The sequence below is a fragment of the Aquarana catesbeiana genome, linkage group LG01, assembly GCF_042186555.1.
Source record: "Aquarana catesbeiana isolate 2022-GZ linkage group LG01, ASM4218655v1, whole genome shotgun sequence".
NCBI lineage: Eukaryota > Metazoa > Chordata > Amphibia > Anura > Ranidae > Aquarana > Aquarana catesbeiana.
In genome coordinates this window covers 216,465,681-216,754,038 of record NC_133324.1, presented here as the reverse complement: position 1 = coordinate 216,754,038, position 288,358 = coordinate 216,465,681, and the positions used below count along the sequence as shown (strand labels likewise).

The 288,358-nt window shown below is 41.5% G+C and overlaps 1 protein-coding gene across 3 annotated transcripts; it reads right to left on the bottom strand.

Moving 5' to 3' along the window:
* Window positions 1-49,605: 49,605 nt before the first annotated feature.
* On the bottom strand, window positions 49,606-237,424 carry SLC12A2 (solute carrier family 12 member 2). 3 transcript variants are annotated; one of them, XM_073625029.1, is made up of 28 exons: window positions 237,268-237,424; window positions 235,033-235,717; window positions 168,326-168,445; window positions 163,059-163,134; window positions 160,670-160,765; window positions 151,533-151,672; window positions 138,318-138,428; window positions 133,826-133,934; window positions 128,134-128,261; window positions 127,961-128,045; window positions 126,547-126,695; window positions 121,379-121,486; window positions 120,895-121,018; window positions 119,665-119,766; window positions 108,504-108,659; window positions 99,779-99,878; window positions 98,886-98,997; window positions 98,578-98,718; window positions 96,169-96,275; window positions 88,242-88,321; window positions 74,798-74,929; window positions 69,250-69,297; window positions 68,045-68,167; window positions 64,800-64,911; window positions 61,750-61,836; window positions 54,323-54,458; window positions 53,521-53,588; window positions 49,606-50,412 (listed from the first exon to the last, which is right to left on the bottom strand). In XM_073625029.1, exons 2-28 carry the CDS (start codon window positions 235,654-235,656, stop codon window positions 50,277-50,279), a joined length of 3,510 nt encoding a protein of 1,169 aa, XP_073481130.1. In that variant the 5' UTR covers window positions 235,657-235,717; window positions 237,268-237,424; the 3' UTR covers window positions 49,606-50,276. The 3 variants fall into 3 exon arrangements, with proteins under 3 accessions (XP_073481130.1, XP_073481150.1, XP_073481140.1); XM_073625049.1 differs by lacking the exon at window positions 69,250-69,297; XM_073625039.1 differs by lacking the exon at window positions 237,268-237,424 and having other exon boundaries at window positions 235,033-235,932.
* Window positions 237,425-288,358: the final 50,934 nt, after the last annotated feature.

The following is a 288,358-nucleotide window of genomic DNA, read 5'->3' as shown; positions in this document are numbered from 1 at the left end:
GTCCGTCAAACTTTTGATAAAACAAAGTCCGCTGGAGCCCACACACGATCGAATTGTCCGATGAAATCCAGTACGCCGGACCAAGTATGCCGTAAAGTCCGATCGTGTGTACGCGGCATTAGCCTCAATCCACAGCACCTACTGTAGTGGTTCCTATCTCACCTCTCCTCCCTTTGCCATCCACATCAGTCACTTCTGACAGTCTAACTCAACACCAGACCATCCCAGGAGATGGCCCCACTCGACTCTAACACACAGAAAGTGATTGACAGTCTCAGCTGTGCATGTTTCCCTATGAGACTGTGTAGGAGGGTGTGCAGTATCTATTTCTATCTGCTCCAGTCTCAGATTACACTCAGCTCCTTAATTTATGCTGTGCAGTGTGTGGTGCCAGATCCCCACCCTTTGCCTTCTGAAGCTGAGGAAAAGCATTTGATATGTGTGTTTTGGAAGGCTGTAGATGACAGAGAGCTGCAGATAAACAGGTACAATGTATGCAGGAAGATTTATTTAATCTGTGTATAACCTGAGGCTAGTCACTTCACTGGGTATTTGTAAGGAGTTAAAACCACTTTAAACAAAACTCTGTCATATTTATTCCAAGATAATTTGTTAACTTCTCAGTTTTGTTACTTCTTACCAGAGCATATATGCCATGCAGGTCAAACTCACTTTCCTATAGGACTGACGATAGAAACCATATGTTCCTCTATTAGGACAGGTTACCTGCAGCCTTCCCCACATTATCATATCCTTAGAAGCGTGCATTCCATTCCATCAAATGTCATGATTTGAGCTGAAAAAGCTCAAAGTAGTTATTTTATGCCTTCTCCCCATCTACAGGGAGCCCAGTAAATGTATGTTGCTGTGTCTTGCATGTCATGGTGGCTACATAGCACAGCCAAAAGATTATTAGAGTTAGTACTGGAATGGAAATGCATTCTAGCTTCACCACTTTTGGGTTGTGGGCATATTACAACCTCCATAAAAGAAAAAGAGATAAGAAGCTTCCAACAACCGGATCCATATGACAAAGTTGACTTATGATGGACAAAATTAGGCTAATTAGTAAGACTTCATGTAGCTAATTATTGTGTTAAAGGGTATTTCCACCATTGCAGTCAAATTTGAGAAACCACCACTATATGTTTTGTTATGTGTTGCCATTTACACAGCATACCTTTTTTTTTTTTTTTTTTTTAACGGGGAATTATTAGACCTTTACCGTGCCACATCCAATTCAATATACAGGGATATCCTAGAGATGCTCTAGGTTAGACAAAGCAGACTTTATCGGCACAACACGAGGCAGCTTGGGTAAGTAAAACCATACATTTTATTATCCATAATTTAAAATAATATAATTAAAAACCAAAGACAACACCCTCCATTACATATGGAGTGATAGTACCAGAGTGCAACCCAACCCAGAAATGGAGATATGCAATTAGCATTGAGTATTACACAGTAGTAGTGTATATTGCATAATATTTCTGACAGTAACAAACAGGTCCATGGCCCGGACAGAGGATACACAGACAGCCATATTGAAGACTGTGGTTGCCCACCAACACCTGAGCAGTTTGACAGACTCCAGGATGATACTACCATCTAAGACAAAGGGACGCGTTGACTTGCCAGATTGGTGTAATTATGGACATTGTACCTGTTTGTTACAACTGCACTGTCAACAATATTATGCAATATGCTACAGTCTAATACTCCATGCTAATTGCATATCTCCATTTCTGGGTTGGGCTGCGCTCTGGTACTATCACTCCATATGTAATGGAGGGTGTGGTCTTTGGTTTTTAATGATATTATTTTAAATTATGGATAATAACATTTATTGTTTTACTTACCCAAGCTGCCTCATGGTGTGCCGATAAAGTCCACATTGTCTAACCTAGAGGATCTCTAGGATATCTCTGTATATTTTTAAACAAAAATACCATTACCTTTTAGATGTTTTTCAAGAGGAAGTGTCATGGCTGACTGCAAGGTTTTTTTTTTTTTTTTAAAAGTAGGGCTCGTTCACACGTGTGTCAATACCCTGTGTTTAACCACTTCAGCCCCGTAAGATTTGGCTGCTCAATGACCAGGCCATTTTTTGCTGTTCAGCGCTGCGTCGCTTTAACTGATAATTGTGCAGTCGTACGACACTGTGTACCCAAACAAAATTGTCCTTATTTTCCCACAAATAGAGCTTTCTATTGGTGGTATTTGATCGCCTCTGTGTTTTTTTTTTTTGTGCTATAAACAAAAGAAGAGAGACAATTTTTGAAAAAGACAAAATGGGGGTTATTTATGAAAGGCAAATCCACTTTGCACTGCAAGTGCATTTGGAAGTGCAGTCGCTGTAAATCTGAGGCATAGATGAGAAGAATCTGAACTGAGGAGAATCTCTGCTGATTTTATTATCCAATCATGTGCAAGCTAAAATGCTGGTTTTTTATTTTCTTTGCATGTCCCCCTCGGATCTACAGCGACTCCACTTCCAGTGCAATTTCAAGTGCAGTTTGCACTTGTAGTACAAAGTGGATTTGCCTTTAGTAAATAACCCCCAATATCTTTTACTTTTTGCTATAATAAATATCCAACATTTTTTATCAAAAAAACAAAATTTTTCCTCAGTTTAGGCCGATATGTATTCTTATACATATTTTTGGTAAATAAAAATGCAATAAGCGTATATTGATTGGTTTGCGCAAAAGTTATAGCGTCTACAAAATAGGGGATAGATTTGACATTTTTATTATTTTTTTTTTACTAGTAATGGCAGCGATCTGCGATTTTTTTCGGGACTGTGACATTATGACGGACACATCGGACACTTTTGACACATTTTTGAAACCATTGACAATTATACAGTGATTAGTGCTATAAAAATGAAGAATATCCAAGGGATCCGCGCTTAGGAATATATGACTGCTGCCTCCATATAGAAAAGTTCCACCTAGGTGAAACCTCAATGGAAATGTATAAACGTGAGAAAAGGGAAATGGCGCTGTGCTAATAAAAAACATATAAGTGTATGTAACTGTGAATGTATGTTTACCACTAATTCAACATATATGTGTATAACCATATACATAAGGTATACAAACAGCAAAAATCCAGTGCTGTCTGCCACGTGATAAAAGTGACATGTACTTAAATAATGCAAGGGAATAAAGAATAAGTTGTGAAGGTATATGCACCATAAACAATCAATAATTAGATAGCAACAGCTGGTGTGATATCAAACAACACTGTTGTAAGAAGCAAACATATACGCTAAATAAACTGTACTAAATGATATCCAAGAGCTTAAAAACAGGATGTGTACAATTTCTTTATAACAAAATGTCCATATGAGGTGCAAACCATTGATAAGAAAGAAAGGGGGTGAATCGCGCTAGAAAAGATTGGTGATCATATACATCATCACTAAACCAAATATTTAGAACTAAGTGAAAAGTTCCCCTTTAGGGTATACATAACACATATCAAATTAGTAATCAATCCAAAAATTAAACGTACAAAAGTGATAATTAAAAGTCCATGTATAAAAATAAATCACCCAAGTGATATAAAAGTATCTGAAAAAAGTTCCAAAAAACATAGGTTCTTGCTGTGAGAAGAAAAAAAAAAAGAAGCGTGCTTGTTCCACCACCGTGAAATCAGACTGGCCGCTTACCAGAAACTCATGATCCCCCGTTACAGGGGATTGTTAATACTGCTTCCGACCACGACCAATGGATCAGAGACCTTATATCAAGATGGGACATCAAAGACTGCAGGGTCAGGCTAAAGATGATCACACTGACAGGTACTCAGACATCAGCCCACAGCATTGCAGATGGAATCATAGAAGGAAAAAAAGGGCTCCATATAGTGTAAAATCATTGACTTTATTGGATAAGTAAAAGGTTAAACTCACATGTTAGTAGACAATAGTAGGCATGTAGTGTAGTCTGGAGCGCCGGCCGGAAGCTCACAGACAGCCCGTCCTACTGGAAACAACAGCAGCAATCGGAGGTGACGAGAACACGTCGCTCTGCCCTACGCGGCGTTTCGTGATAGAGTCACATCATCCAGGGGCCAAAGCAAACCACTGATACCCAAAAAATATATATATATACAGTGGGGACAGAAAGTATTCAGACCCCCTTAAATTTTTCACACTTTGTTATATTGCAGCCATTTACTAAAATCATTTAAGTTAATTTTTTTTCCTCATGAATGTACACACACAGCACCCCATATTGACAGAAAAACACAGAATTGTTGACATTTTTGCAGATTTATTAAAAAAGAAAAACTGAAATATCACATGGTTCTAAGTATTCAGACCCTTTGCTGTGACACTCATATATTTAACTCAGGTGCTGTCCATTTCTTCTGATCATCCTTTAGATGGTTCTACACCTTCATTTGAGTCTAGCTGTGTTTGATTATACTGATTGGACTTGATTGGGAAAGCCACACACCTGTCTATATAAGACCTTGCAGCTCACAGTGCATGTCAGAGCAAATGAGAATCATGAGTTCAAAGAAACTGCCTGAAGAGCTCAGAGACAGAATTGTGGCAAGGCACAGATCTGGCCAAGGTTACAAAAAAAAATCTGCTGCACTTAAGGTTCCTAAGAGCACAGAGGCCTCCATAATCCTTAAATGGAAGACATTTGGGACGACCAGAACCCTTCCTAGAGCTGGCTGTCCGGCCAAACTGAGCTATCAGGGGAGAAGAGCCTTGGTGAGAGAGGTAAAGAAGAACCCGAAGATCACTGTGGCCAAGCTCCAGAGATGCAGTCGGGAGATGGGAGAAAGTTGTAGAAAGTCAACCATCACTGCAGCCCTCCACCAGTCGGCGCTTTATGGCAGAGTGGCCTGACGGAAACCTCTCCTCAGTGCAAGACGCATGAAAGCCCGCATGGAGTTTGCTAAAAAACACCTGAAGGACTCCAAGATGGTGAGAAATAAGATACTTTGGTCTAATGAGACCAAGATAGAACTTTTTGTCCTTAATTCTAAGCGGCATGTGTGGAGAAAACCAGGCACTGCTCATCACTTGTCCAATACAGTCCCAACAGTGAAGCATGGTGGTGGCAGCGACTGGTTGCAATCGAGGGAAAGATGAATGCGGCCAAGTACGGGGATATCCTGGATGAAAACCTTCCCCAGAGTACTCAGGACCTCAGACTGGGCTGAAGGTTTACCTTCCAGCAATACAATGACCCTAAGCACACAGCTAAAATAATGAAGGAGTGGCTTCACAACAACTCTGTGACTGTTCTTGAATGGCCCAGCCAAAGCCCTGACTTAAACCCAATTGAGCATCTCTGGAGAGACTTAAAAATGTCTGTCCACCAACGTTTACCATTCAACCTGACAGAACTGGAGAGGATCTGCAAGGAGGAATGGCAGAGGATGCCCAAATCCAGGTGTGAAAAACTTCTTTCCCAAAAAGACTCATGGCTGTATAAAATCAAAAGGGTGCTTCTACTAAATACTGAGCAAAGGGTCTGAAGACTTAGGACCATGTGATATTTCAGTTGTTCTTTTTTAATAAATCTGCAAAAATGTCAACAATTCTGTGTTTTTCTGTCAATATGGGGTGCTGTGTGTACATTATTGAGGAAAAAAATGAACTTAAATGATTTTAGCAAATGGCTGCAATATAACAAAGAGTGAAAAATTTAAGGGGGGCTGAATACTTTCTGTCCCCACTGTATATTATAAAAATTAAAAAGTGAAAAAACATGAATAAAAGCAGTGTTCATTGGATTAAACGGTGAAAAAAGTATAAAAATAAAAAAAGTGTTCAAGTGTGACTTAGTGCTTTCTTCAGTAGATGACAAATCTTCAAAACTGTGCTGGCAAAAGTGACTGTGCTCCCCTTTTGTGTTTCCACTCACCAGAGCGCTATCCCCCTGCAGGGGTACAGGCGTGTAGAAAACGAAATGATCCCTGTCTCAGAATACGATATCTCCCTGGTTCCCAGATTTAGGTCATCCACGGGCAGAGGAGAGGAGACTCCAATGTCTCACCTCTACAGCATGACTCCCGGCCGGGTAACCGCATATGTGTGTGATGGGAGAGAGGAAAGAACGATCCACATAGTGTAATTCCGCTGTAATTTTGCTGTCTTTATTTAAAATGTAAGCAGATCCAATGAAAGGTAAAATTAAAAGGCAGGAGAGGGAGCTAATAGCTCTCAGTCTCTCCAGATGCGATGGGAACGCAACGCTCTCAACAGTCAGAGCTTGCGTTCCACCGATCATGTATCGAAAACCACAAATCCCGGATGTGACGTGCGAACGTGTCGAATAGGTCCCGCCTTACGCGTTTCATCATAAGGACGTCATCTGAGGCGTTACCATCTCGACACACCACACGTCTTATATGCCGGGTGTAGCTGTCATTGCGGCCAATCAGCTAGGTGAGTGCCGCTGACGAGCACTAAACAAATCCGTAGGAGGGAACACACATATACAGTAAGTGGTTTTTCCTCTTCATACCACCAGGGGGCATTAGATCAGTATCATCACATGATGTTTTTATTTGACACACGCACTATCCGATGGATTTGTTTAGTGCTCGTCAGCGGAACTCACCTAGCTGATTGGCCGCAATCACAGCTACACCCGGCATATAAGACGTGCGGTGTGTCGAGAAACGCATAAGGCGGGACCCACTGGACACGTTCGCACGTCACATCCGGGAGTTGTGGTTTTCGATACATGATCGGTGGAACACAAGCTCCGACTGTTGAGAGCGTTGTGTTCCCATCGCATCTGGAGAGACAGAGCTATTAGCTCCCTCTCCTACCTTTTAATTTTACCTTTCATTGGATCTGCTTACATTTTAAATAAAGACAGCAAAACGGAATTACACTATGTGGATCGTTCTTTCCTCTCTCCCATCACACACATATGCGGTTACCCGGCCGGGAGTCACGCTGTAGAGGTGAGACATTGGAGTCTCCTCTCCTCTGCCCTTGGATGACCTAAATCTGGGAACCAGGGAGATATCGTATTCTGAGACGGGGATCATTTCGTTTTCTACACGCCTGTACCCCTGCAGGGGGATAGCGCTCTGGTGAGTGGAAACACAAAAGGGGAGCACAGTCACTTTTGCCAGCACAGTTTTGAAGATTTGTAATCTACTGAAGAAAGCACTAAGTCACCTTATATGAACACTTTTTATCTTTATACTTTTTTCACCGTTTAATCTAATGAACACTGCTTTTATTCATATTTTTTTCACTTTTTAATTTTTATTTTATATATATACATTTTTTTTTTGGGGTATCATTGGTTTGCACCTCATATGGACATTTTGTTATAAAGAAATTGTACACATCCTATTTTTAAGCTCTTGGATATCATTTAGTACAGTTTATTTAGCGTATATGTTTGCTTCTTACAACAGTGTTGTTTGATATCACACCAGCTGTTGCCATCTAATTATTGATTGTTTATGGTGCATATACCTTCACAACTTATTCTTTATTCCCTCGCATTATTTAAGTACATGTCACTTTTATCACGTGGCAGACAGCACTCGATTTTTGCTGTTCGTATACCTTATGTATATGGTTATACACATATATGTTGAATTGGTGGTAAACATACATTCACAGTTACATACACGTATATGTTTTTTATTAGCACAGCGCCATTTCCCTTTTCTCACGTTTATACAATGCTATAAAAATGCACTGACTACAGTGTAAATGTCACTGGCAGGGAAGGGGTTAACACTAGGGGGCGATCAAGGGGTTAACTGTTCCCTATGCGTGTTTCTACCTGTGGGGGGATGGGACTGTCTAGGAGAGAGAGATTGGTGTTCATACACACAATCTGTCTCCTCTCCCCTGAAAGAACCGGGATCTGTGTGTTTACACGCACAGATCCCGGTTCTCGCTCTGTCACTCGCATCGGCTCCGGGAACACGCTGCGGGCACGCGCACCCCTAGTGGCCAAAAGGAAAAGTAACGTAAGGTAATGTCAATTTGCCCAGCCGAGCCAACCTGCCGCAGTAAAACTGCGGCGGCTGGTCGGCAAGCGGTTAAGCCCCATTTTTAGCAGTGTTTTTAAAGCCTCATAACCTCACTTCAATGACTGCCATGGATATTACAATGGGCTCCACACAGTGCAGTACACACAGGAGCGGTAGCCTTGTGTAGTGTTAAAAATTAAGCAGCATGTCGCTTTCATAAGGTATCAACGCTTATCAGCCGCCTTCATTAATTTCAATGGTAGCATGCCATAACTGCAGCTTAACTGCACCTATAGCATTTACAGTGCATTAGTGGAGCATTTATCAAGTGTTAGCTGGGTGTTGGGAGGGGCAATGGAGGTTCATGTATCCCAGAATGCACTGGGAAATATTAGAGAACTAGGACAGCGCAGCTCCAGGTACTATCTGGTTGTACAGAGTAGCCATGTGGTAACACTATTTGCTTCTGTGTGGAAGCTTTTTCGCATCAATCAGGGTTTAATAATCTGAAGAAGGGTATCAAATGTGGACACCTTCGTGTGGATATAATCAAAGAACTTTTGAGGGTATGCGGGCAATTCATGATAAAGAGTATGGAAATTTTCTGCAAGACTATGTTATGCACCACATACAAGTGCAACACCCTCCTCTTTTTCCCCTGGGCCCTTCTTTTCATGATCATCTTTAGCTGGACTAAGCCAACTTTTAAAGAGATCAAAATATTCAAATCCATCTTACAGAGAAATCACATTAACGAAACTGTTGTTTTTCTAGTGGGAAGTGCTAAAAGTGGAAGATAACAGGGCTCCCGCTCGGCTGTCATTTTACATTTGGCTTGGTGCAAAGCAGTTAACGATAGGTTGTTCTAAAGGAAGCAGACTCATTACAGAGCACCCTTGAACTGATACTGAAAGCAGTGGCAGCTGGTGCTAAACATTTCTAGTAGGGCCGCAAGCAACACCTCCCCCCCCTGTGCAGGAGATGAACGGCTGTCGGGAAGGCAGTGATCACCGCAAGCACCGAACCCCCCCCCCCCCCCGGGTGGTGGCAGAGACTAACCTTAGGAGGCAGGGGAATGAAGAGCTGCCCTGTTCTCCTCTGCTCTGGGCTGAACAGGAAGTGTCCTGACACACGATTGGCTAGTGTGTCCTGAGACATGATTGGGAGAATCAGGAAGACAATAGCGAATATTCATTTGCTATTGTCACACAAGTTGGTGTGCTCAGGGTGCAAAGCACTGCGCCCAGAGCACACCCACTTGTGTGACAATAGTGAATAGTCCACCCTTTTTTGAAGCCTCTGGCTCTAATCACGTGCTTCTTAAAAAAAATAAATAAATAAAAACCCCATTGGAATCCTTGCGTCCGGCACCCCGCATGTTGAGTAAAGGGCCGGACGCATGGATTAGGGGGGCAGCGCTTCTGCGCCCTGCATTATGGGCCGCCACTGACAGAGTATGGCAAGTGTCTCTGTAATGCTCCGTTCAGACCTGTGCGAGCATGTTTGCGCATGCACGTCGCTGGTAGGGCAGCCCATGCATTTCAAGGGAAGCACAGAACAAAAAAGGCCATTAAATTGTGCTGAAGTTGCTAAAGCATGGGGATGCTATTAAGAATTAAGTGCATCGTGTTTCTCTATGGGGAGTGTGCCCAATTTTGCACGCATTCCCCACCTGTAGCTATGTGAACCTAGCCTAGGAGTAGCAAGCGCTCAATCCCTTGGTACCAGTACAATGCAGCAAAAATAGCTGAAAAGAGCATGAAGACAGACTATGCTGATCATAAGTCAGCAGTTTTGCAAACACATTAAAATCAGATTTTTTTTTAATGTATTTTATTTGGTTTTACAATTTTTTTTTTTTTTTTTTTTTTAGGGGGGGTGGTGTGAATATTATTAATTACGTTTCAAAGAAGACAATGGATTGATCCTCTGTAAGGACTGTATTGCTGACTGTGCCCCATTGGGTAGATTTCCCCACATTGCCTGTCCTGGTGACACCTAGGCCCAAAGAACTATATATTTCTTTTGAATATTATTATTTTCCTATTGTATTCTCCACAAGAATGCATGTAGAATCTAAAAGCACTGGTGAAGCAGGAACTGAGATAACATTTATGTCTTTGAGTACTGCGTCAGCAGTCATCATTTACCCATGTAAATATTGGCACCCAGAATATGTTGCATTGTCAGTTCACTGCTGGAATAATTTGGTGTTATGGGCTCCGTTGCATTGTTTATAGTAAGACTGAGCACTAATACCAGTGAGGAAACTAAATGTAATTTGTAAAAATGTAACAGTGACATTGCACATATTGATCATTCATGCCACATTAAACTTATTAGTTCAAGATTGTTTAGCGGGGGGGCGCATGTGCGGCAGCCTGAGGTGAAGGTAATGTTACCTTAGAGCTCCGCTCCTCAGGAGTTTTCATCGGAGGACTACAGGTCCCAGTGAACCAGCAAGTATCCCAAAACTGCAGAAAATCCTACCTAATACTGTCAGCTTCACTCACAATGGTCTTGAGAGCTCCTAAAACGAAAATTAAAGCAGGAAAAACTAAGGAAACGGCACACAGGCTGGCGGCTGGAATGGCGGCGGCATCCTCTCCCCCACAGCACAGCGGTGAATACACTAAAAAATCTTTACCTCACAGTCAGCACAGCGGTGAATACACTGGAAAATCTTTACCTCACAGTCAGCACAGCGGTGAATACACTGGAAAATCTTTACCTCACAGTCAGCACAGCGGTGAATACACTGGAAAATCTTTACCTCACAGTCAGCACAGCGGTGAATACACTGAAAGATCTTTACCTCACAGTCAGAAGACACAGGCTGCTAACGGTGAGTCTGAGTCTGAATATGAATACTGTGAATTACAAGCTGCTACACAGTCTGACATCTTCAAAAAATTTGAATGTATGCTTCAGAAAGCCCTCAAACAGACTTCTGATCATATAACTGACAAACTGACTAAAGAAATAAATTAGAGAACTAGGTCAGAGAACAGCTGACTTAGAACTGAGGGTTGATGAAATTGATAATTTTACACAGAACTACATGTCTGAGATGAAGGTACTAAAAGAGGAAAACCTTACATTTCAAAATCGTTTAGAGGACCAAGAGAACAGAGATCGTCGATCGAATCTGCGAATCAGGGGAATCCCTGAATTTGTTCTAGACCTGCAGGCTAATATCACAGCGCTCTTTCAAGAATTATTACCTGGAACCCCTATTGACAGATTCTAAATGGATAGAGTGCATAGAACGTTAGCCCCACGCAAAATAAATGGTCCCCCGAGGGATATTATAGCTAACTTGCACTTTTACAGAACCAAAGAACAGATACTAACAGCTGCCAGAGGGAGAGAATCTCTTAGCTTCCAGGGCAATACCTATCAACTCTTCACAGATTTGTCCCCACTAACGGTTGCAAAAAGACGTGCACTTAAACCTCAACTCCAGATACTCCAGAGAAATCAAATTTCCTATCAATGGGGATTTCCTTTTTGTCTCAGATTTACTCATTTGGAAACAAAATATGTTTGTCGCTCTTCAGAGGACTTGAAGTCAGCCCTATTTGATATGGGCCTAGCCGAAGCAATCTTACCAAATGACCAGTCTCATAGGCGCTCAGCTTTTCGTTCTACACAGCAAAACAAAGACCCAAAACCCAGCTATTCCACATCTTCCCATCAAAATCTTAACAAGCGAGGTCGATATGAACATTCACCACCAAACAATGAGGATTCAATGGACTGACAATCTAAGCCAGACTAGTTATTTGTCCTTGCTCCTTTTTTCAGCACAGTATGCTGACAGAGTTAATTAACTGGCCATATTCATGACTAAAATGAGTTATGGCTACATACTACTGTTATGTTACAAAAAATTTTTTTTTTTTAATATTTTTTTTTTTATTTTTTTATATTAACTTTTTTCAGTTTTTTTTTCCTCTCAAGTTTTTAAACTTTATTTTTTCTTTTTTTGTAACAATTTAAGTGAAATTTTTCCATGATAGTAATGGAATAGTTCCTGTGGTCCTCCGATGTTATACAACCCTTAGGAATTTCTTGTTGCCCTTTATTCCACCTAAGGACCCCTACCATTGTTATGGGGGTCTCTATTGGTGGTCCCGGACCCTCTCAGAGAGTTCTAAAAACTCTCCTGAGATTCTCCTACACCCTATTATTTAGCCTTTATATACTGCTAAATTGTCTTCATATTGGGTTTGTTCGATTCTCCTCTCCTTTTTTCTTTTTCTATTCTATTGCTTCTTTCTTTAATCTTTGCTATTCCCTCCTGACTCTCGGGTTGGTGATCCTGGCTCTCGGTGAGTACTCTGCTTGTTATGCTATAATATTTGCATTTGTTGTTTTATGGCTCCTATAAATATCTTGTCATTAAATGTACAGGGGTTTAATACTCCACATAAGCGAACCAAGGCTTTACGCTCTTTTGCTATGAAAAAAGCTAATATTATATGTTTGCAGGAAACGCATTTTACTGACAAAGTTTATCCCAAATTTCTTTCATCATCATATCCACAATTCTATACTGCTTCAGCTACGGTTAAACAGCGCGGAACTCTCATTGGTTTTCACCGTTCCACTCCGTTTAACCTTGTATCCAAAATAACAGACCCTGAAGGACGATATGTTCTCCTAACAGGATTTATTTCTGATAATCCTATTACTATTGTGTCTTATTATGCCCCTAACAAACGCCCAACTGCTTTCTTATCCCACCTTTTTCAACTTATAGAAGTACATAAGTTTGGTACTGTTGTTATTTGTGGGGATTCTAATGCTACTATTTTCCCGTTCTTAGCTAAATCTCCCCCTGGACCTACCACAAACTCAATAAACCTAACTTTTCAACATCTACTCACCACTCATAGCCTGGTAGATACTTGGCGAGAGATGAACCCTAGTAGGCGCTTCACTCATTATTCTTATCCGCATAACTCTTTTTCACGACTAGATCATATTCTAATCCCGTCAAGTATGCTACCAGAAATCATATCATCCAAAATCATTCCTTTTCCATGGACAGACCACTGCGCAGTATTCATTACCATTGCTTCCACAATTCCTAGATCATACGATACCACTTGGTGTATAAACGATTCAATTCTGACCCACCCTTCTCATCGTGTTGAGATTGAAAAAGCACTTTCTGATTACCTAAAATCCAATGATACAGACGATGTCTCTGCTATTACATTAAGGGAGGCGCACAAGGTAGTCATTAGGGGTAGACTGATACAACAAGCAACTAACCTTAAAAGAGAACGCAAACTGTTGTTTGCAAAACTTGAATCTACCTTTAATGACTGTCACCAAACTTTTCAAACCTCCCTGAATGCTACCAACAGTACCAAACTAGAAAAAGCCCGCCTGGATCTAGATCTTTTTTTTACTGATACCGCAGATAAACGTATTAGTAAACGCCAGCATGTTCAATATCGCAGAGCAAATAAACCTGATACACCTATGGCCAGAATTTAAAAAAATTCACAACATATACATACGCCTATCAGATTGAAAGTATCCCGGGAATCTTACACTAGTAACCCAGTGAAAATACTTTAAATTTTTCGCTCTAAGTTATCTAAACTATATTCTTCTGCTTCAAATTTTGATAAAACTAAAGCAGACACACTGTTCTCCAATATCACGCTTCCTAACCTTGATCAACAACAGAAAGATCTTCTTGAATGTCCAATTACAGATACCGAAGTCCTTAACGCAATAAAATCTTTAAAATTACGTAAAAGACCAGGCCCAGATGGATTTTCGGCAACATATTATAGACAATTTGCATCAATCTTAACACCTGTCTTAACTAAAGCCTTCAATTCGATCCTTAAAGGTAACTCATTTAGAACAGAGACTCTCACCTCTATAATAGCAATGATCCCCAAACCACATTCTGACTCCACCTCCTGGACTAATTATCGTCCTATATCCCTCCTAAATCTCGATATAAAATTAATTGCTAAAATTTTGGCCACTAGACTGAATAATATTATTGGCCTACTAATCCATAAAGATCAAACAGGCTTTAAGCCTAAACGCCAAGCTGGAGATAATATCAGGAGAGCACTCTTACTTATTAATGCGGCTAAAACTAGACGAATCCCAGCTTGCCTTGTATCCTTAGACATAAGGAAAGCATTCGATTCAGTTACGTGGCCTTATATGGAATATGTCCTTGGTAAATGGGGATTTGGAAACAATTTTTTAACCTGGGTCTCATCCTTATACAATAATCCTAGAGCATATATCAAATATGCAGGCTATAAGTCAACAATGATTGATATCAAAAGAGGCACTAGACAAGGATGCCCTAATAATAGAACCCCTGGCACACCTTATTAGAACCAATCCTGACATTAAAGGTATCGAACTAGGTGGTTATCACCATAAACTATGTCTCTTTGCGGATGACATTCTCATATTTTTGTCTCATCCCCATATATCCACCCCTAATCTACTAAAAACACTAGATAATTTTGCCCAAATATCAGGACTACATGTTAATCCAACAAAATCAAATGCATTAAATATTTCCTTATCTCAATTAGAACTTCAGCAGGCACAAACTTCCTTACCCTTTACTTGGGTTCCAAAGCTGCTTCCAAACCTAGGAATAAAACTCACAATCTCTCTTAAAGACCTTTTTGCGGCAAATTACTTACCCCTCCTTAAACAAACTTCCGGCTTCCTGAAACAATGGGCTCTTCTATCATTGTCATGGTTGGGAAGGATTAATGCGGTAAAGATGTCAATCCTGCCGAAATTCTTATATTTATTTAGGGTACTCCCTATTTCTTTACCATCTTACTTTCTTAGACTTACTCAACGTAGAGTTATGTCCTTCATTTGGGGTACCACCAAACCTCGTATACCTAAATCTACGCTTTACCTTAATAAATTGAGTGGTGGTTTGGGATTGCCCAACTTTTCCTCCTATTTCTACGCTGCACAGCTAGCACTTATACCCAAGTATCATACTTCTGTAGAAGCTCCCCTATGGGTAGCTATTGAATCAGTGGAAAGTGACCCTATCTCAGTGGCAAATATGTTTTGGCTCTGTCCTGCTGTTAGAATACATCTTTCTAATCCTATCACGAAACAGACCCTAGCAGTATGGGATAAATGTAAGTTTGCACATAATCTTCAATCAACACATAATCCTTTGCTTTCATTTCTTAATAATCCAGCCTTTTATCCTGCCTGGAAATTCCCAAAATCATTCTCTGCATGGACCTCTACGAACCTGACTCGTTTATACAATCTTTCCTCGACTAAAGCTATTTATACATTTCCTGTACTATGTGAAACCTTTGGGTTACCTAAAACTGAAATACTTCGATATTTGCAAATTAAAAATTTTTATGAACCACTTCTTAGTACAGGCTCAACTCTTAATCAAATGACTCAATTTGAGCGGATTTGTATAAGAGATCCACACATTAGAGGACTTATCTCAATATTATATTTCCAACTTAATATGATATCTAGTGAGTTTCTACCCTCATACACAACTAAATGGGCACAAGATATGAATCGAGTGTTTAATAAACAAGATTGGTCGAATATATGGTCAGCCACCAAAACTTCCTCTCCAAATTGTTTTGCTGTAGAAACGAATTACAAGGTTCTTGCACGCTTGTACCAGCTAGAATAGCTAAATTTGTCCCCACATATTCACCTAATTGCTTTAGAGGATGTGACACAGCAGGAACACATTTTCACATATGGTGGCAATGCCCCGTAGTTGAAGAATTCTGGAAGAATATATTTCTTATGGCTTCTAAAGCCCTGGAAATCACGATTCCTCCAGATCCTGCAACGGCACTCCTAAACCTTAAACCCACAATACTCACCCATACTCAATTCCAATTGTTTATCCAACTCAGCACTGCAGCTAAACAAACCATTGCCAAGGCGTGGAAGTCCCAAAATCTAGTTCTTGCTGAAGCTAAACACAGAATGAACAGAGCACTTTTATACTCCAAGATGACAGCTATTGAAGAAAATAAAATAAATAAATTTCGCTAAATTTGGCAACCATGGGTTAAAAACTACCTCCCTACAGATTTTGACCAATCTCTGTTGTTACCACACTAAGATATATATCATATTATTACTGAAATATATATTATATTTGTATACCTAATGAGAGCTGGATCATCATCCCGGGAAACTCTCTTTTTTTTTTTTCTCTTCTTTCCTTCTTTCCATCTTTATCTCTCCTCCCTCTCCTTTTCTTTTATTATTTCCTAAAATATTCCTATGGATACTTAGTCTAATAACTTGATAAGAAGGGAAGGAAAGTGGGACTTTATATGAAGGATGCACCCCTGGAGAAATCACGATATATATGAAATGGATGGTACTCGGTATCCCAGAACTATAAACATCTAATGACAGCATTGCAGAACAAAAATTAGCAGTCAAAGATTTATTTGTAAAAGTAATGATAATAATAATATCATAGTAAAATAGTAACACAGTCAGTTCATAATATAAAACATTGTATAGAACAAAGTACATTGGGATAAATTTAATATAATATAACACTGATGATGACAAAAACAATGGTAGCATAATGAGTTCATATCATGCACATTATAGAGAACCATTTTCATATAAGCGTGTCTCCCTGATAAAAAGCTGTATCTCTAATTTATTGGTACGATCCAATTGGTGAGTCGGGTAAGTACTGATGTAGTACAGTAAGAGTAGTAAGGCATCTATTGGCTCTACGCGTTTCGTGGCGACTGCCACTCTTCAGGAGAAAGTATGAGGTAGATGTCTATATGTATTGAAACACATAATTAGTTTATAGTAAAAATAAATAAAATAAATAAGTCATTGATGTAAATAGGAAGAGGAGAGGGGAGATATCCCCAATTCACCATAACTACTTACAGAAATGTCAATGAAGCTAGATGTAAGCGTGAAGGGCCGGAGGATCGACCGGAAACAAACATCAGTCCCGGGAGCTAAGGTGGACAGACCCGGGCGTAGATGGATCGCCAGAGTGAGACATTATTCCCCAGGGAATGGCCCCCATGGATGAAAGGGGAGAGGAAATGTGTTCCACGGAAATGTGACTATCTGTGGAGAAAGATATATAGGATAGAGTATGTAGGGGTATGACTGTAAATTAGTACAAATAGTGACCGGTAATGACAAAAATAATGGTAGAACAAATAAAGCTATAGTGCAGGAACCATAAAGTGATATAAAGTGATATAAAGATGTCATCAGGAGTCCCTATGGTGCAGGATATGGGGGTGAAATGCAACCCACCATTGGAAAGACAAAAGTACCTAAAAGGGGTGAAAAATACTAGTTAGCCCCAAGGCTGGGGTGATAGTACCAAAAAATAAAAAAAGAATTGAAACAGAGCTGTGGTGATATGAGGTAAGAAGGGTCTCCAAAAGTGTACCTGGAATGCAGTAAAATAGTGGAATCCAGAATGTGCCGTGGCCCGTGACCAATGGGGGTGGCAACCCTGAAGGGAGCATGAATCGACTACGAGGAGTATATATACTCCACTATAGTAGGGGGTGTCCACCAACGTCACGCTAGGCGGCCAATAGGAGGAGAGGGCGCCAAAACGGCGAGCGGCAAACGCCACTCCCGTCCGGCGTCAATCACCTCGTGGAGGACGTAAGATGTTATCACAGCGTCGCCGCGTCAACGTCACTAGTGTGCGACGCTGCGCAGGCGGCGTCGGAGGCGTGACGCCGATGCGCAATTGGGCGTCCGCCCAGTCCCCGAACGACCAGGAAAAGGAAGAAAGGGGAGAGGGAGGGCCCCAGGAGCGCATCGCAACTCCCGGAACTGTGCAAAGCCCGGCCTAAAAGATCCAGCCTGGATCACAGCTCAACCCAGTGATCATCTAACATGCCAAGTAGCCATAACACTATGGTAAATAACATATAACTAAGCTCCTCAAATCCAAAAATACTAAGTGTCTCTCAATGACCAATAAAAACTGAGTGTTTGAATACAAAAGACCAAAATTAATATGACAATGAAAAGTACCAACGTGTAAATATAGTATTATAGTATATATATAGTATTTTAGGCTGGGCTTTGCACAGTTCTGGGAGTTGCGATGCGCTCCTGGGGCCCTCCCTCTCCCCTTTCTTCCTTTTCCTGGTCGTTCGGGGACTGGGCGGACGCCCAATTGCGCATCGGCGTCACGCCTCCCACGCCGCCTGCGCAGCGTCGCACACTAGTGACGTTGACGCGGCGACGCTGTGATAACATCTTACGTCCTCCACAAGGTGATTGACGCCGGACGGGGGTGGCGTTTGCCGCTCGCCGTTTTGGCGCCCTCTCCTCCTATTGGCCGCCTAGCGTGACGTTGGTGGACACCCCCTACTATAGTGGAGTATATATACTCCTCGTAGTCGATTCATGCTCCCTTCAGGGTTGCCACCCCCATTGGTCACGGCACATTCTGGATTCCACTATTTTACTGCATTCCAGGTACACTTTTGGAGACCCTTCTTACCTCATATCACCACAGCTCTGTTTCAATTCTTTTTTTATTTTTTGGTACTATCACCCCAGCCTTGGGGCTAACTAGTATTTTTCACCCCTTTTAGGTACTTTTGTCTTTCCAATGGTGGGTTGCATTTCACCCCCATATCCTGCACCATAGGGACTCCTGATGACATCTTTATATCACTTTATATCACTTTATGGTTCCTGCACTATAGCTTTATTTGTTCTACCATTATTTTTGTCATTACCGGTCACTATTTGTACCAATTTACAGTCATACCCCTACATACTCTATCCTATATATCTTTCTCCACAGATAGTCACATTTCCGTGGAACACATTTCCTCTCCCCTTTCATCCATGGGGGCCGTTCCCTGGGGAATAATGTCTCACTCTGGCGATCCATCTACGCCTGGGTCTGCCCACCTCAGCTCCCGGGACTGATGTTTGTTTCCGGTCGATCCTCCGGCCCTTCACGCTTACATCTAGCTTCATTGACATTTCTGTAAGTAGTTATGGTGAATTGGGGATATCTCCCCTCTCCTCTTCCCATTTACATCAATGACTTATTTATTTTATTTATTTTTACTATAAACTAATTATGTGTTTCAATACATATAGACATCTACCTCATACTTGCTCCTGAAGAGTGGCAGTCGCCACGAAACGCGTAGAGCCAATAGATACCTTTCTACTCTTACTGTACTACATCAGTACTTACCAGACTCACCAATTGGATCGTACCAATAAATTAGAGATACAGCTTTTTATCAGGGAGACACGCTTATATGAAAATGGTTCTCTATAATGTGCATGATATGAACTCATTATGCTACCATTGTTTTTGTCATCATCAGTGTTATATTATATTAAATTTATCCCAATGTACTTTGTTCTATACAATGTTTTATATTATGAACTGACTGTGTTACTATTTTACTATGGTATTATTATTATCATTACTTTTACAAATAAATCTTTGACTGCTAATTTTTGTTCTGCAATGCTGTCATTAGATGTTTATAGTTCTGGGATACCGAGTACCATCCATTTCATATATATCGTGATTTCTCCAGGGGTGCATCCTTCATATAAAGTCCCACTTTCCTTCCCTTCTTATCAAATTAACAGGGATGGAGGCGCTTGGCGGTGGTAGCCCTGCGTTCTCATATAAAGTCCCAAATAGTTGCTCTTTTGTCTTGCTTAGTCTAATAACTTGATTTATTTCTCTAATCTTACATCTAGAATCCCAACTAGTGTATAGTAAATATGGTTGTAAGATATCTCTAAAATTACTTATTTATTTATCTTTTTTATCATACTGCAAAGATCTTCTGATGATTGATATGTATCCATGTATTGTATCATTTTATTTCTTCTTCTGTGAAAACTCAATAAATATTTTTAACAAGATTGTTTAGCGGTTAATACTATTACCATCAGATAGCTCCAATGACCCAAATCTAAATACTGTTTTTACTGTTATTTTCTTTATCTTGGAGAGCCATTTATTCCCATCTTTTTCATTAATATAGCTTGTTTATCTTGGATAATGATCCTCTCCTCTTTCAAAGAGTCTATACTTCAGTGCTGGGCAGTACTTTTACAGTTGAGATTTTTCCAGCAGCCATTGTAGCCAAACCAATCCAGCACAGCTGTCAAGACTGTCTGCAGTATTCTAGGCTTGGCCCAGGGACAAAACTACAGCAGTGAGAGCTCCCCTGACCCTTCCAACCTGTCCCTCTAACACAAAGCAGGATGAGGATGCGTGAAATGGGGGTTCCAATGTGGCTTCACTCATGAGATGGAGACGTAGACATAGCAAAATCTAGCATCCATTCTTGTCCCCTACGTTCATCAGGCAAGCCAGTTTTATAAGACTGTTACTTGCTTTTCAGAATTTGTTCAGCAGAAGGATCATTTCCCTTGATCACTTTAGTAGCACCATTGCGATCTTTTTAATATTATGTTAAATATATCTCTTTTTTCAGCCATGAAATCAATTGTATCTATTAAGGAGACATTTAATAAATTTCCATCTCGCTGCGCAAACGATAAAGACTGTATAAAAATGTTAACTGCATAATAATAATAATCGTTTTTTTTTAGTTTTTTTTTTTATATTTGAATGCTTATTTTAAAATGTATAAACTGTTCTTTTCAAATACTTTTACAAATCTTTATTTTTCAACTAGGTGATGGCAGATGAAGAAAGATCATGTAATCAACCTTTAATTTTAGCATGCTAAAACTGCCACTGGATGACACCAGGAGCTCACACAATAGAGCATATCAAAACATATCTAAATATGATATATAACTGACTGAAGATTAGAAAAAACACAGACACATAAAGCACTGGTGTAACGCTCAGCGCTGAAACATCTGATTATGAAAAATAGTGGGAGGACATGCATAAGTATGCTGGTTCATCAATAGCAACAATAAAAATATTTTGTAGAGGTAAAAATCGAATAACAAATAAATAAAAAAACAAAAGTTTTTGTAAAAAAATTGATCAAAGTCCTGAAATGAAAGAGTTGAACAGAGTTATAGGGGGTGCGACCCTGTCAACCCTGAGTCTCTGAAACAAATGCTGCAAAGGGAGCGAGACTGCTTCAGGCGGGGGCTGGGGAACCCGATCACTATGGGAAAAGGAAGAGAAGCGCCAGGCAAATCCTAGTGCAGCATTATTTCATTTGATTAAAATACAAAATGTTGACAGTATAAGGTGCACTTACACAGTGCCAGTGAGGGTAGGTGTCCTCCAGATCCAGATTCATCAGCTGATGAAGGAGGCTTGGTCCTGCCTTCAAGGCGCATTCTGATTGACCAGACACAGTGGTGGGCGGCTCGCCACTCTGACATCTCCGGAACACTCCTATGCAGAGTTGCATAGCCGATGTCCTCCCCGGGTCCCTCGGAGCTCTGGCTTCCCGCTGACACACGGCGCTCGTGGACTCTTCCACAGGGACACCCTGGCGGCTCTTCTGTGATGCTGGATCTGGAGGGCACCTACCCTCACTGGCACTGTGTAAGTGAACCTTATACTGTCAACAATTTGTATTTTATTCAAATTAGATAATGCTGCACTAGGATTTGCCTGGCACCTCTCTTCAATTTTAGCTAACCAATTAAAGAAACCTCTGAGAACAGAATATGGGAGCTGCCCTTGTTGACTTGGTCCTCATCATGGTATTACTACCAAGTGAGTTACCAATCTGAAACAAGTATGCAGACAGTGAAGTGTGAATTTCTGTACTGTGCACTTGTCATAGGTCAGTGACTGACAACCCTGAACCTCACACTTTAACCACTTGCCGACCGGCTCACGCCGATATACGTCGACAGAATGGCTCTGCTGGGCCAAACCCCATATGGGTACGTCATACCCATTAAGAGCCGCCAGGTGGCGCACGTGCTGCACAGCAGGGGGACCCGATGCGCATGGCTGGCAGGTGCGATCGCCGGCTATCCGCGATCGATGGCACGAGCGCCAGTACAAATGCCTGTTCTGTCAGGGGAGAGAATAGGCTACTAAGTAGGACCAATGATATGTCTCCTCCCCCAGTTAGTGTTTCTAACTGTATGGGGATAGGACTAACTAGGGGACACATTTAACCCCTTGATCGCCCCCTAGTGTTAACCCCTTCCCTGCCAGTGACATTTACACAGTAATCAGCTCATTTTTATAATACTGTTTGCTGTATAATTGTCAATGGTCCCAAAAATGTGTCAAAAGTGTCTGATCTGTCCGCCACAATGTCGCAGTACCGCTAAAAATCACAGATCACCGCCATTACTAGTAAAAAAAAAAAATAATAAAAATGCCATAAATCTTTCTCATAGTTTGTAGACGCTTTAACTTTTGCACAAACCAATCAATATACGCTTATTGCAATTTATTTTTTACCAAAAAATATGTAGAAGAATATATATATTGGCCTAAACTGATGAATAAATTTGTTTTTTAAAAACATTTTTGAGGATATTTGTTATAGCAAAAAAGTTAAAAAATTGTTTTTTTTTCCAAATTGACGCTCTTTTTTTGTTTATAGCGCAAAAAATAAAAACCACAGAGGTGATCAAATACCACCAAAAGAAAGCTCTATTTGTGGAAAAAAATGAAGCAAATTTAATTTGGGTACAGCATTGCATGACTGCGCAATTGTCAGTTAAAGCAATGCAGTGCCAAATTGTAAAAAGTGCTCTGGTCAGGAAGGGGGTAAAATCTTCCGGGGCTGAAGCGGTTAAAAACCACATCAGCAGTGGCAGCTCCCATGTTTTTGTCATCACAAATTCCCTTATTATAATTGGTCAACAGCATTTTTTGATGGACTCTCTGACAGAATATCTTGTATTGTATTGTTCATGAGGATGCCAACAGGCAACATTAGTATACTTTGAATGTTAATTAGTCCAGTCAAGGTTTCCATGAAAAGGGACGCGGTCCTTTCAAGCTAACAAGTAGAGTAAATTTATGGCTAACCATTAAATTCTTTGGTTGTGGCTTTATATTTAAATATATATAGTTCCTGCTAAGTTCAAATTAATTTCAGAAACAGCACATGATGTGATGACAACCAACTGAGGTCATATTTCATAGAACTTATGACTTTTAGAGTATTCTTCCATAGAATGGATTTAACATGGTGGAAAAGAGTTACTTTTAACTAGAAAAGTAGATTTTCCAATGTTTCTGGATATGTTTAGTACCTGTATGACCCAGATCCTCAGATTCTTGTACTCTCACATCTAATGTCTGTAAAGAACATATTAGTCATTAACCGCCTGCCGACCGCCGGCCGTCAATTGACGGCCAGGCGGCGCAGCTCTCGTTGCGGGTGGGCGTCATATGACGTCCTCGCTTTCCTAGGCCACCAGGGGGCGCGCGCCGTGTCACTAGGCACCCGCGATTACCGGTAACACAGCAGGACAGTGGATCTGTGTGTGTAAACACACAGATCCACGGTCCTGTCAGAGGAGAGGAGACCGATGGTATGTTCCCAGTACAGCGGAACACCGATCGGTCTCCTCCCCTAGTGAGTCCCCGCCCCCTACAGTTAGAATCACTCCCTAGCAACACAGTTAACCCCTCGATCACCACCTAGTGTTAACCCCTTCACTGCCTGTCACATTTATACAGTAATCAATGCATTTTTATAGCACGGATCGCTGTATAAATGTGAATGGTCCCAAATATGTGTCAAAAGTGTCCGATGTGTCCGCCGCAATATTACAGTCACGATAAAAATCGCAGATCGCCGCCATTACTAGTAAAAAAATTTAAAAAAATAAAAATGTTATAAAACTATCCCCTATTTTGTAGACGCTATAACTTTTGCGCAAACCAATCAATATAGGCTTATTGCGATTTTTTTTTACCAAAAATATGTACAAGAATACATATCAGCCTAAACTGAGAAAAAATTTGTTTTAAAGAAAAAAAAATTGATATTTATTATCGCAAAAGGTAAAAATGATTGTGTTTTTTTTAAAACTTGTCACTCTTTTTGTTTATAGCGCAAAAAATAAAAACCGCAGAGGTGATCAAATACCACCAAAAGAAAGCTCTATTTGTGGGGAAAAAATGATAATTTCATTTGGGTACAGTGTTGTATGACCGCGCAATTGTCATTCAAAGTGCGACAGCGCTGAAAGCTGAAAAATGGCTTGGGCAGGAAGGGGGCGAAAATGCCCAGTATTGAGGTGGTTAATATACATACACATTAATGTGAATCTTGATCGTGATGTTATTTTTAAATTTTATTTTTAAAATAACTTCTAGCTCATATACATTAAACATTGCTTTAAAATTACCTTTATATATAGACAGTATGAAATCACATGGCATAAAAACTATAAATGTACTAAATTATTTATTATTAAGTATCAACTGCAGGGTAATTTCTGACCACTGTAGAGATCTAGGGTTGAAACCTACTGTCAGAGGTAAAGCTAGGTTTCCAAAAGAGCTAGGGAACCCCTGTGATAAAAAAAAGTGTCACTCCGCAGTGCACAATGGGTATGGACAAAATATGGGTGTGGTTAAATTTAGCCTGAGTTAAACATACATGGGCTAGCACAAATGGATATTAGTAATAAGGAGACATAGAACATCAGATAATTTTCACAAATATTTATTTATTTTGGCAATTTAAACAATGGCCACGGTGTTATCCAAGGGGTAACTGTCATGGTCCCTACCGTGGCAAGCAGATGGCCAGGCAGGGTCGCGCCCCAAGTGGCTCAAGGAGGCACTGCCTCACTCTGAGGGCTTTGTCAGTTCATTGTCTCTTATTTCCTGTTTTGCCAAAGGTTCCTGTATTCCTGTGTTCTAGTTACAGAGTTCCAAGACTGACTCCGGCTTCTGACCCTGGCTCTGCTTATCGTTTATTCTGTGTTCTGAAATCCCTGTCTATGGCTTTACCTCGACTATCCCTTGCCTATTCTTGTCAAACCCCCGTGCACAGACTCACAGCCCAGGAAGCTTATTACCCTGTTACCGTGGGCTGTGCATATTTGCAAGGGTGAGCATACATCTCTGCATCATGGACTCCAACATAGGTAAGCCCTTACAGTAACCTGATAAGAACTCAAATTTAAATGAAATATGAAGCCATCCTGGCTAAAATACATTATTCAAAAATTCTGGATGACTATTCCCCACTGAACAATACCATGACTTTTGAGAACAATAGAGAGGAGTTGCAGTCCGGTCCAAATGGTCAGTGAATCATGGCTGTCAGCTCCCTTTTATCTGCCCCCTCCGCGCGGGCTTTACACACGCCAATTGTGTCCAATCCACTGCTTGCTACCGCCGACCAATCCCATGGCTGTTGCTGCCCAGGGATACCTCCGCGCAACCAATGGGAACCTGTAAATAAAGAACAGGGAGAAGAGATCTGTAGACCCCTTTGAGCTATCCCATGAGGGCCCAGCATATTGCTATGACCTTTCATGGGCTAGCACAAAGGGGTATTAGTAATAAGGAGACATAGAACATCAGATAATTTTCACAAATATTTATTTATTTTGACAATTTAAACAATGGCCACGGTGTTATCCAAGGGGTAACCTGATAATAACTCAAATTTAAATGAAATATGAAGCCATTCTGGCTAAAATACATTGATCAAAAATTACACGGTGTCCATCCAGACAATGCTGGGCGACTACTCCCCACCAGCTGAAGCCAGAAGAGAAGCTACTGGCTGAGGCCCCCCCAACACAAGATGCTTCGATCAAATTTTGCAGGCCCATATTAAATATGTCCAGGCCAATTGCTCATGCACAGTGATGACATGCGCCCACCCCCAGTATCTGGAGGTAGCGGGAACGATCAAACAAAAACCCATTGCGCGTCAAAACAAACTAATACTCTACTAGTGTAGCTCTGCCCTCTATTTAACTGCAGACATAGTGGGGTGCTTGATTTAGATACAGATGTTGCAGATACTGAGCATATAGCACCGAATAATGGTTCCCTAGTTATAACAATTTGTTTTTTCGTGCAGATATTTCCTTTTTGATACAAGGCTTTGATTGGTCCTCTAAGGGCTCTCGCTTGCAGCTGTTTGCAGTGTCAATTAAGTCTCCCCTTAGCCCAAACACATCTGATGCATTTTTCATGAGGTAATATGCTAACCCTTAAACCCCTCCCCCCCTTTTTTTTCTGTTGCTTCTCCCTCTCTTCTTGCTAATGGATAGGACAATGTATGCAAGTTCTGTTCATGTCACATTTCTTTAAACCAGACACGGATTTTAAAGCTCTGAAGAAGCGGCTTGTGCCACGAAACATGTAGGCTAATCCTATGTGGCACAGGCTCATATATGTCTTATGGTTCCCAATACTAATGTATTTTTAATATACAGTTGTGCTCATAAGTTTACATACCCTGGCAGAATTTATGATTCCTTGGCCATTTTTCTGAGAATATGAATGATAACACAAAAACGTTTCTTTCACTCATGGTTAGTGTTTGGCTGAAGCCATTTATTATCAATCAATTGTGTTTTTTTTTTTTTTACAAATAATGTTCTTTATTTGAAAAGATACTGGCAGTTATAATGCAAACATTGTATAGTTGCAAAGAGAAAATAAAATAGAAAGCAAAAAGAGTAATAATTCAGACACAAATGAATGCTGACAATAACATGACGCGCCCTAAATACACTAATTTGAAAGAAGGAGAACCTGCCAACCCTGCAGTCTCCCAGTTCAGGCAGGGTCTTCTTCCAGCTCAGTACACGTGGAGGCCTTTTCCAACCAGGCATCCCAAATTTTACTATATTTAACTGGACACCCTCTATGAGCATAAAGCTATTTCTTGTAGGGTAGCAATCAACTGTGTTTACTCTTTTTAAAGCATAATGACAACAGAAATTAGCCAAATCAATGATCAAAAGTTTACATACCCCAGTTCTTAATACCGTGTATTTCCCCCTTTAACATCAATGACAGCTTGAAGTCTTTTGTGGTATTTATGGATGAGGCTCTTTATCTTCTCAGATGGTAAAGCTTCCCATTCCTCTTGGCAAAAAGCCTCCAGTTCCTGTAAATTCTTGGGCTGTTTTGAATGAACTGCACGTTTGAAATCTCCCCAGAGTGGCTCAATAATATTGAGGTCAGGAGACTGAGATGGCCACTCCAGAACCTTCACTTTATTCTGCTATAGCCAATGACAGGTCGACTTGGCCTTGTGCTTTGGATCATTGTCATGTTGGAATGTCCAAGTACAGCCCATGCGCAAGTTCCTGGCTGGTGAATGCAAATGTTCCTCCAGTATTTTTTGATAACATACTGCATTCATCTTGCCATAAATTTTGACCAAATTCCCTGTGCCTTTGTAGCTCACACATCCCAAAAACATCCACCTGTGTTTCACAGTAGGAATGGTGTACCTTTCATCATAGGCCATTGTTGATGCCTCTCCAAATAGCGCTCACGTTTGTGGCCAAAAAGCTCAATTTTGGTCTCATCGCTCCAAATGACATTGTGCCAGAAGGTTTGAGGCTTGTCTCTGTGCTGTTTGGCGTATTGTAAGCGGGATACTTTGTGGCATTTGCGTAGTAATGGCTTTCTTCTGGCGACTCAACCATGCAGCCCATCTTTCTTCAAGTGCCTCCTTATTGTGCATCTTGAACCAACCACACCACATATTTTCAGAGAGTCCTGCATTTCACCTGAAGTTATTTGTGGGTTTGTCTTTGCACCCCGAACAATTTTCCTGGCAGTTGTGGCTGAAATTTGAGTTGGTCTACCTGACCGTGGTTTGGTTTCAACAGAACCCCTCATTTTCCACTTGATTCGAGTTTAAACACTGCTGATTGGCATTCTCAATTCATTAGATATCTTTTTATATCCTTTTCCTGTTTTATTCAGTTCAACTACCTTTTCCTGCAGATCCTTTGACAATTCTTTTGCTTTCCCCATGACTCAGAATCAAGAAACGTCAGTGCAGCACTGGATGAAAGATGCAAGGGTCTGTCAGGAGTCCAGAAACTCATTGACCTTTTATATACACACACTAATTACATGCAAACAGATCACAGTTGAGGATGGTTACCTTTAATAGCCATTCAAACCCCTTTGCGTCAACTTGTGTGCATGTTATCAGGCTAAAATCACCAGGGTATGTAAACTTTTAATCAGCGTCATTTTGGTAATTTCTGTTGTCATTATGATTTAAAAAGAGTAAACACAGTTGATTGATAATAAATGGCTTCAGCAACACTAACCATGAGTAAAAGAATTTATCATTCATATTCTCTGAAAATTTGCGAAGAAATCATAAATTCTGCCAGGGTATGTAAACTTATGAGCACAACTGTATGTGGGCCTATGATTGCCCTCATTGTCTGTCTTATTTTTTATATAATAATAAATAATACATTGTGTTTGTGTCTCAAGCTTGTTTTTACTTATATATGGTGAAACACCCAGGGAATTACCATTTAAAATGCCCACTTACAAACATGGTTTTCTGTGTTTATTCGTTCCTCTGCACTCTAGACTAGTTATTGTATTATTATTCAAATTGTAGTTAGTGCTTATATGCACTATTTATTGTCAACTTTGCTGATTCATGAGTTAGTTCCAGTCTAGTGATACGGAACTCTATTTTAAAGGATCACTAAAGATACATTTTTTTTTTAAATAACAAACATGTTATACTTACCTCCACTGTGCAGCTTGTTTTGCACAGAGTGGCCCCGAACCTGGTCATCTGGGGTCCCTCAGCGGCTGTCTCGGCTCCCCCCTGCAAGGACTCAACACTTTCATGTGAGCTCCCTCACATGGTGTTGAGTGCTTGCGGGCGCGCTCCCGTGATACACCTGGCGGCCATAACCGCTCACTGTATCACTCGGCCCCGCATCCCCGCGCGCCGGGTCATTGGATGTGATTGACAGCAGCGTGAGCCAATGGCTGCGCTGCTTTCAATCCATCCACTGTAACCAATCAACGGCCAGGCTGAGCGGCGAAGAGGATGTCGGGGGGCGAGTGCGGGACTTTCGAGGGGTCAGGTAAGTAAAACGGGGGGGCTGGGGTAGCCGGTATCGTCAGATATTTTTTCACCTTAATGCATAGAATGCATTTAGGTGAAAAAACTTTTACCTTTACAACCCCTTTAACATACCTTGGCATAGTGATTATACTGTGTAGTGGACTGTATTCAATCCAACTGTCTGTGTGTTTATTCATGCTCAAACCACAATTTATTCAAATGTTCCAAAACATTGAGTTCATTTACCACTAAGCTTGTGTCTATTTCCTGGTGCTAATTCACAGTCGAGTTAAAGGGATCTATACTCATGTTCTTTTAAGTGCTTGCAGTAACATTCATTCAACCAGGTGTTTCAGAGGGGCTAAGGGTGTTCTTGAAGTCTAGGCCCAATGTCAGAGGGGCTGAAGGGGTTCTTGGAGTGGAAGCACAGAACAGAGAACCCAAATTACCAAGTGGTTCCTGCAGAAGTAGTGTTACACTTGGTTACGGGGTCTTATGTAGGAGCTACATGTTGAAGCGTTAACATTGAAAGAGAATAGTAAAAATATAAATACAAAGTATTCCTCAGCAGAGCTGAAAAAAATAAAATAATAAAAAGTTAAACCACCTAGGACACCAACAAAAAAACTTTGGATTGGAATTATGGATGCTATGGTATGCATTGTGCACTGTGTTGACACAACACCAAGATATTTAATTTACCAATGTTCTTGAGCACTAGTAACACTAGTTCTGAGTGAAATAATTTCTTGCCCCCCTTCAGCAAAGTACAGACAATGTAAAACATATGGTATTAAACTTTTAAAGTATATCAGTGCTGATTGCTAATGGTATTAGTGGACAACAGTGTTGTGCCTGGTCTCCACTTGGACACATTAATTCACAGTACTTTGAGATTTGTGAATACAGGCAGTCCCCGGGTTACAAACAAGATAGGGTCTGTAGGTTTGTTCTTAAGTTGAATCTGTTTGTAAGTTGGAAGAGGTACAATTTTTAAGCGTAGCTCCAAAAAAAATATTTTTAAGCTTTTTGGATAGCATAGGGAAGGGTTAACACCCCTGTAACATTTGTTTTGCTGTCTGTACCCCATTCAGATGATTTCACTTCACTTTCTGTCCCAATGACAATTGGCTTTTGAAAACTTTGGGTTGTTGTGGAAACAAGCCTTGGTGATAAAGCATCAGTGAAGGTACCTTTTCCCTGTAATAACTCTTACAGGAGTGAATTTCCCTTCCTAGTGGTAGATCTCCTCTCGCTTCCTGTTGTCTCCCACCATTTGTAAGTAGGAGTCGTTTGTAAGTCGGATGTTTGTAACTAGGGGACCGCCTGTATGCAGATTATGGGACATTTATTTTTGCACTTTGATTTCTTTATCTTTACAGCTGGTACCGCCTCCATTATGCACAGCACATGCGGGAGTGCGCCGCGCGTGCACGACGGTGGCGGCGTGTTCCTGGGAACACTGCTCGTCACCGATGATGGTAAACAGCCATTGGTCAGCGGCTGTTTACCACATGATCGGCTGTGATCCTTTCACAGCCGATCACTAAATGTAAACACAGAGCGGTAACTAGCTGTTACCAGCTCTTCTCTCCTCACACACCATTTCCAGTGTGAGGAGAGAAGAGCCAGGAGCAGTGAGTTACCGATCTGTGTCTGTATTGTACTGCACCAAGCACAACACTTGTCCCATCGCCCCCCCATTGTCATCTGTCACCCAACAGTCACCACAGTCGCCCCATAAAGTGCACCTGTCACATAAGACTGCTGGCCTTGAGGTGGAAGGATAAAAGGAATAAACAGTAAGCACCACAAACCTGCACAAGAATTTGTTACCGTGGGTAGAGGAGCAGTGATTTTTTTTGTATATACAGGGCTCCACTGCAGGAAAACCACAGCCCTTGACCTATAGCACCCTGCAGCTAGCTCACTGCGATGCATCACGCAGGATCCAGTGTCCAAAGTGACTTTATAGGCCGGCCCAGCATCTTCCTTTAGGCAGGGTTCAGGTACAATCCTCCAAGGCTCAGCCACAGTGGCTATGGAACTTGATTGATTTTTGAGGGGGAAAAAAAAAACCCATAATATAGAGGCAAGGAGTGATAAAATGCCCATTGTTTAAGGACACTAGAAAAATAAAATTGAAGTTTACTGGGAGTGGAAGGGGTTGTACAGGCAATTCTACATTTACGGAAACAAAGAAAGATTTTCAGTCTTTTTTCATTTGTTTAGCAAAAAATTTAAAACTCAGTGGTGATAAAATACCACCAAAATACAGCTCTATCAATCTCAAAAAAATTATAAAAAAAATGTGTTTGGGTACAGCATTGCATGACCACGCAATTGTCATTCAAAGTGCAACAGTGCTGAAAGCTGAAAAATGGCCTTGGCAGGGAGTAAAAGTACCTGGTATTGAAGTGGTTAAGAAATGAGTATGAATAGTAACAGTTTGTATGTTTTTCTTTTAAGAAATATTCTGATAAATGTAATGTCATTTCTATAATCACATTTACATCTCCTTTGCTACAGGCTATTTGATTCAGCATTAGAGAACACATTACAATATACCAACTGAATCATCAGTTCACAAGGTAGAGCTGCACTGGCTGACAGTTCAGCGGATTCTTTAAAAAAGTTGAGATTACATAGTTATGAACCCTGAGTAATGTAAAACAGCCTGAAACCATTCCTAAATGTAATGAAAAATAACATTCCAATGTGTGACATTAACTAATGCATTGCTTTTAAACATTTTAGGAGATGGTAGAAGTAATTTTAAAGGTTTATCAGTTTCCAGAGAAGGAAGGCTGTCACACTACGAAGGCACTGTATTGCTAATGGTTTCTAAAAATTTTTACGATTTTGATACCCTGAAAATCCAATTATTTACCTTATTTGAGGTTTTCTTGCCTGATTTTATCATGATCCTTTTGGATTTGACTAGGACACAATCACATGATTACAGTGAGGGACAAAAGTATTTGACCCCCTGTTGATTTTGTACATTTGCCCACTGACAAAGAAATGATCAGTTTATAATTTCAATGGTCAGTTTATAACCGTGAGAGACAGAACAACAAAAATATCTTGAAAAACGCATTTCAAAAAAGATATAAATTAATTTGCATTTTAATGAGTGAAATAAGTATTTGACCCCTTCGCAAAACTTGACTTCGTACTTGGTGGCAAAACCCTTGTTGGCAATCACTGAGGTCAGACGTTTCTTGCAGTTGGCCACAGGTTGGCACACATCTCAGGAGGGATTTTGTCCCACTCCTTTTTGCAGATCCTCTCCAAGTCATTAAGGTTTTGAGGCTGACGTTTGGTAAGTCAAACCTTTAGCTCCCTCTACAGATTTTCTATGGGATTAGGGTCTGGAGACTCCAGAACCTTAATGTGTTTCTTCTTGAGACACTGCTTTGTTGCCTTGGCCGTGTGTTTTGGGTCATTGTCATGCTGGAATACTCATCCACGACCCATTTTCAATGCCTTGGCTGAGGGAAGGAGGTTCTCACCCAAGATGTGACGGTACATGGCCCTCCCCACTGTCCCTTTGTTGCGGTGAAGGTTTCCACCTCCATGTTTGATGGTGGGAATGGTGTTCTTGGGGTCATAGGCAGCATTCCTCCTCCTCCAAACACAGTGAGTTGAGTTGATGCCTAAGAGCTTGATTTTGGTCTTATCTGACCACAACACTTTCACCCAATTCTCCTCTGCGTTATTCAGATGTTGATTAGCAAACTTCAGACGGGACTGTACATTTGCTTTCTTTTCAGTTGTCAGTCCTTTACGGCGTAGTGCGTTACCGATTGTTTTCTTGGTGACTATGGTCCCAGCTGCCTTAAGATCATTGACAAGATTCTCCCTTGTAGTTCTGGGCTGATTCCTCACTGTTCTCATGATCGTTAAAAATTCACAAGGTGAGATCTTGCATGGAGTCCTAGACTATGGAAGATTGACAGTTTTGCATTTCTTCCATTTGGGAATAAATCGCACCGTTATCACCCTCTCACCGAGCTTCTTGGCGATGGTCTTGTAGCCCATTACAGCCTTGTGTAGGTCTACAATCTTGTACCTGACATCCTTGGACAGCTCTTTGGTCTTGGCCATGGTGTAGAGATTGGAATCTGATTGATTGATAGCTTCTGTGGACAGGTGTCTTTTATACACGTAGCAAGCAGAGATTATGAGCACTCCCTTTAAGATAGTGCTCCTAATCTCAGCTAGTTACCTATATAGAAGCTTGCTTATTGATCAGGGATCAAATACTTGTTTCACTCGATAAAATGCAAATCAATTTAAACCTTTTTTGAAATGCGTTTTTCTGGATATACAGTGGGGACGGAAAGTATTCAGACCCCCTTAAATTTTTCACTCTTTGTTATATTGCAGCCATTTGCTAAATCATTTAAGTTCATTTTTTTCCTCATTAATGTAAACACAGCACCCCATATTAACAGAAAAACACAGAATTGTTGACATTTTTGCAGATTTATTAAAAAAGAAAAAACGGAAACATCACATGGTCCTAAGTATTCAGACCCTTTGCTCAGTATTTAGTAGAAGCACCCTTTTGAGTCTTTTTGGGAAAGATGCAACAAGTTTTTCACACCTGGATTTGGGGATCCTCTGCCATTCCTCTTTGCAGATCTTCTCCAGTTCTGTCAGGTTGGATGGTAAAAGTTGGTGGACAGCCATTTTTAGGTCTCTCCGGAGATGCTCAATTGGGTTTAAGTCAGGGCTCTCGCTGGGCCATTCAAGAACAGACACGGAGTTGTTGTGAAGCCACTCCTTCGTTATTTTAGCTGTGTGCTTTGTGACATTGTCTTGTTGGAAGGTAAACCTTCGGCCCAGTGTGAGGTCCTGAGCACTCTGGAGAAGGTTTTCGTCCAGGATATCCCTGTACTTGGCCACATTCATCTTTGCCTCGATTGCAACCAGTCGTCCTGTCCCTGCAGCTGAAAAACACCCCCACAGCATGATGCTGCCACCACCATGCTTCACTGTTGGGACTGTATTGGACAGGTGATGAGCAGTACCTGGTTTTCTCCACACATACCGCTTAGAATTAAGGCCAAAAAGTTCTAGTTCTATCTTGGTCTCATCAGACCAAAGAATCTTATTTCTCACCATCTTGCAGTCCTTCAGGTGTTTTTTTTTTTAGCAAACTCCGTGCGGGCTTTCATGTGTCTTGCACTGAGGAGAGGTGTCAGGTCACCTTGAGGCTAGGTGACAGATGCACTCTGTAGGAGTCAGAAGTGCACCGCAAGGTAGTGGACACTAGGACTGACTGCTGCGGATTGAACCCTGGGAGGTTCAGGAAGCAGGTCTACTGGATCACTGACACAGATCCCACTGGGAGCTAGAGCATAGATTCCCCAGGGCGCGGAGTCTAAGAGCCAGCAGGTGTTCACCAGAGCCTCCAGTGGTGAGGATGGACTGCGCTGCAGTCTGGCTCCAGGTCACGGCCCCCAGGGTCTCACAGCTCACGCTCACGGTAGACTACAGGAGAAGAGGAAGGAGGCAGCAGGCTGGAACAAGGAAAGTAAGGGACAAGCCAAGGTCGGGGCCACAAGCAGACAAGGACAACAGAGTTCACACCAAGGTTCAGGGTCACAGGCAAACAGGGATGGTCGGGGACACGCCAAAGGTCAGGGTCATGAGCAGACAGGAATAGTTAAGAACAGGCCAAAGTCGGTAACTGGAATTAGACGTAGGAAACACAGCAAGTACACACCAAAGCTAATGGTTGATCAGCACTGCTGGCTTGCAGTGCACAGGTTAATATAGGGTTCCCTGATAGAGCCTGGGGTGGGGCCATGCTTAGAGGAGAGGTTATAAAACCAGTCAGGTGAGAGGCAGCTGGTCTTTAGAGATGAACACATGGAGACAGGTAAGCTGACAGAAAACTCTATTGCATAACCATGACAGTACCCCCCCTCTTATGAGGCTGTCAGAAAGGATCTCGGTTCAGGACACTTGCTGGGCACTCTGGAGTGCGCCGCGTCGCCTGGGCGTGCCGGTGCGGTCGCGGTGTTTGGCGCCGGCTGCCCTATTTAGGTTGCTGGGATGCTGTGCTCGGTGCTGTCCGATCATTAGCTTCCTGTTTCCTGTGTACTGTATGATCTCTCTGTGACCTGTTTACTGGACTCTGCTCTGCTATCCGCCTGCATCTGACCCCTGGCCTGCCTCCGACTTTGAACCTGCCTGACCCCCCTGTACCGTGCTGACCGCCTGCTGCCAAACCTGCTTGTGACCTGGACTTTGTATCTGCCTGCTCCTTTTGTACCGTGCTGACTGCCTGTTGCCAACCTTGCTTGTGTTCGATCTGCCTGCTCCTGCTCTGCACCTGTAGCTGAGCTACAGGCTACCTATCATCTCCTGCCAGCTTGCATCAGGACTTTGGGCCTCATCCCTGCTAACCACCCGCAAGGCTCTCATACCATTCTGTGCTCCCGTGCCTTCTGTGTGCTCTATCAGGGGCCGGGAACCAGATACGTATGGGAGGCCATCCTCTGCTATATCGGGTTCGTCAGTCTGATACGGGTAAGTCTGACAGAGGCCTCCCCCACCCCCGCCTGGGCCCTGGCTTAACGGGAAACTCCAGATGAAACCTCCTCAACAGACGAGGCGCAAAGATCTCAGATGCAGTGATCCAAGACCTCTCCTCAGGACCAAACCCTTCCCAATGTACGAGGTACTGAAGAATGCCTCTACAGCGCCGGGAATCGAGAACTTGACTAACCCCGTACTTAAGATTATCCTCAGAGACCGAAACCGAGGTAGGGAGAGGACGAGAGGACTTATTGAGGGCTAAAGGCTTCTTAGGAATGGGTAAAGGCATAAGAAGACCATCAGGAGTCTGAGCAGGGTCCTCCAGACCCTTAAAGATGAGCTAGGCATCCAACACAGGATCATCAGACTGGGCAGAAGTCAGTGGATCCCTGAGACCAGGTTGGTTAGAAAGTGACATGTCACAGAAGTCAAGCTGGATAGCTTCACTGGGCATAGGCTGAACTGGTGCAGAGGCCAAATGACCAGCATTGCCAGGTGCAGCGACCACCAGAATCGCATCACAGGGCGTGGCGACTGTGGAACTGGTAGATGAGTCAGCCTGGGTGTGCGTCCAAGGGGGTCCAGGAACAAGCAAAGGTAAATGACCATGCAAACTGGAGTGAATGATCGGCTCAAGTTCACAGGTGGGCTCCTCATCCAGAGTGCCACATGACCCAGAGAGTGCCTCAGCCCGACTATTGCAGGAGACATTCCAGAAATCGCTATATGCAGCGGGAAGAGAAGAAGATACTGGGATGGTGGCAACAGGAAGTTTCTCTTTTGGGGTAACCTTGAGTAGGCAGGAAGAGGAACAGGAGGAACCCCAAGCCAGGATCCGTCCAGCAGTCCAATGTGTGGAGAATGGAACCGTAACCAAGGAAGACCTAATATGATAGGAGATGAAGCCTTAGGCAAGACAAGGAAGGATATCCACTCCTGGTGGAGTGTCCCTACCGACATCTTAACAGGAAGGGTCTGGAAGCGGATAGGACCCCCTGGGAGAACAGTGCCATCAATCGCCAAGACCACCAATGGCGTTGAAAGGGGCAAAAGGGTAGGTCTCATGGAAGATGCAGTTTCCCAATCCATGAAATTGCCAGCGGCTCCGGAATCCAGATGTGCCGAGACCGAACGAGGGGAAGCGCTGACAAGAAGGAACACAGAAAGAAGAAGACGAGAAGGTGAAGGTGATACTTCAGGGTCTAATACTCCACCTTTCAGATGTATTAGCCCCGATCGTTTTTCCAGACGAAGAGAACAAGTGTCACGAAAATGACCTTTGGCCCCACAATGGAGGCACGGGCCTAGAGACAACTTGATCCAGCCCAGCTGCATAGGTTCCTCAGCAGACAGGGGGTGCTCCTCGGATCGAAGAGAAGGGACTGGGAGCTCAAGCTGCCTAAGGAACGGGGAGTGCTGGCGTCTTTTTTCCAGGGCCCTCTCCTGAAAGCGAATACCGATCTGGTTACACAAGGTGATGACACCGTCCAGATCAGCAAGAAGGGATCTTCCTGCTAATTCATCCTTCACTCTATCAGAGAGGCCATGTAAAAAGGTTGCAACTAGGGCCTCATTATTCCAGCTCAATTCAGCTGTGAGGATACGGAACTGAAGAGCATACTGTCCCACAGAAGCAGACTCTTGACGGAGACTTAAAAGAGCGCTAGCCGCTGAGGAGACACGACCCGGTTCCTCAAAGATATTCAGAAAAAGTTTCAAGAAATCTAACAGGCTAGAAACCACTGGATCATTCAGTTCCCACAGAGGGGCAGCCCAAGCTAGCACCTCGTCGGACAGGTGGGATATAATACAGGCTACTTTAGCCCAATCGGACAGGAAGTTTTGGGGCTGAAGTTCAAAATAAATCATGCACTGGCTAAGGAACCCCCTGCAAGCCTTTCTAGTCCCCAGAGAAACAGGCCGGAGCTGGCAGTTGTAATGAATGTGTGGCTGCGACTGATGCGATAGATGCAGCAGCAGATAGCGGTTGAGTTTGTTGAACCAGGGGTCCTAATGAGGCCTGAACCTGTTCAAAACGCGATGCCAAATCCTGAAGGAATCGCATCACCTGGGTCTGATGCGATTCCTGGGTCTCAAGTCTGCGAACTAAGCCCTGCAACGGATCATCTGCGGGTAGCGGCACATCAGCCGGGTCCATGGCTGATCAAACTGTCAGGTCACCTTGAGGCTAGGTGACAGATGCACTCTGTAGGAGTCAGAAGTGCACCGCAAGGTAGTGGACCCTAGGACTGACTGCTGCGGATTGAACCCTGAGAGGTTCAGGAAGCAAGTCTACTGGATAACTGATACAGATCCCACTGGGAGCTAGAGCATAGATTCCCCAGGGTGCGGAGTCTAAGAGCCAGCAGGTTCACCAGAGCCTCCAGTGGTGAGGATGGACTGCGCTGCAGTCTGGCTCCAGGTCGCGGCCCCCAGGGTCTCACAGCTCACACTCACGGTAGACTACAGGAGAAGAGGAAGGAGGCAGCAGGCTGGAACAACAAGGAAAGTAAGGGACAAGCCAAGGTCGGGGCCACAAGCAGACAAGGACAACAGAGTTCACGCCAAGGTTCAGGGTCACAGGCAAACAGGGATGGTCAGGGACACGCCAAAGGTCAGGGTCACGAGCAGACAGGAATAGTTAAGAACAGGCCAAAGTCGGTAACTGGAATCAGACGTAGGAAACACAGCAAGTACACACGAAAGCTAACACACGATGGTTGATCAGCACTGCTGGCTTGCAGTGCACAGGTTAATATAGGGTTCCCTGATAGGGCCTGGGGTGGGGCCATGCTTAGAGGAGAGGTTATAAAACCAGTCAGGTGAGAGGCAGCTGGTCTTTAGAGATGAACACATAGAGACAGGTAAGCTGACAGAAAACTCTATTGCATAACCATGACAAGAGGCTTCCGTCGGGCCACTCTGCCATAAAGCCCCGACTGGTGGAGGGCTGCAGTGATGGCTGACTTTCTACAACTTTCTCCCATCTCCCGACTGCATCTCTGGAGCTCAGCCACAGTGATCTTTGGGTTCTTCTTTACCTCTCTCACCAAGGCTCTTCTCCTCCGATAGCTCAGTTGGGCCGGACGGCCAGCTCTAGGAAGGGTTCTGGTCGTCCCAAACGTCTTCCATTTAGGGATTATGGGGGCCACTGTGCTCTTTGGAACCTTAAGAGCAGCAGAATTTTTTTTGTAACCTTAGCCAGATCTGTGCCTTGCCACAATTCTGTTTCTGAGCTCTTCAGGCAGTTCCTTTGACCTCATGATTCTCATTTGCTCTGACATGCACTGTGAGCTGTAAGTCTTATATAGACAGGTGTGTGGCTTTCCTAACCAAGTCCAATCAGTATAATCAAACACAGCTGGACTCAAATGAAGGTGTAGAACCATCTCAAGGATGATCAGAAGAAATGGACAGCACCTGCGTTAAATATACGAGTATCACAGCAAAGGGTCTGAATACTTAGGACTATGTGATATTTCAGTTTTTTTTAATAAATCTGCAATATGGGGTGCTGTCTGTACATTAATGAGGAAAAAAAATGAACTTAAATGATTTTAGCAAATGGCTGCAATATAACAGAGTGAAAAATTTAAGGGGGTCTGAATACTTTGTCCCCACTGTACCTATTATATATCTTTTATTCTGGGAGAAGGTACTTTTAGAAGAAACAGTGAGGCTGCCGTTTCTAAATTGATTCTGAAAATTTGTTTCCCATGTTTCCCACACTGATCCCTTATGTCTCAACTTTTTGAATGCTTCTAGTTCAGAACAAATATATATAAGGACTTCTAATTTTATTTCAATTGACCTAATCCTATATCAGTGATTCAGCAATTATTAAAGCTGTTGGATCAACATGACAGTTCGTTAATTGGTATTTTAAGAAGGAAGCTAATCCTGTAAAAAAGCATTTTATAAAAGGTTTTCTTTAAAGCCTAATGCCATTGTAACAAAATTGGTATTTAACCACTTCAGCTCCCCCTTAATGACCAGTTCATTTTTTGCTATTTAGCATTGCGCTATTTTAACTGGCAATTGCTGAGTCATGCTACGCTGTACCCAAACAAAATTTATATAATTTTGTTTCACACGAATAAAGCTTTCTTTTGGTGGTATTTGATCACCACTGGGTTTTATTTTATAAACGTAAATAGTCCAAAAATTTTGAAAATAAAATAATATTCTTTACTTTCTGCTAAAAAATAAATAAAATTTCTTCAAATTTGTAAATATGTATTTTGTTACATCAGGTTACCAAAAAAAATATCAATAAGTGTATATTGATTGGTTTGCGTGAAGGTTATAGAGTCTACAAATTATGGTGTATACAGTATCTCACAAAAGTGAGTACACCCCTCACATTTTTGTAATTATTTTATTAAATCTTTTCATGTAACAACACTGAAGAAATGACACTTTGCTACAATGTAAAGTAGTGAGTGTACAGCTTGTATAACAGTGTAAATTTGCTGTCCCCTCAAAATAACTCAACACACAGCCATTAATGTCTAAACCACTGGCAACAAAAGTGAGTACACCCAGGGCCGATCCTAGGGTCACAGACGCCTGGGTGCAGAAATATTTCTGGCGCCCCCACAAAAGGGGCGTGGTCATCTTACCAACTCCTCCCCTTTACAAATGTTGATATGGCAACGACTCAAACACAGAGATGCTCCCCCTTAAAAGTCTTCGTTACCTTGGGATCCTCCCATGATCTCTTAACAATAAAGAAAATACAGAAAGAGAGCACACTAATGAGACCTGGAGGGGAGTCTCTCTGATGCACACACAGAAGGCTGTCTGTTAGAAAGAGCCCCTAGACATAATACGGTCAAAGACTGCAGACATGATACAAGAGATGGTCAGAGACTGCAGACATAATATAGGAGAAGGTCAGAGACTGTAGACATAATACAAGAGACAGTCAGAGACTGTAGACATGATACAGGAGATGGTCAGAGACTGCAGACATAATACAGGAGATGGTCAGAGACTGCAGACATGATACAAGAGACGGTCAGAGACTGCAGACATAAAGGAGAAGGTCAGAGACTGTAGACATGATACAAGAGACAGTCAGAGACTGTAAACATGATACAGGAGATGGTCAGAGACTGCAGACATAATACAGGAGATGGTCAGAGACTGCAGACATGATACAAGAGACGGTCAGAGAGTGCAGACATAATAAAGGAGAAGGTCAGAGACTGTAGACATGATACAAGAGACAGTCAGAGACTGTAAACATGATACAGGAGATGGTCAGAGACTGCAGACATAATACAGGAGATGGTCAGAGACTGTAGACATGATACAGGAGATGGTCAGAGACTGCAGACATAATACAGGAGATGGTCAGAGACTGCAGACATGATACAAGAGACTGTCAGAGACTGCAGACATAATAAAGGAGAAGGTCAGAGACTGTAGACATGATACAAGAGACAGTCAGAGACTGTAAACATGATACAGGAGATGGTCAGAGACTGCAGACATAATACAGGAGATGGTCAGAGACTGCAGACATGATACAGGAGATGGTCAGAGACTGCAGACATGATACAAAAGACGGTCAGAGACTGCAGACATAATATAGGAGAAGGTCAGAGACTGTAGACATGATACAAGAGACAGTCAGAGACTGTAGACATGATACAGGAGATGGTCAGAGACTGCAGACATAATACAGGAGATGGTCAGAGAATGCACACATGATACAAGAGACGGTCAGAGACTGCAATCGTAGTACAGGAGATGGTCAGAGACTGCAGACATGGTACAGGAGATGGTCAGAGACTGCAGACATAATATAGGAGAAGGTTAGAGACTGTAGACATGATACAAGAGACAGATTAGGAGATCTGGATGGCCGCACTTCCATGAAAACAGCACCTTTATTGTAGTAAAAAGTTTACAGGTCACATCAAGGTGGATACATAGAATTCTAACTAACGCATTTCACATCATCAGATGCTTACTCATAGCGAGACCCCCCCAGGACAAACCCCCCTCCATTAGTACAGACCCCCAGGACAAAGCCCCCCCTCCATTAGTATAGACCCCCCCAGGACAAACCCCCCCTCAATTAGTACAGACCCCCAGGACAAAGCCCCCCTCCATTAGTACAGACCCCCCAGGACAACCCCCCATTAGTACAGACCCCCAAGACGAACCCCCCTCCATTAGTACAGACCTCCCCAGGACAAAGCCCCCCCTCCATTAGTACAGACCCCCCCAGGACAACCCCCCTCCATTAGTACAGACCCCCCAAGACCAATCCCCCCTCCATTAGTACACCCCCCCCAGGAAACCCCCCTCCATTAGTACAGACCCCCTTAGGACAGACCCCCCCTCTATTAGTAAAAACCCCCCTCCATTAGCGTACACAAAAACACCCGGGCGGCAGCTGAAAAGGAGAGGACAGTGTGCAGCCACGCCACCCGGGTGGAGAGCAGATGGAGACAGGCTTGGGCGGGAGGACAGAGGAGGAGAACACGTCAGGCACGGACCACCCCCCTAGCGATGTTACTGTGGGGCAGGTCTCTCTCCACACAGAGACCAGTCGCTCCGATCTCCGGCGCTGCTCTCCTTCTCTGACAGGAGGAGAGAGGGGGGACGGGCTGCCACTTGAGCCTCGAAAACAACAGTGGCGGCTGTGACCTGCGGAGAGAGCCGCCTCTGGACACAGAGAGGAGGAGGAGGGAGGGGAGCACTCTGGCGCTTCAGCGCCCCCACCTCTCTGGTGCCCGGGTGCACTGCACCCCGTCTGGGATCGGCCCTGAGTACACCCCTAAGTGAAAACGTCCAAATTGGGCCCAAAGTGTGAATATTGTGTGGCCACCATTATTTTCCAGCACTGCCTTAACCCTCTTGGGCATGGAGTTCACCAGAGCTTCACAGGTTGCCACTGGAGTCCTCTTCCACTCCTCCATGATGATATCACGGAGCTGGTGGATGTTAGAAACCTTGCGCTCCTCCACCTTCTGTTTCAGGATGCCCCACAGATGCTCAATAGGGTTTAGGTCTGAAGACATGCTTGGCCAGTCCATCACCTTTACCCACAGCTTCTTTTGTAAGGCAGTGGTCATCTTGGAGGTGTGTTGGGGTCATTATGTTGGAACACTGCCCTGCAGTCCAGTCTCCAAAGGGAGGGGTTCATGCTCTGCTTCAGTATGTAACAGTACACGTTGCCATTCATAGTTCCCTCAATGAACTGTAGCTCCCCAGTGCCGGCAGCACTCATGCAGCCCCAGACCATGACACTCCCACCACCATGCTTGACTGTAGGCAAGACACACTTGCCTTTGTGCTCCTCACCTGATTGCCACCACACACGCTTGACATCATCTGAACCAAATAAGTTTATCTTGGTCTCATCAGACCACAGGACATGATTCCAGTAATCCATGTCCTTAGTCTGCTTGTCTTCAGCAAACTGTTTTCGGGCTTTCTTGCATCATCTTTAGAAGAGGCTTCCTTCTGGGACAACAGCCATGCAGACCAATTTGATGCAGTGTGTGGCGTATGGTCTCAGCACTGACAGGCTGACCCCCCACCCCTTCAACCTCTGCAGCAATGCTGGCAGCACTCATATGTCTGTTTCCCAAAGACAACCTCTGTATATGACGTTGAGCACGTGCACTCAACTTCTTTGGTCGACCATGGCGAGGCCTGTTCTGAGTGGAACCTGTCCTGTTAAACCGCTGTATGGTCTTGGCCACCGTTCTGCAGCTCAGTTTCAATCTTTCAATCAGTTGCAATGTTCTTATAGCCTAGGCCATCTTTATGTAGAGCAACGATTCTTTTTTTCAGATCCTCAGAGAGTTCTTTGCCATGAGGTGCCATGTTGAACTTCCAGTGACCAGTATGAGCGAGTGATTGCGATAACACCAAATTAACACACCTGCTCCCCATTCACACCTGAGAACTTGTAATGCTAATGAGTCACATGACACCGGGGAGGGAAAAATGGCTAATTGGGCCCATTAATGGCTGTGTGTTACATTATTTTGAGAGGACAGAAAATTTACACTGTTATACAAGCTGTACGCTCACTACATTGTACCAAAGTGTAATTTCTTTAGCGTTGTCACATGAAAAGATAGAATAAAATATTTACAAAAATGTGAGGGGTGTACTCACTTTTGTGAGATACTGTATACAGGAATTTTCTAATACTAGTATGGCGGCGATTGTTGACTTCTAGTGGGACCGTGATAGTGCAGCAGGCAATCTGACACTGACGTACACTTGGTGGAGGGGGGACGACTAACTGCCACTGACATCACCAGCGACACTAATACAGTGATCAGTGCTAATATTATATATTGTCACTGTATGAAACTAGCTGGGAAACGGTTAACATCCAGGGGCAATGATAGGGTTAACTGTGTGCCTAACACATGTAATGTGTGCTTTGCAGGGAGAAAAAAAAAAAAAAACAGCCACATCTCTGCTCTATGTACAGGACCCTGTGCTGTTGGTAAATACAGGGCTCTGTACTGTGATTCGCTATGCCGATCAGCGGGTTCCATCCATGAATTAATTGGCTCGGACCTGCTAACCGACTTGTGCTGTAGCGAATCACAGCACAGATGGGGCAGCGGGCAAACGCACCCCCTACCCAGAAATGCCAGATTATGTACATGTAGGTGATCCGGAGCAGAACGGATGCCCCCTCTCCATATATGTGCATGGAGCAGTCTGCAAGAGGTTAAATAAAAAGACATTGCAAAACAATACTTTTATCACACCCCCAAAATAGGAGGAATAACAGAAATATGAGGGCTGCCATTGCTGTCCTCCTGAAAAAGTAAGTTACCTGGCTATGTCCGACTTGAGTTTTTTTACATCAGAGACTCAGAACACGCTTGCTGTAAATGTGTCAGAAAAGTTTCACAGCTCCTTATCTCTATACTTGTCCCAGGTCAGACTCAGCACTGAAAACAAAGCATCAGCACGATAGCTAGGGAACTAGCAATCCTAAAAGGTTAGCAATGGCATCCCCTTTGTTCTTTCACAACCAATTCTCTTTATAGGAATTCAATTAAAAAAAAATGTATTAAAAAAAAAAAATCTCCATTAAACCAGAGGAATGCTTAGCAGGGCTCAGAAAGTGTCTACAATGCCATTACAAAAACTACTAATAATAATAAAGTATTCTTTAAAGCTGATTTCCAGTTACTTAAAAACAAACATCAGTCAATGATATTATATGTTAAAAAAGTAGTACATGTATTTTAAAATGCAAGTTTCCGAATTTGACTAGGTATTGCCTCTTGCAATCCCTGTACAGCAGCAGCTACACAGAAAGGGACTTAGTAGCCAATTAGTGTACTGCATTACACATGTGCCGACAGGTAACATGCTGACATGAGGAGAAAGAGTGAACAGACAGATGACTCCTCGCTGTTCCGCTGTGCCTTTACCGTCCAATCACCGCTGGGGGCAGAGAGGTGACCAGTGTGTATTCCTGAACCATAGTGGAGAAAAGTCAGGTCACCAACCAAGCTTGTACCATTTACAACATAACCTGGCTCATTTATATCAAAGCAGACTCTACAAGCAAATCCCTATGTCTGGTGCGAAATACACAAATGTTGCTTACCATTAAGAGGGAAAGGTTGATAGAAAAGTTGTTGCATGTAGTAACTGCAGAACATTTGCAATTGATAGAGATTGCATATAGATGCCACAGGACAGTGTGACTCAGTAGCTCCAGTCAGATTTTTGTTCAATTCAGTGACATAGGGATAATCATACAAGAATGATAACACAAGTATCACATCTATAACATGACTGCATAATAATCAGAAAACACCTCTTTAATGCATTTCATTATTTGAAACATTGTTTTTATTACTGTTCAATGTCCGGAATGCATATAAAAATAAGTTTTAAAAACGCAATTAAGGAAAGTTCTAAAAATCTCAAACATAAAAGAGCACAGCGTTTAAATAGAAATCATAAATAAGAAGCTTGTTACACTTGCTAGTATATTCAAATGGAATTAAATTAGGCAAACTGCATATTATAACAATCTTGTAACTAAAAAGACGCAGTGTTATTTTAATCAGGTTAACATGTAAATACATGGATTGTTATGCTACACTACTGAACCTTACCAAAAAGGTGTACTTTAAAATGTTAAGGTGTCCAAAAGTCTTGGAAATGTACTAAGTGAAAGTGCACTGAGCAATTCTAAGCATATAACAGACCGACCCAAGCCCCATCTGTAGACATTTGCTAATAATATATATATATATATATATATATTAGCGTTACATCAATATGTACACACACATGTATTTTGGTTTCTTCTTTAAATATTCGCCAACAGGTTCTCAAACAGCTTTAGATAACAGAGATGCACAACCACCTGTCAGCAGGTACCCCACAGGGTATCCAACAAAGTGTTTTATAGATCCCTCGGATTTGGATATGCAATGCAGATTTATGTCTCCTTAGGACAATTGGGGGTCCCAGTTACAAAAGGTTGAGCATCACTGCTATAAAGCACTGTGGCGCAGTGTCACACAACTATATTCCTGAATGTATCAAAGAAAAGCCTTGAATGACACAGTCAACTCGACAAAACTCATTGAATACCTCCACTGTCAAGCTTTCAGGAATAAAGTGAGAACATAAATGCCAAGAGTACCTGGTAACAAACACAAGATAGCAGCACTAACATGAGGAAATCAGCAGTTTATTTACTCATTTGTAACAGATTTTGTGAGGACCCAATCTAAGACACAGTTTAGTCCAGTGAAAGTAGGTGAATAATAGCATTCTACACATCTTTAAAGCAGGTTAAATGCAGCAGACCATCTAAATATCTTCTAATAAGATGTGGCCACTTGTTGGAAATGTCTTTGCTCATCAAAATATTACGTATAAAAAGGGGGACCCTCAATGTGGAGTTTTGAAAGGATTTTCAATACCGTAAGAAAACATCAGAAATTGTTCTGTATATCCAATACCTAGATGTTTGAGTTATGACATTTGCTATTAGAATTTAATGCATTTTACCTGTATAGATTGAAACGTCAAACCCTTTCACTTTCAGTTATTCTGAGAACACATTCACAACTTTTGGAAGTTTTATTTACATGTACACATGGCAGACCTGTACCATATACAGATGGTATAAGGTTGTGATATAGGCAAGTCTCTAGTGGCGGGCAATCTGATGGATGTCCCTTCTTTAAACCAACATGTACTGTGTAATACAATCAGATACATACAAATCTAAAACCTTAAAATCTCTCCCATTTCAAGCAGTCAAGCAAGACATTCAGGCTTAATAAAACAGCACAAAGTGATTTAAGAAGTACACTAACCTACAGCAACCCGTCATCTCAACTACAGTAAAACTGTGGTTGGGTGCCATAAGCTACTGTACTCTGCCCATAGTCACAAACGTGCCAGTTTTCACACATTAAGTTATACTTCAGTAATGTTTTAATGTTATAAATTTAGGCTTTACGCAACAAAAAGGAGAGAGGGAAGCACTTATGGGGGGGGTTAAAAATCTAAGTTTAAATTAAATTAATGTCACCTCCTTCTATCCCAAACAAGTACATATTAGATGGATCCACATTCATATATCCCAAAATTGTAGGCAAGTGTGCTATACTCACACAAATTCTGCACAATATAGCTGTGGTGTATTTACAACCAAGCACCAACACAATATTTCACTAAATAGTGACGCATACATGCATAGTCTAAAAACATTATAGTTAAGTTGTACATTTCACCGCATTTATACAAGACAATGTCTGGTGGAAAATATAAATGAGTAATATAGTAGTTGTAAAATCGTATATTGTACACTGAACCTGAAACACCAACAATGTCTATATGAATGTACTGCCAGTCATGTGCAATCATTGGGGGGCTGCTAAACTACTTGGTTTACAATTCTGGTTATGAGTACATGTAATCAACAAACACTGCTGGAAAGCAGAAAGCATTTGCCCAGTTCCAAAGACCCATTCATCTGAGAAGAAAAGTACATATACAACATTTTACAGTAAGAACCAAAAACTTTCTACATCATACAGCTTATTTGATGATGAGGAAAGGCACCCATAAACATAAGATAATAATTGCCTGACAATTTCAGCAGGATTAGATGGCTATTTCAATGTTTTTGTGTGTCATCTAACCTCAGCAGACATTCTTGGCTAAATTATCTCTGGAAAATACTCTACAGGCTGAACTGCATAGCTGTCCTTCCCTGATGCCAGGGCTGTCTGCTGGTGACACACAAGGGTGCTTATCTATGAAGGTTTGATCATGCAGATGTGTCTGATTGCCATCCACTATCTATTCCTACGTTAACATCGGGTATTCCATTAGTACCAACCTTCTGCAGACACTATGAAAGACAATTTCAGTATGTCACATGGGAAATACAGCTGCTGTTTTAACTTAATTTTAAAAAAAATTAACACATTTGGAAACACCAAGCAGTTTAGGAGATAACCTTCAACATTTAGTAGAATGGTTACTTTTGCTGAACTCCAGATTAACAAATGAAAGAAATCGCTGTAGTTTTTCTACAGTTTACAGTATGAAATGAGATGGAATGCACATTGGCCTACTCAGCAACATTCATTCCTTAAGGTAGGCAAATCCAACTATAAATGTGCCTGCTGAAATAAGCCTTTCCCAGGGAGTGCCATCTCTCACCTTCCATTTCAATTATTCAAAGCAAAGCAACTAAATTAAGATCTTGTTCTGGTATGTTTGTGCCTGAAGCCATGGGCAGATACACTGGAGAATTTTAGAGGAAAGTTTCAACTGTTCTAAAATGCAAATTTTAAACATTTGCTAAAAAGTGTTCTAGCATGTTCATGCTGCCCATGCAACCAATTGAATATTGTTTGTCTACAACAGAATATTGACCGTTACTGGCTGCCATAAGCAATATATTTAGCACTTTCATTTTTTAAGCAAATGTAGCTGAATATAATTATAAATTATATTTTAGAAGACTGACAGCCATCCTACTTCCAAGGCCAACATGCAGTCTCCCCAAATCCTAGAGACCATAACAGGGAATCAACATTTCAACATTTATGGTGCAAAAAAAAACAGGCCCTACACTTAAAAAGATGAGACAACTCTAAGCTCAGTTACCAAGAACAGGATCACAACTTTTTGTCTCATTTGTTTCCCAAATAAATGCTATTGCACTTAAAATAAATCATATTGATGGGTTAAATCATGGAGACCCATGAATAAAACATGTACAACACTGCAAAATGAAACATACAACACTGCACTCAGTTTCCGTCATTTCTGCTATGAGGGATACAAACTAATTTGCCAAGCTAAGATACTGTGCGTTTCAACCGACCTGAACAATAATGATTAACATATAGAAAAAAAATTCCTAAAGCTTATATCTTTGTCATTTATGAAATGAGACATCTATGAGGAGTAAAAATACTTCTTAGGCCATATTGGTCACATACAAATAAGTGGTGGAAGCCATTTGTTGACCTGAACCAAACAACTAGGAGAACATACATGACAAAAGTGAAAGACAAAAGTGAGCAAAATGAAAAATTTTACTTTTCTAGGGAACTGAAGTTCCAAGCATAAAACGACTAGGAAATGGAAAGAATGGGCTGACTTCAATAAATAAATCCTTACCTGTGTCAGAGCAAAATATTTTTTGCTCATCACTAAGAGAAATGTGTCTTGTATGAAAATATGACAAAACCAACAGTAACAGCATCTGATAAAATATTTTACAAGTACATGCCAGTGACCTTGTTCATTACAATTGCAAAAAAGCAAAGTAAGAATTAATCTATAGCAACCAATAATAACTCGCTTTGCCCAAATCTATATAGTACAATATGGATTTTCATTGGTTGCTATTGGCACTGGATTGCTTTGCTACTTGTGTACTGAGTAAGCCTAACAAATAATGTTCCCGCTACCATAGGTGCTGGGATCTACCATGCTGGAGTTTAATGACTGGATAAGAACCACTTGGTCATTTGTTCAAGTAGACCAATCTGGTCACCTGTTTATTTTTGAAATAGCTGTTTCTTTTTCTATTAGTCATTAAAAAAGATTTGACTTAAGTGAGGTGTGAAGAGTTTGATGGAAGACGGAGAAGCAGCATAAGTTATCGTGAAGATGGAAGAAACTAGAAACTAACGGGTTTTTTTTGATCTACAGTCCTAGTTGAAAGGCAGATTGTACATTCTATACAAGATTTATATAAAAAAAAAAAAAAATGGGGGTATGGATGAAGTTTGGTTTCAAATTTTCAAAAAGGCACCTCAAGGCTAAAGGCTTTGTTTCTTGTTTTTTTTTTGTTTTGTTTTTTTTTTTTTTTTTTTTTTACAAATCTAGAATCCTTTTACTGGTCAAAATAAAAACAAACACACTTTTATTGCTGCTGTTCAAGTAGCAAAGAAAAACTTTCATGTATTTGAGTCCCATACATAAGAATCTCCCTCATGAAGCCAAGATCCACTGGTCATGTAACAGAAGCAGTATAACTGCAAAAGTTTCTTAATTCTGGAAATAGTTACTTTCTTCCATGTGCTTTCAAGTCTGTTTAATTGAGAAAGACGTTCTAGGGTTAGGAGAACGTGATGATACTTTGAGCTCCAGCCAACGAAGTACCACTTCTTCAGGTTCTGCAGCTGGCAGCACTTAGGAATAGAATGTTAAGACACTCTGGTGATTTCCACGAACAAGCAGTATGGGTGGGAGATCTTTAGAAAGTGCCTCTATCCAAGCCATGTAAAGTGCACTGGACACTGCGCCTTTTCTTGCAACTGGAAGGCTCCTACAGGAAGCAAAATTAAACTACTTAAAACCAATATATTAGTCCTATTATTCTATGGCAATAACACACTGTGTAGTGCATATAAGTGGACAATAATAAACTGACAGTCATAGGAGTTGCTAGCTCAGTGCAGTTCACAGTCTAATGTTTATGCCACAGTAACAAGGATGCACACAATCTAGGTAATTAGTTAACAACTTTTTTTTTTTTTAACTATGTAAAAAAAAAAAACTGTACTCAACCAGTATAAAGAAAAAACAAAACTGCCACACTGATAGTCCCAATTTCCAATCTCGGTATGTTAGACTGATAGCAAAAAAGGAGCCCCAGCAAGCCAAAATAGTAGTGTGGAATCCCATTTAGAACCAAAGTAGCATTTATTAATACAATTTAAGCACATTTATATTACTGTATTAATATAGAACAGAGATCGAGAGATGTAGTATCAACCAGGCTGTATGCAGCAGCGTCAGATGTAGAGCTTACCAAAAGGCTGAACGGTGATGGTGGAAGCCAGTATTGGCAGACAGTATTGGTTAAACAGAGCGGGTCCTCTGTAGCCGCTTTTGGGATTGTGAACTGCTGCATACAGCCTGGTTGATGCTACATCTCGATATGCATTTGTACTACATAGATGTTAATAAATCTAAAAGGAGGCTGCACAATTAGACTGCAGCACATTTTGCCAGCCACAGAGTGTCTCAGTGGCTTATTTATAGCTGAGAGCAAATACCACTCTTGACTGCACCACTGTGGCTTATATTTTACATTCCATTTGTTAAATATTGCACTGAGAGATCACCATGATTGGAGAAGTACAGTCACATGACCTTCATAGGTCATATGACTGGGCTCTTCTTTCTTCTTTTTTTCTTTAACGCATTCCTTTAACTAGAACTCTGGGTGTTCTAGAGCCCTGTAGCAAGAGGAGCACGATGGCCTAACATGAAGCCTTTTTCTCCCCAAGTTCCAAAGCCTTGTTTTTTTTTTAAGTGTCTCACACATTATGACTTAGCATTTGCAGTGCATCTTAACTTATTTTACAATATTTTTTCTGGGACAGATAAGGATTTATTTGGTAGCAAATTTAGATGCATATACTTTTATTTCTGGCATTTACTGGAAATAAATAGTAAAGAAGACCATCAGAAGCCAAAGAGCTGGTCATTTTAGGAACAACCGCTAGTTCTGGCCTGAAACCCTTCTGAGACCCACTACTTCCAGGTGCTGTTTAAATTGGTAAAGGGATGAATAGCTGCTGTCCCAGTGTTGTTTTAAAATGGCACCTGGACCTCAAAAAGATTCAAGATGTGAAAACTATTTTTCGAAAAAATGAATAAATATTAAACCCCACGCTTAGGGCCTAGACTGTGGCTGCTGCCTTACCCCAATTCCACAGGTGGAGAATATAAATGAAATGGATAGAAAGAGGTATGGGTGGCGCTGCCTGATATTAGTATATAATAAAAGTGTTCATGCTGTGCACCGCCCCTTTAAAAAATATGCTAAGTGATAAACATGATAAATCAGATCAAATGTAAAGTGATTCTATGGATAAAACATATGTAAATTCATAAATGAAAAAAGGGTGTGGCAATAATAAGCTAAATCACATGTCTTAAATCCATCCAACACGGTTAATAAAGTGCAAAGTGTCCTGTAAATGAAAATGCATATGTGAAAAGTGCAGTATGAAGCAACGCTTAAATAAATAAATAGTATAAAAAAAAAGAAGCGATGGCAAAAAGTAATAAGTGGACACTGTCCCTTGTGTCCCAGTGTCTGCTATCCCTGTATGGGTACAATCATCTGGTGAGTGAAGACCCAAAAGGGGGGAGCGTTGTTCACCTATCCACCAGCTGGATATTGTTGCATGAATTTTAAAGCACAAGCAACATTAGAATTGGGACAGTTCATATGGACTATTATATGGCACAGTGTATTGCTGTTTTTTCACAGTACTTTTTTGGTTTAACTATGTACTTTAGTGTTGTAAAGTCACATATACCTTGTCATGTGGTTGTTTGCTTGGGGATATATGTGCGGATTTTTTAGCACCTAGCATCTCTTAAAGGGGACAGTATCCACTTATTACTTTTTGACTTTGCTTCTTTTTTATACTATTTTATTTTTACACGTTGCCTCATAGTGAACTTTGCACATATGAATTTTCATTTACAGGACACTTTGGATTTTATTAACCATTCATTTATGAATTTACATGTGTTTTATCCACAGAATCACTTTTACATTTGGTGTTCTGATTTATCAAGTTTATCACTTAGCATGTTTTTTAAAGGGGCATTGCACTCTTATTATATACTAATATCAGGCAGCGCCACCCATATCTTTCTATCCATTTAATTTTAGAAAAACATTTAGGGTTCGTTAACACCCGCAAGCCATGCTGATCGAATGACTGTTGGTGTGTGCGAGGAGTAAACAGTGCCAAAGCAGCAATCCCACACGTTGCACATTTACGTAAGTGGCATTTCAATACATTCTATTCCCACAGTGACATTGCAATGTGGTAGTTTGCACCGCAACCTGCTGTATTGGAAAAAAAAGTACTGCTTACAGTACATTTTTTCAGCACACATCACTGCAACCCAGTGATGTGAACTGTCTAATGCGCTGGGATTGTACTGGGCAAGGTTCTAAATTAGTATTTGTACAGTCTCAGCCTTAAAAGGTGACACATCAATAAAATTAAACTTGCTTGGGAAAATTGCTGGAAAACTGAATATTATAAGTTAGCCATGCAGCATCAGAATTAGGGTAGCTTTAAACTCCACTTGGGGGTCATTTACCCGGTTAATACAAAATTCAGCCAACAATTTTAGAAGAGTAATGTCACCTGTTTGTGGTGAACTGAATGGGTGTATTCTGTGAATGGTCAAACCCCCAAATCTCTGCCACCATTGAGCAACAAATGATATATGAGCAATTAATAAACTTCAAAAACCTTCCTTTTTCTACCTTCCTCTCTAACATCTAACACAGTCACCTGTAGCAATGCCTAGAGAAGAATAGTCAAACAAATCATCAATTTTCACTAAGATACTTCTCAAATTAGAAATTTGTTTGCAGGAAGTATCGTAAACTTACATGACAATGACGTTGGCTGTGCTTGAGTGCTCCTTCAACAACTCATTTAACCGAATCTGGCGGTGTGTCTAGTGCAGAGCAGAAAAAGTTAGGATGGCAATTATGTAAAACGTGATAGTTGGTTAGACAAATTCTTAATCACTGCTTTGTACTATACATGCAGACAGCTGTTTAATACACTATCACTGTGATGATGTCCCCTATTCCAAGTGACACTTTAACTGGGATATAATTCTAAATGGCACTGTCCCCTTAATCTAAATGGCAATGTCACTGGGCCATTGTTCCCTACTCCAAATGCAGCAGCTTCTAAAGCCACTTTACTATTAGTATACTACTTACTGACAATTTACTATAACATACTAATTTTATTTAGCAAGTTGTCCTATTTATCAGTACAGTAAAAATAGATTTCTGGCAAAAAGCAGGTTTACAAAGGCAAGCCTTTTTTATTAATTTTTTTTTGAGTGTGCATTTTGGCACTTATACTACAAAAAAAAAAATGTACAGTATTATAAAATAATTTGAAGAAAACTGTAAAAATAAACTACCACTTAAAAAAAATATATAGAAACATTTTAATTAACCGTTAAAACAATGCATTGAAGTTTGTTAACCAAGCACTGATGCCAAGACATCTGTTACTGAATTTCAGTTCAAAAGAAGCTGCACCGAGTAATGTAAGTTCAAAGTAACAAGACAAGGCATTATCATACACAAAAGTAAGGAACAAATAGTATTTCTCAAAATGTTCTTTAGAAAAATAATAAAACCAGCCATTGGGTTTATGGTTAATATATACCTTTGTTTTGTACAGCTCTAGCTCATTATCTGTTATTCTCCATGGTTCTTCTTCTTTCATTTTGTCAGCTACATCTTGTTCTTTTTCATCTTCGTGCAGTCTAAATGGTTCAATCATCTCCTCAAAGGCCGCAACACTGAAAGTCAAAAGGTAAAAACATATATAAACAAAAGCCATAATAAAATATCATTGGCCAGTCTTGTTGCATAGAAAAGTCATGCTCCTCAAGGTCACCTACAACACAAGCTTTTTTCGTGGAGTATAAAAAAAGCCACCACTTTACCATGGACAATATCATTGCTGTCTTGGAAGAAAAGCAAATAATTTTGTTCAATTAAACATGATCAGACAAATAACTCATTCAATGTGTTGGCATCCCTGGGAAAGAAGATTATTCCCTTACAGATTTGTATGAAATGACAAATCCAGTTGATGCATATGAAATGAAACAAGCGGCAGAATAATATTTTAGGGGGATGATGGGCTCAGACACTTGCCAAATCCTGGATTTGCCACAAGTGATCCTGACAAAGCAAGGTCTGGCAAAACAGCCCATAAACATGACTTGAAATAATTACATTTGTTAATAGGTTCCTTGTGTGTTTTAGGTCATAAATGAAAGGTGTCACTTACAGCTTTGAAGTTGCTTTTCTAAAGAGCATAATTAAAGCTAACAAGATTACAGGATAAAGTGAAGTCTTTTTTAGAAGGTTTCTCTAAAACCTCTTTTGTCTGACCATAAAAGCATCACACGAAATATAGAGCGGATAACTGATGTACAACAATCTTAACTGCGAAAATGACCTCTGCTGTCATGCCCCCTGTTAATAAATATTTCAGCAATCTGCAAAATACCCAGTACCATCTGCTCTTACAGTGACATTGTACGCTTCAACATATGTGCCTAATGATATCTTTGCACAGTGTAAGGTATACAAGCTATCAAAAGAGCCATAAAGTACAATTGTAAACGGATCTTATTGCAGGCTATACCATTCAAATATTTTATCTGATTATTTAAGGTTAGGCTGTCTAAGAATTTTATAGACCCGGCAGCCTTAAGATTGGCATGCATGGCTGACAACGTCAGAAAGAGGTACAGGAATTATTTTTCAAGGCTGTTTCGGTACCCTGTCTTTTTGCTTTTTGCAGTTGACCCCCACCCCCCCCGATGCCCCGTAGCGCATGTGCGCCATTACAAGGCCGGCTGCATGAACCATGAAGAGACAAGGGGCCCCTTGACGACATCAAAAGAAGATGGTGGCATGGGACTGGGTGTGTAGTGGCAGATCCCTAAAGAACACAGAACAGATTGGGATGGATTTAGTGGTAAATCCTCTTTAAATTCCATCTGAAAAATGGCATTGCACTCCCTGTGCTTTCAGGGTTGTATGTCTGCAGTGTCAAATCTAAGGCACTGTGACTGCTAGTCTTATGAATTTTGAAGATTTCACAGATTCATCTAGCAACAATATATAACCATAGCAAGAACTGCAATATTCACTTTTGTTTCATACTTGTAAATTTGCCAAATAAAAGGTGACATATTAAGGTAAAGAGCTGACCATTACACCAGGCACAATACGTTGTCATTATAGACAGAGCAAAGTGAATTACAGAACATTCTCAGATACATTGTGCGAGAAATATGCAATTAAAAGTAAGAAGGCAGATTCAGCAACATTCCAGAAGTATAAAATAGAAAGCTAATGCTGTTTGTGTGCTTTGCAAAGAATTGAAAAGATATTTTAGTTTAATGAAACCAGAACAAAGTGTGGTCTTTTAATCAAAACAGGTGTAATTCCCTCGGGAAGGCGCTGGAGGATCTATCCTCTGCCGAAAGACAACTTTGCCACCACCCCGTCCCCCACAAATGCAGATCTGCTCAAACTACAAACTAGAGTAGTAAACCAGCTATAATACCAGAAAGCTAGACAAAAAATATTTTTTTCCAAACAGAAAATGTTTGAACATGGGGAAAAAGCAGGCAAGTTGCTGGTATACTTGGTACACAGCGAAGATAGACCTCCAGTGGTCATCACATTACATGGCCCTGGAGGACAACAAATAACAGACCCACCTAGAGTAACTTCCATGTTCAGAAATTTTTTTGTGGACCTATACAAAACGACAGCTCCCACTGAGACACAATCCATGTCTCTCTTTTTAGAGAAGGTGACTTTCCCACAGCTGACAGAGGAACAGATCAAACTACTTGAGGCACCCCTCACCACAGACGAAATTACGACAGCTATAGCCAGTTTTGCTAGGTCTAAATCCCCAGGATCAGACGGACTCCCAATCAAGTTCTATTCCCAATTCAGCGATATACTAGTCCCTAAATTACTAACATTGTACAATCATCTCTTTGAAACTGGGACTTTACCCCCATCTATGACAGAGGCAACAATACTCCTCATCCCCAAACCGGGAAAGGACCCGGGATACCCAGAATCCTATCGTCCAATATCCCTTTTACAGGTTGATATTAAAATATTAGCTAAAGTACTATCTATTAGGCTTAATCAAGTAATTTTATCACTAATACATACAGACCAGGCTGGTTTTATGCCTGGTCGCAACACCTCGTTTAACCTCCGGAAACTGTATATTAATATACAGGCTACACACGAGGAGGTTGTCTCACGGGTTGTGGTGACTTTAGACACAGCAAAAGCCTTTGATTCGGCGGAGTGGAGGTACCTATGGAGATGCTTGGAGGGCTATGGCTTCGGTCCGAAATTTATTAAATGGGTTCAATTATTATACCAGGCACCTAGGGCCAGAGTGGTGGCTAATGGGTGGTCGTCTCAGATGTTTGACCTCAGTAGAGGCACGAGACAGGGCTGCCCCTTATCCCCACTATTGTATGCCCTTGCGGCAGAACCCCTGGCGATATCCATCCGTGCGAATCCGGAGATTAAAGGACTTAGAATGGGCTCTTTAATTGAAAAAATTAGTATGTATGCAGACGACATGCTTTTATATTTAGCAGATTCGGGCCCATCACTAGATACCGCACTCCACGCAATTGAACAATTTGGACTATTTTCAGGGCTGAAAATCAATTGGGACAAGTCCCAAATTTTACCAATTGATCCCACCCCCAGAATCCCAAGCCAGACTACCGATTCAGAGAGTTGATGTTATTAAATATTTAGGGATTCGTATATATCTAGATCCCCTGCAGACTATGTATCCCTCAATATAGATCCTCTCATTTCTACGGTTAAAAATAAAATACGAGTCTGTTCCAAACTACCATTGGGTGTTTGGGGTCGCATAAATTTAATCAAAATGATACTACTCCCTAAAATACTGTATGTCCTCTGGCATACTCCGGTTTACTTACCCTTGAAGCATTTTAAATCTTTAGAGTCCCTCCTCAAGCCATTTGTGTGGGGGCATAACAGACACAAACTAGCATGGCAAACACTCAAGAATCCAACGGACCTTGGTGGCACAGCTCTCCCCGACTTTAACCTATATTACATTGCAACACAACTGTCACAGATGTTCCACTTGGATAAAACAGACAGTGAGAGATTCCTCACGCTCCTATGTCCAAAGTGGGCACAACACACCAAGGACTCGGTATACGCAATAGCATCGGGCTCGGGGGGATGGAGCTAGGAGAAAATAGACAAACCATGTTATATAATTACAGGAAAATATGGGATTTAGCCGCCTCTAAACTTGAAATTCCACAGATCAATGATTACACACCGATATGGCATAACAAGAATCTCCCCGAGTTTAATAAAATTCATGACACATTTCTATGGTCCACGCAGGGAGTATTTTACCTGCACCACTTATTGAAAGATGGACATCTCAAAACATTTGATACACTTAAGGAAGAATTTACAATTCAGAACCAGATGTACTTCAGATTTTTACAAATCCGGCATGCGTCACAGTCACAATTTCCTGACTCCCTTCCAAACCCCATACCTAATCTTCTTATGGCAGTAATTAAAAGTACAGACCCTCATAAACTGATCTCAGCCTTCTATAACATGCTCTCAATCCCTGTATCTACTAAAATAGCATACGATCTCAAACCAAGATGGGAAAGAGAGGTGGGTCCAATCGAGGATGAGGAGTGAGGGGAGGCATTGGAGTCCTGCAAAACTGTGTCCCCTAAATTATCAGACCGCTTGTCGCAGCTCTACATACTTCACAGGGCATATCTTACACCCCTTCGAGTGGCAAGATATAAACGCACACAACCCACCACATGTCAGATGTGTGAGGGGGAGACGGGCACGTTCTTTCACTTGATTTGGACGTGCCCTAAGATTCAAGGCCTGTGGGAACAAATAGTGACATTTCTACACAACACAATGGGCTCACCCTTAGCCCTAGACCCAAAACAATGTCTCCTAGGTATAATGCCAGATACAATTGATAAATACACCAAAACATTTCTACATGAAACACTCTTCGCAGCAAGAAAGGTTATTGCCAAAACATGGATGAGACAAGTGCCTCCTAAAATGGTGGAATGGAAGGTGCAGGTGAATAATACATTACCGTTCAAGAAATGCATATATATTAATAGAGGTTGCCCAACCAAGTACAATAAAATATGGGATCGTTGGCTACAAGAATCTGCTACCTGTGTCTAACGTAACTAAATGGGTACAGGGTGATATATTGGATGTGAGTTTAGATGTATAGTTGCATGTGTCAAATGTATATACTCGGAATATCCCCACATGACAAGTATTTTATACCCAGTATCACAAGTACGGAACTTACAAAAATCAATGTACTGTTACCATGTTCATGTGTTACCGCAAACATATTATGTATGCACCAGTTGATCAATAAAACCTTGTTTGATTTAAAAAAAAAAAAAAAACAGGTGTAATTGCATATGAAGATGACAGCTACCAGAACGTTACTGTGATGCTATAATATGCTTCACTTTCAGCAATAAATCCTTTATATTTTGAAGTGCAAAAGAACATTTAACAGCTGGTTGTTGGGCCACACATTTTACAAGCTGATGACAATATGGTATAACAAGCATCAACTTGCAGAACCATGATATTGTCCTTTAAATACAGTAGCCCACCCCCATGTCATGTCACAACAGAATGTAGCATGCTACTGTATGTTTCTAAATGGGTTATATGTTTAAATTTTGCCTCTGCCCAAACTATCATTGTAATATTGCTTACAAACTAATGTTAGCAGAAATATATCAAAACGGTGTCTCTCCCCAAACAAGTAGCTGATCATTCTATATGCAATGCACCATAACAATCTGTATGTGTGCATTGACTTATCTGGGCTTATTGAAAGTGGTTTGGGCAGGAAAAGGTTACACGGTATGTCTTCTGCTTATTTGTTACCTCTGGTGAGGTCTGCTCAAGCCCGGTACACACAGGCCGAATGACAGGCGACATCCACCAGTTCAATAAAAAATGTCCGACATTTGGCCCGAGTGTATCGCAGCCGGGCCGGCTTCTGTCGGACGAGCATGCTGAAAAACCAGCAGCCGACCAGCTCCCGATTAATGCTCTCAGCCAATAGCAGAGTGCTGCTCAGAGTATTCTGGCGGGGAGGGGGCGCCACAACAGCTCAGCGGGGACGATCTCTGTACCAACGTCGGATCGTTAGTACAGTGGCTTCGACTGGAGCTGAGTTTCTTTCCGTTTAACCCAGCGTAATGTGTACCAGGCTTAAAGTGACACTAAAGGTAAACATTTTTTTTTTTTTTTTTTTTTAAATAACAAACATATCCTACTTACCTCCACCATGCAGCTCGTTTTGCACAGAGTGGCCCCGATGCTGGTCTTCTGGGGTCCCTCGGCGGCTCTCACGGCTCCTCCCCACATCAGATAACCCCCTAGGAGAAGTGCTCTCCCGGGGGGTTACCTTGCTGGCATGCTCCCGAGTCCAGCATTCGGTGTCCTTAGATGCCGAATGCAGGACTCGACCCTGCCCCCCGGCGGCCGTATCATTGGATTTGATTGACAGCAGCGGGAGCCAATGGCTGCACTGCTATCAATCTATCCAAACAGCCGAGAATCCCCTAGCAGAAAGAAGGCGTGTCCCCGTGGGAAAAGTTCGAGGGTTCAGGTGAGTAAAATGGGGGGCTGGGGGCCGGTCATTGACAGGTATTTTTTCACCTTAAAGCATAGGAAGCATTAGGTGAAAAAACACAAACCTTTACAACCCCTTTAAGTCTACAACTGTCTCAACACTTTGCTTTAATCCATAATATCTATGCATATGTATGCATAGCTAAACAGTGTTCTCTTCTCTTTGTGTTGTATGTGGCCCTGCCTTAAAAACAGCTGTAAATCCGTGTAATAAATTATTGGGATTATCGAATTAATTTTTTTGCAACAGTTAATACATTTTATCAGCTGTTTAGTTTGGTGGAAAGACAGGTAGTGCTTCTGCAGCTGTGTAATATGTCAGGAGAGACACAGCGAGAGAAAGAGGGGGAAAATGGATAGGGAAAGAGGGAGGGCCATAGAGAAAGAGGGAAAGGGATTGTGAGAGAAAGAGGGAGACGGAGACCCATCCTAGCCTGTGGTTGATTAATGAAGGAGCGGCAGCACACTGAGATCACCCCATCAGATTCAGGTAGTTCTCAATAGCGGTACTTGTGCAAAGTAGTGCTATTACTGCACCAAATGAAAAAAAAAAAAAAAAAACGAGTTCAAAGGTAACAAAACCGGGGGTAATTAAGGCCAACTGCAAGTTGACAGAGTGCCTGTCTCAATACAATGTGCAGCAGGCGGCATGTTTGCTGCTACTAACCCCTTCTCCTCCCCACCTGTCACGGGTTGTTAAAGACAATGTCGGCTTCACAACTAGTGATGCTAGCGACACTGGTTCCCCAATAGGTCCATGCTCTTCTTGTAATGGCCAGCAGGCAGATTTTAAAGTCAATAGCAGGCTGTCTATTGGCTATGAATCTATCCACTACTTGCTGACAATCCCAAGGGGAACAGACCGGATGAGGAACTAATGTCTCTGTACTCCCGTCAGACTTCACCCACCCTGCTTAAAAAATCCTAGGCTTTTGCACTGTCTGTGTGAGAGAGCTCAGCTGCACTGAGGGCAAAGTTACCTATGGACACTTCTGTCTCCGCGCACCTCCACATGCGGAGGATGCCCAACTTGATGTACTGATTTCCAACATTTGTTGTAAGGAGGCAATATGCAATTCTAAAGAATATCACAGACCATGATTATTAATTACCCTAATTGTGCTACAAGAGCAGCCTAAATATTATCCAAAAAGTGTACATGACAATTAAACATGTCATCAGGTTTCAAAGTAATGAAATATTGTCTAGTGGCTATACTACACCAAACAGTCTAAAGAAGAAAAAAAGAAATAAAAAACAAGTAGGTTATCACAATATAGTTATGTATATAGAAATGAAGAGCTAACATACGCTTCTTTCTTTGGCTTTGTGTTGATATCACCAAGGACCATGATATCGGAGAAGTCAATCCTGAACTTGCTAAGCAACGTTGCCATCCTGAAAACACATCAATATCAAAAATAAGAGAAAACCACGACAATGACAAACTTTCAGATGATGCAAAGACTTTATCATTCTTTATAAGGTTAGCGCAGCTCATCTAAATCCATACTCTTGCATACACAGTACTGACTTTATTCAATTAACATCTAAATCCACACATTCATTTAAAATACCTATAATAACGTGTATGCACAGAAAACCACTACACAAATGCAGGAGAAAAAACTATTTAGGTTTTAAATGTCTCTCTATAGCAGATGAGTATTCAGTTACAAGGTAAAAATAAAAAAGGGGGGGGGGGGGAGCGCCATTGTCTAAGCGTAGTTTACAAGAAGATATGGGTAAAAAGATGTCAGAAAGTTAGGTATTGCACTCACATACGCACAAATGTACACAGCATGTCAATATGTATAATGTTGGCTGGCAGAGGTTTCTTGAGTCCTACAATGGACATGGAACAAATAAAGAATAGGAAAAGAAGAAATCACTGTCTAACCATAGAAAATGGTGAAAGTAGTACTAGAATGAGTTTGTACCTGACAAGGTCTTCACTGTAGATCTATTGAGATGCTATACACTCCTACTGTTTATTTATGTGAGTGCAGTAACTACTCTTTCACCATTTTCTATGAGTTCCTTCACTACTTACTACACTTAGACAGGGATTTCTTCTTTTCTTATTCTTTATTGTTCCATGTCCATTGGAAGATTCCAGAAGCCATCTTTATGTGTGAGTGCAAAACCTTCCTTTCTGCCATTTTTTTTTACTTGTATCTTCACGTATACTACGCATAGACAGTTGTGCTCACCCTCCCCCTCTCCCTCTTTTGTTGCCTTCCAAGCATTGGCGAGAAGACTCCAGAGCTTGCACAAAGGAGAGACTGATGACACTGTGGAAGTGTGTCCTTTTCCAAACAAATACACTTTATTTTCACAAGCACTTATTTTTGCCATCTTTGCCTAATCTCTGATAGAGGAGCATTGTACTAGTTTTTTCTCTGTTATGCGCTGGGCTACAGGCTACATACAATACCCCTCCTAGGGGCTGTGTATTGCATTTTCCATTTGCATTTACAAGCGCACATTAAAAAATGTAAAGCAAAAATATAACATAATAAAGCCTTGGTTTTAAAAGAACGCTTTAAAATCCTTCCATTTAAATACATCACACGTGGTCATTTTATCTAATTGTTCTTGTAAATGTATAACAGGAAAAGCTTTCTTTTTTTTGGATGCTAAATTGAAAATAAATGTGTGCTGCTCTTTGGATGGCAGTTTTATGGTATAAATTATTTGCCCTATTGTTGATTAAGTCATAATTTAGTCATCTTTCTTTTCATCAAAAGATCTTTTGGTGATAAAAGGATTTATTTTTTTTTTGCTTTAAGCTCTAAGCAAGATGCTACTTTGAACAGCAGCTTTTCCCACACTTCTCAAAAAGAAAGAACGATTTAATGGTTTATAAATACTGGAAGGGGTAAGGGACAAATTGGATTACATTAGTCCAGCTTAAACTTAGCTCCTGAGAAGTCTATACCTTGGGGCAGAGCTACATGTGTGATTATGTATGCTAATGTCATTAAAAAGTTCCTGCAATGGTTTGCAAAATCCAGCACAATCACTAACACTCACACCATCATCTCAGGAACCCCAGGCTCCTGCTCAAACTGGCAACACAGTACTAGAAATGCATGAATAATTTTATACATCTGAGCAACACTATAAAACACAAGCAATGTGTATTTTATACTGAGTAGCAGGACCACTTTCACAAAGTTGCTATGAAAAATCGCCGCTCTCCCAGTCTGTCGTTAATATGTGTGAGATGGCCTCAGCCTTACACCACTCTACAAGCCACGCCCAGTAACATGTTTCTCCCCCTACCCCTGGGGTGGGGTGAAACATGTCAGAGGGCGTGGCTTGTGAAACGGTGCAAGGCTAAGGTCATCTCACACATGTTAACAACATAGAGAGGCGATTTTTCAAAGCATACTACACACTACTGGATGGTGGTATGTCATGCCGACACCCCATTCTTGAGCAAAAGCGGCACAATATATATCTTGCTTTTTTTGCTTAGAGCGGCACTACAAGTATAAGCGGGTCACTGTCACAGGGGTAGTGAAGACTTGAAGTGGATTCCAGCACTGATCGTTGGGAGGTTTTTAATGCTTCAGCAGTATATGTAAATTATTTACAAGATGTCATGTCCTAACTTTTATCCCCAAATCTGACACACTAGTATAGCTACTATGCACGTGCCTTTCTTTGACATATACTGTATACTGAAGCTTATACAAAATCACCCAGCATTTTAAATAATGCTAAGTGCTATAAACAGATAGGCCGATTGTTTTTTTTTTTTTTTTTTTTAGTAGAACATTTTTAAAGCCCAACTTTGGCAAACAAAATTATTTTTAGATTGTAAGCTCTAATGAGCAGGGCCCTCTAATTCCTCTTGTACCAAACTGTAATGTAACGGTAATGTCTGCCTTCATTTTGTTAAGGGCTGCGCAAACTGTTGGCGCACTCTAAAACCTGTATAATAATAATAATAATAATTATCCCTTGTTACCACTAGCAACTTAATCTCTGTCATGTGGGGGAACCCACACACCAATCGAAATACGGGACTGGCCGTATTTGGATCCGTGTATGGCCGGCTATAGGTAGGAAAGGTTGACAGAGTACTGAAGCTTTCTTTCAAAAGATCAGAAGGTGGTACATAATCAAAATAACTTTTTGACATTGTTATTATACAGTAATAGTGCCGTTAAAAAAAAAAAAAAAAAAAACATAGAAAAAAAATTGCAGCAGATCAATGGCAATGAAATGATGAGAAGAGCATATAAAAACATAGATAACTGTGTGGCAGTTGAAGTAAAAAATGGCAAATATTAGTATTATAAAGCCAAATAAACTTGAAAAAGATAGAACTAAAAATAAAAAACACATACGCTCTGCGGTCATGGTCTATCCTGTTTATTTTTCCACCAATAAAAACTCGGATCTTGCAATTACTCCACTTCTTTTTTGTAGTCAACAGATAGGGTATTAGCAATGTAAGGCCTGAGCAAAAAAGGAAAGGATTAGGTTGGGATGTCATTAAAGAAAAACAAATGGAACATATGTAAACATGTGATCTCATCCTGGACAGCAGCTGGTGCTCTTCAGTCAACCCCAACATATACACACAATCTCTGGTATAATGTACATGACATCCCTCTGGCCACTCTTCTAACCAAAACAGTCCCGATCAATAAGCAGCACAGATCTGCACCCCTCAGAAAAGGTTCAGCAGCAATCAACTGCAAAACACAGCTGAATCTTTCCCCAGGGAGTAACAATGGGAATGAGGTCAAAGTGTGCATCAGATGAAACTGAATAGGAATCAAACAGTGAACAGGAACAGTGATCTGATCAGCTGGAGAGTCTCTGAACATTTGTTCTCAAGCCAAGGTCTACAGAACCTGCTGTGTATTACTGCCGGAGAGAGTGGTCCAAGCTCACCAGCTGCTCCAGCACTGTTTTCAATGGCAAGCAATTTCTGAAAGTACATCATGCACATCCCAGTATAAGCTGCCCCCTGCCTACAGGACACTTCCCGAGTTATGGCCATTAGCCATACTAAATCTGATACTATTACAAGTTACGAAGAACACAAGTTCAGCAAATAAAATGTGTGATGGCGAAGAATAATTTAGAATTGGATGGCAAATTCTTATAATTATATTATATAATTATATTATATTATTATTATATAATTACTGGCCCCTCCAGAGTAAGAAAAAATAGTTCTTTCATGCAAATGTACAGAACTACAATCGATCCTTAGATCCCCATCAACCTTCAAGCAAAAATAAATAAATATTCTATAAAAATATTTTCTTAGATTTCCGACATGAACATTAAAGTAATTGTCATTTAAAAAAAAATATAGATTATGTTTACAAACACGCCATACTTACTTGCTCCGTGCAATTGTTTTGCACAGAGCAGCCACGATCCTCCTTTTTCTGGGGTTCCCCGCTGGCACTGCACTCCTGGCTCCTCCCTCCTGCAAGTTGTTTGCTATGGGGGGCACTCGTGCAGGCTTGATCCCAAACCACATTCTATTGTGTGTCTATACACACAAAGAGCAGCTTGGCCCCGTCCCCACCTTCTTCCAAATAGGCTTGGAATAACAGCAGTAGGAGCCAATGGGCTCCTGTTTCCGCCTCCATGTCTAATGAAGTGAAAGGGCTGTGAGAGTCACTGCTCTCAAGCACAGTACTGGATCCAGATTGGGCCCAGGTAAGTATACAGGGGTGCATTAAGGTAAAAGAACAAAAACCTTCTACCTTTACAACCATTTAAAATAAGGCTGTGTAGCAAAAAAGGATAAAGCTGGCCATATGGTGAGGGAATTTTGTTTGTTTCCTGATGAACTGTCCAAAAATTCACTCAGTCGGTAGCCCCGTTCCGTTCGACAAGTCGCTTGATTGACACTTGTTGAATTAGCTCGCTGGAAAGATTTCTGCCGAACAGTGGCTGGATACAAGGAGATGCAGCTGCTGCCATCGCCACCAAGCAGGGGGATACACCCATTCATGATGTTTAAAGGTGGATAGAGTCATCTGTTAATATCTTTCGTTCGGCCTCCAGGATGGACGAAATAAATCTAACAGTGTATGGCCAGTTTAACAACCTTAGTAGACTGCTACTGTTAACATCACTATCAACAACAGGTGTTTCACAAACTAAGATATTTTTTTTCACTGTTCAGTGCCACTTAGTAGTTATGTATTCTGCTATTACCATAGTGTGTAAGTCTGTGGAATCACTTAGTATGATGTGGTGTAAGATTTTCTGCTTCTTGCAGGGCTACTTAATGTTTCCCATTCACTCTTGACATCATGCATACACTTGCGGGTTAGTTAAAGCACAAGTTGAAATTGTGCATTCATCCTATTACAACCTTTTAACCTCCTATCTCATTTAATCGCATTAGTACTTTGATGCTGTCTCCTGTTTGCCAGGGGGGTCCTCTCAGCACAAAAAACGTGTATATTTGGCAAAAGAAATTTATGCACTTCCAGTTCCCAAAATTATACAGCACAATTGCTTGGCTGAGAGAATATCAGACTGCTATGTCATCTGTATAGATAATTATAGTCTTGCTCAAGAGATCAGTAATTACCACACACCTTTCTAATAAAGGTTGCTCTGCTGTAGGTACCTGATGTCTGAATTTAAAACATGTTGCAGTATCCCATAATTTGGCTTATTACAAAAATCTTTAAATATATATATATATATATATATATATATATATATATATATATATATATATATATATATATATATAAAAAACACACTTCAGAACGGTGCTATAAAACCCTAGTGAAATGATAAAGGTGATCTACAAAATTAACATAGTAACAGAAAAAATGCATGCATCACGCTTTTGTGAACTGATGCCACTGCTGCAAGACAAACAATTGCAACACATTAAGGGCCAGTTCACACCACATGCAGTCCAGTGTGTTTTTTTTCCCCGCATCAAAAACGCATGTAAAGTAGGTTATATGGTTTTCAATGGCATAGCTCACACCAGTGCATGCAGATCCAGTGCGTTCCAGTTCCAGAAAGAAAAGTAGAACATGCTGCATTTTTCCTGCACTGGACAGTACTGGAATGCTGTAAAACGCATCAAAAATGCACTGGAATGACCTGGAACGCACCTAAACAAGACAAAAACATACTGGAACACACATCGTTATTTAAGGTTAAAAAAAAAAAAAGAAAAAAGAGGGGGGAAAAAAATGCAGCGGACTGCACCAAAAACGCCCATACAGAAAAGAGCATTTGGAACACATCTGGACTGCGTTTCTATGGTGTGAACTGGCCCTAAAGGAAAAGAACAGAAGATAAGAAGTTCATTATTTGGAAAGCAAATTTGTTATTAAATCAAACCAATCCAGGAATGATATAAACACTAGATGGCAGTGATTTTCTGAAGTTATTAGGGGAAATAAGTAATTTGATAGCTACTGTAGATTTTGATGAAAGGTAACCAACAAGAATTGCCAAGTCCTGGGTGCAAAAAAAAAACCTCTCAAATCGCTTACAAGAATGCAATGCAAATTTAAAGCTGTTCTATTATTGGTCCTTTAGCCTAGAATTGTGAAGAAACATCTTCTTTGACCCTTCATATAACTACCTCCATCGTCAAAGAGCCACCACACATCAATGGTATTTTTGCCTTGCTTTCTCTGGAACTGTAAGCTGGCGTCCAGAAGTCTTTGGTCTACAGAATTCAGTGCTACACCTTGTCCTTTGGAACCTGCGAAGACAGGGCACAAAGATAAAACAATACGCACAGCATCAGTTTTTGTTTTGTTTTTTTAACCACAAAAGAAAAGAGAAGGAAGTAGTAAGTGAATTTTCTGTCTCGTAACACAGCAAAGATGACTTCTCTTTTTTCTTCTACAGGATCTCCTTGATCCAATTCTCCAGTCACAACTTTAATACCACAGCAAGCTACACTGACATAACAGTTCGTGTACTTGTTCGTTGCATTGAAGTATTTTAAAGGTAAACTCATCAGCACCTGATGCCTAGACAACTGGTTGATCTTACAACCTAAGAGTAACAAAACATGCGTCACTATGAAAGGACTAGTATCTCTTATCTTCAGTGGAGAAGGGTTAAGCCAAATTATTAGTGAAGTACACAGCTTTTTCTGAAAGCACTCAGAAATGTGTCCTTCGGTAATAATTGTGTACAAAGGTTGTTCTCTTGGAAGGGATGAGATAAAATGAACTAGAGCACTACCTTTGTGTAAAGACCAAAAAAGGATCCTAGGTACCCTAGGTAGTTCTGATTTTTTTTAAATCCTGAAGGACTAGCAAATTGAATGTGGTCTTCAATACTGTCAATAGTATTGGACCTGTCAGTAAAAGCTAAAAAAACAAACACAAAAGGGCCTGCAGAACTCAGGCCCATAATCATACTTGCAATCATCCTAACATAACCTACAGCAAAAGAATCCATGTTCCGGTTTCAAATCATTGTTAAAGCAAAGCACAAATTCAAAAATATGAAAATTCGCCCTGTTCACAGATAAACAAGAAAACTTCAAAAAGTGGAATAGGCTAGATAGTTAAAAAAAAAATAAAAAAATAAAAAATCTGAAAATGAAAGTCAGGTTTATCCCTCATTACTAACTACTAATTCATGGTTTTCCCCAAGTCCTGGTCATCTGTCCAGATGTCACTTCTATCCTACAGTGAAAGGTATGTCATGGTCAAGAAAAGAAAACCCACAGAAAACACTTAAGTAGTATACAGAAAGGATACAGGAAATAAAGAAAAAAAGATTAAGACTAAGAAAGGATGTAGCTAAAACAAAAATGATAATGCCTGCCTTTTTTCAAAAGAGGTTGTGTAGGTGTTTTTCCATCGTCTTCATCATCTGGATATTATTTAAAAAGAAAGATGAAAAGGAATGTTATTTGTGTTAACGCCAATAAAAAGAACGGTAACCTTAAAACTCTTAGGCTCGTTCCACACCTTTCCATTGTCAAGCATTTTTAACATGCTTTCATGTGTGTTAATGTGCACTTTCATGCATTCCCTGCTACTTTGTTAGGTTCTGTTAACCTATCAAATGGTAAATAAAGCTGAGGTTGCTATAATAGTGGGTGGTTACCATGTGCTAGAAACCAGTTTTCATGGGCTGCCATTACCATCATTATGGCTAACAACATACACTGATGCAATAATAAATAAAAAAAATGCATGTCAACATGCATGACACATATGTAAACTAGCACCATTAAAAAACAATTGCAAAGCTGTACACATTAATTGACAAGTTTTAATGTGTGATGAACTGTAAAGGTGTGAACGGGGCCTTAGTCCACCAAACATGGTTATTTTAGCTTTGGTACAGGATGATTAGATGTTTTACGCTTTGGTTTCTTTTATACTTTGAAAACAGATCTTTGCATTTGAGTTCCCATAATTCTTACCTGTCTCAGCTCTTATAAAGGGGGGTTTCTCTCTGCCTTACCATGTATTAAAAGAAATACAATAGAAATGATGATTCGCTCTCTGCTGCAGAAGCAGGTCTGACCCAAAAGGGGCAGGGCTGGTTATACTACACAAAAAAAGGAGGTGAATATTGAATGATTTAGGCCATTCACTCTGTAAGTGTGTCTAAGTTTTGTTTATGATGAGTAGGGATGAGCTTCGAGTTCGAGTCGAACTCATGTTCGACTCGAACATTGGCTGTTCGCAAGTTCACCGAACAGCGAACAATTTGGGGTGTTCGCGGCAAATTCGAATGCCGCGGAACACCCTTTAAAAGTCTATGGGAGAAATCAAAAGTGCTAATTTTAAAGGCTAATATGCAAGTTATTGTCATAAAAAGTGTTTGGGGACCTGGGTCCTGCCCCAGGGGACATGGATCAATGCAAAAAAAAGTTTTAAAAACGGCCGTTTTTTCAGGAGCAGTGATTTTAATAATACTTAAAGTCAATCAATAAAAGTGTAATATCCCTTTAAATTTCGTACCTGGGGGGTGTCTATAGTGTGCCTGTAAAGGGGCGCATGTTTCCTGTGTTTAGAACAGTCTGACAGCAAAATGACATTTTGAAGGAAAAAACTCATTTAAAACTACCCGCGGCTATTGCATTGCCGACAATACACATAGAAGTTCATTGATAAAAACGGCATGGGAATTCCCCAAAGGGGAACCCCGAACCAAAATTAAAAAAAAAAAATGACGTGGGGGTCCCCCTAAATTCCATACCAGGCCCTTCAGGTCTGGTATGGATATTAAGGGGAACCCCGGCCAAAATTAAAAAAAAAAAATGACGTGGGGTTCCCCCTAAATTCCATACCAGACCCTTCAGGTCTGGTATGGATTTTAAGGGGAACCCCGCGCCAAAAAAAAAAAAAAAAAACAGCGTGGGGTCCCCCCAAAAATCCATACCAGACCCTTATCCGAGCACGCAACCTGGCAGGCCGCAGGAAAAGAGGGGGGGACAAGAGTGCGGCCCCCCCTCCCTCCTGAACCGTACCAGGCCACATGCCCTCAACATTGGGAGGGTGCTTTGGGGTAGCCCCCCAAAACACCTTGTCCCCATGTTGATGAGGACAAGGGCCTCATCCCCACAACCCTGGCCGGTGGTTGTGGGGGTCTGCGGGCGGGGGGCTTATCGGAATCTGGAAGCCCCCTTTAACAAGGTGACCCCCAGATCCCGGCCCCCCCCCTGTGTGAAATGGTAAGGGGGTACATAAGTACCCCTACCATTTCACGAAAAAAGTGTCAAAAATGTTAAAAATGACAAGAGACAGTTTTTGACAATTCCTTTATTTAAATGCTTCTTCTTTCTTCTATCTTCCTTCATCTTCTGGTTCTTCTGGCTCTTCTGGTTCTTCTGGTTCTTCCTCCGGCGTTCTCGTCCAGCATCTCCTCCGCGGCGTCTTCTGTCTTCTTCTCCTCGGGCCGCTCCGCACCCATGGCATGGGGGGGAGGCTCCCGCTCTTCTCTTCTTCTTCATTTTCTTCTCCGGGCCGCTCCGCAATCCATGCTGGCATGGAGGGAGGCTCCCGCTGTGTGACGGCGCTCCTCGTCTGACAGTTCTTAAATAACGGGGGGGGGCGGGGCCACCCGGTGACCCCGCCCCCCTCTGACGCACGGTGACTTGACGGGACTTCCCTGTGGCATTCCCCGTGACGTCACAGGGAAGTCCCGTCAAGTCACCGTGCGTCAGAGGGGGGCGGGGTCACCGGGTGGCCCCGCCCCCCGTTATTTAAGAACTGTCAGACGAGGAGCGCCGTCACACAGCGGGAGCCTCCCTCCATGCCAGCATGGATTGCGGAGCGGCCCGGAGAAGAAAATGAAGAAGAAGAGAAGAAGAGAAGAAAAGAAGAAAAGAAGAAAAGAAGAAGAGAAGAAGAGAAGAGCGGGAGCCTCCCCCCCATGCCATGGGTGCGGAGCGGCCCGAGGAGAAGAAGACAGAAGACGCCGCGGAGGAGATGCTGGACGAGAACGCCGGAGGAAGAACCAGAAGAACCAGAAGAGCCAGAAGAACCAGAAGATGAAGGAAGATAGAAGAAAGAAGAAGCATTTAAATAAAGGAATTGTCAAAAACTGTCTCTTGTCATTTTTAACATTTTTGACACTTTTTTCGTGAAATGGTAGGGGTACTTATGTACCCCCTTACCATTTCACACAGGGGGGGGGCCGGGATCTGGGGGTCACCTTGTTAAAGGGGGCTTCCAGATTCTGATAAGCCCCCCGCCCGCAGACCCCCACAACCACCGGCCAGGGTTGTGGGGATGAGACCCTTGTCCTCATCAACATGGGGACAAGGTGTTTTGGGGGGCTACCCCAAAGCACCCTCCCAATGTTGAGGGCATGTGGCCTGGTACGGTTCAGGAGGGAGGGGGGGCCGCACTCTCGTCCCCCCCTCTTTTCCTGCGGCCTGCCAGGTTGCGTGCTCGGATAAGGGTCTGGTATGGATTTTTGGGGGGACCCCACGCCGTTTTTTTTTTTAAATTTTGGCCGGGGTTCCCCTTAACATCCATACCAGACCTGAAGGGCCTGGTATGGAATTTAGGGGGACCCCCACGTCATTTTTTTTTTTTAATTTTGGTTCGGGGTTCCCCTTTGGGGAATTCCCATGCCGTTTTTATCAATGAACTTCTATGTGTATTGTCGGCAATGCAATAGCCGCGGGTAGTTTTAAATTAGTTTTTTCCTTCAAAATGTCATTTTGCTGTCAGACTGTTCTAAACACAGGAAACATGCGCCCCTTTACAGGCACACTATAGACACCCCCCAGGTACGAAATTTAAAGGGATATTACACTTTTATTGTTTGACTTTAAGCATTATTAAAATCACTGCTCCTGAAAAAACGGCCGTTTTTAAAACTTTTTTTTGCATTGATTCATGTCCCCTAGGGCAGGACCCAGGTCCCCAAACACTTTTTATGACAATAACTTGCATATAAGCCTTGAAAATTAGCACTTTTGATTATTCATGTTCGTGTCCCATAGACTTTAACGGTGTTCGCATGTTCGAACAAACTTTTTTCCTGTTCGCATGTTCTGGTGCGAACCGAACAGGGGGGTGTTCGGCTCATCCCTAATGATGAGTTTTATTCACCACTCCTAAGACTCTAAAGTGAGCGGAGCATGGTAATACAAGATATACCATTTCCTTTCATAAATCATTTATTCTAAATGTTTGCATACACTAATATGTTTTATTAAACCCCATGTGTGGTTCCTCTTTGGTTCTGTACACCTGCAAAGAATAAAGAGCATACCAAATGATGCACAGACAGGAAAACTAGACAGTAAAAAATTACCTCACAGCATGAATGCATTTTAAATGGCAAAAATAAACATGTACGTTGTAAGATATGCATTTATACAAATAACTGTACTTCTATTTTATTTTAGATAATAATTTGCAACCAATCAATAATAATAATTAAAAATGGAAATATGTATTTTCTAAAGGTTATACACAAAAAAAAAAATGAGTAAGAGTTTTAAAGTTCTCATCCACCCAACAGTGCTGTGCATCACCCAGTGTAGCTCAGCATCACTATTAGTTACAAAATGTCTTGGAGAAGAGGGAGATGAACATCACAGTATCTCCTTCTCCAATCACAGAACACAGCAGAAACAGTCTCTTTTAATGTGGGAATAACAGCAACTCAGACAGAACCTCCATGGTCAGTGGCTCAGAATTTGCTAAGGACTTTGGTAAACAATATGCAGACTCTGCAGGAGAAGGTACTCATGTCACCTCTATGGCTCACCAAGCTATTTGCGGACTATAAAGTCCTGCATAACTGTAGTGAAAACTTCAGCATAAAAGGGCAGAAGAACTGACCACACCGAATAAAGCTAAAGAGGACTCTGATGACAGGATAAACTGGCAAATAGATTCTAGGCTGCAGATGTTAGCACCATCAGTGGGGGCATGGTGTAGGACCATTAGTAGAATGTGATCTGAGGGCGCCTGTTACAGTGGGGCTGCCCCCCTTGTCTCTAGAATCAGACATGTTGCCACCATGTGACAACTAAGGGCTTAAAAGTACTAGGCAAGGGCTTAGCTACTCGTGAAACCCAAAGAGCTGGTAGCAGATGAGGATAGCCTGGGGTGACCAAAGTCACTGTAGGCAGGCAGCAGGAACCGACCAAAGACTGGCGCTCTATGTGGTTCTTTGCAAGCAGTAGCAGGGAAATGCTTCCTTGACACTGTATTGCAGGAAATATGGCATGGATCATGTGCATGCAACACTCCACCCCACAGATATCGTCAGCATTCAGTACCACAATGTAACCCCTTCTGCTGAGGAAAATGGAAGGAAGTGGTAAACTGAAAGGTACCCAGCAACAAAGTGAGCCTTTAGAGGAAGGTCAAGTGCCAGGGCAATGCTTTAGGCTCTGGACCTAGAAAGCACTCCACAGATAACTTGTTACCAGGATGGAGCCTGGAAAGCTCCTTAGGCGGAACATAGTGTCCTAAGGTCATTTCCAGGCTATCCCTGCAATGTCCTGTCCAGCAGGGTCCAGACCTGGCATTCCAAAAGCTAGGCTGAGGTCCCCCCTCCACAGATTAGCTGCAGTTGAAGACACCAGCCCTAGCAGCAATGTAGAGAAGATTCTTGACTGAAGAAAATTGTTTTGAAGAATAAAATAAAATGGCACTAATAAAAATAAGTTTGTCTTTTACAGAGCAGAGCTGAAGAAAACATGCTCATTCTCCTCTCCTTACACACTAGCAAAAAAATGAGGTATGCTGGTGGTAGAAGGTGGCCTACAGTTTTTTTTTGCTTGCCAGTGTGCAATCCTTCTGAACCGTTGTATAATCCAAAAGTGAAAGACCTCCTGTGACCCTCAACAGATGACAAACAAATACAACTGCACACATTATGTGGATACCTTTTCGCATCATGGGACTTGTGTCACTTGAGAACTGTTTTGAAGACTCTGCCTCAGCCTTTTTACTATAGTCTACATTTACTATCACATCTTTGGTGCCAGGTGACTTCTCTTGAGATGATAGTAGTTCCTCTGGAGGGGGAAAAAAAACAGGAAAAAAAACACAGAAAAAAAAAAAAAAAAAAAAGAACAGATTAAAATATAACCAAAAACATCATATATATTTTTATATCCTCAATAAACCAATTTGTATAGATTTTTGCTCTATGCTTTTGTTACAAAGAATTAATGCAAACATTAGGGCAAATATCACTAAAGTTATCCTATTCAGAAGATTTTGGAACGTGGCAGGAAACCAGAACACATAGGAAGCTGACAAACAAATTTACACGTGATAACGGAACTTCTACACAACAGCTACACTGACTTCCAGATTCTCTGACAAGCCAGACCACAGAAAGACAAAGGCCGTTACTTTCCATTATTCAGCAGTAATACCAACAATATGTGTAGTCAAAGTTCAGAAGAACTACAATCAATAAAAAAAGATGGGGCACAAAAGTTTAGCAAATTTCTGTAACACATGCCTAAAGTTACCAGCTGAAAGCAACACAAGCATTGTGAATTTGCAAACCGTCATCTAATAAATTGTCATCTCTGAGTCTATAAATAAGGGGGGGTCTCATTTGGAAACAGATTACAGAAGAAAATTCATAGCTGGTAGTACTGTATATGCCTGTCATAGAAGAATGAACTTCAGGAAAAAAATTAATTTAGCTTAATACAAATCTTTTATTACACAACATGTGTTAGTTTGCTTTTTCAGCCACGTCTCCATCTGTTTAAGTCACGGGTGAGAAGTCACATTGTTAACCATCTATCATGGTAGTTTGGAATCTGGGCCACTGGATTCTAATTTGACATCGATAGACTTGGGCAGCTATTGATTAGGTACTATTGATCATTTAACTTCCACCCGGACAAGCCAACAGATTTGGAGTAATTATAATTTCAATGACAAAATGCAAGTAGGACAGAAAGAAGTGACAAAGCTGCAAGTATGATAATGCTGAAAGTGTAATGCTTTAGCACCCTTTACACAAAGTTAAACTACATCAAGTGAGAGCCAGTAGTCAAGCTTTGATACAGCATTTTAAAAAGCTAGCCTTAAAGGAGAGCTCCACCTAATAGGAGAGGCTCCGTTTATCTGCCCCCCCCCCCCCCCACATTTGGCACCTTTCGGGGGGTGGGTACCTGGTTTTGATAGGTACCCACTCCCACTTCTGGATGAGTTTGCCGCGGCGAAGTCAGCTGGAAGTTGCGCCCCCCCCTCTTCCTTACCCCGCCGCCGGGTCATTCACAAAGTGTAGCGCACTTTGCACAAGCGCAGTAGGGAAAACTTGCGGCTTCGCTGCCGGTTTCCCGTACCCGAGATGGTGGCGGCAGCACTCGAGAGCTAATTGAAAAATTGGTTTGGAGCCGCTGGATTCGCAGACAGGTAATCCTAATATTGAGAGTCAGCAGCTACGGTATTTGTAGCTGCTGACTTCATTTTTTCTGAAGGAGCCTGGAGCTCTGCTTTAAGCAACACCTAGAAAGATGGAACAAAGTATTACATGTACTTTGTCCCCTGGGGAACAGAACACATTGATAAAAGTTAAAGTAAGACTTCTTTTTAAAAAAAAACACTTTAATCAGTTTATAAACTGATGGTATTTTTCCTCCCACACTCCAAAGACATGCTGGTAATTGGCTCCTGTCTAAATTGCATGTGCCTAGTATGTGTGTGTATGAATGAATGTGAGCTAGGGACCTTGGATTGTAAGCTCCTTGAGGGCAGGGACTAACGTGAATGTATAATAAATATATGTAAAGTGTACTTAAATAAATAAATATCTTAAAATGCTACCAAAATCTGAGAGGATAGCCATTTCACAGTGCAATCTGTAGGTGGAGGTGTGTGGCAGCACTTCCATTTCCCATCGGCTAATAATAAAGGGTTTCCTGCACTCAGGAGAAAAATTGCACTAAGCCTCTGGAGTTTGAAAACAGACCCTGAAATGTAGGAAATTCCTTTTGTCTAAACTATGAATTAGGCTGATTAATAAGAAATGTACCTACATTTTTCCCATGGATGAAGGTACTCAGCTCTATCATAAATTAACAGTAATGTACAGTACAGCTTAAATAAATAATTGGTAATATACTTTTATAAACCACAAAAATTAATGAATGTAATACCAGCTAATGCCCTGGTTTGTCTGAGAATGTCTGCAGAAAGTCCATAGAGATAAGATTTTCGTAATTCTTATATAATCAGCTGGACCGAGTAATCAGAGTGGGTAAGGGTTGGAAAATGTCAGGTTTTCTTTTTTGCATCCCATTTGGGGCGATTCTCACCACTCACTAGCTCGTTACAAGAACAGGAAAGGAGGGTACATTTATTCAAGAGAGAGCATATGAAACTATTTTTTATCAATGTTATGTTCCTGTAAAAGTCTTTCCTCTGTAGAGGCCTGAGACTGCTGCTAGACACTGACAGCTTGAACGTGATATCAGCAAACCCAGCAGACTCACAGCTGCCATCACTCCGTAGTTTTCTTCCTTCATTCCTACCCAGCGGCTACATAGAAGGTTACTGGAGAAGGCTATGATTTGACAGCAGAGGGGACTGTGCTAGGGAATGGACTCTTCAGGAAGAATTCAAATTTGCTAGCAAGTTTAAAGGCAATTTGCAAGTGAATAAAAATGTCATTATGAAAAGAAAAAACACTGCAAATAAGCATTTAAAGTTGATTTTCTGTATTTTTACCTTCAATTTTTTTAAGTTAGCAATAGGGCTTCTCTAGGTAGAGTGGGGTAGGGTTAGAAGTGCTGAGTCAGGTTTTAGTTCTGTCCAAGAGCACTGTGGGAACTGCACTGACCCCTGATGTTGGTATAGCCGATTGCTAGGAAAACTAAAAACTTAGCCTAGCACACACGGGCCCAATGTTGGGCAGCATCGGCTGGTTCAATAGAATCCGGCTGACATTCAGCAGTGTGTACTGCAGCCAGTCTGAAGGGGCATGACTGAAAAAGGTCTGCCGATTAGCTCCCAATCAGCTTTCTCAGCCAATGGCTGACAGTGCTGACCGAAGTGTCCTGGCTGGGGGCCAGAACACAACAGCACAGCAGGGGACATCACTTACTTAGTATATCAGCTCCTCCTGAGCCGTCTTTTTTTTTATTTCCGTTCAGCCCTACTGTGTTGAGCGAAAAAAAAATAAAAAGCTATTAGTGTGTACCTGCTTAAAGCTAAACTCTCAAAGTCTGTCTGACATGACTTGCTCAACTGTGACTCTGAAACAGATACCAAGGCAAATCCTGAAGCATCGACAACTAAAATTCTATGGATTCTTCCTGGGCTTGCTATAGATGTATATGTGAACTATATTACAGCTTCCAATGAATTTAAAATGACAACCAGAAGTAAATCCTTTACAGATCATCGTGTATTGCAGCTTTATCACAAATATTTTCACAGCAGCCAGAGGAGTAAAAACACTCCAAGTACTGCTGAATTTGGTATCCATCACTTAATGGGCTGGCTTGCACCTCCTTAACATTTAATGAAGGAAAAGGGGTGCGGTGTTTCCCTTGGAGGACATAAAACTTTCAACAGTGACAAGACATACTAGTCTATTGTTGGCAAAAGCTGTGCTGTATTACTTCAATATTTCCCTCTAAACAAGTCTCTAAGTCAAATACTAAAAGCATTTTTTCCTGTAAAAAGGCATGCCCCCAGTATGTCACAGGATAGTAAATAAGAGGGACCTTACATGCCTTATAATACACCCATTAAACATACACTTTAAAAGAAAACAACAGCTTGGCTTGCCGGAAATGAGTATTTTCTTATGATCTCTCGTTTTGTCTATAAATAAGTCAGAGCTGCAGTTGCTGTTAAGGGTCCCAGTGGGAACAGATTCCACGAAATGAAAGGGAAAATGCCACATAACTCTAAAAACAGAAATGGAAGGGGCCTAACGGGCTCATTTAAGAGACAGCTTTTTGTAGACCAAGGCAGGACAATAAACACTTTTTCGCAGTTTTTTTTTTTAGGTATTGGGATTTTAAATATCAAATTTACATTTTTAATCAACAGGATTGGATTTGTTAAAATTTTAGAGGAGAAGATACTGAAGATTTGATGTTCCCAAAATTACGGGTGCTGTGCTAAATGAAGACTTTAGAAGAGTTGAAGAAAAAGCAGTGTTTATATATTTATTTAGTCAATCATGATCCAGGAATGTACCAGTAGAGCAATGACAGTAAGGCTGTAAACAGCACTTACACGATAACATGATATACTGTATGTTGTGCATGTGTAGCACAAGGGGTAGCAGTGTGCTAGCATGGATTTTTTTTTTAGCACGCAGTTAATAGCACTATTTTTAATTGAAATTCTACTTTAAGCTAGCAAACTGCAGAGAGCAGTGGCCAGAAAATGCTTGGATTGCAGATTCCAGGTTACGCTAAAATAAGAATGTATGCATCTTCAAGTCACTTAAAGTGGTTGTAAACTCAAAAAAAAAAAAAACTTGCAAGACAAAGGCATAATGGGTTTACTTCCTCTGTTTCCCTGCAAAGGTAAAGCATAATGGGCTACTATGCATCGCACAGTAGCCCCTTATGTGTCACTTACCTGACACAGGAGCCTACGATGTCACCGCTGTCCCTTCTTCCACGAAGCGTCCATCTTCCTTCCGGGTACCGCGGCTCCGGCGCTGTGATTGGCCAGAGCCGTGATGACGTCACTCCCGCGCATGCACACGGGAGCCGCCGCTAACGGTATATCACTGTTAGCAGCGGCATGCTGCCTGCGCGCCACTGTCTACGGCGCATGCGCCGTAGACAGCGGTGCCTGTCTTTTTGCAAATATCTCCTAAACCGTGTAGGTTTAGGAGATATTTATTGGACCTACAGGTAAGCCTTAATCTAGGCTTACCTGTAGGTCAAAGTGGTCTGTAAGGGTTTACAACCACTTTAAATATGTTCCCTCCCCCCTCCTCTTACCTATCCAGCCTATCCTGTAGAAAAAAAAAAAAAAAAAAAGTGTACTTACCAAATTTTTCCATCCGCTCTGGTCATGTGATCCGGCAGCTTTGTGTAAGGGTGAGAGCAACAACAACGCTGAATTCTGGGATCCATAATGCCACCCACAGGGTCCCATGGCCCAGCTGTTGATGGAACTTTCTCCTCATCACTGCAGCAACTGCTTACTGACACGGGTGAGCTGGAGCTGCAGTACTACATGCCTAGACCGGAGCGGGTTAACTATAGACAAGTGCACACATTTTTTTTTAAATAGGATAGGCAGGATATATAGGAAGAGGGGGAGAAAACAATTTAAGAATAGTTATAATTAGGCTTTTCTTCCACTTTAAAGCAAACCTGAAATGAGAAGAAATACGGATGCTGATTTCATACTTCGAATGCTAGATATCTGGCTTTAACACTTTAGGCAGGCTGTAGATGGTGAAAATAGAGTTAGGTACCTGGTAACTCTTTTTCTAAGAAGTCTTCCAGGGCAGCATCTGAGAGATAGGCTCCTCCTCCCTGAAACAGGAAACACATTAGTCCACCATTATAAATTTCACAGTCTTACCTGCGTGCCTCAGTTGTATTAAAGCACCAAAGGAAATCTCAGTAAATCCTAAAAGCTCCCCCGTTGTACCTGGTATTTGTCTTTTCAAGGGTGGGAACTAGTGCTGCCCTGGAAGACTTCTTAGAAAAAGAGTTACCAGGTACCTAACTCTATTTTCTCGAATCGTCTTCCAGGGCAGCATCTGAGAGGATGTATCAAGCAATACTTACTAGGGTGGGGAAAGAAACTGAAGCACCTTGCGACCAAGTGCCTGGTCTTGGTCAGACAGCTGGTCTATGTGGTAGTGCCTTGCGAAGGTACTGAAGCTCGACCATGTCGCTGCCCTGCAGATCTGCTCCGGAGTTGCCCCTGCTTTCTCTGCGACCGAGGTAGCCCAGGCTCTGGTTGTGTGTGCTCTGATCCTGCTTGGCGGAGTGAGGCTTTGTGCCTCATAGGTCGTCTGTATGGCCATTCTTATCCATCTGCTGATGGTATTCTTGGAAGCCTGTTTCCCTTTGTTGATTCCTGCATAAAAGGACAAAAAAGGGAGGTCGTTCTTCGCCAATCCTTCGTTCTTTCGAAGTATGTTTCCTACATCGCGTTTGTTGTGAGTGTGTCTCTTTTCGCTAGCCATAGTTTTTGGAAGCAAAAGTATGATGATATTTTGGGTTCTATGGAATGTTGAGGGGACCTTGGGCAGAAAGGCCGGGTCTGGAGAGAGAATTATTTTGTCTAAATGTATTAGGCAGTATGGTTCCATTATAGACAGTGCTTGGATTTCGCTCACTCTTCTGGCTGATACTAGGGCCACAAAAAGTACAGTCTTTAAGGTGAGGTTTTTGTCTGAGCTATCTTCCATCGGTACAAATGGAGGGGAAAGAAATCCTCTAAGTACTGTGGGCATGTCCCAAGTTGGAGTTCTATTCATTTTGGCTGGTCTAGCTCTTTTGAGTGACATCAGGAATCGCTTTATCAGCGGGTCCTCTGCTAGTCTTGTGTCTATGAACGAGGAGAGAGTGCTGCAACATGTACCTTCAGCGTACTTGGGGAAATATTTTTTTGTCTGCTCCATCTTGTAGAAAATCCAGGATTGTTGGGATTATTCCTCTTTTGGAATATGGTTTGTTTCTGTTCCAGGAGACAAACTTTTTTCTCCCACTTCCTCATAGATCACCCTAGTTTCGGGCTTCCTGCTGTTTAGGATGGTATCGATCCCATTGTCTGACAATCCTTTGTTCTGAAGTCTCACCCCTTCAGTACCCAGATCGAAAGCTTCAGGATTCTGTGGTTCGGGTGGTTGACTGGGCCCTGCGATAGGAGATCTGGTTGGTCCGTCAGTGTTAGCTGAGGCTGGATGCTGAGGTTTTTCAAGGGGCTGAACCATGCCCTTTGTGGCCAGTGCGGTGCTATTAGTATCACCATTGATCTCTCTCTGCCTTTATTTTTTGAATCACCCTTGGTATTATGGCAGTTGGAGGGAATGCATAGCATAGTTGCCATACCCAGCTCTGGTTGAAGGAGTCTACGCCGCTGTTGCCATCTATGGGGTCCAGAGAGAAGAATGTTGGTGATTTTGCAATCGCTTTGGAGGCGTATAGATCTACCTTGGGTACTCCCCACTTTTGAGTGACTTGTGCGAAGGTCGCTTGGTTCAGAGACCACTCCGTCTGTTTTATGGTCTTCCGGCTCAGGAAGTTTGCCAGCGTATTGTCTGTTCCTTTCAGATAGATACCTGATATTGACTTTGTTTGATTCTGCCCATAGTAGGATTTTCTCCGTCAGCTTCATGAAGCTTCGGGACTTTGTCCCACCTTGCCTGTTTAGGTATACCACAGTCGTGACGTTGTCCCCTGTATTGCTGGTTTGAACGCTTTTAATACTTCCCCCACCGCTTTTAGCTCTCTCATGCTTGAGGCTTGGGACCATCTGGAGGTCAATTTTCCCTGTGAGCAGAGACCCTCCAAGTGTGCCCCCCAGCTTAGGGCACTGGCATCGGTGGTGATCCCGATTGGCTTGGATTGGGCCCATTTGCGTCCTTCGATGTATCGAAGGAAATTGAGCCACCATTGTAGTGTTAGTTTGACTGTGGTTGGAACAGGAAAGGACCTGTCTAGGGATGAGTGGCTGCCATCCCACTGGGACAGAATGTAGTTCTGTAGAGGTCTCATGTGAATCTGTGCACAGGTGATAGCTGGAATAGAAGACGTCATCAGTCCTAGTACAGTCATACCTTGTCTGAATGTTATGGCGTTGGTCCTTATTAGGAAGGTTACTGACTGTGTGATTTTTTCATTCTTTTCTTCCATTAGGCAGGTTTTCGTTAGTCTGGAGTCCAGTGTATATAGCCCAAATATACCACTCACTGGCTTGGGGTCATCTGTGATTTTTCTGCATTTATTATCCATCCCCGGTTTTGCAGATAGGACATACTTGTGCACAGGTTGCTTTCTAGGGCCTCTGCTGAGTCCGCAAAGAACAGTAAATCGTCTAAATATGGTATTATGCCAATACTTAGTTGTCTTAGACCTTTTAACGCTTCTGCCATTATCTTTGAGAAGATTTTTGGTGCAGAGGAGATGCCGAAAAGGAGAGCTGTGTATTGAGGGTGCGGCGTAGTTGCTGGCTCTTGTACTGCGAACCTCAGGAATTTTTTGGATGACCCTCCTTTATGGGGACATGTAGGTAGGCATCCTATATGTCTATTATCGCCATAAATGTCTCCCGTGGAAGGATGTCATGTCTTTGGAGTGTGGGAGGAAACCGGAGTACCTGGAGGAAACCCACGCAGGCACAGGGTAAACATGCAAACTCCAGGCAGGTAGTGTCGTGGTTGGGATATGAACCAGCGACCCTTTTTACTGCTAGGTGAGAGTGCTACCCACTACACCACTGTGCTGCCCTCCCTAGGTGTGTCACTCTCCAGAAGTTCTTGAAGCTGGGTTAGCCAGATTGATAAAGTCCGGGCTGTGCAGGTGGAAGCTATTGCCGGATTTCCATGGGGTCACTTAAGGTACCGGCGTCGTCAAAGGCCAAGTCAGATTTATTTGTGACTTTTGCCAGAGAACCATCCACTTTGGGGCATTTAGCCCAGGTTTTGGTGTCCGTCTCTGCAAACGGGTCTGCGTTTGACTGTGGCTGGCATAAAGAGTTTCTTCTCTGGGTCTTCGCACTCTTTTTTTTTTAAAGATATCTTTATGAGTTTGGTGTACAGGGAATGTACTATGCTTTCTGGGTTGTAGCTCTTTATACATCTTGTCATGTATTGTAAGTTCTGCGGATTTATGTTCTTTATTACCTAGCGTGTCCGCTATGGCTTTTAGAAGGCTATTCGTATCCCCTGATAGAAATAATGTTGCCCTCTGAAACCGCATCTTCCTCGTCGGAGTCTGAGCAAAGTTCATTCTCCGATTCGGATTCATCCGAATCCTCTTGTTCTGTCTGTTCCCTGTTACCTGAAGGAACGCATATCCGGTGGTAGACGGGGTATTGGTCTGACGCTTGATGGCGCTTCTAACTTTTTAATAGCTGAGAGTAGAGGCGCCATGGTGCTCTGTATTTCTTTCTTGAAAGAGCTGAGCAGATCTTTCAGATACCCTTGCGATTCTTTGGCCACCATTTTGTCTATACATTTTTGATATAGGGGTTCCCCCCCCCCCCATTCTGGGGAAAACCGGTGGCTGCACAAAGCACATGTTTTGTTGCTTTCTACTTCCCTTTCCTCAGGGGTCTTTGCCTGAAATCAAGCACGGAAAAGGTCCCCATGAGGTAGGCGGGTAAAGGCTGCCTGTAAGTAGGCAGTTTTACAGTAAGGTTAAGACAGAGGTGACTCTTGAGTATTCTGGCTTACCTTGGAGCTGTCCTGGCTTGCAGGATCTGCAGGGCAGGGTGGAGAAGCGTCAGACATGGTCAGCCACCAGGATCCTCTGCTTAGAGGGGCCTTTTTAACTGCTTCCTGCTTAAACTCCGGCCCCGCCCCCAGCTGACCCCGTGCAGGTTGGTGGATATACCTGCACATGCCGCTGCAATTGGTATCCTCCCTTCTGGGCCCAATAGGGAGGGGGACTCTGCTGCAGTATGCATGTATATTGATACATTTGCTGATATTAAAAATGTTTTTTTTTTTTTTTAATCCCGCCCCCGGAAGTGATGTAACCATAGCCCATTCTGTATCCCTGGAAGCAGGCTCCAGGAAAATGACCGCTAACCCGGAAGTGTCTCTGGCGCCATCTTGGTACACCCCACCATGAGGAGAGACTTGTTTTGCGGTGTGTAGAGGACGCCGATCGCGGCAAAAAAAACGGCAATCAAGTGGGCGGCGGGTGCGGACATCACGGGGTAGAAGAGGAACAAAAAATAAGCCGTGAGGCACCTACCGGTCCGGCGCGGCAGCGGCTGTAATCAGGGGGTAAGGCATCCATGCACCCACACCACTGTACGCTCTTCATGTCTGGGAGTATGTTGCCAGAGTTTGCACATGGAGTTCCCTGGTGAAAAAACTGCAGCAGGTCCCTTGAGCAGCGGCATGGGGGAAATGTCAGTGCATTATTGCAGCTTGGGGGGATGATTGCAGACCCCTCTGTAGGGGTGAAATCTCAGGCAGAGCAATACTGCTCAGATATGCTGCCCCTGCTCACCCTCCCAAGGCCCGCTGGGCTGGATGGAATGCTGGCAGGGAGTCTCCTGCAACTAGCACAGAGACTGAAGTAAAATAACAAACGTTTCTTTTGCAGCTCCTGTGGGTCCGGAGGGAACACAAACAACTGAGGCACGCAGGTAAGACTGTGAAATTTATAATGGTGGACTAATGTGTTTTCTGTTTCAGGGAGGAGGAGCCTATCTCTCAGATGCTGCCCTGGAAGACGATTCGAGAAAATGTCTTTCCTGCAATCATGGGTTTCCACAGACAGTGCTGACAGGGGGAATCCCTCCTGCTGAGCAATTGTCTAATCCCAGCGAGGGGGCGGGGAAGCCACCCCCACCTGGAGAACACAGTTATTGCTAGCAGCTGCTAGCGACAATAATTGCAAGTGAATCTGGCAGGCTGATTGTAAAAGAGTTGATCGATCAACTTGGCATATTCAGCCTGTCCACACACACACATCGCTCGAATCTGAACCAGCTGTGATTCGAACCATCTATGGCCAGCCTTAGTCACTGACCTGGCACAGGAATCTAAATTAGAAAGTGAACTCAGGATCCCGATTAACATATATGTTTCAGATCAGCGTGTTTAAGAAAGCATTAAAGCTATCTGATCATGTTTAGGAGAAGTCAGCAATGGCAACCACCATATACTATCATAACAGGCTACATTTAAGTAGTGTTACAAAGAAATACAAGCGTGCAGCAAAGAAAGGGTGGATGAACATCTGTGCTACGTCATATATTCCTTCTATTGTCTAAAAATCCACGCCACTTACAGGAGACAGAAGGCAATGTTTACAAAATGCTCTATCAGTCAGCAAAATTATTGTCCACCAACTTTACCCTGCCCATATAATTAGGAGCCCTCAGCTTTTCTGGCCCCCATTTCCTGCCGTACAATGTCCTTTGTGTAAGGGGTGGAGAAATCCCTGTAATAATAGCTTGTCCTGTCGCACCTCGTTCTGGCATGTCTTCATGTCCTTGATGATATTCTTGTCACTAACAAGTTGTGTTAGTCACTGGAAAGTGTTACTGATCCCTACTGGTTTATTAAGTATTTTTCCGCAGTAACCCAGTAAAAAAAAAAAATGTATCTGTGGGCAGAACAAATCTATAAACAGCTATTAAGTACTGGTAGTTCTAATTACCAAACGGCAACTGTCAGCTGGGGGAACAGACAGCTGAAATTCCCCGCTAGCTGAAATTATATTTGCAGTGTCATTCTTTCAATATAGCCACCAGCCATTAATAGTAAAGGAAAAATACAACCATTTCTCATGATTAGATGAACCACAATTTAACAGGAACATTAAAAAAATTATTATTTACAAGATCTTAACTCTTGAAACGCAGAGTTACAAAATAAAAAGAGTCTGTACTTCATTTTGAACTTTTAAAGGTAAACCGTACACATCACAGAATGACTGCCATTACTTTTGTTTTTTTTTTTACAGATAGAAAAGGCTCCTCGGTGCCTCTCTGATTTAGTTTCACCTTGTAACTGGGGCATGACTGCACTTACTGTAGAGTTGCCACCTCATCGCTTTAAACACGAACACCTTTGAATTACACAGGTTCTGAGGCTAATTAAATGCAGATAAGGCACCAAGTGAGTTTAATTACCACCTTAATCAGCCTCAGAACCTGTGTAATTAATATGTGTTCGGTTTTAAAGGGATGAGGTGGCAACCATAACTTACTGGCCACTGAGGTGGTCTCACTAAATAGTGGAATGGCAGTTGGTAGGCCATAGTCATTCTTATGTAAACAGCAATGTATAAATTGTGCATTATACTTTATGCAGAAAAATAACCTACAACAGAATTGTTCTGACTCCTGTAAACTGAGGAATAATGATTACTTAACAGGATGTACCAGATTACTTAATCTTGTACATCAGAGGTAAATTTAGTGAAGGGGGTCTGACTGAAGTTCTGTTGCAATAATCTATCTTTCTCACATTGAACTGCATTTTTCTACCTTCACCACACCCCAAAAAAAAAAAAAAAAAAAAGATCAAAAATGTTCTGAGCAATCAATGGTGTTTTCATGGAGTCAACTAATTTCAGAAATGTTTAATTCAAGCACCATGCCAATGTCCCGATTTCTGATTGACAATCTGGCTTAACGTTGATAAGTGCATGTGCATAACACTATTTTTTTTTCGGCCGGAAAAATAGAAATTAATTTTGTTACTATTGGAGTTAATAAACATTTTCCAACTCCTTCCTTAATTTTTTTTGCTAACTCTGCTAAAAGTGATTGTAAAGGTTTGTTTAAAAAAACAAAAACAAAAAACAAACAAACATGTTATACTTACCTGCTCTGTGCAAGGGTTTTGCACAGAGCAGCCCCGATCCTCCTCTTCTGGGGTACCCTGGTGGCGCTCCTGTCTCGTTCTCTTCATGGGGTGCCCCCATGAAGAGCCGTTTTCCCTGGGGGCGCCCATGCACACATGCTCAAAAGTCCCGTTGCTGCGTTCCCTGCCACTCAATCCTCGGATCCACCCCCGTGTCACAGGATTTGATTGACAGCAGCAGGAGCCAATGGCCCCTGCTGCTATCAATCTATCCAATGAGGACGGAGACAGCGGCTGGAGTTGCTTGGCTTGTGCACATTGCTGGAACAGATGGGCTCAGGTAAGAAAAAGAGGGTGCTTTGTGGGCAGCTGCAGCACAGAAGGTTTTTCACCTTAATGCATTACAGTGAAAAACCTGGAGACTTTACAACCACTTTAGGAGCGATAGTCGAATTAGCCCCTATTAACTTTTAGATAATCAAATGAACGTTCCAAAAACAAGAGTTTTCGAATGAAAATCAACAGGTGTATGGCTAGCATTAGAATACCTATTGCATTAGAAGCCACAACAGGGGAAAAAGTAGGAACTTTAAGGTTTCAATTACAAGTAAAAAAGGTTGTAATAAAGTAATATACAAAAAGAAAAAAAAAAAAAAAAAAAAGGACACCACATAATCTCATTATATATGTATCTACTTCATCTTTCTTATTTGTTTTTAGAAAACAAGCTAATAGCAAAACGAATAAAAAAGCGCACACGGTTTAAGCATATAATAGTGTGAATATTTTCATTTTACAGGTCCAGTATGTTTAAAAAAAAAAAAAGTTTGCGTATTCTTTTTTACTGCATTTTTATATACTTAACACCCAATTACCTTGTCCCTGGAGATGTGAAATATCTAACCCTTCTCTCAGGCGGATGACAACTACACCATACTGGTAGTCAAAAGCGTCACTGGAAAAAGAAAAAAGTGTTATAAGGTCACTATTACATAGCATAGCTTAAATTAGTATATAACAACATTATATTACACGTAGCTGAGGTTACATCTACAGTATACAGCTTGTTATTTTACATGACACTAAATAAAACAAGGTACGTACTCAAATGTAAACTTTTTATTCATATGCAGTCTTCCATCGAAAAATAGGAGATCCAGTCTATTTTTCAATGGGAAGCATCAGTCAGGCTCTATGCACACTGGGCTTAAAAAAACACCAGTTCCCATGGTAGAAAAAATTCTAATATAGAGCGTTTTTTTTTTTTTGTACACCGTTTAGAACAGTTTTGCGCTTTTTCTGCCAGAAAGCTCCAGTCAGAAACGCAAACCAGAAGTTTTTTTTTTTTCCTGCCTCAAACGTTAAGCCTAAAATATGCCTGTAATCATCCTAAAGTGCATGGACACTTAGGATAACATTGAGCTGCTTCTACAGGCAGAACACACAACTCCTGTAGTAGCAGCAATTTTTAAGCCAGTGTGCATGGAGCCCTACTTACTTTGGGTTATCACTAGGGTTGTCCCGATACCGATACTAGTATCGGTATCGGCACCAATACCGAGCATTTGCCCAAGTACTTGTACTTGGGCAAATGCTCCAGATGCTTCCCCCGATACCTAAAAGTCAGCTGTGATCGGCGCATGGGGGAGATACAAGCTTCTCCCCCAGCGGCTTTCAGCTGCTTTAGTGACACAGCAGTGATCGCTCACCGCTGACTGTCACTGCATCCTCCTCCATGCCCCCTCCTTTCCTCTGTGCCTCTCCGCTGTCCCCCTCCGTTCTTCTCTCCTTTTCTGTTCCCCTCCGTTCCTCTTTCCTTCCCTGTGTCTCTCCGCTGTCCCCCTCCGTTCCTCTTTCCTCCTCTGTGCCTCTCCGCTGTCCCCCTCCGTTCCTCTTTCCTCCTCTGTGCCTCTCCGCTGTCCCCCTCCGTTCCTCTTTCCTTCCCTGTGCCTCTCCGCTGTCCCCTCCGTTCCCCCCTCCTTCTCTGTCCCCCTCCGTTCCGCCGTCCTCCTCCTCCTTCCTTTGTGAATAGACAGAGTAAGCTGACTCTGTCCATTCACATAACTGAAACATTGTAATCTCCTGTCTTCTCTCCATTCATTCTCAGTGCAGCTGAGGCTGCAGAGAAAGGGACTGGGGAATCTCTATCCTCTGTCTCTTTCTCTGTCTCAAGGGGGAGATATCAGAGGTCTGTTAAGAACCCTGATATCTCACCAAAGCCCCCCAACAGGGCTGATTAAAAAAAAAAAAAAAACACATATTGCAATAAAGAATAAAAAAAAAATTATTGTAAAAAAATAAAAATTGTAAATTAAAAAAAAAAAAACAAAACAAAACACACACACACACATACACCGTTCACCCCCCCCCCCCCCAAAAAAAAAGCACTGTTAAAAAAAAAAATAAAAAAAACCACTGTCACGTAAAAAAAAAGTATCGGTATTCGGTATCGGCGAGTACTTGAAAAAAAGTATCGGTACTTGTACTCGGTCCTGAAAAAGTGGTATCGGGACAACCCTAGTTATCACAGTAGTGGGTCACGCCATCAAAGCGTTTACTGGAAAGTTTATAAGAAAGAGAGCCTCGAGGCAAGCTTTGTACAGCCTTTCTAGCCAAGGCTGGCTACAGATGATACGATTTCCTTTCAGGAAAGAAAACCACTCTATTGCCCCATCAACACAGTCTGTGTTGATGGGGAAATCCCTTCTTCTACACTGCAGGGAGCATTCCTGGCCGGCAAAATACAATGTTTAGTGCTAGTGCCTATAGCCACTGGCAGTAATCGTATGTAGAAAAATCAAACAGGCAGGTTGTAGCCAAGTTCATCGATCGTTCGACTTGGGTACAATCAGCCTGCCCATACACGGTTTGAATCTTGGCCGATCCGGTCTATGGCCGGCTTAAAGCTGGCCACATGGATTGAAATTTGGAAGAGTTCAGCGACAACCAGATGAATTTCGATCCATGTATGGCCCTTACCGTTCATGAGAAGTCGGTCTATTGACTGAATTTTCATGAACAGGCTTGTTGGAAAATCTCTCCTCGATCAGTGCATGCCACCAATGGGCAGCAGCGCTGATCAATATATTCTAAAGGTGGAGTCGTCCAATTGTTGGAATACAAAGAAACAGCAAGGAGGATTTCCCCATCCACTCCGAAGTGTAAATGGGGAAATCGGCTCAGTAACCTATGGCCAGCTTAACCCACTTCCAGCTTAAAAAGTTTAAAAGATTTACTGGAGCTCCATAAAAACCAACATAATGTCAGAGACATAGTGGTCTCCTTTCTTGAGATAACATACTTGTTTGTACCCCATGGTGAAATTCTTGGTAAGTGGTGTGGTAAGAGGGCCATAGATGCATAGATTCGAACCATCTATGGCTGTTCCCCTTCATGAGAAGTTCATCATTCTATCGACTTCTCACAAATGGGCTTTGTTGGAAAATATCTGTTCGATCAGTGCTGCAGCCAACTGGCTTTGGTGCTGATCAGTGTATTCTGAACAGCAAAGGAGTACCTGCTGTTAGAATACAATAGCACAGCAGGGAAAATTCCTTCATCCACCTTGCGTGGGTGGATGAGGGAATCTGTTCAGTTTTTTCAGTCAGCCCACTAGCTGAATGAAAAAATAAATAAATAAAATAAAAAAACTGATCCATGTATGGGCAATTTTAGTGTGAGACAGATCATTGGAAGTTCCCTTAAAAGGAGAAGTATGAGTATATAAAAAAACAAACTCTCATTACAATGCTGCAGCTGTTCTATGTCAGCTCAAACTTAAAACGGAGTGATCACATGACCACTGACTGCTCAGTTCTCTGTCTTCTAAAAGCGGAGAGCAGTGACTGCCAGTCACCACTCTCCACTCTGCTCCTCCAGTATTTTGCTTGTGTAAAGGCGTGAACATGTGAGTACCCTTCTTTTTTCTAACATGGAATTTTAGGGGTTACACTGTGGGGTTCCTTCTTTATTCCTTGCATGTAAATTATATTCAGGAGCATCATTTTGATACTGTGGGAAGGGAGAGGTCAATCATTACTGCAGGAGTTTTCTGTGGTTATCATATGAGCGCTGTCAAACCTTCTAGATTTAGGGATCTAAATATTTGGCAAGCAGCCATTGGGTTTGAAGGTGGCAGAGCACTGGATTTATTCACCTGGGAGAAAGCACATTTCTTCTTTCTCTTTTGGGACTGTATATAGACTCACATTGTCACTTTTTGTTTATTAGCATTTTTTGTGTCTAAGCACTTATGGACTCCCATGTTTGAGTGATGTACTGTTAATTGATTTAAAAGTTAAATATTGCACAATGCTTGCTACTGATCAAAGCAGAGTCTTCAGATTTAAGTGATTTACTTTACAAGTATTTAATGATTTTAACGAAGGAAAAGAATACTATGCTATAAGACAAGTTGTAATCAGTCTGGAATGAACAATATACTGTTCTTTCCTGCAGTTTCCATAAAAGAATTCCTACTGTTTCCACATGCGAGTTCACCGCAAGCTATAAAAATTTTCAATTTAACGGCTTCCAAGCCAAGATTAAGTCAAATGTGCCCAGAATTTTGCAAGATGCAAAATATACAATTTTCTGTAAATAAATGCATTAACAGCAACGTGTTCCAGCTGCGAAAATCAGTCATAACCCAGGCAAGACTTGATTCAGGGAAAGATGAATATTTGGAAACAGTAAATGCCTGTAATCAACTAACTGAAAGACTCGTATGTGGGCCGCTTGCCGCTGCTGCTGCGACTGTCTGTCCCTCATACAAACACTGTATTCCTTGTTGTTGTTTGTTTTCTTTACTGAAAGCAGCTGAGAGCAATGTCATAAATCAAAATCACATTACTCAGCAAAGGGAGCATGCAGTTGAACAAGCCTTCTCACATCTGGCACAGCACATTGCAGAGTCACAAGAAACATAGGGCACCCACAATGTAGAGGAAGGTCTTCAAATGATAAAGATTGGGGTCTGTAATCAAATAGCCAGCATTACTGCCGATGTAGGATTATCTGTTTTTTTAACTAATGTCAAATGGTGAAGGTTCAAAAAACAAAACTGAATATTTTATTATAGAAATTGAAACAGATAGAAAATAATAGGAGGCAAGAAAGCCTTGATGTGCAATGTACATTCTACTAAATTTATAAACGCAGAGGAATTTGAAAGGAGTATTACGGTCCATGCACACGGAGCTTAAAAAAAAAGCAGCAATTCTTTTGGCAGAAAAAAAAAGGCTCATATAGTTAATTTTTGTACAGGCGCATAGCGTTTTTTTTTCCTGCCTGAAAACTCCTCTCAAAAACACAAACCAATATGCGTCTAAACGTCCTAATGTGCATTGACACATAGGTTAACATTGAGCAGCTTCTACAGGCAAAACGCTGTAGAAGAAGCGACTTTTAAGCCCAATGTGCATGAACCCTTAAAATAAGTAGTCTATGGGGTTGATTTATTAAAGGCTAATCCACTTTGCACTACAAGTGCACTGCAAATGCACTTGGAAGTGCAGTCGCTGTAGATCTGAGGGGAAGATCTGAAATGAGGGGAAGCTTTGCTGATTTTATCATCTAATCATGTGCAAGCTAAAATGCTGTTTTTTATTTCCCTTGCATGTCCCCCTCAGATCTACAACGACTGCACTTCCAAGTGCATTTGCAGTGCGCTTGTAGTGCAAAGTGGATTTGCCTTTCGTAAATAACCCCCTATGTTTGTTCAAACTCAAGCAGTAAGATGCAATGGTTATACAGAAGCTAAGGCTCCTTTCACATGGCCATCGAGTTCAGATTCACCTGTCAGTTTTTCAGGGCGATCCAAATGGAAGCTTCAGGTCTATGGGCAGACATAAATACACGTGTACATCCAAACTAACTCAGAGGGCTCTGGATGTAAATGGACGCATGTCCACGGGCACACATCCATTTGCATCCTCCTGCACATAGACCTAACAAGGGTCGGTTAAAAGAGGTTGTAAACCTTCCTGTATAATTTGTACTTATAGGCAAGTCTAGAATAAGGCTTAGCTTTAGGTACTGTAAATATCTCCTAAACGTGCGCAGTTTAGGGGATAATTATTGTATACTGCGCCAATGTCATCGGCACATGTGCTCAGAAAGAACGACACTTCGTGGCGTTTCTTCAAAAGCATGTGCCGTGACTGGCGGCTCCCACATGCATGAGCGGAAGTGATGTCACGTGGTTCTGGCCATTCACACAGCCGGAAGGAAAACAGGCGAAGATGGATGCGGCCTCCGGCACGCTGGCTTTGTTTGCAGGCACGTGTCACATAATGAGCGATGCATACCAGCACATAATTCCTTTATTTTGCAGGGAAAAAAAAAAAAAAAAAATTATATATATATATATATACATACATATATATATATATATACACATATATATATATATATATATATATATATATATATATATTTGGAGAGTTTACTTCCTCTTTAAGGTCTGGGCACAATCAAAAAAAAAAAAAACCAAGTGACTGGACATGGATTGTTTTTCACAAAAGTAAAATCCGTAACATTTGGCTGTAAAGGAGTTGTAAACCATCAGTTTTTCATCTTAATGCATTCTATCACATCCTGTGACACGGGAGATGGGGGGTGGGACCGCACGGGTACCCCCATGGAAAGCGGCTCTCCGTAGGGGCACTCAAGAAGAGGAGGAGCGCCGCCGGGGGACCCCAGAATTTTCTAAAACTGCCAAAACTGAAAATGCTGCTTCCTTGTAATGAAGTAAACTATTGGTGGTCTGTATGATGTATGTGTACATATCTCATCAAGGAATCTACGTTTTTTTTTTTGTTATTAGCTCAGTGCATTACCAGACGTAAGCACCAAGCTAAATATCGAATTATAGCCATCCTCTGCAACAGCAGTCATATTTGGTGGCATATTTTCTAACACTATTCCACACCTAAAAATGTGTGCAAGTCTTTGGAAATGTTTACAATACATTCTTTTGCATTTTAGCACCAAAAGCTTAAAGTGAACCTGTGGTCAGGCTATGGACATTCAAATATTTCCATATTTTGTACAGGCAGTAAATAAACAAGCTCTCTCTGTCCACTGTAGCTGCAGGTACTGTAGAGCAAATCATTCTCAAAACAAAGAAGCACTGATGTCATTCAAGTTGAATTCTGGGTACCTCAGCTCACCCAGCCTTCTAACCTGCAATGAAGACATGGAGCAGGAGCGCTGTGTTTACATTTGGAAATTAGTGTGAGAAAGAGCACACGGGTCCTTTCACACGGGCGGTCTGCCCAGCGGACTTCCTCTGCTCAGTGAGGAATCGATCCGCTGAGCAGGCGGATGACAGGTCCGTCCCTGCTCACTGTGCTGAGACAGACCTGTCAGAGACCCAATTCTCCTCTCTGGGGAGATCGGCCTGTCCGTTTTCATCCGATAGACAGATGGAAAATAGGGTCACCATCCATCTGGATTTCATGGACAGGATCAGATAGCAGCGGGTGTCAGCAGATTTGTCACCGCTGACATCCGCTGCCCCATAGGAGTGAATAGAGGGTCCGATCAGGTCCGCCTGCAAAAAAAACTGACCGGTGGACCTGATTGGAAAGCCTGTGTGAAAGGGGCCTAAGGTAAGCATTAATTTCTTCAGAGCCACAACAAAGCTTTAAAAATCCTTGCAATGTATACAGTTTATATGCAAGGAATTGTTGAATTCTCAACAAAATGCAAATTGTATCCCTAATGTCCTTTTCAGGATCCTCTGTTGGTTATGTATGACTTAAATGTATTTAGAACTTTGATGACAAACACATTCAATTTAAAGACATGCGGCTTACATTAACCACTTTACCCCCTTCATGACCGGGCCATTTTTTGCGATACAACACTGCGTTACTTTAACTGACAATTGTGTGGTCATGCAACACTGTACCCAAATAGATTTATGTCCTTTTTCCCCCACAAATAGAGCTTTCTTTTGTTTGTATTTGATCACCTCTGCATTTTTTTGTGTGCTATAAACAAAAACTGACAATTTGAAAAAAAAAAAAAGTATAATATATATATATATAATATACATTTTTTTTTTTTTGCTATCAAACATATCCAAAAAAAAAAAATGGAAAAAGAGAAACGTCTTCATAAATGTAGGCCAATATGCATTCTGCTACATGTTTTTGGTTAAAAAAAAACCCAATAAGTGTAGATTGATTGTAAACTCTAGTACGTTTGTGTAAAACATACTATGGTATATATTTATAGAATTTTAATTTTTTTATACTAGTAATGGCAGTGATCAGCGAGGTTTAGCGGGACTGTGATATTGTGGCTGACAATTGGACACTGACACTTTGCAGGAACCAGTGACACCAATACAGTGATCAATGCTAAAAATATGCACTGTCATTGTACTAAGGACACTGGCTGGGAAGGGGTTAAACATCTAGGGTGAGCAAAAGGTTAACTGTGTGCCTAGCCAGTGTTTTTGCGTACTGTATGTGCTGCTTTTACAAGACAAAGAGAAGCATTTTATTCCCTGTGGTTATCTTCCTTGTTTTACTGACGATTGGCAGGTGCCAGCGGATATCGAGTGGCCAGCACCCGCAGATCGGCTTCTGCTGTAAATAATGACAGCATAAGCGGCGTCCGGGCACCCCCCTAGGCAAAAGTGCAGAATCACTTATATATAGCAAATCTGCTATAGGGCGTTCTGGGATTTTCTCCAAACAATCATATCCAGGAAAAGCTGATTCTATGGTCAAGAATTAGAGAAGATAGTTAGAAATCTCCACTGAAGATAACAGTTTTGCCTGTACTTACTGAAAAAGGCTAATGTAGGTCTCCACTTCTTTCATATCACACTGAAGCCAATTTTTCTTGAAGCCAACAACAAGAGTATTTGGTCTCATACGTCCTAACCCAGCAGCCTACAGTTCAAAGAGACAGTGTATGGTTTAGTCAGTTGTTTGAGGCACGTAACACCTTACCGAACTCTGGTAAAATAAATCTAACTTTTATTCCTAACGCCATCTTTTCTTTCATTTTGAATAGTTTGTTGGGGCCAAGATGGCTCAAATGAACTATTTCCATTACGAATTGCTGAGGCTGCTATCAATGCCATATAAACTGTATGTAGCATAGTTACATACAGTTTACAGCATAGTGCTCCAGTAGTAGTACAGGTACTTCCCATCTGCTGCCAGAACAAAATCAATCAGCCATTCACAGGAACCCTTGCATTTTTATCAATGAATACAAGGCTTCCTCTGAATGGTCAAGGTGGAGAGGCAGGCAGATAAGGTCACAATCTCCACCTCACCAACTCATTGATAAAAATACAAGGCCTCCTTTGAATGACTGAGCAGTGTGCTCAGCTCAACTCGATTTTGTTATGGCAGCAGATGGGAAGTGCCTGTACCATTGCCGGAACAAAGCGGATGCTACATGCAGTTTATATGGCCATGACAGCAGCTGTAGCCATTTGTAAAGGAAATAGTTTGTTTGGGGCAGCTTAGCCCAAACAAACTATTTAAGGTGAAAAAAAAAAGAAGGATTTAGGCTTTAAGCCAAGGTGTGAGAGCAGCCTGCCAAGCAATTATATTTGGCATCAAAAGATTATGTTGTGCATTCTCAAAATCCTATGCGCAAGGTCCGTGTAGACCTATACAATATATACTTAACCCCTTCAACACCAGAGGCAAATTACAGCTTAGTGTCCAAAGGAATTTTCATGTTTTGCACATATTATTAAAACCTACATATATGTATAACGTATACACCCCAAACATTAGACATGGACTTAATCCTACACTTAAGACATTGCTATAATTCTAGAAAAAAAAAAAAAATATCTTAAACCATGAGATTTTGTCTGCATGGCTTTAAGATGTAAGAGGGTATCTGTGAGCCAAAGAGGTAAATAGATAAAAACTTTAACTAGTACCTTTAAATTCAACCAATGGGGAGAAGTTTCTAAAACTGGAGCAGTCAGAATCTGAAGCAGTTGTGTGAAGTAACCAATCAATGTTTAGCTTCAGTTTGTTCAGTTAAAGGCTAACTTCACCTTTTGCACTTACACCCTTATTTACAGTTACCCCGTGACAGCGTGTGTGGGTTTCTTTCTTTTGAAATTGGCATGGCTGTGCGGGGCTCCACCTGCACAGCAGCATCATTCACTGAATGAATGAACTACAAGTCCAATCTTCCTCCGCGGAAGACCAACTTGTAGTTATCAATAGAACACAAGTGTGGTAATCAAAGCGTTCGTAGTCCATTGACTCTAGCTCTCCAACTGAAAGTCTGTACCTTGGTACAGACAGAGCTGGAGGAAAAGTCTTCAGGAGCCCTAGCACCTACAATTCTCTGATCACCAATGCAATCCTTTGCAGGGTTCAATGCAAGAAAATAAAATAAAAATTGTACAGTTTTTTCATTATATTATCTATATTTAATATCAATATATTTGCATTCATTATGTTTCCGCAAAAAGTGGATTTAGCCTTTTGAAAATGAAAGCTGAAAACTAAAAGCTGATTGGGTGCCATGCACAGCTACTCCAGTCTTAGTAAATTCTCCTCAAAGAATTTGTACATATAGATTGTATTAAAAGTTTTTTGCACCTGTGGAAACCTTCAATGTGGAAAAGCATAAGATGCAATGAACTTTATTCTTCACTGGTTGCACATAGTATTCAAACAGCTCATTCCTTTTGAATGGGCCCCAAGGCAGGAGAAATCACTGTTGTGCTGTGCTATCTTACACAGAAAGCAATGGTCTGTCTCTGCAGCCTGCTGTCTAGGAAGAGAACTTTGTGCTGCCACTAAAGCCAAGTTAAATGCAAAAATAATAATAATTAAATAATATATATATATCCAATCTGACAGACTCTCAGTCTATATAATTGTGTATAAAAGTCTGCACAATCAGAACGTGTCTTTATGCTTAAAGGGTAAGTTCACCTTTACAGATAATCTGTAAGGTGAATTAACACTGGAACCCCCCCACTGTACTGGAGTCACTTAACCTCCTGGATTTCTCTCCTCCAGCACTGACAATAGACAGAATCTGATTGGTCAGCGCTGTCCATGTGACGGTGCTGACAAATTAGAATGCCTCCTATCCCTACGTGCTGAGCGGTATATTAAGCCGTGGGGATTTCAAATCCTCAGGCCGGTGAAGCGGCTCATGATTATTTTCAAATAATGAACAGAGCTGGGATAATGACCTTACCTGCATGAGATATTGGGTTCCATCCCGCAAGTCTTCTGCATGCACTGGAGAATAGAAAGCTTTGGTTTTATGTTTAATAAGCCATCGCTGATATCTAGCTTGATCTGTAAGCATTTCCTTTAGGGCTTGCCTACGAGGACCCTGTGCAAATAAAGTAGGAAAGAAAAAAATTGTAACATCAATGTGAAAAACATTGCAAACGTTAACCAGGTATGAAACTGGAGTGCCCCAGGCCAGTGAAGTTACTGACATAGGAAACAAGCTGTGGTATTACAACAAAATATACACCTGAGAAATTGACATCTTACCATATGCACATGTCCACAGATCATCAAGCCAACATTCTTTGTAAAGGCATGAACTAAGTGAAGAAGAGCTGGCCGTGAGTTTGGTGCACCTGTCAAAACAAGACACTGTGGCCTAAAGGAATAGAAAAAGAAAAAAAAAAAAAGGAATCCTCAGGCTATATGCAACTATTATATGCTGTCTACCACATCAAAATTGTGTCGTTTAGCTAGAAGCGTACTAGAAATTGCAGGTTACTGACATGTTATTTTCATATGATCATCAGCTCTATCTAGTGGTTATAATGCATTACTTTCTGGATTGAGGTACTTCAGGACAATAAAGCATTATGAACATTAGATGGAGCTGAAGAACAAAGGAAATAAGTATATTAGAAAATATGGTGACGGTTTGTGGTAGCTGGGCAAATGCCTGTGACATTTGTGTAGAGAATTTTTCATAAACAGACCCCTATGTTTAAAGCCCTATACAAAACTCAGTGCTTACCACGCTCTCTGTGGGTGACCCTATCTTACAGGTAAACCGTCATGATGATGGTGTCATCATTCTTATCCTTATTTTTCTATATATTGAGCCACTGAGAAAAAATATCCCACTAGTCACAAGTCGGGCATTTCTAATACATACATTGTTGTTTCATTTCGCCAACTAACATTAACCAAAAAATTGAAAAAAAAAAAAAGGATAAGGATGACAGCGACTGGGTTATCTGAGAATGTTTTCAATTATTAAAAACACTTTGCTTTCTATATGTAGATAAACAGAGGACAGAAAGATGTTTTCTGATTGCTTGATATGGGTTTCTGCACTGGTTTACTGAATAAGAGCACAAGTGTGAATACCTGTACATGTGCAGCAGGATAGGTGTACAATCCAGACTACTTTGGTTTTTTACCTGAAGTTTTTCACATGGTCTTCCACACCCGCCAGTCGGATGGTGTGTTGTAGTGCATTCAGATAGGTCAAAGCTTGTGTTGAAGAACCCCAATTCACATCTGAAAGAAAATGTAAACTTTAATATAACTTTCTATGCAAAGAAGAAACCCTTATGTTTCGGCCCATGTATACAAGCATTGGAGTCAATCGAATCAATGCATCTGTGTTGCTGATTTCAAGGAGCTTCTGCAAGCTGCATCAAATTCTTTTCTAAGAGCATGGCCGAGTAGGGAATGTAAAAATATATACTTCTCGGGGCTCCTGCAAGTGGTCCATTAGCAATCCTAACCTGTGAATGTGACCTGACCCCCTCATCCCCCCCTGCAAGAACAGAGATGCAGCAGCAATGTTGCAACAGCTTGCTAAAACTCCTGGCAAGGAAGGGGTACACTCTGAGATATCTTCCCACAGTGTGGACACAGACCACCCTTCCAGCAGGACTCAGGGAGAGACGAAAGAAGTCCCAGGTGCAGTCATCTTGGGCAACGTGAAGTCTTCTGTACCCTCTCCCATGAATATTTCTGCTGCACTCTTTTCGCTGTCTTTTCTGCCTACTGACTCTCGTCCAATATTGTGACCACTGTGACTGTCACAGTGGTCACATTATTCAGTCAGTCTTGCGGGATTCCAATTATTAGTAAGGAATAATAGCTCTCTTTAGCGCATTGAGCATGCTCTCATCACAGAAATCTCTACTGTCTATAGACACTTACTGTACGTGCATTGTGTGGACGCTAAAGCAGACCCCCTTTGCCACTCCACATACGTTAGGCCCCTTCCACACTCCTCAGTTGGGAATCTGTCCACTGATCCCTATGGAGCTGGCGGATGGCTGGTCCGTGTCTGCTTCACTTCAGCAGAGCGGACACAGACACAGCCTGCTCTCATCTATGGGTGGTCAGATGGATGTCCCCGGTCCATTTACACCCGACTGCCATCCGATCCCCTAGACGTCTGTTTTTAGCCGATTGGATGTCAGCAGGTGTAAACGGACATATGTCCATTTACATCAGCTGCTCCATATAGGATAATGTAGGGTCTGATCGGTTCGCCCGTATGAAACGGGCCTTATGTGGGTCGCAAGAGATTAACATAAATGATGAGTTTCCTGTGTGGAACTCCACCAACATCCAGTTCCTGTAGCAGTTAGTTATTTGTGTTGTAGATTGCTATGGCTCTGTATTAAATCTGATCACATAACAGATATTAGGCACTACCAGGCTAAAGAAATACTCCACTCAGGAATTGTGTTTTATGTTATTGTTTTTCAGCCACAATGGTTCTTACAAGCTATGCCAACCATGTAGGAGCCCACACACAATGTACTGTGGTTTACCAACGTTATTCATCACTGTACACATTACCACAAGGGCTTATTGATCATTTTTGGACTAGTTGGAAAACATAAAGAGAAAACTCAGATTTCATTTTTGGTAATTTACATATATTTCCAAGGCAAAGAGAAAATAGATTTCCCTGCATAATAAACTGACAGAAGTCTTCACAGGAAAAATCCCAGGCACAAAAAGTCAAAACTTTTGGTAAACTACATAGCAACAAGACAATGTGCAGTGCAGGAAGGATCTCAGCCACATTTTTATTCCGTTAGGAAATGTGGTCACATCTGTGTTTTGTCACTAGACACCTGCAGCATACTATTCTGGTGCTGACAAACTTTAGTACATCATCACCTCATGCACCTATGTCCACATCAATGACTCCACTCTTTTGACTAACTTAACATTCTAAGACAGGGCAAATGATTATCTTTAAAAAAAAAAAAAAAGTGCCTGCAAAATCAATAACACCCCAAATACTAAATATAAGTATTATATTTAAAAGAGAAGTATGGCCAAAGCTTTTCCAGCCATACTTCCCTTGTTGGTTGCAGAAGAGCAGTTACTTTTGCACTCCTGTTACCCAGTCATTGGACAGCAGGCTATTACCCATCAGCTGATGTGGCAGAGCTGCTCCAGGCTCTGGAAGGACCCTGACAATATTGTTAGGATCCATCCTGCTGATTGACAGCTGGCTTCGCCTTTCAGTGTGAGGCAAAGAATTGGAGCCAGCTGCGCCTGCCGCCTGCCCTCTCCCAACTCAGCACTCCAATGAGTGCTGGAGGAGCAGAACAGAGAGTGATGACGGAGTTAGGGCTGAAACAACGAATCGATAACTAATCGATTATGAAAATAGTTGTCAATGATTTTCAAAATTGATTAATCTGTCAGCCAATTAGTTGGCCTGCATACAGAATGCATTATTTGTTAACATATCTGGAAATACAATGCAGCACACATACAGCTCAGTACACCATCCATACATGTCAGCAAGTGCCTGAGAACTTGTGAATGTGTGAGGAGCAATGCCTCATGGGGCATGTAGTCCTGTGCAGGAAGTGAGTGGATCTAAAGGCAGAGTTTTTTTTACCATGAGTGAGGGGGAAGATGGCTTTCACCCGTCTCAATACACTTGCAGGGCGGAAGCGACGTCAAAACGTCCCTTCCGCACATAGCTCTTAAAGAGACGTTTTGTTTATGTTTAATGCATTTTAGTGTAAATATGAGATATGAGGTCTTTTTGACCTCTTTTTTTTTTTTTAAAAAAGAACAGTGTAAAAATAAAAAGGTAAAATAAAAAAAAAAAAAAAAGTTTTAAACGCGCCCCGTTCCGCCAAGCTTGTGGGCAGAAGCGAACGCACACGTGAAAATGGTGTTTAACCACTTCCCTACCCGCGTATAGGCATATGACGTCCACAGATGGGATCTCCCATCCTGGGTGGACGTCATATGACGGCCTCGGGTTTCTGGCCGCCTAGGGGGCACGCGCGCGCCCGCCGCATTGCTCGGGACCCGGTGCTAGTGCCCGGCGGCCGCGATGTCCGCCGGGCACCCGCGATTGCCCGTTAACTGGGCCGGACCTTGGATCTGTGTGTGTGTAAACACACAGATCCACGTCCTGTCAGCTCAGAGGAGAGCGATCTGTGTTCCCAGAATGGAGGAACACTGATCGGTCTCCTCCCCTTGAGCGTCCCCTCCCCCTACAGTTAGAAGCATTCCCTAGGAAACACATTTAACACCTCCCCGCCCCCTAGTGGTTAACCCCTTAACTGCCTGTCACATTTACACAGTAATCAATGCAATTTTATTGCATTGATCGCTGTATAAATGTGAATGGTCCAAAAAATGTGTCAAAAGTGTCCGATGTGTCTGTCATAATGTCGCAGTCACGAAAAAAAAATCACGATCGCCGCTATTACTAGTAAAAAAAATAAATAAATATTTTTTTTTTAAAAATGCCATAAATCTATCCCGTATTTTATAGACGCTATAATTTTTGCGCAAACCAATCAATATACGCTTATTGCGATTTTTTTTTACCAAAAATATGTAGAAGAATACGTATCGGCCGAAACTGAGGAAAAAATTTGTTTTTTTTTTTTTTTAAATTGGGATATTAATTATAGCAAAAAGTAAAAAATATTGTGTTTTTTTCAAAATTGTCGCTCTTCTTTTGTTTATAGCGCAAAAAATAAAAACCGCAGAGGTGATTAAATACCACCAAAAGAAAGCTCTATTTGTGGGGGAAAAAAGGACGTCAATTTTGTTTGGGTACAACGTCGAATGACCGCGTAATTGTCGTTTAAAATGCGACAGCGCTGAAAACTAAAAATTGGTCTAGGAAGGAAGGGGGTGAAAATGCCCGGTATTGAACCGGTTAAACCACACATGTGAGGTATCGCCATGATCGGTAGAGAGCAATAATTCTAGTCCTAGACCTCCGCTGTAGACCTCCTCTGTAACTCAAAACATGCAACCTGTAGAATTTTTTAAACGTCGCCTATGGAGATTTTTAAGGGTAAAAGTTTGTCGCCATTCCACGAGCGGGTGCAATTTTGAAGCGTGACATGTTAGGTATCAATTTACTCGGCGTAACATTATCTTTCACAATATAAAAAAAATTGGACTAATTTTACTGCTGTCTTATTTTTAAATTAAAAAAAAAGTGTATTTTTAAAAAAAAAAAGTGCGCTTATAAGACCGCTGCGCAAATACGGTGTGACAGAAAGTACTGCAACGACCGCCATTTTATTCTCTAGGGTGTTAGATATATATACACACACATTACATATATATGTGTGTGTTTTTGGGAGTTCCAAGTAATTTCTAGCAAAAAAAAAAGTTTTTACCTTGTAAACACCAAATCTCAGAAAGAGGCTCAGTTCTTAAGTGGTTAAAGCAAACTTTTACCAGTATTGTGCATTATATCTAAAATGATTATATCCAAGAAAGGAAAAAAAAAAAAAAAGTCTCAGCTTTTAGTACTACTTTAACATAAAAGATTTATATCTTTTAAAATCTAAGATTTTATATACCTTCCACCCTTCACATCTGACTCCTAGTTAAAATGCCCATATATCCTACTTCTGGGTGTATTATATATATATATATATATATATATATATATATATATATATATATATATATATGAACCCCTTATAGTAGTGATTTGTCTGCTCTTTTTGTACTATAAAGGGATAATTTTAGTTTTTTTTTTAACCCCATTATGACAGGTGATACAAAAAAAAAAAAAAACACGCTGTCTCTACTAAACGTCTTAGGCCTGGTTCACACCTATGTGTTTTTTGGTGCTTTTTGCAGAAATGCACTACAGTTCATTTAGCATGGTTTCCTATGGGACACATTTACATCTATGCTTTTTTCAGCTGCTGTGTATTTGGAAGGGGTCAGGGACTTTTTTCAACAGAAAATAGTGCTTTTTTGCTTGTTTGGTTCAATAGACTTCAATGGAGAAGCTGCAGAAAAGCATGTAGTGTGTTTTTGCAGCAATTTGCTGTCTTTAATCTGCCCAGCAACAAATTGGGCAAAAAAAAAAAAAAAAAAAAAAAGCAAAAACGCAAATCACAGCAAAATCGCGCATGCAAAAACGCACAGCAAAAGGCACTGCAGAAATGGATCAAAAGCAAACTGCATAGGTGTGAACTGAGCCTTATGCTTGCCATACATGTATCGATTATCAGACGAGAATATTCATACGAAAAATCTTTGTAAATTCGCTGAATGAAAGCATGTCGTTTGAAAATTCACTTGCTTTTCACTTTCAGTTTTAAAATGAATGCAATTTCTGAACAAAAACCACACACATGGTTTGAAAATTCCTTGAACCAAGACGTTTTCTATTCTGCTCCTTCGAATTTTCCCGTCACTGTCGTTGAAAACGAGCATCAATTTGACCCCACTAACTATTAGAAAATCAAAACAAACAATCTTAAAATTAACTTTTTTTTTTTTTGAAGGAAGACACTGGGGGGAGATTTACTAAAACTGGTGCACTCAGAATCTGGTGCAGCTGTGCATGGTAGCCAATCACCTTCTAACTTCAGCTTGTTCAACTAAGCTTTGAATATAAAACCTGGAAGCGGATTTGTTTCTATGCAGAGCTGCACCAGATTTTGCACTCTCCAGCTTTAGTAAATAACCCCTATTTCTGTATTGCCAGCATTAGTGACAGCAGGAGCACAGAGCTTTTATAAAGCCACCTGCCTATGACAAGGGAGTCCGTCATACATAATATATTACAGTTCTGTCTGAAAATCGGCCTTTCATTTTTTTTTTCTTTAAATATAAATCTAGATCCGAGTCTGATCTAATATTTACCGGATTCAACCTCTAATAGTATATACAGTATATCTATTCTGTTATTCTCACAGTGGATTAGAGATTTTGCTCCCTAACCATATAGTTGGTTATTTATATTTACCATTGCATATAGAGGTTGAACAATAAATTGCCTTTTTTTTTAAACTTTACATATTAATAACTAAGTTATACATCAACCTTTTTTTTAATGTTTTTATCCGATTAATCAAAACAATAATCAGCCAACTAATAGATTATGAAAATAATCGTTAATTGCAGCCCTAGACTGAGTCACCTCTTTCTGCAGACGGAGAACTGAGCAATCAGTGGTCAAGTGATCGCTCAGTTCCTGGGTCTCATGGCCCACGTGGGACAGCTGTATCACCACACCAAGGCTGCAGCATAGAAGTCAGTACATGCATTTGTTTTTTTATAAATACAAACTTCTATTTAAATTATTTTTAAAGTTTTATAATGAAGAGAGTGCAATGCTGAGGGAGAGGTGTCCAACTCCTAGGACACTAGGCATGGCGGTTGCAGGCAGAGTTATAGAGGGGCTAGCTTAACGTTCGGTTGCCAGTGTCCTCCTGTAGGCAGCAGTATAACTTCATATGTCCAAGTATTACTACTATCAGTGTTCCTCAATGGACAGTAACGATAAATGTACACTAAGAAGTAAGTGTTTTCCATTTTGTCTTGTTGCCATCACAAAATTGTTGACACAGATCTTTTAAGTTGTGTTTGGAATGCTCCTCAAAACAGAAGGCTTAATTTACCAAGATGGTTGTGTTAGTTTAACAATTATGCTTATTTCATCTAATGATTGAAAATCTTACTTCCTCATAATTTTTTTTTTTTTTTTTTATCTCACAACCTGGTATTTTATCACCAAACTGCCCATCCTCCCACTTTCCTTAATAGTCACCTATTGAAAGTCAGTTACTACAATCAGCAACAGACTCAAATTAGTACTACTTTAAGGTTAAAACATCCTGTGTGGTTATCTTTACAAATGGATAAATGGATTGTGTTCTAATAACCCTGAAGATTGTATAACACTTCTTACAGAGTAGGCAAAAAAAAAAAAAAAGAGAAAAACAAATACAATCTGATTTAAAAAAAAAAAAAGTAACCATTTTATGAACTGAAATACTAAGTATTCAATATAAAAAACAATTTCTGCAGGGCAACAAGTTAAATCTTTACATTTCCCATTGTGGGCACATATTGCAATGATTGAGAGTCTGAACATAAAATAAAGGGAATAAATATTATTCAAAATGATTAATATGTTCCATTCCCATTCTTCAATAACACATTCATCAGAAAGCAAGAGCTATCTTTATAAAAAAAGAAAGGTTTTTTTTGCCACATAAAAGACATAATTGTCATTTTCATAAGCTACTACAATCCAATTCTTGCTGTGTTATGTAATAGTTTCCACTGATATAAATATTTTCTAAATACCTCAAATCAGCAGATGGGTGAGATATACTACAAATAGCTTCACAGCTCAACACAGACCAGTGCAACCTCACAGTTAAACCCTCTGCATTCTTTAGCCCATTATGAATGAGATCCTAGCTAATCCTCACACAGGAACGCTTCTCCCAAAGGCTACTAAACAAAATGCAACAGCCACCTATCAGAGAAGCTATTCACTATAGTAAACGTCCTCTTGCATATTTAAAAAAAAAAAAAAATCACTGTAACAATAATTGCTGAAACAAGGTACATGGTGCCTACCATATTTTAAAAAAATAACGTCTAAAACACAATATAAAATGTGTATCACATACATAAAATGTACAAATGGTTTAAAATGCTATAAGACTTAGGCCCAGGTGCAGCAACAATCTATAGTGAAATGTTGCTGTGATATGACCAATAATAAATATACCTGTGCTAAATAAATAAATATAAAGAAAATCTAGCTGCTGTGCAAAACACAAAAATTGTCAAAAATGAAATTCTTATGGTGTACAGTGACCATATTACCATAAATAGCATACCACTTATAAAAATTGTAAATCAGGGTGTATTGAAAGTAGATTTTGTTTCTGGCATTTTATTTGAACAGGGCACTTTTTATTAAGGACACGGTTTCACAGACTCAAAATATGATTTTCTATATATAAAGGACTTTTTATTTATTATGGACATTTTATTATGGACACTGTGTGATCAAATGGAATGTTTTTAGTAATACACTTTAATTTACAATTGTTAGTGGTATACTATATATGGTAATATGGTCCATGAGTGCTGTACACCATAGGATTTCATTTTTAACACTTTTTGTGATTTGACTAATAATGAAGCTTTTTGATTGAATACACTGATTATGATACTGCTGTGATTGAGTACACGGCCATGAATCTGCTGTGATTCGGTTCACCGCTCCTGAATCTGCTGTGATTGGGTACACTGGCCCTAAATCTGCTGTAATTGGGTACACGGTCCTAAATCTGCTGTAATTGGGTATACTGGTCCTGAATCTGCAGTGAAAGCTTAGTGGAAATTGAAAGTGATTGTATAAGCAGTAGGTTTATCATCTTAATGCAGTCTATGCATTAAGATAAAAAACCTTCAGTGTGCAGCAGCCCCCCTCAGCCCCCCTAATGCTTACCTGAGCTCCATCTCGATCCAGCGATGTGTATGATTGCCTCAGCCGTCTGGGACTCTCCTGATTGGCTGAGACACAGCAGCGGCACAATTGGCTCCCGCTGCTGTCAAAGTCAGTTAGCCAATCAGGAGAGAGAGGAGGCAGTGCCAAACTGTGGCTCAGTGTCTAAATTGACACACAAAGCTGCGGCTTGGGTCCCCCCATAGCAAGCTCCTTGCTGTGGGGGCATTCGACAGGAGAGAGGGGCTGGGAGCGCCGGCGGAGGACCTGAGAAGGAGGAGGATCTGGGCTCCTCTGTACAAAACCACTCTACAGAGCAGGTAAGTAGAACATGTTTGTTATTTAAAAAAAAAAAAAAAAAAAAAAAAAAAAAAAGACGAGACTTTATCATTTTAACTTACCCGGCTTCTTGTAGGTAACGTATATATACAATCCAATAACTATGACGTATGTTAAAAGCGCTGCCCACCAGTTGATGACAAACATGACGCCACAGCAGAGGAGGGCACCGATGAGTGACACCCACATGTTGTAGTATTTAAAGGCTGGACGCCAACCTAAGAAAAAAAAAAAAAAACATATAACATAGCAATCTACTATGAACAGCAATAATAAATAAGACGCAACAATCGCTACCGCAACCTAATCAAGAATCAGTTTCCAATACTTTCTCCACACCAAGCTGAGTTTTGACTGGTTACAACAACAAGCTTCTGGACATCACTGCCCTTTGCACATATTTAATACATTTATATTTTATATATTTTTTTTAACCAAGTTTTTTTTATAATTTTCTTATTCAAGATCTAAATTTGAATTAGATATCACAATGACAAAGTTGAATATACCTTTCAGAAGTTATGCGTGTTAAAAAACATTACTAATTAAAAACTTACAGGGGTAAAAAAATGTACAGTGTTTGATAGGTTACAAAGTTCAACAGTGAGGGTAAAAAAACAGGATCAACCAAAATATTTATCAACCATATCATTGACTTGTAATAATTACTTGGCAAAAATCATATTTCAAAGTATTAATGATAAAAATTGCCTTTTTACAACATGTTTTACCATAAACAGTCAGTATACCTTCATGGAAAATTAAAGCAAAAAAATAAAAAAAAAACAGGATTTTTATAACAGCTTACCTGTAAAATCCTTTTCTTTGAAGTACATCAGGGGACACAGAGCCATAGTAATTACTATGTGGGTTATAGGCCACCTTTAGGTGATGGACACTGGCAGACAGTAAATAGGAAGTTGCCTCCCTATATAACTTCTCCCACTACTGGGAGTACCTCAGTTTTTGTAGCAAAGCAATACACTTGTATACCAGAAAGAAGGGAGGACCTCTGTGTCCCGTGATGTACTTTAAAGAAAAGGATTTTACAGGTAAGCTGTTATAAAAATCCTATTTTGTTTGTGTTGCCTGAAGGTTCTAAAAGAGGACAGGCAGCATCGAAATCTACTATTTCTAAATGGATTCGACAAGTAATCATTCTAGCTTATGGTTTAAAGAGGTAGATTCTACCCTCTCAAATCAAAGTGCACTCCTCCAGGGCTGTTAGTGCTTTGTGGGCACTCTCAAATCTGCAAGGCCACAACTTGGTCTTCAGTCATTCATTTACCAGATTCGATCAGGTGGATGTAAAAAGACATGAGGATGTCACCTTTGGGAACAGTGTGCTGCAGTTAGCAGTATAAGTCCTCTGATCTCATGTTTCCCTACTTTGGTTGTGTCTCCCTCCCCTCAGTTGGCATTGCTCTGGGACATTCCACATAGTAATTACTATGGCTCTGTGTCCCATGATGTAAAATTAAGAAAACATCCGTTTTTCGAATCTGAGCAGTCGCCTTTAAGTAGACCTTGACTGCTCTCACCACATCAAGAGAATGTAATGATTTTTCTGCCATAGAACAGGGTTCTGTAAAAAAATGAAGGTAGAACAATAGCATGGTTTAGATAAAAACCTGATACTACCTTTGGTAGAAAGTTAGGATGAAGACGCAATACTACCTTATCCTTGTGAATAATAATATGGCTCTTTACCAGAAAGAGCAGCCAACTCTGATACCCTTCTTGTAGAAGATATGATTACCAGAAAAACTAGTTTCCTTGTCAAAAGGACTAAGGGAATGTGTCGTATAGGCTCAAAAAGGATGTTTTTGTAACGCCGACAGAACTAAATTCAAGTCCCAAGTGTTCAGGGGTGACCTAACGGGGAGGGGATTAAACAGTGTCAAGCCCTGAAAAAACTACAAACAAAAGAATGCGAAGCAAGTGGTCATTGAAACAATACCGATAGGGCCGAGACCTGGCCTTTGAAAGTACTCAAGGCCAGCTGCATTTCTAACCCCATCTGCAGAAAGTCAAGGATTCTACCTATGACCTACTTCCTGGGGTGCCGACCCCTGGATTCATCCCAGGAGACATATGCTTTCCAGACTCTATAATATGTGATTCTGGAGACCGGCTTCCTTGCATTAACCAAGGTAGACACCACTGAACTTGACAGCCCACGTTTCTTCAGAAGCCAACCTGTTAAATTTAGTGTTTGTAAGGTAGGATGGAATACAGGACCTTGTGAGAGAAGGTCTGGATGTGGTGGTAGGGTCCATGGGACCCCTACCGCCATCCTTATAATCTCTACATACCAAGATCTCCTGGGCCACGCTGGGGGGCCACCAGAATCACTGACTTCCCTTCCTGCTTGAGTGTTTCTTAAAAGGAATTCCAACTTTTTATCCGTTGGATCCCTAAGCATTTGAGCATCGTCTGCCATACAAGTCAAACTTTTATTCACAGAGGATATAGCAGCGTCAATTGCTGGTATCCCCACCTTTAGTGAATTTTTTCCTCCATAGGATAAAGTGTGAAAAACTTTTTAGGAGGGAAAAAATGCTTATCTGGGTGATCCCACTCAGATACAAAAAGTTTTTCCAGCAATGGACGGACAGGAAAGGCATGCACAGCTTGAGGCGGCTTTAGGGAACCAAAACACTCAGTTAAGGGTAGCGTGTAAATGTGGAACGCACCATCAATCTTACAGATTGTGAAGCTGAAACCCCCCCCCCCCCCCATTTGAACCCTCATAAAAGGAGTCATCAGCCTCACCACGGTGCCCTGAGGGAATTCAACTTCTCCCATCCCCAGTTCCTCAGTTTGAGGGTCCTGGGTAATGGAAGGGAACATGTCACATTTTGTCCCACACAGGGATGCGATTAAGGCTGCTAACCTTTTTTTTTTGCTTTCAAACCTATCATGGCTGAGGAAAAATAGGATTTTTATAACAGCTTACCTGAAAATCCTTTTCTTGGAGTACGTCATGGGACACAGAGCCTTAAGTAATTACTTAATGGGTTATAGGCCACCTTCAAGTGTTGACACTGGTATACCCAATCAAGGAAGTTCACTCCCTATATAACCCCTCCTCCTTCCAGGAGAACATCAGTTTTTGTAGCAAAGCAATATACTTAAATCCCAAAAAAGAGGGGAGGGACCTCTGTGTACTCCAAGAAAAGGATTTTACAGGTAAGCTGTTATAAAAATCCTATTTTTTTATCGTACATTATGGGACACAAAGCCTTAAGTAATTACTTAATGGGACGTCCCATAGTAATGCTACTTGAGGGGAGGAAGACACAACCTGGAGGGTACCCCCAGACTTGAGGATCTATACCGCTGCCTGCAGCACACTGCACCCGAAGGTGATATCCTCATACCCCCTTACATCCAGCTGATAAAATTTTGTGAATGTATGCACTGAAGACCAAGTTGCAGCCTTACAGATCTGAGCCATGGAGGCCTGATGATGCACTGCCCAAGAAGCACTAACCGCCTTAGTAGAGTGCGCCTTAACTTGAAAAGGGGGAATCTTACCACCTAAAATAATGAGTTTGAATCATCACTTGCCGAATCCACTTAGCGGCAGTGGATTTCGACGCTGCCTGTCCTTTCTTAGGACCCTCTGGCAGAATAAATAAGACAACCGTCTTAGGAATCTGAGCAGTTGCCTCTAAATAGATTTTCACTGCTCTCACTACAACAAGACAATGTAGTGACTTTTCTTCCCTGGAACATGATTTTGGAAAAAATTATGGCAGGAAAATATCTTGGTTCAGGTGAAAACCTGAACCCACCTTTGGCAAAAAGTCTGGATGAGGGCGTAACACCACTCTATCCTCATGAAAAATCAAACATTGCTCTTTACAAGAAAGAGCAGACAATTCCGAAACCCTCCTTGCTGAGAATATAGCAACCAAAAATACCAACTTCCCTGTCAGAAGGAATAGGGGAATATGTTGTATCGGTTCAAATGGCTGTTTTTGTAACACAGACAAAATTAAGTTCAAGTCCCAAGGGTTCAAGGGAGGTTTGACGGGAGGATTAAGCTGCATTACCCCTTGTATAAAACCCCAGACTAAAGAATGAGTAGCCAGTGGTCTTTGAAATAAGAGCGATAAAGCTGAGACTTGGCCTTTAATAGTACTCAAGGCCAACTTAATTTCTACCCCTAATAGTAGAAAGGCAAGAATTCTGCCTATCTACTATATCTCTGAGGGTGCCAACCCTTGGATTCACACCAGGAAACATAAGCCCTCCAGACTCTAATATATAGTTCTGGAAGCCGGCTTCCTTGCATTAATCAGGGTAGAGATAACTGACCCGGAAAGCCCATGTTTCTTCAGAATGTGGGTTTCAATAGCCAAGTCGTTAAATTTAGAGACCGTAAGGAAGGATGGAGTATCGGTCCCTGTGAAAGCAGATCTGGCCATAGTGGAAAGGACCATGGGCCCGCTACTGCCATCTTTACGATTTCTGCATACCATGACTTTCTGGGCAATGCAGGTGCCACCAGAATTACCGGGTTTCTTTCCAGCTTGATCCTGCACAGAAGTTGAGGCAGCAACTGAATAGGAGGGAATGCATAGATCAGTGAGAACTGATCCCATGGGGTCACCAACGCATCCGTTCCGCATGCGAGTGGATCCCTTGTTCTAGCCACAAAGCTGACTAACTTCATGTTGAACCTGGAAGCTAGGAGATCTACATCCGGAGTCCCCCATCTTTGGCAAACAGTCCGAAATATGTTGGGGTGAAGAGACCATTCCCTTGGGAATAACTGCTGGCGACTCAAGTAGTCCGCCTGCCAATTCTCTACTCCTGGATTGAAGACTGCCAATAGGTACGGAACATTCCTTTCTGCCCAAGTTAGAATATGGTTTACCTCTCTGTGCGCTGAGACACTTTTGGTGCCCCCTTGGTGATTGATATAGGCCACAGCTGTGGCATTGTCGGATTGAATCCTGACAGGACAATCCCGTAACCTGAAAGTCCAGGCCTTTAGAGTCAGACGCACTGCCCGAATCTCTAGGATATTGATGGGCAAGGTTCTTTCGGTTCTTGACCACTGTCCCTGGACAGTTATCTTTTCTAGTATTGCTCCCATGCCTGAAAGGTTGGCATCCGTCGTTACCACTTTCGAGGTGACTGGTATGAAAGATTTTCCTTTCAGCAGATTCTGGGTTAGTAACTACCAAGTGAGGCTTTGGGACACTCTTGGAGGCAGCTGCATTGGTAAGTCTAAAGCTTGAATTGTTTTGTTCCAAGCAGACAGGATACTGTTTTGCAACAGTCTTGAATGAAACTGGGCATAGGTAACTGCTTCTAATGAAGCCACCATGGTTCCTAGCAACCTCATACAAAGTCGAATGGAAGGATCGCCATTTGACCTGACCATCCGCACCAGCTCTCTAATGGAGTTAATCTTTGCCTGAGGCAAGAACACCCTTTCCTGGGCTGTGTCTATGATCAGACCCAAGTACTCCAGCCTCTTTAGTGGTATTAAGGAAGATTTCTCTAGGTTGAGAATCCGACCCAAACTTTCCAGATAATTGGTTGTAGTGCGTAAGCTTTGCTCCAAACGAGCCACCGATCTAGCGATAAATCATCTAGGTACGCTACGACTGTTATGCCCTGTGCCCTTAACCTGGCTAGAGCACCCGGGGTGCTGTAGCTAGCCCGAAAGGCAGGGCTTCAAACTGGAAATGCTGCTGTTCCAACTCAAATCTCAAAAACTTTTGATGAGCGGGAAATATAGGGACATGCAGATATGCATCCCTGATGTTGATTGATGCCAGAAGTTCTCCTCCTAGAAGGATAGAACCTACTGACCTGATCGTCTCCATGCGAAAGGAGTGGATCTTCAGGAACTGATTTAGATTTCTTAGATCTAGAATGGGTCTGACGTCTCCATTTGGTTTTGGCATCATGAAAAGATTTGAATAAAACCTCAGACCTTGCTCTTTTGTGGGGATCTGTAGGATTACCCCTTGAGATATTAATCGGTCTAGTGCCTGAAACAGAGATTGTCTTTTCTCTGGATCTTTGGGAACGCTTGACTTCAGGAAGCGAGATGGTGGAAAGTCACACCAAAGCTCTGGATCCCAGGATACAGCTCTTTAAAAAGAGAAGCGTTACGGGCTAAACCTCGTTTCTTCTGCCATGAGGCCTGGGTACCATTCAATTTGGCCTGAAAAGATACTTTGAATGGATCCAGCTGCAAAGCTAGCCCCAGCAAAGATTGCTCCAGTGGAGCTCAGTACAGCACATCTTTACTCGTGACCAACACCTTAGACACTGGCGAAAAAACTGAGGTACTCCTAGTAGTGGGAGGGGTTATATAGGGAGGCAACTTTCTGTTTAGGGTGTGCCAGTGTCCATGGAGACATATGCTTTCCAGACTCTATAATATGTGATTCTGGAGACCGGCTTCCTTGCATTAACCAAGGTAGACACCACTGAACTTGACAGCCCACGTTTCTTCAGAAGCCAACCTGTTAAATTTAGTGTTTGTAAGGTAGGATGGAATACAGGACCTTGTGAGAGAAGGTCTGGATGTGGTGGTAGGGTCCATGGGACCCCTACCGCCATCCTTATAATCTCTACATACCAAGATCTCCTGGGCCACGCTGGGGGGCCACCAGAATCACTGACTTCCCTTCCTGCTTGAGTGTTTCTTAAAAGGAATTCCAACTTTTTATCCGTTGGATCCCTAAGCATTTGAGCATCGTCTGCCATACAAGTCAAACTTTTATTCACAGAGGATATAGCAGCGTCAATTGCTGGTATCCCCACCTTTAGTGAATTTTTTCCTCCATAGGATAAAGTGTGAAAAACTTTTTAGGAGGGAAAAAATGCTTATCTGGGTGATCCCACTCAGATACAAAAAGTTTTTCCAGCAATGGACGGACAGGAAAGGCATGCACAGCTTGAGGCGGCTTTAGGGAACCAAAACACTCAGTTAAGGGTAGCGTGTAAATGTGGAACGCACCATCAATCTTACAGATTGTGAAGCTGAAACCCCCCCCCCCCCCCCCATTTGAACCCTCATAAAAGGAGTCATCAGCCTCACCACGGTGCCCTGAGGGAATTCAACTTCTCCCATCCCCAGTTCCTCAGTTTGAGGGTCCTGGGTAATGGAAGGGAACATGTCACATTTTGTCCCACACAGGGATGCGATTAAGGCTGCTAACCTTTTTTTTTTGCTTTCAAACCTATCATGGCTGAGGAAAAATAGGATTTTTATAACAGCTTACCTGAAAATCCTTTTCTTGGAGTACGTCATGGGACACAGAGCCTTAAGTAATTACTTAATGGGTTATAGGCCACCTTCAAGTGTTGACACTGGTATACCCAATCAAGGAAGTTCACTCCCTATATAACCCCTCCTCCTTCCAGGAGAACATCAGTTTTTGTAGCAAAGCAATATACTTAAATCCCAAAAAAGAGGGGAGGGACCTCTGTGTACTCCAAGAAAAGGATTTTACAGGTAAGCTGTTATAAAAATCCTATTTTTTTATCGTACATTATGGGACACAAAGCCTTAAGTAATTACTTAATGGGACGTCCCATAGTAATGCTACTTGAGGGGAGGAAGACACAACCTGGAGGGTACCCCCAGACTTGAGGATCTATACCGCTGCCTGCAGCACACTGCACCCGAAGGTGATATCCTCATACCCCCTTACATCCAGCTGATAAAATTTTGTGAATGTATGCACTGAAGACCAAGTTGCAGCCTTACAGATCTGAGCCATGGAGGCCTGATGATGCACTGCCCAAGAAGCACTAACCGCCTTAGTAGAGTGCGCCTTAACTTGAAAAGGGGGAATCTTACCACCTAAAATAATGAGTTTGAATCATCACTTGCCGAATCCACTTAGCGACAGTGGATTTCGACGCTGCCTGTCCTTTCTTAGGACCCTCTGGCAGAATAAATAAGACAACCGTCTTAGGAATCTGAGCAGTTGCCTCTAAATAGATTTTCACTGCTCTCACTACAACAAGACAATGTAGTGACTTTTCTTCCCTGGAACATGATTTTGGAAAAAATTATGGCAGGAAAATATCTTGGTTCAGGTGAAAACCTGAACCCACCTTTGGCAAAAAGTCTGGATGAGGGCGTAACACCACTCTATCCTCATGAAAAATCAAACATTGCTCTTTACAAGAAAGAGCAGACAATTCCGAAACCCTCCTTGCTGAGAATATAGCAACCAAAAATACCAACTTCCCTGTCAGAAGGAATAGGGGAATATGTTGTATCGGTTCAAATGGCTGTTTTTGTAACACAGACAAAATTAAGTTCAAGTCCCAAGGGTTCAAGGGAGGTTTGACGGGAGGATTAAGCTGCATTACCCCTTGTATAAAACCCCAGACTAAAGAATGAGTAGCCAGTGGTCTTTGAAATAAGAGCGATAAAGCTGAGACTTGGCCTTTAATAGTACTCAAGGCCAACTTAATTTCTACCCCTAATAGTAGAAAGGCAAGAATTCTGCCTATCTACTATATCTCTGAGGGTGCCAACCCTTGGATTCACACCAGGAAACATAAGCCCTCCAGCCCTCTAATATATAGTTCTGGAAGCCGGCTTCCTTGCATTAATCAGGGTAGAGATAACTGACCCGGAAAGCCCATGTTTCTTCAGAATGTGGGTTTCAATAGCCAAGTCGTTAAATTTAGAGACCGTAAGGAAGGATGGAGTATCGGTCCCTGTGAAAGCAGATCTGGCCATAGTGGAAAGGACCATGGGCCCGCTACTGCCATCTTTACGATTTCTGCATACCATGACTTTCTGGGCAATGCAGGTGCCACCAGAATTACCGGGTTTCTTTCCAGCTTGATCCTGCACAGAAGTTGAGGCAGCAACTGAATAGGAGGGAATGCATAGATCAGTGAGAACTGATCCCATGGGGTCACCAACGCATCCGTTCCGCATGCGAGTGGATCCCTTGTTCTAGCCACAAAGCTGACTAACTTCATGTTGAACCTGGAAGCTAGGAGATCTACATCCGGAGTCCCCCATCTTTGGCAAACAGTCCGAAATATGTTGGGGTGAAGAGACCATTCCCTTGGGAATAACTGCTGGCGACTCAAGTAGTCCGCCTGCCAATTCTCTACTCCTGGATTGAAGACTGCCAATAGGTACGGAACATTCCTTTCTGCCCAAGTTAGAATATGGTTTACCTCTCTGTGCGCTGAGACACTTTTGGTGCCCCCTTGGTGATTGATATAGGCCACAGCTGTGGCATTGTCGGATTGAATCCTGACAGGACAATCCCGTAACCTGAAAGTCCAGGCCTTTAGAGTCAGACGCACTGCCCGAATCTCTAGGATATTGATGGGCAAGGTTCTTTCGGTTCTTGACCACTGTCCCTGGACAGTTATCTTTTCTAGTATTGCTCCCATGCCTGAAAGGTTGGCATCCGTCATTACCACTTTCGAGGTGACTGGTATGAAAGATTTTCCTTTCAGCAGATTCTGGGTTAGTAACTACCAAGTGAGGCTTTGGGACACTCTTGGAGGCAGCTGCATTGGTAAGTCTAAAGCTTGAATTGTTTTGTTCCAAGCAGACAGGATACTGTTTTGCAACAGTCTTGAATGAAACTGGGCATAGGTAACTGCTTCTAATGAAGCCACCATGGTTCCTAGCAACCTCATACAAAGTCGAATGGAAGGATCGCCATTTGACCTGACCATCCGCACCAGCTCTCTAATGGAGTTAATCTTTGCCTGAGGCAAGAACACCCTTTCCTGGGCTGTGTCTATGATCAGACCCAAGTACTCCAGCCTCTTTAGTGGTATTAAGGAAGATTTCTCTAGGTTGAGAATCCGACCCAAACTTTCCAGATAATTGGTTGTAGTGCGTAAGCTTTGCTCCAAACGAGCCACCGATCTAGCGATAAATCATCTAGGTACGCTACGACTGTTATGCCCTGTGCCCTTAACCTGGCTAGAGCACCCGGGGTGCTGTAGCTAGCCCGAAAGGCAGGGCTTCAAACTGGAAATGCTGCTGTTCCAACTCAAATCTCAAAAACTTTTGATGAGCGGGAAATATAGGGACATGCAGATATGCATCCCTGATGTTGATTGATGCCAGAAGTTCTCCTCCTAGAAGGATAGAACCTACTGACCTGATCGTCTCCATGCGAAAGGAGTGGATCTTCAGGAACTGATTTAGATTTCTTAGATCTAGAATGGGTCTGACGTCTCCATTTGGTTTTGGCATCATGAAAAGATTTGAATAAAACCTCAGACCTTGCTCTTTTGTGGGGATCTGTAGGATTACCCCTTGAGATATTAATCGGTCTAGTGCCTGAAACAGAGATTGTCTTTTCTCTGGATCTTTGGGAACGCTTGACTTCAGGAAGCGAGATGGTGGAAAGTCACACCAAAGCTCTGGATCCCAGGATACAGCTCTTTAAAAAGAGAAGCGTTACGGGCTAAACCTCGTTTCTTCTGCCATGAGGCCTGGGTACCATTCAATTTGGCCTGAAAAGATACTTTGAATGGATCCAGCTGCAAAGCTAGCCCCAGCAAAGATTGCTCCAGTGGAGCTCAGTACAGCACATCTTTACTCGTGACCAACACCTTAGACACTGGCGAAAAAACTGAGGTACTCCTAGTAGTGGGAGGGGTTATATAGGGAGGCAACTTTCTGTTTAGGGTGTGCCAGTGTCCATCACCTGAAGGTGGCCTATAACCCACATAGTAATTACTATGACTCTGTGTCCCGTGATGTACGATTAAGAAAAAACTATTTAGGCGTGAAGCTCCACCCTCTTCTGCCTCCAATTATATTAACATGTTGACTTTTATAATGATTTAAAAAAAAAAAAATAATTCAGTTTGTCAAACATCTTGTCTTCCTTGTAAAACTGGCCCCTTTTGCCATTATGTGAAAAATGTATACTACTCCAGACATGCACATAGATTCATAGAGCTAAAACAATTTCTACAATGACAGCTGTAAAAGAAATAGTAACTAAACAGACAAAGAGTTCTTGCTGAATTTACATAAAAAATAAAACCATCATTTGAGTTCGTAAACAGATGATCGAATAGAGTCATCATGGTAAACTAAGAGAGATTAAATCATTCCCGGTTGGTAAACAAAGGTATTTTTTACTCTCAACACATAATCCATCCAAACTATCCAATAAACTGACGAAATGAAAAGCACAACACAAAAAAAAAAAAAAAAAAAACTTTCGGCCTTACCTGGAGACTTGGCAAGTGAAGCGTGAAACACAGAGAAGTTTATTAAGGCATATGATGCCAAGAAGAAATTTGAAATGATAGGAGCAATCACATTTAGTTCAGCTAGGAAAGAGAAAAACAAGAGCATTTTAAATTATATTTGATAGCTACCCCAAAGCGGAGTGAAAAAAGCTAAACTGGACTACTTCCATTAACTAGCAGAATGAATATTCAAGCCTCAAACATACCCACTCTTCTATTACAATAAAATGTACCTATTCTCCCATCCTCATAAGGCAGGCAATAACACTAGCTTGGTACATCCAAATGAACTCTATGCCTGCTACCATGCTAAAAAACATCTCTGCATTTACCCACTGTATTTCCCGACTGAACAGAATCTGGAATTTCCCAGCTACACTACACTGGATTTACTATCACTAGTCATAACTGATTTTTTTTTTTCTTTCTCACACCCAAAAAGAAATGGCACCACAATCTTCAATGGCATTACTAGTAGCTATGTTTAGTTCAACAATCACCTAATTTTTGCTGATAAAGCAGGTATGATTAAAGTGATTGTAAAGGGATTTTTTTTTTTTACTAAACTAAAATTATAAACTTTCCTACCATGTACAATGGTTTTCCACAAAGCAGCCTTAGGCTTCCTCTGTTGGGGTCCCCCGTCTGTGCTCCTGACATCTCCTGCCTTACAATTGGCATTAAAACAAGAGGTTTACTATGGGGGCACTTGTGTGGGTTCACTCCCAAGCTGTGCTCTGTGTGTCCATTGACACAAACACAGCGTGGCTTGGCCCTGCTCCACCCCCCTCCTCTATCCTCACAGGCTGTGATTGATAGCAGCAAACGCCAATGGCTCCCCCTGCTGCTTCCATGGCCTGTGAGGAGAGAGTGAGCAGAGAGAACTATTGTTTTCAGGCACAGCACTGAATCAAGGTCAGGTCAGGTAAGTATTTAGGTGGGGTGAGGGGGGGGGGGGGGAGCAGAACACAGAAGGCTTTTTATCTAATGCACAGAATAAATTAAGGTAAAAAAAAAAAAAAAACTACCTTTAAGCCCTCCCAATACTGCCTCATAGGCTGTTACTGAGAAACAATTGCCTGTACAATTGTGCATGTCAGGTTATACAAAATTGTTCATGGGTCCAATCATTCATATTTGATCAGGTACTATGAATGAGCAGCAAGCAAACCAGCTACACATTAGACTCACAAACATAAAGATACACACCAATTAATATGAATCCCAGTGCAATTAGGAATGTAAGGAGATAGCCACGGAGTGGTTCATTGTTCTTTCCATATCCCTTGGCAAACATTTGAAGACCAGGATAAATGTTGTCTTTGCACAAGGCCTGGAAGAAAAAAAATAACATAAAATAGCTGATTTGGGAAGATACCTCTGCTATAAATATAACATAAAAACTAGGCAGGCTCCTCAGAAGAATGTAAACCTAAGCTGACAAGACAGGTTCCGCCGGTTGTTTCCATATTTATGGATCTTGCAGTGATTGAATAAATCCAAACAATTTAGTGTTACTGACCTACTGAACCTGCTACACATATTCCAAGTAGGATTTAGGTGAGTAATGGCCAAAAATGTGGAAGGTCTGTGCAATAATACTCCCCCACTGTTAATCAAGCACACTTGAGTCCCAAAGGTCAGCAACATTCTATGAATAGCTTTAAATGCCTTTATCAGTAAATGTTCTTACCTGAAAGACTTTTGGTGCACTCACTAATGATGCAAGAGCAGAAGAGAGAGTAGCAGAGAAGATTCCAGCTGTAATAAGTGGTGCAAATCCAGACACCATGCTCATGACCTGCAACATAGAAAAAAACAAATGCATGTATTAGGACAAGCTTTAACATCCCAGGGGGAAAAATATCGGACTATAGAAAACTAAAATCAGATTGGCTTTTAAAGTGATTGTAAAGCCTTGTTTTTTTTTTTTTTAGTTAAAAATAACAAACATGTTATACTTAACTGTTCTATGCAGTCATTTTGCAAAGCGGCCTGGATCCTCCTCTTCTCAGATCCCTCTTCGGCTCCCCTGGCCCCTCCCTCCTGTTGAGTGCCCCCACAGTAAGCAGTTTGCTGTGGGGGCACCCGACGTGAGCCGCAGCTCCATGTGTTTATTCAGACACGGAGCTGTGGCCCTGCCCCCTCTCTCTTCTGATTGGCTCATTGAATTTGATTGACACCAGCAGGAGCCAATGGTGCCGCACTGCCGTCTCAGCCAATCAGGAGGGAGAGTCTCAGGCAGTCAAGACACTCCTGCAACATAGCTGGATAGAGATGGGCTCAGGTAAGCATTGGGGGGGGTGATGGGGGCTGCTGCACACAGAAGATTTTTTTATCGAGAGATAAAAATCTTCTGACTTTACAAAGACTTTAAGATTTACTGCACTTTCCACTTAAAGCTGTAGTATATATTTTTTTGGGATACAGCACTGAACATTAGTTATGTAAAAGACTTCATTCACACAGGAATATGTGTATTTTCTGCATGGAAGGCAGGTCTTGCAGTGAGAGCTGGCAGATCTGTGCAGCCTTGGATGCAGTCGTGTCCTACTTTTTTTGTATGCAGCACACATTTTCTCTTGTAGACACAGCTGTGTGTATGGCCTCCTTGAATACCATAGTGATGCATTTAGACACATACAAAACTGTAAGCTGAATGCATCAAATCCCTATGATTTAGACCACATGTGAATAAGCCCTAATGGTGTGTACCCCATTACCTGCAGGCAGCTGCTTCTGCTGAAAAACATAACCGCAATGTCTCCTTCACAGCTGCTACATACTGCTCTGAACAGCTGTCTTCCAGGGCTGTTAAGGTTAACAGCAGACGCTGCTACTGATTCAAGTTGCACCACCCACCCTCCTCTTTCTGCCTTTTCCACCATTTACAGAACCCAAAATTACTACGTACCTACAATCCATTGTGTGAATAGGTGTAATAAATCCTGCCATTCACCTGCTCCTCCTTCATCGACCAAATGTGATGCACTGTAGGTAAGTAGCATTACAAGTTCTGTGAATGAATGAGAGGACAAGGGGGGGGCAGGCAGGCAATGCAACTTGCCTCAGCAGCGGCTGCTGTTATTTCCTTTCTATATATATATATATATATATATATATATATGTGTTGCATAGTAATCTTGAAGTTTGTGACCAGCTTTTATGTTTGTGGCCCTTTTTTTGATTGCTTGCTTGAGCCCCTGTGTATTTTGTTTGTTTGGGTCCTCCATTTCTATCACATGACATCCAATGATGCTCTTATAAACACCCCCTTATGCCCAGAACTCCCATCCCCATGATTAAAGTGAAGCACCACCCAAAAGGGGAAGCTCCACTTGTTTGCACCTAAGATCGCCGCGGTTAACTGAACCAGAAGTTCGGCCTCCCCCTCCTTTCCCCGCAGTCTTCCGGGGCACATCACAGGTCCCAGAAGAGCAGTACGACTCGTGCATGCACAGTAGGAAACAGGCTGCAAGTTGCAAAGCTTCATTTCCTGTTTCCCTTACTAGAGATGACAACGCCTGCACCCAAGGCAGACTAAAGAATCGGCTCAGTTGAAGACATTGTGAAATCTCTGGACAGGTAAGTGCCCTTATATTAAACACATTGCGGGTGTGACCTGGCTGAGGCTGCCATTCATATCACTTCATGCACATAGGTCTGCTTTATTATGTGTGGCTTATGGATCCTTTCCATTGACATTGTTGCAGCTTGGAGCTAGGACGAGCTCCCTGCCTGCACTCACAGCGGTCAAGTTATACTTTACCTCTCTACCTGAGCGGCACCTGAATTTTGTCTTTTTGGGTCACAGCGGCTGCTGTTAACCTTCACAGCCTCAGAAGACAAGTGCTCAGAGAAGTATCTGGCAGTTGTGAAAGAAACACTGCAGGGATGATTTTAAAGTGGTTGTAAACCCTTCCATGTACCCAGTGAAGGGACTATCCTTAGGTGATGCACAGAGATTAAACAAAGCCTCCTACATAAGTTGTAGCTGTCCATCTGCAATTTTCTCTACATCTGTTCAAAGTGCTGAATTTATAAGCTTGTCTGAGAGTTCAGAAAACCGGAGGTGGAGAGCTGAAGTTACACTCTGCAGTGCTCAGTGAGGAAAGCTCTGAAAGCTGATTGGTGGGAAGGGACCCCCTACACACACACACAGCACACCGGAACAGATCTAAAGCAGTGCTCACAGGGCACTGCAGAGGTCCCTCCCCTATCATCATTTTTTCTCTTGGTGTCAGGAGAAAATTGTCAGAAGCGATTCATGCTGCTAGCAGAGGAACAAAACAGTAGACAGAAATTACATTTAGTGCTTTTAATTGAGACAAGCACACACTATAGAGGGCTATGCTTTGATCATAAGTCATGTCTGAGGTTTACAACCACATTAAGCAGAAGCAATCACTTGCAGACAATGGGATACACACCATCATTACATGCATGTTGCTGTATTCCCCAAAAATAAATACTAAACCTCAGCTTTTCTAAGAAGTATGGCCAAAGCTTTTTTGGCCATACATCTATTGTGGGTCACAGGAGTGCACTTACTTTTGCATTCCTGTGAATTGCACGCTACCAGTGCAAGTTGCAGCGACACTCCAGGTTTTAGAAGGATCCCTATATCTCAATATTGTCGGGATCCGCCCAACTGCTTGATGGACATCTGGCTCCTCCTCTTAGCACGCAGCTGAAAGCCAAAGCCATCTGCACTCCGCCCCCCCAGCTTGGCACTCCAGTGAGTGCTAGAGGAGTAGAGTGGTGACTGAGAGCCACTGCTCTCCACTCTGAACAGAATGAGAACTGAGTGATCAGCGGTCATGTGACCACTCAGTCCTCTGGCTTAGAGCTGACATGTATGTCAGGTATGTGTTTATTTATTGACACTATACATCATCTTTAACTACCTTACATTCCATTCCATTCCCAAAAACTGTGAAAGACTTGGAAACCCTGTCAGATTTTACTGCTGCATGTGTCCCTACTGGGGAGATTCTCCATCTTTCCTGAAGAAACAGGCCAGAAAGTGATGGAAAATCCAACATTGTAAAGTTACCACAGAAACAAGAGATGAGAGATATATATTCTGCAATAGGGACACCTGTTTCAGTGAGAACTGTCCATCGGGGGATATACCCTCACTTTGGAGAGATTTCCTCTCACTTCCTGTTGTGTCTTTCGAGCAGAAAGTAAAGGGAGTCTTGCACAATAGCTAAAGAAAGCAAACATTAGACAGTGAAGTGTTCTACCCTTCCCTGCTCTATCCCAACCCAATGACAAAAACATTTTGGCGATACATACTTTAACCAAGCCATAAAATAATATATAGTATATACAATTTGAACTAAAAAAATCTTATCACAGCATTCTGAAAAGATGATTACATTATAGAATTATGATTAGAGGTCGACTGATATTTGGCTTTTTTTACTTAATCAGCCGATTGTGCTGATAAAAAAAGCCAATTATAACTTCAGCGGGACTTGCAAATGACTTCTGTAATAGAAGTCAATGCAAGTTGCCTGAAAGTTATCTGTGGAGAGGATTCTCTCCTCCCTGGGCAGCTGGCCAAGTCTGATAAGAAGATACATTGTATCTTTTCAGGTTCTTTTATCAATGAGCTGAACTCTGTGTGTAGAAACTCTCAGTTTAACCATTTAAAGACTAAATCTTTTCTGACACTTGATTCTTACAAGTAAAAATCCTGTATTTTCTGCTAGAAAATCACTTAGAACCTCCAAACATTATATATATATAAAAATATATATATATATATATATATATATATATATATATATATATATATATATATATATATATATATATATATATATATATATATATTTAGCAGAGACCCTAGGGAATAAAATAGCAGTTGTTGCAATATTTAATGTCACACGGTATTTGCGCAGCGGTCTTTCAAACGCAATTTAAAAAAAAAAAAAAATACACTAATGAAATAAAAAAAAAATAAGCAGTAAAGTTAGCCCATTTTTTTCATCCAAAAGTTTTGATTACCTGTTTTTGTATATTTAATATTTAAGATATCGTTATTTTTTTAAATCTAAATTATACATACAAGTGAACTGATTGGAGGTTTGTTTTGTTTAATAAATGTTTAAATGTAAAAAATTTTCTGTATTACTTAAGGCTGCTTTCACACTGGAGCGGGCTTGCGTTGACGGTAAAACGCTGTTAGTTTTAGCAGCACTTTACCTTCATTTTAGCGGCGCTGTTCGGCTGCTAGCAGGGCGCTTATAACCCAGCTAGCGGCTGAGGAAGGGGTTAAATGCGCCCCTGAAGCGCTGCTGCCGAAACGCTTTTCAGGCGCTTCGGCAGCGGTGCGCATTCATTTCAATGGGCAGGAGTGGTGGAGGAGCGGTATACACCGCTCCAAAGATACCGCTTGCAGGACTTTTTTTTAAACATCCTGCCAGTGCATCGCCTCAGTGTGAAAGCACTCGAGCTTTCACACTGAGACTGCAGGGGAGTGACGTTTTTCAGGCACTATACAGGCGCTATTTTTAGCCCAAAAGCGCCTGAAAAACACCCCAGTGTGAAAGGGGTCTAACTGTTAGATTTTATGAGATGAAGGGGAAGGGAAAAAAAAAAAAAAAAAAATCGGCCTAATATATCGGCATCTTATATCGGCCATCGGCCACCGCGATTTCTAAATATCGGCATCGGCATCGGCCAGAGAAATACCCATATCGGTCGACCTCTAATTATGATTGTTGTTATACATAAAAAGGATCAAAATGTTTATTTTCTATTTCAAAAGCTCAGTAGTATTATTATTAAAGGAAGGGGCTGTGCTTGCCTACTGCAAAAAAACAAAAACAAAAAAACACACTCGCTTACCTGGAAGTTATTCATGAGTCCATATTCACAGTCAGGTTTGCAATATGAGAAATTGTAGTTTAATTTACAAGCTGCATCGGTACAGTTCGACACAGCTGCAGAAAGGGTGTCATTAACATTCCCCGATGCATCGCGTAAAACACATGCACCTGCAGAACAGAAAGAACAAACTTGTTGAAGCAACAATAGGACAAAGTGCAAAAGTCTATATATGACTCATACTTATTATTTTAGGGGAGCCCATTCCCCTTATTCTTTTGTGCTTGTTTCTCTTTTTCAAGGCTTTTCCTTCAGACCATGTAAATGACATAGGTAAAAGCACCATGGCTGAATAGAGTGACAAACCCTTTTGAAGGTCATTTCAAATGTGTATTCAGCAGAAAAATAAGCAAAAATACTGCTCAACAAAAATAAAATTAAAAGGAGATATTGATTTTGTTATTTTATTTACTTTTTGCCAAAGGCCCCATTCAAACCTAAACATTTTATAGTTGAAGAGCGCCAAAATGCCCAACATCAAAAATCCATTTATTTACAGGTGTGCCAGTTCACCCCTGAGCATAGTGTTGCTTGAATTTATAGTTTAAAAAAGTAAAGGAGCTTCTTTTGAGCTGTTTTTGGCCCCAATAGATTTCACTAGGAACATCTGAAAAAACATGCATTTTGCTTTCCCTAGCAACAACTTTTCGACTGGCTAGAAATAATTCATAAAAAAAAATGCTTAAAGGAGAAGTACAGCCATTGCTTGTTTGGCTGTACTTCTCCTGTGGATCACAGGAGTGCAGTTTGTTCTGCACTTATGTGCCCTGTTTTCAGCTGACAACAGGCTAAATCCTGCTGTCAGCTGACATCGCAGAGATGGTCCAAGCTCTGAAAAGATCACAATCATATGGTTGGGATCCACCAAGGAACCTGGACTGGCACGTTCATTGACACAGACAGCGAGACTCGGCTCTGCTCCCTCGTTACTGGGTTTGAGTGACAGCAGTAGGAACTATGGAAGTGAGGGGAGATAAGAGCTGCAGGCATGCACAGTGCTGGATCGAATGAGGACTCAGGTACTCTGGTAAGTAAAGGGGGGGGGGGGGGCTAATACCGATGCTTAAACATTTTTACCTTAATGCAAGGAATCCATTAAGGTAAAAAAAAAAAAAATAGGCTTTAGAAGCACTTTAAGCAAAAACACTCAAAATCGCTAGTACTAATATCTGTAAAACCGAGCAAAGATGCTGAACTAGAGTATGAATGTGGTCTAAAAGACGCAAAAATGAATTCCTGGAAAGCAATGCAACTAGAAAATATATATGGTACAGATAAAGTTAAAGTAAATCATTATCCCTAAAACTTTGGCAATACAAGTAACGGCAATGTCATTTTCAAATTGACACACACAAAGCTGAAATGGGACTCTTACCCACAGATACTGCAACTCCCATGTAGACTACAGTTGTTATAAGAATGGCCAGAAGGGTTCCTTTAGGTATGGCTAGTTGAGGGTCCTGTAAAAAAAATCATAAACATATATACATAAAGTAAAAGCTCTAAAAGATAGTGTTATTTTAGCACACACTTTGAGAAAATACTCACCGCAAGGTCACCTGAGATATTGGCTCCTGCTAAGATACCAGTTGCAGCAGGAAAAAAAATGGCAAAGACTGAAAAGAATGTCTCTTCACTTCGAAAGGCTGGTCCAAAATTTTCACTGAATATTTCAGCTTTAGAAAAAGAAAGGAAGAAAATGTGCGGTGCTTAATGTGTACTGGTATTAAAGTAAATATCTATAGTTTTACTGCAGAAGATACTAAAAAGAGATACAATCCAATAAAATGAAGCAGTATGAATTAAGGCTGGGAGATTTTCCAAAAAAAATAAAAATCTGCGATTTTCTTAAAAAAAACTCTATTCACGACTTGAATAGAGTTTTTTTTTTTTTTGGACACCACGCCGGTCCTGAAGAGCTGCGGGCAGGAGTTTTTAGGTGAGGCTGCAGCTTCGGCCTAGTCCGCGGCGTCCGGCCTCGCGGACTAGGCCGAAGTCGTGGCCTCAGCTAAAAACTCCTGCCCGCAGCTCCTCAGGACCCGGGAGCTGCAGGCAGGAGTTTTTAAGCGAGGCCGCAGCTTCAGCCTAGTCCGCGGCCTCGCCTAAAAACTCCTGCCTGCAGCTCTTCAGGACAAGCGCGGTGAAAAAAAAAAAAAAATCTAAAAAAAAAAAATCTAAAAAAAAAAAATGGATTTGCTTAAATTTTGAATCGATTTGACCTCTCAACTCAAGATTTAAATCGATTTTTTCCCCAGCCCTAGTATGAATGCACATGAAGATCTATGATCTAAACAAAAATAACTTTATTTTTTTTTTACTCTATCTTTGCACTTTTGAAACCATGGAAAAACCAAAAGCTACCTATTCCCACAACCCAACTTTTTTTTCAAACATACTGTACTATCGCAATAAATATAATGAAACTAGACAGAGTGGACACAGAATGGAAGGGTTAGAACTACAGTCACATTTTCAATGTGGGGAGTGTTTTTCCCCTCACTTTCCGTTAGGACAAAAGTGATGGGAAATCTCTCCACTGCGGTAACACATTACAATAAAGCACTTTTAGGAAAAAAAAGGGGATAGTTTAGAATTATGATCACTGTCTTTGTCTTCCTATGGCGGTGACAACCATTAGCCTTGATACTTGCCCTGTGTTCAAAGAGATGGGAAGTGAGGATGAAATTATGTGTACAGCAGTGAAACTGAACATAGGTATTTACTCTTCCAAAGTCTTTCCAAACAAAAATACAGGGGTTTTTTACACTCAGGAAAAAGTCCTTATCTTCATTGAGGAATGCAGCTTGATGATAATTAAGCAACCTTGGGCTTTACTGCTGCCTAAAGGAGAAATGGACACTACGCACACAGAAAACTGAAGGTATGTCCCTTCGTGGATTTATCCTCTCCCACCTCATACCTGTACAGTTGGACCAAGAAATCCAAAGAAACAATAGCATATAAGCAGTGGAAGCAGTGCCACTCAATGGACTTTGAGAAAAGTATTTTACAGTGAGTACAAAAATCATATTTTATCTCTTGTCCATTGAGGGATACAGCGTGATGATAATTTATGAAAATTAAGAAACCTGGGGATTTCCAAATGCAGTCCAAAGAGAGGTAAGCATATCAACAGAGGAAACCCTGTCCAACTAGAGAAAACCAATGTAAACGGAGACCAAAGGCATTAAACAGCAAATTGCAAGGCCTCACAACTAGAACTAGTATCTGCTAAGGCAGAGACATCCACTTCATAGAAGGTAGCAGGCCTACAGATCTGAAACACAGTGACCCGATGACCAAAATACCAAGAACCACTCACTGCACCACTCAGTGGCCCTAAACAGGACAAAACACACACAATGAACTCACAACTAATAGGCCTGCACAACAACCTGTCCAAAAAAAAAAAAAAAAAAAAAAAAACCACACAAAATGTGGATTTGGAAGCCAGAGAACCTCTTTTAGGACATTCTGGAATAACAGGGAATCAGTCTATATAAAGAAAGAAGTGATCGAAAAGAAAACCCTGACAGCTCTTGCCACATCCATGCAAAGAAATCTCCTTAGAGGAACAAGTGCTGGACACAGGGAAGGTAACAAAAAATCCTGATTAAGGGGGAATGCAGAGACCACGTTCAATAAAAAGATTTTTTTTAGTTTCAAAACAACTATTTTGCTAAGCAAGATCAAATGGAGCTCCATACAGAACACAGATAACGTAGAAACCCTTCTGACAAATATTAGGCACAAGAAGACTGCCCTACAAGGCAGCAACATCAAAAAGATGTTCAGAAAGGAACAAATTGTGGTACAAAAGGGGAGCAATGTGTGTAAATCCTTGTAAAGTACACTGATAGATTAGCAAGAGAATATCTAAAAGAAATAGACAGTGCAGACACCTGACCTATGATGGTGCTGAGGCCAAATGTTGTTCTACTCCTGACTGCAGGGAACACGCTCCCATCGAAATGGCATAAGAGGGAAATCCCCACAAACATCAGTGAGAATAAAAACTTTGAAATGCAATGATTAATTGTGTAGTTATTAAATGTACAAGCTTTAAAGTAGTAGTAGAGGTTGTAAGAAAAAAAAACAAAAAACTTTCCCCTGCAAGTGAAAGCAGAATGTGTGCTAGTATGCAATACGTACTAGCACATTATGAAAGACTTACCTTAAAATGAAGCCCCCAAGCGACACACTGTGACAGCTGACAGAGCTTTCATGTTCACCCGGTCTTCCTTCTAGGTTCGCGGGCTCCAGACATTTGAATGGCCGAACTAGGATGACATCACTTCTGCGCATGCGCATGGGAGCCACAGTCGTGGCACAGAGCTCGGAATGAATGACATTCGCAGTATGCCATCTATTCAGAAGCCAGTGTGCATGCATTAGTGACTAGTCACTGGCAGCAGAAATAGTGAATATCTCCTAAACAGCGCATGTTTAGAGGATATCCCTTGTACCTACAGGTAAGCTCTATTATAAGCTTTCCTGTTGGTACAAGTCACCAAGCAGTGTTTACTACTGCTTTAAGCAAAGTCAGGAATAATTAATCTGAAAACCCCCGGTCTGTCAAATCCTGGGCTTCAACAGCAAGGTTGACAGACAGTGAACATTAAGCAAGGTGGGGATTGGTCCTCGAGAGAAAGATCTGGGCGATGTGGTAAATGCCACAAAGTGTAGGCTAAAAGACAAATGAAGTCAATGTACTGCACTCTTTCAGACCAATCTAGATCTATGAGTAAGACTAAATTGCTCTTGATCCTTTGAAGTAGATCAGATCCAATCACTGCCACCAGAAAGGATAGCAGAACTGCTTACTCTATATTATGACCCCTGTAATAGAGGAGGTATGAACAGAGCTTGGGGTTAAACCACCATTCCAAGATCTCTCCTGCTCCGGAACACCTTAAGCCACACACCGAGATCTCATAAACATCTCACAGAACTCCCATAGGCTGAATATGGACACAAATCCAATGAATGGCTCCCAAGGATCTCCAGGACTCTCACCCAACCCACCTCCCAGGCCACCAAACCACATTCAAAACGGGACATGCAATTAAAACAAAGCACACTGCACATAGTGTAACCCCGTTTAAGTATTCTTATTTATTCCTCAGTATGTGCATTCTTTTAAACAAAGCTCATATACAACACTAACAAAAGACAAATCATACTTGCTCAGAGTTAAAATGCTTATATCCATATCCACACCAAGTGCACGTGTGCATGAAAGTAATGACAACATGCCCTGCCCCGACACGTTTTGTTACAAACGTCTTGAGAGCAACTATGATTTGTTAGCGTTGTATACAGGCTCCGTTTAAAAGAATTTAGGGTGGTTGCAGAGAGAACACTAGTACATGTAATGACCAGACAAAACATGCACTTGCTAAGTAGAGAGCCTTCCAGGCTTTCATTATCTGGCCTAAATCTACCATCAGCTATTGATAGTAGTAAATATGTTCCTATCATACACAAAAAAACAGCAAAGCTGAAGAAAACACTTCAAATCTCCTGAGAGACACTAATCAAAAATCAGCAAGGTGTAAGGTGCAAGGCGTTATAGTCTTCCGTTTCTGATGTGCCTAGTGTCCAATTTTCCAACAGGCTGCTTTATAACTCCTAGTTTGCTTCAACCTTGGGTTGCTCAAGCTGTGTTGCTCAATGACGGATGAGACAAAAAGACGACAGAAAAAATAATTAGGTTGTTGTTAGGCTATAAAAATTTCAGCTCTTGTACCTGTATACCCCTTATTTCCCAAAGACAGTTTTATAGTTCCACCTCACTGTTTATGTAGCTTTGTCTTTATTTAAAATAAGAAAGTAATACATACAATGTTTTTTTTTTTTTAATTGAATATATATTTTTTTGGTAAGGGGTGGGTAACGGAACTTTATTTTGTTAATATTGCTTTGCAAGAATACTTGAACTTTCTATTGGAACTATAGGTAAAAAGATGTCATAAATGGGGAAAAAAAAAAAAAAAAAAGCTTTATTTGGTTTTTACCAGCATTCGTAAAAAAAAACAAATCGATTTATAGTAAAATAAAATTATACTTTTTTTTCTATAATCTGCTTATGAAATAACACTAAAATGATTTTTCTGGTACAAAGCATGGCAAAGTTATTTGCAAATTAAAAAAATATCTGTTTTCACCAAAGCAACTACCAGCTATCATTGTGACAGCCAGTAATTTCCAGTAATAGAGGCAGGAAATGCAACAGCAGGGTGAGAGGAGATGGACATAGGAGATGTATCCCAAAAACTTTGTTGAAGTGTATACCACTTACGTTTAAAATTCTCAAGTAGTTAAGAATATTCTACTTTAAAAAGAGAATGCTACTGAAATTGATTATATTAGAGTGAAAACACACTCTTCTTTACCCAGGAGTCTACTGGTCATTATACTGTAGAGGCTTGAGAAAGATTAGAACTAAAAGTTATCTTAGCACATCACAGTAACAGGGTAATCGAAGTAAGAAATTTGTTTACACTAGGGTTGCACCGATACTAGTATTGGTGCCGATACCGAGTATTTGCACAAGTATTAGTACTCGTGCAAATGCACCGATACCTGAAACCGATACTTTCAGGCTCGGTTCTTTGAGCTGTCAGTGGGTCTCCCCAGTGTTAAAGAAGTCTGGTAATTGGAGCTGTCAAGCAAAAAAAAATCAGCCGGCACTGTTTATTAACAACATTGCTCAACCCTAAACCACACCAAAATAAAAATCATTGTTTCTTTTTGTATATTTCCTTTTCTTCATCTGCAGATCAAATGGATGAACAAATGTTCCTCTGTTTAACCCCTTAATAAAAGTTAATTTACTCTAATCATAATTAATTAACTTCCTATTCTTCTCCATTTAATTATTATTTTCCTGCTTTTTTTTCTTTGTTCATGTTTGTTTTATAAACAATAAACAAGTAAAACTTTTTTTTTGTTTGCTTTGTTAATGAATATTTTTTACACATATATTTACACATTTCACATTGAAAAAGCGCTAAATTACAAAAAAAAAAAATCGATTTATTTCATTTGTAAATGACTTTTAAATGCTTTGTACCATTGCTGACAGCTGAAGTTAAAACAAAACAGTTGCGTTAGGTACCGGTAATTGGTATCAACGAGTACTAAAAAAAAAAAAAAAAGGATCGGTACTTGTACTCATTGTAAAAAAAAGGTATCGGTGCATCCCTAGTTTACACCATACATAACACTGTTCTTTTACCTTTATAACCAAAGAATCCTTTAGCCTCCTTGTCCTCTAAGGGAATGACTGTTCCTATAAAGAAGTCAACGATCGCCAGCAACAATATCACCAATAATACTATCTGAGCCTGGAAAAATTAAAGCCATGGAGAACGATTTTAAATAAATGGTAAACAAGTCCAACCTGCATATTTAATAATAAACACATTTTTCAAACGTATATTTTATTATTTACAGAATTATCTTTAAAATGCACTAGCTAAATGTGCTTTTAGAATTTATGTTCCCTTGGCCTGTCATAATTGTGTATTGGTGCACAATGGCACTCAGATCTAGCTACGGTAAATCACAGAAAGTAAGATGTTAACTGTGAAGCTGCAAAAGTAAAGTTTCACACATATCCCTTTTAGATCCCATGAGAGAGAGTACACTATTGCTTTACAAAGGCAAGTCAGCATACGACCAGAGATGATGGGCACAATTTGATCTTTTTGGAAAGCAATGAGTTTCTAAAGCGGGGCTTCACTGTACTGAGAAAAGTGGGGAAGCCCCATAAAACTGCTGTGGGCAAGGAGGGTCATATGGATAACCTTTTCGCCTGAAGGTAGAAATCCTCCATAAGCTTCTGGAAAGGGTATGTGTATTTATGAGCCGTCTCCCAGCATACTGTACAGCAATGATTCTCAACTCCAGTCCTTAGGGACACCAATGGACCATTTTTCACACTTCCAGATACTTACACCAGCAGCTTTATGACTCACACCTATTATTTTAACAATGATTCCGTGAAGAGACATGGAAAACATGACCTGTAAGGGATGCTTTGCAAAACAAGTGTATAGTGGAAGTTATCAAAGAAGAGAGACCACAAGTTCTCCACAGTAATAGACTTTCAAGCCAATTGGTTGCTGCTCGTTGTACTTGGTTCTATAAATTAGTTAAAGGCATGTGAAACGCATAAATACCTAATTACCAAGAGAACATGAGCAACATGTGACTAAACTGGCATTTTATAATCTAAATGTCCTAATTAAGATGAAGTTCAGGTCAAAAGACTTAGGCAGTAAGGGTCTGTCACATACATCCAAATAAAAATAATATTCTTGAGAAATATCTTAATCTTGTTTGCACTATTTAGTTTTATTAGAGTAAGGATCAAGGTGAAAAGGACATAGGAGATTAGCTACAAAAACATCAGAATTAGCCACTCAGAAGAAAAGAATATCATTAAATCAAGAATTTGGTTTTATCCATAAAGGGCATTTGGAACACGAAACAAAACGATACGATAAACCCTATGCTAGACATAATTACAGTCTACCTAGGACCTTTTAGCTGATGTCTGCTTTGCTGCATAGGATGCAGTACATGGTGCTGCATTATGACTATTCATCTATTTTGTTTTTTTTTTTAAATAAAGGGCTTGTCAAAAACTGTCTGTTTTTATTTCTTGTGATAATGTACCCAAATACTCATTCACATCGGGGGGGGGGGGGGGGGGGGGGGATCCAATAAGCCCCTGCAGACCCCTAAAACCACCAGCTAGGGTTGTGGAGAAGAGGACATTGCCCCCATCAAAGTCCCCCCCCCCCCCCTCCATGTTGGGGGCATGTGGCCTGACATGGCCCCCCCACGCCATTTAAATTTTGGCATGGGGGTTCCCCTCAAATCCATACCAGACCTGAAGGGCCTGGAATGGATTGGGGGGATCCCCACGCTGTTTTTTTTTTCTCAATTCGTGTTCAAAACTGATGAAGTGAGATTCAGAAGCATTCCCGTAGTAGGCAATGAGCCTGGAATTCGCATCTGAACTGCACTGCAGTGCTCAGAAAACACACCGGCTTCAATGGAAAACTATGTTGTTTAACATGTCATGCGAATCAGATGTGGTTCAAAATGCATCCATATCGCATATATGTGAACTGATATGGAGTTATCATGGGAAATAGGTGTCTCCACTGAAGCTTTATCACTAATCCTTGTTTCCACGACAACCCAAAATTTTCAAATTCCAATAGTCAAAAGGACAGAAAGCGAGGTGAAATCTTTTGAACATGGCAACAGTGAGCAAAACTAACGTTACAGCTAAAAAAGTAACTGCTGCAAATTACATACAAATTCAACTTAAAGTGGATGTAAACCCAATGTCATCCTTTCTAAACCACTGTCATAGGGGTTATCTATAAGGATATACATGCCTCCTGCATGTATTTTTACCTGTCAAAATGTCTTCCCTCTGTCTGTTATTAGACCCGAAAAACTGCATATTCTGTGGGTGGTGTCATGAATCCGCACGCCCACGGCGACTAACCGTGACGTGCGTTCCGTGACCGGGGTATATGAGGAACTAAAGGAATAAGGGGGAACTTATACTGAGCATGTAAGACTGGCTGTAGTATTTTCACAGCCTGCACTACCTTTGGCCACCACTAGAGGGAGACTCCACTCCAATCCAGCTAGCTGACCACACACAGGCAGATACAAATCTTACATACAATCTGGTGCACTCTAAGGGTTGAGGAGCAATCTAGCAATTACTACACACTTCTAGGGTTCCTCCAGCTATTCTGCAAGCTTGAACCCCGGTGTTAATCACTCTTCCCACTGTCCCCACACCCACACACCAGACACACAATAAACGATAGTCTGCCACCACCCAACAGTTTGTCCGCAGACTGGTCTGCTGAGCCACCACACACACAGATCTCCGTCTGGCAGATCTGTTAGCTTACAATCTGCATGCAATCTGACAACACACAGTGCAATCGCATACTGATTAGCACGTAACTTAAACCGAGTACTTAGGCACTAAAACACAACAACCTCTCCAGAGATATGAGTCCTAACTTAGTACACAGAAGTCACTTATTAATTTTATCATTTAATATCCCGAAAGTGGGCAGTGCATATAAGATATACAAAGAAAAAGGATTTACCAAAAAAAAAAAAAGATACAAAAAATGCAGAAAGACACACAATTGGCAATTTGCTATGAAAATAAAAAGGGATAAAAACAGAAATAAACTTTACCAAGTAAGTCTATCCGTTAGTAGAAGCATACTGGAACATGTGAGAACTCCCCAGTTTCGAACTGGCTTTGTGGAAGAACAATGTCCATATCTCAGGCTACCCAATTTATTGAAATATGGATGTGGGCTGGACTTTAGCCCTTGGCCAATCAACCCTGGGGGGTGTTCCTGTCTCAGCCCACAGAAGGTTTTGTGTTCTGAAATGACCGGAGTCAAATTGACCCAGAATGGCGTTGATTGCTGGGTCATGGATAGGATTTCCAATACCAGCGCATCAGTCCGATCGCAACAGTACCAATCACTGCCTGCCTGCCGCAATCAGGCGCCATGTAACGGTTTTGTGCGATTCCCTAGGATTCCACACCTGCTAAACATACAGAGTTACATGTACACGTAACCCATCAGGTGTACGATCAAAGGGAATTATTGTCATTTCTCTGCCGTTAATATTTTAGCTTTTATGAGAGATAAAATAGGTTCCTTAGATCTCTTGATATTAATCAAAGCTTGCAGACTGGCTGGGGCCTTATGAATGCCCCCTGCAGATCCGTTTAGCCAAGATTACTAGCAGTTTTCTTTGAGCCTCAGGAAGGTGGCAATCTATGTTTACTCTAATGGAAACTTTATTGGCATCTAGGTGTCACTTCGATCCTAGAAAAAACTGTCTCTGTCCTTTTCAAATGCTAATGAAAGAACATATGTGCATGACTGACATAGAATACTATATTTTTAATAACCCAGAATTAAACTACATCTACAATTACACTACTTCTACAGATCACATCACATCTTGTTAAAGCAAAACTATCCTACGCTTATATTTTTGTCACAGGTGGGTCTGTTGTCTGGAGCTCGGTGGGTGGAGTCGTGATGTCAGTAGAATCCCCGCCCACCTCTACACTCCCCTTGTCAACATGCATGTTCTCCTGTGTATTTCTAACACTGAACTTCTGCTATGATCTCTAACATCCAGTGAAAAGACAGGAAAGTAACCACATGACTTCAGCATGCCAAATCATGGTGAGGTGTGGAACAGCCAAACCTTGCAGAGCTGCTGAAGAAAGGAGTGGGGGGGGAATTAAAAAATAATGCCTGTGTCTTAGGCTAATGCACGAGATGTAAATCACCTGTCACTCACAGCAAGGGGGAGGATTTCACAAAGTTTTTCTCAGTTTGTCAAGATTTATCTCACTGAACAATAAAAGAGGATTGCTCAGAGATGGATTAACTCTGTGTGGCAAGACTGGGCTCAAATGATAGGAAATCTTACAGTAAGATATCAAAAAAAAAAAAAAAAAAAAAAAATTTCGGGTTTACATTCACTTTAAGAACAAACCTACATGTTTGTTAATTGGTGCCGATTGCCAGGTACTTGTTATCTTGCCCTGCCTTTCACTCTTCGGCTAAATGTACAGTCGGATTTACCAGTACAATAACATGTAATATAAGAAAGTTTCACCAAATGGTTAGCTAGACACTTACCTTTGCTTCCCACTCCATGCCTGCTACAGAGATACCCAATAGAAGGACAACAGTTATCGCACCAATGATTCGAATATCATTTACTTCATCCACCATAATAGCATTGTGTTCCTTTGGAAAGGAAAAAAAAAAAAAAGAAGAAAACCATGAAATAAGTAAATGTATTTATGCTCTATCTATGCATGTGAAGACTATTCTAGAAATTTCGGTGCTGCCACAACAGTATATCAGAAGCTCACCCCATTCGTTAAACACACTTAAATACAAGACTCATACTGTTGTACAAGTCCCTTTAGTGAAACATCTACAGAGTACAGGACAGGTCCTGTGTGCGTTTAGTGTAAACAACCAAGTGCTGTTTCCAGCAGGTAGTGCCGTGCTGCAGCTTTAGGTATAATGAACAGGCATTTGTAAAACTGTTCTATTTAGGCACATTCCTGGATTGCAGCCAGTGAATGAAGCTGATGACATCAACAAAGCACAGTGCTTTAAATTTTCATACTGCACATTTGGTCTGTGTCTGGCCCTTGCTGTGACAACGCAGCGATGTGTACAAGAAAACTCGCCTGCTATGTATGGTGCTGGAAATGTGACATGGATACAGCATGAGGAATACACCCAATGCCACATACTAACCATTATGAAATATGGAAAAAGGCTGTAGTTACATCCTTTTAGGTCTTATTGTTCAGTCCTATATTTAACACTACAGTATACTGTATAGAAAATAACCTATAATTTAATAACATGAAAATATCAATGTCAGAGCCATTTCTAGTTCTCATCTCCAGCTAATTGTGGTGCAAAACCAAATCATGAATTGAAAACTTGGTTAACATTATAAGGCTAGGGGCGTGGCTTGCCTGGAGAGAAGATGGCTGCCTGATCCACCAACTCTCTCCCACCTCAGCCTAAAAAGAGCCTCAAACGGGATCTACTACCCCTAAAACATCTCCAAACGATGGGAACATCTTCTCGTGGACCTTCCCAGAGCAGATCCCGGTCCCCGAGAGGAACTACCGGCAGTGCAAGCCATACGATCCCGGAGATCTTCCGGACACAACGGATAACAATGGCGTCCTCCCCTCCCGCCTCAAGCTCCTCTCTGTCTCAATCGGAGATAACGCTCACCCGCACAGATGCAAGCACCGCTCCGCTCCCCCAACCATTACCGTCGCACCGCCAGCCCAGCTTACAAGACCTACAAACAGTGGCGGCTGACATCAAAGATACCTTATTCTCGGCCATCACGGACCTGCGCCTTGAGTTACAGGCCATCACAGGCCGCATACAAAAGGTAGAAGACGACGCGATGCGGCAAACCTCTCATGTAAAAACAATACACCGCAGAGTTGAATGCCACACATTACAACTGAGGGACCTCCAAAGACACGTCGAAGACCTCGACAACCGAGGCCGCAGACACAACCTCCGGATAAGAGGAATACCCGAAGCTGTGGAGCAGGACAGAACCAAAGCAGTTGTGACAGGCCTCTTCAACCACCTTCTAGGCCGCCCTGAACACACACAAATCGGTATGGAACGCATCCACAGAGCCCTCCGCCCTAAGGGAAGAGAATCAGACCCCCCGAGGGACATAATTTGTCACATAATTGACTTTTCCATCAAAGAAGAAATCCTGCAAAAAGCCCGTGAAAAAGCTGTATTGGAATATAACGGACAACCCGTCCACATATACCAAGACCTGTCAGCCATAACACTGCGCCATCGTAAAGATTTACGCCCCCTGCTGGATGTCTTGAAAGCGAAAGGAATAAGATACCGCTGGAAGTTCCCTTTCGGTCTCTCAGCTATACATCAAAGCCGCTCTGCCCTCCTCAGAGTACCGGAAGACCTGGATAGCTTCTGCCGTACCCTGGACATTCCGTACACTCCGGTCCCTAACTGGTACTCTGAATTCAACACTCTACCACCAGACCATCCATCATATGGAGAAGAACCCATGGATGCCCACAACACCTCCTTTCGTAGAAGACGCTCTCCTTCCAATCACAGAATCGGCGCCTCACCTTGCTCCTGCTATCCACCGACCAGCCCCATGACGGCACCCCTTCCTCGCAGGGCCCGAAGAGATCGTTGAAGTCCCAAGCAGATCCTTCTCCCCTACGAATCCTCCACCGTGCCTCACTTCCACACTGATTGCCGAAGACCCCTGGAAAGACGTGACGCGCCGAGCAATCGAACACTCACCTCCACCACCGGAACTTTCGATAACCGATCCTTGCCGCTCCAGCGAACCCCATCCACACACGGCTTTACGTGACTCTTCCTCAACCTCTCCCCCTGCCATGACCGCGCAACCTCTGCCTCTCTCCCCGCTCACAGACTCTCCCTGGAAGACATACCAGAGACTTCAAGAATCCACAACTTGATACCAGCACTCACCGATCGGCCTCATCGCACCCAAATACCTGACGAATTACCCCACGAACTGCCTATAGACCGGTCTCCTTTCGTCCTACAATCAACTACAGTATGATATAGGTATTGTTTGTTATGCATGCACCATAGGTAACACTCTATGAGTTAGAATACCTCCTGATAAAGGAAGATTGACAGGCCTCATGCCTCTTTTGCACCACAATGATTCATATCTTTGCAACGTTTCACTTAGAGTTCTACAATGGTTAGAGTTTTACACCAGTTACTTTTTACTGCGTAACGCCTACTCTCAGACTAACACCTGAGCAGGGTGCCAGAGGACGGAGCTGTTAGAGCCCTATAGACACACCTCCGCCTCTTACCCAACATAACCCTCGGTGATTAGCCTCAACATATTATATGATGTTGTAACATAATAACGTTGCTCCTGCAGTACCTCTTCCACACCACCAAGCTTACACGCTCGGGGGGGTTAACACTAACAACCTGTTCCACCCCCAGGTTGCTTACTGCACGCCCCCAGTTAACAATGCACCCATTGACACAGCAACCCCAACCAACCCTCCCTCCAGCCTCACGTGCTGAACCCCCATAACTAGGTTTACACACCAGCATTTAAACCATCCCATCCCCTGATTAACTACATTGCTCCATCATCAGACTACACTAACCATACTGGACATGTAAAAGTTATATCTTGTCCTTAATCAAAAAAAAAAAAAAAAAAAAAAAAAATAACGCCCCATCCTAAAAGGGCCACACATGCGGAAACTCACATACCTCCCCACCCCTTGCCCCACTCACGCCTCGAAGACACTCGTCTACAACATAAATCAGACCCGTAACCTACAAGGGGTAATCATAAACTACACACCCCCCGCTCCGACACCGGTACTGCAGCCAGCACACTCATTACTGACCTAAAGGTTGAACATTACTAAGTTATGAAATGTTTATATGGTTATATTTAACATATTTCTTTGTTTCTGTTAATGATACTCTGCAAGCAAAATTACCTCTTAGACAACATACTTCTAATACATAATTTTCAGGTAAACTAAACGAAGTACTCCCCATCACTGGTACAATGTCTGCAAATGGCGACAAGAATCACCTAATACTAGGATGCGATACATCGCTCCCAACAAACATCTCGTTGCCACTCCTAACCCCGACCCCCATAAACTGAATCTCAATGCTATTCTTTGGGGGACTATTCATACTAGCATATATTCGCCCCAACACAATTATCTCTCTAACTCCCCACACACACCTCACCACTATTTCATAACAGCTCTACACATTTTGCCCCTCAATTCACACTGTTGATCCCCCACGCACACCTCGCATACTAAGGCTGTAGGTGGGATGGACCTTTCGGATCCCTTCCTAGCTCTTACTTCTCTGTTCCCAAATCTTTCGCCAGACAAGTCAACCCCCACACAGTGGTATTTGCATTCCATTCACATCTCGCACCCAAGAATTATCTTAATCCACTGAATTTTACTGGCAAATATAATTCTAGTGGCGTAGATCACCTGCTTCAGTGATCTAATAGCCACATATTGCCAGTTTAGTCCACCCCCTCCCCGTGATACCCCCCCACCACCCCACCACCCTCTCCTCAACCCTCCCCTCCAGGGTCCTTTTCCCCCCCAGTACACCCCCTACCCAGATTTACACTACTTAACGAGACACCCCTCAACCACCTCGAATCAATGTCGAACATAACCGAAGCTAACATGCCCAGCCTTAAAATTGTCTCCCTCAATGCGAAGGGGCTCAACACCCCAGAAAAACGCTCCAAACTTCTCCATACCATGCACAAACTCCGAGCCAGCATAGTACTTCTACAGGAAACGCACTTCCGCTCTGACAGCACCCCTAAACTATCCAATGCCCACTACCCGACTGCTATACATGCAACAAACCCACACAACAAAACTAAAGGGGTATCGATCCTTCTCGCAAAAAACTGCCCACTGCAAGTCACTGACTCTCACGCAGACCCGGAAGGTAGATACCTGTTCATAAAAGGCTCAATCCTCAACAAAACTATAACGGTGGCAAACATTTATGCCCCAAACAAACACCAAGTTCCATTTTTTAGATCCACCACCACAGCCCTCACAAACTTCCAGGAAGGTACTCTTGTAATGGGAGGCGATTTTAATGTCCCCTTGAATCCCATCCAAGATACGTCCACACACTCATCGAATCTGCCTTACAAAGCTCTCAAAGAAATCAAATCCCGACTCCAACAACTCTTACTCCACGATACCTGGCGCACACTGCACCCAGACACCAAGGACTACACCTTTTATTCCGCACCACACAATCGCTATTCTAGGATAGACTACCTTTTCTTAACTCAAAACGATTTACCCCTACTCCTCCACGCTTCCATCGAACCCATGACTATTTCTGACCACAACCCAATCTCCATGACTTTACAAATCCCTGACTCCACTCCCCGCTCCAGAAAATGGAGACTAGACGCTTCATTACTAGCTGACCCCACTATCACAACTGAAATACAATCCACAATACACAACTTCTTCCGAGAAAATAACCCAGAAGACACCTCTTCTCTTACCAACTGGGAAGCACACAAAAGTGTAATCAGGGGCACCTTCCTTGCAGCAGCAGCAAAACGCAACAGGGAAAGACGGAAACAACACTCTGAACTATTAGACAGAATCCGCAAGCTAGAAGGACAACACAAACACTCACAAGCACTTACAACCCTCAATGACCTAATACAGGCTAGGAAAAATTTACTAGATCTACTGGATACCCAGATACAACGTAAATATATACTTTCAAAGAAAAATTTCTATGAATTTGGTAACAAAGCTAGTAAAATGTTAGCAAGATCCCTACAAGTATCCCGATCCAACAGGACCATACATTATATCACTGATCCCTCAGGACACAAAATTACCAAATCCCCAGAAATTGCTCGTCAATTTGTACAATACTACAGTAAACTATACAACCTGGCTTCCCCCTCACCAGCAAGTGATAATACTACACGCCTCCAAATGATATCCAACTTTCTAAAACAATACAGCCCAAACCCCATATCGGACTCCCTAGCCCAAGACTTGGACACCCCTCTCACACTAACCGAAGTCACTAACGCCCTAAAACAAATGAAAGCAGGTAAAAGCCCGGGACCTGACGGCCTTACTGCCAGCTACTACAAAACATACGCAGATTTGCTTACGCCTCATTTTCTGAAGGCCTTCAATTCCTTTGCCCAACAAGTCCGCCCCCCACGAGACCTCCTCACAGCTCATATAGCAATCATCCCCAAACCAGACAAAGATCATTCCATAGTCACCAACTACAGACCAATATCTCTGCTTAACGTAGACCTTAAATGGTATGCTAAAACCCTAGCCAACAGACTCCTGCCACTGATCCCCCAGCTTATTGATCTTGACCAAGTGGGCTTTGTCCCTGGCAGGGAAGCGAGAGACAACACTCTCAAAGCTATTAACATACACCATTGGCTCACATCTACCAAAAACAAAGGCTTCATGCTCTCGCTCGACGCGGAGAAGGCATTCGACAGAGTGGCCTGGGACTATATGAGGGAGACCCTCAAAGCCACAGGCCTTCCCCAAACGATGCTAAACTTCATTTCAGCACTTTACTCTAACCCCACAGCTAAAGTCCAAGTCAACGGCCACCTGTCGGATGCCTTCTCTGTGTCGAATGGAACAAGACAGGGATGCCCACTATCCCCTTTAATCTTCATCCTTACCCTAGAACCTTTCCTCAGATGTCTTAATGCTAACCCCGACATTAAGGGGATCCAAATCAAACATCACACCTATAAATTAGCCGCGTTTGCCGACGACATCCTCCTATTTCTTACGGATCCACTTACGACAATCCCAAATCTGCTTCAAGATTTCGAAACCTTCCACACCCTTTCCAATCTCCAAATCAATTTCACAAAATCAACCGCTCTCAATATCTCCCTGCCCCCTGACTTATGTCAACAATGTAAACGTAATTTCCCATTCACTTGGAATAAACACTCAATCCCATACTTAGGCATTCAAATACCGTCTTCCCTATCGAACCTATACACTTACAATCACTCCCCTCTTCTACGAAAAGTACAACTAGACCTAACTAAATGGTCATCGGGACACTTCTCATGGTTCGGTAGGGCCGCAATTATCAAAATGAATATCCTACCCAGAATTTTATATATCCTGCAAACGATCCCAATTAAACTACCGCCCTCATTCTTCTCCATATACCAAAAAACCTGCACAACCTTTATTTGGGGAAAAACACGCCCACGGCTTAGCTTCAAAAGATTGACGATCCCCAAACTCCTAGGAGGAATAGGGCTTCCTGACATACACAAATATCAACTAGCTTGTCACTTGGCAAGAATCATCGACTGGAATGCACACACCAAACAGAAAGCCTGGATTCAAATAGAACAATCATTCTCCCATATACCCATCCATCACACACCATGGATCACTCCCACATTATTACCACACACATACTCCCAACATCCGCTGATCAACCCTACATTACTAGCGTTCCGCACTACATGTACTAAACACAATATCTCCTCAATCAAAGGCCCGATGACACCGATACGTCTCAACCCTGAATTCCCACCGGGCATGCATACTTCCTTTTTAGCAAATATTTTGCCCCACCAAACTATCAGAGCAAATCAATTTTTTGAAAATGGCAGCTTCCCATCCCAAACTGAATTGGCTTCAAGACTACACATAGACAAGTTTCCATTCTGGACGTATGTGCAGCTTCGGAACTTCCTCCAGAAACCCTCCCCTGCACCGGAATGGTCCCGACCCACAACCCCATTCGAAAATCTCTGTCTAACTGAGGGCACACTCACCCACCTGATCTCCCAAACCTATAACCTCCTACATGTCGAACATACCCCTACAAAACACTGGACCAACCGCCAATGGGAGCAAGATCTCTCCATTCAATTAAATGACCAAGAGTGGGCCAACATATACACCTTGACTCACAAAGGTTCAATGAATGTGCAAGTCCAAGAAAATGCATACAAAATACTCTCACGATGGTATCGCACACCATACCTTCTACACCAAATCGACCGAACGATACCCTCAACCTGCTGGAGGTGTAAAACAGACACAGGCTCTCTGTTACACATCTGGTGGTCTTGCACCAAAATCCAACCTTTCTGGGTGAAAGTCCACGAACTGATCACACGAATAACCACCTACTCCCTAGACTTTGAACCCCAAATGTTCCTCCTACATCATTCCAAAACACGAATACCGGCATACAAGCAATCTCTAGCTATGCATTTGGTGAACGCGGCAAAAATGTGTATCCCCCGCAAATGGCGATCCACAGAACCACCTACCATAAAAGACTGGTTTCACCGCACCCAACAAACAAAGGTCATGGAAGACCTCATCCACCAATCCAAAGACACACAGTCTAAGTTCACTAAAACATGGTCATGCTGGATACATTTCACCACAACGAATGAATACAAAATGGAAATGACTTGACTGAACGTCCCCGATAGTAGCACACCCTATAGCCACACCCATTTCTCGACACCCTGAAGCTGATGAACTTGGTCTAACCCAGTGTCAACCCACAGGCTCACCACCCTCTCCTTCCCACATACTCATTTCTTCCCCACTATTCCTCAGCTGTTTCCCTCAGGTTCTTATTTTTATCAGTACTTTTCCCTCCCCTTACTGATATTTACTATACATACCCACAAACACCACAACGAATGAGATACATTATACTCTGTAACCACGAAGCTAACACTGAGCCACACACACACAAACGTATACAACGACTTTCACGTATCTTTGCCCTTCATTATTGATTAAAGCGTTTTAACCTTGCAAGATGAACTGAATGTTTCACACAATGTATGATATCTATCATCTCTATCTCTTGCACCTAACCTTAAGAATGCAAATTTGACTGTAATATTGTACCAAGCGACCACCGCGGCTGCGCCCGCACTCTCACATCTTTTTGTGTACTCATTTACCTCTTTATGTACCTGTCAATTTACTTCTGAAAATCAATAAAGACTTGTTGAAAAAAAAAAAAAAACATTATAAGGCTAGGATGAAAATGTGGTTGCAAATATCTGCTAATATTAAAAGCCGTTGGTTCAGAATGACAGTCAAGGGGAAAAAAAAAATACACATCAGGAGATCCAGATGGTGGGTTCACCCACTATAGGCATTGCCATCATAATTATGTCAGTACTGCCGTTACAAGACTGCAATGGGTAGTACAAGGAGAGAGTAGCTGGTATTAACAGCAAAATGATGCAGATTTAGGTGAGACTACACATGTAGCCTGGAATTCAGCTTGAAGCAAGAGTGAGCCTCTGTAGTAGAGCCCATCATCCCCTCTTTAGAATGACATGGCTCTGTCCCAGACAGACAGCCAAGCAACTCCAAAAAAAAAAAGCTGAAGATGGAGGAGAACCAAGCCTCAGATTTTAAGCACCAGGTAAAAAAAAAAAAAAAAAGTACCATAGCTAAAAACATTCAAAATCAATGTCATAGAAGTGCTGACACACCATTATGGAACTATTGCTGGTAATACACTATTAGATTTTCTTTAGTTAGCCTGCAGTCTATACAGCATGGATAGATGAATCTCCTGGCTGGGCTATAATATTCTGACAGCTGTTGGTGGGCTTGTTCACACTTGCTAAATTACTGACGCTCAAACGCTTCTATAGCGTTTGTAAAGCGTTAGTATGGGCGTCAGACAAGCATCAATGAGCTTTAGAATGGGGCGTTCCATGAGCGTTACAATGCTCTCTAAACGCTCTATGTGCGGTTCCGTAGCATTTGATGAGAGTCTGATGAGCGTTAAAACTGCTCCACAATGGAAAGTGATAGATTTTAAAGCTCTGCCACCGGCCCAAAACCGCGTGGAAAAAGCCCACCAAGCGTTTGCGGCGCATTACCATAGACTTGAAAAGGAGGCGTTGAAAAGCTTCAACGTCTCCTGAAACGACATGAAGCTTCCATTTTGAAGTGAAGCGACGCTAACGCTTCAAGTTTTTGTAATGTGAACAGCACAATGTGCTGTCTATTGAATCTTGTGCATAGGCGTTTGAGGGGCTTTTTTAACGCCTCTCAAACACCTGTTCTTAAGCCAGTGTGAACTCTGAAACCTTAGAATACCCAAATATGGCTGTTCTGCCAACACTTTTTTGCCTGGATATTTCAAATGAAGCATGTTGGGCAGAAGGGGGCCAACAGGGCCACCAACTAAGTGAATTTTAGTTAGTTCATCAGAAATCAGCCGAAATGTATATAGCATATGGCAAGCTTAAAGGAATATTTTTTAAAGAGGAGGGCCACATTTACTTTATAGGATGATTAAATTGCCCTCTTTGTTCTTCTGTGGCTGGTCCCCAAGCTGCAGGCAACTCTCCCTGTTTTTGGGTGTCATCTTAACTAACCGGCTGCATAGGTGACATCCATGCATGCGTGCTGCTGGCCAGTGCTGTATGTATCAATAGACACAAAGTGCCCGACAAACCAGATCTCTGCTCCCTCCTCCAAGCAATTTGACTGATGGAAGTAGGAGAACACTGCCCTTAGTATCCACCTCTAAAACCCAGAAGATGGGGGACATGGCGCATATCAGAGGATCCAGTGGCAGTGAAGATGTACTACAGGTAAGTGTTTGGGGACAGGGAGGCAAGAAAATATACTAGGGCAATTCTCACCTTAATGCAGAGGATGCATTAATGTAAAAAATGCCTAGCATTCAGTACCTATTTAAGACACTCTATGCATTAGATTTATGTTAAGGCAGAACATGAAGTTGACCAACTCTATACTATAATTATGTGCAGGGTCTTGGATTACAACTTTTAAGCATTCAGCTTAAATTTTATAAGAGAAAAGTTACTTTTTATTATAAAGAAAATAAATAAGTGCAGCACTTAAATCCCTTAATATCCACTAGTGATACTATAAACATCACTAAATATCATATACATAAATATCCACTACTGCATTAAACCTCCTTTAATTCAGGGGTGAATCAACAAGGCTGAACACATATCTATTTGCACTTGAGTTGTAGTGAAAGGAAGAGGTGAAATTACATCGAGGATTTTTTAGACTTGTTTATTACAAGGAACACTAAGGCCTGGAAAACAGACATTCAGAGGCAGTTGGCTGTTTTTTCAGCTGCCCCTGAACTCATCCAATGTTATCTTCTGTGTACATGTAAACAGGTTCGTTTAGTGTCGTTTTTAGGCAGTTGCATTTGGAGACTTTTCTTTGAAGGCAAAAAAACGAGTTCAGATGCCTAAGTTTACGACGTTTCAGACGCCAAACGCGTCTAAACGCGGTACCGGCGTTTTGCTGTGTTTTAGTTTAGAAGCATTTTTAAAGATGCCCTATTTTTTTTACATTACAAAACTTAAAAATGATAGCAAATTATGAAAAATCACTAAAAAAATATATTTTAAAAACTTGTAATTGCTTGCAATGCTTCATGGACCATTTATATACCCTTAATGACCCCAGGATCCAATCCAATACACAACTAGCATTGCTGTTAGCCAAAGTAGAATCGGAATTTGACCTATATGTTGTTAGATTTGAACCAGATGACCCCACCATTAAGCTTGACCCCCCGACTTGATCAAACAGTTGCATGAAATTTCTGGCTTTTTTAATTTCCTCACATATGCTCATTATGGGATCCATAGTAAAAGCACCAGAATTTAGGTAGCTACACTGTTGATCTCTGAGCTGCTGCTACTCATTCACAGAATGGCTGAATAGTTAACCACTTCCCTACCCAGCCATAGACATAGGACGTCCACAGATGGGATCTCCCATCCTGGGTGGACGTCATATGACGGCCTGGGATTCCCGGCCGTCTAGGGGGCGCGCGCGCCCGCTGCATTGCTCGGGACCCGGTGCGTGTGCTCAGCGGCCGCGATGTCCGCCGGGCACCCGCGATTGCCCGTTAACCGGGCCGGACCGTGGATCTGTGTGTGTAAACACACAGATCCACGTCCTGTCAGTTGTGAGGAGAGCGATCTGTGTTCCTAGTACAGCGGAACACTGATCGGTCTCCTCCCCTTGTACGTCCCCGCCCCCTACAGTTAGAAACACTCCCTTAGGAAACATATTTAACCCCTTGTGTCCCCCTAGTGGTTAACCCCTTCACTGCCTGTCACATTTACACAGTAATCAATGCAATTTTATAGCATTGATCGCTGTATAAATGTGAATGGTCCCAAAAATGTGTCAAAAGTGTCCGATGTGTCCGCCATAATGTCGCAGTCACGAAAAAAAAAATCGCGATCGCCACTAAAAAAAATAAATATATATTTTTTAAAAATGCCATAAATCTATCCCGTATTTTGTAGACGCTATAACTTTTGCGCAAACCAATCAATATACGCTTATTGCGATTTTTTTTTACCAAAAATATGTAGAAGAATACATATTGGCCGAAACTGAGGAAAAAAATTTATTTTTTTTTAAAAATTGGGATATTTATTATAGCAAAAAGTAAAAAATATTGTGTTTTTTTCAAAATTGTCGCTCTTCTTTTGTTTATAGCGCAAAAAATAAAAACTGCAGAGGTGATCAAATACCATCAAAAGAAAGCTCTATTTGTGGGGAAAAAAAGGACGTCAATTTTTTTTGGGTACAACATCGCACGACCGCGCAATTGTCGTTTAAAGTGCGACAGCGCTGAAAACTAAAAATTGGCCTGGGAAGGAAGGGGGTGAAAATGCCCTGTATTGAACCGAAATACTGTTTGTTGTGCTTTGGGAGGGTCTTATGGTGTTCTTAAATGCTCCTAGACGCGAACATGGCAAAACGCGACTAAACGCGGCTAAACAGGCGTATTATAATGCCGGTCTCAAGCTGTCAAAAAAATCGTTCAGAAGAGGTTGCCTTAGCGTCCCGTGTACATTAGGCCTAATGCCCCGTACACACGGTCGGACTTTGTTCGGACATTCCGACAACAAAATCCTAGGATTTTTTCCGACGGATGTTGGCTCAAACTTGTCTTGCATACACACGGTTACACAAAGTTGTCGGAAAATCCGATCGTTCTAAACGTGGTGACGTAAAACACGTACGTCGGGACTATAAACCGGGCAGTAGCCAATAGCTTTCATCTCTTTATTTATTCTGAGCATGCGTGGCACTTTGTCCGTCGGATTTGTGTACACACGATCGGAAATTCCGACAACGGATTTTGTTGTCGGAAAATTTTATCTCCTGCTCTCCAACTTTGTGTGTCGGAAAATCCGATGGAAAATGTCTGATGGAGCCCACACACGGTCGGAATTTCCGACACAACACACTCCGATCGGACATTTTCCATCGGAAAATCCGACCGTGTGTACGGGGCATAAGAGGTGTTTATGGAGTGATTGGGGCGTTTTAAATGGTTTTGAATTTTTGTACGACAACAAACACTTATACATACATACTGCCTGGATTAAGGTTGCCAATGTTTCTGCACTGTTTAACTGAGAAGTATATTTGTTGCGCTGGACATATGAATTTGTTTAATTGTGAATTTGGAATCAGAAACTGGTGTTGGCTAGCTCATAAGCACAGACACACATTTTTAAGTATATTGTATAAGTATACAAACACAAGGTTTTGATCTTGTGGTGCATATATTGTTTATATTGTCAGACTTTTTAGTTATAAGAAAAGTTTGTACCTCAGTAGGATAATGCATTATTAAGTATTCTTTGTTTAAAATCCTTTAATTACCTACCTGCAGCAATTCCACAACAGTTTCAGAGAATCCCACCACATACATAGCGACTGCAACAGCATTTGCAAATGCAAAGATCAGTCCTATTGCACCTCCAAATTCTGGTCCCAAACTTCGAGAAATTAAGTAGTATGCACCTCCTACAAACAATGAAAAATAGATTGACAACTGTTCCAACATACTTATATGCAATGCACTTACACTGATATAAAAGGGATCCAATAATTTGAGATTTGATATGAAATTGCCTGATTAATTCAAGTAATTATTGTAAATAAATATTACACAAAATAGCATAAAAATAACTTTTAATTTAAATTATCCCCTATGACAGTAGCTATAAGTCACATGTGCGTTTGTGTATATAAAAAGATGTCATTACTTAGATACTAAGGAAATAATTGTAGCATACCTAAACAAAACAAAAAAAAAAAAAAATTGAGTAAATCAAAGGGAGTTGAGGTGATTGAACAGTTTACTAATACTCACATGAATCACCTTAGCTCCCTGGACCAAAGGTCTTGCTGTGCTCTACTGCCAGGAACAGCAATGAGCCTTACCACTGTCCTACTCAAAGCGTTGGCTTTAAATGAATCTAATGGAATTTCAGTAACACTCTGCGATGCACTGTAGCAGCAGTGGAGCATGACGACGAGCATTTGAGCCCTCTAGATCAAGAAGGGGGGTCATTAAATGCATTTAACTTCCCAAAGCAACCCACCACCAACCCTCAAGATCTCCATTTTTTAGGAAACTGAAGGTTTTTCAGCGTAAATACAGTTATGAGCTACCGTGTCTTCCAACAATCAGGGCTTGCCCATTACAGCTAGCAATACAAATATAATACCTCCAAGACATTTGCACTGCCTTGCTTTCCTAGGTCTGTACAGTGTTTACAGGCCCTGCCACACTCTATGACCCTTTCCAACTGCGTGCAGGGAACGACGCTTTAGGCAATAATGGTATTGTACACACCAGCAGAGTCTTGTAAACACTATGTGGTACTAAACAGACAATAAAACCTGAATGCATTAGAGGCATTATTTTTCCTAATCAATGGGATAGGGGGATTCAACCACTTTTACACTGACCACACTCACACACATCTCTAACCTGTGTATTCCCATCTCAAAAGTGAAAGGTATCATTTATTTCAGGAAAGAAATTCCCATACCTCCATCCGATTCTATTAAGTACACTGTGGTTAGCTGAACTGTGCCTGGTTTGTTAAAGGAAGGAAAATCTATGTTTATTTTTAGGAAAAGGATTGCAGAGTATGTTCATGTCATAACTGTGTGATCTGTTTTATGTGACTTTGTATCTGGTAATACATTCAGTCACATGCCCTTAAAGCTGAACTCTAAGCAAAAAAACAACACTGATTCTTGCTTAAAAAATGCTTAAAGTGATACTAAACACACACCATCTAATCTACATTGTGCCCCCTTTTCTGTATGTGGGTGATGGCACTGTAATTATTTTAATAAAAAAAAAAAAAAAAAAAAAAAAAACAAAAAAAAACTTAGTACCTTTTTTCTAATCGATATACAGCTGTCACATGACCCAGCTCTTTCCCAGCCTGTCTGCAGGGAAACATAAGCAGGAGGAGCCTCTAGTCCTCTGCTACTGGTCACATGTTCAAAATAAAAAAACAACCTTTGGAATACAGAGTAAAAATTATATATATATCAATAAACTGTTTTAAATTGGCATACAAATATATATTTGAAATCAAATCCTTATTATTTAGTGAAAATAACATGGTGTGGGCGGATTTATGCCAGACACAGGCTGTGTCACACTCCTCCAGAATGTGTCTTAGAATAAAAGGGAGATGAAGCCTCTATTAATCTACATGTAATAACCCGCCCCCCTCCCCCATTGTGTTTAGCTGGTTAGTGGGCATGGAGAAGGGAGGGAGGGAGCTGTCATTTACCACTATGTATACGCTATGTGACTCTCTGGTCACATGGACTGCTCAGATGTCATAGGGAGGAAATGTGCAAAATAGAAACTCACTGAAAACTGAGCATGTGCAGAGTTGCTACTATAGCTGCAAAATCCCTAGCTGAATTGGGTACATGGACAGAAGGTAGAGATAGAGAGCGGCAGGATCAATTAGGTATTTTGGCAGAATAAATTTAAAAAAAAAAAATCTCATAGTGACTGAGTTAGTATGAACAGCATGTAATACACCATTTACTGTTTTTTTATGATGTGGGTTTAGTGACACTTTAAGCGGTTTTAAATGCATTGGTGTAAGTATGTGTGTACATGAATGTGAGTTAGTATAAGTAAATTTGTCTTCCTATTAGCCATCTGTAATCACCTGCACAGAGTGGCCTAAGACCAGGGTAATGGGGGGCAAGTCCTAGGAATCAGGCTTTACTGCAAACTGTTGTACTGACAGAAGGAAAGAGCAGAGTGAGAAGCGAGATAACCTTATTCATGTGCTAATCCTTCATTGTCCTGTCAGAAGGCAGAACACCATCTTAACCAAGCTATGCTTCTGTTCCACTGGCTAAAGACCTGGCTATATAAGTTGATGCACCAGGATAACAGTTTCCATACTTGCATTGTAATGTATTTAGCTGCTTGCTTAGAGACTAGCTTAAACAATCCAGGGAAACCATAAAGTTTGGGGTAAAACTTTCAGTTTTATTAAAGTGTAACAAAGGCTGGCAAACAGCAGCCCACTAATTAGATGAAACAACAATTCTACACTGTCTGTAGAGGTCAGATCTCATTTTATGCAGCAATCATATCAGTTTGATGTTGGTATCACCAATCTGACAATTACCTGTTATGTAGAGGTACAGAGAAAAGTAAAACCCCATACACACACGGGCAGAATGTTGGGAGACATTTGCCGGTACAAAAAATACCGTCATTCTGCCAGTGTGTAGGCCGGTCTGTTCGTTCGGCCAGCTTCTGTCGGACGTGCATGCTGGAAAACCAGCAGCCGCCGGCCAACTCCCGATCAGTGCTCTCAGCCAATGGCAGAGAGAGCTGATCTGAGTGTTCTGTCAGGGGAGATCGGTGGACTAACCTTGCATACTTAGTACAGAGCCGTCTTTTTTTTTTTTTTGCACGAAAAAAAGCTAACAAACTGTAGTGCATACCTGGTTTAAGTGCTTCTGACAACCTATACCACTGGGAGTGGAAATTTAATTAGAACTAAAACTGCTAATATAACATCAGTGATGCTATTGTTGAGCAATCAACAATGGACAAAGTAAAAGTTCTACAGCACTTCCTAATTTTTTATGCTGTAGCTCCAAATGTCACAGGGTCACTATAAAAGTTGAACTTGTACTTGCTGGTTGGTAGCAGATTTTACACACAAGGTCACTATAATATGTTTGTAAACAATGTGAAAAACACCGGCTGCCAGTGAAAGAAGCAGAATGTTCAGCATGCTTCTGATAATACATGATAACCCAGCCCTGGGTGGCCTTTGTATGGAATACAATTATCAGCAACACTACTGGTCCTAACAAAACCGGAAGGTGAAAGGACAGGCAATGATGGAAACACACAAAAGCACAACACTGTCCCTGGTTTGTAGTCAGCTGCAACCATACAGAAAACGAAAGCACTTTCACACGCTATTTGCAGTATAATCTACTTCTCTTTTATGAGCACAAAACTTGCGAACAACACTGCGAATTTCAAATGAATAGTTAGAAAGCAGTTTTACTGCAGTTTTTCCCTTTCACTATGCATTTAATAACTGGCTCCTGCAATGATTTAATAAATCATATGCTGTAATACGGAATCTAATATAAATTCTCCCATGAAATGCACAGTTGATCCTAATTAGTGCCAAGTTAGGAATACAAACAGTATTAGGCTTAAAGCTTCGATTTTTTTTTTTTTTTTTTTTAAATAACAAACATATCATACATACCTCCACTGTGTAGTTTGTTTTGCACAGAGTGGCCCCGATCCTCAACTTCTGGGGTCCCCCCCCCCAGTGGCTCTCGTGGCTCCTCCTCTTATCAGATAACCCCCTAGGAGAAGTGCTCTCCCAGGGGGTTACCTTGCGGACACGCTCCCGAGTCCAGCATTCGGCGTCCATAGATGTCGAATGTAGGACTCCGCCCCGCTCCCCGGCGTTTTGTGGGTTGCGTGTTTTTTACTGTGCGTTTTGCAGCATTTGCCACTCGTTTTTACCCACGGCAAAATGTGCGCAACTAGTCATTTTAAGTGCATTCCACCACCATGTCCTTAGTCTGCTTGTCTTCAGCAAACTGTTTGTGGGCTTTCTTGTGCATCATCTTTAGCAGAGGTTTCCTTCTGGGATGGCAGCCACGCAGACCAATTTGAAGCAGTGTGCGGCGTATGGTCTGAGCACTGACAGGCTGACCGCCCACCCCTTCAACCTCTGCAGCAATGCTGGCAGCACTCATATGTTTATTTCTCAAAGACAACCTCTGGATATCACGCTGAGCACGTGCGCTCAACTTCTTTGGTCGACCATGACGAGGCCTATTCTGAATGGAACCTGTCCTGTTAAATGGAATCTGTCCTGCATGATAAAATGCTGCATTTTACTGTGCAGACTAGTGTTGACCTAGCCTTAGCATGTTGGTTGCTGTCGGTTCAGGGACAGTGAGACTGCAGTGCAGTGTTTGTTTTAGTGCACCAAACTGTTTACTATTCTTTCATGTTTTAATTGTTATTTGAACCATCACAAAGTAAAAACCCACTCATGTCTCAGTACAGCAGTATGGTGCAATGCGCTGCAGTGACATACAGTGCCTTCAAGTGCGCTGCAGTAAAATGCTGCATGTCTGCATTTTACCCCAGTTTAGCTCTTGGCCACACCTCCTGTCTGCTTTGCAGTGTGAATGGGCCACATAGAAAACAATTGTTTGTTTCTTTGTGCCCTAGCAGTGACTTGCATTGATCCAGTGAGGAAAACGGAGGTCATCGCACTATGCATAGACAAGTCCTCTGTGTGGTATTTACTAGGTCCAGAATAACCCATTTTATACAGAACATGCAACTTCGAAATTTAGAGTATTTTGGGCTGCAGAATATTTCCTGGTGGATTTGTTCAGATTTGGGCTAAATTCTGAAAGCTTTGAGTAGCTAAGCCTCCAAATTTGATCTGGTAAGAGGCATGTCTGAGATGCCACAATGTCTCATGATTCAGGTGAATCAACAGAAAACCTATAGAAGACCTTCCCCAAGCTGTACCTCGTCTACACTGCACCACTGTCTAGGTCTACTGATTTAAAGGATAAGCTCACCTTTGGGAACATGTTGCATGTTCCACCCTAAAATCGGGTGGAACATGCAACATGTTCCCAGTGCTGCAGCCGCCGCCTGCTGCCCCCATCCCTGTGGCAGCAGTATGGGGGAGAAGTTCCTTGTACTGGCTGTCACTGCTTCAAAACAGTGCAGCCGTACAGGGCTCCGCCCACACAGCCACGTCATTCAGACAAACAGCTCTGTGAACTACAAGCCTTGACATCCTTAGTGGCTGTTGGTTTATAGTTCTCAATGAACTACCACAGCGCAGTGGAGCACCATGGTAGTCCATTGAATGTTCCCGTCAGGGAGTATGGGTTTACCTGTATGGAATGTACGTGTAAGCCGATACAGTGACAGGTCTGCAGGAGACTTGCATGTCATCAGTGATCTGCTGATCCCTGGTGCAATGCTTTCCAGGCTACTGCAACAAAACATAATAAATGCATATTTCTTTACCTGCAAAAAAATGTGCATTTATTTATTTTTTTAATACTTTAATAAACCCCACTATCTATAGAATGTCTCCTGTTTATATATGTGGTCCTATCGAGACATTAAAAAAAAAAAAAAAACATTAAAATGTATTACTTTAAGAAAAAAAAAAAAGATTGACAGGGGAAAGACAAACAAACATAAAATGTATTTCTTTTAGATTAATAGGTTTCAACCAGAACGAGGAGGGATGCAATGCATACTGCTTGCTTTCGGCTAAGTGATTTTCAATATGCCGGAAGTTTTAAATGCTGCTGAGGAAAGCTATTCTTAAGATGTGAATATATAATGTATGAGCCTTGCCTGGCTCCAGCAGGACAAGCTCCAAAACATCAGAGAGCACTGAAAAGTACACAAGGGTGGAAAAGTGCTGAACAGGGACTAGAAATATCAACTGGTCAATGACTTCAATACTAGAATGTGTTTTTCTTTTAAGGTTCACTACCTAAACTACAACTTAAAGCGAAACCCATAGCTAATAGGATAACAAACAATCCTGCACAGTAACATCAAGATCAAAATGGCAAAAAAACTTCATTTTATTGAAACATCGCGCAAAGGGGTATTGAACTTAAAAACTGAAGATTTGCAATGTTAAAAGGAAACTGAGAAATGTAAGTGTGCCTAAGCAATACTCTGAAAATGTACTTTTAATTGAATTCATGCATTGAAATAGCAGAGCATTCTGGTATGCAACTGTGCCTAGGTTCTTCTATATGCCTCTGAAGTGAGATTTGGTGCTCAAGGTACTGGACTTGAGAAAGCAAATTCCCTACCTCTACCAAGATAGCTGCTTGCACACAGAGAGACTACGCAGAACAAGGCATTGTAAGCCAGTAATTGGGAAGGATCCGCTCAGGGAGACCATAGGAAATGCTGATGACTAGTGATTTGTCCTCTGCTATTTTTTCCTGCACAACTTCCAGAGTTCAGTTTATCTTTAACGCAATAATAGGTTAAGTGAGGTTTCCTAAAAATGGATGTATTGTTGTAGCCATTTTGTTCTTTATTATATTATGCATGCAGTTTTTATCCTAGTAGCTAGAGGTATCATTTTACATAAATTTGGCTTTAAATTATTAGAGTGTTCTTTAAAGCCTGGTACACACAATTAATATATTGGACGAATGATCGTCCTTTTTTTAATTTTTTTACACAGATCAGCCATAACATTATGACCAATGACAGGTAAAGGGAGTATCTCATTACAATGGTATCTGAAAATCGGTGGGATATATTAGGCAGCAAAGTGAACATGTTCTCCATGAAGTTGATGTGGTGAAAGCAGAAAAAAGAAATTGGGCATCGCAGTTTGTTGTGTATGGGGGCTGTGAAGCCCATGGTGACCCATGTCCACAGCCAAAAGCTTCTCCAATGGTCACATGAACATCATAAATGGACTACGGAGCAATGAATGAAGGTGGCCTGGTCAGATGAATCACGTTTTCTGTTACATCATGTAAATGGCCGGGTGCGTGTGCATCACTTACCTGGGGAAGAGATGGCACCGGGATGCGGTATAAGAAGGAAAGTCGACAGAGGCAGTATGATGCTTTGGACAATGTTCTGCTGGGAAACCTTGGGTCCTGCCATTCATATGAATGTTACTTTGGTGTCCATGCCTCAATGGGTCAGGGATGTTTTCGCAAAAGGGGGTCATACTCAATATTAGGTGGGTGGTCATAATGTTATGGTGGATCATTGCACATGCTAGTCTCATATTAAAAAAAAGGAAAAGGTTACTAGAGCTATGAAAATTCTTGTAAGACAGAATACAACTTTCCGCGCTGATGTATGTATTGTAATGTAATATATTATTTCATTTCTGAGCATGAGTGGTCTTGGTCACTCTATTTAAATTCACAAATACTGTACGGATTAAAAGAAAATAGTCCATTCTGATACTGTACAAGAAAAATGATCATGTTTGTCCCTTCAGATAATTTTGCATGAACTGTCATGATGGGCTCTTGAGAGCTGTGTACTAATGATCAGATTATCAGACAATTGCTTCGAAAGCGATATTTTTTGTCTGATTTTTCTCATGTGTACTAGGCAGTGAACCTTACAGAATAATTCTAGTACATGAAGCCCAAAGGCCCTTAGGTATTTTTCACCGATTACAGTGGAGTAATTGGTTGGATTTATATAATTCTACGTGCTACAAACCTTTGTGTTTGTTACATGTATATACATTTTTTAATAATATATATATATATATATATATATATATATATATATATATATATATATATATATATATATATTAGAGGTGCTAAGAGAGTCCTTGGGGACTTATCCTACTAAAAACTTTACATTTTCTATCTAATATACATGTGTGCCTATAAAGTCCATGTTTCTACTCTAATTTCTTCTAAACAATATCGGGAGGTTGGCACACTGTTACTTGTGTATTCACAGTATCACCCTGTGATGATACACGTAGTTCACGCTTTTTTGTTAAAGAACAAGGGTCACCTTACATATTGTTTTTATTCAGTGACACTATTGGGTATTCTGTTTAGCATCTAAAATTAATGGGTATTTACTGGTATTCAACTTTCTTTTTTTGGGAAGAAGCAAGTATGCTCTTTAGGGTTTTAGGGTTCCAGGTCCTTTCAATTTTTTTATTAAAATATTCTCCCATAAAAAGTATTTAGTGGAAATATGAATTTGTGCATCGAAGGCTTTGTGTGTCACAGAACTAGCCTAGTTGTTTCATGTCCACTGAACTGAATGGGACTTTTGAGGCGTCCTCCAAAACATAAAATAACTGTTATTTTACACTGCAGAGCCGTATTAATGGATAAACAATGCACTGCCTGCAGGACTCTACAGATAGCTCTAGCTACACTTACCCCTAAGAGAGAACGGGCAAGAGCAAATACTACATAGGTGCTTACTGCCCATCAATGTGAACAACCCCTTAGGTTGGCTTTCCATACAATAAAAGGGTACAAAAAAGACAAAAAAAAAAAAAAAAAAAAAAAAGTGTCTGGTGGTCATCCTATATGCTTTTGTAATTGCTATTGAACACCAAAAAGATTTGTTTTCTACTTTCCATTCTCAGAAAAATCTGGGAAACACCTATTAGTCTCGACTCAGGGGGCATAGCCGTTTTATAGACCTGAAAAGCTTGACATGTAATAACTACAGCCATCTGAGTTACTCACACACAGACAACATAAACATAATAAAACACATCCTGTGGATCAAAACCACCTATTACAGGAAAATGTTGTTTGGTTGTATGAAAAAAAAAAAAAAAAAAATTACATCAAGAACATCGATGCTACTTATCAGCTGAAGCAATTAAGCAAACAGTACAGATCAAACAACCATTTTGAAAACTGAGATATTTCAAGTTCATGCATTATATTTACCTCCTCTCACAAACCCGTTTGTAGCGATGGCTGAAGTAGACAATCCGGTAATAGTTGTCACCACAGTGGCCATTGCAATGACTACAATACTTAAACCTGTGAAAGAATAAAGTTAAAAAGAGAAAGTTAAAGAAACAAGGCAACGCATGTACTGCCTGGAAATTCCCACCATGAAATGGACTGGAAAATGGTCTATAATAAAGATCTAATGCAATACAAATTCTGGGGGCTTATCCCAACTCAACATATTAGCGATAAGACAGTGAATGTTGTGGGAGAGGTTGTTCTTACACATTGCCGTCTTCTTGTTACCAATGCCATAGAAGATTTCCAAACCAAGCCAATTTAGGAGGACAAAACGGATAACTTTGTATGCCTGCCTCAGCAATGTTACAAAACTGAATAAATATCAGGCATCACAAGCTTTATAAACAATTCCACAGAAAATCCAGTTGCGTAGGTGTGATGTGTCTGCGACATTCAGACTGCATTCTGATCAAAGAAGAACACGTCGTTATATCCTCAATCCCCCTAAATTCTCCACTGATCCCAAGAGAGCATTAGTAGGCAACACGTGACTCCCATTCTGATGCATAGTACCCAGTGCACCTCAACAAAAATATTTTCACAGATGTGGGATATAAACTTCATAGGCCAAATGAAACTCATCAAAAAACTATCTACAATAAGACACACAGCAATCTGAATTAAATACAACATAATGGTTTAGGCATACTGGCAGACAACCTGTCCTGCAAAACTCATCTGGGCACACTTGCTATGGGTCACTCACTACAGAAATTTCAAGCGATACTAAAGCTATTCTTTTTAAATTAAAACAAAAAGGAGGTTTACATTTAACTGTTCTGTGCAATGATATTGCACAGAGCGTTTCCTTACCTATTGTTTATTAGTGTTCTCCTGCCAGTGCTATCCGCATCTTCTTCCTGTGGGTGCCCCATAGCAAGCTGTGTGCTATGGGGGACCCTGTATGAGCATGCTCCCGAGCCAGGCTGTGTATGTCCATAGACACATAGACACACACACACACATACACACACACACAAAACGCGGCTTGGCCACACCTCCCCACTCCGGCCTCACAGGATTTGACTAACACCAGCAGAAGTCTATGGTTACCACTGCTGCTTGAGTCTCCTGTGAGACCAGGAAGTGAATTGAGAAGATCTTCAGACTTTAGAACCACTTTATTCTTTGCTGTGAATGTATTTGCAGAGCACATCTTTAACAACTTCCTCATCAAATTTAAATTTGATCTAAAGGCACCAGAAGAGATCAAGTAACCTTCTGGTATAGACTTAAAGTGATCAAGTAACATTCTGGTGTAGACTTAAAGCGATTGTAAAGTCTCATTTTTTTTTCTCTAAAAACTACAAAAACATGTCTATATTTACCTGCTCTGTGCACTGGATTAGCACAGGGCAGCTCAGATCCTCCTCTTCGGCTCCCCCCCCCCCCTCCTGTTGAGTGCTCCAACAGCAAGCAGCTTGCTATGGGGGCACCCGAGCCACAACTCCGTGTGTCCATTCAGACAAGGAGCCCCGGTTCTGCCCAGCCCCCTCTCTCTTCTGATTGGCTAAGTGACCGATTGACAGCAGCAGGAGTCAATGGCGCCGCAGCTGTGTCTCAGTCAATCAGGAGGAGCGTCCCGGACGTCCGAGGCACTCGTGGACATCGCTGGAGAGACATGGGGCTCAGGCAAGTATTAGGGAGACTGAGGAGATCTGCTGCACACAGTTTTTTTTTTTATCTTAATGCATAGAATGTATTAAGATAAAAAAAAACCTTCTGACTTTACATACATTTTAAATGCAGTATTGTGAGTTATGCCTGCACTTACTTCTGTAATTCTGAGCCAATGGAACTCATAGGTGTAAACGTAGTCCTAGTGGATGCAAACCCAAAGATGTGTGTGTGTGTTGCTTAGCATTACTTGTTTGGATTTTATTTAAAAGTTAAAGAAAAAGCATTTTTTTTAAAAAGGCAATGCTGGTTATATTTCTTTTGTATCACAAATCCTCTTTCTGCAAAGAAGAAAAGCAGATCCAGCTAGCATGTGAACAAAGTATCTGTCATACATAAAGCAAAGCTTTTCTTCTATTTGCAAGAAATACACCAAAGCCCCCTTTTTGGCAACACAGCAAAAATTACTTTTATATTACTCAGGGATGTCTGGAATTTCAGAAGTGGGTTATACATTTGGCTGGCTTAGGTAACCTAAGGCTACATTTAGGCCAATCAGTTTTTTTTTTTTGGAGGTTTAGTTTTTTCACTGAGGAAGTGAGGCTATAGGAAGGAAGAATCTTTTGTATAATAAAACACAAAAATAGGCTTCAAAAAAATAAAACCATAAAGAAAAAGGACCTACCAATTCCAGCTTGCCCAACAATCCACGACAACCGGATGAACAACATCACGCCCCATATATTCAGCATGCATCGTACCTACAAACAGAGCGCATAAAACACAGAAAGTAAAAGGTGTGTCCCATGCTATAGAAAGTGCTAATATTTGAAAAAGTAACATGGCCATCATAGATATAACTAAAGCTTAGTGAAGTCTTAAATGTTAAACTAAAAGTGAGTTCTGTGTGTAAGATCATAGTGACAGATGAGTTTTTAACAAGAATTTAATGACTCAGAACAACCCATATGTACTTCAGTATCCAAAAGACGAAACCAGTACAGTTCATTGCAACCACTCAAATATGACTTTCTAAACTGCCCTAGGATAAACACAGATGGAATTCAGTAGCTAATAGCAACAAAGAATTCTTCTTTTAGATATGAGACCAAAAGTGTGAAAAGACCAGGCACTGCAATTAAGAACCTGCAAATGCAATCAGCTGGAAATTGAGCACACATACCAGAAGTTACCTGTTTAGATTTAAAGTGGAATTCCAGGTACTACCTACCTAAAGGCTAAGTTCACCTGTGGAACATTACTTGTGCCACTCGTCTTTAGGGTGAAACATGTCACATGTTTCAGTTCCTGCATCCTCTCCCCCAGCCCCATGACAGTGACAGGGGATCCTCTCCCCGCACATATTGTCATAATTTAAAAACAGTGTGGCCATGTGGGGCTCCGCCAACAGGGCCATATCATTCACTTACAGGTCAGTGCATGAATGAACTACAACTACCATCAGCCACCACAGCCGAAGACTTATAGTTCTCAATGAACTGCAGGGGCGCTGGTGAGTGTCCTCGTAGTTCACCGATTCTTCCTGCAACTCAGTAACTGCCTGCCCATATCGGAGGTACTGGCAGACCGTGCACTGCAAGTCTGCAGGATTCTGGCATTGCACACGTGATCTGCTGAAATGCTTTACAGGCTCCAGTGTAAGACAGATAATAAATTCACTTTTATTTATTTATTTTTTACGCAAAACGATGTGCATTTATTTTTGGGGGGTTGTATAAAAGGTGAACTTATCTCCCCAACATCTATTCTGATTAACTTGTGTAAGAGATCTGTATACTTCCTTATTTTCATGCCGCTCCAGTCACATGATCCGCCTTCCCGTTGCAGCCAGCATAACTTCAAGAGTGAGGAGGGAGCACCAACAATACATGGGCCATAGTAAATCTATGGATGACGTCACCACTCCAAGCTTTACTAGCCATTATCAGAGCGCTCTCTCCCCTGCAACCGTGCTGGCTAACACAGTGACGAGACCAGAGCGGCCTGAAAATAGGTAAATATACAGATCTTTCTTATACAGGTTGGTCAGAATAGGTGTTATGAGGGGGAGAGGAGCATTTTTAAGATTAGTTAGGTGATGCTTGGAATTCCACTTTATAGAAGATCTCCAGTTGTGTTTAGAAAAATTTAAATTGAGCAGCTACAAAAACTGTAGCTGCTGACTTTTAATAAATAAGTACCGGTACTCTCCAGCCTAGGGATCCAAGAAGAAGAAGAAGAAGAAAAAGAAGCTTCAACTAATGACTAGTGATAGAGGAGGGGGAAAAGGAGGATAAGTGGTACTTTTCTTTTTTTAAGTGAATTTTCACTTTAATAGAGCAGACATGAGCATGTTTATATACAGCCGCGGCCAAAAGTTTTAAGAATGACACAAATAATAATTTTCACAAAAATTTATGCTTCAGTGGTTTTAGATCTTTTTGTCAGATGTTACTATGGTATACTGAAGTATAATTACAAGCATTTCATAAGTGTCAAAGGCCTTTATTGACAATTACATTAAGTTTATGCAAAGAATCAATATTTGCAGTGTTGACCCTTCTATTCAAGACCTCTGAAATTCGCCCTGGCATCAATCAACTTCTGGGCCACATCCTGACTGATGGCAGCCCATTCGTGCATAATCAATGCTTGGAGTTTGTCAGACTTTGTGGGGGGTTTTTTGTTCACCCACCTCTTGAGAACCGACCACAACTTCTCAATGGGATTAAAGAGGAAGTAAACTCCCCTTGTCTGTTTGTACCTATAAATAAGCCTATAAGGCTCACCTGTAGGCACTGTAAATATCTTCTAAACTTGCATCGTTTAGGAGATATTTACTGTATATTGTGCCGATTACATCACTGGTGCATGCGATCTGAAGGAACGGCCGCCCGTGCCATTTCTTCAGGGCCCTGTGACCGGCGGCATTGCGCCTTCAGCCAATGACAGTGTCGGAGCCCGCGAAACCCAGAAGAAACACCAGGGAAGATATCAGCCATCTCAGCGGTGTGAGGGCGTAGCTGAGAAGGTTTCGTTCTAAGGTATTTTAAAATGAGCTAGTATGTGATGCATATTAGCTCATTATGCCTTTGTCTTACAGGTTTTTTTTTGTTTTTTTGGGGAGGGGGGGGGGTTACAACCTCTTTAAGGTCTGGGGAGTCTCCCAAGCCGCTTAGTAATCACTTTTGCCTTATGGCAAGGTGCTCCGTTATGCTGGAAAAGGCATTGTTCATCACCAAACTGTTCTTGGATGGTTGGGTGAAGTTGCTCTCGGAGGAGGTTTTTGTACCATCCTTTATTCATGGCTGTGTTCTTAGGCAAAATTGTAAGTGAGCCCACTCCCTTGGCTGAGAAGCAACCCGACATATAAATGGTCTTAGGAGGCTTTACTATTGGCATGAAACAGGACTGATGGTAGCGCTCACCTTTTAATCTCCCTGTACCTTTTGAAGAATATCAGTCTGTCCCTGATGTTTTTCCAGGAGAGAAGTGGCTTCTTTGCTGCCCTTCTTGACACCAGGACATACTCAAAGTCTTCGCCTCACTCTGCGTGCACATGCACTCACACCTGCCTGCTGCCATTCCTGAGCAAGCTCTGCACTGGTGGTGCCCCGATCCCACAGCTGAATCAACTGTAGGAGACAGGCCTGATGCTTGCTGGACTTTGTTGGGCACCTCAACGCCCTCTTTACAAATGCAGTGGAAATGTTTTTTTATGGGATTAAGGTTCATTTTCATGGCAAAGAGGGACTTTGTAACTAATTGCAATTCATCTGAACATTCTTAACATTCTGGAGTATATGCAAATTGCCATCATAAAAACGAAGGCAGCAGACTTTGTGAAACTTAATATTGGTTTCATTCTCAAAACTTATGGCCACGGTTGTACAGTCATATGAAAAAGTTAAGTACACCTAATGGCAATTTTTTTTTTTTTTTAACATATTAAAACCCGCAAATATTAGATCTTTATTTAAGCAGTGCCAACATATAAAGTTGATGTGCTTGAACAACCGATACATAAAATATTATGGTGTATTTATTCTCACAATCAGAGAATACAAGAGGAACCTTTCTTATTTAACTCTTCAGATATCTAGGGTCTTGTGTTCTCTTTGTTATTGATAGGTGTGGTGTCATCATGCTAAGATCAAAAGAGCTCTCCAAGTCCCTCTGAAAGAAGGTTGTGGATTCCTATATGTCTGGCAATAGAGCTAAAGTGATATTAAAAGGCAAGTTTTTTTTTTCTTCTTTTTTTAAAATAACAATTTTATACTTACCTGCTCTGTGCAGTGGTTTTGCACAGAACAGCCCCAATCCTCCTCTTCTCGGGTCCTCCTGGCCCATCCCTCCTGCCAATTGCCCCCAGACCAAAAAGCTTGCTGTGGGGGCACCAAAGTAGGCTCGCTCCGGAGCCACTGTTCTGCATGTCCTTTCAGACGCAGACTCGCGGCTCGGCCACAACCCCCTCTCTTCTCATTTGCTCACTGGCTGTGATTGACAACAGCGGGAGCAAATAGCTCCTGCTGGCTGACTCAGCCAATGAGGAAGGAGAGTCCCTGGAGAGCCGAGGCTCTCGTGCACATCACTGTATCATGATAGGGCTGAGATAAGTATTGGGGGGGGCTGCTGCACACAGGAGGTTTTTTTACCTTCATGCATAGAATGCCTTGAGCCTTTAGAACCACTTGAGCTTTTAGAACCACTTTAATAAGAGCCAAATTATTTGAAATCAATTACTCCGCTGTAAAGATAATAATGTACAAGTGATGTACATTTCACACTGTTAATTCACCCGGGACTAGCTGGCCCAGCAAATTCAGCCCATGAGCTGACTGTTAAAAGAAGTCTTTAAGAGCCCCAAAATGTACTTGTGGGATCTGCAAGTAACTTTTGCAACAGTGTGTCAAAGTGGCTGTATCTACAATTAGAAAGAGATTGTACCAAGTTAACTCACATAGGACTTGTGCCAGGAAAAAGCCTTTGCTGTCCAAAAAACACATTAGAACAAGCCTACAGTTTGCCATTGAACATTTAGGTGAGGACTAGGCCTTCGTGAACACTGTTGTGGACAGATGTTATGGTCAGTTGCTCTGCCGCTTCATGGCCTGAAGAGCTTGCAGCCATAAAGTCTGAATCTTATCAAAGTGTGCTTGATGAGAATGTGAGGTTATCTGTCTGAAACTTGAACTGCACATGGATCTTTCAACACAAAAATAGTGATCTCACTAGCAAATCCACTGAGGAATAGCTGAAAAAGAAGAAATTAGCCTAGTCAAAGCTTTTATCTAAGAGCCCATTCACACAGGGACCTGACAAGTCGCCTCCCGTTCTGTGCTATGGAACCGTTCTAAGGGGAGCGACACAAGTCGCTCCGACTTAGAAAAAGGTTCCTGTACGACTTCGGGGGCGACTTGCATAGACTTCTATACAGAAGTCGTTTTGCAAGTCGCCTCGCTGAGGCGACCTGCAAGTCGTGTTGCCCCTGTGTGAATGGGGTCTAACTCTCACTGAAATTTTTTGGTGGGATTAAAAAAAAAAAAAAGTGCAGTTTATGTAATTGTAAGGAAACCTATGAACATCTTTCAACTGCTGGAATTTTGCATTGAGGAGTGGTCAAAAGTAGTCACGTTGACAGACTGGCGAGCAGTAATGCAAAATTCTCTGAGATCTCGGGGAAAGGGTACCCCCCCCCAGAAAAAAAATGAATGCATGGGAACAGGGATCCAGGGCAGCAACAGAAGTGGGAAAAAATAAGTATGAAGAAAAAGTCACAATGATATAGATAAGTATTATAGTTTACGTTCTCCCTTTTCAGATATACGGGTTTACAAAGTAGGGATGGGGGGGGGGCTCTGTTCTTTTTAATCCCAATAGTTACACAGATGTCTTATATTTAAACTGACTTTTGAGGCTTTGGAGAAACAGCAGTGCAAAAAACTTACTCACCAATACACCTTTGATCCAGCCAAATTTCACCACTCCTGTACTATCGGCAACATGATTGGTCACAGCATCCCCAGTTGGTGTTCCTTCTTCTCCATTGGCAAAACCATCTTCAAATGGTTCCTGAAAGTACAAAATGCATTTAAAAAAAAAAAAAAAAGGATTGCCAACCCAAGTTCCATTAACAATGTCAAACATATGCAACTTTTTCATTGCAGGATATTTATCTCCCTCCTGACATATCCAACAAGATACAAGACATAAAAGGTATAACATATAAAGTATGAATAAAATGTACTTCCATGTTTCACATCATACTACCATATTATTTTGTTGATCAAGGCCCTAGAAAGCATGGCATCCTTGCAGTGTACAGTATGGTACATGTCAGCTCAAACTGAGACATCTATAGTCTAGACTAGAGAGGTTTACTGAAGGCAGTAATTTTATAGATTTCTCTCAATATAATAGGATCTCTTTACATTACCAAGGTCAGCAATGTTATTGTTTGCAAAACGTTTAACCTCTTGCTTACTGGGCACTTAAACCCCCCTCCTGCCCAGACCAATTTTTAGCTTTCACTGATGGGCACAGATAAGGCGACACTGATAAGACTGCACTGATAAGACGGCACTGATGGGCCCTGATGGGTGGCACCGATGGGCATTGGTAGGTGGCACTGATGGACACTGGTAGGTGGCACTGAGGAGCACTGGTAGGTGGCACTGATAGGCAGCAGTGGCGATGAGGCACCGATTGGTGACTTTATAGGTGGCACTAATAGGTGGCACAGAAGCCTCTGCAGAGGCTCTCCACGATCGGGACCGATGTCCCTCTCACAGCCGTTGGTGATCGGCTTTTTTTTTTGCGTGAGGAAAAAAAATAGCCGATTACTGGCTCTGTTTACATCACATGATCATCTTTCATTTGCTGACAGCTGATCACGCGGTAAGGGGTCGGGATCGAACCCTTACTCCGATCTGTGATTAGCCGAGTCTCAGGCTGAGTCTCGCTGATCACAGAGAGCACCGTGCGCGCCCTGCAGGGGGCGCGCAGGCCGCTCCAGCACGGGAGGATGTATATGGACGCCCTCCCAGCAAATAAGGGAAAAGCTGTAGCATTCTTTCGGCTATAGCGAGGACGGGAGATGGTTAATATATCTATATCCCATTAGGGGTTTTGATGTACAAAGTTACTATACAATCTAATAAATGTTTTTAAGTGTTTTAGGTTTTTCTGTGATAATAAAGCGGAGTTTTACATTCTAGCTGTAGCCTATCCTATTTTTTTTTTTTTTTTTTTTTTTTTTTACTATATTTGAATTTTTTTATCAGGTTTGGTTTTGGGTTTTCTAAATTGTGTACTTTATCACGTAACTCCAGATGTTTGGATTTTTGTTTTCAAATATTAGGTTACCTAGTGCTAAAGCAAAGATAAAATTTACGCAAAGTTAGATTATGCAGATCATTGCCAAGCCAAGAAATGTAATTAATACCAACATCCAAGATTGCATCTATGTCATAACACCACGTACAGACAAGATAACTGAACAGATCCAATAAAAAAAAACAACTGACAGAACAAGTTTAAACAACATTCAGGGGTTCATCCCTACTGTAAAAAATGTTTTCTTCATGATAAGAAAAACAAAACAAAAAACCTGTTTTTTTAATAACCTCAAAATTTAGCAACACTCTACTGTGCCCTTCTTTTGGCATGTACCTAAGGCGGCAAATAAAATAGAATCTACAAAAATGAAAATCCCTTTAAAGATATAGAAGCATTAATAATCCTAGGAGATACAAATAATATTTTAAGGATCCTCGTTTTCTGGAACCATTTCTGTTCTAACATTAGGGCTCCTTAAGAGTCACAGGCAAGACAGATATTGGCAGACACAGCTGCATGTTAAATATTGTATAGTGATTCTAGGATCAATAGGCACAAATGCACCATCTGTGCACGCACACACCCCGATCCCTGGTCTGATCTCTAGAGAACACTGGTCTATGAATCGGCTATGGAAAATCATTATTTTCACTAAGATTGGTTAGCATGGGGATGTTTGTACAGATTGGGGATGCCACCCGCATTGACATTGGCCAACTGATCTCAAGAAAAGAATCAAAGGGCAAGAAGCCTTGTACACACTAGTATGTTTTTTTCGTTCAACCTGGCAGGGATGAACACAAAAAAATTGACAGCTCAGGAGGAGACGCTGTACTAACAATCCAATGTTAGTACAGCGCACAACCCTGCTTTTCTGAAGTGTTTTGATAGGGGGACTCCCTCCACCAGAACACTCCAGCCAGTGCTCTTTTGCTGATCGGGAGTCAGTTGGCAGACCTTTTTCAGTCATACCCCTTTAACAGAAGCCGAACCGACTCCAGTACACGCGGGCCTGATGTTCGGCCCATGTGTACTAGGCTCAAAGGAGAAGTCCAGCCTGAGCTAGTTTGGCTGTACTTCTCCTACGAATCACAGGGGTGCAATTAGTTTTACACTCCTGTGACCCCTTTTCAGCAGAGAGTGGGCTGAACTCTCTACTAATGTCACAGAGTCGGTCCATGCTCAGTGTCATCATGACCATGGAGTGGCACTGGCAATCTGCTGAGAGGCTGAGCCGGCTGCTCCCACCCCCTCCACAGCCCAGCGCTCCAGAGCAGAGAGCTGCTGACTGACAGACAACAGCTCTCTGCTCAGAGATGCAGCACTGGACTGATGCTGCCTCCACCTAGGTAAGTATGAATAAAAAAAAAAAAAAAAAGAAAAGAAACCTCATACTTCGCTTTTAAACTTAGAAAAGGACAGGGTGTTCAAAGGATAAAAGACCTGTGCTCATACGATCTTGCAAACCCATAAAGAACTATTATTAGGACGTAGGACCTTTAATCTGCCATCCCTGCCTGTTTAAAGCAAATCTGGCAGCCATTTTTACACTATTTAAAATAACCACAAGATGGCCGATATTACCTTTATCATCATCTAAATAACATCCACTTTGTGCCTGCTCGATTTACCAGTGTATAACACGCACCTTTAATTTAAGAGGGAAGTTTAAGGAAATTTTTTTTTTTTTTTTTTTAAATACACCACTTTGAAGCAAAATAATGGTCAGTGCCCATCAATGCAGCCTGATTAGTGCCCATCTGCAGCCTTAATGCACCCTAAGTAGTGCCCATCTGCAGCTTCAATGCAGCCTGATCATTGCACATCTGCAGCTGCCTGATTAATGCCCATCTGCAGCCTCACCATTTCTCATCAATGCAGTGCAGGAAATCACCGAACCGTCATCTCCTGTTTACTCGGCTCTCAGTCGACAGTCACATACACAGTCCCGCCTCCGCCATCGGCATTGGAGCAGCTCCTGTGATACACAGAACACTGGTCCAATGCCAGTAACGGAGACGGGACTGTGTGTGTGACACGAGAGCTGAGTGAGAGCTGAGTAAACAGGAGCTGACGGCTGGTAAATTCTGGTGGCGCTCGTCCCCCTCCGAGGTACACAATCGGTGTATAACACGCACCCGTGACTTGCCCCCTATTTTCAGGGGAAAAAAGTGCGTGTTATACGCTTATAAATATAGTAATTTCAATTTGCAACTAAGGTCCTTTTCCAATTTCTACTCCCCTATCCAATGAGAGCAATTAAGTGGCCTTTATGTGTGCACCTATAGGACAGGGTGCTAGCGAGTGGATGGGGTTTAGTCTAGAAGTCAGTATAGCTAAAACTTTTTTTTTTTTTTTGGTTAGTTCTGGATAGATGTTGAGGGATTACGACTTCTGTTGGGTTTTGCAGTTGCTCATGCCCCAGTTAAACTAATTCTCTATATGTCTTGGTGACCATTGTCATCAAGACTGAAAGGGAGAATCTAAAATTATAAGCTCCATTAGAACATTAATGGGAAAGAAAATCTTCAAACTTGGACACCTCATCCAGTAACAATCTGTCAGGATTTTCCTTACTTTGGAGAGATTTCCTCTCACTTCTTGCGTTTAGAGGACAAAAAGTGAAGAGAAATCTCCCAAACAGGACACAGACAGCAACAATTAAACTGACAGGGGTTTTAATCCTTCCCAACTATATCCAAAAAAAAAAAAAGCTTTTGCATCAAAACAAAAATGTGTGCAAAATGATACAGTTTGTTTCTCGAAGGCTCCATTCACATTTGTACACATTCCAAGTTGTGCCGACTTTGGAGTGCAACTTTGGATGGGTGCAACTTGGATACGACTTTCGCTTTGACCAGTGATAATGGACAACTGTTGCATTGTATAACATTCAGGTATGACTTTCATGCAACTTCTGAGGGTTAACATTGAAGTCTATGGCCCTCAAGTTGCATGAAAGTCAGATGAAAGTAGTGCATGAACTACTTTGAAGTCGCAGAAACTTTAAGTCACGCATATATGAATGGTTATCATTGGAAAATTGGGAATGAGTTGTCATGCAATCTGGATTTCCAAAGTTGCATGACAAGTCGTACAAGTGTGAATGGAGCCTAAAAGGAGCCACAGCTTACATTGAAAAGATTTGTGCTCTGCCAGTGTGCTACAGAAAAGGACCCTTGCTCTCTGTGTGGGAGCAGTGATTTCTCTGCAAAGAGCCAACATGAACCCTGCCAAGCCAGAGCTAGAGACCTTGAGCAACATGAGCTTTCCTGATTGCAGAGCTGTAGCTTTGACTTAACTAAGAATGTGTTAGACCTCTGCAGAGGGACTACTGTTTCCACACAGAGAACAAGGGAGCATTTCTACAGCACAATGTCAGGAAACAGGCTATTCTACTCAATCTGTGGCTGATTTATAAAGAAAATGAACTGCACATTTTTGCATGCCTTTATTTTTTACATACTTGGATTGCAGTTAGCCGATTAAACTGAAAGTTTATTTGGGCTTAGGATAAGTGCACTTTAAAAAAGTGCACTTATTCTTTTTGGGGCTGTAATGAGCAGACATGGCTAGGGCAGTGAGACTTATGGCTGCAGAATTAAATGAACACTGGAGACCAAAAGCAGTCAGAAAAATGCAAGTAAGCAAATGTGAAGGGGATGGGTGGGTTAGGTCAAGGGAAAGGGGAAAGTGGCTAAAAAGAAGAGTATATGTCCTTTAAACGTTCTGCAGGACAGCTAAAAGATTAAAAACATTGTTTATTTATTCCATTAAAAGTCCTCAGTTCAATAGCTCTACATTACCATTATGTGTAATGATTGTTCTCTTAACTGCAAAACAGTTTGGATCTGAAGTCTACTGACAGTAGCAGACTGAAAGGCGATTATATTCCACAATGGAAAACTTGCAAAGAGTGGCAGCAGTATAGTTTGAACCAAAAATGTGCTGATGAAAATGAGCAGATGAGAAGTGACTTGTACTGTGTATAGTCAGCATACGCTAAAATTGCTAAATCAGTAAAAAAAATGAATAATTTCAAAAAAAAAAAAAAAAGTTAAAATGTTTGCTACAAACACCAAGCTGCAGAAGGAAACACGGCAGCATGAATACATGACCTTAATGATTCATTAAGCCCAGAGTGACCCTAAATCACCAGACGCTGAAGTGCCCACACTCACAAAGATTAATACAGAACTTGACCTCAATCCTGCCCAAATATGGCCTAAACCTAATCTTGGCACTGACGGGTCATTAAACGTCTACTAAAAACAGACAGGGCAGAACATATATAATAAGCCTCCTTTGACCTAAAATGGCCGATAACAGAAAATAGGTCATATCAAGAGGCCAGTAAATATAAAGGACAAACATCATCTTACTCCATGCGTTGTAAAAAAGATGGAAGCATTTACATACATAAGTGTCAGCAGTATCCCTGTTACAAAGTTTTCTTCAGTTTTAACTTGTAAGGGTGAGCCAGTTTATTGAACGGGGTGCAATCCCTAAGCCCCAAAACTTCAAATACATGGTGAAAACTAGCATAGTAGCTTGAAGTCTATAAATGTAAACACAATATAAAGAGAAGCTGTGTGAAGTATAATATGTCCTGCAAAGCACAGTGTACACAGTGAAATATAGAAAGCACTGCACAGCAGAATGTGTATAGAGCAAAGAAGTGTGAGCTATATATGTACAACACAGTAAACAGGATCAAGCGATGTGGAGGATAGAATGTGATGCACAGTGTGAATAGTGCAGTAGTGTAAATCATATAACGTACAGCACAGTATATATTGTGCAGCATTGCAAAGTATATTACATACAGCACACTGGTGCTGTGTAAAGTATATAATGAACAGCACAATGTATAGAGTGTAGTGATGTGAAGTATATAACGTGCAGACTATTTTTGCACAAAATATGCAACTTTAAAACTGTAAACCTATTTTTTTATACTGTATCTTCTGTGTTGTGTTTGTTTTCCACTTCCTTCAACCTATCACTCTGTGTGTAACACATCTTCAACCTGCTCTTCTTTTTCCAATCTTGAGCCCCCTCAATATTGCACCTTTTTGGTCCCCCCCCCAAGCAGTGTCCTGCTCCTGCATCACCACCACAGTGCTCTTATCCTTCAAGAATCCACCCTACAGTAGAGGTCGACTGATGTGGGTTTTTCTCTGGCCGATGCCGATATTTAGAAATCGCCGATATAAGATGCCGATTTTTTGGGGGGGCGATATGTTAAGCCGATTTTTTTTTTCCCTTCATCTCATAAAATCTAACGGTTAGACCCCTTTCACACTGGGGCGTTTTTCAGGTGCTTTTGGGCTAAAAATAGCGCCTGTAAAGTGCCTGCAAAACGGCTCCCCCGCAGTCTCAGTGTGAAAGCTCGAGTGCTTTCACACTGAGGCGATGCGCTGGCAGGATGTTAAAGTCCTGCAAGCAGCATCTTTGGAGCGGTGTATACCGCTCCTCCACCATTCCTGCCCATTGAAATGAATTCGCACCACTGCCGAAGCGCCTGCAAAGCGATTCGGCAGCGGCGCTTCACGGGCGCATTCAACCCCTTCCTCAGGCACTAGTGGGGTTATAAGCGTCCCGCTAGCAGCCGAATAGTGCCGCTAAAATGACGGTAAAGCGCCACTAAAAACTAGCAGCGTTTTACCGTCAACGCCTGCCTGCTCCAGTGTGAAAGCAGCCTTAAGTAATAAGTGATACAGAAAATTTCTTACATTTAAACAGGTAATCTAAACTTTTGGACAAAAAAAAAAAAATGGGCTAACTTTACTGCTTAGTTTTTTTTTTTTTTTAATTCATTAGTGTATTTTTTCCAAAAAATATTGCGTTTGAAAGACCGATGCGCAAATACCGTGTGACATAAAATATTGCAGCAACCGCTATTTTATTCCCTAGGGTCTCTGCTAAAAAAATATATATACTTTTTGGGGGTTCTAAGTGATTTTCTAGCAAAAAATACAGGATTTTTACTTGTAAGCAATAAATGTCAGAAAAGATTTAGTCTTTAAATAGTTAAACTGAGATCTCCTCCACATGGAGTTCAGTTCATTGACAAGTGGAAACATTGTATCTTTTTAGATTCTTTTATCAGACTTGGCAGGCTGCCCAGAGAGGATAGAAGTCGCTCCACAGAAGACTTCAGGCAACTTGCATTGACTTCTATTACAGAAGTCATTTGCAAGTCGCGCTGAAGTTATAATCAGCCTTTTTTTATCAGCACAATCGGCCGATGCTGATTAATTAAAAAACGCCAAATATCGGCCGATATATCGGTGGACCTCTACCCTACAGTGTCCCTATCCTCTGTCCTCAATATAATGTCCTTCCCCTGTATTTCCCCCTCTGGGCCCTTTCCATACTGCTGTTCTTCTTCCCCTCCTAAGTCCCCTCCTTCACTTACTGTGGAACATTTTGCATTTCATTTGGAAATCAATGGCCCAGAGTCTGGAGGAAGAGTGGAGAGGCACAGAATCCAAGTTGCATGAGATCCAGTGTGAAGTTTCCACAGTCAGTGATGATTTGGGGAGCCATGTCCTCTGCTGGTATTGGTCCACTGTGTTTTATCAAGTCCAAAGTCAGCGCAGCCCTCTACCAGAAAATTCTAGAGCATGTCATGCTTCCCTCTGCTGACCAGCTTTATGGAGATGCTGATTTCATTTTCCAGAAGAACTTGGCACCTGCCCACAATGCCAAAAGTACCAATACCTGGTTTAATGACCATGGTATCACTGTGCTTGATTGGCCAACAAACTCGCCTGACCTAAACCACATTGAGAATCTGTGGGGTATTGTCAAGAGGAAGATGAGAGACATAAGACCCAACAATGCAGACGAGCTGCTATTAAAGCAACCTGGGCTTCCATAACACCTCAGCAGTTCCACAGGCTGATCACCTCCATGCCACATCGCATTGATGCAGTAATTCATGCAAAAGGAGCCCTGACCAAGTATTGAGTGCATACTATACTGTACATGGACATACTTTTCAGTAAACCAACACTTTTGTATTAAAAAGCCATTTTTTTTTATTGGTCTTATGTAATATTCTAATTTTCTGAGATACCGAGTTGTGGATTTTCACTAGCTGTACGCCATAATCATCAAAATCAAAAGAAAGAAATGCTTGAAATATATCACTCTGTGTGTAACACATCTATAAAAAAGATATGAGTTTCACTTTATGAATTGAATTACTGAAATAAATTAACTTTTTGATGATATTCTAATTTTATGAGATGCATGTGCATAGAACACCAAAATATTTTTTTAATTTTCTTTCTGTTTGTGCTCTGAAGGGGAAATTTCACTTCTTGTCCTGGAAACACAATGGGGAATTAGAGTGTATATATATCCAAAATTTTACAGTTGGCACCAGAACAAAAATAGAGGGAAAAATCTTATTCCAATGTGAACAGCTATGCTGGTGACAACTATATAAGTAAGCAGTGTTTTCTTCTCACTTTGGGGAATATATATATATATATATATATATATATATATATATATATATATATATACATACACACACACACACACACATATATATATATATATATATATATATATATATATATATATATATGTGAGAAGAAAACACTGCTTACTTATATAAATGTCACCAGCATAGCTGTTCACACTGGAATAAGATTTTTCCCTCTATTTTTTTTCTGGTGCCAACTGTAAAATTTTGGATTTGCCATCATAATAATCAGAACAGAACAAATGGACAGGGTGAATCTATCCATTGGGGTCACAGACAACAGCAATAACCTTTGGCTGCACAAGCGATTTTCTGAAAACCTCTTTATTCCAAAATGAATTCTACTTTTAAATCTACCCATTTATTTTAACACACCCCTATGCTATCTGAAAAAAAAAAAAAAAAAAAAAAAAAAAGTTTTGGCTTTACACTTTATTATGACTTTGCAATTGATGCAGTTGATTCCTATGAATTTTAATAACAGGTCTGCTTTAAGGTATAAATAAGCACAGTAAAAGCCAAGAATTATATGAATATTTCTGTTGCGTATTTTACCTGCCTCTTCACATATCTGTCAGGCTGGTTTCCAAAAATGATAAAACAATCTCGCCTCTCTATACAAAGACGTCATTCTATGCATGTAATCGCAGTTTTAGGGCCCTTTCAGACGTGCGGATCCGTATTCAGCCATCCGCGGATGACACTGTGCAGGGACGGACCTGTCAGAGAGACCGCTCTCCTCTATGGGGGGGGGTTATATAGGATGATTTCGGACTGCCTGTCCGTTTTCATCCGATCGACGGATGGAAAATAGGACATCCATCCATCTGGATTTTGCGGAGCAGATCGGATGTCAGCGGACATGTCACCGCTGACATCGGTCGCTCCATTGAGCTGTATGGAGCGACTGTTCAGATCCACTGAAAAAACTTACAGGAGGATCTGAACAATCTGCACGTGTGAAAGGGCCCTTAAATATCTGCAGGTATTGTTATTGGTTTCTGCCAAACCACAGTAGACCAGTGGACCAACAATGGTTAAAAGATTTTGCATAGAATGCAGTTTACAAACCTTAGGTGCCTGCATTTGTTTTTAATTAAGACTTTTCACCTGGTGATCTGGCCAGCAACACACCTCCTGGATTAAGCATAATAATCATTTTCCTTTAGATTTACCTTCAACTATGTAGTAAAAGGGCTTGCCTATTTGCATATAAATAGAAAGGGTTTAGGTTTGACCTCATATTATGTGTTCAATATGGCATGGAAATCTCTACAACCTACGCCTACCAGAAATCATATTTCATTTGTTTAGTGAAGAGTGTTCAATAGTAGCTAAGGCCTACTGCAGGTTGCACACTGCTCATTGCTATCTGAAATAATCCTGAATTTAATAAACAGACAAATGTGTCCAGTGACTCATCCAGTGCTGAAAAAAACCTGGACTACACCAGTTCCCAGAACATATGGATTACACATTAATAATACATAACATAAAGTAATCTAATACCTAGCAGATATCTAATGAGATGGTGGAAAATTACAAGGGAAATGTACAACTCATATGATATTCATATTTTAAATTGTTAAAATAAAATGTACTAATGGTCTGGAAAATAAGAAACAGTAAAAAAAAACAAAAAAAAACAAAAAAAAAAAACATTGAATTGTATCTGTGGTCCCCTATTTTTTATGCTGTGGGATAAATTAAAGTGTTACTAAACCCACAACAGTAAAATCAGTCTGTATATGCAGTAAAGCATGCTTCTTATAGTCACTGTGGAACATAAGAGGCTAATCCTCTGCACTGTGTAAAAAGGCTGTTTGACCCTGATCCCCTCCTTCTTCCAGAGTCCCCAAACCATCTGCTAATAGAACTGAATCATAGGAGGCACTCTGCACATGCTCAATTTGATGTGTATTGCTAGAGAGTTTTTGGGAGGGGGCGTGGTGCATGTGATCAGCATGGGACCAGTTAGCACTGTCTAGACAGAAAGTCAGGGGCCATACAGCCTCATAGGACAGAGGAGAATGAAAACCCATACTACAAGCTTTAGCTAGTGCTTGGCCAGACACTGATAGAAGTCATAAGACTGTTATATATTGCTGATGAGAAAAGGTATTTAGCAGTTTATATTTACTAAAATAATTGCATTTCTGCGTACTGTGGGAGACGAGATATGCAGGGTCCTGGGTTTTGTAACACTTTAAAAAAAAAAAAAAAAAAAGACAAAAAATACACAGATACACTGCCACCTTGCCCATGCAGTGAAAATTTGACCCCCGACCCCTATACTTACCTTACCTGTGCTTCCTCTCCGCTCCTTGATCCTCAGCACCCACTGAGAATACCAAGCACTTTCAGGTATGGTGAAGCATGTGATCTGCATCCCTGCGATGGTGCCCAGACCTAGCAGCCAATCGGTAGGCCTGAATGCGGTCATATGTCATCTGTATTACAAGGTTGGCAAAAATGACATTTAAAAGTGACCGCCACTAAAATAAACCTTTAAAGTAAAGTAATCTTCTGCTGTCCATTTAGTCTAGCTAAATAATTGTTCACATCCAATACTTCCAGGAATGTCAGATCTCTAATGTATCTCTACCACCACAGGATGGTTCCTAAAGGAGGTTCCTGTCAACTTTCCTGCTTAGTAAAATTTGCAGTCTGTGCTAGTCCTGGTGACCCTTGTCACCTGGACAGAAAGTGATGGAAAATCCAAAATACAGTTGTCACCAGAACAAGAAGTGAGGGTAGTTCTTCCAATGACAGGGATAGTAAAGCCTCCCATCTATATCCAAAACTATGAAAAATGTTGGGCTATACATACTCTTTAAAAGAGAAGTATAGGATAAAAAAAACCCATATATATATATATATATATATATATATATATACACATACTATCCATCTATCTATCCATCCATCTATGCAGATACAACATTGATCCAATGCTGCTTTAGTCCCTGTTGGCTCCACACTGAGAACTGAGCGATCAAAGACCGCTGATCGCTTAGTTTTCAGGTCCACTCTGAGCACAGAACAGTCCCTGTCAGTCGCTGCTCTGTGCCCTGCCCCTCCAGTGCTCACTGGAGCGCCGGGCTGTGGAGGGGTTGGGAGCAGCTGGCTAAGAAGCTGAGCCAGCTGCCAGCCAGGCACATGGGCAGATCCTGACATTATTGGGATCCCTGCAGAGCCTGGACTAGCTTTGTGACACCATAGTTCTCCTTTAAGCAGGCAAGAAAGTTCATAATACATAAAAGGTATTTCAGTTTTGTATTTAACCTCTTCCTACCCGCGATACAGCAGATGTCCAGTTCTGGGAAGGTGCACATAGATGTTCTCCCAGAACCCCGCCTCCCACGCGCATCAAGCACACTCTGTGACCACCGAGTTATTTGAACATAGCTAATCACAGATCATGGTAAAGCGCCAATCACAGCTGGTTACATGTAAACAGACTTGCCGGTTATTGGCAGTCCTTTCCCCCACACTGTTCCTGTGTGCGGAAAGTTGAGCCGTTAACCGGCAAGACTGTCAGTATATTGCTTACACTCATATTTAGGGCACTGATTATCAATGCCACCTAACAGTGCAGCCTCATCAGTGCCCATCATTGCAGCCTCATCAGCGTACATCAGTGAAGAAAAATGACTAATTTGCAAAATTTTACAACAGAAACTGAGACAATACATTTTTTTCCCAATATTTTTGGTCTTGAAAAAAAAAGTACAATAAAAACCCAGTGCTGGTTAAATACCACGAAAAAGAAAGCATTATCCATCTTCAAAAAAAAAATGTAAAAATGTCATTGGGGTACAGTGCTGCATGACTGCACAATTGTTATTCAAAGTGCGGAGGTAATGAAAGCTAAAATTGCCTGGGGCAGGAAGGGGGTGAAAGTATTAAAGTGGTTAACGGTTTTCCTGGAGCTCAGCTTTAAAATGTTTAGGCTGAATTAAAGTGGACTAGCTTCTGACATATTTCATTTTGATATGACCAATCACAGTTCTTGTGGGTTTTGGGTATTATTCAGAAAACATTCAGAAAGCAGCAAAAAACGCTTCCTTTTTCCCATCAATCTTGCTATAAAGAAGCTTTAGACTAGAGTAATATTCTTCGGGTTCTCAGATTGCCACAAGTTTATAAAGAAAAGCTTTAGGAAAAGAAGTTTCTATGAACAGGATAGACATGCGACCATGTCATTTTAATCCCTGATGTGTTAAAGTCCATTTTAAATGATGACTTCCAGAAATTGCTTCCTTTGGACTTTCCCATGGGAAAGACATGGTTTCTCTCCCATAATGACTGTGTAACGAAACAAACTTTCACTGTGACAGCGGTAGTTCACACAGCAGATTTTGCGTCATATGAACACGAGTAGCATGAACTAAATTCATCACGGACTAATTATATCATAGGACTTATGACCCGGATACATCTACTAATATCAACTGTAAATGCAACACACAAGGAAGATTTATCAAATAAGACCCCATGAAAATAAGGCTTCATGAAAAGTGTTGTGCAAGAGTTTCTTTATGGAGCTCAAAAGCAAACAAAGCAGCTAAATTGCGGTTTACGGCACTTCATGGATCCTAAATTATGATGCATCATGCAAAGGATTTTAAACATCACAGCATGAAATGACTTGAGCAGCAGGTATCTATATACATTATCATGAAGTCTAAAAATTAGCATTGGCGTATAATTGTAAAAATTTGGTGCAAGGCGTTATATAGTTCCACCTGTTGCAGGTATGTACTGTAACACTCATGTGAGCTCCCTTCTGCATAATAAAATTCTACACAACAGGACTTGGGATTGACTTCTGACGAGTTTTCCTGGCACCAGGAAAAAAAAAAAAAAGGTGACAGTGGAGGCCACAGCCTGTGATTGACAGCATCAGCTCTGTTCCTGTGTGCAGGGGGTGTTTCCCTTCCCTCCAAACAGCTATCAGAGTAACTTCAGCTCCCACCCCATTTTTCAGAGTGAAGAGATCCTGTGCAAATTCTACACTTTGAATGAATGTAGGGGAAAGACGACTGTAGACAGCTACAACTTATGCAGGAGGATTTGTTTCATGTCTGTGTATCACCTGAGGCCAGTCACTTCACCAGGTGTGTATATGTATATATGTGTGTGTGTATATGTATATATATATATATATATATATATATATATATATATATATATATATATATATATATATATATATATATATATATATATACACACATACACACACACATACATACATATATACACACACAACTACTTGGTCAGTGAACCAAACTGGCCTTGGCAAGTTCTGATCACAGATGCTGTGTACAGAGCTGACATGAGTGGCTCTGTACCTTAGGATCATTGTGATAAGTCATAGGAGATGCTAATCAATAGCGATTTCATGGATGTAAACAGTGCGCAATTACAACTGTAAGCCAGCCCCTTCCACTTACAACAAAGGAAGGAGAGGAAGTGAAACAAATGAATGAAGACTCAGAGGTCAATGGCAGCTGCAGATTCAAGTTTAACCCCTTCACCTGCCCTTCTCTCCCATGCATCTGATCTCCAGCCGGTCTCTTCAGTGACCTGTATATTAACCCTTCAAGATTCATTATACTCCACATCTGCACATTAAAAGAGATGTATGGGGATTTTTTTTTTTTAGATTCATACTTACCTAGGTGGATGCAGCATCTGTCCCCCGGTGCCTCTAACACTGAGAACAGATCGATCGAACACCGCCGATCGCTGTCAGTCACAGCTCTTTGCTCTGCCCCCTCCTCGCTCACTGGAGCGCTGGGCTGTGGAGGGGGATGGGAGCGGGTGGCTCAGGCTCTCAGAGGCTCGGGGGGTGCCAGTCCAGGGATCTGAGCGGATACAGACTCTATGGTCCTGAGGACGCCCGAGCCTGGACCGACTCTGTGACATCACAGGAGTTCAAACGGGTCACAGGAAAATGGGTCCTGTGATCCATAGGAAAAGTACAGCCAAACGAGCTTTGGCTGTACTTCTCCTCTAACCCCTTCATCTCTCTTCCTCTGTTCTGCATGTGATCTGTATGTACTGTATCTAGTGCACTGAGCTCCATGCTTTAACCACTACAATACCACCATGTTTCATTTTCAAAAACAGTGTGGCAGAAATTAAATAACCTTTGAGTGTCTACTTTGCAAAAAGGAACAATTTTAAGAGTTTACATACTGTCCTGGCATTTTCATTTTAACAAAAAGTTAAAAAAGTAAAGATTTTTTTTTAAATGTTTGTCCTTTTTCCTTTAACTAATAAAAAAATATAAATGGTTATTAAATACAACCAAAAGAAAATTCTAATTGTTCCAAAAACTATATAAAATTAATTTGCAAAGTGTTACATGACAAAGTAACTTGAAACATTAGAATGGCCAGGTAATGATGGCGTGTTACAAGCTGGTACTGCAGTGGTTAAGATCAAAAGGTTCTGGACTGGCTTCACAAAATTCAAATATGGAATTAGTAAACTACATAGCACATTTGTTCCTAAATAAATAGGTATCAAAAGCCTAGCACGGCTGCAAACAGCTCAGCAAGCAATCATTACAAGTTTTCATTTAACCACTTAAGGACTGCCCGCTCACAATGTACTGTGGATGGGCGGGACACACAGGCAAAGCAAAAAACTGGTACATCTCTGCCTGCTTCTGGGTTTGCCCAAGGCGTGCAAACCTTCCAGAGTTGGAGTGGTTAAATGTAAAGAATGGGGGGAGCTTACAATTAAACATTTTTATAGTACTGAACTAAATATACCCCATCCACACAAATATTGTTTTAGCGCAACTGGAATTTGACAATCAAGTGGCAGAGAAAATTGATGTTTTCTAACAGGAAGAAGTAATTACTATTCTATTCTCATTGTAAACCTTGAGTATAAACTGTGATAGAATTATCACAGCCAGACCCAATCTCAAGGACTGCTGAAATAATTCCCACTAAATTGTTTTAGAAACCAAAATTACTGGAGAAAAATAAACAAGTAAAATAAACATAAGAGACATTGAACAAACAAATATGAATGAAGCAATAAGAGTCAAAATATAGCCAAGAGGAAGCGAATCAGAGATGCACAATGCCCCTGGACATTTTGTCTAGATTTATCAATGATGCACAAGTCCTGCAATATACACAAGGCCTCTGCTCTCTACTTGGTATAATGCTAACAGATTGTACTTCAATCAGGCCCTGGGAATGGGAGCTTTATGTGAAAAGAGAACAAAACATGTGGAGAGATCTTTTTATTTTCAACATAAACAAGTTTAAAGCCCAGTACATACATATGCAGGAACTGGCTGAATTTCGGTCAGTGTTTACCGCCGTCTGTCAAACGATCATGCTGGAATAACGGAAAATTCCTATCATAATACTTACCGTAATTTTCCTTTCCTGATGGACTCCATGGCAGCAACGTGTGGGTTAAGTCCCGCCTCTACTACCCTATAGGACACTACTCCCATAAATCTTTGCTCCCTGCCCCCGGCCGTGTTCGGTAACTAGCCTACTTCAGCCATTCGGGGAGGGAACTCCTGCTGCCATGGAGTCCATCAGGAAAGGAAAATTACGGTAAGTATTATGATAGGAATTTTCCGTTTTCCTGACAGACTCCATGGCAGCAACGTGTGGGAAATAACTCGCCATACACACCCGGGTGGGCTAAATGCTGAACAAAAGATTTATTTAACACTGTCAGCCGACAGCACTTTTAAACCAAATTTAACAGAAGATAAGGTTGCTGGCTCAACACAATAATGGGTCATGAAGGTATGAATCGAAGACCAAGAAGCTGCTCTGCAGATCACATCAGGAGCAACATGACGTGAGGCCGCCCAGGACGTCGAAAGACTTCTCGTAGAGTGAGCTGTAACCGCCTCAGGAGGAGCCAAGCCTTTCTCTCTGTAAGCCCATTGAATGGCTTGAACCACCCAAGCCGCGATGGATCTGACAGAAGCCCTAGAGCCCCTGTTTTTCCCATGGAATAGAACAAAAAGAAATTCAGATTGACGGAAAGATGCCGTAACTTCCAGGTATTGATTGAGAGTAGCTCCTACATCGAGAGGGTGTGGATCTGGACCTCCAGTGGATTTGAAGGTAGGGAGTGTGATATCCTGGTTCTCGTGAAAGACCGAGGTAACTTTGGGATTTGTCCCAAGCATTGGTATTAGGACCACTCTGTCCGGAAAAAAGGTGATGAATGGTTCCTTGGACCCCAGGGATTGAATTTCCGAGACCCTCTTCGCCGAAGTTATAGCTATCAGGAACGAAGTCTTGAGGGTTAATTCTCTGACTGAGAGAGATCTGTTAAGTTGAGCAAAGAAATCCAGGACTAACGGAAGATCCCATTTGGGGAATCTAGGTTTCCTCTGTGGCCTAAGCCTGACTGCTCCTTTGAAAAATTGCTGGACCAGAGGGTGCTTGGCCCATGCGACTCCGGAGAAAGCTGATATTGCGGAAACCTGGACACGCAGAGAACTGACGGACAGTGAGATGTCCAGACCCGTCTGCAGAAAACTTAGAACGTCCTGAATCGCCAGATTATCACAGGAGTTGGACCTGGAAGACATATGGCTGCTAAATTTCGCCCAGATCCTCTCATACACTCGGTTAGTACTACTCCTTCTTGAACTAAGGAGAGTGGGAATTACTTCATCCGGGCAGCCTAGTGCCTCCAACCTTCCCCTTTCACAAGCCAAGCCCTTAGGCGCAGGTGATCCGGGCAAGGGTGTAGCCTCGACCCCTGAGACAGGAGGTCTGGTCTGGATGGAAGAGGGATCGGATCTCGGACACTGAGGAGTGTTAGGAGAGGGAACCAGGGCCTGTTGGGCCAATAAGGAATTATCGCTAACACCTCTGCAGTCTCTGCCCTGGGCCTCTTCAGGAATTGGAGGATGATCGGAGTTGGCGGAAAGGCATAGGCTCTGTTGAATCACCATTTCTCCGTCAGGGCGTCCACCCCATACGCTTGAGGGTCCCTGTAACTTGAATAGTATCTTGCCATCTTTTTGTTGCAGGGGGAGGCGAACAGGTCGACTTCCGGAAGGAACCCCAACGAAAGAATCCACTTGAATACTTCTTCGTGGAGAGACCACTCGTTGTTGTCTAGGAGCCTCCGAGAAAGAAAGTCTGCCTGAACATTCTGAACCCCTGGAACATATGTCGCTGTCAGATCCTTCAGGTTTTTCTGGGCCCAGGACATGATTGGCTCTACCTCTTGTAGTAAGGAGAGACTTCGAGTCCCCCCTTGCCTTCTTATGTATGCCACTGCTGTGGTATTGTCCAGTCTGAGTAGGACCGAGGAGTCTTGAATGAGATGCCGAAACGCCAGAAGTGCTTGGAAGGCTGCTCTCAGCTCCAGGATGTTTGACACTATCCTTCTGGAGGGGAATTCCCAAGTGCCCTGAGCCACTTCCGCCAGACAGTGGGCACCCCAGCCCCTGTTGCTGGCGTCTGTTGTTATAGTCACCCAAGCAATGGGAAGGATGGAATGGCAGTTGGAGAGGTTTTCCCGTTGGAGCCACCATAGGAGAGAGTGCCTCATGGATGCAGTAATCCGAATCAGCTGGGTCTTGCTGCCCTTCCACTGGTGAAGGAAGCCCTTCTGAAAAGGCCTCATTCTCCATTGGGCCCACCTCACCATCGGAATCGCCGCCACCATAGTGCCAATGATCCTCAGGCATTGGAGAGCGTGAAGATGAGGAGTAGAAAGAGCTGGGTGGATCCTGTCTCTGAATGTCGAGATCTTCTCTTCCGGTAACGAAATGGTGCCTCTGACCGTGTCGAAGAGGGCACCCAAAAACACCAGAGACTGCGATGGGTCTAACTGGCTCTTCTCCTGGTTCAGAATCCATCCGAATTCCTGTAGTGTGGAAATCACTTGCCCTCTGTGTGCTATGAGTTGCACCCTGTCCTGTGCCAAGAGAAGCAGGTCGTCCAGGTAGTGATGTAGACGAATCCCCCTGGTTCTCAGGAGAGCTACTATTGCCAACAGCACCTTTGAGAAAACCCGAGGAGAAGTTGATAACCCGAAGGGAAGGCATGTAAATTGTAAGTGAAGGTTGCCCACGGAGAAGCGGAGAAATTGTTGAAAGTTTTCCGCGATGGGAACGTGAAAATAGGCGTCCTTGAGGTCTATGGACACCATCCAGTCCCCTGGTTGAACTGACTGTTGAATTGTGGAGAGTGTTTCCATCTTGAACCTCTCCTTTTTGATGAAGCGATTTAGATGGGTTAGGTCTATGACCGGCCTCCAGGCCCCACTCTTCTTCTGAACCAGAAAGAGGGGAGAATACATTCCCATGCCTTGCTGGCTGACTGGGACTGGGATAACAGCGCCTTGGGCCAACAAAGATTCTATGTAGGCTAAAAGTATTGTCCTTTTTTCTTCTGATGCCGGAAGAGTAGTGGGTACCCACCTGAGTCTGGGAGGGTCGGTAAAGGTCCAGGCATGACCAGAGGAGACTGTCTTGATTGTCCAGAAGTCGTGAATCGAAGCCGCCCAGACATGCCGAAAGTGGAAGAGACGGGCCCCCACACGGTCTGCCTGAGCGGGCCCACTTTCAAAAAGATTTGGAAGGTTGCCTCTCCCCTTTCGACTCACTACCTGCAGCCTTCTTAAAGGACGATTGCCTTGATTTCCAGGATCTGGAGAATTCCCGGCCTGGCTTGTAAGTACGAGCCTCTCTGGATCGATCTTGATATTGCCTCTTCGGGAAGGATCTTCTTTGGCCTTGCAGGCGCCTATCCTGAGGTAGGAACCCCGAGTTCCCGCCAGTAGCCCGTGTAATGGCCTCATCCAGCTTGTTGCCAAAAAGAGAAGAGCCCCCGTAGGGAATACGGCACCATACCTGCTTAGAGGCTGGGTCAGCCAGCCAAGGGCGGAGCCAAAGAGCCCGCTTGGCGGTGACCGATGAGAGCATTACTCGGGCCGCCAGGCGAATGATGTCAATCGAGGCCTCACCCAGAAAAGCCGATGCTAGCCTTAATTCTTGAATAGGCGAGTTCTTCGCTGTGTCATCTGAAATATTCCTTAGCGTATCTTGAACACTATCCGTCCACACCTCCATAGCTTTGGACAGGGCTGCCAGGGCTAAGGCTGGTTTGCAAGCCATGCCTGCTGTAAGGTACACTCTCCTCAAATCAGCATCAATCCGTCTGTCCAGAACGTCTTTAAAGGACACTGTGTCCTCCAAGGGGAGTGTCACGTGTTTCACCAGCCTCATCACAGCTGCGTCCACCAAAGGAGCTGATTCCAGATGCTTCACTTCTTCCTCCCTAAAGGGATAAAGCTTTGAAATTTTAGTAAGCATGGAGTTTTTCTTCTCCACCTTGCTCCATTCATCTGTGATGATCTCGCCCAACTCAGAAAAGAAAGGAAAGTTAACTCGCTCCTTCTTTAGCTGTTTAAAGAATTTTCTCTGTTTGGGAAGGACAGCCGTCGGATCCTCCCAATTTAAAGTTTCTCTAATCGCCTTGACCAAGGGAGGTAGCAGAGCGAAGTCAAAACCCACACAGGTATTATCTTCATCCGAGTCACTGTCAGAGTTGACCACTGAAGGGTGGCTAGGTACAGAGGACTCCCAGGTGTCCTGCAACTGAGTTACCCTCACTGGGGAACTTGGTGGCTCTGCCTGAGGGGTAACAGGCCGGACTGCCTCAATACCCTTAAGTGATTCCTTCACAACCCTCTCAACTAGGGCTTTAAGTTGTTGGTCCGAATCACCTCTTTCCCTGGAAGCTTTGGCGAAGCAGGAATCGCACAGCGATTTACCGACAGGTACTTGTGATCTGCATCCCCAGCAGACACTTGATGAGTGGCTGGAGTGGGCCACTGAGGAGTGCGAGCGCTCCTCACTACGGTGTCCTGATTTTGAGGAGGAGCCGTAATGCTTAGATTTGGAAGAGGATTGCCGGTGATGCGACTTTGACGAATCACTTCCTTTGTGCGAGCTGCGACGCTGTTCTTACCTGGAAGGGCTAAAGCAAAAGACAGAGAACCACAGAAACAAAACAGAGCAGTTAGAAAGAACGATCATCTGTGGAAATACACCCCCCCCACCCGCCTAAGGACCCTCGGCAATGGGACCTGCCCTTGTACCTTGTGAGAGGAGGCTGGCCAGAGGCAGGCAGTGGAGAGCTCATGTCTTCAGAAATATCCATCTGACTGCAAAGTTAACGTAAAGCATACAAATTAACTTGGCTATGAGCCAGGGAGCGACAGCCCACCTGTATGTAAAGCTACTTACCAGTAGCTGATTCACTGGAGCGTGGGAAAGAGCCAAAAACAGCCTGCAGGCATTCCCAGGGTCTGCAGGCTATTTTCCCAGTTTAAATAGGGCGCCCCAGTGACGTCACCGCCCGTGACGAGCAAACGCCAGTGCGCATGCGCGATTAGCGGCGATTTGCCGCTATCGCGCATGCGCGAAAACCAAGCCTCGGTTTCGTGCCGTCCGCGCATGCGCAGTACGGCCGAACACAAAGTGAAAGTAAAAACGGCGGCTGGAACGCAGGAAGAACCAGCCGCCATGCCTGCAACCACATGAACAGTAAGACGAGGGGGAAAGACACACAAGGGAGAGGAACAACAAGGAATTCCAACAGAAACTGCTGCCATGATAGCAAGGAAACATCTCACCAATCCCACCACGATCATCAGGCCGAAGGTAAACACCGGACTTTCCAGAGGCAACAAGGGGTCACCTGCTAATAGCTGGCTATCCAACCCATGCGCGGCCTCGCCTGCCAGTGGCCAGGGAAAACGGCTTCTTCCTGCGCCTCTTCCAACGCCCCACTCCATACCCTGCTAATAGCTAGGGCTTAGCGGAGTAATGCGACTTTTCCTGATCCAAGTCGCAGCTCGGCCAACCTTGATCGTGGGGATAAACATCTTCAGGTAGGAAGACCAAGGTCTTGCGAGGAGGACAAAAAAAGAACACGGCCGGGGGCAGGGAGCAAAGATTTATGGGAGTAGTGTCCTATAGGGTAGTAGAGGCGGGACTTAACCCACACGTTGCTGCCATGGAGTCTGTCAGGAAACCAACATACGATCAGCACTTGCAGACAATTCTGATGGGGGGGGGGGGGGGGGGGGCTCCTGCTACTGTTTCCGAGCCAGGGAGGGAGAGCAGTGCTGCTGGTCTCAGGCACAGTGCTGGATCGAGATCAGGCTCAGGTAAGTATTGGGGTGGGGGGAGCTGATCATGGAAGTTTTTTTTTTTTTTTTACCTGTTTACAGCTAGGCTAAGATTCTGGTCACATGATCAGAGAAAATGCATATTTCTGTGTCTGCTCTACCTTTTCAGTTTATTAATAGTACTCCTATTACTGCATATACTGCAAATTGTAATGTACAATGAGCATCATTTGCAAGGCATTTGGTGTAATAGTACTCACTTAGCAGGAACGTGCATTCCTGCTCATAGTATGGCATTATGGATAAATATCTGCCTGTATTTCTCAGCATTAAGGACACCATTGATCCTGACCAAATCTCAAACTCCATTTGCAGAAATGTAGCCCCAAAACTTGCAAGGAACCTCCACCATACTTCTCTATTGCCTGTAGACACTTGTTATTGCAATGCTCTCTTTGGCAAATATACTAACTCTTGGTACGGACAAATATTTCCCCATTTTGACTCATCAGTCAAGAGCATCTACTGCCATTTTTCTGCATCTCAGGTTCCTATGTTTTGGTGCATAGTTGAGTCAATAGCCTTATTTCCATGTCAGAGGTATGGCTTTTTTGGCCGCAATTCTTCCACGAATACCACTTCTGGCCAGACCTCTCTGGACAGTAAACGGCTGTGTACTTGAGTCCCACTGGTTTTTGCCAGTTCTGTGCTGATCGCACTACCGGACATCTTCCAATATGGAAGGGAAGCAAGCATGATGTGTCTTTCTTCTGCTGCAATAAGTTTCCTTGGCAGACCACTGCATCTACAGTCTTCAACATTGCCTGACCAATGATGTCCTCAATGCTGATAAATATGAGCAGATACTTAACCATCATGCCATTCCATCAGGGAGGTGTGTGATTGGACCCAAATGTATTCCCCAGCAGGACAATGATGCCAAAACATACAGCCAATGTCACTAAGAACTAACGTAAAGAAGAACAAGGAGCCCTGGAAGTAATGGTTTGGCCCCCACAGAGCCCTGATCTCAACATCGAGTCAGTCTTGGTTTACATGAAACAGAAGGATTTGAGGTAGCCTACATCAATTTAAGATCTGTGGTTAGTTCTAAAAGATGTTTGGAACAACCTGCCTGCCAAGGTCCTTCAAAAACTGAGTGCAACTGTAACTAGAATAATTGATGCGGATTTGAAGCCAAAGGGTGGTCACACCAAAATATTGCCTTGATTTAGATTTTTCTCCTGTTCAGTAAGTTTTGCATTTTGTAAACTGATAAAAATAAAGCAAATGTACAGTGGGGATGGAAAGTATTCAGACCCCCTTAAATTTTTCACTCTTTGTTATATTGCAGCCATTTGCTAAAATCATTTAAGTTCATTTTTTTCCTCATTAATGTAAACACAGCACCCCATATTAACAGAAAAACACAGAATTCTTGACATTTTTGCAGATTTATTAAAAAAGAAAAACTGAAATATCACATGGTCCTAAGTATTCAGACCCTTTGCTGTGACACTCATATATTTAACTCAGGTGCTGTCCATTTCTACTGATCATCCTTGAGATGGTTCTACACCTTCATTTGAGTCCAGCTGTGTTTGATTATACCGATTGGACTTGATTAGGAAAGCCACACAGCTGTCTATATAAGACCTTACAGCTCACAGTGCATGTCAGAGCAAATGAGAACCATGAGGTCAAAGGAACTGCCTGAAGAGCTCAGAGACAGAATTGTGGCAAGGCACAGATCTGGCCAAGGTTACAAGAAAATTTCTGCTGCACTTAAGGTTCCTAAGAGCACAGTGGCCTCCATAATCCTTAAATGGAAGACGTTTGGGACGACCAGAACCCTTCCTAGAGCTGGCCATCCGGCCAAACTGAGCTATCGGGGGAGAAGAGCCTTGGTGAGAGAGGTAAAGAAGAACCCAAAGATCACTGTGGCTGAGCTCCAGAGATGCAGTCGGGAGATGGGAGAAAGTTGTAGAAAGTCAACCATCACTGCAGCCCTCCACCAGTCGGGGCTTTATGGCAGAGTGGCCTGACGGAAGCCTCTCCTCAGTGCAAGACACATGAAAGCCCACATGGAGTTTGCTAAAAAAACACCTGAAGGACTCCAAGATAGTGAGAAATAAGATTCTCTGGTCTGATGAGACCAAGATAGAACTTTTTTGCCTTAATTCTAAGTGGTATGTCTGGAGAAAACCAGGCACTGCTCATCACCTGTCCAATACAGTTCCAACAGTAAAGCATGGTGGTGGCAGCATCATACTGTGGGGGTGTTTTTCAGCTGCAGGGACAGGACAACTGGTCGCAATCGAGGGAAAGATGAATGCGGCCAAGTACAGGGATATCCTGGATGAAAATCTTCTACAGAGTGCTCAGGACCTCAGACTGGGCCGAAGGTTTACCTTCCAACAAGACAATGACCCTAAGCACACAGCTAAAATAACGAAGGAGTGGCTTCACAACAACTCCGTGACTGTTCTTGAATGGCCCAGCCAGAGCCCTGACATAAACCCAATTGAGCATCTCTGAAGAGACCTAAAAATGGCTGTCCACCAACGTTTACCATCCAACCTGACAGAACTGGAGAGGATCTGCAAGGAGGAATGGCAGAGGATCCCCAAATCCAGGAGTGAAAAACTTGTTGCATCTTTCCCAAAAAGACTCATGGCTGTATTAGATCAAAAGGGTGCTTCTACTAAATACTGAGCAAAGGGTCTGAATACTTAGGACCATGTGATATTTCAGTTTTTCTTTTTTAATAAATCTGCAAAAATGTTAACAATTCTGTGTTTTTCTGTCAATATGGGGTGCTGTGTGTACAATAATGAGGGAAAAAAATTAACTTAAATGATTTTAGCAAATGGCTGCAATATAACAAAGAGTGAAAAATTTAAGGGGGTCTGAATACTTTCCGTCCCCACTGTATATTCTTATTTTGCAGCATTTATTCACACCTGCCTAAAACTCTTGCACAGTAGTGTATATATATATATATATATATATATATATATATATTTATTTTTTTTTTTTTTTAAGTCAGCAGCTACAAATACTGCAGCTGCTGACTTTTAAAATAAGGACACTTACCTGTCCAGGGCACCCGCAATGTTGGCACCCGAAGCCGATCTATCCCTCGGCTGTCGGGTGCTGCCACCACCATATTCAGTAAGGGAAGCCTTGCGGCTTCACTTCCTGGTTCCCTACTGCACATGCGCGGGTCGCGCAGCGCTATCCCGCTGGTCCCTGCTGTCTCCTGGGACCTGTGTGTCTAATGCAAACCCAGTACTTGTCTTTTTAATTCCCATTCTAGCAAAGTGCGGTTTCTGCCAACGACCTACAAGCCTACACACCTTATACGTTGTATTAGAACAATTCACTCCCTTGTTCTTTCCAGATAAAAGCGATCACTCATTACAAATACAATTACAACTCATAAGACTTGATATCATGTTTACAGTGTAAGGTTGCTGACTCACATAGATAAACAAGCACCCTATTCAAATGAAACATTCCATTATTAAAACCAGTCTCACAGATATATTTTTTCCATTCTTTTTCAGGTAACCTTAAAATCTTTGGAGTAATTGTCAAAATGTATTTACTTATTTTCCTTTATATACAAAATGCTTTAGTTTTATATTCCTTTGGTTATTGATTTTTTTTTTAGTTTATTAAAGGGGAACTTCACTTAAAAATCGGAAGTTTCACTTGTCCAATGCCTTCCTCCCTACTCTGTCATTAATGTAAATATTTTTTTATCCTGGGAGCAAGTACCTATTTCTAACAGGGACCTGTTCCCACTTGAGCAGAAGTTCCCCCCTCCCTCCCAAAACCTCCTGGGACACATCAAAGTTCCCAGGCAACTGCGGGGCTATTCAGACAGCGCAGTGCAACTCACGAATCCGCAGCCGGAAGTCAGCTTTTCATATTCAAGGTAGTGGTGCCAGGGACCTGAAAAACGGCAAAGAACTGGCCTTTTGATGACTACGGTATGTAGACTTGCAATTTTGTCGAGTGACAAACGCACCAAAAGTCACGCTGGGAAAAAAAACACACTAAATTCAATGCCCAAAAAGGTGCAGGAGCTTATTTGTGCTGAAAAAAACATGCAATGCTCCACGGCCAAAAAGAGAAAAGTCAGGAGCCTCTTTTTGGTGTTTTTTGCAAGGGGCAACCTATTCACGTGAATAAGCTGCCCTATGTGTGACGTGCAAAAAAAAAAAAAAAAACATGCAGGAATGCATATACACCAACTGCCTTGCAAAACATTGTACATTACAATTTGCAGTATTTATAAACTGAAAGGTAGAGCAGACACAGAAATATGCATTCTCTGTTCATATGACCAAAACCTCATAGCCTAGTGGTAAACATGAAGATCTTAAGTATCACTGAAGCAATGAAGAGCATTTTACTAAGAATAAAATTAAACTTTTCTTTGGAAAAAAAAATAACTCTCAGGATAGATCAAGTACCCTTAACTAACCTTCACATGCCCGATGTTCACTGCAGCCATCTTTAAAAAGCTTCTACTTCTGGGTATTGGAAGACCCTTTCCCTAACACAATGCAGTGTTTGGTACCCGAGTGGCCAAATGCCAGGCCCAAGGGCATTGCCATGGATTGGCAGTGGGGGGTCTGCACATGATTTTGCAGGTAAAAAAAATAAAAAACAAAAAAAAAATTACATTTATTTTATTCTTTTTTACACTGCACCCGCGATTAGCAAATCGCGGGTGCAATGTCAGGCTCCTGTAGACACTCCGAACAGCTGTCAGCTTGTAACTCCCGTATAGGCATACAGCTACTGAATTGCAGGAAAAGTCAATGAACTAAGAACGCTCACCAGTGCCATCACAGTTCACTGAGAACTGCAGGCTGTCTGTTGCAGCGGAAGAGAGGACTTGTAGTTCAATCATACACAGAACACTGTGAATAAATGACGCAGCTGTGTGGGCGGAGCCCTGCAAAGCCATGCTATTTTTAAATTGAGACAATGGGTGAAGGGAGAGGATCCCCTGCCAACTGCCACAGTGGGGATCAGGGGGATGCGCGGACCGTAACACTGTAAGATGTTACACCATGTAACATGTTACAAAAGGTGAACCTATCCTGTAACACATCTGCTATATACTTGGGAGATTTCTTTTTTCTTTATTACAGGTTTCCTTTAAAAAAAATAATTATGCTTTCATAGAAAGTACAGTTAGTCTTTTGCTCCTCTCCTAATACAACCCCCTTCCCCTGTCCCGGATGTACCTAAAAAGGATGGCCACTGCCCACATGCGTTTTCAGCGCCTCATGATTAAATCTTCCTTCTCCTGGCCACATCTATGTAACAGAAGCCTGTAGACTTCCATGAGGCCATCTCCTAATATAGAAGAAGCTTAAGAGTTGGCCCCATAGAAATCTATGGGGGTCCAATGTGCAGGCACTGCCAGATGGCAAAAAACAAAACCAAAAAAAGAAAGATTGTTTAATTTGCTGGAAATATGATGAAAGCTCATGTGGGAAAGCAGAGGGCTGGTTATAAAGATTATACAGCTTTAGAGGATTATGGCAGATAAAGCTGTATTCCATTCTTGCTTCAATACTGTACTGGGAAAAAAAAAAAAAAGACGACATAAATAATAAATGCCACAAAACATGGATGTCACTGTTCTTCCTGTTTGCAGTAAATTAGCCATCAGTGCAGTTTAGTATAAAACACATTTGATATAATAATATATTCTTCTCCAACAACTTTCAATCGATCCCTTTTCATTTTAAGAGAAAAAGCAAAACTTCCTGCATCCGTTGATACTTGAATAACCTAGGAAGTGCTGTCGTAAGGTTGTGGCCATTCTTTTCATTAAACACTTTCACAATGAGTCAAGTTATGACATGAGCAGGTGTGGTCCTTAGTCAAAAGCATCAAACAAGAAAAAAAAAAAAAGAAAAAAAAAAAAGGCATTCCTGTTCTGACACATACATAATACATGTAAAATGGTTTTAATGGCTTGTTTTGAAGTCTGGCAACACAGCAGCTCCAGAAAACAAAACTAGGGTGCCTGAAGCATTGGATGCAGCTTTCTTCAATGAATTGTTTTAATATAATATGTATTTATATTGCTCTTCTGAATGCTGGGGCCCCGTAATTCAATTCCAGCCAGGGAACTGAAAAAAAAAAAAATATTAAGGCAAGCCCAAATCTGTAAAGGTCTAGGTGAGAGTTGTTAAAGCAGTAATAAACCGAAAAGTAAATATTTAATATATTGCAGCTTAAGCTGGCCATAGATGGAGCAATTTTCTTTCCTGCAACCACGAGCTGCAGGAAAGAAAAATCGCTCGATTCCTCCATCAACCCAGACAGCGTTGATGGGGGAATCCCCCCTGCCGAACCATTATGTTCTCCCTGGCAGGGGAAGCTAGCAATTATTGCTAACAGCTATAATAGCCGCTAGAAATAATCACATGTAAAATCCGACAGGCTGGCTGTTCCCAAGCTGGTTGATTAATCAATTTGGGTACAGCTTGCCCATACATGGTTCGAATCCCAGCCGATTCAGCATTTGAACCGTCTATGGCCAGCTATACCAATTCTTAGATGTGATGGCTGCATTAGCTTTCTTTTTTAGGCTTTCTTTCCTTTATTTTCATTGGACAATAGGGTAAGAAACTTTCAAAGTGCCACATCCAAAAAATTATTAGGGAAGAAATAGAGGATATGAGTTCTGGACAAGGGGTTAATCCCCCACTGGACCCCTATTAAGACCTACATTATGGGAACACCACGAGACCACCATAAATAAAATTCAAATAGTTTCTTTATGTGATCATATTTTAATAAGATTATAATAAAGGACACTATATGTAAAAGGATAACAGAATGGAAAGCATGTTGCAATTCTGCAATATGCAATAGGATAGCATAATATCTTTGTAACAAAACTATTTGAAGGTTATTTATGATGGTCTTGTGGTGTGCCTTATTGTCATTTGGTAATCCTGCCAGTAAGAACCGCTTTTCAACAGAAAAAGCTTTCCTGTAAACATATCAGTGAGTGTTGAGACAAACCATTTACCACTGACAGGGGTGCTTATAATGATCAGCTTTCATTTTTTGTGTAAAAAATTTAACTCAAAAGAAAAAAAAAAAAAAAAAGATCACTAACTGCTTGAGTAGCGAGAGAGATAAGTCAAGAAGCTGTCATACACATCATTATAATTAAATTTTATAAGCCAGCAGATTTTTTAAAAAGTGCTACAATTCTTGGGGTACCACTAAAAATACATGGAACAAAAATACATTTTTGTGGTGGTTGTTGTACTTATCAAATAAATAATTTTATTATTTTATTTGATAAGTACAACCACCAAACATGTTATACTTACCTCAACAGCCCTGATTTTCCTCTTTTGGGGTCCCCCTGCTGGTGCTCCTGGCTCCTCCTCTTGTCCGTGCCCCCCAATATGGAGGGGGAGGGACATGTGGGCTGAATCCTGAACCGAGCTGCCTGTGTCTATAGGCACACAAAGCACGGCTCAGCCCCACTACTCATTCCCTGGTCATAGGATTTGAGTGACAATATCGGGAGCCAATGCCAACCTCAGCAAAGCAGGTAAAAGCAGGGAGAGAGGAGAAAGGCGCTACAAGTGGGCACAGTGCTAGATTGAGTGAGGACTCTGGTAAGAATACTGCGCACCTCCTCCTGAAAATGCTTCCTTACCCTAGCAGAACCAGAAGGAGACAGAACAAATGAACAGGTCAGCATGCCTTATCTTTACACACAATTAATATTAAAGCTGAAGCATGAGCTTGTCAAGACAACTAGCTTTTTCAGAAGGAAAAGTTCAGCAATGTCAGCTGCCTCATTCTTCTCATGACGGGTTATCCTTTAAGTAATTAATACATATGGCTGCCCTTATCTCAGCTACAAATTACACACCAAGACAAGAGTTTAAAAAAATGTGCCTATTTACATCAGCGCAGTCCTGATCGGTGAATTTAAAACACAAGCATTAATGTGCAGGCAGCCCACTGAACATGAATGAGCTGCTTAACGCACCACAACAGATCAAAATTCAGACCTGCTGCATTTTTTCTAGCCCAGCACACTGCAATGCATTGTGTGAATGGGCCCTATGAGTGGGTTTCAAAGAATGTTTTCAACCTTGATGAAAAGCATATTTTTTATGTAATACATGGACCTAATAAAAAAAACACTGTATTACATCTGCCTGCGGGGTAATAGATTTCTAAAGTGGATTTTTGAGTTTTGGAGGTTTATCTGGAGAGGGGTAGCAAACATGCAGATGGCTAATGTATGTTATCAGTCTGGTCCTTTGCTGTAGTGATGTTGTCAGCAAAGAGGCTGATATAACACAAAAAGTACACTAAAAAAAAAAAAAAAAAAAAAAAAAGGCCTAAATGATATGGCTTATAAAAAAGAGAAACCTAAAAACTCCAAGTATGTAAATCCACATTATAACGCCTAAGAGATATACTAAATATTACACACACATACATATACACACTATATCTATATCTATATCTATATATATATATATATATATATATATATATATATATATATATATATATATATATATATATATAAATAAACTTTCCAGACCAGAACACATTATATGCTTCCTTTACACACTTTAAGCCTCTGGTTGCCTTACATTATCTAATGAGAAAAATTGTTAATTTTCTAAAGAAGAACTTCATATCAATCATATAAACACTTCAGCCTGTCTCCCCCAAAAACTAGTAGACTAACTAATGTAGTGAGCTGGTGCCTGTAGTGGTAAACACAACCACACAGCCCATATGTATTACTTTATACTAGACAAGGTTTTAAACACATTCATAAATATATAAAAAACAAAAAAAACACACAACATTTACGTATATGTATATAAATGTACTGCGCACACTGAAAAATGTTTATATATCCCTATTCATGTACACCTTGCTCTTTACTGAGCAAAGCAACCTGCCCCAGCTATCCTATTGCTTTGGAGTAAATATATAACTCCCGTGCTATCAAAAAAACAACAAAGCTAGGGGTACACTGCAGCAAACACCTAGTTAGCTGATCCTTAAAAGATAGAGAGGTAAAAGAGTAAATATTGATGTTTGCGCTGTGAAATAACTAGGTGAATAAAGTGCTAGTGCAATAAGGGATATAAACGGTAACAAATTACTGGGTGCTGAAATGCCAGGTGAAGATAAAAATAATTCCTATAAACAATGAACATCCATAATCATTTGTGAAATCTAGATCATAAAAATTAATAAAATATGCAAATCCATGAATAAAACATTTAAAAACAAAAAAGAGTCAATATCAAAAGTCCAATGTGCACTTCTGAATAAGGTGTCTTGAATCCCCTGATGAAGTCACGTGATGTGACGATACGTGTCGGGATTGGAGCAATAGGCGTAACCAGGACTGACTGAAGTATACGAGCTTGGTGCTCGTGGATTGTTACCGTTTTTTTTAAACTAAAAAGCGAGTGTATCTACAGGTTTGTTTTAATAAATTGACCCTTGTAAAGGAGATTACACTATTGGCACCTCTCTTCCTTGTTTCTCATCTCTCCATACCGAGTATACTAGTGAAGGAACCGGTATTAAAAACATCAAAAAAGTGACCCTCTGAGGACCGCTGCTTGTGATCCATATATGCTGTAACCTTACGGCAGTAAGGTGGGGGGCTTGTACACACACAGGTGTCATCACTGAGGATTGACCAGGCACTGGCTTTTGTTGTTTATTCATGGTGGAGGGATCCATCATCTACTTTTGAATAATTGTCAGACTGTCACAATATTGTCTGGATTGCATTTTTAATTGGCAGATTGTCACAGCACTGCTTTGGACTTTATTTCTATATTCAAGACACCTTATTCAGAAGTGCACATTGGACTTTTGATATTGACTTTATTTTTTGTTTTGAAACGTTCATTCATGGATTGGCATATTTTATTCATTTTTATGATCTAGATTTTACTAAGGATTATGGATGTTCATTGTTTATAGGAATTATTTTTATCTTCACTTGCCATTTCACCACCCAGTAATTTGTTACTGTTTATATCCCTTATTGCACTAGCACTTTATTCACCTAGTTATTTCACAGCGCAAACATCAATATTTACTCTACTATCCTATAACTTTACCCTCTATGGCCAGAAAACCCATTCCAAATAAAGTTATTCTCTCGGGAAGGTAGCATCTCCCTGCACCACCACACTAGTCTACTGCAATGATATGCAAGCTTGTATGGGAGCAGTCTAAAGGTGGCCATACATTATACAATTTTCTTTAGGATTTACCTTCAGCTATGTAGTGCAAGGACCTGCCTGACTGCATACAAGTTGAAAGTATTTCGGTTTTAAGACCTCATATTATATGGCCAGCCTAACAAGCTTATTCAGCAAAAGAGTGTAAAGAGCAAAGAAATCTAGTGGTCTGCCCATACACGCTCGGATCTTTAGTAAAGTGAATTGACTGCAATGTGGGTTATTACAGTTTGATTCATCTGCATAGAGGAGTTCTCTTCAGGAGGCATTTTTCCTTGTCAAAAGAAGTTTATTGAGTATACAATGTTATAAAGATACATAAAGTAAGTTTACAAGGATCTATAAAGTAAGCTCATTGTTTTACAGTAGGGTTTATATAGGTAAATATCATGAAATTTCAAATATTAAACATTGGGTTCACGTAAACCTAAATTAAAGATATATATCATTTCCTTAGTTACTTTTGTAGGTATTTAAATGATTTATACCTACTATACATATTAAATAATGATATTTGAAGCGCTTCACAATGTGCATGAAAATGAATATATAAGAATAAATATAAATAGTCAAATAAATCCAGCGGTGAGTAAAAATTCCTATAAAATCCAGCAATCAAAATAGTGTAAAATTATTAAAAATTAGTGACACCAAATGTGTAAAAAATTCACATAAAAAAATCCACATAAAAATAAATATATAGGGATGTATTCAGAAGGTTCAATTATACAGGTGTAGAATCCTGATTGGTATAGAGCTTTTGATCACTAGCAAAGCTGTTTAAAAACACTTGCTTAATTAAGGTGCTCATTGATAGTACCAATGTGTTTTTTGCTTCTATTCACAACCAATGTGGGAATCATAAACAGGCAGATAAGAGAAAAAAACCAATCATTGTGCAATAGTTAGGATACCAAGGTACACAGGCAAACTTCAATCCACTCACGTGTGCCTTATAATGATAAGGCATATGCAGGTTTTACTATAGCAGTCAGCCGCCTTAGACAGGAGCAGATTCAGTGCAGTACACTGTGTGAAACTGCTGATCTGCACAGAGCTTCCTTGGCTCCTCCCACGCGTTACATCACAGTCACGTGACTTTTTCAAGGATCATCCTTGAAAAAGTCACGTGACTGTGATGTAACGCGTGGGAGGAGCCAAGGAAGCTCTGTGCAGATCAGCAGTTTCACACAGTGTACTGCACTGAATCTGCTCCTGCCTAAGGCGGCTGACTGCTATAGTAAAACCTGCATATGCCTTATCATTATAAGGCACACGTGAGTGGATTGAAGTTTGCCTGTGTACCTTGGTATCCTAACTATTGCACAATGATTGGTTTTTTTCTCTTATCTGCCTGTTTATGATTCCCACATTGGTTGTGAATAGAAGCAAAAAACACATTGGTACTATCAATGAGCACCTTAATTAAGCAAGTGTTTTTAAACAGCTTTGCTAGTGATCAAAAGCTCTATACCAATCAGGATTCTACACCTGTATAATTGAACCTTCTGAATACATCCCTATATATTTATTTTTATGTGGATTTTTTATGTGAATTTTTTACACATTTGGTGTCACTAATTTTTAATAATTTTACACTATTTTGATTGCTGGATTTTATAGGAATTTTTACTCACCGCTGGATTTATTTGACTATTTATATTTATTCTTATATATTCATTTTCATGCACATTGTGAAGCGCTTCAAATATCATTATTTATTCTTTTTAAGTGACTCTGAAAACACTCTCTTTTGATAGCAGCCTCACTTGGTTTTATGTGTAATTATCAGCTATTTAGCATCACAGCGCTTTGTGTTTTATATATATTTTTTCTACTATACATATTGTTTACAGGTATAGTGTATATAGGTCAAATAAATTCTGATAATGAGCTTTAATCGTAAGGTGGAGAAAAGGAAAGAGAAAGAAGAAAAAGGGTTGAAAGGTAGAGGTATGGTCCACAAGGTTGTCCCGCTCGTCAGTTTATTATTCTTTTTAGTTCTCTTTGAAGCCTTAGAATGGGTGTCTCTGTAAGTCATTTAATCTGTTACCATGGCAACAGGACAGAGTCATTGAAGTTTGACAGGAACTGTTGTTTTATCCAAGGATGCCAAAGTTTTTCAAATTTTGGAATTTGATTTTGATCGATGGCTACCATCTTAGCATGGGACATTGTATTATTCATTCTGTGAATTGATTCTGCTAGTACCAATGTAGGAGATTTCCATGCCTTGGCCACTGTTTGTTTTGCAGCCGTTATTAGTTGGATCATAAGTTTGAATTGAGAGAGTGTTAACCATTCCGGTTTTAGATTAACAGGAGGCATTTTTCATGAAAGTTTTCTACCCCAATGCCCACCTACATTAGTACTAACTTTCAGGTAACATCAGAAGTCCCATTTTTTTCCCACCAAATTAAACTCACTTAAACTCACTAAACTCAATTAACTTACATATGGGAAATGTAATTATTTAGTTTTATGTAATGAAACCTTTACTGAGCAGAGTAGGGAAGTGTCAGAATCCCGGTCAAGTGTGTCCTCACAAAGAATACTTCCTGTCATCTGACTTATGAACCTGGCTGTGCAAAGCACACAATAAATGTAATTTATGTGATCAGAATAGGGACATTTTGGAACCTTTCATGCTCTGATAGCTTTTTATACTGTATCCCCATTGTAGATATGTCCTAACCTGACCAGATAACCCATGTCAAACAGAACAGAACGCTCCTTTTCTAGTCAGTGAAATCAGTGTATTTAAATATGTGAAGTTCAAAATATAGAATGTTTTAAAATCTCTTGTGTTTTTTACACTAAATTGACATTGCTAAACAAAGAAACTTTGTGACTCAGTGCAGGGGAAAACGCTTAACAGACGATAATTGACAAAAGATGACCATTTTGCAAAATTATCTAGATTTAAGTAATTTTATGGCGTAAAAATTTTCAACCAAACATAAAATAGTGGGCTGCGTAACCTAATAAATGGCCCTTGAATGACTGGTAGAGATAGAGCCTGCGAGCACTTGCAGGTCCCATTCACACTTACTGCTAACGTTTGTTGCGTCAATGAGCATTGTGTGATGTGTTAACTTACTAAAACTACGGAGGGCAAAATCTAGGGCAGCTCTGCATAGAAACCAGCTTACAGTTTTTTTTTGTTTTTTTTTTTTTATTAAACCTTAATTGAATAGGCTGAGGTTAGAACTGATTGACTACCATGCACATCTAAACCATATTTTGCACTCTCCGTTTTTAGTAAATCAACCCCATTGCGGTAAGGAGTTGCAAACACACAAGAGCAAAAAATAAATAAAAATTTTAAAGATTTTTTTCATGCAGTGCACCACAGATCATGGTAGCCTGTTACCGTTCATTGTAGTTCACTGCAAAGAATCTGCATCAGAGCTGTATTGCATATGAATAATTCATATTCATCATCTGCACCCAGCAGGTACTACTATACTCTACTGTCTCTACTAGTGAATAAATACAGTCAAGATTTCATATAAATAAAATATAAAACCATTTATAAATTTTGTAAACCAAAAAAACAAACCCACACCACCATTGTAATCTTGTTGATTTACCCAATAGTATTCCCTTTCCCCAAAAAAGCCAATGTTTGCCAACTACCAACTGGGCTTTAGATTGGATTTACTATCTAATAAAAAAAAAAACTTAAACGGACAGATATGCGCCTCTCAGAAGTACATGTACCTCTGGCTTAGAATCTCTGGTATACATTTATATTGGCAATGATTCCAACATCAACTGCCAGCCTCTATGATATTTAGAATACAAGTCACAACCTGCAATTAGAAGCACAGAAAAACCACATCACTCATTTCGTGGAAGTGAACCTACAATTACACAGCTAACTTCATGCAGGTTGGTGTTGAAAAATATTGTCTAGTTATGCTAACAAAGTGGTGAAAACTAAAGTGGCTCTTCAGATACAACTAAAAAATAATTCTGCGGGGCCCACATCATAATTTATTTGCTATTAAAATAGCTTATCCCCCTAGCATTATTGGCACTCAGAAGCTGTGCAGCTGTCCTAATCACACTGCAGATTCAGAACTGTACAAAGACAATGCTCAGTCCTCAGGCACCGTCACTTCCTGCACTTTGAGCCTCAGGGAACGCGGAAAAAAGACCATGTAGGAAGGAGAGTTGGCGGTCACCCCCCCAAAAATAAATAGGGTTAAAAAGGCAAAGCTAGTTAAGAAGTAGCATGTGGGCCGTTCAATCTATGAATCTTTTCCAGCTACTAAAAGAGCATTTGTGGGTGGGCCGGTTCAACAATAGAACAATCACTGAAAAACGAAGAGGACCAGCGCCGAGACCAAAACATACAACCACCAGCCTTAATAATCTAACAACCTTGGCAGAAGATAAGTAAACTATTTTGTGTACATTAAAAACATTTTTCTCCTTTATTTTTAGCACTAATATCCCATTTTATCTCATCCTGTCATAGTGGATATTTCCTTGTATGAAAACAGTTTATACAAAACAAGTTCCCAATAAAACATGGACTTGCACAGGAATTAACCAGGTGCAAATGATCCACTTAAAAGGATGTTGGCAACAAGGGTCACACAATAGGAAGCTACAGTGTCAGGCTCTGATAACTTTTCATTTCCTATTGGTCTACAAGTATGAAACTTGGATGTCAGCCATTTTGGTTTCCCAAATGCAATAACAGTATACATGCATATGGAAAACATTATCTGAAATATGGTAAAAATAATAACATTTCTACTGAGGGTTCTATTATCAAGCTTGTGAAAAAAAAATGTAAACCTTGAAATGTACTGGGAGCGGGGTAGGTGGGTAACAGCATTTTGTAGATTTAGTAGAGGCATAAACAAAAATTTAGATGAGGCTCTTGTAAGCAATATTCTTTTACTGTAAAACAAATCTTTAATCAGTCATGAGTTTATTTATTACAGGTACTTGTATAGCACTGTCAATTTACACAGCGCTTTACATATACATTATACACTTACTTCAGTCCCTGCCCTCAAGGAGCTTACAATCTAAGGTCCCTAACTCACATTCATACATACACATACTAGGACCAATTTAGATAGGAGCCTATTAACCTAGCAGCATGTCTTTGGAATGTGGGAGGAAACCGGAGTACCCGGAGGAAACCAGCGCAGGCACAGAGAGAACATGCAAACCCTGCGCAGGTAGTGCTGCAGTTGGGATTCAAACCAACTACCCTAGCGCTGCTAGGTGGAACAAAGTTACCCTCATAGTACAATTCTAATAGCTTCCCAGCTATCTCAGCCTTCTTACTATTAAGGAACCCTTATTATAAAACTTTCAGGCCTCAGGTAACTCCTGCTGATAACTACTGTATCGATCACTCACAGGACATTAGCATGAATGGTAAGTTGTGCGGTATTTTGTTTATTTCACGCGCTGTTCTAAAAGACAAAATTATTTTGAGTAATACAAATAAAATGAAAAGCATAATAATGGCCTGGAAAGAAACACAGAGCATGAAAAAAGTAGAGCTCCATAATATTGGTGATCAGTGTAGTGACATTGGTAGCGAATTAAATGCTTTTTTACATTGAGGATCAGGGAAGAAGGGCCTCCATAGATTGGTGCTCACTGGGAAAAGGCCCCCTTATATTGATGGCCAGTAGGAAGAACAACCCTACATTGGTGGTCAGTGGGAGGAACGTTCTGAATACAGGTGGTCAGCAGGAAGAATACCCCTACATTGGTGGTCAGTGGGAAGAACGTTCTGAATACAGGTGGTCAGTAGGAAAAATACCCCTACATTGGTGGAAGTGGGAAGAATGTTCTGAATACAGGTGGTCAGCAGGAAGAATACCCCTACATTGGTGGACAGTGGGAAGAATGTTCTGAATACAGGTGGTCAGCAGGAAGAATACCCCTACATTGGTGGTCAGTGGGAAGAACGTTCTGAATTCAGGTGGTTAGTAGGAAGAATATCCCTACATTAATGGTCAGTGCTGAGAATGATCCCAACATTGGCATTGAGAGGGAAAAATGTCCCCTTACATTGTACATAAGAAAAGACTAGATAGACTGACTAGAAGTCCAGGCATTCTTTAGCAGAAATCCTGGGATTAAAGGCATATGAATGGCAAAAGATAAAATACAGATGAATATACAGCTACAGTAATTGACATTTTCTTTTTACTTGTTTTTTTATTTAAATTTTCTGTAAAAGTAATCACGTAATCTGGTTTAAAAACACCTTTTGAAACTAAAACCCTATGCATGGCATCATTGTGACACAACACTTCATCACATACAACAGTACAAAGCAGAACTAAGGAACGGAATGCTCTGATGAGGGTTTTTCAGAACAAAAAATCTTGTTTGAATAAAAACATAGCAGGCACAGGATTAGGGTCAACAATGTCAACAAATGCCCCGCTCCTCCTATTCATACCATCAGGAATTGCTCTGGTCCTTCAGAACCAGGCTAAGCTTTCAAAACACAGTATTGTTTTACAGAAATCTGAACTGCCTTGTTAACAATGCTCTATTAATAAACACAGCATTAATGCAAATGTCTATTCACCCAAGCTACAAATAAATGGAATGGAGGGCCCTTGCAATTTACAATGCAGCCAGTCACAACTGCTGATCAGTGAAAAGAAGATCGTTCAGCATTGTACACCTGGTGTATCATGTTCTTCACTCACACACTGCACAGGATTACGTAACCCGGCACCAAAACAGCTCAGGAAAAGCGGATGTGCGACTCCAGTCTGGGGGTCAGCCCACCCAACACTGGTGTATTGAGTTTTTGGTATAGATTGGAGTAATAAACCCTTGAAACCTTATAACTCTGAGGGAGATCTCTGCACACCTGCAATGGCCATTATGAGGTGGCCATACTGTACAATGCAGAAAGAATTTAAATATGCCCTTTATATTTACCACATTCACAAGCACCAAAATATATAGCCAAATAGGCTTACCAATTTTAGGGCCCATTCACAACATCGTGCTGCGGTAACCATCATGGTGCTGCATATTATGTGCATTGGTGTACTGCAGTGCCAATCATTCTGAATAGCACCCCAACACACCTTTCCAGAGTACCTACATTGCAATCTCTCCCTTTATAATATATATATATATATATATATATATATATAAATACGCATACTATAGAGGACTGGGCTGGTGTGAATATAACCCTAAAGTTTGTCGCAAACCTTTTTTTTTGCCAATGTTTTTCACTATCAAAGTCTTTTAATAAAGACCTAAACTAGGGGTAGGCAACCTCGGCCCTACAGCTAATTTGAAACTACAAGTCCCATGAGACATTGCAACACCTTGACAATCACAGGCATGACACCCAGAGGCATGATGGGATTTGTAGTTTCACCATAGCTGGAGTGCCGAGGTTGCCTACCCCTAACCATAACTATTGTAAGTCTAGAATTCACTCCTGTATCAACCCTTAACCTAAACTAGCACTAAAACCACTGGCAACTGGCCAAATACTTGCTTTTCAAGAGCTCCAATACTCTGCTTTACAGGGCAATGCTGCTTTCAGTCCTGAGCTGCTGGCATGATCTACATAAGGCCCCATGCACATTGTTAGACGCAATGCATGGGGCTCTGGCATTATGCTCCGCCTGTGCCATCTACCCACAGCTAAACGCTGGAGCCCTATGCTTAACGCCTAGTGAGCATAGGGTCTAATGGTCCTTTTCATACAGGTGTCATCAGTCCATTCACATTTTTTTGCTGAAAGAAAACGAATGACTGATTTAGGTTACATCAGTTTTACACACCTGTCTTCAGTTTAGCTCAGTTTACATCTGTTTTTTACATTGTTGTTGAAAAAAAACTAGTCATAGGTGACAAAAGCACAAATAAAAAAATATGTTCCTTGCTTAAAAACAGAATGGATGTAAACAACCAACACTCATTTACATCTCTTTATGTCCACAAAAATGGATAAGGATGAAGTCCTTCTTTTCTGTAGACAAAAACTGTCTCGGATGCAAAAGGACCTACACCTGCATCCATTAACATTCACCCACCCTTAGACATACAGTGTGGTACAGCGTAGTTCAGTCTGGGGCCAGCTAAAAGAACTGACCGATGAAATCTAGACCAAACACCCATGTAAAAGGGCCCTTAAGGTGGAGGAAAGGATTGCCAAATGTATTCATTTTTAACCAGGATTTAATCACCAATAGAAATAGTTCAGTGAAACCTGCAACTAATTGTCCTATCAAAACCATGAATCAATTGATGTTGGTGGTAGATTGCCTTGATCACTTTTGTAACTAAAAACTGGTTAAAAATGCAGAGTGTAGGACCAGTCAGAATGTTGGAAATGACAAGTTGCTCCTACAACCTGTTTTTGTAGTCTTTTTAAAATGCTACTGAAAAAAAAAAGTTAAAATTAAAAAACCTTGCTATATTCCAAAAAATTTAGAATACAGTCTCTAAATTTTACAAGTAACAGCCAATGCAATGTAAATACAGATGAGGAACTGCTTGTCCCTTAGCTCTTTGCTACACTCTAGTGCCTCAAAAATAAAATAAAAATTCAATTTGGTAATTGAGCTCTTCTACTACTGGGTAAAGTCACAGGTATATGCACCAACATGCTTGCTTTCCCCTCTTAAAGTGATTGTAAGCCTATATTCTTTTTGAACTTAAATAAAAGAGGTCTACACTTATCTGCTCTGTGGAATATTATTGCAACCTTACCTCCTCTTCTGGGGTCCCTTGCCGGTGCTGTCTACTGCTCCTTTCTCCATGTGCCCCCATAGCAAGCTGTGCACCAAGGGGGCACACCTGCAGGCTTGCTTCTGAGCCAGACTGTATGTGTCCACAGATAGACAAGAGCCTGGCTCGGCCTTGCCCCTACTCTCTCTTCACAGGGTTTGACTGACAGCAGCAGGAGCCAATGGCTGCCATTGCTCTCAGCAAAGCCTATGAGAGTGGGGCAAGGAAAGAAAAGACCTGTAGCCGGGGCACATCGTTGGATTGATGGAGGAGTCAGGTAAGTATTAGGGAGGGGGTAGGTGGAACTAGTATTGGAGGTTTTTTTTTTTTTGCCTTAATGCAAAGAATAAGTGTTACTAAACCTAAAAACGTTTTTTTTTTTTTTTTACCATAATGTATTGTTTGCATGAAGGTAAAAAATGTTTTCAGTCTCCCTGGGAAGAGAGGGGAGAAGAGAGGGGAGAAGAGATGCGCTGTGCACAGCTGCATCTCTTCTCCCCTCTTTTCCTTTTACACAGCATCCGAGCAGGAGCAATTGGCTCTTGCTGCTGTCAATCAAATGCAGTGAGGAGGAAGTGGGGGGCGGCCTAAGGCTCCATTCAAACCAATGTGTTTTTCATGCTTTTTGCATAAATGCAGGACATTTTTTTTTTTAACATGGGTTCCTCTGGAACATGTTCACATCAATGCATTTTTGTGCCTGTACGTTTTTGGAAAGGGTAAGGGACTTTTTTAAAACACAAAACGGTGCTTTTTTGCTTTGTTTGGTTCAATAGATATCAATGCAGAAGCTGCAGAAAAGCATGAATTGCGTTTTTACGCGATTTTGCCGTGTTTCGAATTTTTAAATCTGCCCAACAACAAATTTTCCCCCCAAAAAAACACAGCAAAGAAAAAAAAAAAAAAAAACCACAAACGCAAATCGCAGGAAAATTGCAGTAAAAAAACCAGAAAGCACAGCACGAAGCACTGCAGAAACTCTCAAAAGCAACTTGCATAGATGTGAATCGAGCCTAAGTACAGCTGTGTAAGTCTATGGGAGGGAGGGTCTGTAGACCAGTGTTTCTCAACTCCAGTCCTCAAGGCGCACCAACAGGTCATGTTTTCAGGATTTCCATTAGATGAAATGGCTGTGGTAATTACTAAGGCAGTGAAAACTGATCAAATCATCTGTGCAAAATAATGGAAATCCTGAAAACATGACCTGTTGGTGCGCCTTGAGGACTGGAGTTGAGAAACACTGCTGTAGACACACAGGTCGGGAGCACAGGGACCATAGCCAGCGGCTGGCTATGGTGGTCCCAAAAAGAAGAGGAGGAGCCGTGATCGCCGCTGGGGACCCAAGAAGAGGAGGATCGGGCTGCTCTGAGCAATACTACTGCACAGAGCAGGTAAGTATAACATGTTTGTTATTTTAATTAAAAAAAAAAAAAAAAAAAAAAAAAATTTTTTCCTTTTAGTAACACTAAGGTATAAAAACTGGAGTTTAGAACCACTTTAAGAATAACAAACACAGTTCTGCACTTTCCCTTTTATATTAATAAACACATATAAATTATTTTATAATGACTAGAAATATCAGTTTACAATCATTTTGAACTGGCATGTAGCCATTTAGGTGGCCTTATAGACAAATTGTATTTGTAAAGCTTCACAGCATTATTTTTTTTTTTCATTTTGTTTACAATAATTCAAACGATTACACTGTATTGTACTAAAACACATTATGTTGCCAAATCATACTTACAGAATCTACTGTTTAGTGTCAACATGTAAAACAGTTTAGCTAATGCAATACAAAACTTTTAAAAAGTAATTAAATTCTTATTATGGCAAAATATCCAAGTGCAATTGTGAAATCCCATTTAATTACCTCCTGTGGCAGCTATCCTTACACATAGCCGCTGTTCTTTGCTTTCCTTTATTGGCAGATTACAGCCAGTTCCTTTTTTTTTTTTTTTTTTTTTTTAAATCGACACATAGGAAGGCCGCCATAACCACACAGATCTATAGACATTCAACGGCTTTACATGCTGAACAATTCTAAATCAATTTTACAACTATCACATATATTGTACGTGAATTATTATTATTATTGTTTTTAACTACTATCACTCTCTGTCTGGTGCTTTAAGGCCCAATAATTCCTACTTGCGCTAATCTTATCTGTGCTTAGCAATAACATTTAAATTACTAAACAAACAGATAAGGCACAAGGTAAGGTCTAAGTCATATGAGACAAAAAATAAATAAAAATGAACAAAGTGCTTGTAGATCTATTTAGAAACTAAGGTATGGCTGGGCTGACGTCATCTGTTTCCATTAAGGAAAGTGTATATAGCAGCTCAGATTTTTTATTAATGGAAACCTGCAATCAGGGGATATGGAGGCGGCTATCACTGAACTCACCTTAAAATGCCTTTAGGCACTAACCTGAAATAAGGAACCAGAACAGGACTATTTCTTCCAATACTGTACAAGTTTCCCTCTAAGATAAACACTTACTGCAAAGTGGAAAGTACATAGAAATGGATAAAAGGATAATACACAAGACATGTCCTTCCATGCCATCTTCTGTTCCCCTTACCCTTTGTTTTACTTTGAAGTATAACTACAGACGAAACTTTTAGCGCCAGTTCACACCACATTATTATTATAATTATACAGGATTTATATAGCGCCAACAGTTTGCACAGCGCTTTACAACAGGGCAGACAGTACACTTACAATACAAATCAATACAGGAGGGATCAGAGGGCCCTGCTCGTTAGAGCTTACAATATAGAAGGGAGGGTCAAGTGGAAACAAAAGGTAATAACTGTGGGGGGGTGAGCTGATGGAGAAAATGAAAATACAGTTGTTAGGTGTGGGTAGAATAGGCTTCTCTGAAGAGAAGGGTTTTCAGCGATCATCTAAAAGATAATAGAGTAGGAGATAAGCGGACAGATTGGGGTAAAGCATTCCATAGGATTGGAGAGGCTTTGGAAAAGTCCTGGAGGTGAGCATGGGAGGAGGGGACGAGGGAGCTAGAGAGCAGAAGGTCTTGAGAGGAATGAAGAGAACGATTAGGTTGGTATTTAGAGACTAGGCTAGTGATGTAGCTGGGGGCTAAATTGTGGATGGCTTTGTACGTAGTTGTTAGTATTTTGAACTTAATTCTTTGGCCGAGCGGAAGACAGTGGAGGGATTGACAGAGAGGGGTAGCAGACATAGATTGGTAAGGTGGATGAGTCTGGCAGCAGCATTCATGATAGATTGAAGGGGTGATAGACTATGTAGAGGTAAGCCAATGAGAATGCAGATAATTTTTCTGCATCAAAAACACATGGAAAGTAGGTTATATAGTTTTCAATGACATGTTTCACAGCAGTGCTTGCAGTTCCAGAAAAAAAAAAAGTAGAACATGCTGCATTTTTCCTGCACTGGACTCTACTGGAACACGGAAAAAAAAAAAAAGCATACAAAACACACTGGAACACACATGTCCTTATTTCAGGTTAAGAGAAATCGGGGGGGGGGGGGGGGGGGTTAATGTACTGGACTGCATCAAAAACGCGCATCCAGAAAGCATCTGGAATGCATCCGGACTGCATTTCTATAGTGTGAACTGGCCCCTAGTTTTGGATAGAGTGGGGATGTATTACAACACTTGACAATTGTTATTGCTGTCTGTGCCCCTGTTAGGGAGAATCACCCTCTCTATTTTTGTTCCTGTTTACACTTATTGAAAGTGAAAGTAAAATAAACCCCAAATTTTGGTTTGTCCCCAAAAAAGTAATAGAGGGGGAATCTTCCAATGGGGACGCTAGTTCTGGAGACCTGGGGGTCCCCAAGGAGTTCTCTGAATTTGCAGGGATTTCTCTAACATCCTGTTTTGGCTATAGGACAGGAAGTGAAGTCTCCCCGAAGGGACACAGATGGCAAAAAATAAACTGACAGGGGTTATAACTCCTCCTCACTCTATACAAAATTAAAAAAAATAAATAAAGTTTTGTCTATAGTTCTACTTTAACTCCTTGTTTTAAATATTACGACATATAAGGGGTTATTTACTAAAGGAAACTCCACTTTGCACTGCAAGTGCACTTGGAAGTAAAGTTGCTGAAGATCTGAGGGGGACACGCAGGGAAAATAAAAAATAGCATTTTAGCTTGCACGTGTTTGGATGATAAAATCAGCAGAGCTTCCCCTCATTTCAGATCTACCCATTAGATTTAGATCGACTGCACTTCTAAGTGCACTTTCTATTGCACTTGCAGTGCAAAGAGGATTTGCCTTTTGTAAATAACCCCCATAGTCTTTTACATGGACTATTCTTTGTGGGTGCTTTTATTTTTTTTTATTTTTTATTTTTTTTAACAACCTACCCCTTATAATAAGGAGAATTGATTTCTAGCAACTCAAATGCTCCGTGTTGCCCTTTACGCCTTGGGTTTCACCTTGGGGTCTATTGGTATACTTTTTTTTTATTTCTGAACATGCATAATCTATCGTTATCGATATTGAGATGCTTATTATGATAAGCCTATGAGTTGCGTTATTTCCTAATTGCTTTATTTTATTTCACACTGTAATATTACACTACATTAGTACGCTGTACATGCAGCCTTTTGGAAGACCACTCCCAATACCTGCCTGTGATATGCATTTTGCGTGATTTGTTCAATACAAAATTTATTGACGTTAAAATAAGATGTGTCATAAAAAGATAACGTGTACATAATATCTTTTTTGCTATCTGCCCAACCTTTGAGAATATCAAGCTTGGGCAGGTCTAGACAACATCAAACACTAGTACAAATCAAGCAAAGTTTAAACAAAATTCAGGCAACTATTCCTTTTGACATACAAAGCAGATGATTGGCTATAGGTGTAGAGGCTGTTCATTTAGCACAAAGATTCGCTATAGGAGTAGAAGTTGTAAATTTAGCAATCCCAATCCCAGAGAAATGGGTTATTTTTTTTTAAACTGGCGTACCAAGGGCAATAAAATCATATTACATATAGAACACCACGTGCACCCTGAAAAACACAATAGGTATTACAATGCAACTTATCACAGCCTAATATGCAAGAGGTGAAACTCAAGGATGATGGAAAATTAAACTTTAGAACAGGTAAACCCAAGTCTTCCACTGGCCTTGAACTGTTAAGTAAACCTGTGTGAGTCATGAGAAGGTTGACATTTGTGATACGATAAACTGGATGACTTGCTGCTTGAAGCAGTAAACAAAAAGTTTATTATTTTAATCAAGCTGGCTTTGAATACATGTGAAGGTTGCCTAAAATAATGCAAACCTTAATGAAAAACATTGGAATTAGTCCACCCCGTGGTTGGAATCCAATTATAAAGGAGACAGAAGCCTTTTTCTTCCCTCAAAACACTCCTTAAAGTCATTATACAGTTATACCCACTTTGGCCCTTACTATCCAAACTTCCACCTAGGTGTTCTCCACTCACTGCTAAAGATGAGCTTGGGTGTCCTCCAAACTCACCCCTATCCAAAAGTCACTCTTATGTTTTATTTTTTTTTTACTTCCAATAAGCTCCAGGCTGGGTCAAAAAACAAAAAGGAAACAAGGAAGAGGTAGGCTGCTGGGCAGGAATGACCAAGTGCAAGTCCAGCCTAGAGGGATGCCCAAACTCACCTCTTCCAAACATCAAAAAACAGCCAGCACATGAATGCTTCTTCTTGATGTAGTTTATTTCAACATATGCAGCAGTTATAACATTAACAAATTCTAATGCGTTTCGGCTGAGGCCTTACTCATAGCATACTAAGCTACTACACTTATCTCTACTCAATGCTAATGAGAATGTATTGGGCAGAGCTTGGCATTTAACCTAAAACTGAATGACACGTGACCACCATTTAGACAGGGCAAAACAAACAAGCTTTTTGTACCTACTTTTGTTTCTTCAGTAGTTGTGCTCAGATCCATAAAATCACATGGTTTTTGCTGATCTGAGCATAGCAGCATTGTGTGCTGAGTCCATGAATACAACTAAATTTGCATTAGTAAAATTGTGCTGTGTGTAAAGATCCATTAATCAAAATACAAAAATCTGTATCCGCGTGTATTTAAATCTGCTTTTATGTGTGCATGCATCCAATGTACATGGGTGCACACGTAAATTTACACTAGAGCAGGGGTCTTCAAATTTCGGCCCTTTGTTTGCTCCTTGGGGCACTGACACCAATAATGGGACACTATTTGCCTCCACTGACCCAAATGATGGGGCAAAAATAGGATTTTTATAACAGCTTACCTGTAAAATCCTTTTCTTGGAGTACATCACGGGACACAGAGCACCATAGTAATCACTATGTGGGTATATAGGCAGCTTCAGGTGATGGACACTGGTATAACCCAATACAGGAAGTTCACTCCCTATATAACCCCTCCTCCTACCAGGAGTACCTCAGTTTTTGTAGCAAAGCAATATACCTAAATCCTAGAAAGAGGGGAGGGACCTGTGTCCTGTGATGTACTCCAAGAAAAGGATTTTACAGCAAAGCTGTTATAAAAATCCTATTTTCTTTATCGTACATCACGGGACACAGAGCACCATAGTAATCACTATGTGGGGTGTCCCATAGCAATGCTATTTGAGGGGAGGGAGACACAACCCGTAGGGCACCCTAACAGAAGTCCACGCACGTGGATGGCATTCGGGTCTGCCAGTGCAGACCCGCATAAGGGGAGGACCAGGGGAGGCTGGGGAGGCTGGGGAGGCAGTAATAAAGCTTCGCTTTACGGCTACTGTGGGGAATAAATCAAACAAGGGAAGCCGCCAGGGGGAGTAACAAGCTGCTGTTTTACCTCCCAGCCCCCTAGTTCCCCCAGAAGAACATGCTGCAAACTTTGTTCAAGATTAGGAATCCCCCCTGGCTGCTGAGACCACACACATGCTGTTTTTAGCTGGGACACTGAGCTGACTGAGAAGCAACGTACCAAGGTATGTGCATTTACTCTGTCTAGTGGAGACTTTAAGGCATGACAAAATTTTTTTTTTTTTTTTTTTCTTCCATCAGTAAAAACAGGTTGACTTTTTACAGTTCCTAGGCTTCTTTCCCTTACCTTATCCTCGCCGCAGCATACTGCTGTGACAGACAGATCCAAACTTCACCCATCATGGCGGGCTGTGTTAGCAACCTTCAAGGACCGGGTCCTTTTTTTATCGGGGTTCCACTCCCTTGGACCTGTATTAGCAACCCGCCAGGAAACACTTTAGGTAATGTAAGCCTGACCAAAAAGCCCTGGGTCCTGGGGTCCAGCCCTGCAAGGAGAGGCGTTACAGGCAAAACCTTGTGCTTCATATACGAGGCCCGGGTACCATCCACCTTGGCCTCAGTGGCACTTTGGATGGATCCTGTCTATGAATGCTGTTTAAATCCAGCAAGGATCCCTCCAGCGGAGCTCTTCAGAGCATATCTTCACTCGTGGCCAACACCTTAGACACTGGCAAAAAAACTGGAGGTACTCCTGGTAGGCAGAGGGGTTATATAGGGAGTGAATTCCTGTATTGGGTATACCAGTGTCTATCACCTGAAGGTGCCTATACACCCACAGTGATTACTATGGTGCTCTGTGTCCCGTGATGTACGATAAAGAAATTTCTCCCACTGACACCAATGATGGGGCACTATTTCTCCCACTGACACCAATGATGGGGCACCATTTCTCCCACTGATATCAATCAAGCACTATTTCTCCCCAAAAACTAAAGATGGAGCACTGTTTAACCCAAATGATGGCCAGGACATCCCCCTAGAGTCCAAAGAACAATAAACTGGCCCTTTGTTTAGAAAGTTTGTAGACTCCTGTGGTAGAGGAACGAAAGAAGAGTTCTGTGGATCTGTAACGTTTACTTGTCGAAACTCATGGAAGCACTTTACTGACTATCAGATGCATTTTTTTTTGTATGCAGGATCTTGCTGTCAGTGAGATACTTTGTAGATATCAGTAAATAAATTGCAGCCATGTAAATGAGCCCTAAACACATGTACCTGTAAATAAAATATGAATATATAAAAATGGTACCCTACTGATCTGTATGTTTGTATGTCTAAACGTATGGGAAAATAAAAGCACTTACTGACCATAAGATGTTATTTTTACTCAGGATCTTCCTCCTGTTTCTGTTAAGATATCAGTTAATTAAATATGACTGCGTGGATGAGCCCAAAGTCGCAATCCACTCAAAAGGGAAACAAGTTTACTTTCCATCCATGCTCCACATATCTTTATATAGACATTTATAAATAATTTAAAATACACTATACACCACGGGTGGCTGGCTGGACTTTACACTAGTAAGGATATGTTTTCAAAAATATTTTGCATTTCACTCTCACAGATGCAAAAGTCTTTGCATATTCTGCCTGGGTATTTTGCATCAATTGTGGCTTTTTGGCTATTTGCATTGACATAATGCAGGGGTTGCCTTTAAAGCAAGATCTAAATTTCAGTCAAAGGCTCATATTTAAAGCGAGATAAAAATCCACAGAGGCAACAATGATCAGGACTGCCAAACATAAGGGGTGCTTATGGAGGACCTTAGCAGTTTGATGATGCTCTTTCAAAGCCCAATGATCGGACATTTGACACAGGAAGCTACAAAGCTGCAATAATAAATATTAAATGTCTCCATCCTCAGTAAGCAAACGTAGCAAAGAGTGAACGAGCCACGAAAATATCTGATCAAAGTTAGGACAGCAGGTACAATTCACACTTGCATATTGCAGTTGGTTATTTAGCAAATTGACTAAACAGAGCACTTATAAGTGCACCAAAAAGAAATAAATATCAATTCAGGAGCCATAAGGCTACAGTCACACTTGCCTCCTCTGCGCTTGGTAACTTAAACGCAGAGGAAATGATCTAGAAAAGGAATCTCCAAGCTATGGCCCCCAGCTGTTGCAGAACTACACATCCCATGAGGCATTGTAAATCTCTGACATTCACAGACATGACTAGGCATGATGGGAATTGTAGTTCTGGAACAACTGGAGGGCCATAGTTTGGAGACCCCAGATGTAGAAAGTATATATAAAATGTATGCATTTCAGATCAAGTTCTCCTGTATATCTAAACTGTCCCTGAATGCACCAAATTCTATCTTCATTGCAAATAAACTGAATGCAACTAAAGGCAGGTAAATGCACAGCATGAATAATACCATTTAAAATCATTACATGCATTTATGTGTTCAGAAATGCATGTAATGTTTTGAAACTACATTTCCCACGATGCTCATGCACTCTGCGGTGTAGTTAAGCATCATGGGAAATGTAGTTCCAAAACATCTGGGGTGCCAAGGTTCGCCATCACTGTCCTATAACCACGTTAGGTCATTGTCAATATGAATGTGGTCCAAGGCAGACAGCAATTCTTTGACATGCACACCAGCAACAAGACTGTATACCTACCTCCATAAAGGCCTGGTTCACAGCTATGCATTTTTTAGTGCATTTTCAGTTTTGCATAAATACACTACAGTCCATTTAACATAGTTTTTCCTATGGGTCACGTTCACATCTGTGCATTTTATGGAAAGGGTCACTGACTTTTTTCTGTTTTTTGGTTACATAGGCTTCAATGAATCAAAAAGGTGTATTGAAAAATCCAAACGGCACCTGGAATATGCAAACTGCAACCTGCATAGGTGTGAACCAGACCTTAATCTGTTCTCTGTATGTGGAGTATAAGGCCCCCCTTCATGCAGACACCTCTAAATGAGGACAGTACTCTGAATCTCTCACTTCTTGGTTTTATGGCATTTTGTTCTTGGAATTCAAACTGAGAATTCTAGAGCAAAATAAGCTGCATTAGGTAGACTTTACTGGCAGGATCAACAGGTATGTTGGGGACTTTGTAGAGGGACTACGAAAACTGCAGAAGAACTTTTTTGTTTTTTTAATAGGAGGCCATAGGTCTCCTTAAAATGTTTTTATTTTCATTAAAAAGGTCCAAGCATTAGACCCTGCCTGTGGTGGCATTATGGTACTCTTGAAAAAACCGTGACATTTTGTTTCTCTAGCATGACCCCAAAAATTGCATGTGGTCATTTTTCACAAGACAGGGAAAAAGCCATAACATCACCTAATACTAAATTCATAAAAGGCTGTATCGCACAAGGAACAGAAATGGGCCCCGAGAAAAATATTTTTTGTTCTACTCAAAATTTGAACATTTTTGGGTTCTAGCACACAGTAAAATGAAGGCCATGTAGTCATAAAAGTCACCCTTTCTGGGAGGATGTTTTTCTTCCAAAAAGCAGAGACAAGCTATTGATAATTGCAGTAAAATGACAAAATACTTCCAAAGGTTAAAATTCAAATAGGGAGTAACAAGGCTATATGTACACTGACCATTTGTGTCAGCACCTCCTGGAAGGAGAAAAACTGCATGAAAAAATAAATAAATAAAAAACACAGTAAAATTGATGTTTTGCACATTTGTGCGTTTGGTGTTAACTTATTCCATTGGCCAGAATATTAATTTATGCAAATGCACCTAAATACACCTAGCGTTAAATCATGCTCATTCTGCCCATCATGTGCATGAGGCTTTAGGCTTGCATGTTGATGGGGACAAGGGTCTCTTCCCGACAACCCTGGGCGGTGGTTGTGGGAGGTCTGTGGGCTTATCGGAATCTGGAAGCCCCCTTTAACAAGGGGGCCCCCAGATCCTGGTACAAACCCCCCCCCCCAATCCTATGTGAATGAGTATTTAAATTTACTAAAACTATTGCATTTCCATGTTCTGTGTAATGTGGGAGACCAGATATAGTGAATGCAGGGTCCTGGGTTTGGTAACACTTTAAAGCATTTGAAGTCCATGCAGAAGTTTAGGCCTGCAACTAACGATTATTTTCATAATCGATTAGTTGGCCGATTATTGTTTCGATTAACCTTAAAAAAAAAGTGTGGTGTATAATTTAGTTAATATGTAAAGTTTAAGAAATGTATTCTTAAATATCTCTATGCAGTGGTAAATATAAATAACCAACTATATGGTTAGGGAGCAAAATAACTAATCCACTCTGAGAATAACAGACAGAAGAGATATACTGTATATATTATAAGGGCCAGTTCACACCATAGAAACGCAGTCCGGATGTGTTCCAGATGCTTTTCTGCATGCGCTTTTTTGGTGCATTTTTGATGCAGTCCAGTGCTTCTCCCCCCTCTTTTTTTTCTTAACCTTAAATAAGGACAAGTGCGTTCCAGTGCGTTTTTGGTGCGTTCCAGTGCGTTTTTGATGCGTTTTACAGCATTCCAGTACAGTCCAGTGCAGAAAAAAATGCAGCATGTTCTTTTTTTTTTCCTGGAACTGGAACGCACTGGAACTGACTGCACTGGTGTAAACTATGCCATTGAAAACCATATAACCTACTTTCCATGCATTTTTGATGCAGAAAAAAAAAATGTACTGAACTGCATGTGGTGTGAACTGACCCTTAGAGGAGATATACTGTATATACTATTAGAGGAGAGATATACTGTATATACTATTAAAGGGTGAATCTGGTAAATATCATCAGACTCAGAGATCAAATTTTTTTTATTTAAAAATGTCTTCCTTCAAAAAAAATTTTAAGAACGTTCATTCAATTTTCTAATCGTTAGTGGGGTCAAATCGACGTTCATTTTCAATCACAGTGATGGGAAAATTTGGAAACAATATTGTAATATTGGGAGAGGATGGGAGGACGGGGGGAAGGGCGATACAGTAGGGGGAGGAAATATTCTTTGTTGTTGGGTTTTTTTTTTTGCTTTTAGTTTTTTTGGGGGTTTTTTTGTTTTTTTGGGGTGGGCGAATGCTAGAAGATTATGTATCTGGAATAAAATGTATGTATAACTTGTACTGCTATGAAAAGAATTAAAAAAAAGTACTGAATTGAAAAAAAAAAAAAAAAAGAAATAATAGAAAACTTCTTGGTCAAAGGAATTTTCAGACAGTGTATGTGGTTTTTGTTCAGAAATTACATTAATTTTAAAAACAGAAACGTTAAAAGCAAGTGAAAATTTCAAACAAGGTTCTTTCATTCAGCGAATGTACAAAGATTTTTCGTCAGAATATTCTCGTCTGAAAATTGATCTGTGTGGCCAGCACAAGGCTCGGTACACACCTATGCAGTTTGCTTTTGATCTATTCCTGAAGTGCGTTTTGATTTTTACGCACATGATTTTGCTGCGATTTGAGTTTTTGCATTTTTTTGGCCAAGTTGTCGTTGGGCAGAGAAAAAAAAAAACACACATTTCTGCAAAAACGCATTGCATGCTTTTCTGCAGCTTCTCCATTGAAGTATATTGAACCAAAAAAGCACCGTTTTGCATTTAAAAAAGTCCCTGACCCTTTCCAAATACGCAGCGGCTGAAAAAACCATAGATGTAAACATGTCCCAAAGGAAACCATGTAAATTATTATTACTATTATTATACAGGATTTATATAGTGCCAACAGTTTACGTAGCGCTTTACAACTTGAGGGTAGACAGTACAAATACAATACACTTTGATATAGTAGGAATCAGAGGGCCCTGCTCCTTAGAGCTTACATGAACTGTAGTGCGTTTCTGCAAAAAGCTCCAAAAAACACATAAATGTGAACCAAGTCTAAGACGTTTAGTAACATGATGGGGTTAAAAAAAACTAAAATTGGCCCTTTATAGTACAAAAAAAAAAAAAAGCAGATAATCACTACTGTAAGGGGTTAATTTTTTTTCTGTAGAACTGTGTAAGTACAGTAGTGATTATTTGCTCTTTTTGTACTATAAAGGGCTCATTTTTAATTTTTTTAACCACATCATGTTACTGGCCGATTAATCGATTATGAAAATGGTAATTTATTAATTTCATAATCGATTAGTTGACAATTAATCGATTAGTTGTTTCAGCACTATAGAAGTTACAAGGAGCACAGTTAGCTTCCTAAAGGTATGGGATATACAATAAATTTACTTGTTTATTTTTTTGGTTTAGCGTCACTTTAATTTAGCCAAGAAAGAGAAAATACCCCTAGTGGACTTTTAAGGCACGAATATCTACACAACAAAAACTTGATTGAAAAAAAAAATATATATATATTTTTTGATTTTGAATATTTATTGTACAAAATAGAACATTAAAATTGTGGACCACAATTTTAATGTTCTATTTTGTACAATATTCAAAATCAAACTTTTTTTTTTTTTCAATCAAGTTTTTGTTGTGTAGATATTCGTGCCTTAAAAGTCCACTAGGGGTATTTTCTCTTTCTTGTTCAATTCATTGGATGTGGCGTGATATCTAAAGAAACACTTTTCCAACCTCCCCACTTTTTCTTTAATTTAGCCAGTGCATAGGCTTTAATTATTTTTTTTACTAAATACGAAAAAGTATCTTGAAAAGGTCTTCTGTAAATGCAAGTATCAATGCAATACAATTTATATTTCTAGTGTCAAACCTGATGACGTAAAGGGTTAAATATTCCACTATGTATTCTACACATACACATTTAGGTTTGATTGTGGCAAAACACAGGAGTGTTTGTATACACATGGCTTACAGTACACACAGTATAGCCTCTGGAAACGCTCAATCTGAAATGCTTGTTTTATACAATTTAGAATAACTTGTAAACCTGAAAGGGTCAGCGAGTAAACATATCAAGGTGTTAAGGAACCCTTCAGGACATAAGATAAGACCTGTATTTATTAACATTATTCTAAGCAGCCTTCACACCGCTCCACTAAAAAAACATGGTTAAAAACACAGGTGTCTTTTTGTCACATTTTGCTGCGTTTTCTCATGCGTTTCTGCCACATTTTCTGGACTCCTGACTCCAATCACGCACCTGTGAAATGTGGACTCAAAACTCACCAAAAACGCAATGCAGCTACATTTGCAGATATATTTTTGGTGCATTTTCTATAGAATTCAATAGGATATGTGATTTTGTTGCACTTTTGAAAAGAGCACCAAAGATGCAGCATGCAGGACTTTTAAAATCGCATCCGCCACGCACTGGTGTGAGGAGTTCCACAGGAATTAAAGGGATCCTTTATTTCATGCAGTTTTTCTGCCTTTTTTTTTACCCCAAAGACGCATAAAACACAGTGTGAAACGGCCCTAAATTCAGGTTATGACATAACCAGGGAAACAGGCAAAAGGAAGGGTTTTTTTTTTTTTTAATTTGAGCTCCTTTTACGCTTGAAGTACAGCTGATCCCCATCATGGACATTAGAGCAGAACAAACCTAAAACCAAAATTGTAAATATATTACAGTTTACCAATCTGGGTGAAGGAGACACCTTTGGTACACAGCATTGTCATTCTGGGGGGAGCAGAGTATTAGATGTGCTAGCAGATTTAGATACACTAACAAAATCAAGTCACATTTCAGCTCACTCTGCAGTTACAGCAACAATTATTTTTGGATAAAGGTTTTACATTAATAAATAAAAACTGATTATCAGCATCTCTGTCAGTAGTAAATGGTTTGCCTCAACACTCTAGCGCACAGATGTCAAACTGGCGGCCCTCCAGCTTTTGCAGAACTACAAGTCCCATGAGGCATTTCAAGGCTGACAATTACAAGCATGACTCCTACAGGCAGAGGCATGATGGGACTTGTAGTTCTGAAAGAGCTGGCGGGCCACCAGTTTGACACCCCTGCGTCTAGCTTGTTCTGTTGAAAAACAATAGCCCTACTGCAAGGATCACCAGATAAAAATAAAAGAAAGCCTACAAAAGAAAACAAATGCAGCCATCACATCTAAGAATTGGTAAGCTGCAGTGTAGTAACAGTTTGCTTTTGGGTTTACTACCGTTTAAAAAAAAAAAAAAATCTAAAAGACACAAAAATACTTACCTAAGTTTCAACAGTCCGACGTTCACAAGGTCCCTAGCTGGCATATCTCTCTGGTTTCTTCTTGAGTGGCCAGTGTGGGGGAACATCACTGCCCCACATGCACAGGAGTGCAGTCATCCCAGCATATAAGCCAGTGATGGCGAACCTTGGCACCCCAGATGTTTTGGAACTACATTTCCCATGATGCTCAACTACACTGCAAAGTGCATAAGCATCATGGGAAATGTAGTTTCAAAACATCTGGGGTGCCAAGGTTCACCATCACTGATATAGGCAGTGTGGCGAGACTGTAAACTGAGATGTACAAGTGCAGCTAAGTGTACATTTTACATGGGATTGTGAACATTGTATGTCTTTTCTGCAATAAAGAACCCACCTGTTCACAATATTTTTTTTTCAACTTTAGTTCCACTTTAAACTATTGCCATTCATAATAAGCACTGAAATATCTTTAAAACAAGCCATCCCTGACCTCCAATGTGAATTTATCCTCAAAGACCCCAAGGATCACACAAAGAGGGAGATTGAAAAAAAGCTTTTCTTGCCCATACTTCTGTTCTGGGTCACAGGTCAGCACTTACGTTTGCACTCCTGTGACCCAGAGTCAGCTAATAGCCGGCTAAAGCCCATGTCAGCCGACGTCAGAGCCACTCCAGGCTCTGGAAGGATCCCGACCAGATTGCTGCAGTGCTGATTGTTGCTGTCCTCCCCGGCTCACTATAGTATTTATACCAGTCAGTTAATGGTGTATATTTTATAACAGATTTTAAATTAGAACAATGACACAAGTGCTTTATTATTCTGGTGCACGCATCGGCCACTCATAGAAAAACGCTACATAGCATTTTTAACTTGAGTTGATCAGCTGCATGGTGCAATACTACATTGAGAACCTTTATTTGCTGCAAGGCAAATGCGCCAATATTTACACCACAAACCTGACGTATTTCACTTTGTTTTAAAAGGTGGATTTAGCCTTTAAAATTGGTTCACAAACATTGAAAATAAACCACAGCTTTCTAAATAGCCCAAATCAATACTTCACTGTTCAGTGGGAAATGTGGACATCATGATCATTTCCCTGCAATACTGAACACAACCAATTTTACAAATTATTAATATTACCATAAACAAGGAGATTACAGCTACAAGCAATTATTGTCCATTTGTGGAATGTTTAACTATTTTTACAACTTTGTATGTTCTCTGAAACTGTGGCTTTTCATGTCAATCTTTTATAAATCTAGAATAGCGGGCATTTTTTTTTTTTAAAGCTGAAGCAGATAAAAGGGTGACCAACCCTTATAAGCTGAACTCCTAATAGATATAAAATACATAACTTGAAGTGGTTCAAAGGTGAAGACATTTTTTATGTTAATGCATTCTCTGCATTAAAGTGGTTGTAAACCTCAGACATAAATTGAACAAAAGCTTATCCCTCTATATAGTGTGTACTTGTGTCAATTCAGTAATTTTGTCTACTGCTTCATTCCTAGGCTCTCAGCATGAGCGACTTATGGCATGTTTTCCTGACACCAAGTGAAAAATGGTGACGGGGAAGGACCTCCAATAGATTGACGGCCTCAGCTCTGTTCCTGTGTGCTGTGTCTCTTCCCTCCAATCAGCTCTCAGAACTCTCCTTACTGAGCTCTGAGAGTGTAACTATAGCACTCTGCCCCTTTTTTTGAACTCTCATACAAGCTTTAACCACCTCTTGGTACGTCGCTGGACTTTCTGTGGTTATATCAGGATGAAGCCTGCAGCTGCAGGCATCACCCAGTTATCGTTTTATAGAGTTGGCGGTCAGCTCCCTTGTAAAAGCAATCAAAGTGGCTGCCTAGCTTCTCAATCTCCCGGGTGGCCAAACAGCCAAGCAAAGCAAAGATCAGCTTTGATTGGCTGTTCGTAATAGTAACCCGGAAGCAGTGACATGACATCACTTCCAGTTGATTTAGAAACAATATGCACCATTTTTTTACCTGTCACATGCCTATTGCTGTCAAAAGGATGTTTACATTCCTTGTGACAGCAATAAAAGTGATAACAAAAATTGTTTTTTTAAAGAACATTTAACATTTAAACCCAAGCACGCACACAATGACTGTCCTACATGTGAGGTAGCACCACGAACGTCAGATCATGAGCAGTAATTTTAGCACCAGACGACCTCTGTTAATTTAAAGTGATAATCTATAAAGGCTTTTAAACGCGTCGCCTATGGATAGCAAAATTTACGTTGTTTGTTGCTGTTGCACAGGCATGTGCAATTTTAAAGCGTGACATGTTTAATATCTATTTACTCGGAGTAGCATCATCTTTATGTATTGTGTTTTTTGCATTAAAATTATTTTTAAAAAGTGTATTTTTTTCCCCCAAAACATTATCTTTGAAAAAATGCTGCACAAATACCGTGTGACATAAAAAAAATTGCAAAACCCACCAATTTATTCTCTGCTTTTAAAAAAAAAATAAATAAATACAGTAAATAAAAATTACATATGAACAAAAAGTGCCAGAAAAGGCCCAGACTGGAGGTGGCTAAAGTTCAGCACTTAGAACAGCGGTAGAGAAGACTGCAGATAAACAGGTACAACTTATGTAGGGTGATTTTTTTTATTTCATCTCTGTATCACCTGAGGCCAGTCTCTTCACTGGGTATATGTGAGGGTTAATAAGCACTTTAAAGTGGTTGTAAACCCTCACATATACCCAGTGAAGTGATTAGCCTCAGGTGATACACAGAGATAAAACAAATCTCCCTACATAAGTTTTACATGTATATCTGCTGTCTTCAGCTTAATATATTCTTTAGAAAGTGAACATCATGTTAGTTTTTTTACTTCCTGTTTCAGCAATGGGAGGGGAGTCTGGTCATACACTGTGTGAGAGCTGATTGGTGGAAAGGCACACCCCCCTCCACATAGACAGAGGAACAAAGAAACATGCAGAGCTGTACTGTGAATAGAAAGGATCGCTGCTAATCTATTTGTAGCACCTTCCCCGACTCAAATTTTCAGCTGCTTTTATCACGTGTCGAGAACTTGTCAGAAGTTACCATGCTGATAACAGAAGAACTGAGCAGCAGAAAGACACAGGACTCAGAGCTCTGGAGAGAGATAAGTAAACACTACAGATATATGTGCCTAGGACAGATTTCATGAGTGGGGTTTACATCCACTTTAAGGTGAAAAAGGTCTTGCTACTTTTGCTCCCCCCCAACACTTACTAGATTTCTCAACCAATCCAGTGCTGTGGCCAGCTTCTCACAGGCTTTGTTGAGAGTATTGGGAGCCTTTGGCTTCTGCTGCTGTCAGTCACAAACAGTCAGGATCAGGTGGTGTATATAGACATACACACAACCAAACTCAGGATCACTTGTAGAAGAGGAGGAGCGGGGGGGGCTCCAAGGGGGCCCCCAGAAGAGGAGGTAAGAGGCCTCTTTGTGCAATGCCTTTGCGCAGAGCAGGTAAGTACTGTAGAACGTTTTAAAAAAAAAAAAAAAAAACACAGCTAGTTTTTACAATCACTTATTACATCACTAAATATATAATTTTTATGCACAAAGTAGAAGTACATAAAACTAGGTATCAGCCTCCGAAAGCCTAGGGAAAAACTGAACAGCAGCAGTTCATTTGGGTCAAAATGGTCCAAACAAACTCTTTACTAACAGAAGTCCAGCACTGCAAAAATGTAATGTATTTTTGTCAATGAACAGATGGAGATGCCCACCTCAGCCAATCAGAGGAAGTCTTGTATTCATTGATAAAAATACAAGGCTTCTTGTGAATGGCTGAGCAACACTCAGCACGACTTTATTTAGTTCCAGCAGCAGACGGGAAGTTCTGGAGCTAAAGATCGGGCAAACAGCGAGGCATCACGCATCTTCATGGCAAACTTTCTGTATCTGTAGACACCATTGCCCTACACCTCCTCTTCACAATAAACAGATCTTTGGAGGAAATCAAGGCCAACATGAACTTTCCATGTATTAAGCTTTTCTGCTTTCCATTATACAGGTCGGTAGAAAAGACACGGCAGGTCATTCTAACCCTACAAGTCAATGAATTAAAGATAAATTCATTAGTACTCCCTCTTGTTGGACAAAACACTTCACAGTATGTACAATGCATTACAGGATGAATATGCTTGATTGGCTAGAGAAGGTCTCTGTGACATATCGGTTAGAAGCAAAACTTTCCATCCAAAAAAACTGCTAATGAGAAAAAAAATTACGTTTATTTGTATTTCACTCCTAGATTTCCACAATGCTATTACATGTTATTTGTCATTCACTTAGCACAGGGCTGGATAAATCCAAAGAGCCAGGTTGCCAACAATACCAAAAATTACAGCTGGTACTTTGAGGTTTTCTCTAATAGCTGTCAATTGAGCAGGCGCCTTAAAGAAAAAAAAAAAAAAAAAAAAAAACCCCTGCTGGCCCCTGGATTGGACAGACTGAGCCCGAATTACATATTAAAGCAGAACTACACTTTAACTGAGCACCACAAACCAAAAATGCTATTTTATTATTCAAAGCCAGTCCCCCAACCCCCCCCCCCCAATCTATTCATGTCTCCATGCTTTATTTTGTTGAATAATCACTTTGAAAAACACCCCCTATCATTTCTGGTCGTGGCCATCTTGAGTAAGAGCAAATGATTTATGTAGCAGTTACTTCCTGGAATCCACCTGCCCTCAGTTTAGGCATGCAAACAGGAGGGTGTGCTTAGCTGGGAAAGCCCCTCCTCCTCTCCTGAAGGGAGCTTCTGGGACATTATTTGACTAGGCATGGAAACCAGGAAATATATATATATATATATATATATATATATGACGGATCCTATCCCACACTCCACTGAGTGCCTCCGTCAATAACACCGCTTACTCCAGTATGACCATCAGACAGATATAATATTATAGCTGCAGTAAATACAAGTCTAGTCGATAATAGCTTGTAGAATCTTGACCGCTTTATTGGACAGAACACAGCCTTTTTATACACATTTAACACAAGGGGTTAGATAACGAGGTAGGGCTGACTCATTGACACTCCCCCCTCCCCTCTAGCAAAAACTTAAAAGACAATAATATAATTAACATGTTAATTAACACAACACTTAAGGCAGACCTGGTGACCAGACAGTTCGTCTCTGCAGGTTAATGTGATCAGCTCTTTCAAGAATCATGTATTGGGCAAGTTAAAAAAAAATAAAAGATTAATATAGAAATACCAAATAACAGGGTGAATGTGGACAGAAAAAGGTCCTTGCAGCCAGTGTCCGCGACAATATATATATATATATATATATATATATATATATATATATATATATATATATATATATATATATATATATATATATATATATATATATATATATATATATATATATATACTTCATTTCTATCTATTTACAAATGCTAGGCGCATAAGGATTAAAAGCGGTTGTATACCCTTTTTTGTTATTTTTACCTACAGGTAAGCATATAATAAGGCTTACCTGTAGGTAAGCCTTAGGGGATATTCACTTTGCATGCAGTCGCTGACGTCAGCAGCACATGCGCTGTGAAGGCCTGGCTGAAGGTCCGGCAGATGCTGCCAGACCTTGCCGGGAAGAAGACTCCCGCGCGCATGAGTGACATAATCGCGACTCCGGCCACTCACAGCGCCGGAGCCGCAAACCCGGAAGAAACATGTTAGCTCCCTCAGCGTGGACCGAGATCAGATGCCGAGGCCTCGTTCTAAGGTAAGTATTTCATAATGAGCTAGTAGTATGCGCTGCAATTCTAGCTTATTATGCCTTTGCCTTACAGGTTTTTTTATTTAAATTTTCAGTGCGGGTATACAACCGCTTTAAGAATAGTCAATGTTTATTGTGAAAGTAAAGTTCTGCTTTCATTTGTCCAATCCTAACAGGGTTTGATTTACTAAAACTGGAGAGTGCAAAACCTGGTACAGCTCTGCATGGTAGCCAGTTTCTAACATCAGCTTGTTTTATTAAGCTTTGACAAACAAGAAACTGGAAGCCGAAACCAGAAACTGGTTTCTATGCAGAGCTGCATCAGATTTTGCACTCCTGTTTTAGTAAATCAATCCCATAGTGTTCACTTTCAGAGTAGTTGCCGAATACTAGTGACCACAGTTGACGAGCATTCCTTCATCACTCTACCATTAGAGGGATTGGACAATCCCCCTAAGAAAGGCTGACCAGAGGATGGAAATCATCTATCTATTTAATGCATGTGCTCCCATCGTGGAGATGCTCATAAATTCAGTAACGTTTGCAAGCAATACACAGGGTGCCATGAAGAGGCCTTGCAGCTTACGCATGCATTTGCAAATGCATGCTAGCTAAACCCCTGTTTTTAACGCAGACTGTTGGACGGGTTAATTTGGTTGGTTGGCAGACTGGTTGGCGAGTTAAGCTATGGAATGTTCTGTTTTTGTCTTGGATGGAAAGATCACACAGACATATGGCTGTAACCACCTGGATCAGCAGATGGACAACTCACAAAAAAAAACCTTATTTAATCCAAGCGGCCTCTACTTTCAATATTCTCGCTGAAAGTAATATACCCCAGCAACCCAGAGCCTCCTGGGATACTCATGAAAACACATATGTAGACATACTAGCAATCTACAGTAGAGCACACTGTGCCTGTGCTTCAATGCATCATCCAGGGGCAGGTTGAAAGAACATGGAAGACACAGCCAGCACCTGATGATGCAAAGGAGGATATGGAGGCATGGGGCCCAGCGTGTCAGCGGAGCACAGCACGACAATGCTGGATTTGTTGGGCATGCAAATATTTGTTTTGAGGATAACCCAGCTAACAAGGTAAAGGGAGTTTAAATAGCTGGGTTGGAGGGTTCTTTTATTTGTTGGAGAGTTGGAGAGTTGGAGTTTGTGGTTTTTGTCAACTGTATAAAGAACAGGGAGATTGACTCTCACTTCCTCTAAGGAGAGGAAGTAAGTGGATAATCTCTCCAAAAGGAGACAAGGACAAAATATATTTTTAGTAGAATGGGGAAGGTTTGGAACTTTATTCAATGTTTTTATGGTTCCTGTCTTCATGGCAACTGCATTGCTTATTTCTTGTTCAGGTTTAACAAGCACAGGAATTGAGGGAAAATGTACCCAATGGGGCTACACACAGAAAAAAAAAAACAACAGATATTGCAACTCAACTTCACTCTATCCAAAACTTAAAAAAATGGTTGAGTGTTTCCGCGTGCCTAAAATACTACTGACACTTTTCAAAGACAGTTTTGATAGAACAAATATTATTTACTTAGAGAGCAATGTGTGAATGGCTAAAATGGGCAGACTTGATGGACTACTCTGTCTTTCTGCCATCACTTTTCTGTTTCCATGTATGTAAAATCCATAACAACCCATCAGAAATCTTAATTGGTTTGATTGCTCTGACATCATAGGGAAAACCAATTGGTTGCTTTGGAATACTGCACTTTGATTGAAGTCATAGAAGGCAACATAAATAGAATAGCTGTGAAAGGAGCATGCTCCAATGACACATCCATTATGGAAACCTCCAGCCAAATAACTTCAATGCAAATGAGAAATATATTATGGGTCCATCCTAAAAAGGTTGTGCATAAACAAGACTCATTTATACAGGCCAGTCGGACAAGTCTAGGAGCCAGTTTATAGACTTTAGAGGTGTGGACGAGTCATACAAACCTACATGCAAAATAATGAAGATGTTAATGGTCTTGTGATTAGGGAAACTTTGGGCTTCAAAAAAAAAAAAAAAAAAAACCACTGCTTCTACAGGAGTTTTGTGTTCTACCTGTAGAAGCAGCTCAATGTTATCCTAAGTGTCCATGCACATTAGGACATTCACAGGCATATTTTGAGGTAAGGTTTAGGCTTCATGTACACGGGACGTTTTTACAACCTCTCCTGAACGATTTAACTTGACAGATAGTAACCCACATTTAGAACGTCCGGTTTGCCGCATTTATATGCCGCGTTTAGGTTTAGAAGCGTTTATCAAAATAGCCAAAAATTAAGAGGAAGATTATGAGGGGAACTTTCATGTTCAAGAGATGATAAAAGGTGGACAACATGAATGTTTGGACAATCTGTGGCCTTCCAGCTGTTGCGGAACTATAACCCTCATCATGCCTCAGCCTTTGGGAGGCAAGTTTTTAACGGTCAGCCAATACCTCACAGAACTTGTAGTTCCTGTAACACCTGGAGGGCCACAGGTTAAGCACCCATGCAGGTCTAAGGCTTGGTTTTAAAGTGGTAGTAGACTCAGTTATACCACTTGTACCTACAATGAGGCTTACCTGTAGGTACTGTGAATATCTCCTAAACTTGCACTGTTTAGGAGATACTTAGAGTGTATGCTGCCGGCAACGTCACCGGCGCATGCGCTCTGAAGGTTCGGCATACAGTGCCAAACCTTCAGACCCCGTGCCGTAAACGACGGCTCTCGCATGCGTGGGAGTGTCGTCATCGCACCCCCGGCCACATATGTAGGCGAAGGCCACGGACCCGGGGAGGAAGATCGGAGGGAAGATGGAAGCCTTCTCAGTGGTGACAGTGCAGTGCTGGAGGGTTTCGTTTTGAGGCAAGTCTCTCATAATGTGCTAGTATGTGATGCATACTAGCATAATATGACATTGCCTTGCAGGGGATATTTTTTTTCTTTTTTGGCAACTGTGGTTTACTACTGCTTTAACTGAATGTGTAGTGTGTTGCCAAAATGTGCTCTTGTACATTATGGCATTATGTAAATGGCATCAGAGAACACACAAATGTCAGAAACATATACAAGTCAGTCATTATCAAGACACTCCAGGGTTCTTCAGTAATGCCAGTCTTGCACTTTTCTGTGACTTTACACTGTTATCTTGTCTGCAGTAATATGCCTGGAACTTCAGATTCCTGACCTCCTTGTCTAGAGTGCTGTGCTGGTTTTGGAGATGGTGATGGAATGCTACCTGTGTATTGTAAACAGCCCAACATGCACCAGCCAATGTAAATTAAACAGCAGCACCACAGATGTCAGCACTAATGGTCTACTAGCAGACCACATACTAAGCAATCCATTGTAACCAAAAGTCCATAAAGAACTTGAAGGGGAATATTATTGTGACATCAACCCTACGGGTATAAGAAGTGCAAATACAGTGAACCAAAGTTTAAACCTGTTCAGTGGATAGAAAAAAATAGTTGTGAATTAATTCACCAAAGAAAAGGATTAGTCACGCATTTTCCTAAGAACAGCCCAGGCAAGTGGGAATTCATTAACAGTTCGGCAAGAGGTAAATCTCAGGAGGGCAGGTAGTCATGACTCCTATTTTTCTTACTTTTGTACTAGAGATTGTGTGTGTGTATATTATATACATTAATGTGCAAGGGTGTGTGTATGTGTACAGTATATTTTATGGCATGTACGTATGAGTCAACAAAGAAGAGGGACTTGTACTTAGTGTCACCAGAGCGTACACTGAAATTAAAGAGTAACTCCACTTTTGAAGAGAAAATAAACATTCCCCTTTAGGTGATCTGTGTACATTGCAGGGATTTTAACAAACTTTGTTGCAGATTCCTATCTTTTATTATTCTGAAGAAATAGCCATGTAGCCATGTGAGAGAATCTGTATGTAAGTGATTTCATAACTATCAATCAGCTGCTGCACCTGCAGGGCTCTAATGAGGAAAGTGTCAGGGTCTGAATCCCTTTAGATGTGATTTCCCTTTGGAGTATCTCACCAAAAATTACATTTTGTGTTGCAGGAGATATCAAAACATGACTTGTGCCTTAGTGCAGACTTCTGGGAAAAAAAAAAACAGTAAGCCAATAACAGGAAATGACATATCTGGGGGATGTGCTCTACACCATCTGTGTACAGAACACCTCCAGGCAGCCATATTGCATTTTACAGAAAATTGCAGCACTGTAGATTGAAAAGGAAAGGTAATTTTTAATAACATCCAATTACAATATGGCTTGTGTCGCAATTCTATACGCTATATTTTATTTACCATTTTTCTTCCCACAAAAGTGGAGTTACCCTTTAAATCAGATCAGTTTCAAAGAGAACATACATCTCCAATCCTTTTAGTGTATTTGCTCTTGCCAGCACATTTTACACCAGCCATCACAGAGGACCATTCATGTTTTATTTAAGCTTTATTAAAACATAAAGCTCTGAAAGCATTAGGCTCGGTTCACACTTGTGCAATGCAGGAACCCTGCGAATCCACTGCGGGTTCCCGCATTGCGCCCGACTCGCAGGGCAGTTTACACTGCCATATGCGAACTGCCAGGGGTGTGAATACATTAATTAATGACACCCCCAGCTCGCATATCACACTGCGAACTGTCAGTTCGGACATGAATCGGATCACATGGGTGTTCAGGACCATGCGATCCAATTCTGGTGCAGACCAAAAAAAGGGTCCTGTGCAAGTTTGGTCCAAATGCAATGCGATATCAGCCATACTATCTGTATGGCTGAAATCGCATTGCACAGACATCACATGTGATTTGCACTGCAGTGCGAATCACATGCCATCTCGCAGAGCGCAGTAGTGTGAACCAGCACTTAGTGAATATATTGTATGAGTTTTGCACCATATGGCCCAAACCATTATCAAGTTACCAAAACACTACGGTTTTGATCAACATTTAAGAGAGAAATGCTCCTGGCAATGGACTAAGGTGCTGAATGCAGTAAATTAAAAAGCAATTTGTCTTACCTTGTCAATTTCATCGTGCAGCTCTGCCAAGCTGGGTCTCAGCAGCTTCTCCCCAAGGTCTGCAGCGGTGTGTCGGTAGTGATCAATCCTTGGCACAGCATCAATAGTGTTGTGCCCAAAAGTTCGCAGGTAATAAGTATTAGTATGAGTATCGTAGTGATAGTGATGGCCAGTTCCGCCAGAATGTAGGCTACCTTCACTGAGTACTGTATCTCCATTCTGAAAGCTTACCCCGCCACCTCCTTCACCACTTGGCATCTCAGGAGAGCTGCCCTCAGGATCTGCAGGGTCCACAAAATTTACCCTAAACCGTCCTTTAGCCTCCTCTCCACCGGAGCCTCCTCTCCCTCTATGAATGAGACCATCAGCTGGTGGTGGTGTTCCTTCTTGGTCCCCAGAAGATGAATCTCGGGAGACTTCACTCACTGGGTCTACCTGAAAGCGGCTCTGGCTTGGAGTGGGACCCAGGGGTCTTCCTTGTTGGGGATCATCGATCTGTAGTTCATCTCCATCCATAACTGAAGGTGGCGGAGGAGAGGAACGCAAAATTTGAGAGTGTGGTGGTGAGGTGGAAGATATCCCTTTCTTAGCTGGCGCTGAGGCTAAACTTGTTTTCTTCTCCATGTGCGGTGGCTTATCTGCTGCTCAGCGACGATGACGGAGGTCTGTGGTACCAACGTAGAAACTGTGGAAATAAATGGAAGGAGGCGTGAACAATGCATCCAGACTTTGGCAGAAAACCCTAAACTTCACCTCCTCTCATTCTCCGAGAGCTACTCAGCCCAGCAGATGCTGCTGTGTTTTGTCACAGATGTTCCTCCTCCTTGGAACGTAGAATACACCTATGGCCAGTTGTGTACACACCCCGTCCTCCTAGACCACCTCTTTACAGCTGAGGAATGATGAATGTGACTATTGTCAGAGGACAGGGGAGGAGGAGAAGAGGCGGGAAAGGACGCCTCTCATTTCCATGAAGGGACAAGTACAAGCCGTCTATCTGTGTGTGTGTGTGAGTGAGAGCTGTCCCCCACTCTACCTCTCTAACACGTCGGATCACATCATCCAGGGAGATGCCATGTTACCGCACATGACTCATATTACTAGCATGCTATTAGGCGTGCAGCTGGCTATCGATTGTATGAGGCTGACATCACCAATAAGCAGAAGTGCCATCTCCGGGTGACCTTGGGATGGGATGGGACTGTCTCTATCTATCATGCAGTCACTGTGCAAGCCATCCCCAGCACACTGATGCTTCCACAGCTACATACCATCACCACCAATCATCATAGGGACTGATTGCAATGTCTGATCGTAGGGAAACATCAGAGAATCAAAGACCAAGCACAAGTCTGATCTTAGGGACTGATCAGAGAGACTAAGTACAAGTCTGATCATAGAGAAGGATCGCAGGGACTGATCACACAATGTATGATCTGAGAGAACAAGTACAAGTCTGATCATAGAGAGGGATCATAGGGACGGATCACAATGTATGATCAGAGGGACTGAGTACAAATCTGACTATAGAGAGGGATCACAATGTCTGATCTTAGGGACTGATCAGAGAGACTGAGTACAAGTCTGATCATAGAGAAGGATCGTAGGGACTGATCACACAATGTCTGATCTGAGAGAACAAGTACAAGTCTGATCATAGAGAGGGATTGTAGGAACTGATCACAATGTCTGGTCATATAGGGACTGATCACAGAGACTATGCACAAGTTTGATTAGAGATGAATCAGAATCACTGACCATAGAGATTGATCAGTGTTTGATCACAAAACTGATGACAATGTCTGACCATAGACACTGATCCATGTACCTGATCATTAGGACTGGTCCCAGTGTGCACCCCATGCCTATCTCTGGCACCATAGAGAATCATGATAGTGAGTGGTCCCAGTGTGCGCCCCATACAGCACCATACAGCCCTATGCCTATGTGCCTCCATATCACTTCCTCTATAGTCTATACACACACAGCACGTTATAGAAGTACTGCAGTAACAGCCCTCCCTCCCTCCCCCCGGCCTGACCACCGCCCCCAGCCCGGCAGATGCCATGTGTGCTCCTCCTGGCTCCCATCACACATGGCTGCAGTCCGCACACAGGACTGGGAGGATGGCAGTGCGTGTTCCCGGGGGATGTGGACCTCTGCTTCCTGCATCCGGGCGGGAGAATAGAGCAGCAGCAGTAGCCGGTCCCCCGGCCCTCTCATGGCCGCCTTTACCTGCAGTGGGTCCGGCTGGCCTTGGCGGAGCGCGGTGTGTGTTGGCCGTGTTCCGGTTAGATGCTGTGTAGAGGAGGAGCCCTCTCCGGTCCTCTCTCAGTACAGCGCCGCAGCTCCGGCTTGTGTGGAGGGGGGAGGCGCATGCGTTCTACGGGCAACTCCCATCATCACTGCCTACCCTGGGCGACATTAACCCGTCCCTGTACCTGAGAGCGGCGTGTGTATGGAGCCCGGGGGGTGGGGGGGACTGACCATGGTCCTCTTCTGGAATGAAGCCCCTTTGTCCTCCTCCCTGGATAATATCAACCTCTACATCTATACAATGTCCTAATTCAAGGGGAACTCCGACAAAGCTTTTTACACACTTCCAATGGTCCAGTCTGGCTGGATGTGACTACTCCATACAAATTCTGGGGGCTCCACACTTTGTACTACCACAGCTCTGTTGTGTATTTCACCAATATTTTGTAGGCCAAAACATTCCCCATCAAAGTTCATTCTTACATTCAGATTCCCATTAAAATCTCCCCTTACAAACTTTTGGTTGTTTTAGTATGTCCTAGTATTAGTTTTTTTTTTGTTTTAATTTTGGCTTTTATTGTAGGAGCCTGGGTATAGGCTCTGTTATCTACTCCACACTTGAAAACATGCAAAAAAATAATAAAAAATATCTCCTCTTACAAACTTTTGGTTGTTTTAGTATGTCCTAGTATTAGTTTGTTGTTTTCTTTTAGTTTTGGCTTTTATTGTATGTTGGAGCCTGGCTGTGCCCAATAGGCTCTGTTATCTACTCCACACTTGAAAACATGCAATAAAAATACTTTTCAAAAAGAAAAAAATCTCCCCTTACATCAAAAGTAGAGAACATCTTCAGCCATGGTCAAAAGTTTTGAGAAGGACACAAATAATCATTTTCACAAAGTCTGCTGCTGTGTTCTTGGATCTTTTTGTCAGATGTTACTATAGTCTACTGAAGTATAATTACAAGCATTTCATAAGTGTCAAAGGCTTTTATTGACAATTACATGAAGTTTATTCAAAGAGTCAATATTTGCAGTGTTGACCCTTCTTTTTCAAGAGCTCTGCAATTCGCCCTGGCATGCTGTCACTCAACTTCTGGGCCACACCCTGACTGATGGCAGCCCATTCTTACATAATCAATGCTTGGAGTTTGTCAGAATTTGTGGGGTATTTTTTGTTCCCCCTCTTCCCCGACTCTTGAGGATTGACCATAAGTTCTCAATGGGACTAAGGTCTGGGGATTTTTCTGGCTACGGACCCAAAAGTTGTTCCCCAAGACACTTAGTTATCACTTTTGCCTATGGCAAGATGCTCCATCATGCTGGAAAAGGCAGTGTTCATCACCTAACTGTTCTTGGATGGTTGGGTGAAGTTTCTCTCTGAGGATGTTTTTGTACCATTCATTATTCATGGCTGTGTTCTTAGGCAAAATTGTGAGTGAGCCCACTTCCTTGGCTGAGAAGCATCCCCACACATGAATGGTCTCAAGATGCTTTACTGTTGGCATGACACAGGACTGATGGTAGGTCTCACCTTTTCTTCTCTGGACAAGGTTTTTTTCCCGCTGCCCCAAACAATCACAAAGGGGATTCAACAGAGAAAATGACTTTACCCCAGTCCTCAGCAGTCACATCCCTGTACCTTTTGCAGAATATCAGTCTGTCCCTGATGTTTTTCCTGGAGAGAAGTGGCTTCTTTGCTGCCCTTCTTGACACCAGGCCATCCTCCAAAAGTCTGCTCACTGTGTTTGGAGATGCACTCACACCTGCCTGCTGCCATTCCTGAGCAAGCTCTGCACTGGTGGTGCCCTGATCCCACAGCTGAATCAATTGTAGGAGACGGTCCAGGTGATTGCTGGACTTTCTTAGGCACCCCAAAGCCCTTTTCACAATTGCAGTGGAAATTATGGGATTAAGTTTATTTTCATGGCAAAGAGGGACATTGCAATTCACCTGATCACTCTTCATAACATTCTGGAGTATAAGCAAATTGCCATAATAAAAATTGAGGCAGCAGACTTTGTGAAAATAAATAATTATGTCATTCTCAAAAGTTTTGGCCATGGCTGTACAGCCTCTGCTGACCTTAAAAGAGAAGTATGGGAATCTTTATTTTTTTGTTGAATCATACTTGCCTAGGTGGATGCAGCATCGGTCCCCCACCAGCTCTAACACTGAGAACCAAGCAATCAAACACTGCTGATCGCTCAGATCTCAAAACTCCCTGAGCAGAGAGCTGGTGGCTGTCAGTCACTGCTCTCTGCCCCCCCACCCCCCAGCTCTCTGGAGCACTGGGCTGTGGAGGGGGGGCCAGCTCAGGCTATGAGACTGAGCCAGTTGCCGGGCAGATCCTCACCACATGGTCATGATCCTTCCCGAGCCTGTAACATCAGCCGACAGCGGGCTTCATCCTGTTGTCTGCTGAAACTGGGTCACAGGAGTGCAGAGCAATCTGCACTCCTGTGATCCACAGGGAAAGTACAGCCAAATGAGCCTTGGCTGTACTTCTCCTTTAAGGCCTCGTTTACACCATGTGAAGAGAATCAGTTTTTCTGCTAGCATTCTGCAAGGGCACAAAAAGAAAATTGTTCTCTATGTGCCCTGTTCACACCACAACTCTGGTATCACATGCAGATTTTTTTCTGTGCAGGAATACGTGTATAAAGCTCACTAAAACATACATGAAGACTGATCTCATGTTTTTACAAGTGAAATCTGCGTGTCAGTTTCCATCAGTTCTTCTGCACGCAGGGGCGTTGCTAGGTCTACAAAAGATCTAGGGCTAGAGCCCATAGCAACGTAGTAAAGAAAGTCATACGCTTGGGTGGGCATACACATGAATATAATATACGTGTGTGTGTATATATCCCCAGAGGGCCTCCCCCTTGCATCAGGGTTCCCAGAGAGCCACCCCCTTAAATCAGGGTCCTCAGAGAGCCTCCCCCATGCATCAGGGTCCCCAGAGAGCCTCCCCTCCCCTTGGGGACCCCTGCAGAGACTCGGGGGTATGGGCCTGAGATTCGGGGCTATAGCCCCAAAAGCCATCCCCTAGCGACACCATTGTCTGCACGTATGGTGTGAATGAGGCCTTAAGTGGCTCTAAGACTTCGTTTACACTTGCGGTTGGGAGGGTGGCAAAAATGCACGGTTGAGCCATGTTTTTTTCCACCCCTCAAGCTGCAATAGGTAGCAGACAGAAATGTTTACATTTTGTGGCTGTAATGCTTTGGTTCACACCTAGGCAAAGTTCACCTGACATGTAGTGATCAGCGATCAGCAAGCCTGCTGAATGCTACACATTCAAGCAAATAGAAAAGCACTAGAAACGCCCCACAACCATGTGGAATGCACACGTTTGTGGCTTGTTTGTTGGAAAAAAAGGGGTTAAAACAGCAGGTGAGGAGGCGTCACATCACTTCCTCACTGCCTGTCAGTAGCCTCTGAAGAGTGATCTGAATGCGGATCAGGCTTCAGAGGAAAGGGAGATTTAGACACACATCTACAGTAAATCTACGCTTGAGTAAAAATATTTTTTACCTTAAACTTCCAGACCCCTCTATAGCAGATTTACTGCTACACAGTGGCCCTCCTGTGCAGGATCACCCTAAATGTTTAATCCCTTTCCAGCCAGTGTCATTAGTATAGTGACAGTGCATATTTTTAGCACTGATCACTGTATTAGTGTCACTGGTTCCTACAAGTGTCAGTTGGTGTCCGATTGTCCGCCGCAATATCGCAGTCCCACTCTAATTCGCTGATCACCACCATTACTAGTATAAAATAAAAAAAATTCCATAAATATATCCCATAGTTTGTAGACGCTATAACGTTTGTGTAATCCAATCAATATACGCTTATTGGGATTGATTTTTTTATCTTTACCAAAAATATGTAGCAGAATACATATTGGTCTAAACTTATGAAGAAAGTACACTTTTTAAACATTTTTCATTGGATAAGTTTTATAGCAAAAAGTAAAAAATATTGTTTTTTTTTTTTCATTATTTGTCAGTCTTTTTTTGTTTATAGCGCGCAAAAAAAAAAAAAAAAAAAAATGCAGAGCTGATCAAATACCACCAAGAGAAAGCTCTATTTGTGGGAAAAAGGGACATAAATTTTATTTGGGTACAGCGTTGCATGACCTCTCGATTTTCAGTTAAAGTAACGCAGTGCCGTATTGCAAAAAGTGGCCTGGTCATGAAGGGGGGTAAATCTTCCGGTGGTCAAGTAGTTAATGCATTCTCTGCAGTAAAGTGGTTGTAAGCCTCAGACAGAAAATATGAACAAAGCATATCAGTCTATAATGTGTACTTGTCTCAATAAAGTGTCACTTTTGTCTGCTGCTTCGTTCCTCTGCTATCAGCATCAGTCACTTCTGACAAGTGTTCCTGACACCAAGAGAAGAATGGTGACAAGGGAGGGATCCCCAGATGATTGACAGCCTCAGCTCTGTCCCTGTGTGCTGTGTGAAGGAAGGTGTGTCCCTTCCCTCCAATCAGAGCTCTTTTCAGTGAGCTCTGCAGAGTGTAACTTCATCTCTCTGCCCCCTTTTTCTGAACTCTCAGACAAGCTTTATAATTGAGCACATTGAACAGATGTAGAGAAGAGAGAGCTGCAAATAGACATTAAAACCTATGTAGGAGGATCTGTTTAATCTTTGTGTATCTCCTGAGGCCAGTCACTACACTGAGTATATGAAAGAGTTCACAAGCACCTTATGGTAAAAAATGTTTCATCACTCCCCCCCCCCCCCGTCCTCTGACGATCCAGCTCTGTGCCCTGCTGCAGCTCTTCTCTCCCCTCATCTTGGACTTACAGGAGACTCTGAGAGCAGCAGTGGGTGCCATTGGCTACTGCTGCTGTCAGTTAAATCCCATGAGGAGGGAGCAGGGGGCGTGGCCGAGACATGCTGTGTGTGTCTATGGACTCTTGCAGCCCGGCTCATAGGCATACCTGAACAGGTGCCCCAGTAGCATGCAGCTTGCTGAGGGGGCACCTGAAAAAGAGGAGGGCGTGTCCAGAAGAGGAGTATTGAGGCAATACCATTGCACAGAGCAGGTAAGTATAAAACCTCTTTTTTTATTTTAACTGAAAAAAATGGGTTTACAATGATTTTAATCCTCAATCAGTGCACATTGATGATACCTGTATATTAAGAGTGCCGCGCTGCTAATAAATCAAATGCAAATATCTGCTTTGTTTTACCAGTGTGCATGGCACCACGTCAGTGCAGCGCGCAAAGTGAAGTGACACTTTAATACATAAAAAGAAAAAAAAACGTACCCAGTGCTTGGCACCTCCCCTTACTTCCCCTGCACGTCACACATCAGTGTGCACATATGTGAGCTGGGTGAACAAGCCCTAAAGGGAAGTAGTGACATAGATAACACTTGTGGGTTCAGGAAACAACTGTCCTTTGAAGCTGGCCTTATGTAAATGTTCAGTCATATTAAACCACTTTCGAGCCAATGGGAATTACAATATAATCTCAAGTCAATGTCGCCTTCTACCACCCACAAGCTCTATTGAATGCCAGACTTTGGTTGATTGTGGAGTAGAAACCGCGCAATGAATTGCCAGCTTCCATACATAATACAGCAATTGTATTGAAATCAGTCGGGGCAATTTCAAACTCATCACCTTACAGTTGAATGAATCCACCATGTTACTTCACTTTGCAATTTAGATGAAAAATATGAAATCAAAAGTCTGAACACTATATCCGATTGCCATGTGTATGACCACCTTAGCATTAAAGCGGAACTTTACCCATAACATCTTGATAAAAAATAATGTTCTATAACAGGAACATCCACATTAATAATTACGCTACCAAAACGAGCGTGTGCTGTAAAATGCCTCCAGCATTGCGCCTGTTTCTTCTTGCTGGAGGCGGCCATTTTGCCCCAACAGTAAATCATAAAGTGGAACTAAAACCCATCGATTTAATATTTTCGTAAAACAGTTACATTCCTGGAATGATGGGATTGCTAACTGTCACATTTGATTGTGTCCTCAACCAAACTGTCAAACCATCAAACTGGCTGGTGTCATAACTGATCACATGTGCAGCACCATGGCAGTTGCAGATTAAACAGAAGCAGCTTCCTTAGCTGCAAAGGATAGGAGGTTTAATTCTGCTTTAACACTGTCAGCAGATCGGCCTCTACAAACTCAATAGTGCCTACAAATGCCTAAAAATGGAGAGCAACTGAGCATGTGCAGAGCAGGGTGAGACAGAGTATTACTGGATTTTAAACAGTATAGACATTTATTTTTAATGTTTTACATAGCTATACCTGCAAAAGAGGCCAGCCGGAAGTTATCTAACAGGACATTATTTTCTGGCTAAAGTTCCACTTTAAAGTCCTTTAATCCAACCACCATCTCTTCTCAGTGAACCTACACTTACAACCCACCAGCTCAGATTCTTACCTCTATACTAGAGCTGTTTTCTGTTGCAGTTTACTTCTTCTTGGCAGAAATCCTCCAGCACTGGCGGTGCCAAGACATTGAGGCTTTATAGACTTGTATGGGACTGTACTCCAATGCTACAGTTGGGTTTCAGAGCAGTTATACAAGTCTATGGGGCTACACTGCTCAGATGGGGCCCGGGCCCAAAAAAAATATTTCTGCACGGAAAGTAACAGTTCTACAGGATGCGGCACGGTTATAGAGGCAGGTAGGAAGCTGTAGGAGAGTAGTTAGTAGTTAGTGCTTGTTCACATGTGATGCTATATTTTATGTATTTATTACGGGTACTTATATACAGACATCCCAACCTGCAAAAACTAATTTCAGGGAGGTTTCAAACTCCTTTCAGGGAGGTGATGCTTTGCACCGACCCCCCCCCCCCCCCCCCAATAAAATGCAGCCTTACCAGTGCCAATTAAATGCAGCTATTATACCAGTGCCCATGAAATTCAGCCTTACCAGTGCCCAATGAAATGCAGCCTAATCACACAGCTGCTGGACCTGGGCTACTGGTTTTGGAGTCTGGCTGCTGGGGCCAGGGGTCTGGTTGCTGAGGCCAGGGGTTCTTGCTGCTGGGGCCAAGGGGCCGGCTGCTGGGGCCAAGGGTCTGGCTGCTGGAGCCTGGGGTCTGGCTGCTGGGGCCAAGGGTCTGGCTGCTGGAGCCAAGATTCTGGCTGGTGGGACCAAGGGTCTGGCTGCTGGAGCTGGGCTGCTGGTCCTGAAGTCTGGCTGCTGGGACCAGGGTTCTGGCTGCTGGAGCAAGGGGTCTGGCTTCTAGGCCCTTGCTGCTGGGGCCTAGTTGCTGGGGCCAAGGGTCTGGCTGCTGGGGCCAAGGGTCTGGCTGCTGGAGCTGGGGTCTGGCTGCTGGTCCTAGGGTCTGGCTGCAATGGGGCTGGTGAGCCATGCCAGTCAGAGAATTCCCCAGAAGGAAAGGGGGGTGGAGGCAGAGAGACGACTGGGCGCCGTGATCTGCAGGCTGTAGCAATTAAAAGAAAATAAAACTTTCCCCCTGTCAAGCGGACTCTTTCTCCACTTTCGGGTGCCTCTGCGCAGTGATCTCCTGTGCGACAAGTACATGACAGTCCCGGTCTCTTCTATATCAATCCGCTGGGCAGACCGGGACTGTCATGTACTTGTCGCACAGGAGATCACTGCGCAGCGGCACCCGAAAGTGGAGAAAGAGTCCTCTTGACAGGGGGAAAGTTTTTTTTTCTTTTAATTGCTACAGCCTGCAGATCACGGGCAGCACACGGTCTTCTCTCTGCCTCAGCCCTTCCCCTCCTTCCCTGCTGAATCGGCTGGACCAACCCCAACAAAAAGTACCCATGCAGCAGCCAAAGCAGGCTGGGGACAGCAGTATGGGCTGTCCCCCCTCTACTCACAGAGCCTTAAATCCGCCTGTCACTCAGCCACAGACAAAGCAGCCGTACTCCATTCGGCTGCTCAGGATGCTCATGTCTGTCTGTGACTGAGTGACAGGCCCAGCCGGGATTTCACCCCGCGCTCGTGGGTGTCCGGGAGCCCGCAGCTAAATGCAGGATACTCCCGCGGCACACGGGAGACTTAGAATGTCTGTATATAGTGCCGCCAATTTATGCATCACTTTACATATATATTGTACATTCACATCAGTCCCTGCCCTCAAGGAGCTTACAATCTAAGGTCCCTAACTCATTCATTCATTCATACATACACATACTGGGGCCAATTTAGACAGGATCATATTAACTAGGCAAGTAGTGAGGGTGAATCTCCCTAATAGGGGTATAGACAGCAATAATAACCTAATAGGTGTTCCAATCCATCTCCACGCTGTCCCAAACCCCCCAAAAAAGTTTTTCCTTTAGTTATACTTTTAATATGTTTCAAATATAGTGGACAAAAATGTATTTTATAGTCACGTTTTATACTTGGTAGGTCACATTAGAGCGTAGTACAACGTGGGCGTTGAAGTGTTCAGTAATAACAAATAACTGTCTTAAGTACATGGCCTGAAAAGCAAATTATCCTTGGAAGTGATTTTAGAAATGCTGGCATTTAATCACGGGCCATCTTCCATCATACATTTGGTTTCAATGTGCATTATTTTTCTGATAAACACATCACAGCGTTCTTTGTCTACCTTTTTATTAGATGTCAAAAGATAAAAATGACAAACAGATTCTTTTGACATGTCAGGCGCAGTTATTTTATATGGGTAGAGAGGAGTCATGTTAAATAAATGACAATTAATTAAATCCCACTGTAGAATATAGAACTGCGATCAGAAATATGAAGTATTATGATTCAGTACCCTTTTGTATATTTTCTTTTTAATACAATTATTTTTTTTGTCCTACATTTCTAATTCTATGAGACAATTGTAGTTCATATGGGGTTTTAGAATTTGTGGTATATACTCAAATAATACATATTTAGACATAATGGGGGTTATTATTATTATTATTATTATACAGGATTTATATAGTGCCAACAGTTTACACAGCTCTTTACAATATAAAAAGGAGACAATACAGTTATAAAACAATAAAATACAAGAGGATTAAGAGGGCCCTGCTCAGAAGAGCTTACATTTACTATAGCGCCGAAAAATGATCCTGCAGTCCCAGAAAAAAGTGTCCAATTAAGGCCAATTAAGATTTCAACCCTCAGAAACTGGGTGCTAATGCAAATGGAAAGCAGCGCTATTGCCGGCAAACATGTCTGTCAGATCACATATGCGAGAATAGTGGAAGTCAATGGGGCTCGAACCTGCAAAATCCAAAGTTCTCACTGAAGGCTCATATGCAAGTTCTTTGCCAAAAAAAGTGTATGGGGACCCAGGTCCCGCCCCAGGGGACATGTATCAATTGGAAAAAATGTTTTTAAAACGAGGAGCAGTGATTTTAATAATGCTTAAAGTGAAACAATAAAAATGAAATATTCCTTTAAATATCGTGCCTGGGGGGTGGGGTGTCCTTAGTATGCCTGTAAAGTAGCGCATCTTTCACATGTTTAAAACAGTACTGCAGCAAAATGACATTTCTAAAGGAAAAAATGTCTTTTAAAACTGCTTGCGGCTGTAATGTATTGTCGGATCCTTGCAATATAGATAAAAATAATTGGAAAAAAACGGCCTGAGTTCCCCAAGTCCATTACCAGGCCCTTTGGGTCTGGTATAAATATATTAAGTGGGAAAGGAGGTGTAGCTCTTAAAAATAAAAAATCAATAATATAATTCATCAAAAAACGTTCGATCGATCGGCATAAAGTCACTTTAAGGTGTCTTCATATATGGAAGGAAAGATAGACCGTCACTATCAACCAATAGTACTGACTCTTACCATCAGTGTATGGGGTATACACTTTTAAATATACGGAATAGTGGCACCATCAATCCTTCCTACAAACACTGTTCCACTACATGTGCGGTTAAAGCTGCTCCACCTCATGCGAGACCATTAAGGGTAAGGAAATCACTCTACATCCAGAAAAGACCTACTGCAGGCAAGCTGCAGCATCCACATGTATATAAAAATAGAAAGGAACGCTCATGAATGGCGTGGGGGTCCCCCCAAAATCCATACCAGACCCTTATCCGCACACACAACCTGGCAGGCTGCAGGAAAAGAGGGGGGGGACAAGAGAGCGCTCCCCTTCTGAACCATACCAGGCCACATGCCCTCAGCATGGGGAGGGTGTTTTGGGGTCTGCAGGCGGGGGGCTTATCGGAATCTGGAAGCCCCCTTTAACAAGGGGGCCCCCAGATCCCGCTCCCCCATGTGAATGGGTAGGGGTACATTGTACCCCTACCCATTCACCAAAAAAAAGCAGTGAAATGTGACAAAAAACAATAGCCGGTTTTTGACAATTCCTTTATTGTAAAATAGCTCTGAGTGGTGTTCTCCCCCGAGCCCTGTCTCTCACCGTTATCTTCTACTGGTGCTGTCTCTCTCGCCGTTATCTTCTGTCACTGTCTTCTGTCGCCACCGCCTACTTCTCCTGCTGCTGTGTTCTTCCTCGCCACCGCTTTCCTCCGTTGTGTTGTCCCCCACTGTCTGGCGTCTCTTACACAGCTATGGAGTGTGACCATTCGTTGACATCACACAGAGAGCCCACCCCCTTTATTTTTGGAAAAAAGGGACGGGCTTTCCGTGTGATGTCAACAGATGGTCACGCCCCATGGCTGTGTAAGAGATGCCAGACAGCGGGGGACAACACAACGGAGGAAGACAGCGGCAAGGAAGAACGCGGCGGTGAGGAAAAAAACAGCAGCGGGAGAGACACTGACAGAAGATGATGGCGGGAGAGACAGCACCAGGAGAAGATGATGGCGAGTGACACAGCTCAGGGGAGAAGACTACTCAGAGCTATTTTACAATAAATGAACTGTCAAAAACTGGCTATTTCACTGCTTTTTTTTGGTGAATGGGTAGGGGTACGATGTACCCGATACCCATTCACATGGGAGGGCTGGGATCTGGGGGCCCCCTTGTTAAAGGGGGCTACCAGATTCTGATGAGCCCCCTGCCCACAGACCCCCACAACCACTGGGCAAGGTTTGTGGGGATGAGGCCCCATCAACATGGGGACAAGGTGTTTTGGCCCCAAAGTACCCTCCCCATGTTGAGGGCATGTGGCCCGGTTCAGGAGGGGGGGGTACTCTCTCCTCCCCCCCTTTTCCTGCGGCCTGCCAGGTTGCGTGCTTGGATAAGGGCCTGGTATAGATTTTGGGGGGACCCCCACGCCGTTTTTGAAACTTTTGGCATGGGGGGTCCCCTCCAGGTCCATACTAGACCCAAAGGGTCTAGTACACGTGCCCAATAGAAGTACACGCGCCCAATAGAAGTACATGCCCACCAGTATCTTTCAATCTGTCTCTTCATGTATGTCTAAAGTTATTGCACCTGAGCAGGAACACATAATACTATTTGCAACTGTGTTAGCCCTTGGCTATGTGCATCAAATCTCCAACTACAGGCCAAAGATCGAAGGCCATTTGCACGCACATAAACAAAGCACCAGTTTTCTAAGCATATGTACCTGTGCAGTGTAAACCCTACAATTTTAAATGTCCAAGTCCCTGGGCATGATTAGTTCTAACAAACATTAACGTCAGTACCTGGCTGCAATAAGCTTCCAATCTAAAGTCCAAAACTAACTTTCTTACATTAGAGACTATTTTGACAGGAGACAAATAAAATGCCAGCATGTCTTTGGATTGTGGTGAGAAACCCACAAAGGGAGAACATATAAACTCCAACACAAGCATTAGCATGTTGGGGAATTGAACCAGCAACCCCAGTGCTGCTAGACAGAACTGCTACCCACTTAGCCAACAGGCAGCCTCACACATGTTGTTTCCATCTCTGTGGTGTGAACCAGCCCTATGTCCATAGCCATGCTCAGTGTCACAAGCAATATACAATATATTGGCCTAAGTATTGGGACGCCTACCTTTAAACGTACATGAACTGTAATGGCATCCCAGTCTTAGTCCATAGGATTCAAAATTAATTTGGCCCACTGTTTGCAGCTATAACAGCTTCAATTCTTCTGGGAAGGCTGTCCACAAGGTTTAGGAGTGTGTCTGAATGTTTGACCATTCTTCCAAGTACATTTGTGAGGTCAGGCACTGATGTTGGACAAAAAGGCCTGGCTTACAGTCTCCACTCTAATTCATCCTCAATGTGTTCTGTTGTGTTGAGGTCAGGATTCTGTGCAGGCCAGTCAAGTTCCTCCACCCCAAACTCACTCATTGATGTCTTTTAAAACCTTGCTTTGTGCACTGGTCCAAATCATTTGGTGGAGGGGGGGTTATGATGTGGGGTTGTTTTTAAGGGGTTGGGCTTGGCCTCTTAGTTCCAGTGAAAGGAATTCTTAAGGCATCAGCATACCAAGACATTTTGGACAATTTCCTGCTCCCAACTTTGTGGGAACAGTTTGGGGATGGCCCCTTCCTGTTCCAACATGTCTGCAGACCAGTGCACAAAGCAAGGTCCATAAAGGCATAGATGAGCGAGTTTGGAGAGAGGGAACTTGACTGGCCTGCACAGAGTCCTGACTTCAACCCGATAAGACACCTTTTGTCTGAATTAGAGCTGAGACTGCAAGCCAGGCATTCTCACCAACATCAGTGCCTGGCCGCACAAATGCACTTCTGGAAGAATGGTCAAACATTCCCATAGACACACTAAACCTTGTGGACAGCCTTCCTAGCCTTCCCAGAAGCTGTTGTAGCTGCAAAGGGTAGGCCAAAGCAAATTTTAACCCCACGGACTAAGACTGGGCTGCTATTAAAGTTCATGTGTGTGTAAAGGCAGGTGTCCCAATACTTTTGACTAGATAGTGTATCTGGCAAGATTTACAATGGTGGTAGAACCCTCCTACACATAAATACTACATTCAGACATAGTTTTAGGACCTGGAAGATGAGACAACTTCTCTACATGAAGCAGCATGTTTGGGATTCAAACCCAAACACTCAGGGATGCTATGCAGAAGTTCTAACCTCTAAGCCACAGAGCTGTCACATGTGAATACCTCCTACACATAAATACTGCATTTCTTTGGACATATAGGCGATGGAATTACATTACTCAAGAGTTATTCTTCTTGATTTCTGTGATATTTGGTGGTTCTTTGTGGGTGAGTGTAGAATAGTGATATTACCCTAAAATTTTGGGGAATTACATTTTGATTTCTGATGTTGGTACACATCTCAATTTTTTTGGGCTCAAATTATGATTATTTGGAAATAATAAAAAGCACAAAAAAGTGACTCATTTTAAATTTGCATCAGCAAATTGTTTGTGGATTATAAAGACACCTGTGTCAGTTTGGGGTAAAGATGTTTGTGAGATTGAGAGTAACAAGTGAAAGTGACAGAGCAAAATATTACCAAAACATCAAAACATTCCACATTCTAGCATTCTTAAAAACAAAATAGATTAAGTAGAAGCAACAATGTTGCAAAGGAAAATTTATTTCAGAGAAAGATACATTTCATCTCAACATTAAAAGGATTTATTTGGGGAAGTTACAATTGTACCATTAGAATCAATGGCTAAAACTTGCATTGGACTATAATAACGCCGATTTTCACTCCCAAAAAATGCTCTTTAACTCAGCGCTCATTCTGGTATTTACTGTAAAAAAGACACTGGAGCTTAAATGAGAGCTATTTGCATGTCTTAGCATGCTCAGTTGTATTGGCACCTAGTACAAAACAGGGAATTTATCTCTACTCAGACTTTTAAAGATATTTCAGTGTAGAAATCACTATTTCATGACTGTTTTTATAAATCTTACTGTATTTACCAACATTTCAAATTATTTTGGACTCTTTCTTCTGATATTGATCCGGTGCTCACTAAGGCCTGGTTCACACCTATGCCTTTTTTTGTGCTTTTTGCAGAAACGCACTACAGTTCATTTAACATGGTTTCCTATGGGACATTTTCCCCTTTAATGCTTTTTTCAGCCACTGCATTTTTGGAAAGGGTCAGGGTCTTTTCTAAATGCAAAACTGTGCGTTTTTTTTGTTTTTTAGATTCAATAGACTTCAATGGAGAAGCTGCAGAAAAGGATGTAGTGCGCTTTTGCCACAATTTGACCATGATTTTACTGCGATCTTGACGGGTTTTGCATTTTTTTTATCTGCCTGACAACAAATTGACCAAAAAGAGACCCATAATAGGTGACTAAATACAGTCCATATAAAAAAAATGTTAAAAAGTGCTTCACAACTACTGTGCGAAATTGCAGGGAATCGCAGGGAATGCGCTCACAAACACTTTTTTTATATGGACTATATGTTTTTTGTCACCTATTATGGGTCTCTGTTTGTGAGCGCTGTATTTATATATTTTGTCACTATGGTCAAGTGTTTAGCACGTTGTGTATAGCAGCTACGTTCATTCTTTATCACCCATTTTCTACACCATCAGGTGCCATTGCTAATATCCTGTTTGAAAGACCCGGGAAGCTAGGCTAGGGGTGTTAAACTCAATTTCATCCTGGGCCACATCAGCATTGGGGTTGCCCTCAAAGGGCCTGTTGTATCTATGAGACTATATAAATGTATCTACTCTTTATGATCCTAGAGGTGTGCGACCCTCCTTTTCAACTGGCATACAATTATATTATTCTCATAATAATTATAAGCAGATGTTCAGAGCACCCCACTCTCTTTACATTAGATGTCAAGAGTACCCCACCCTCCCTTGCATTGCAGTGCACCCCCTTTAACTTGTGCTGCTGCCGGAAATAAGCTGGGGGCGAAGCTAGGAAGCAGAAAGTGCAGGGTCTGGAGGAGGACCAGAGTAGGGCTGGAGTCTGCTGAATGCTGAGACCAAAGGTGACGGAGATAAAGGGGTACTGCAGCTGCACAGAGAGGCACAGGATCTCTAGAAGGTGTTCAGTCCTCCTCTCTGCTGCTGACTGCTGAGACAGGGGGACAGAAACAATCATCTCCATGGTTGTACAGAAAAGCACAGGATCTGGCAGAGGAGTTCTTTCCTCCTCTCTGCTGCTGACTGCTGAGACAAGGTGGGGGCAGAGACGAGAGGGGTTCTGCAGCTACAAGAGAGATGCGAGGGCCACATGAAATTACCTAGCAGGCCGGACTCAGCCCATGAGCCTTGTGTTTAACACATGGGAGCTAGGCTATCAGTTATGTAACTGCCCCTGTGTAAATTGTTCACGTTTATGGTGACATAAGTCTGAGTCTGTTCCACCCTGTTCCGACCCAAGTTCCCCACCCAATTACTAATGTCCCAAACCATTATGAATGTGATGTCAGAAACCTCAACCCCAAGTGGTGGCTATTCCTACATTGGTATTGGTAGCAATAATAATGTTGTGGGATTTTAAATGCTCAATTTTGGCAAAAGTAAGTGGGCAATTAAAAAAAGAAAAAAATTAAACTTTTTGTTCTTGTGCCTGTGAAAAAAAATATTTAGGAGAGACTTTAAAGAATCCTGGAGTTTGGCTTTAAAAAAATGCAACTGATTCTGAGAATCTAACGTTGATAAGATAGTTGAAGTATTTCCCACGTCACAGCTTTCCTTAATTCAAGTTTTTCTAGTTTTCCTTTCAAAAGCACCAATAGACCTTTTTGATCAAGGCGACCCTAAAAGTATATTGTGCAACTTTTCTATTTCAAAGATAATCTTTTTCTTGTACAAATACTATAGTTTTTTAAATTCCTAAATTCCTCCAAATATTTTAAAATCTCTTTAAAATTTTAAAACAACACTAAACAGATGCTGGATAGTTGGTGTTTGAGTAACATTACTTCTCAAATGATGTAACCCAAAGGGCTCGTTTACAAGTGTGGCAGGCATGCTTGGATCACTTTTCAGAGGTTTTACATAGTTACATAGTTAGTCTGGTTGACACAAGTCCATCCAGTTCAACCAATAGAAGGGAAAAAAAATGATATAATCCTATATATACAATCCCATACCCACAATTGTTCCAGAGGAAGGTAAAAATCCCCAATAAAGCATGATCCAATTTGTTCCAGCAGGGGAAAAAATTAATTCCTGATCCCCCGAGAGACAATCGGATGTTCCCTGGATCAACTGTTAGTATCCAGTTACAGTGCCTTAAAAAAGTATTCATACTCCTTAAAAAATTTCACATTTTTTGGGGGGGATTTTATTTGATAGATTAACACAAAGTGGCACATAATTGTGAAGTGGAAGGAAAATGATAAATGGTTTTCAACTTTTTTTACAAATAAACATCTGAACAGCGTGGTGTGCATTTGTATTCCGCCTCCTTTAGGCCCCTTTCACACGATCGGACCGTTCAGGTCCGCCTGTCAGTTTTGACGGCGGACCTGAACGGGCGCTCCATGTTAGCCTATGGAGCGTCGGATGTCAGCGGAGACATGTCCGCTGACATCCGACCCCGTCCGATCCGCTAAAAGCAGACGTATGGCTCTACGTCCAGATCCGTCGCTGGCGGATCGGATCGGGTGAGATCTGACGAAAACGGACACGCTTTCCGTTTTCGTCCGATCCCTCCATAGGCGGCAGCGGCGCCTGACAAGCCCCTCCCCGCTCAGTGAGCAGAGAGGGACCTGTCATCCGCCGGCTCAGCGGAGATCAACGGACAGATCTCCCGCTGAGCCGGCGGACCGAGGCGGGCTCCGTAGAAACGGAGCCCGCCTCGTGTGAAAGGGGCCTTAGTCTCATACCCCTAACTAAAAGCTAGTGGAACTAATTGCCTTCAGAAGTCACCTAATTAGTAAATAGAGTCCACCTGTGTGTAATTTAATCTCAGTATAAATACAGCATTTCCGTGAAGTCCTCAGAGGTTTGTTAGAGAACCTTAGTGAACAAACAGCATCATGAAGGCCAAGGAACAAACCAGACAGTTCAGGGATAAAGTTGTGGAAACGTTTAAAGCAGGGTTAGCTTATATAAAAATATACCAAGCTTTGAACATTTCACGGAGCACTGTTCAATCCATCATCTGAAAATAGAAAGAGTATGGCACAACTGCAAACCTACCAAAACATGGTCATCCACCTAAACTGAGAAGGAGAGCATTAATCAGAGAAGCAGCCAATAGTCCCATGGTAACTCTGGAGGATCTGCAGAGATCCACAGCTCAGAAGGGAGAATCTGTCCACAGGACAACTATTAGTCGTGCACTCCACAAATCTGGCCTTTATGGAAGAGTGGCAAGAAGAAAGCCATTGTTGAAAGAAAGCCATTAAAAAGTCCTGTTTGTAGTTTGTGAGAAGCCATGTGGGGGACACAGAAAACATGTGGAAGAAGGTGCTCTGGTCAGATGAAACCAAAATATGGGGACAGGGAAGCTGGTTTATGTTGATGGGAAGATGGATGGAGCCAAATACAGGGCAATCTTAGAAGAAAACCTGTTAGAGTCTGCAAAAGACTTGAGACTGGGATGCAGGTTCACCTTCCAGCAGAACAATACAGTCAGCTACAATGGAATGGTTTGCATAAAAGCATATTCATGTGTTAGAATAGCCCAGTCAAAGTCCAGACCTAAATCCATTTGAGAATCTGTGGCAAGACTTGAACATTTCTATTCACAGATGCTCTCCATCCAATCTGACAGAGCTTGAGCAAAAATGTCACTCTCTAGATGTGCAAAGCGGGTAGAGACATACCCAAAAAGACTTGCAGATGTAATCAGGGCCGTCTTTTCGCATGGGCATGCTGGGCAGTTGCCCGGGGGCCCCACTTGCCTGGGGGGCCTCCACCTGTCCAGCATCCCCAAAAAGCCCCGGGTCTTGTATTTCTCATGCCCCGAGTGTAAACAGCCAGTGATTGGTGGGCAACCCAGGGGCTTGCGGCCGCAGTGAGAGTGGAGCTGTCAAATCTAAGCACTGATGTCGGAGATGGGCGGGCCCTAGCCCCGTCCATCCCTGACATCAGTGCTTAGATTTGACAGCTCCAAACTTCTGTCCAGACACACTGTGGAGGAAGCTACCTCTGATCAGAGTGGCTCTCTCTCCCAGCTCCGCCCCCCTAACTCCTGGCTACAAGTTGCAAATGTAAGGTAAGAGTGGGGCTTGAACAAAGGCTAGACAGGTTCCGTGGAGGCAGAGTTTACATGTGAGAAGAAGGGGGGGGGTCACATGGTAGCCAGTCTAGAGCACATTGGGCTGTGCTTCCTATAACACATCCCGTCCCTTCGGCAGCACAAGTGATTGCAGATCCCTTTAGAGCTTCCCTGTGATTTCACTCACTGAGCTCTCCTCCTGGCTCCTGCTGGCTGCATTCACTAAAGAAAGAAATCTTCCCCCTCAGTCTCGGCTCAGCCACGCCCCCTCCCCCATGTGTAGCAGAGAATGCCAGGAGTGAGGGGTCTACACAGAAGTTCAGCAGGTCAGTTTACCGTGCTGCATGTGTGTGTATGGATTTGTATGTGTCTGCATGGGTCTGCGTGTGAGTGTGAGTGTGTATATGATGTGCTGTAAGTGTATCCCACAATGAAGCCTGATGATTTACTTCCTGCTTCTGCCATAAGTCTAATCTATGTTTAGGCTGCATATACTGTGCTCTGCAGAGAAGTTATGTTAACTCTTTACTTGCTGCCACTTAACTGCTCTGCGGCCACTGGCACTACCTTCTATTCAATTCCTAGCCTGCTCATACCTAAGCATAGTGAGGAGTGACTGTATGTAAACAATTTTTGAGCATAAGTTTTTTTATTTTACTAGCCCATTCACCAATGGTAACGTGTACTTTTTGAACAGTTAATTTAGGTAGGTACAATCACTATCTATTGAAGTATACATAGGCGTGCCATTATTAATTTTTTTTGCAGCTGGTGCTCTGTGTGCTTTTCTTTGATTTATGTGTCAGGAGAGGGATCAGTGTATGTGTCAGGAGAGGGATCAGTGTATGCGTCTGGAGAGGGATGTGTCTGGAGAGGGATCAGTGTATGAGTGTGGAGAGGGATCAGTGTATGCATCTGGAGAGGGATCAGTGTATGTGTCTGGAGAGGGATCAGTGTATGTGTCTGGAGAGGGATCAGTGTAGGTGTCAGGGCGGTCAATGTAGATGTCAGGGAGGGATCAGTAGTGTAGGAGTCTGGTAGGTCAGTTTAGTGATCAGCATGGATGGGCACTGGTAAAACAGGCAGCAACCATCAAGTGAGCCTAACACCCCCCCTGCCACCGCCGGCCTTGGCCTTGGACTTCGGGCTGAAACCCCTGGTCTTTTTCACACCTAGCAACTCCCCTAGGGGGACGAGACCTTGTTACAGCATGGCCACCGAACACAGACCCAGCCAGCTCCGTGATACACAGGAGGAGATGCCCGCTGTGTTTGTGTGTTACCAGGCGATGGTGAGTCTGTATTAATTGGCACAGTGATGCTGCATTCATGGGCACAGTGAAGGTGCAATTGTGGGCACAGTGAGACTGCATTCATGGGCACAGTGAGGCTGTAATGGTAGGCACAGTGAGGGTGCAATGGTGGGCACAGTGAGGCTGTATTTAATGGGCACAGTGAGGCTGCAATGGTGGGCACAGTAAGGCTGCATTCACAGGCACAGTGAGGCTGCAATGGTGGACACAGTGAGGCTGCAATGGTGGGCACAGTGAGGCTGCATTCACGGGCACAGTAAAGCTGCATTTGATGGGCAATCGTGCGTGATTGTGTAGACAGGGCCCCAGTGCACTGTATTGCCCGGGGGTCTATAATGCTTTTAAGATGGCACGGGGTGTAATTGCAGTGAAAGGTGGTTCTACAAAGTATTGACTTAGTGGGGCTGAATATAAATGCACGCCACACTTTTCAGATATTTATATGTTAAAAATTTTGAAAAACATTTATTATTTTCCTTCCACTGCACAATTATGTGCCACTTTGTGTTGGTCTATCCCATAAAATCAAAGTAAAATACATTTACCTTTTTGGTTGTAACATGACAAAATGAGGAAAATTTCAGGGGGTATGAATACTTTTTCAAGGTTCAACTGTATATTATGTGTATCTAGGAAAGAATCTAGGCCTTCCTTTAAACAATCTACTAAGCTGATCGGAACCACCTCTTGAGAGCGTCTATTCCACATTTTCCACATGTAAAGAATCTTTTCCATATTTGGAGATGAAATCTGTTTTTCTCCAGACATAAAGAGCACCCACTTCTCCTCTATAATGCCCTTAAAGTGAATAACTCAACACCAAATTCACTATATGAACCACTTATGTATTTATACATGTTTATCATATCCCCCTTAATTTCCTCTTCTCAAGAGAGAATAAATTCAGTTCCTCTAATCTTTCCTCATAGCTGAGCTCCTCCATGCCTCTTTTGGTTGCCCTTCTCTGCACTTTCTCCAGTTACCTGATATCCTTTTTATGAACTGGTGTCCAAAACTGAACTGCCTCTTCCAGATGAAGTCCTACTAATGATTTGTACAGGGGCAAAATTATATATCTCTCTCTCTGCAGTCCATGCCTCTCTTAATACAAGAAAGAATTTTGCTCGCTTTGGAAACCGCAGCCTGGCATTGCATGTTATTATTAAGTCTATGATCTAGGAAAACCCCCAGATCCTTTTCCATCATTGACTCCCGCAGTTACACTCCTCCTAGTATGTTAGACATATGCATATTCTTAGCCCCCAAGTGCATAACTTTGCATTTATCAACACTAAACCTCATCTGCCACATAGCTGCCCAGCTAAACAGCGCATTAAGGTTTGCTTGTAAGTTGGAGACGTTATTCCACTGCATAGACTGGTGTCATCTGCAAAGACTGAAATGGTACTTTTAATCCCAAATGTTATAAATATATTTAAAAGTAAGGGTCCCAACACTGAACCTTGGGGTACACCACTGATAACCTTAGAGGCTTAGACCATTCAGAGTATGAATCATTAACCGCAACTCTCTGAATTCTGTCTTTTAGCCAGTTTTCTATCCATTTACAAACTGATTTTTCCAGGCCTATAGCCTTTATCTTACACATTAGCCATGTGTGGGGAACTGTCAAGCGCTTTGGCAAAATCTAAATATACTACGTCCACAGACAGCCCTCTGTTCAAGGTTTTACTTACCTCCTCATAAAGAAATCAGATTTGTTTGACAACTTCTGTCTTTTATGAATCCATGCTATCTGTTGTTTAAAATATTTTTTTCTAGCAAGAACTCATCTATGTGATCTTTTATTAAACTCTCCAGTATCTTCCCGACTATAGCAGTTAAACCAACAGGTCTACGGTTACTTAGTAAAGACTTTGTTCGCTTTTTAAATATAGGCCTTATGCCAGTCCAGTGGTACCATTCCAGTCATTAAAGAGTCCCTACAACTTAGAAACAATGAATTTGATATGACAGATCTCAATTCTTTTAGGACACATGGGTGGATGCCATCTGGTCCAGGTGCTTTATTTACCTTTATTCTGTCTAAATATTTCTGGACCATATCAATCCCCCATGCTCTTTTGTATACACAGAGCTTAAGAAGGTATTTAATACATGAACAGGCAGTGAGGAGACTGCCTGGTTTTACTGAACCCTGACCTCTCATGTGAATGAGACCTTATTGTCTGTATGCTAGATGCATGTAAAAATGGAAAACAAAGTTTACTCATTTCCTAAACCCTGCTTTTTAACAGTCAGCTTACACCTCTGTGCCATTTACACAGATACTTCAAAAAAAGCTCCTCATCCATTTTAATAATTTATCTTTTATTTGGATGTACTTTGTATTGTAGGCATTAAAGTGATATTAAAGGCTGTCTTCTTTTTTTTTTTTTTTTTTTTTTTTAAAAAACAAACATGTCATACTCACCTGCCTTGTGCAGAGATTTTGCACAGAGCAGCCCTGATCGTTCTCTTCTTGGATTCCTTCGCCATCGCTCCTGGCCCCTCCCTCCTGCCAAGTGCCCTCAGAGCAAGCAGCTTGCAATGGGGGCACCCAAGCAGGCTTGTTTCCGAGCCATGGTTCTGCGTGTCCATTCACACACAGAGCCGTTGCTCAGTCCCACCCCTCTCTCTCCTCATTGGCTCACTGGCTGCGATTGAGAACAGCGGGAGTGAAAAACCTTGAGCCTTTACAACCACTTTAAAGCTGAACTTCAGGCAGATGTAAAAGACAAATGAATTCAGTTCTGTAATCATTATTACATCTAGAAATTGGCTTTTTAGATGTAAACAATGTAACCCCAGATATATTTTTCACCTGTATAATTTGGTTGTTTGCCTGGAGCTCAGCTTTTAGGCTATTTTACCTTACATTATTTTGCATTTTAGAAGACCAAATATTTTTTTCCTACACCTATAATAAAGTATTTTCATATTCTAAACAAGCTTTGTGCTTTCTGACCTCTATAGCTACAGGCATTGCGGAAAAATGAAGCCCCAAAATTCAAAACAGAGGCTCTTGCATCAGGTTCTAGTCCATTTCTCTGCAACTTTAGTTCATCTTTTCCTCTTTTAGTGGTGACTTGGCAGCCTTCCAATGAAAGCTTTAGAAATTTGTATAGTACCTAAATGAATAGGCAAACACTCAGATTTACTTCAAAGTAAGCACTTTAATACCTTGCAAAATGTGTTGTCACTAGTATAGCAGATTCTGCTGAGAGTGAGGAGGGGCTGAGCCAGTAGAAATATATGGCATTGCACAGTACTGCCAATATAAAGCAGACCACACACTAATTTTGCATAGGTTTAGTTTTTGGATTTGCTTGAAAAAAATGATCATATTTGGGTGTATTTCAGAAGTCCACAGGAATTTGTTTTCCTTTTCAGAGTTTTTTTTTTTCACTTTTTACATTTAATCTATTTTCCATGCTGTAAAAGATAAAAACGGAAAAAAACAAATCTTTTGATTAAACCGAACAAACCACAGTTCCAAAATATTCTAACCTGTCTAATCCCTTCCTTGAATCTGATATTTTGCAAATTCCTATATTATGTAAAATAATTAGGCATCATAAAGCTCAGCCATAACTTCCTTTGGCTTTTCTTGGCTGTGTATAGAGTAGTAGGAAAGATTTACAACCTGCCATATTTGAAGTGTTATGTGTTTGATTTACTAAACCTGGTGCAGCTCTGCATGGTAGCCAATCAGCTTCTAACTTCAGCTTGTTTAATTAGGCTTTGACAAGAAAAAAATGGAAGCTGATTGGTTTCTATCCACAGCTGCAACAGATTTTGCACTCTCCAGTTTTAGGCTCTGTTCACGCTGTTGCGACACGAAAGTCGCATGACTTTCGACTTTAAGAAAGGGGGCCCCCAGATCCCAGCCCCCCCATGTAAATGAGTATGGGGTAGTACCCCTACCTATTCACCCAAAAATAAGCAGAGTAGTGTAACAAAAAACATGAGGCAGTTTTTGACAAGTCCTTTATTAAAAATGAATAATGTCCCCCTGTGTATACCCCATACTCTTTCGCATGGGTAGGTGGTGTAGCCATGGTGTTAGCACTACTGACAAACAATCCGCCAAATCACCCCACTGCCAGACTTCATGCATCCTTTCCAGAGACAATGAACAGTCTTTTTCAAGCTTTGTTTTTTGTTGTTTTATTGGTGGGGGTACAACTTGGATAGGGATATGGATATGTGATGCCCATAGAATTAATCATTGCCATCATATTTACAGATTTCAGTACAATTTGTACAAAGTTAGAGCCTGAAGAATGAATGTACATGTTTGACTAATTATAAGGCCTGATTCACACCTATGCATTTTTAGTGCTTTTTGCATTTTGCAGATTTGCACTACAGTCCATTTAACATGGTTTCCTATGGAACACATTCTGTAGTGCAAATCTGCAAAATGCAAAAAGCACTAAAAATGCCTAGGTGTGAATCCAGCCTTACTCCCTCTGCATCTCCATGCAGACTATTGCTCCCTGCATCTCCATGCAGACTACTGTTCCTAAGAGCTCTCCATCCATCACCGTGTAAGGGTCAGAAACATCACTTTTGACCGTGTAAAAGCAATGGTCTTAGATCTCTTCACCTCCTGCACAATCTTGCTTCCTCTTGTACAAACTTGATTGCTTCTGCACAATCTTGTAGTTGCTAATTAAAGTATGGTACATCCTCTTCTATTGGGTAGTATGAACTCACTCTGAATAAGCCCCTCTACTGGCTCTAGTGACTCGCTGCTACTAGGCCTAAGGCCTGCAGAACCTCTCCCCGGAGGCCTAGTAGGTTAAAGTCTGTCTTCTAGGATATGGAGTCCTGCTCCCAGCCAGCCCAACTTGCAAACCATGTGCCATCCGACCACACTGATTTGACACAACTCCCCACAATCTCTTCTCTGATCCAGGACTCCTCACCATCCACCGTGTGCATGATAAAGACTCTGCTAGTGACCATGTAGAAGCAGAGTTCCCTTACAGATTCCCTGGCACCTCCAGCCATCCACTGTGGTAACACACCTACCTTCCAGCCCTGAATTCTTGATGGGGAACTTGTCTGGACCATGCGTTCCGATAGCTTCTCCTGCCCCTCTGCTCCAGGAGTTCCCTGACACCGACCGTGTGGTGACAGAGACATTGCCAATGACTGTGTAGAGGCAATGTTCCTTCACAGCTCTCCCCGGGCCTCCTCCTGCAATCGGTACACCCCCCCAGGTGGGGGTGTCCTCCTGCGGCTGTCTAGCACTCCATTCCTCATGTCACCCAGTCGACTTCTCCTCCCCAGCAGCATGTGACCTCAACTTATATAGGAGGCCCGCCCCCTTCCAACACCAGTTAGGGATTGGTCAGGGCTCCCACATGAGTTGCCTGCCACTCCAGGTCTAGGCCCAGTCTCCTCTTCCAGAACATTCTCCCTGGAAGCAGGGGAGGTGCCTCAGAACTGGAGCACAGGTGATCACACCCACTGCTACTCTAACCACTCCCAGCCCCCAGATCAAAACAGACAGGCCTAGCTTGCAGCATAGGCCTACGTAAATTTGCCTGTGCTGAATAACCTCGTCCCCCCCCTTCCTGGCCTGCCAGGCTGCATGCTCGGATAAGGTCTGGTATGGATTGGGGGAGGGGACACACCTTTTTTTTTTTCAATACATTTTGCATTGGTAACATTGCCTCTGAGCACAAGTAGCATGTCACTAGTAGGATCAGTTAAGATGCTGATCCACCTTGGATGCGACCTCCATTGAATTCTATGGGCTGAAATCGCACCCAAGTCGGACCAAAGTAGTGCAGGAACCTTTTCAAATGTTGGACCAACACAAGTCAGATCAGTTAACACGGCTCTAATAGGGAACCATTGATTTTGATATGTCATGCGACTTGTGCTTTCGAAGTCGGAGCGATTGTCGCACTGGTGTGAACCGATCCTTAATAAATCAACCCCAATGTGTTTTCCCATGGGGAGATTTTCACTGACTTTTTATTTGTCTTTTGCTTTCCAATGGGACAGGAATTTCAGAAAAACTACCTCAATGGGGACAGAAGATACAATCAAAACCTGGTAAAATATTTTTTTTTGTTTTCTGTGTTCCTGTTTGAGAGACCCAAACCCACCATTTCTTGCTCAGTATGACAATTTTTCAATAGATAGAAAGTGATGGAAAATAATAGGGGTCACAGACAGCAATAAAACTTGACGGAGGTTAACCACTTCCCGTCCGGCCTATAGCAGAATGACGGCCGGGCAGTGGTTCTGTTATCCTGACTGGACGTCATATGAGGGGGCGCGCAGCGCATTGATCAGTGGTGCGGCGTGTCAGTCTGACACACTGCATCTCCGATCATGGTAAGTAGCCTCTGACGCAGTGGCCAATCACAGCTGATCATTGTGTGAACCAGGAAGTGCCGGTAAACAGCTTTCCTCGTTTCGCGCTGACAGGGAGAGCCGATCGGCGGCTCTCCCTGTCAGAGGGAGGTCTGCGCTGATATTTAGCACATTGATTATCAGCGCAGCCCCCATGAGAGGTGCCCACCACAGCCTAAAATCTGTGCCCATCAGCTGCTAGTGCCCACCACAGTGCCAATAAGTGCCCATCAGTAACACCTGTCAGTACCTCATCATCAGTGCTGCCTATCAGTGCCAGTGCCATCTATTAGTGTCCATCAGTGCCACCTGTCAGTGCCAATCAGTGCCACCTATCAGTGCCCATCAGTGCCGCCTGTTAGTGCCCATCAGTGCCACATATCAGTGCCCATTAGTGCTGCATATCAGTGCTGCCTATCTGTGCCCATCAGTGCTGCATATCAGTGCCCATGAATTCTACATATTAGTGCCTCCTCATCAGTGCCCATCAGTGCCACCTTATCAGTGCCGCCTCATCAGTGCCCATCAGTGTCCATCAGTGCCGCCTCATCGGTGCCCGTCAGTGAAGGAGAAAACTACATTTTATAACAGAAACAAAGAAAAACTTTTTTTTTTTCCTGGGTTATTAAAGACCAACTCCAGGAAAATGTTAAAATACACCCTTGTAGTGGGGCCCTATGGGCAGACAATTAAGATCTAATTACTTACATTATTCCCCACTCCATCAGGTTCCCTTTCAATGTTGAGTTGTGGGTCCTCCGCAGCTGCTCTGTAAGCCATAACCATCTATCACGTACCTGGTGGCAGAGCCTAATACTATGAGGAAGGCCTCTCTTACACCTCTGACTCGGGGGCCCTGATAGTATAAACAGAAGGTGCAGGAGTGAAGAGTGGCACATAATTCTTGCTATCAGCAGAGCAGGTGTTCATGCTGGGCAGGTGAAGTCATCAGGGGTCTCCAGTAAAGCAGGCAGACTGGCATGAAGCCAGGTAAATGACTGAAGCAGGCTGGTACTGGCAACAGCAGGCAGATAAGATGGTTGCTGGTAGTAGACTGTAGGTCAGTAGGAACAGCAGGGTAGTAGGCAGGTACAGTGTAACCTTGGATTGCGAGTAACGCTGTTAACGAGCGTTTCGCAATACGAGCACTGTATTTTTAAAAATCGTAACTTAGTTTGCGAGTGTTGTCTCACAAAACGAGCATGATTCAGGCCAAAGTGTGTGTAGTACTGGGCCTGAGGTGGGGGGGTACCGGAGCCGAGCGGCGCCGTTTGTAAAGGCCCGAGGACAGCTCGACTGACTTTGGCAAACCTCGGGAACGGAGTCTTTCCGAGGTTTGCCAAGGTCAGCCGAGGTGTCATTGGGCCTTTCCTTCCGTTTCTGAGGCTCTCCGGCGCCCTCCCACCTCTGGCCGCATGTGGTATTGCATGCCATTGAAGTCAGTGTGGAATTAATTATTTTCTTTTCCATTGACTTCAATGGGGAAACTCACTTTGATATGCGAGTACTTTGGATTACGAGCATTCTCCTGGATTATGCTCGTAATCTGAGGTTCCACTGTACTTGTAACAGCAGGCAAAGTCAAGCAGGCCCGGTCATACAATGGCAAGACGGATTATGTACAGGGGCACAGGCAGAAGCGTGGTCAATGTACAAGCCGGGTCTAGATGCAGGTCAGTGAAGCAAAAGCAAATGGAACAGACAGGAGCGGAGGTCAAAGGACAAGCTGAGGTCAATGCAGGCAGGCAATGAGGGTAGTCAGGACAAACTAGGACAAATTGGGTTAGTAACTGGAATCAATATACAGGATCACGGGATACACTGGAGGCTGAAGACAAAGCAGCACTGATCCTGAGCACTGACACAGTTTAAATAGCCCATCTGGTGCCTACATTTGTCATGAGTACACTTGAGCACGATGATGCGCACCATTGTGCGCAAACATGAGTATGTGCCCAGTTCCTGCGTGCATGATAAGGAACATATATTAGCCTGTGAAGGTGCACAGAAGACCGCCCAGAGGAGTCATCTTGTTTATTGGAATACCCTTCCTGACAACATCTCTGGTCACACTCCAGCCTCCTAAACATATAATGCAGGGTTAATGTCCTTCTATTGTACGTGATGATACCTAGGCTCTGCATACAGACTAAGGCTGGGTTCACACTAGTCCGGTGCGAATTGCAGCTCCGGTTTCCCTGTGAAGATAAAAATGGTTCATTCAGCAGTCCCTCTCTGTTGTTGCTGCGGATCACCTGCGCAGGGAGGGGGGGGGTGTAGTGAGAAGGGGGAGAGAATTTGTGTTCAGAACAAAACACATCTGTGAATCTGATACGTTCCCATTGAAGATGATGTGCCTGCAATTCGCAACACACTGCCTAGAAAAATGCACACTTTTTTTGTGCCATGCGGAGTGCGGATGCAACGCACATACGTGAACCAGACCCATTGAAAAGAACATATTTTCAAATATTCTGTTCTGCAAACCGCATCCAATTCGCATATGTGTGAACCCAGCCTAAAGCTTTGAGTGGAGGAGGAGGGTGCTGGAGCCATTCGGAGCGAGGAATCAGGTAAATGAAAAAGGCTCTTTGGCAATCTCCCATATATAGATTGGTAATTAAAGTATTACTAAAAGAGAAACCTTTTTTTTTTTTGGTTTTGTATGGGTGCAGGCAGATTAGAACACCTGTCAGGCTTTTGTTGCTGTCTGTGCCCCGGTCAGGGAAATTTACTCTCTCTATTTGTCATGTTTACAATTATCATTATCAATTAAAGTAAAATAAAATCCCACATTATCAAACAGTGATAGAGGTGAAATCTTTCAATGAGAACACTAGTTCTAATGATTCTGGAGACAATTAGGGATTCCCTTAATTGGAGAGATTTTCCCCCACCTAATGCTTTGTATATTGGACAGGAAGTGAAGGGAAATCTCCCCAATAGGTCACAGATGGCAAATAAAAACTGGGGTTATAACTCAATGTAAACTGAATAAAAGTATTTTCTTTAGTTCTGCTTTAAAGGAGAAGTACAGCCGAAGCTTGTTTGGCAGTACTTCTCCGGTGGATCACAGGAGTGCAGTTTGTTCTGCACTCCTATGACCCGTTTTCAGCAGACAGTGGGCTGAAGCTCCTGAAGCACATAGGAGCCTGCCTAGACCAGCAGCTGGCTTAGCCTCAGTGGGCTGCTGAGAGCCTTAACCAGCCAGCCGCTCCTGCCCCCTCAACAGCCCATCACTCCAGTGAGCATGTGTGCACATGGAGGGGCGGTGGGGCAGAGAGCCGGTGCTCATGAAGCACTGGGAACCAAGTGATCAGCGGTGTTTGATAGAATCATTCTCAGGTCTTAGAGCTGTCAGGGGATAGATGCAGCATCGGTCCACCTGCTGCATTCACCTAGGTAAGCATGATTCTTAGAAAAAATTTTTTGTTTTGTTTATAAACTATTTTATTTAGAGAAAAATGGTGGTACATTTAAATAAAGTTCTTCAAACCAAAATGCATTGTAGGAACAAAAAAAGTGTTGCCAAATTGAAGCGTTACTTACAATCATATGTATAGAGAATCTCACATAGCATATCTTACCAACGTCATCATGTATGTGTGTGTGTGTGTGTATATATATATATATATAGATAGATAGATAATATGCTATACATATTGAAGTGAGACATTGAAGCAGTCATAATATCCCTTAAAAGAAATAAAATTAATAGCTTCTAATATTGTGTAAGCTGTTTGTAAAAGAAACCATGATATTGTCTCACTTTGCAGGAGGGGTGCAAGAGTGAATTTTTAAAAATTCCTAGATATGGGCTTTAAGCCTTATTACTTTTGTGAAACTAAAAAAAAAATTGCTTCACCTGAGAATGTTTTAGGACACTGGTGGATAAAGTAAGCTGAATTTAGGAAGCTTTGAAGAGGGCGAGAAGTTGGAGTATGTCTGCAGTGGGTGTATAATCATCCATAGTCAAAGAGCAGGTGTGTGATACTAAAAGCTGCAAAAGAGAATAGTGGTACCAACCTTTAAGCTTTCTGTTGTGTTAAGACAGTGTTATATGATTTACAAGACTGGCTAAGCAAAAATAAAGTTTATGTAAACTATTTTGCTAAAATTTCACATAAGCTTTAATATGTTAAATAATTTTCAATATTTTTTAAATCTGTATCTTTGATTAAAATACATCCCGGGGATCCTAACATGGAGTTCCTTGGGGAGAAGGGTTGATTCGATAAAGGCAAAATTACTTTTCACTTCGCAAGAGAATTTTTCCTCGGCTTGGTAAATGCAGTGAAGATTCACTTTGCAAAGAATACCCAATCACATGCAATAAAAGAAAAATAGTATTTTTGCTTCAAAAGAATATGTCTGCGCCACAGGAATCTTCTCAATAAAACTACAGCTGATGTTTTAGAAAGTGTTAAAGACAATCTTGAAAAGTTGTTATTATTGCTGTTAGAGCCCTTTCACACTGGGGCGGTTTGCAGGCGTTATTGCGCTAAAAATACTGCCTGCAAACCGCCCCAAAACAGCCTCCGCTGTTTGTTCAGTGTGAAAGCCCGAGGGCTTTCACATTGAAGTGGTGCGCTGGCAGGAGAAGAAAAAATCTCCTGCAAGCCGCATCTTTGGAGCGGTGAAGGAGCGGTGTATTCACCGCTCCTTCACCGCTCCTGCCCATTAAAATCAATGGGACAGCGCGGCTATACCGTGGTTATAGCCGCGCTATACGAGTGGTTTTAACCCTTTTTCGGCCGCCAGCGGGGGGTTAAAACCGTACCGCTAGCGGCCGATTACCGCAGTAAAACATAGGGCTGTTTTACCGCCGACGCCCCCTACCGCCCCAGTGTGAAAGCAGCCTTACACATTATTTTTTGCTTGCACATGACTGTATGATGGAAGTCAGCAAAGCTTCACCTCATTTACTGAGCTAATGCAAAGTACACATGGGACTTTTTTTTCATTCAATCCAGGGGACTGAACGAAAAAAGGGGTTGCTGCACTAACTAAGCGATAAGCTGAGCTATTGCGTTCGCCAGAACATACAGATTAGCGCTCACAGCCATTGGCTCCAAGTGCTGATCAGATACCAGTTTTCCAGCATGCTTGTTTGACAATAGCTGATTGTTAGACCAGCTTCTGTTGAACATGCTTCTGTGCACACTGGCCGAAAGTTGGCCAGTTTCTGTTGAACCGGCTGATATTTGGCCGGTGTGTACCAGCCTTAAGGTATCATTCCCTTGAAAAGTGAAAAGCCTATTTGCCTTTACTAAATCAAAACTGTGGGATTGATTTACTAAAACTGGAGTGCAGCTTTGCATGGTAGCCAATCAGCTTCTAACTTCAGCTTATTCAATTATGCTTTGTCTAAAAAACCTGGAAGCTGATTGGTTTGTATGCAGAACTGCACCCAATTTTGCACTCTGTAGATTTAGTAAATCAACCCCACTGTGTTTCAATTGCTCTCTTGTGTTGTCAAATGTTATAGAATAACTGATGCCACCCACGAACAAATGTTTGCCATATAACCACCTTTTATTGTGTTCTTTTTTTTTTTTTACTTTTACACTTTTATTATGCAAAGAAGAGTAATGCCCTGTACACACGACCGGTTTTGCCGTCGGAATAAACTCTGAAGGTTTCTCCGACGGAACTCCAACGGAATTCCGCTCAAGTGGTCTTGCCTACACACGGTCACACCAAAGTTCGACCGTCCAGAATGAGGTGATGTACAACACGTACGACGGGACTAGAAAAAGGAAGTTCAATAGCCAGTAGCCGATAGCTTCTGTCTCGTACTTGCTTCAGAGCATGCGTCGTTTTTGGTACGTCGGAACAGCATACAGACGAGCAGTTTTCCCGATAGGAACTGGTTCCGTCGGAAATATTTAGAAGATGTTCCATTTCTAGGTCCGTCAGAATTTTCGAAAGTAAAAGTCAGATGAGGCATACACACGATCGGAATAGACGATGAAAAGCTTCCGTCTGGCTTTTTCTGTCGGACATTCCGCTTGTGTGTACGCGGCATTACTGTTTTTGGGAATCAGCCAAGTGAACAAACAACCTGCAGTGAATTATTCCTCTGAGGCACCTTTTGTTTATTCAGTTGACTGATAAACTTGAAGAGTTGGGGAATGGAAGGCCATTGTGTGTTTATGCATGGATGGTCAAAATCCAAAAAGAGTTATAAAAAAATCTCTTTTTAATACTTCGTATCCTAGTAGTCTATGAAGTTGATGATGTCTCAGAAGCAGGAGGTGGTTTCTTAGGAGAATAAGTCTTGGATTCAGAAACAGTTTCCTGTAGTTAGTTTTAATGTCTGGGAATTTTTACTGTACATAGATTTGAGGGTTTTATGAAGTGCTTTGTAGCAATATTATATTTTAGAATAATACATTTTTTTTTTTAATGGAATGGAAATCTACCTTCAAGGTAATTCTATTCTTTCTGGCAAAGACATCATAACACTATGTACAAGAGCCAAGATTCTTGTCTTGTTGCAGCTAAGAGTCACACCACACCCTGTCTAATTTTCATGGTATCCTGGCAAGAAGACATCATTACATTTTGTCATATTTTATACATTTTAACTAAATGACATACCACACCACACTACTTTTTGTAGGTAATGAAGAAGCAATTTATGTTCTGCGTGTTTACAGCGTGTTTTCACCCCTGCAATGTGATCAGTTCTCGCTTACAGAAAAAAAAATATTCATTGCTTCTGGGCATTTGTACGATGAATGTTTCATATATGTTTTACTCTGTTTTCTCCAACTGTACATACTGGTTTTCTAGTACAAAAATTGCCGTAGTCTGTACAAATATTTTGAAAACATAGTATAATATCAATTAAAAAATATCAACATCAGTATCAATATGATTTTTGAGAAATGTGCAACTATTGCTGTTATTTACTGCAGTTTATAATTTTACGATAGGAGTTCTTAACGATTTTTTTGATTATAGACCGCCAATGAATTATCTTCAGGCTGGGTTCACACTAGTGCAAATTGAATTCGCACAGCAGGAGATTGTAACCGGCTTTCAATGGAGCCAGTTCACATATCTCTGCAGCGGCTCCGATAGGATTTGCACAGGAGTCCTGTGTGTGTCTTTTGGTCCATTTCAGGTCCGAATTCAGCCAGAAATTTGGGCTGAAATTGGACCTGAAATGGTGAGAGAGGACGAACCGGACTCCTGCTGTGAGACGCTGCCTGCTCATATGTGAACCCAGCCTTAATATTCTTATACCCCCTGGACAGACTGTGAAAATTATCATCACTAGTCCAATTAGGTACCAGTACGACTTCAAAAGCTTGGTCCTTCTTTAAATCTAGACACCTAGGAACAGAACAGCTAAAAGAAAATCAAAAGGATTTTATTATATTTCTTTATATAAAAATGGCAAGTTACAAATACACAAGCTAACTACAACTAGTTTTGCCGTTGTTGCAATAAGAACATGGAATTGAAGTACAGTTATTGACAATGTTACTTGCATGTCACATGACACATGAAGTTTATTTCCCTACTTTGCTTTCAGGTTAAGTAATGGGCAGGTTTGAACGTGTGACGTCATCACGCACGCCGGTGAGAATCGTATCGGAGGTGCTCGTATGTTTTGAACGTGCCTGTTTACAGCTACAGTTTGTAAGTACATTAATTTATTAAAGTTTAGTGTTTTTTAAAAGTACTGCAATATGGTCGTTCCTTCTTATTTTGAATTCCCTCTGTGCGGAGGGTATCCATTTAGGAGCTTTTCCAGAGTTTTCTTCTGCTAGACCAGTTGATGCTGTGCGACAGCAAGGTGCTTTATGATCTCTTTGTGAGATAATTTCCCTACTTTGATTTTCCTACGTTGATTTCAGGTTAAGTTATGGGCAGGGTTGACCGCGTAACGTCATCACGCACGCCGGCGGGAATCTGGTGGTGCTTATATGTTTTTAACATGCCTGTTTACAGCTACAGTTTGTAAGTACATTCATTTATTGAAGCATAGTGGTTTTTAAAAGTACTGCAATATGGTCGTTCTTTCTTATTTTGAATTTGCTACCTCCATCTATCCGGCTATCCCCTACTCTTGCTACCTTCAGGCAATCCCTGAAAACTCATCTCTTCAGGAAAGCCTATCACGTCTCCAACTAATCTCCTACCACTTCCACCAGCTCATTCCCCACAGTTACAACCTTTTGTACCACCTGCCCCACCCTATTAGATTGTAAGCTCTTCTGAGCAGGGCCCTCTTAATTCTATTGTATTGTATTATAACTGTATTGTCTCCCTTTTATATTGTAAAGCGCTGCGTAAACTGTTGGTGCTATATAAATCCTGAATAATAATAATAATAATAATTCCCTCTGTATTGTGGGTATCCATTTAGGAGCTTTTTGCAAGACTTTTCTACTGCTAGAACAGTTGGTGCTGTGGGACAGCAAGGCGCTTTATGATCTCTTTGTGGGATCATATTCTCTGGTAAGGAGTTTACCTCATCTGTAAGTGGTGTGACCTGTTGCCACCTTTATCTCCCGCTGCACTGAATGCTTCTTCACACTTAGAAGTGGATCTTTTACTTTTGGAGATGGAACTATCCATATTTACATTTGTCCATCTTCATGGATACTTCCCCAGTGGATCCCCCACTAATTATTTGGTTTTTGCCCTTTATGCTATTTAATGTCTTTTAATATTTAAAGGGACAGTTACACATATTTTATATATATCTTTTATATATGTGATCACATAATGTTAGAATGATTTATATAGTGCTTGTCACATATTTTAAGCAATAATAATGTTTTTGATGTATATGGTTCAGCATGTATAGATTTAAAGGGGACATCGCGCTCATATATTTTATGCAGGAATCTTGTTTGCACATCTTGTATCTAGATTGTGAGGTGGATCCCTAAACTTGTTTATTTACTAGCGCAGGGTATTGTTTGGTTTCGCACATTATAATTTTACTTGACTACAGGGGTCCTTAACCATTTTTATGATTACGGACCTCCAGTGGATTTAACTGATCTGCAAACTATCCCCTTTGGGTTCAGTGTGCAGCAGAAAGTCATGCTTAAAATGTTAAAGTATAAGGTAAAATGAGGGTAAGCTTCCTCCTATACTGCCCAAATGCTGACCAAATTTTGGATATATAGTCTAGGAAGTATGTTTTATAATTGGTAAATGCTATAGTAGCTTTAATTAGTGTGACATTGATTTGTAATGCTAAGCAATAACCCACCAGTAAGGCTTAGATACACATATTGTAGTTTCCATGCCCTGTTATTTCTGGTCTTTGATAATGTCAAAAGTAGAGTAACCCAGGACAATCAAAAATTTTTAGTTTACTGTAACTGCTGATAATTTAATTTTTTTTTTTGTTTTCCCCCCGTAAATTTCTGTCTCCAATGTGAAAAAGGTTCCCTCTTAGACAATAGTTCTCAGAACAGGTGTCCCTAATAAAATATTTCCTTCAGTGTTGCTTTCTCTTTGATGCATGCACTCAAAGTGTTTCCTCACTAGCACTGCACTGTATAACACAGCTGTGAAAAATATCTCCTTCTTTAAACAAGAACATTTTCAATTGAGAAGAGGAAACAAAGATCAGTATTTTTAATGTTTTTTTCAGCCAGTCCGTGTTCAGAAAACAGGAGTTGGCTAAGGCCCCTTTCACGCTTTTACGACTTGTCCTATGACTTGGGACTGCAAAGTCGCATGACAAGTTGTTCCCCGTGATTTCCAATGACAACCATTCATATTAGTACGACTTCAAGTTGTGCCGACTTCAAAGTAGTCCCTGCACCACTTTTATCCGACTTTGATCCTACTTTAGCCCATTGAATATCACTGAAGTCGGATCAAAATCTGATTGCCGTCTTAACTGATCTGACTTTGGCATGCGACTTGTGCCCTGATGATCTTGAAGGGGAACTCCACGCCAAATGGAAAATAAAAAGGCACGGGTTCCCCCCTCCAAGCGCATACCAGGTCCTTCAGTCTGGTATGGTTTTAAGGGGCACTCCCATGCCGAAAAAACTGCGTGGGGCCCCCAAAAATCCATACCAGACCCTTATCCAAGTACACAGCCTGGCAGGTCAGGAAAAGGGGGTGGAGACGAGCGAGCACCCCCCCCTGAACCGTACCAGGCTGCATGCCCTCAACATGGGTAGAGGGGAGGGTGCTTTTGGGCAGGGGGGGCCCTGCGCCCCCCACCCCAAATCCCCTTGTCCCCATGTTGATGAGGACAAGGGTCTCTTGTCGACAACCCTGGCCGTTGGTTATCGGGGTCTGCGGGCGGGGGACTTATCAGAATCTGGAAGCCCCCTTTAACAAGCCCCCAGATCCCAGCCCCCCCACCCTATGTGAATGAGTATCGGGTACATTGTACCCCTACCAATTCACCTAAAAAAAGTGTCAAAAATAAAACACATTACACATGTTTTTAAAGTAATTTATTAAGGAATTTTCGGCGTCTCTTCCAATCTCTTCTCCCCTCTCCGGCTCTTCTGCCTCCACCGCTGACATCTTCTGCCTCTGCCGGTTCTTCTCCCCTCTCCGGATCTTCTCCGTTGATGTCTTCTAGCCCTCTCTGATTCTCCTCCCTCTGTCCGCTGTCTACTGCCTCTGCTGGATCTTCTCCGCTATCTTCTCGCTCTTTTGCCGGGTCTTCTCCGCTGTCTTCTCCCTCTGTTCTTCTTAAGATGTTGACTCAACACTCTCTCCCACTCTAATGCTGGGGGCGTGGTGTGCCACTACTTATATTGGCATGGGACGGGGTCTCCGGTTGATGTCATGCGGAGGCCCTGCCCCTTATTACATCACCGCCTGGGGCATGATAAGGCGGTGACGTAATAAGGGGCAAGGCCTTTGAATGACATCACTTGTCCCCACCCCTTTCCTGACCTGCCGGGCTGTGTGCTCGGATAAGGGTCTGGTATGCATTTTTTTTTTTGGCGTGGTGGTTCTCCTTAAAATCCATGCTAGACCGAAGGGCCTGGTATGCTCTTGGAGCATATGGAACCCATGCCGTTTTTTTTTTAATTTGGCGTGGAGTTCCCCTTCAAGATCATCAGAGTCGCATGCCAAAGTCGGATCAGTTAAGACGGCGATCCGACTTTGATCTGACTTAAGTGATGTTCAGTGGGCTAAAGTAGGATCAAAGTCAGACCAAAGTAGTGCAGGGACTAAATTGAAGTTGGCACGACTTGAATTCGTACTAAAATGAATGGCTGTCATTGGTCTACAAAATAAGGGATAGATTTAGAGCATTTTTATTATTATTTTTTTTACCAGTCATGGCGGTGATCTGTGATTTTTATCGGGACTGTGACATTATGGCGGACACATCGGACACTTTTGACACATTTTTGGGACCATTGGCATTTATAGAGCGATCAGTGCTATAAAAATGCACTGATTACGGTAAAAATGTCACTGGCAGGGAAGGGGTTAACACTAGGGGGCGATCAAGGGGTTAACTGTGTTCTCTGCTACGTGTTTCTAACCGAAGAGGGAGGGGACTGACAAAGGAAGTGACGGGTCGTGGTTCCTAGCTAATAGGAACACACGATCTGTCACTCCTCTCAGAACAGAACAGGAATTTGCGTGTTTACACACACACTTCCCTGTTCTGCCTCTCATGCTCGCGATCGCGATAACCATCAGCCACGAGCATCAGCACCCCCGCGGTGTAGCGGATGCGCGAATGTGCCTGCTATTCCGATCCCGCGGGATCGTGCCGTCCTGCTGCAGTAAAATGACGGCGGCTGGTCAGCAAGCGGTTAAAGTGGTTTTCAACCCAATTGCTCCCAAGTAGACTCCCTGGCGGTATGATTATGTCAGATTTTTGCGTCTCAAAGCGGTACAATTATTTTGCATAGAAATTTGGCGTTTTATATTGTAGGCCTGTAATTCTTAGCAATAACACACTTAAATCTGTCCACCAAGAGTCTAGTAGATATCCCGGGTATGATAAAGTTTGCAACACAAAATCATAAATTATATAATATAATAAATAAATATAAATAATTCTAAAAAATAATAATATAATAATAATACAATTAATTTCCCCACGATTCACTTTCGCTCAATTCTGCAAGTGTTCTAATTTACTATCGCTGTTTTCTAGCTGGACTTAAACCACTTTTGACGTAAAGAGACACTTTTTGGTTGCTATGGACAATCTCCACAAGTTTCCAGGTAGAAAGAAGAGTATATATAATATAAAACTGCATGCAGGGCATTGGACAAAGCACTGGGGACAAAAGGGATGTGAAATTATTTCATACAGTAATGTAATCTGTAAGATTACAGTGTACTGTATGTATTATGATTTTTCACTTTTTTGAATTTGCTGCCGGGCTCCGCCCCGTGCGTCGAGACGCTCGCAGGGAACAGAGCCCGGCACAGAGAGGCTTCGGGTGGAGGACAGAGCCTGAGGACACAGCGGGGGGACATCGCAGGATCCTGGGGACAAGGTAAGTGTACCGCACCAGGATCCTGCAATGCAATCCCAAGTGTGGCTCGGGGTTACCGCTAATGGTGCTGAAATTTAACCGCCAGGGAGGTTAATCAGGCACACAGTACATAGTTCCCTATGCATTGCATCTTCTTTTTTTTTTGTGTAAATACCTTTTATTAGCCTTTTTTAGCTCTGTCACTTGTCCTATTTCATCTCCATATCTGAACCGAGGGAGCTGAGTGGAAGGGACACAGATTCCTTCTGACGTATGCAAGATACATCAGAAGAGGAATCTCTTATCTTCCTCCCTGTGGACATCAATGCAGTGTGTACGAGGGGAGAGGGAGGGGGGAGGAGAGGAGAGGGGCGGAGAGGGTCATGGCTGGGAGTGTAGGAGATCGGCTTTCTCACTCCAGACTACATGTTGACAGGAAAAGGGAGGGGGATCTGAAAACAGGCAGAGAGGAGACCTGCAGATGACGCAGACACTCATTTAGACCATGGTATCTTGGCTCAGCAGCCATGATAATCGTGGTCTGTTCTCAGGGGGGAAGACAGGAGCTGGCAGGGTCAAATAGGTATTGTAAGAGATACAGAGAAGTAATGCAAAAAGCAAAAGCACCAAACTGCAGCTTGCACATTAAAAAGGCAGGAACAGCCTATTTTTTTTTTTATGTTAGCAAACGCTTTAAGGAACAGGTAGGTACTAAAAGCCCAAATCACTAGACGGTGCCATCTTGAATTTGCCTGGTTATATATAACAAATGTTCGAGTTTTTTGTAAAGAGTTAGGCTGGTCATACACGGTTCGTGTCTCGGCTGGTTCAGCAGGAACCGGCAGTGATTCAAACTGTTAATGGGCAGGCTGAATGTACCAAGTTGATTATCAATTTGAGTACAACCAGCCAGCCGGATTCTCTTACGATTACCACTAGCGACTGCTATAGCCGCTAGCAATCATCACTGTCTCCTGGCCGGGACAGCTTACACCGCCGCCCGCCCCCCTGTAGGGAGAAGACAATGGCCCGTCAGGAGGTATTCCCGTATCAACATTGTCTGTGTTTATGGGGGAATCAAGCAAATTTCTTTCCTGGAACCCGTGGTCATGGACTGTGAAAAGGGCAATGGTATATTTCGAAGATTTCTTACTCATGGCAACTAGCAAAATTTACAATACTGTGCAAAAGTTTTAGGCAGGAGTGAAGAAATGCTGTAAAGTAGGAATACTTTGAAAAATATATATTTTAATTGTTTATTTTTATCAATTTACAAAATGCAAATTGAGTGAAGAGAAGAAAAATCTAAGGAATATTTGGTGTGACTACCCTTTGGCTTCAAACCAGCATCATTTCTTACTCTTGCACACTTTGTACACTTGCACAAAGTCAGAGATTTTGTAGGATTATGCCTAGTACACACTAGTAGGTTTTTTTTTCGTTCAACCCAGCTGGGCCAAAATGAAAAAAACCCTGATAGCTCAGGAGAAGCCGCTGTACTAACTATCCAACGTTAGTACAGCGATCTCCCCTGCTGTTCTATTGTGTTTTGACAGGGGGACGACTCCCCCACAGGAACAGTCCAGTCAGCGCTCTCAGCCATTGGTAGCCAATCGCAAGACCTTTTTTGGTCATGCCCCTTCGACAGAAGCTGTCCAAATGGCCGGCTTCTGTCAGACCGACCGCAGTACACACGGGCCAAAGTTTGGACGGTTTCTATTGAATTGGCTGATGCCACCCGACATTCTGCTGCTGTGTACTAGGCTGTAGAATCAAGTGTATGATTAACCAATTATACCAAGCAGCTGCTAATGATCGTCAATTTAATTTGTAGGTTGACACACAGTCATTAACTGAAACAGACACAGTTGTGTAGGAGGCTTAGAACTGGGTGAGGAACAACCAAACTCTGCTACTAAGGTGAAGTTTTAGAAAACCGTTTCATGTCACAGGTCATACACCATGGCAAGACTGAGCACAGCAACAAGACACAAGGTAGTTATACTGCATCAGCAAGGTCTCTCTCAGGCAAAAATTTCAATCCAGACTAGGGTTTCAAAATATGTTGTTCAAGCTCTTATGGAGCAAAAAGAAATTTTGAGGACCATAGACACAGTGGTCAGCCAAAGAAACTTAATACAGCTGATGAAAGACACATCATGCTTACTTCCATTGGACATTGGAAGATAGCCAGCGTTGTCATCAGCACAGAACTGGTGGAAACTATTGGGCCCCAGGTACACCCATCTACTCTCTGGGGAATCTGGCCAGAAGTGGTCTTCATAGAAGAATTGCAGTCAAAAAGCCATACCTCCGACATGGAAACAAGGCTAAGCGACTCAACTATGCGCAAAAACATAGCAACTGGAGGTGCAGAAAAATGGCAGAAGGTGCTCTGGACTGATGAGTCAAAATTAGAAATACTTGGCTGTAGCAGGATACTTGGCTGTAGCAGGGGGCAGTTTGTTCCCCGAAGGGCTGGAGAATGGTAGAATGATGAGTGTCTGCAGGCAACAGCGAAGCATGGTGGAGGTTCCTTGCAAGTTTGGGGCTGCATTTCTGCAAATGTAGTTTAAGATTTTTTTTTTTAATTTGATTTGATATGGAATTTGTACTGCACCGAATGCGGGGATTGGTCAGGATCAGTGGTGTCCTCAATGCTGAGAAATACAGGCAGATACTTATCCATCATGCCATAGTGTATCGAAAGTGCTTTTCTCCCTCGGGACTTAAAGCACTTATCAAACTGGAGTTGGGGTTTTTAAAAAGAAGGATTTGTCAGGTTTTGTTAAACGCTTGGTAGATGTGTTTTGAGTTTGCTTTTGAAAACATCCAAAGAGAGTGTTTCCCTGACAATGGATGGCAATGAGTTCCATATTGTGAGTGCTGCATGAAACTATGAACGGGATCCAAAATATTTTAAGATGATTCTGGGCATGTAGTTTTTGTTATTTACCTAAGGAGTGAAGGGAGCATGTGGGATCATGGGCCATATATTCTGCTAGATAGGGGTGGCCCAAGTTATTTAGGGCTTTTTAAGTAAGTAGGCTGATCTTGAAGGATACATTCAAGCCTATGTAGGGAATGCAGAACGGGGGTAATATGGCAGTGACAGGGTTGGTGGGTAAGTAGCCAGGCTGCTGTGTTCTGTACCAGATGCAAACAATGTTGTTCTTTCTCAGGGAGACCATAGTAGAGAACGTTGCAGTAATCCAATCTGGATGTTGCAAAAGCATGTATTAAGTTTGGCATATCCTCTGCTGGAATCAGATGTCTATTTCTTCTAATATTCCTGAGACGGCAGAAGGAGGACCTGTCGGCAGCTGATACCTGTTGCTTAATTGATCTGTCAGTGTCAATGGTCACGTCAAAGCTATGCACAAGTTCTGATAACATAACACTTATATTACCAAGGCTTAAATCAGCTGCCACTTTGATGTTAGTCTCTGAACTCCAACTACACGCATTTATGTCTTGTCTAGGTTCAGCTTTAGATAGTTACAGTTCGTGCACTCTTGCACGTGAGACACCTGATGATCCTGGTCACAGGGTCACTGGTGTCTAGTGTAAGAGACATGTAGATTTGTGCAGCATCTGCATCGCAATGGTACCTAAGACAGTAGCGTTTTATGATATATAAAGTGGGATTGTGAATATTGCAGATAACAATGATGATAAAATGAATGCCTTTGGCATCCTGCAATGTAATGGAAGTGAAGATGATTGCCCTGTACACACGATAGGATTTTCGGATGCTCCATCACACATTTTCCATAGGAATTTCCGACACACAACGTTTGAGAGCTTGCTATAAAATTTTCCAACAACAAAATCCATTGTCGGAAATTCTGATCGTGTGTACACAAATCCGAGGCACAAAGTGCCACGCATGCTCAGAATAAATTAAGAGACAAAAACTGTTGGCTACTGACCCCATTATAGTCCCAATGTATGTGTTTTACATCACCACGTTCAGAACGATCGGATTTTCCGACAACTTTGTGTGACCGTACGTATGCAAGACAAGTTTGAGCCAACATCCGTTGGAAAAAATCCATGGATTTTGTTGTCGGAATGTCCGATCAATGTCCGACCGTGTGTACAGGGCAGATGAGTGTATTGACGTTGGTGTGATATACAGTAGTAGGGAATTGTTAAAATGCTGTTTTTTTTGCAATTTGTGTCACATTGAGGACAATTACCTTCACTTACTAACTTGTAGATACAATAGTAAATACCATAATAAATGTTGTCATCTTTTCCTGTTCAGTGACTAAAAGTTTAGGATTTTCCCCCACTTTCAGTTCAGGTGACAATGATCACTATGGAACATAGAGAGGGTACACCTCCCCAGCGGGTACAAGGACAGCAATAAACACCCGATGAAACATGTGATTGTATATAACAGACAAGGATTACCTGTAGGTACAGTGAATACCTCCTAAACTTGCATTGTTTAGGAGATCTTCACCCTGCATGCAGCTGGTGACATCACCGGCGCATGCGCTCTGAAGGGACAACATACCCGTGCTGTCCTTCCAGAGCTCTGTGCTGTAGACATGACTCCCGCATACATGCGGGGGAGTGACGTCATTGCGGCTCGGCCAATCAGATGGCCGGACACACAAATCTGGAAGGAAGACCAGGTGAAGATGGAAGCCCTGTTGCGGTGATAGCGCCCCGCTGAAGGGCTTCGTTCTAAGGTAAGCATTTCATAATGTGCTAGTATGCGATGCATACTAGGGCATTATGCCATCGTCTTGCAGGGTTTTTTTTTTTTTTTTTAAAGGCTGCAGTTTACTACCACTTTAAGCCGTTTGGTCAGGAATTGTGACACATTTTCACGATGAAAACACAAAGCAAATTAGCCTAATACAAAGAATAGCAATTCTTCAATATTTTAAATAATTTAAAAGTTAGAGTTGACTCCTAAGATACACCAATGCCTTAATTGGTAAAACAAGAATAACTATTGTAAGCAAAGCCAAACGCCCACCAAGAATGTGAGAACTGTCCTAATGATAAAGTTGTAAATTCCTGCTTGGTTTAGTTGCCAAGTGTAAAGTAGCTGTGAAGCAAATCTGAAAGCATGCAAATATTTTTCTTTTGTTTTGCAAAATGGTAAGATCTTAGCAAGTGCATTCTTTTAATCCCGTATGTGCCATTTAAGGTCAAAATTGACTCATGTGACTTTAAAGCAATAAGAAGTTGAATGAGATGAATGCATTTTCATTTAGATGTGTATTTCACATGGTGTAAAGTAGTTGAGACCCCTACCTGTTCAACATTTAGTTTGGTGATACACTGTAAATAAGTGGTCATCAACTCCTGTCCTCAGGGCCCACTAACAGGCCAGGTTTGCAAGATAACTGAAATACATCACAGGAGATATAATTTGCTGCTCAGTGATTGCAGTATTCCATTCTGCATCTCCCCAAGGTAATACTTAAAACCTGGCCTGTTAGTGGGCCCTGAGGACGGGGTTGATGACCACTGCTGTATAGCATTCATAATTGGCATGTTGTTTTTAGGGATAATCTGAACACCTTCCTGTTCGGTTCGCAACAGAACATGCGAAAAGGCAAAAAATTCGGCAGAACACACGAAAACCGTTAAAGTCTATGGGACATGAACATGAATAATCAAAAGTGCTAATTTTAAAGGCTTATATGCAAGTTATTGTCATAGAAAGTGTTTGGAGACCTGGGTCCTGCCCCAGGGGACATGGATCAATGCAAAAATATTTTTTAAAAACGGCCGTTTTTTCGGGAGCAGTGATTATTTTTTCCTTGTCAAAAGAAGTTTATTGAGTATACAATGTTATAAAGATACATAAAGTAAGTTTACAAGGATCTATAAAGTAAGCTCATTGTTTTACAGTAGGGTTTATATAGGTAAATATCATGAAATTTCAAATATTAAACATTGGGTTCATGTAAACCTAAATTAAAGATATATATCATTTCCTTAGTTACTTTTGTAGGTATTTAAATGATTTATACCTACTATACATATTGTTTACAAGTAGAGTGTGTATAGGTCAAATTAATTCTGATAATGAGCTTTAATCGTAAGGTGAAAAGGAAAGAGAAAGAAGAAAAAGGGTTGAAAGGTAGAGGTATGGTCCACAAGGTTGTCCCGCTCGTCAGTTTATTATTCTTTTTAGTTCTCTTTGAAGCCTTAGAATGGATGTCTCTGTAAGTCATTTAATCTGTTACCATGGCAACAGGACAGAGTCATTGAAGTTTGACAGGAACTGTTGTTTTATCCAAGGATGCCAAAGTTTTTCAAATTTTGGAATTTGATTTTGATCGATGGCTACCATCTTAGCATGGGACATTGTATTATTCATTCTGTGAATTGATTCTGCTAGTACCAATGTAGGAGATTTCCATGCCTTGGCCACTGTTTGTTTTGCAGCCGTTATTAGTTGGATCATAAGTTTGAATTGAGAGAGTGTTAACCATTCCGGTTTTAGATTAAGTAAAGTTAAATATGGATCTGGTTGTATTATTTTTTTAAATATTTTAGATGCAATCACGAAGACTTCCTTCCAGAAGGTTTGGATTACTGGGCACGTCCACCATATGTGTAAATATGTGCCTATTTCTGGGCATCCTAGAAAACAAAGAGCTGAGGTATTAGGTGAATATTTTGCCACTCTAGCGGGTACAAGGTACCAGCGAGTTAGGACTTTATAATTTGTCTCCAGTGCTAAGATGTTGGGTGAAGATGACTTAGATGTGAGCCATATGTTAGACCAGTCCGTGTCTTCTAAAGTTCGTCCCAGGTCCTCCTCCCACCTCTGAACGTAAGAGGGTCTATTAAGATTTACTACTCCATATAATTGATTATAAAGTGATGAAATTGTACCTTTAGCAAATGGATCTTTTGTACAGATTGATTCAAAAATGGATAATTGGGATAATGGTGTATCCCCCTTTAGGAATGGTGTATAGAAATTTTTGATTTGGAGATATCTAAATATCTCAGAGTTTGGTAGATCATATTTTTCTCTAAGCGATGGGAATGAAAGGAATGATTTAGATGCTATGAAGTCATTTAGTGTCTGAATGCCTGATGTTGTCCAAGCTTTAAAAGAATTTGGGTAGATCCATGCCGGATAAAAGGCCGGATTTCTGATAAAAGAAAGGAGAGGATTGTGTGGAGATTGTAACTGATATTTGGTTTTTAGTTTATCCCAGAGAGATAAGAAGTGTTTAGTTATGGGATTATGAATTTTAAAGCGGTCTTTAGGATCAAGCCATAATAAATTTGATATTAATAGCGGGTCATTTTCTGAAGCCTCTATAAATACCCATAATGGGATTTCCTGTTTTGCATGGTATTTGGACAGACTGGCCAAATGTGCTGCTCTGTAGTAGTTAGTAAAATTAGGGTATCCCAGGCCTCCTTTATTTTTGGGAAGATGTAGTGTGTGTATAGGTATACGTGGTTTAGAAGAGCCCCATATAAACGAAGTTGCTCTTTTTTGTACTATTCTCAAAAAATAGGAAGGATTTGGAATAGGGAGGACTCTGAATAGATAAAGCAATTTGGGTAGAATAGTCATTTTGATTGCATTAATCTTCCCTATCCAGGATAAAGGAAGTTGCGACCATTGTTTTATTAGATTTGTGATCTGTCTTAATACAGGAGGATAATTGGTTGAGAATAAGTCAGAATGAGATGCTGTTAAATGAATTCCAAGATATGGGATTGATTTTTCTGCCCATGTGAATGGGAGTGCAGCCCTAGCCGGGATCAATTCCATGTTTGTGAGTGAAATATTAAGCACTAGGCATTTCTTAGGATTAATCATAAGGCCGGATAGGGCTGCAAATCCATCAAGAGCTGGTATTAAGTTAGGACCAGAGACCTGTGGTGATGATAGAAAAAGTAATATATCGTCTGCAAATATACATAATTTGTGTGTAATACCTCCTACTTCAATGCCAGTTATAGTTTGGTTTGTTCTGATGTATTGGGCCATAGGTTCGAGTATAAGGGCAAATAATAAGGGAGATAATGGGCAACCCTGTCGGGTACCTCTTTCGATATTAAAGGCTTCAGATTTGTATCCAGCATATTTTATATAGGCTTTGGGTTTATTATATAATGCTTTGATCCATGTTAAAAAACCCCATTTTTGTAATGAATATTGCATATATTGCCAGAATACTGTGTCAAATGCCCTCTTAATATCGAGAGATAGAAAACATAAAAGGGATTTTCCGTTTTTTAGCAATATGTGCCAATAACACTGCCCTGCGTATATTATCGCCTGCCTGTCTATTTGGCATGAAGCCTACTTGATCTCTATGTATTAATTTTCCTATAATGCTATTGAGGCGTTTTGCTATTATTTTTGCTAATAATTTAATATCGAGGTTTAACAGAGAGATAGGCCAATAATTCACACAGGAAGTATCATCAGAAAGGGGTTTTGGGATCATACAAACAATTGCCATTAGTGTTTCTTGCCGAAAAGAATGTCCATCTAGAAGTTTGTTAAAAGTTTCAGTGAGAATGGGAGAGAGTATTTCTGAGAATGTTTTATAGTATAAAGCCGAGTAGCCGTCTGGGCCTGGTCTTTTGTTAAGTTTTAGGTCTTTTATGGCGTTAGCAACTTCATCTATAGTTATAGGCTCATCCAAACTGCTTTTTTGATTCTGAGATAACTCAGGTAAGGTTATTTTTGAGAAGAAGGATTCAGCCTCTGTAGGATTAAATTCATTGTTTGTCTTGTATAAAGTTGCGAGATGTGAGTGAAATTTATGGACTATTTTAACTGGATTACAAGTGTAAACATTTTTTGATAATTTCAAATGTATTGGTTTGAAAGATTTGTTAGTTGAATTTAATGCCCGAGCCAAATATGTACCTGGTTTGTTTGTGTTCATGTAGAAATTGTGTTTGGAGCGTTTGAGGGATTTATCAACTGAGAAATAGATCATATTCCAATCTAGATTTTTCCAGATGAGATTTTGTACTCTGAGATGGATTATCTTGAAATGATATGTAGGCTGCATTAAAATTGAGTTCTAGTTTTTTTGCTAGATTTTTGCGTTCCCGTTTAAATAGTGCCATTTGTCTTTGTATTGTACCACGCAAGACAGGCTTATGAGCTTCCCACAGTGTTATTGGGGAGATGTCTGTTGTATTATTAATTGATATGTATTCCTTTAAAGCTTGTTCAATGGCTATCTGATGTAGTGGGTGTTTGAGCATTATGTCCGGTAAGTACCACGTTGGGTCATGCGCTTTTGGTATGGCTGAGGCTATAGTAGTGTATACTGCATTATGGTCAGACCACGGAATCGGAATTATATCTGATGCAATAATTTCTGGTATCATTCCTATTGTTAGAAAAATATGATCTATTCTGGTGAAGGTTTGATGAGGGTGCGAGAAATAAGTGAATTTCTTTTTCATTGGGTTATTTTCTCTCCACGAATCTACCAGATTGTAATTGGAAAGAAGTTGAGAAAAAGGTAATCTAGAGGTTATTTTGGATGGTGTAAAAGGTGATTTATCTAGAAATGGGAGGAGGACCTGGTTCGAATCCCCACACATTATCACTGTTCCTATTTTGTGTGTATTAATCACTTGTAATATATGTGAGAGGAATGGTGTAGGTTGTTTGTTAGGAGCGTAGTAGGAAATCACCGTGATTGCTGTATCCATTATATAACCCATGAGTATCAGGTATCTACCTTCTGGGTCTTTAATTTCTGATGATAAGGTGAATGGTGTGGATCGGTGAAATGCAATTAGAGTTCCCCTTTGCTTGGTACAGGCAGAAGCCGTTTAATTTGTTGATAAAAAGGAGAAATATATTTTGGAGTAGAATCTTTGGTGAAGTGTGTTTCTTGGAGGCATACTATGTGAGCCTTCTTGTTATGGAAAGTACGAAGGCTTTGGTCCTTTTTTGAGGGACATTTATTCCCTGAACATTCAGGGAAAGTATATTCAGTGGTGCCATGGCAACAGATCAAATAGTTTTGACTTACTTTTTGTTATGCAGAGCTGACTGCGCAGATCAACCAGTGTGGACTGAAGAGATGAATAGATAGAAAAGAAACCAGTGAATTCTGGAGTAAAGAGTAAACAAAAAACATATGAGATTAGATGATACATTGTATAAATTATTTTTTGCAAGTAATCACAATTTACCCGTGAAAGAGAATAAATATCTCTCTCAGGGGAATAAGTGCCTTTGTCACACTCCCACATAATATGGTTGGGAGAATGAGGAGGGCTAATGGGGGTACACGGATCTTCCGCTTACAGGAGAGAAGTGCTATGTCAAAAGACATCAAAATGATGTTTCAATAATTGGAGTGCAGAATATAGTTTTTGTTGAAATTATTTATTCCAGGGTGGTTGTATATGGTTAGTCTTGCCCTAGGCTAAATAATTCAGTTAGAAAGGTACTGTTAATAACTTTGGTATTGATGAAGATAGTTTGAATTATTTTGGGATTTTAACCCTTTTAGAGTAAACAATTACATATTTTATTCATATGTAACTGTTTAGATATGATAACTCATAAAATTGAGGTTGTATTGCTTCAGATTAGAATAAACAAAAACATAATTCTAGGAACTAGTTAGGTAATAATATATTTGTTTTAAGAAAAGAAAGAAAAAGCTTCCATTACTTCTGGATTATTGAACATATTTGTCCTAAAAAGTAATAAATCTATTGTTATTACCTGATAATATATAACTGAACAAGAATTTCCTTATTTCACTTATATATTCTAAGGCTATATGAATCAGAAGTAATAAGAAATATAACTGGAATGTAACATGATCCCACACAGTGTGTGACTATCAGAATGCAGTTACATTCAGTTATAAATATAGGTTTTTTATAGAGAACCATCTCTTAGTATAATAAATTAAGAGATATCAGGAATTAGGATGTCAGTCCATTGAATCTTCTTGGTCCATGGATGATGTGGCATAACGGCCTCTTTTGTGAGAATGATGATTCCCATTTTGTTCTGAGATTTTCTGAGTGCTGCCTGAAGGTGAAGATGATGCCATTCTTCTGCGTGTGGGAGTGTTGCTGCTTGTGGGTTCTGTCAGATTTAATTTTAAAAGGGTTTGTTGTAATTCATCTGCTGATCTGCTTCTGTAAATTGTACCATGGTAGTTAAATCTGACTGAAAAGGGGAAGCCCCATTGATACATAATGTTGTGGCGTTGCAGTTCCATTAGTTGGGGTTTCATGGATCGTCTTTTAGTAATAGTAAGTTGGGATAGGTCAGCAAAAATTTGATAATTGTGTCCTTGAAAATTAAGTTCCTTTTTTTCTCTTGCAGCAATTAGTATTTGTTCTTTCGTTCTGTAATAATTAAATTTTGTGATTATATCACGTGGGGGTCCATCTTTCTTTTTGGCTGTGAGGGCTCTGTGTACTCTGTCCAGTTCTAAACGTTCAATAGGGATATCTGGCTTTAGTTCTTGTAATAGAGCAGTAATAGTAGATTGCAGGTCTGTCACAGTTTCAGGTATTCCCCTTATGCGCAAGTTTGAAAGTCTGGCTCTATTTTCGTAATCTTCGAGCTTAGTTTGAAGTATTAAATTCTCTTCTTTTAATTGTTCCAATTCTGTTATATTTACTTGGGTTGTAATTTCAATTTCATCCATTTTTATTTCTAAGGCTGCGGTGCGGTTTCCCAGCTCTCTTATTTCTTTGGTTAGGCTTTTTGTTATTTGGTCTGAGGTTTGTTTTAAAGCCTTATGAAGCATCTTTTCAAATTGTAATAATATTACTGGGGATGCTGAGGAGGCTTGTGGAGAAGTTTGTGAGAGGATTTGTTCTGTATCTGACTCAAATGGAGAGTCTTGCTGTGACATTTTCTGTCTGTGAGAGCGCCCTGATGCTGTATCTTGTGAGGTGACTGGAGCTGCTTTAGTTGCAGTGAGTGCCTGTGAGCTCTTTGTGAGGTGATTTTTATTTCTGCCACGGTTTCCGCCCAGTACCATATTTCCTGCCCAAACTTTCACAGTTTGTTCCCTGGGGCAAAAAGGTTCAAATGGATACCTTTTGAGCCTGCAGGCTCCACTTTGTCCTTCTCTTCTCTCCTCAGCGGTGCGGAGCTCTAACAATGCATGTCGGCTCCGCCCATCTCCCCCTGCAGTGATTATTTTTTAATGGTCAAAGTGAAACAATAAAAATGAAATATTCCTTTAAATATCGTGCCTGGGGGGTGTCTATAGTATGCCTGTAAAATGGCGAATTTTTCCCGTGTTTAGAACAGTACCACAGCAAAATGACATTTCTAAAGGAAAAAAGTCATTTTAAAAAACTGATTGTGGCTGTAATGAATTGTCGGGTTTCGGCAATATTAATAAAACTCATTGAAAAAAAGCACATAGGATCCCCCCCTCCATTACCAGGCCCTTTGGGTCTGGTATGAATATTAAGGGGAACCCCAAACCAAAATTAAAAAATAAAATTGCATGGGGGTCCCCCTGAAATCCATACCAGGCCTTTTGGGTCTGATATGGAAAGTAAGGGGAACCCTGCGAGTCAAACTTACGTTCAGCTCAAACATCGGGCTCCTTCCTAGTGGTTTTCTGTTTTAGCCTTTTTTCATTGTTTCTTGCATTTCAGTACACTGATCTTCTCCAACCTTTTTCAGCCACTTCCTCTCTTCATACACTCACTCCAGCGTCAGCAGTACATCATTGTTCTGGAACAGCTTCCTGACAATGGCTGAACATGACTGCACAACAATGCGCAAGAACAATTGTGAGACATAGTTAGAGTCTGGTCATCCTATTACAGAAAGGGCCCGAGTACATTCATAGCAGGATCACCAGGTATGTTTATATGAATAATTAAGGAATTAAAAAGACCTTTATAATTACAATAACATGTTAAAGTGATTGTAAATTCATATTTTTTGT

Excerpts from the sequence above, each read along its gene's own strand:
- SLC12A2 (XM_073625029.1), bottom strand. The coding sequence starts at position 235,656 with ATGGAGAAGAAAACAAGTTTAGCCTCAGCGCCAGCTAAGAAAGGGATA. Across the intron at positions 128,262-133,825 it reads AGGATTCTTTGGTTATAAAG|CTGAAATATTCAGTGAAAAT; the intron begins GTAAAAGAACAG and ends CTTTTTCTAAAG. Across the intron at positions 88,322-96,168 it reads ACCTACATTAGCCTTTTTCA|TGACGCTTTTGACTACCAGT; the intron begins GTAAGTACAGGC and ends TTCTTTTTCCAG.